This window comes from Balaenoptera musculus, chromosome 5 (genome assembly GCF_009873245.2).
Source record: "Balaenoptera musculus isolate JJ_BM4_2016_0621 chromosome 5, mBalMus1.pri.v3, whole genome shotgun sequence".
In the NCBI taxonomy this organism is placed as follows: Eukaryota; Metazoa; Chordata; class Mammalia; order Artiodactyla; family Balaenopteridae; genus Balaenoptera; species Balaenoptera musculus.
In genome coordinates this window covers 102,839,278-103,127,635 of record NC_045789.1, presented here as the reverse complement: position 1 = coordinate 103,127,635, position 288,358 = coordinate 102,839,278, and the positions used below count along the sequence as shown (strand labels likewise).

Here is a 288,358-nt window from a genome sequence, read left to right as displayed (position 1 = left end):
CCCCGGGGCCTTGAACAGTGAGTGGCTGCATCAGCAGGGTTCAGTGCAGGAAACAGAAATGTGTCTAGGTATTTTTGGCAGAAAGGTAGTCAGTATGAAGGAATAGGTGCTTACAAAATTGTTGGACAAGCTGGATGAGTAGAAGTTATGCTGCTGCTACTGGGTTTTTAGCTTCAGTTTTCACCACTGCTTCAATTTTGAACTCAAGAAACAGCTAGAAATCCCTGCAGATGTCCCAGCAACCCAACACCCATGAACTGATAAATAGAGAGTGGGACATGGAGTGTGGCCACTGCAAAAGCTCACGTCTGGTAGAGCCTGTCCATCAGCTGCCACAGCAAAAATCCTGCTTTCCAAATCTTTCACAAGCTCATCTCATTAGCAGAATCTAAATTACATCCAGAACACTAGCAGGAAGGGAGTCTGGTAATGCAGTTTTTATCCTTCCAGCCCCTGGGAAATAGCAGGGTGGGGAGATCATGGGAGGGGACACAAATGAATGCAAAGTGCCGGTAGAAAGTATCAAAGACAATGGGCCAGAGTGGGTGCTGTATTCATTATCTACTGCTACACAGAAAATCACCCCAAAACTTAGTAGTCTGAAACAACATTTATTATCTCATGGTTTCTGTGGGTCAGGAATCCAGGCAGAGCTTAGGTGGGTGCTCTGCTTCACAGTCTCTGCCAGGATGCCATCAATGTACCAGCCCAGGGGTTGTGGTCTCATCTGAAGGCTCCACTGGGGAAGGAGCCACTCACTCAGTGGTTGTTGGCAGCATTCAGTTCCTCGTGGCTATTGGCTGAGCCTCAGTTTCTCACTCATTGTTGGCTGGAAGCCACCTTCAGTTTCTTGCCATGTGCCAGCCGACTTCTTCAAGGGCACACACTGAGAAGTCAATAGAAAGCATCTGGTAGCAAGATGAAATCAGACTTTTGGAACCTGATGACGGAAGTGACTTCACATCATTTTTGCCATATTCTCAGGTTAGCAGTGAGTCACTGGGTCTAGCCCACACTCAAGGGGAGGGGCTTATCCAGGGCATGAATACCAAGAAGCGGGGATCACCAAGGGCCATCTACTACAGGTGCTAACAAACACTTCGTGAACACCTGAGTGAAGAAAGGAAAAAGGAAAGGGGAAAAGAGACTCATATCCCTGAGGGAAGCCATCTGGCTGCCCACACACAGTTTCACATGGTCCTGGGATCCCGATGGAATCACCTGGCTCAGAGTTCCAAAAGGTGATCAGCCTGGGTGAGGCCGGAGGACAAAGTGAGGACCACCTCACTGGTACCCACTCATATGACATGGATGGATGAACTGAACACCAAGTGTCCTTTACAATGAGAAAGGTGACTGCCAGGTGGGCCAGCAGTTTGAATCAGCTGGTGCATGTAGCATTGTCTCAGTTTGACTTAATTTTGCCTTCTCTCCTAAAACTTTTATCTCCCTGTGTCTCTTTTTCCATTTCTCAGCCCCAAAATTCACACGGTAGACTGGATTCATTCATTTGGACATATTCAAGTGCCAACTATGTCACAGGCACATTAAATAAAGGGAATGCAGAAGTAAGAAGAAAATGGCATTTCCTTTCTAGGTCTTTGCAGAGCCAGGGTGGGGACATGAGCACAGATGCTGACAACCAGGTGTGATCAGGGACAAGCATGGGGAGGAGGCTCTGAACTCGAACCTGGAAAGACAAGAAGGCTTCCCATGGAAATGACTCCTAAGATGTATCTCAGGAGTAGTTCCCCAGCCTGTCCTCCTGGAATATTTTTATAAAGAATGCAGTGTTTTGGGGTACATTATTTTTGGTCTTTGTTTAGACTAAAAAGAAAAACAGCTAAGGCACTTAGCCTTAATGAAATTTGGTTAGCCCAGGACATCAGCCAACTGGAAAGAAAAAGCCAGTTCCTTTGACTTTCAGAATGCATGCATCACCTTAGGAGAAGCAAACGCTGTGCCTCAGTGTTTCCATCTGTAAATGGGGCTGATTTTATTTTACACCTACTCACTTGATGGAGTCACCCGGGGATTAATAAAAATGGGGTTCCCAGGCAAAGTCACTTTCCGAGGAGTAATCCCCTCCTTTCAACAGTTTTGAGGCCCTCAGGATGAAATAAAACACATACGTAAAATTCTGTGATTCTCTAAGAACAAAGAGTCCCGACCAATTTGTAGGCTTAAGGAATAGGTGACTCACTGGAAGAGAGAGATGGGGAAGCCATGCGGAGCCAGGGAGGAGGGAACCAGTGAAATTGATGAGAACCCAAGGGTGATTTGCAAAGGCAGGAATAGGGATGGGAAAATCAATAACACCACAGACAATGTAATATGCAGCTGTCAATGAAACTGGTGTTTACAAAGCAGCTTTAAGGATGCTAGAATAGAGGCATGATAATTATTCAAAGAAAATGTATGTGCAGGGACTTCCCTGGTGGTCCAGTGGTTAAGAATCCGCCTTCCAGTGCAGGGAACGTGGGTTTGATCCATGGGTGGGGAACTAAGATCCCACATGCCGCAGGACAACTAAGCCCACATGTCACAACAAGAGAGCCTGTGCACCACAACTAGAGAGCCTGCATGCCACAACTACAGAGCCCATGTGCTCTGGAGCCGCACACCACAACTAGAGAGAAGCCCACGCACTGCAATGAAAGATCCCAAGTGCCACAACTAAGACCCAACACAGCCAAAAATAAATAAATATTTTAAAAAAAGAAAAAGAAAACATATGTGCAGAGGAAAAGGAGTGGAAAGAACTTTGCTTAAATAAGATATACAGGTAGTGGAATCACAGCTTTTTATTTTACATGTGAGTCTTCAAATTTGCCAGATTTTCTAGGGAGGGCATGTTATGCTTTGAACTCAGAAAAGAGAAATGTTTAAAAGTGAAGAAAGAATACCAGGGGGAGGCAGAGGAGAAGGAAAATGGATGAAAGCTGGAAAAGAAGAAATGCAGGCTGCTTTCCTGAACACTTCCCTGACCACATGCTGCATGCTGGGCACAGCATGAGGCCCCATATAAACAGAAAAGAACAAGATGAGGACAACCCTTCCAAGGAGCTTCAGTCTGGGGAGAGGCTGAAAAGTAGCAGGCAGCCTCAGTACCTGTGATGTATGCTAGAGGTAAAGGGAGCACAAGGGCCGTGGGTGAGTACTCAGCCCAGAGAGATCCAGGAAGCCTTCCTGTAGGAGGCAACACTGAAGCTGAGTCTTGAATGAGTGGTAGACGCCCTGATACAGGGAAGATGGATGATGGGGAGGAGTGAGCAAGAGGAGACAGACATCCCAGAGAAGGTTAATTTTTGAATTTTGTCATGAGAGACAGTTAAAGAGTGTCTTGCCGACTAGACCAGCCAACAGATAGTCCTAAACATCCTCATCTCTGTGGGTGATGGAGGTTTACTTTTTAACAACCTCATATTTGAATGGTGTTCGATTGTCTTAAAAGTCTTTACATGTCATCTCATTTTATGTTCTGACAACTTTCTGGTATAGATATCATTACTATTATCGTTCTATATGTGATAAAACTGAGATGTAGAAAAGTGAAGTGGGGTAGAGGGAGGGGAGTGTAAGAACCCAGAATCTGGAGCAGACTGTGTGTGGTCTGTCATGGACTGAATTATGTTTCCCCCCCCAAATTCGTATGTGGAAGCCCTACCCCAATGTGATTGTATTTGGATATACAATCTTTAAGAAGTGATTAAGATTAAATGAGGTCATAAGGGTGGGGCCCTGATCCTATAGGACTGGTGTCCTTAAAGAAGAGGAAGAGGCACCAGCAGCAAGATGCACAGGGAAAAGGCCATGTGAGGATATAGGGAGAAGACCGTTGTCTGTATGCCAAGGAGGCAGGCCTCAGGAGAAACCAACCCTGCTGACACCTTTATCTTGGACTTCTAGCCTCCAGAACTCTAGAAAATAAATTCCTGTTGTTTATGCCATCCAATCTGTGGCATATTGCTACAACAGTCCCAGCTGACTAATACAGGTTCCTATACTGACTCTACTACTATTTGCTTTGTGACCTTGGGCATGTTACTTAACCTCTCTGTGCCTCCATTTCCTCAACTGTAAAATGGGGACAGGAATAGTAGCCTACTTCCGAAAGCTGTCAGGAAGAATACATGAGTTAATATCTGTAAAGCATTAGAACGCACCTGGCACACAGTAGGTGCTCAAGAAGAATTGTTTATTGTCTTAATGATCCGCTTATGGTCACACAAGTGTTAATTTATGGAGTAGAAATGCAGACCCAACCCTGTGAGGACCACTGCTCCCTGCTGCCTCCCCTTAGGCAGGCAAGCGTCATTAAGCCCCTTCGTTTTACAAATACAGAAGCTGAGTCAGTCCGAGGGCATCTGTCTGGATGTTTCCCACTTACATGAGTGAAGAAGCACACCTGAACCCTGAGATGAGTTTTACCTGATGGCAGGTACCACCTACCATATCACCCAGGCGTCCATCTCAATGGGTCCAGACCAACTTACACCAAGGGATAACCTCTCAGGCAGCCGGAGGTTTGGGCCACCACGTTTCATCCATTTTCTCAGCGAGTGCTGTTGAGCGTCTGCTGTGTGCCAGCCTGTGGGGACAAACAGTGAGCAAAGTGGACAGAACCCTGCCCTCAGGGAGCAGAGGGTGTGATGAGTGACACCCACGTTAGTTCAAGAATGATACACGTTAGCATAAAGTCATGTAACCAGGGTGTTGAACATGGAGGAAAATCAGGAAAACAGTTGTGTTTCTGTTTCTCACAGTCCCTTCCTACCTGCCCTTTATCTCCTGCTGGTGAAAACTCAGATCATCCCCAAGACTTTTCTGCTCCCTTGTACGTAATAGAAAGTTCCATCATCACTGGAAGACATAACCATGGTCTTGATTCAACATGAAGATCTAATCCCAAGTAATAACCAAAACTCCGAATTTCAATTTAAACTTGGACTCTCCATTCCCCAGCTTGGGCTGGCTCCAGACAGCTTAATGGTTTATTTCTTTTTGTCAATTACTTCGCTGGTATCTGCCTAGCGTGCTTGCGTTTCTTTGATTTTGGTGAGAAGGACAAAGCTATAGAACCGCATAGCTGAGCCACCCAAGGACAGGGGAATGGATAAGAGAGAAAGGGAAGGGGGAACAGCATGGAAAGGAAGAGGGAACAGCATGCAACTAGTCTCAGAGTTTTAGTGAAAAAAAGGAATGAAAATGAAATAGGGGAAGAGAACAGTGACCCAAAGCGCCACCCTTTACAGTTAGCATGTATTGAACAATTCTTGTGCCAGGCTCTGTTCTTTTCTTCACGGATGAGGAAACTGAGACAGATAGAGTTAAAGTAATTGGCCCAAAATATTAGAAACAACCTACATATCCATCCATAGGGTGTTGATGATAAATTGTAGTATAGCCCACGGTGGCACCCAGTGATGGGACAACAGTAACCGGAATGTAGAAGTTCATGAGCTGGTATCTTGCCATCTCCAGGATGGAGAGTTAAGTGGGAAAAGCAAAGTACAGAGCAGAAGCGGATAGGGAAGGTGAACCCCTGTGCACGCTTGCTTGTGTGCACAGAACTCTTGAAGGGTGCACGAGAAACTCGGAACACTGGAAGCCTGTCAGGAGAGGACAGAGAGGGTTGCAGAGAAAGTTCTCTCACTGTATGTTTGTTTAGATTTTTTGGATTTTGATTCATGTGACTATATTAGCTATTTCCACCAAATTTTTTAGGTTAAAAGAAGGGAATAAAAACCATCAAGTTTCTCACCCTGTCTCTGGTGGTAAGTAGCAGAGCCGGGCATTAGGTGCAGGGGATCAGGTCCTGCAGCCCAAGCCCTTAGCCCTCAGCTCAGTTCCGTTCCTGAAGCAGGCAGGGCTGATGGGGCCTGGCTGGGAAGGAGCGTGTCAGCTGCCTTGACGGATCACAAAGAGACTGCCAGGTCACCACCATCTCTTGTCCCCTAGTCATCTGCCCTGACTCCAGAGGTCCCTTCAGGCCAGAGCGTGCAGAAGAGCCAGTCCCAACAGAACCTGACGGAGAAGGATGCTACCTGAGGGACGCTCCCTGTTGTTCCCAGAGCTACAGCACTCCTAATGCACTTGACCCTCCTCGTACCTCCTCCTCTGAGGGCTCGAAGGATCAATTCCACTTCTCTGATGAGGAAACTAGGTCCCAGCAGCAGAAGGAACTCGCTCAAGGACGCCTAGCTGTTAAAGGGCCAGAACTGGGGCCATGACCTTCCATCACCTGCTAAAAGCCAAATTGTAACCCCCCAAAATTCATATGCTGAAACCCTCATGCCTGGTACCACAGAATGGGACAATATTTGGAGATAGAGCCTTTAAAGAGGAAATTAAAGTAAAATGAGGTCACTAGGGTGGGCCGTGATCCAATCTGACTGGTATCTTTCTAAGAAAAGAAGATTGGGACACAGACATGCACAGAGAGAAGACCATGTGAGGACACAGGGAGAAGGTGGCCATTTGCAAGCCAAGGACAGAGGCCTCAGAAGAAACCAAACCTGGGAATTCCCTGGTGGTCGAGTGGTTAGGACTCTCACTGCCGAGGGACCGGTTTCAATCCTTGGTCGGGGAACTAAGATCCCACAAGCTGCGTGGTGTGGCCAGAAAAAAAGAAGAAAGAAAGAAAGAAATCAAACCTGCCAACACCTTGATCTTGGGCTTCTAGCCTCTAGAATTGTGAGAAAATACATTTCTGTTGTTTAAGCCACCCAATTGGTTATGGAAGCCCTAGGAAACGAATACACTCACCCTGCCCTGGGCACATCATTTCATTTAAATTCACAACAAGCCTGGATGTGTTATTCTCATTCAATGGCTGGGCCAATTGAGATGCAATGACTTGCCAAGTTGTCTTAGCCAATGAAACTGTGGCTTTTAAGAGAGGCAATCGATAGAAATGAAGGAAAAGGAAAAGTGTAAAACTTTAAAGAAATCAGGTGCCCTGTTCTACTGTGAGAGTCAATGCAACATTTCCATGGGGATGAGCATGAGGTGCTCAAGTCGGCAGGACTTTTTGCAGCCATGGAGTCAGGGTCAAGATCAAGTTTCTCAGCACTGTAACAGCAGTACAGTCTCCCAGACTCAGTAACAGGGTAAAGAGCTTTAGACTCCGAAGACCATGCTCCATTCACAGCGCCTCCACACCTGCCCTTGCCCAGAGAATCCCGGATGCTTTCACGTCCAGTCATTTTACAGAAACATAGACATGCACATAGATGTATATACATCACCACCTCCAGTCACCTCTATCCTGGGTGCCTCTCTAAGGGTCTGGCTCCCCTTAAGCAAGGGAGCAAGATGCCACGGAAAGTTCTCCAGCACCGCAGTTCAACAGACACAGGTGTGCACCCAGGTTCCGGCAGATCCTGGCTCTGCCACCTTGAGCAGATCCCTTGCCAAATTCCAGACAAGACCTGAAGCCCTACCTCGTGCTTCTGTTTGCTTTTTAAGCACTCTGCCAGCATCCTGTGAAGAGTGTCCCTGAGGAGTTGCTGTTCCTTCAGAAATAACCAAAAATGAGGACACAGGGGGCAGAGCCACTCCAGCCCAGCTCAGCTGACTGGCAGCTTGAAGCAGAACCACCCAGCTGAGCCCAGCCTGAATGTGCTGCCCCAGATGACACACACACCTTGTGTCCATTACTGAATGCCACAGAATTCTCTGGTTGGTTGTTACACAGCATCATGAGGCCATAGTTGACAGATACAGGATATTAATGGGCCTTAGAAGTGCTTGTACATCATCACACACAGGGCTTTAAATTGGTAATGAGTTGTTCCTGGTATGGCGTGATGCAGAGGAAAAAGGTTCCTTGCCTTTATGCTAAAACCATAGTAATAACAAAAACAGCAACCTTAAGAAGCAGGGTAGCAATTCAAATACAAGTTTTATCCCTCACTAGCTGAGTGACCTTGGGTGAGTTACTTAACCTCTCTGTGTCCCAATTTCTACTCTGGATAATAATATACCTAAATCATAGGACTACGTAAGGATTGAATGAATTTTTACATGCACAGCGCTTATGCAGTATCTGACACATATAAGTGGTAGCTGTTAGTATTCACTGAGCACCTACTGCATACCAGGCTCTAGGTTGGGGGTTCTCGCTCGGCTACGGCTTATCCTCTCAATAAGTCAATCAGTCCCATTTTGCCAATTAGCTCAGAGAGGTTAATCCATCCAATTCTTTCCATCTACATATCTGCCCCCAGCCCAAAATCTAGAATGCTCTTCCTCCAGGACCCCTCCCTATCTTTCTCAGATCTCACCTCAGTTGTCACACCTTCAGAGACATTCTCCTAACCTCCCCTAACCAGCCCATTCCCCTACTATACACTTTCACAATACCAAGTACCTATCTAGTGGGGCTGTATTAGTCAGGATAGGCCAGGCTCTGCTGCAGTAACAAACAAGCCCCAGTCTCAGTGGTTGATCAAAAGTTATTTCTCCCTGGTGCTACAGGTTCACTGTGGGATAATGGGAGGTGGGGGGTGGGGCTAATTCATCATGGTCACTCTGGGACCCAGGCCTAGCAGAGGCTTCATCTTGGCACATGCTCCCACATTCCCTGAAGCAGTGGGAAGGGAATGGGGCAATGGTGCCCTGGCTTTTAAATCTTCCACTCATCACTGAGACACATGACTCTTATGGTCACATTTCATTAGCCAAAGCAGGTCAAGGCCAGGCCTAACTTCAAAGGAATGGGAAAGTGCGGCCCTACCATGTGTCTGATGAGGGATAAGGCGACGACTCTTCAGAGAACATCACTGCTAACTGCCACAGTGGCACTTACCCCAGTTGTGAATTGACATGCATTTCCATGACTGATTTATGTCAGCCTCTTCCCCTAAGACTATAGTTGCTGGAAAGAGGGTCCTTGTCTGGTTTTGCTCATGCTTGCATCTCTGGTGCTCTGCAAATAGTAGGCACTTAATAAGTACTTACTGAGTACATTATTGACGTGACTGTTCCAAAGTCACCCTGTGACAAGATCTGGATTTGAATCCACATCTAGCTAACATAAATACTTTTTTCCGTATCACTGTACCAACATTTGAATTCTATCAACTATAGCCTAAATTGGGTGCCCTCTTGTCAACTAACTTTTGTTTATTTGTTTGTTTTGTTAATTCTGAAAGAGTTCAGGTAGGAATACTATGATTAATTCATGTCACAGTGGGGAATTAATTCAATCAGATTTTTTTTCTCACAAAACTTCGCTTAGCTCTACCTCAGAAACTGAATCTGGAGTATAGGGGATGGGATGGACCATGGTTTTAATGAGATAAAGAATGAAGAACAGAAAAGAGGCAGGGCTCATTTTGGAACTTTTACCACCTGGCAACATTTTGAGATGGGATGACAATCTTTGGCCATTCCCTAGTTTTGCCAACTGTGGACTCTGGCTGTGCAAAATGATACAACTCCAGTTAGACAACCTGATTCCTTCCTTAGAAGGCCTGAACTCTAAGAAACTGTCATGGGACTGCAAAATTCCATTCAATTTGAGTATACAGACAAGGAATCTGCACAAATATAACTTTCCTTTTTCTTAATTGTGGTCAGAAGTCATTTGGCCAAGAGTAATCAGGCCCTGGTTATGAAATACTTTTACTGAAAGCTACCCCACACAACACCCTGTAATCCTCAGGGTCTTGTGCAATGGGATACCAAAGCTCCCTCTTGTGTAAAACCTGGGAACTACAAACCCACCCCAGACATCACTGGCCAAACACACCCCTTACCTCTGTTCTGCAAAGTATGTTTCCTAAGACCTTTTCTTTTGCTATCAACCATAAGCATCTCAGACTCCATGTAGAATGCCTGAAAGACATGCATTAACATGGGATTCTTAGGAGTATGGCAAGAGGGAGTATGGAAAGAACTGAGCTATAGGCTGACAATCACTTGTTCACAGTAATGAACCTACTCTGATATTTTCAGTAATCACAACCTTTCCTAACTGCCGGCTTGAGTTGCACAATGAATGAGGAGGAAAAATCTCCTGTTTTTAAGGAAAAGAGAAGAACTACTTGGATAAATTAGGAGTTTGAGATTAACATATACACACTACTATATATAAAATAGATAACCAACAAAGACCTACTGTATAGCACAGGGAACAATACTCAGTATTTTCTAATAACCTATAAGGGAAAAGAATCTGCAAAAAATATATATGTACGTATAACTGAATCACTTTGCTGTACACCTGAAATTAACACAGCGTTGTAAATCAACTATACTTCAATTTTTAAAAAAATTTCTTTTTTAAATACATACTTGGAACATGACCAGAGTTAGGGGGAGGGGTGGGAGTGGGAGTGTTAACTTGGCATAGACATTTTTGCATCGAGAATCCGCCAGAAGAATAAGCGTGTTTTAAAGTAATCTGTGAGTTCATCTCCTTTTTGGTTTTCAAAAGCCTGACTGAGTAGCATGTTCAGGTAGGGCATTTACATTTTAGCCTGAGGACTTCCTGCCTCTGAAAAGGCAGTTCTGCAGACTTGACTACTGGTGACTCAGAAGCACAAATATCAATACAAGAGTTTTCTAACCTCAAAGGCAAGGCATCCCCAGGCACTTTTACTGGCTTCATTGTTGAGGTCGATTTAAATTTAAATTTTCCCCCAGGAAAACACACACACCCAGCTCCTGCTTGCACCCCAAGCAGAGAGGGAGCCCCTCTCAGCCCAACAAGGAATGAGGATCCCCAGCTCAAATGCCAAGGCAATTCTTATCAAGTCAGAGCTTCTTTCCGTGGGGAGACAGGCAGGATACTTGGAATGACTTGAGACAGATATGATCCAAGTCATAAAGAACCCATAATTACCAGTAACATTTACTAAAGAACTTAAGAATAGGAAAAGAGAGAGAAGAAAGAAGGAATGAAAACAACAACTAAAGAGTAGGACATTCAACAGTGCAATTGAGAAAGTAAGGAGAGAGACCAACGTGAAAATGTTCACCATAATACACGTGTGCTCACAAAGTTGCCTTTCTTCAGCAAGAGCCACTGCCCAGATGTCCCACACGTGAGGACAGCTGTGACACTTGGCACCCATGGAAGACTCCTAACTTTAGCTCTAGGGAAGATGTGACTCCTCCGGAGAAGAAGAGGCTGTTAGAATCTTCTCAATGGGTTTCCAGAACTTTCTGGAAAGTTCTGGAAATGTTCTGCTGATCCTTCTAGGATCAGGGGAAGATGTAGGCTCTCAGAGGACTGTCCCATCTGGGTTCCCCTCCTCTTTTCTCCAAACGTTATTTGAAAAGAGAAAATTCAAATCAACGAAATTATGTTTTCATTTTGGGGGTCAGAGGGCTCGAAAGACTGAAACAGCCCCAGGAAAGCCCAACGACAAGAGAGTTTTTAGGAAAGGGAGCAGTATAGGCGGGAAAGTTGTTTCTAAAATAAGCGTGTGCTCTTGCCAACCGCCCCGATGCTCAGATGCTCAGCTTCTTGGGAAGCGGTGGTGGTGGCATGAACTCCCCGTGGCAGTTAGAAGGCTGGAGGCTTGAGCACAGACACACACGGGTAGCGTTTCCCAGGCTGAATCTTTGCCCACGAAGTGGTATTTTTGGCTTGGTCCTCAGCTAAATCTTATGAAAAGGCTTCTCTCTAAAGTGTCCATTGGACCGATGCCGACAATTTTGCTCTCAAAGGAAGCCGCTGGGGAAGCAGTAGAGCTACTATAATAGTAGCTTTATAGTAGAGCTACTATAAAAGGTCAGGCGAGACACCCCTGAGTGTGCAAAACCCGGGAACCCGGGATCCAGAAGATGGACCACAGCCTCCATCCGTCTCTGACATTGTCTGCTTTTCAATGTGGACATAGCCTCTATGACAGTAAACCTTTCATTTTGTTTTTAGGTGAGAAAGTAGTTTTTCTTAATTTTTAAATTAAATTGTAATTAATTTTTTAAATTAATTTAAAATATTTTTGTTAAGCCAACTTTGGGGTCCACTTGTCATCTCTGATTTCTTCTTTTTAGATACCAATTGGACCTAATTCTAAAGTGCTTTTTTCTTTCCTTGTTATTTATTACATTTATTTGAGAAAACCTCTCTTCCTATGTCTATTTTAGAGTGATTTCTAGGGAATTGATAGACCTATAAATATTATGATTGTTTTCTATTTTTTCATAGAAATGTCCCCATACAATATACCTGTCATTTCCATTTCTATTAAAACACAAACACAACCCTCCCTAAACCTCCCCTTACAAACTGCAGGACAAAGTGGGAACACAGCAGGATGTACAATTAGCTTTAAATCACTGTAAATACCTCCTAATTCTCTTAGCTTCAGGCCCAAGATGCTATCTGCAAGGGGAGATGTCTCAGAGCTAAGGGACATGCAAAATGCCCCCCTAAAAGCCACTCCAGGATCCCAGGCTGCCACCTCATTAACCCACCTGCTTGGTAAAGAGCAAAAGCAGAGGCTGCACATTGGTGAGACTGAAACTCCGTATTGACAATTGAATGTGCTTTCATAACATGGTGGAGACTGGGCGGTGGGTAGGTGCGGGGAGTTTAATCTCCGCTGAAAAGATTCAGTGAAGAAATTTCAGTGAGACTGGGGGCCACGGGTAGGGAGCAGGGCAGTGACTTAGAAGTAACAGTAGCTAACTCAGATAGCTCTGGCAGAATAAAAGGCAGAGAAAGACAGATCCTTTGATATCCTCACCTTTTTATTCTGTGGTATTGTAAACAAATGTGGGAGTAGCTCCCAGGAAGTCAGAACTGCAAATAATAGGATGGATGGATGGATGAATGGATAGGTGAGTGGGTAGACAGGTGAGAGAGTGGGTAGAACAATGAACAGATGGATGGGTGGATGAGTAGGTGAGTGGTTAGGTAGATGGAAGGAGAAGGGTGGTTATGGGGATGAGTGGATAGGTGGGTAAATAGAATAAGCCTTTTCCCACTTTTATATGTAATTTCATTACAGCATCCCCCCTTCCACGTTCACAGGTCTTTTATTTTAAAAATTGCCATCAAGCACTAAATATAATAAAATGGGCACTCTATACCCACTGCTAGTGGACATGTAAATGGGTACAACTTTTCCGAATGGTAAAGCTTATCGAGAATATTTAAAAGATTGGTGCACAGCAATGTTTACAGCAGCATTACTCATAGTGGCCAAGAGGTGGAAACAGCCCAAATGACCAATGGAGAAGCAAAATGTAGTCTATACATACAACTGAATACTCAGCCTTAAAAGGAACGGAAATGCTTTTTTAAAACACTTTTTAATAGTTCAACTAAAAACATAAGAATATTGATCAGACTTGCTATCAATCTAATGCTGGCCGCTGGTCCTCACCGTGTGAACACAGTGTAGCTGGCAGAAAACTGTTTTCCCAGGAATGGCCCTGGATTGAAAGTGCTTCACCCACATGCCCTTTTAATTTCTCGTTGGTGGCCAAGGACATAGTTTTTGGTTTCATTTTGTTTTGTTTTTCTGGCTGTATTGAGGTATACTTGACAGATAAAATTGTACATATTTAAAGTGATGATTTGATACGTATACGTTTCAATTTAACAAATCTACCACTTCACATGGTTACTTTGTGTGTGTGTGTGTGTGTGTTTGTGTGTGTGGTGAGAACTCTTTAAGATCTACTCTATTAGCAATTTCAAGTACACAATACATATCATTAACTATAGGCACCATGCTGTACATTAGATCCTAAGAACTTATCTTAAAACTGAAAGTCTTTGCCTTTGGACCAACATCTCCCCATTTCTCCCACACACACACCCCACCCCAGCCCCTGGCAACCACCATTCAACTCTGTTTCTACAAGTTTGACTTTCTTTTTAGATTTCATATATAAGTGACATCATACGGTATTTGTCTATCTCTGCCTGGCTTAATTCACTCAGCATAATGCCCTCCAGGTTCATCCATGTTGTTGCAAATGGCAGGATTTCCGTCTTCTTTATGGCTGAATAATATTCCATTTTGTGTGTGTGTGTGTGTGTGTGTGTGTGTGTGTGTATACATATATATGTGTGTATATATATGTATATATACATATATATACACACATATATATACCATATTTTCTTTATCCATTCATCCATCGACAGACACTTCAGTTGTTTCCACATCTTGGCTACTGTAAATAATGCTGCAATGAACATGGGAGTACAGATCTCATAATCACTGATTTTGTTTCAAATATACATCTAGAAGTGGGATTGCTGGATCATATGGTAGTTCTATTTTTAATTTTTTTGAGTACCCTCCATACTGTTTTCTATAATGGCTTTACCAATTTACATTCCCACCGACAGTGTACAAAGATTCTCTTTTCTCCACATAAAAGGAAGGAAATTCTGGTACATGCTACCACATGGATGAACCTTGAGGACATTATGCTAAGGGAATTAAGCCAGCACAAAAGGACAAATACTGCATGTTCTAATTATATGAGGTATACCTAGATAGCCAAATCCATAGAGACAGAAAGTAGAATGGTGGTCGCCAGGAGTGGAGATGGGGTAATGGGAGTCAGTATTTAATGGATACAGAGTTTCTGTTTGGGAAGATGAAAAAAGTTCTCAATGCTGGTGATGGTTGCACAGCAATGTGAATGTAGTGCTGCTGAACACTTAAAAAAGTTAAAATGCAAACTTTTATGTTATATGTATTTTACCACAATTAAAAAATAAAAAGATTGGCGCTCTCTGACCCCTTATAAAGCTACTTAGAGCAATCAAGCCTTAGGAAATATATTAAAATGCAGGCAAAGAATTATGCACAGCTATGCTCATCACCCAACTGTTTACTGAAAACAGCCTAAATGTCCAAAAATGAGGACTGATGGAGAAATGATGGTACATCCGCACTACAGATTATCATGCATCCATTAAAAATGAGATTTATAAAATTGTTTTAAAGAAATGGATAACATGTAAGATCATTTTACAGTATAAAAACAGAACACAAAATGGTGTTTGCAAATGATTACTAAGCCCATGAAGAAAAAATGTAGCTAGAGAGACTACTATAAAGAAATTGGCCAAAACATTATTTCCAGCCCTCTGAGTAGTGGGATAATGGATAGTTTTTTGGCTTTATATATTTTTATGTTCTCTCCAAATTTCCTACAGTATGCACGTGTTCTTTTGACGGTGGTGGGTGGAGTTAGGTAATTGGATCCGAGCAAGAAGTATAGGTAATCTGCTCTCTCCTTGAGCAAAATAATTTTCAAATTTACTTGGTGGTAAGGAAACTTGGTCTCAACTGGCATCAGGATGACGTGTGCAGAGAAATACCTTAGCTGCAACCAGAAAGGAGGCTTCCAAAAGTGCCCGCGGGGAACCAGAGTCCTCGAGTGGAAGATGAGGTGGGCGTGGCAATGACGAGGGATGGGCGTGGTCTGGAAGGAGGATGGGTGTGGTCAGGGCAGGACTCCTGGCAGAGAAGCTTTAGTGTGCGCTCTTAGGCAGTCTTCAGAGAGTGAAAAATACAGATTCCTTTCTACGGTGAACAAGCCAGGCCGGATATTCAAAGAAAGCCGAAGGAAAGGGCTCAGAGAGGAGGCAGAGCCAATCAAAAGCTTTTCAGAACTAAATAAATTACTGATATAACCAATGGGGCTTTTTATGCTGTAGAGATGGGGTTAGAATGGAGAACAGTTGTTTCCGAGACTTTTTTAAATGAGAGAAACAGACGCAAACATTCTGGCCATGAAAGTTGTCCATGAGTTATTATTAATATTACTCATTAATTCTGCAAGTATTTATTGAGGACTTACTATGTCGGCACTGGTCCAGGCATCAGTGAACAAAATAGACAAAATTCCTGCTCTCCTGGAGCTTACATTCTAGTGGGAACAAATGACAGTAAACATAATAAACAGGTCCAAAAGAAGCTGTGCACCTACTGTGTGCCAGGCGCCATCCCCATGTTAGAAATGAGGAAACTCGGATACCTGTCTGCTCCTGCTCCACTACATCTCCCTGCCTACCAGTAAGGTCCTCACTGCAGTCAGAGCAGTATTCAAGTGATAAAGAAAGAGCTGGACACTTGGAATATTGCCCATAGCCTAATCCAGCGACAGCACATGGCAGGCACACAGTAAACCTTTGCTGAATAAATCAGCGCATTGAAAGGTAAATGAGTGAATGCATAATCAATCAATTAATGACCACATTCACCTGGCAGGTGGAAGGATGAGGTTTCTAGAAAAAGAATTGTACCAGGAAAGAGGAGCTTGCCAGTATGAGGACCCACTGTGTGCCTGGCACTCTGTCCATGTAAGATCCAGTCACCAACCCTGAGCACTCAGAGTCAAGGCAAAAGGTTACATACCACCATCCTACACGGGTATGTAGGGGGCCAGGGCTCACATCCAGGCCTGTCTGCCTTTCCACTCCCCTTCTCCAGGTGTCCCTGTGAAACTCCTGAGCTGCTAAGTTCTTGAAAACACCAGTGTCTTTGCCCCAAGCCACTGAACCCTGGAGAATTTCCCCAGGAATCCAGATGGGTTTGCGGCAATGGTGGCTAAAGGTGGTGCCTCAGACTGGCCCTTTGTGCATCTTTATCTAACAAGACAGAGGTTCCTGCTAATTGGGTTGGTTTGTGGGTGTTCTACCTGATCTTACAAATTGCCGTCAATAAATTCAGAGCCTGATGCAGTCCTGGAGGCTGAGTAGGTTTAAATCTCATCTTGGTTGGGAGTAGATAAGAACAGCCTCAGGTCCTCTGGAGGGGCTGGAAGGTAACTGGGAGCCCAGCAGGCCCCCAACCCACCCCCACCCATAAGCAGCCCGCCCTCTCCCGGCTCAGCTGACAGCAGGTATTTATGCTCTGGGACCTGGAGACACTGTTCTTATAATGACCTAATGGCTGGTGAGCCGACGCTGTTTGGAGGAGGTCATAAATTAAGCCTGGAATTCTCAGGATAAACATCTTCAGGATTTATTCTTGTAGCTGCTCTCATGAGGCACATTTTTTTCTGGAGCCAGGGTGTTGGGAGAAGCCCACGCACCCCCTCCTCAAAACTCACCAGAGAGAAAGGCTCCCTCTCGAACGGATGGAAGCTTCTGCTCTGGGAGGGCAACCGCATTGCGGAGGCAGGGCTCAGGAAGCCTCCACGCGTGGACTCTCCCCCTTGTCCAGCTCCCCGGCAAAGGCTATTATTCTGCCAGCTTCCGCTTCAGGACTTAGCTCTAGCCATGCCCGGTGCGGTGCAAGGAACATGGTCTTGGGAGCTGGAGGTGGGCTTGGAAGCCAGCTGGGGGATACAGAGCAGCTTCCTCACCTCTCTGAGCCTCAGAGTCTTCATTCATAAGATGAGAAATCAGCCCACTCATATGTGGGCTTTGTATTAGACGGCTTGGGTCACCTAACAAACTACCAGACTGAGCAACATAGACCACAGAAACTTACGTTCTCAGAGTTCTGGAGGCTGGAAGTCCAAGATCAAGGTGTCAGCAGGGTTGGTCTCTTCTGAGACCTCTCTCCTTGGCGTGTAGAAAGTATCTTCTTCCTGTGTCCTCACATGGTCATCCCTCTGTGCATGTCTGTATCCTACTCTTCTTTTCGGATAAGGACACCAGTCCTGGTGGATCAGGGCCACTCTAATGACCTCATTTTACCTCACTTAGCTCTTTAAAGACTCTGTCTTGAAATGCAGTCACATTCTGGGGTCCTGGGGGTTAGAGCTTTAACATATGGATTTGCGGGGGACACGGTTCAGCCCATAGCAGTGCTCACAGAGTTGACTCGTCTCCAGGGTCTTGGGTAGTCCTTTCTGAGAAGCTGCACCCACCAGATGCTCTAAAGACACATTTCCCAGGAAAGGGAAAGAGGACCCAGATTTGTTGAGCACCCACCACATGTCAGACACTGTGCTGCGTGCTTCATGTACATATCTTTGAGTGGAACCCAGTGTGTTAAGGGATCTTGTGTGTGTGTATGTGTGTGTGTGTATTTTATTTCCTTCTGGGAGTGGGGAGCAGAAATTCTACCATGGAGTAGTGGTTTATATGAGCTCTAAGGCCCCTAGAGTTCTGGAAAACTGGGGTTTGTTTACATTTATCCATTCATCCAATAAATTTAAACTGAGTTCCTATATGGCCAGGCATTGTTTTAGGCAAACAACATAAAAAAATCTCTGTCCCCGTGGAGATTGCATTCTAGTGGAGGGAGACAGATCATCAGTAGACACAGTGAGTCGTGTAATATGTTAGGGGAGCAGGTGCCAAGGGGGAAACAGAGGGGCCTCCAAGGGGGCTGGGGGGGGGTGTGCCTATACTTTCAATATAGGGTAGTCCTGACAGAGGCTGAGCAAGGATTTGAAGGAGGGAAGGGAGCTAGTCATGCAGATGTTCAAAGAAACATATTCCTGGCACAGGGAACAGCCAGTACAAAGGTCCTGTGGCTGGTGTGATACAAACAACAGAAAGGAGGCCAGTGGAGCTGGACAAAGTCAGCAAAGGGGAGTCAAGGGAGGAGAGGTCAGGTGGCAATGAGGTCCACATCAGGTCAGGCTCGGAAGGCCTTTGCCTTTTTCCTCAGGGAAATGGAAATTATTGGAGGATGAGAATTAATGAGAGGAAGAATCAGAGTCAGCGAATTCAGAAAAACAAATGGGATGAAAAACCGTGTCAAGAGATTCCCCATGACCCAGACCAGGTGCTGGCAAATCGCTGAGAGGTAACTGCAGTCAATGTCAGGTCTCTGACCCACTCCTGGGGAAGCCAGGGGCCAATTTCACAGCTAGAACACCAGCGTTTCAGATCTCTCCCAATATCAAATAGTATCAACCCTTAAGAGTGGTGGTATTGGTGTGGATTAACACAGAGAATCCTGATAAATAGTTTACTGGGAAAAAAAAAAAAAGCCACAAAACCACAGGTGGGAAGAAGTAAAATAAGTGGTTAAATGTTGGGGTTCTGGAAGCAGGTTGCAGGGTTTGAATCCCAATGCTGCTGCTTGTTGTGTAACCTCAGGCAGACTTCATGCTGTGAAGCTTCATATGTATGATCTCATTCTTGCTTTAGAAAGGTGGACGTATGTACATCCCTGTGCATAGAACAAAAGGTAAGGAAGGATGCTCGCCAAACCACAAGGGCAGGCATCTGGGGTGGAGGATACCAAGGAATATGTTGCCCTCGGGCCTGCTCTCTGCTTATGGATTCCAGAGCCTTGGAAGCCCAGATACACCCCACCCCCAACTCCACAGCTGATCCTCTGCAAACAGATAAGCAGACTCCATTCTCCAGATGCTTCCAGGGATGAGTGGTCAGTAAACTGCTAATTTACAGCAACTTTTCCAGCTACAAGGTCCCTAAGATCCCCAGCAGAACTTTTTCAGGTGACCTGAGGCTGTAGAATAATACTGGTGATTAGATTCCCAGGCCCTGACATGAAGCAGCCCAGTGCAGGAGGCAAGAGGTGGCCTCAATCAAGGCCCCACAAGCATCAGATAAGGACCTGGCGAGAGGGAAGGCAGCCCTCCTGACAGCCCTCCTCACTAACCACACCCAGAGCAGGAACCGGCAAACAGCACCCTCAGCCCACCAGAATTCGACTTTTAGGAGAAAGTGGGAAATTGACAGGAGGATAAGCTCATAAGAACTGATTTTCTGTGTCTGGACCTCAGGACCCAGACAAACACGTTCCCTGGAAGACATCTCAGACAGGAGCCACAGATCCTGGTGTGTGGCTCGGGCAGGGTTTCCAAAAACATGCAAGTTATGGGCTGAATTGTGTCCCCCAAAAATTCATATGTGGATGTCCTCACCCTCAATACCTCGATATGTGACAATATTTGGAGATAGGGTGTTTAAAGAAGCATTCAAGGTTAAATGAGGTCACTAGGGTGGGCCCTGATCCAATATGACTTGTGTCTGTATAATAGACCGTTATGACACAGACACGCACAGAGGGCAGACCACGTGAGGACACAGGGAGAAGAAGCCGTCTATACAAGGAGAGGGGCCTCAGAAGAAATCAACCCTGCCGACGCCTTGATCTTGGACTTCCAGCCCCTGGAACTGTGAGAGAATAAATTTCTGTTGTTTAAGCCACTCATATAGTGGTTAATTTTTAAAAATTGGGAGATTTCAAGCAGAAATCCAAATTTCTATTTTCTCTTTAAAAACTGTGAGTCGTGGCCTCCGTGGGCTCATTCCCTCCTGGCTGAAGCTGGCAGTAGCTGTTCACTTCGGAGAGGCATCAGCCCCACCTGGCCTCACTCCCGGACCCTTGTTTTCTGGCCCCAGTTGGCATTTGTGTCTTCAGTTCCTGAATTCAAATCTGCTAATCCCAGACACAGCCTTGGGACAGAGATGTCATTAAACATAGAGGCCCACAGCTGTTTGGCTAGAAAGACATGGGATGTAAAGCCACCTTTTCCTATAGATCCAAGGGAATTGTTATCCTTGATGATAATAATTTCTCTTATTGTTGCTATTAACTGACCATTTGTTATATCTCCACCTGTGTTGTCTTATTTAATGTTCACAACAACCCAATGAAAGCTGAATATTATCCCCATTTTGCAGATGAGGAAACTGAGGCCCAGACCCAATAAGTGACATGCCCAGTCACACAGCTATGAAGTGGGAGGACAGTCATTCAAGGTCATTTCTGCTTGACTTTTCCACCATGTTCTAATTTGTAAAGAAGAAGTGCCTTCTTTCTAAGGAAGTGGTCTGGGTGGGAGAAAGAGACCAGAGGCAGGAGTCAGGAACCCTCATTTCAGGGAAGCCCCAGCCTGGAGTTAACACAGGTGCTCACAAGGTACTCGCTGCCCTGCACGCCATCTCCCCATCCCCCCCCATAAGTGCACACTACTATAACCTTGGGCTTCCCCTTACGTGTTGATTAGGAGGGTCAGATACAATCAGATATTTCCAAAAGGAAATGCCTTTCCAGAGGGAAAAGCTTACTAGGGAAGGAGATGTAATTCTACAGCCCCCAAACAAGCAAACCAAAATCAAAAGGAAAAACAAGCTTTTAATGTTAGTTTTTAATACAAAAAATCTGGGAATGTTCAGACTCTTTACGTTGGGGTTTCTGTCTCCACATCACAAGCCAGGCTCCCGCCTTCCTCAGTATGTCATCAACTAGCCTCTGCAAATATATGCAAACTCTAGCCGAAGGGGTGGGGGAGGGGCAGAATACCGGAGCCCCAGTGTGACCCAGGTGTGCGCCTCTCTGAGCCTCAGCTTCCTCATCTGTAAAATGGAGCTAGGGGCTTGTGTCTCGCCTGGTGGGAGAAGATTCCTTCTAATTCTGCAAGCTCTGAGGCCCATTCTGAGCCAAGATGCTGTGCTTTTCCTGAGGATTCAAAGGGCCACAAGGTAGGGGGGGCTCATTGGAAGCTCGTGGGTGACCAGGTGCTGGATACAGCATCCACTCCTGGTCAATGAGCAGGGTTCCCACAGGGAATGGAGAGTACCTTCCTCGCCTTTCTAAGAGGGAGGGTCGCTCCATGGTCTGGAGGACACCTGTCTCATGTTCATCCAGACCCAGCATGAGCTCTACCCCGACTGCCTTCCTAAAGTTCCCAGAACCTGCCACTGCTGGCTCACCCCTGATAATAAAGATGGAGACCACTAACATTTATTGAGCACTTACCAGACTGAACCCCCATTTTACAAATCAGGACACGGAAGCACAGCAAGCTTAAGCGATGTGCCCAAGGTCACACAGCTGGTCAGAGACAGGGCCAGGATTTGAACCCAGACACTCTGGCTCCAGCGTCTGCACTGGGACTCTGACTATAGCACTGCCTTCTGCCTCATCTGCCTGGGGACTCCTTAAGCTCAAGTCCAAGCCCCATCTCCTCTCAGAGGCCTCTCCTGGCCACCTGCTAACCATGGCAAAATGGGACTCCACCCTCTTCGTGCCACTTCTGTAGTCCCCATGCATCCATGCCCACACACCAGGCACTTAATCCCTGATGGTTGCTCACCCCCAACAAGCGTGCAAGGTGGCCATTGTTCACTGCCATTTAACGATGGGGTCCTGAGGCTCAAGACATTTAAGTAACTTGACAAGGCTGCATTGCCGATCAGTGCTAAGGCAGGATTTGAACTCAGGTCCTCCTGACTCCAGAACTCCTGGGTGTCCACTGTTATATGCTGCCTGCCTTTCAAACTCAGCAGCCGTCACTTGTCACACTGACCTGCAGCTCTGCCTCTGGGGTGGGGCTCATGCCTGACACATCCCTGATGCCAGGAGCCAACCCCAGGCCTGGACGGAGCCAGCACTGAGGACCTGGGTACCAGATGCCTATGGCAAGGGCGCCGACTGGGAAGATGCCGAGCACCAGTCACACGGCTAGTCCAGCTTCCTTTCTTCCTTCCGTCATTCATTCCATCGACAAATGTTAATGAACGCCCGCAATAGGCCAGGCACTGTTCTAGTCACTGGGAAAACAGTAGAGAACAAAACAGAAATGTTCCTGCCCTCATGAAGCTTGTATTCTACTGGGCAGTCAGACACCAAAAAAAAAAAAAAAAAAGACAGCAGTGTCAGCTGGATGGTCTTGAGTTCTGTGAAGAGAAAGAAAGCAGCTGGGGCGATAGATACAGGGGTGGGGCTCACTGTTTCATATCAGGTGGTCAGGAAAGGCCTCTGGTCAGAGTGTGCCTGAGCAGAGACTTGAAAGAAGTGAGAGGTCAGGGGAAATGGGGAATTCCAGGCAGAGAACAGCAGTCCTAAAGGCTGAGTGAAAGAAGCATTTAAAGATGGAGCAAATGCTGGCTGCTGAAGGATGGAGAAGAGGCCAGAGCCAATTCCCAGTGATGCCCAGTGGTGCAGGGGAAAGAGAAGGCCACAGGAACGAGGTCTAGAAAATGCTGCACTCTGACAAAGTGAGAAGGTTTCTTCACCCAGGGGCCTTTGGGGGCTTTGACGGGCCAGTGCACCTTCTGAAGGCCCAGGTGTGGGAGAGCGCACATGGTGCCCCCAAGTGTATCTGACCCCAAAAAGCATCTCCAGGATAAACATTCCTCAGAAAACATGTTGGAACTATGGAGAGTGATTTTCTGCAGGGGCTGTTTTCTGAGCTGGAAGGGAACATGTGGCCTCAACCCCTCGAGATGTGATCCTGGGAAAACAGACCCCATCCTCAGGTAGGTGCATCCCCCTGCCTTCCCCAGCCGCTGCCCTGAGAGGCAGTGAGGTGGGAAAAAATGCCTGTGGGAATGAGGGCAAGTGCCTCAACCTCCCCAAGCCTCAACTTGATAGCACTTCCTGCACTGGAGTTGTGGGAGAATTAAATGACTCAACTTGTGGGGAAACTGTCAGGTCAACCGTAAAGCGCTGAATAATTATGAGTCATCGTCACTCTGAGTCATCATCATGTCTCTTAACAACAGTTTAAGATATTAACTTTCCCAAAGAACACTTGCGTGTCGACGGGGAACTTCTTGAAAGGCAAAACCTGAGTCAAAAGAGTGGCAGTAAGGATGAAAATATTGCTCCGTCCCCAAAGGCAAAAATAGTAATAAATAATAATAATGGCAAAAAACAACAGAAGTAACCTTTCATTTACCACTCATCTTTGCCTGGTGCTTTACCGCTATTAGCGGTGACCCTGTGGGGTAGACATTAGCATCTTTGTTTTACAGATGGGGAAAATAAGCCTCAGAGAGGTTAAGTAACCTGTCCAAGGACACACAGCAGGAGAGGATGCCACTGAGAAGTAATTTATTCACTCATTCATTTACGAAATACCTGTTCCTGCTTCCTCTGTCCTGTTCTCTGGTGTTTCTCTGGTGTTTCCGACACTGAGCTTTGAAAATGAGGACTTCAGAAGGAGAGGAAGAAGGGCGTTTCAGAGCAAGGGACTGCCTTGCTGCAGCCCAGGTGCTTCGAATCTGTTCTCTGTTCTCAAGCAGGTTCATTGCTAGTGCCTTGGCAGTGAGGGGTCCCCTTGGAAGGATGGGCTCCTTTTTTTCGTGGATAAAAGAACGAGCACTGGACCAGGATACGGGCTCCAGGTCTGCCACCTTGGGCAACATGACCTTGGGAAAATCGTTCTGAGTCTCAGTTTCCCCAGAGAGGGCATTTCTTGGACAGTGATTTTCAAAGTGTGGTCCCTAACCTGGCAGCATCAGCCTCACCTGGGAGCTTATCAGAAACACATTCTCACCCCCCGACCTGTGGAATCAGTAACCCTGAGGGTGAGGTCAGCCAACTGTGTCTTAACAAACCCTCCAGGGATGCTGATGCCTGGGAGAGGTCTGCTACCCCAAGCGTGGCCCTGGGACCGGCCACACTGGCATCACTGGGGAGCGTGGTAGAAATGCAGAGTCTCAGGCCCCAGCTGGGGCCTACAGAATCAGAATCTTCCTTTCCACAAGATCCGCAAGGGGTTGCCTGCATATTGACTCTTGCAAAGCGAAGTCTGATAGCTGGGTGACACCTGGATTCTGAGTGACACCTCCTGGCAGCTGTAAAGCCCTATCAGGCTCTCTTGGGAAAATCACCCAACCTTTTATTTCTCCTTCTGTGAAGACTCCCAGGCAGGAGGGAAGCCCTTTGGGTTCAATCAGGGCTCTGAGTCCCTTTGATCCGTTCCAATCTCTGATAAGAAGTGGGGCGAGGGGCACTGGGAGGAACCTTCTGGCAATAAGGAGAAAGTGCTTTCCTGCAGGAGTCAGGAAACTGAACAGCAGTCTTCTGCCAGTTCGGCCAAGGAATGTCCCCTTACAGACCCTCTGGAATTGGGAAGAAACTCCGTGCAAATTCCACGGCCATCCCAAGCCAGTGCGAAATCGCAAGAGCTACCCAATGTGGTGTGGCCGGCTCGAAATTGAGTTCAAAACAATTACCAGCCGACATGTGTTTCCTATGAACGGTGCAAGTGTTAAAACGGATTTAATTTTCTTTTGTAAATAAAGAGGCCCATCCAGACCAGCCAGTTTATCTCCCTGGGAGAGATGAAAGTGTTTCATCTGCCAGTAGCCTCTGCCCGCTGCAGAGGTGGGGGGCAGCTATCTGGACCCCATGTGTTCTCTATCTTGTAATCCAAAGTCATCTTTCCCATGTAGGACTGTTTGGGCACCATGGGGTCTTGGCTGGAAGTCTTATTTTTAGTTATCTAAAATGGTACTCCCTTTCTTTTCTTTTTTTTCTTTCTTTTTTTTTTTTTTTTTGGTTCTTAAACATATTAGTGATTCATAAACAGTAAAATTAGTCTGCTAGGGGCTAGTGGAGGTATTCATCCTGGTGGCGCCTGCTTTCCTGAGTTAGTAGTTAAAATAAATCATTGCTGTCACAATGGAATTCAGGCCTAAAAATCACCTGTAGGAATCCCCACCCCCTCCCCGTTCCACCTCCCCAGGCCCCCAGAGCATCAAGGATCAAAGTTATCTCCCCCACTCCAGCTGAGGGGGTGAAGGAGGGAGGAGGAGGGAGGAGAGAAGGACGGACGAGGCACAGGAGGAAAACCCCAGAAGTTATACCAAACCAGGAAATTAATGTCTCAGCTCTATTGTCGAAGCTGGAAGCACGAAAGCATGAGGCCAATTTATGATATTAGTGTTTCTAAAGTGGAATATGATTAACCACTTTATTATGTAAAGTTATGTTTCCACTTAACCTCCTTGCGCTGGCATCCAGAACTTGGGGGCGGGGTTTTTTTTTAATTGCAAATTTAATAAATTCCAACATGCCCAAACTTCCTGACTTCCACTGTCCACCGCTGGTATCTCTAGAAACTTCAATAGTGGGAGATAACTCATACAGTCTGCTGCCTACCTTCTCTGCCGATGCCCTAATCCGGGATCAGGCAAATAAGCTTTCATCTTCGGAGCACTTAAGTTAATTACATGGAGGCCGGTGGAGGCCCCCGGAGCCGGTTCTGCACACAGCCCTCCCGAAGCCAAACATCATAGGATCCAGATGCAAACCCTCGGCAGCTTAAGCCCAACAAATTTCCTTTGTCAAGAAATGCAAACAGCCAAACATTGCCGCATAGGCTACTTCAGTGAGTGGGCCTCCTTCTGGGACGCTGGGCCTGCGGGGTGGAGGCCAGAAGTGCAGACCAGAAACCATTAAAAAAGCGCGCGTGGTCAAGGGCCTAGCTGTTTCCCAGGCGTCGGATGGGTTTGTTTTATTTTGGACGGGTTACCGATCAAAATGACTGGCTGCCTCCTTTAATCCAGCCCAAGGCGTTCTGATGATTTAGGAATCCATCCTAGGAGCGGGAATGCAGGGCCGGGGGAGGGGAGGCACGGGGGCTGCTCCCACCCCACTGACCCCCTGCAGACTTCCTTCTAGGTTCACTTCTGCGCTCCACTCTCTGGTTCCCTCCGATCTGTCCCAGTGGGCACAGTGCCTTTGCCTGGACCCTCTCCGGGGATATCCGGTCCCTGCTCTCTGTCGCCCCCGGGACCTGCGTTGTTGGGCAATCTTCCTCCCTGACTTTGTGCTCCACGTGCCATCAGAGCAACATGTGCGGCCCTCTCCAGCCCCTTCTCTGCAGGGTGGCTTGGACTGGGTGGTGAAGCTGCCGGATTCCGGGGGTGGCCAGAGGAAGCCCACTGGAGCAGCATAACTAAGACCACGTTCATCAAGCCACAGAGCTGGAATTCTGACTCTGCCCACATGACTTTGGTGACTCAGAGCTCAGGTGGAGAGCAGAGGAGCGTGCTGGATTAGCTTCCTGTTGTAGGTGAAATTGTGCCCCGCCCCCCCGTCGCCCAAATATAAGTTCAAGTCCTAACCCCCAGTGGCTGTGGATGCAACATTACCTGTTATTATTACTTGGAAATCGGGTCTTTGCAGATGTAATCCAGGTAAAACGAGAGCATACTGGCTCGGGTGGACCAGAATCTGATGGCTGGTATGCCTAGAAGAAGACAAAAATTTGGACACAGAGAGACAGAGAGGAGAGAGACAGTCATGCGAAGACAGAGGCAGAAACTAGAGTGACGCCTGTAAGCAAGGAGCCGAGGATGGCCAGCAGCCGCCAGGAGCTGGGAGACGCAGAACGAGCCTCCTCCTGAGCCTTCAGAGGGGAGATTTCAGACTTCCAGCCTCCAGAGCTGTAGAGAATAAATGTCTGTTGTTTTAAACCAGTTCATGGTACTTTGCTTCGAAGCCCCAGGAAACGGATACACCTCCTAAAACCTCAGCACTAACCACCTGTGTTTTCCCACCTGGACCCAAGCATCTGAACCGGATGGTGGGGCAGCGACTTCCACGGCTGTGCCTGTCCTCTTGGCTGGCACACAGCACTGAAGTCTGCAAATGCTCAGCTGACTTGTGGGCCACGGCCAAGCCCGGGGCCACCCTGCCAGCCTCTAGGATTCCATCCCTGGCTGCCCAGGCCCCCTCCTCCGTGCCTCAGCTACCCTGGGGCTTTGCAGCTCCCTGACTGGAACTAGGACTGCCCAGCCGGCCCCCAGCCCTTCCCCCAGGCTGTCCTCCCTCCCAGAGCCCACCTTTCCTTTATGCCTGGCCAACTCACCCAGCTCTCAGGACCCAACACCAGAGTGCCTCATCCAGGCTCCAAGAGCGCTTCCCTGACTCCCATCCAGCCTGACTCGGGGCCTCCCTCTGTGACCCCAGAGCCCCTCACACAGCACTTGTCACCTTCTACTGTCATTGTCACTTGCCGGATTCACTACCGTGAGGCAGGCGTCACAGATGGCCCACCTCGAGCGCACACGCGGGCCTGCCATGCTCCGACGTGTGTGGAATGAAAAAGCAACTAATAAGTAAGTGGGTGGATCCCAATGCCCTCCCCAGATGTGTCCTCCACACGAAACTCTACGTCCCCTCAAGGGTCATGGCCTCCCCCATAGGAACAGAAATAGGAAGGAACACCCCAGCAGGACCTGCTGTCCCCTAGAAGGGCAAAGAGAAATAAAGAGAAAAACCCTCTGAATTCCCTAAGTTGACCCATTTAAGTCAGACCTGAAACACGCTGTCTGAACCCTTGCTTTTGGTGTGTTTGTGTAAGAGAATTGTATTTTGTCTAGCTGGAGAACATTTCCTCCCTTGATGGGTTTCCAAACCCACCTTATCAGCCTGTGTCTTTGCCCGTTTGCTTTCTCCTGAGGGAATAGTGTTGCTGGCAAGGACGGAGATCCAATGAATTCCCTGAAGGCAATTAGCTTGGAAGGACCCAGAGGGAACCCACCAGAGAACGTCCTCACGTTGATTCTGGGAAGAAAGTTCCAGAGGCAAGTCAGTGTTTCATTTATGGAAAAATGTCTTTGAGCCCTGAATCAAGGAAGACCCTTTCTAAAAGTTCAACAGCCAATAACTTAATATTTCCCCAATGGCCACAACCCACCAGAAGGAGAGTTGGGACAGGCCGTGTTCTCTTGTATAAAAGTCTCATTTTTACACCGCACTTCTTGCTGAGGCTCAAATGTGCTGCTTTCTGTTGTTCCCTCCGCCAGAAACTCCACCCCCGACGTGCCTTAGCCCTAACGCCTACTCTCCCTGCAGGGATCGGCTTAAACGTCCCGTGTCCTCAGGGAAGCCTTCAATCCCATCCAGCTCGGCCCCTCCTGCAGGCCCCATGTGTCTCGGGGTCCCTGGTGAGGTAACTGTCTCTGCCCCGGCCACACTGTGCCCCAGCACCCAGCACCTGGCACAGAGGGGACCCTCAGTGTCCGGAAAGATGAACTGCTCAGTCGCCTCCCTGCAGCCCTGTTTCAGTGAAAGATACAAATCAGCGTAGCCAGCCATTCAGGTTTGGCGGCTCTAACAGAGACCCAGAAAAACAGCAGTTTAACAAGATAGAGACCCATTTCTTTCTTATCAGGGATCCAAACTCCCTCTATCTTCTCCCTTTGCCTTAATAGGAAACTTCTACCTCATGACCAAAATGACACCTCAAGCTCCTGCCCTCTCATCCACACTCCAGCCAGTGAAATGAAAGGGGACCAAGGAAGGTAGGCTCCTGCATTTAAGGATGTGCCCTGCAGGTTGTATGCCTCACTCCTGCTTGCATGCCACTGGCCAGAGCTCGATCACATGGCCACATTTGGCTGCAAGGGAGTCTGGGCAAGTAGGCATTGGCTGGGCAGTCACATGCCCAGCTAAGAACTCAGTTACTGTAGAAAAAGGACAGAATGGATATTAGGGGACAGTAGGCCTACTCTGCCTCCCCCTGGAATCATTCTGAAGCACTCTCACTCTCCTCTCTTCCCAAACATTTCTCTAACCGATCACCATTTCCTTGTCCTTTGATTTTTACCTCAAAAATGTACTTGGGCTCTGCCCCAGCCTCCCCTCACTACTGTGGCCTCAGAGCAGCCACCTTCATCCCTTAGCTGGACCCCGCAGTGGTCTCCTGCCATCTCTGGCCCTGCCACCCTGCTCCCCCATCTCTCCGCCATATCTGAGTCCATCGGGTCCAACCCTACGGTGACACTTTACAAATAGCTATCAAAGGGGCAAATTCATAGAGCCTTTGACCGGCAATTCTATATCTGGGAATTTACCCCACCACTGTCTTAGCCCGTTGGGGATGCTATAATAAATTACCATTGGCTGGGTGACAGATAAGCAACAGATAGTTTTCACAGTCCAAGATCAGGGTGCCAGCAGCTGAAACAGACAGGCAGTCAGTGCAAGAAAGTTCAAGGGGGTTCTGGGTGTTAGGTGTGCTCAGTTAGTGAAAATGCAGCACACTACACACATGTGCACCTTTCAGTGTTTATTGTAATTAAAAATTTTCTAAAAATAAAATAAAACCTGCACATATAACATGCTTACAAGTGCTTGAAACCTAAGTATGGACCAGGAGAAGAGGAGGAAAAGGAAATGGATATTACAGGGTAATGATGTCATGGATGCACTGTTTTCCTTTAACATCCTTTTATATCATTCATTTCCTCTTCCCTTCTTCAGTATTTAAGAAGTAACTAAGCCAGAAGGATGAGGAGCAGGGAGGAACTGGCCACCTCCTCTCCCACAGGGTTATGAGGGCAAAGATTCAGAGAAAGAAAATAATTTACCCAAGTTACATAGCAGGTAAGTGGAGCTGTCAGGATTCAAACCGAGGTCTGGGGGCAGTCCTGGGTTGGTGTGTGCTCCTCTAATCCACATCTAGCCCATTCCATCCAGCTCGGCCCATCACATGCTCCCCTATTCTGTGCAAGGCATATAGAGAAGGGGATGCAACTTCTGGGGGTCACACAAGTCTTCTCATTAAAGGATGCATCACCCATTCAGAGGGTACAGAGCCAGGAGCCTCCATGTGCTCCTCACCCAATGACAAATGTTTTTCATTCAGCAAATATTTTTTTAGCATCTGTTCTAGGTGCTGTTGTAGGTGCTGGGGATACGATATTGCCCTGCCCTCGGGAGGCTGTCATTCTAGTGGAGGGGGATGAACAGTGCACAGGGGAGCAAGGAAAACATGGAGCAAGGGAGACGGGCTCTAATGGGAAATGGAGCAAGGTCAGGAGGGATGAGTGGGGCTATGTCTATGTCTGATGGCCGGGGAAAGCTCCTCTGTAGCCGTGACCTGGAGCAGAGGCCACCATGGCGGGGAGCAACGTGGGTCTCTGGGAATGATCATTCCAGGCAGATAGATGAGCATGTGCAAAGGCCCTGAGGCAAGAATGGGTTTGGTGTGTTTGATGAAGAGCAAAGAAGCCAAAGCAGCCAGAGCAGAGCTGGAAAAGAGAGGGAGCTGGGGTCTAAACCCATCACCCTGAGGTCATGGTCGGGATCCTGGATTTTATCCACATGAGATGTGAGCCGTTGGGTTTTGAGCACAAAAGTGACAAGCACTGAACATTGGCTGAAGGGGAATGTATTAGTCTCCTCGGGCTGCCATAACAAATTACCCCAAACTGGGCGGCTTTAAACAACAGATATTCATCCTCTCCAGTTCTGAAGGCCAGGAGTCCAAAATCAAGATGTCAGCAAGGTTGGTTCCCTCTGGAGGCTCCAGGGAGGATCCATTCCAGGCCTCTCTCCTGGCTTCTGGTGGTTTCCTGCAATCCTTGGCACCCCTTGGCTTATAGACGCATCATTCCAATCTCAGCCACCATCTTCACATGGCCTTTCTGTGTATCTTCTCCCTTCCCTTCTTTTCTACGGATACTTGTCATTGGCTTTGGAGCCCATCTGGGTCATCCAGGATGATTTCATTTCAAGATCCTTCACTTGCTGCCCTTTTTGCAAGTAAGGTCACACTCGCAGGTTCTGGGTAAACATATCTTTTGAGGGCCAGCGTTCAACCCACCATGGGGTCCAGGGTGGACACAGGGAGACCAGTTAAGAGGCTACTGCTATCACTCAGTGAGTGATGACGGTGGCCTGGACCAGACAGGGGAAAGCTGAGACTCGGCAGGTTTAAGAGGTTATCAGGAGATGGAATCCAAAGGATGTCATGCATGACCAGGTACAGAGAATTGAGGAAGAGGGCACAGTTAAGGATGACTGTCAGGTTTTGGCTTAAACAACTAGGTGGATCATGATTCAAACAAAATAAACAAAACAAAACTTTATTTCATCCAATTCTATACCACACAACTTACCCTTCTCACACAACATTGTAAATCAACTATACGCCGATGTAAAATAAAAATTAAATTAAAAATTAAAAAGAAATAAACTTACCCTTCTCCCCAGAACCAATTACCCCAGTTCCCAAAAAGAGCACACCCAATCTCTTAAAGTCTGTCTGCTTCCCTGCAGACATTTTTTAAGGCTGCAGAGCCCCAGGAAACACAAGAAGACCTTCATGTGATTGCTAAGTAATTGCTTTTCAACTATAAAAGTAATTAAGAAATGGCACCAATTTCCCTAAGTGTAATGTAATTAAATCCACTGGCTTGGAAAATCATTTGCGATAAACTGAAACAGCGAAAGATCAGGGGAATTAGGGAAGTGTCTGACACGAGGGACAGAGTGTTCTCAGGGGCTTTTCCCCTGGAGGGGTGGCCTTGGCAGGTGCAGGAGGTGGCTGGCAAAGGAGGGGAGGGTGGAGGATGGGGAGGGCCAGATCCCAGGCTGGAGAGGCCCAGCTGGGGCAGGGTTACCTGCGGGGAGAGGGTGGAGCCCAGGGACCGGGTGGAGAGGAGTAGAGCCCTTATCCCAGGAGGTCAAAGGCAGCTTCGACTTTGGACAAGAAGGTGGCCAAGGAAACAGGGTGAATGATCGGGACTGAGGAATGAAGCTGGACCACGAACGGAAGCAGGTGAAATCAGGGTCCAGTTGGGCCAAGAAATGCAGACAGGTCAAGACTGAGACTCTGGCCAAAAGGCAGGCCATCAAAGGTCTCTTCTTCAATGGTTCCAGCTGCAGGTACAGAGTCTCACGGCTGAAGGGAGCCAGGAAGGCCAAATAGACAGATTTCCAGTATAGACTGCAACTAGCACCTTTGGGGGCAGAGTGTGGTAGAGAAATAAGAAAGAAATTTTGCATCAGGCGGAGAGCTCTGGGTTCAGATCCTGACTCACGCACCTTGTTATCTTGAGCACTTTGCTAAGCTCTCTGAGAACTCTGTTTCCTTTTCCATAAGAGCATAACAATCGTTCCTAACAAGCGCATTGTTAGGGAAAGATGCACACGATGTGCCTTAGAAACTATCAAGGCCCATACAGATGTCCGCTGGGATTACTGAGAAAGGGCCATCCATCCTCTGACCCCTTTGTCCCATCTCTTCTCCCTCCCTGGGAACTCCCTCCAGCTGGGACTTCCTTCCGCTCCCTCTCCACATCAGCACCCCTCTCTCCTCTTGTTCCCTCCCCTGGACCAAGGCCCCTACTCTCTGCTCCTCAGTTTCCTCAAATATAATAAGAAGAAAATTAAAGTCTCTCCCTCACAGGGTATTGTAAGGATTGAAAGAGCTAATGCATGAAAAAATGTGAGGATTAAGCTGGGCCCAGACCTCTGTGGGCCTGCAGGAGAGCTCAGCTATTATTATTATCACTAACAATCTAGAAAACAGAGAGCAAAAAGAAGAAACAAAAGCACCCCCAGCTTCCCCCACCTAGCAGGAACTATCGTTAACATTTGGAGAATAACCTCGTTGGCTTTTTTTAAAATGCATAGAGTTAATTGTTTTTAATTTTCAGGAACTGATCAGATTCTTACACACTGTTTGGGGGACTATTTTTGTCATATAACAACCTATCATAAGCAACTTTATGTTATCTCACTTTCTTGTACATTGTTATTCTAATGGATGCCAAATTATCTGTAGTATTATCACACCATTGTTTAATCAACTAGCTGTTCCATGGACTGTTGCAAAAGCTGTCTCCATACCTCCTTTCCAACCAGTTTCCATGCCCCATTTCTGGTGCAGGCTCACCTCTCTCCACGTCTTCCTACAGATCTCCATGAAGTAAGACACAGTTCCAAACACCTCACTCTTCTACTCAGACACCTTCAGTGGCGCCCCAGTGCTTAACAACTGAAATTGTATCTTCTCCCCCTGGCGCTCTCTCCAAAATGCTGCTCCAACCCTGTTAGCTCCTAAATCCCCCTGTCATACTCCACACACCGCCCCAAGGACACTCCTCACTCTTGCTGTTCCCAGCACCCTTAAGGAACTTCTTCCCCCATCCCCACATCTTGGTCCTACCCATCTTTCAAAACCCAACCCAGTTCATTTTCTTCCTCAAAATATTTTGTGCTGCCCATTGTATCACTCAGGATCAGATTCAGCTGGGAAGAAACAAGACTCAATATAAGAGTGACCTAAACAAGGTAAAAACTCATTCTCTCTTGCATGAGAATGACCTGAGGTAGATGATCCAGGGACTAGTATGGTAGCTCTTCAATCATCTGGCATCCAGACTTCTTCTGGCACTCCTCTGCCATTCCTGGGATGAATACTCACCCTCATGGTCTAAGATGGTTACTAGAGCTCCAGACATTGCATCCACATTCCTGAGAGAAGAGTTTTAAAGAAGATGGAAAGAAGAATGTATGCTCTCTCTTTCAGGAGGCTTTCCAGCAATACCACACAGGACTTCCGTTTGCATCTTATTAGCCAGAACTTGTTCACTTGGTCACCCAGGTGCAAAAGAGACTGGGGAATGTAGTAATGTGCGCATTACTAAGAAGGGAGAATGGGTACTGAGAGAGAGCCCAGCATCCCACAACTAGCAATAACAGCCCCTTCCTCTGAGCTCACAATGCATCTCCCATAACACTGGGCTCCTACTCCAGGAGGCAGCAGGGGCTAAGGAAGGACAGAGGCTTTGGAATCCAACAGACCTGGGTTTATTTAGATCCTGGCCAGCTGCTTTCTAGCTAGACAATTTAGGAAAGTTACTTAAACTTTCTCAATCTCTGTGTCTTAAAAAAAAAAGAAGAAGCAGTTGTGGGGTCATAACATCATCTTATGTATATAAAGTACCCAGGAAAGTGTCACGGAAGAGCCCAGTAAATAATTATTGGCTGCCACACCCTTTTGCATTATGTCATCTGCACCCATGTATTCCATCTTCTACAAGACTGTGAGGGTGGTCGAGCCCAGGCACCTGGCACATGGTAGGGGTTATCAGTAATATTTGCTGCATTCAATTGACCCCGGTTGGCCTATCCCTTCTCCTGGGCTCGTTCTGACCCTGCCTTAGCCATTGAACTTGTGGCCACTCGGATGCTGGGCATGAAGCTGACTCAGCAGGTTTGGGATGGAGCCTGGAAACCTAAATTTTTCATCTCCCCAGGGTTGAGAATCACTGGTCCAGACATAAAGCCCCTTCCACCTCTGACTCTATAAGCTCTTACAGAATACAGAGCAGGCAGCGCGTGCTCAGTAAATGTCAGCTCCTATCACCATGGTGGTTGCCTTTGCTCTACTACTGCTGCTGAGTTATAAACAAACCCTAAACCGTAGCGGCACCAAACAACCATTTTGTTATACTCATGGTTCTGTGGGTCAGGAACTTGGGCAGGCTTTGTCTCTGTTCCCCAAACTCTGGCCCTCAGCCAGGAGACTCAAATGGATGGCGGCTTGAAGGCTGGAATCATCTTTATGCATCTTCACTCCCACGTTTGGCGGTTCATGCCGCCCGTCAGCTGGGCTGTTGGTTGGGACACATGTGGCCTCTCTCTGTGCGCTAGCTTGGGCTTCCTGACAGCATGGCGGCTGGGTTCCAAGAGACAGTGACCCAAGAGAGCAAGGCAGGCACACGTGGCATTCTTATGATCTAATGAACTAGCCTTGGTAGTCACATAGTGTCACTTCCGCCATAATCAGAAGTCTGCCCAGGTTCAAAGGGAGAGAACATAGACCCCACCACTCAGTGGGAGCAGTGTCAATGTCACATTTTCAGAAGGACATGTGGAATGGGAGCTATTGTGGCAGTCATGTTTAGAAAGTACTGTCTGCCACAATATAATAATAATAATAGAGGAGGAGGAGGAGCACGTGGAGGAGGAGGAGGAGCACGTGGAGGAGGAGCACATGGAGGAGGAGGAGGAGCACGTGGAGGAGGAGGAGGAGCACGTGGAGGAGGAGAGGGAGAAGGGGTCACTGTCATCACTGTCATCATCTGTAACTACCCAGGCCGATGCCACTCAGTGTGATGGAACCGGCTTTGGAAATGGACAATCTGAGATCTACCACTTACCAGCCTTGTGACCTTGAATAAGACCCTTCTCTGTGCCTTATGTTCTGAATTTATAACATGGGTATCAGAATTCTTCCCTCCCAGGACTGTGGTAAATCTTAAACACATACAGAACATACAGAAAATTCCTAGGGCCTGGTGCTGGCTCCCTCCACGGTGAGATGCAAGTTTTCTGTTCAGGGCTGAATTAGAGCCAGCCTTCTCCGCAAATACTTCTACAGCCCTGCAGGGCATTCGGTCAGGGTCAGGGACCATGGGGGCCAGGCCAGCGATGTGTCCAGACCATCTTTTCTAATGGACTCATCATAGGCCTTTTAAACTTCAGCTTCCTGGATGACTATCCTTTGAAGTTACCCTCGGTGGTTTGAGCCTCTTTGGGATCCCCTTGACTTTCCCCCAGTGAGATATTTGGTTGGTGATATGGCTGGAAAGGTCCACAGGAGAGACATGCAATATCTTTCTTCCCAAACTTCCCAGTCCTCCAAGGAAAGGACGTGTTTGGTTTGAAAACAGAATGGCTTTATCACCAACCAGAGCCCTGGATGAAATCTCTCCCCCTAAAGCTGAATAAACAGCCCGGGCTCCACTCACACCCTGCTCTTAGCTCTTGAAACCCATTTGGGCTTATCTAGGCCCTGCCTTTCACCCCGGGGCTGCCCAGGCGCCCTCTTTTTGGAGGTGTGCCCTGAGCCCCATAACACCCCATGGGATGGGAGACCCGCATTCCTCTCCATCTCCTCCTTGTAGGAGAAAGAGGCGGCTGGATTCAAGCCTCTTCCTACCCTAAGCCTCAGTGTCCTCATCTACAAAGTGGGGTGATGTTGCCTCACCAGACCGTGCCAGATTATTTTAACGGGAAGCACTGGCATAGCAGGTGCTCAGGGAGCCCTAGCTTGGTCTGAAGAGAATATGGCCGGGTGGGATCCAGGGTCCGGCTTGGCTCAAAACATGCTGTTTATGTGCTGGGTGACTTTGGGCAAATTCATTAACCTCTCTCAGGTTCAGCTTGTAAATAATCTTGTGATAATAACATTGCTACAAAAGTTAATACAGTGCTTGAGCATTGCACCTAATGCATAGGCAGTTCATTAATGGTAGTTTATTATTATTATCATTATTATTAATTCATTACATTCCTTTAGGCAAGAACTGATAATTTATTTAATCCCAACACTTTGCATACACAAAATGGAGCTCCTCAATGTGACTGTGGGTAGAATCTTACAATTTTAGTTCATTTATATTTTTTAATACAATTTTTTATTAAGGTCACTGTAGATTCATGTGCAGTTTTTTTTCTTTTTTTTTTTTTTCGCCGCACCGCACAGCTTGTAGGATCTTAGTTCCCCAACCAGGGATTGAACCTGGGCCCTTGGCAATGAAAGCACAGAGTCTTAACCACTGGACAACCAGGGAATTCCTGATTCATGTGCAGTTGTAAGAAATTACACAGAGAGACCCCTTGTACACTTCCCCATGGTAACATTTTACAAAACAATAGTGTGTAACATTTTACAAAATATTTTTTGTATTCAAGACCAGGATACTGACTGATACAATCCACCAAGCTTATTCAGATTTTCCAGTTTTATCTGTTCTCATTTGCGTGTGTGTGTGAAGTTCTGAACAATTTTATCACCTGTGCAGATTTGTGTATCCACCACAGTCAAGATAACACCACGAAAGCCCTTTGTGTTGGGATCCTATCATTTTAAAACCAGAAAGGCACCCTAGTTTGATTTTACGTGTCAACATAGGATATAGATTAAGAGGGGTTCAGTGACCTGCCCACCTGGGTTCGGATCCCTGCACTGCAATTACAGCTGTGTGACCCTGGGCAAGTGCCTCTTTAGTCTTTTGTTTCCTCATCTGTAAAATGAGAAAATAACAGCTCCCAGCACTCAACAAAGAATCCCATAAATGCAAGCTGTTAGTACAGCTTCCAGAAGTTAGTGATGAAGAAACTGAGGCCCCGGAAGAAAAGATACTTGATCAAAATCACACAGCAAGCTGGAGGCACAGCTGAGGTGGGAGCTCAAGAAGATGGCCTGCAGTAATATTCTACTTGACAGGCCAGCACGCATTGGCCACAGACAAACCAGACCTCTTTCCGTGGTTGACCACACAGGCGCTGGAGGCTGCCAGCCTGGGCAAGTATCCCCGCTACTGGCATCTGACTGAAACAAGTGGCCTAAATTTCCCCATGCCTCAACTGCCGCATCTGCAAAATGGGAACGGCAGTTGGGCTGCAGTAAAGATTTGATGATGTCCATTGTAAAGCAATTAACAAACTAAGGGCAGTATGTGTGTGGTTATTATTAATGTTAAGCCAGTTGCTGTTACTAGTTAGTGGCATGGTCTTCACTGATTTCTTTAAACTAAAATTATCATGAGGAACCTTGTGGGCTTGGAAAGGTAAGGCGAGCAAACATGTCAAATCACAAAATTGTACAGGCGGTCCTCCGTACCTGTGGATTCGGAACCTGTGGATACCAAGGGCCTACTGTACTGCACCATTTTATTCAAGGGACTTGAACATCCGTGGATTTTGATATCTGAGGGGGTTCTGGAACCACTCCCCGATGGATACCGAGGGAAGGTCGAATAAGGGAATCATGGAACGTTATCACAGAATCCAAGTATGTTCTGTTAGAACCTTAAATAACTGAGCCAGCAGATCCTCTCCAGTTTACAGGGAAAGCACAGTTTCTCATTCCTCCCAACAGAATTTCCTTCTTTTCTGTGAGTGGATTAACTCTTGAATACAGAAAACTTCTGATACTGTACTTGGAGCCTGCTGTTAAAATGTCATTTCCAAAAAACACAGGTTACAATCTCCTCTCTCTCTCTCTCTCTCTCTCTCTCTCTCTCTTCTTTTCCCCAAGATCAAAGGAGGCATTTGGGCCTTTAAGATAACATTCATTTGGAGAGAGATGGTAATATATAAGATTAATGAAAATTAACATAATCCCTCTGAATAGAAGAGAGCTTTTGTTCAATCGTTTGTCCTGCTGTTAATTATGCGTTAGGTGGTGATAAATGCTTTAAATCAAGCGATGCCTTGAAAACCATTTAAATGATTTTCACCTAATTAGGTTCCCTGCCTTGTTCTGAGTGTGGGGTATCCCTCCCTGCTGCCCCCCTCCTTCGGAAATGTAACGTGCCGGGGGCGGGGGGTGGAGGGGCGGATCAACAGACCCTGAGCTCCAGAGGGAATATTTCTTGGCTTCCACCGGCTCTGACCCACCCCGGTGGGCACACGGTTGTGATTTATTTTTTCGGAGTGGCTTTGCAGATCAGAGATCAAAAGGAAGTTTATCAGTTTCTGTCTCCCTTCAGCCTATTCCAGCCAGACTTTATGACAAGACCCTATCGGCCTTAAAGTTGAGAAGGCCCGGCACCAAGGGGAACAGAGAGGGGGAAAGGCCCGCGAACTGTCACTGTCAGATCAGGGGCGGAAATTGCTGCGTGGCACCCAGCGGTCCTCAGGAGGGGGTGGAGCAGGGCAGGACGGGGAGGGGTGCTGGTTCGCGCAGCCCCCAGGGGTCACAGTTTCATAAAGGCTCCCCCGCTCTGCCACCCCCTCTGAAGTTGAAACCTCATCTGTGCCTCTTAAAGAAACGGGCTAAAGGTGAATGGAAACTGAAGAGGAAGGGCTTGGTGGGGGTGGGGAGGAATAACCAAACCTCCCAGAGAACCCGGCTCCTTAACCCGAGGCAGGCGTGGGCCAAGGACTCTTGCTGCTCCCCTACAAATTTGGGGATCAAATGAGCTCCTCCTCCTGGGGGGCCTCCAGGGTTGCAATCCAGGCCATTCTAGCTCAAGGGGGACCCCATGTACCTTCAGTCGCCACCCGTCTTTCTTGCCAGGAAATGAGGACATTAAAGACAGTTTATTTGGAGGCAAATCGCCACTATCCTAAGCTGTCAAGTGCTGACCATGGCATCCTGACACGCATGACATGACTCTCTGATCCGAATTTGAATTCCAGTCGAGACGTGCTACCTCCACCTCCATAGATTCCTGGTACCCTTCTGTCTGCAACAGCTGAAACATCACAAGGGCAGCAGCTCCCATTGGGTTTTAACTTCTTGCCACCCCCTCTGAAGCCAGAAGATCCAAAAAGAAAAATGAAACAAAATTTAATTCCTTCAATAGATACCTCTTCTAGCTGAAATAAAGAAAAGAAAAGAAAAAAAGAGCCAGTTCACATTTGAAGTTGGAATCTTCGTCGGAGCTTTTCCCCTCCTTTCATCCTGAACAATTCTCCCATTTACGACGCAGAGGGTTTCAGAACCCCCTGAAGTTGCAATTATTTGGACATTTTTGGAACATGTCTGTTAATGATTTGTGATCCTAAGGACTTATTTTGAATTAATTCCTCTTTTAAAGGGCAGTTTGGTCTCCCAATAAGGGGCAGACCCTGAATGCCACAGCCTCTGCCTTTGTGCTAAATGAACTTTTTAGAGATTCCAGATGACTCCTGGCACCGGACAGAAGGAAGCCAGCCAGAGAGGTCAACGCTCTGGGCCAGCTTCCCGGGAGGATCCCCCCCATCCTCCCATCCCTCTCCCTCCTCCTCCCCAATCACTGGGCAGGAACGGTGCCCCCCAGCCAGGTATTTCAGAAATGCCTTTGAGACAACAGGCCAGGCCAGCAAGGCCTTAGTGAGCTCTCAGCAGGGGCAAAATGGGAGATGGAGTCCCAAAGCTCCTCAGACACCACCCAGAAGGCCCTTAATCACTCCTCCCCCGCTAATGTTTTTTACTGTGGTAAAATATACATAACATAAAATTTATCATTTTAACATAATTAAGTGACGTTAAGTACATTCACATTGTTGTATAGCCGTCACCAACATCCATCTCCAGAACTAAGTCTTTACCTGTTCCCTCCACCTGGAATGCTCTTCTTTCACCTCATAGCTGGGTTAACTCCTAGTAACTGTCAAGTCTCAATTGAAATGCCACCTCCTCCAGGAAGTCTTCTCTGATAGCCCCCTTAAACACTTAACACCCCATTCTCCCCTCCCCAGCCCCTGGCACCCGCCATTCTACTTTCTGTCTCTGTGAATTTGACGACTCTAGGCACCTCGTATAAGAGTGGAATCAAACACTATTTGTCTTTTTTTGGACTGGTTTATTTCACTCTGCATAATGTCCTCAAGGTCCATCCGTATTGTAGCCTGTATCAGAGTTTCGCTCCTTTTAAAGACTGAATCATATTCCATTGTGTGCATAGACCACATTTTGTTTATCTGTTCGTCTATCATTGGATATGTGTGTTGCTTCCACCTTTTGCTAATTGTGAACAATGCTGCTGTGAGCTGGGTGTGCAAATATCTGTTCGAGTCCCTGCTTTCAATTCTTGGGAGGTATATACCCGGAAGTAGAATTGCTGGATCATATAGTAATTCTGTTTTTAGTTTTTTGAGGAACTGCCAGACTGTTTTCCATAGCAGCTGAACCATTTTACATCCCCACCAATAGCGCACGAGAGTTCCAATTCCTCCACATCCTCCCCACCACTTGTTATTTCCAGTTTGTTTGATAATGGGTGTGAAGCGGTATCTCATTTTGGTTTTGATTTGCATTCCTCTGACGAGTAGTGATATTGAACATCTTTTCCTGTGCTTATTGACAATTTGTATCTTTTCTGGAGAAATGTCTACTCACGTCCTTTGCCCATTTTTTATTGGGTTGTTTGGGTTTTTTTGTTGTTGAGTCATAGTTCTTTATATACTCTGGTTATTAACCCATTACCAGATATATGACTTGCAAATACTTTCTTGCATTCATAGGTTGCCTTTTCACTCTGGTGATAGTGTCCTTTGACACACAAAAGGTTTTCATTTTGATGTAGTTCAATGTATCTATTTTTTCCTTGGTTGCCTGTGCTCCTTAATCATTCTTGCCTCTAATTCTTTACCAGTTCTCTCCACCTGGAATGAGCTTCCTTCATCTCTTAGCAGGGCTAACTCCTTGTAACTGTCAAGTCTCAATTGAAATGCCACGTCCTCCAGGAAATCTTCTCTGATAGCCCCAGCATGGAATAGGTGCACTTCCTCTTGTGTTCCCAGGGATGAGGGGCTTCCTTCAATCAGAATACTTATCCAATTATTTTATAATTGGCCTTCCCACCAATATACACACATGCCCCTGAACTTCGAGTTCCTTCAGGATGGGGTTCTATTTTCTAGTTCATTAACCAAGTGCAGTGCTTGGCATAGGGAAGGTTCTCAATCAAATTCGTTGACAGAAATAAGCTATTCTGTGGCTCCAGATATTTTTCATTATAAAACCTCTTACATAAGAAAGTTTCATAAATCCTCCCCTGATAGAAATTATATTTCCATGTTTATGTTCATTGAGAATATCCGTGACAGAAACAGTGAGGTTTTCAAATAAATGTTTCTTCTTAGTCCCAATAGCATCAAAAGTCATTCCATCTGCCACCATGCTAGGTTTGCTTGAAGATTCCAAGACTCAGAGTAACTACTCAGTCTCCCCTTCCTGGGATCCACAGCCCACAGATTGGGAACAACCATCTATGTTATTGATGGGAAAATTAAGTCTCAAAAGGTGAAAGAGAATTGCCCCAGTGATTCCAGCAATGATTTGTCCTAAAATACCAACTGCAAAATCCTGCCCTGTTCTCACCAAAAGATGCCTACGTTTGTTGGACTCTGGTCCAGATATAGGATTTGGGAAAATCTGGTGGCCGTGGCATAGACAAGGCGGTGGGTCCACCACCTCATTTCTTCTTCCCAGACACATCCTGGTCTACATTTCCCAGCCTTCCCTGCAGTTCAGCTAAAGACCATAGGACTGAGTTATGCCCAATGGAATATGGGCAGGGAGGATGGAAGCCGCTCTCAGCTCTGGTCCTAAATGCACCCTTTCCCTTCTCCTTCCAAGGTGGCCTTGGCAGCCACGTGTTTAAGATAATGACGTGCTGAGACGGAAGAAGCCTGGATCCCCCAATCACCACTTGCAGGAGAGCACTGGAGTGTGACCCAACTAAAATATACCTTCACTGTGTCAAGCCCCTGAGATTCCTGGTTATCTTGGCACCTGGCACTGCCCACCCTCTCCCAACTAACGTGTCTGCTCTGCAGATGAGTAAACCCACGAACACTGATTACAAAGGTGCCTCATGTGCTGGTGGGGTTCTCCCAGCCCAGTGCTCTTGTGACAAGTGACCTCTCTCAGTTTTATCTCATTGATTTGATGGGACTCAGAGACCAGTGACGTCTCCCCTGGTCCCCAGGCACATCCTAGTCCAACGGGGGAGGCTGACAAGCAAAGCCAAGGTTCAGGCAGGGGACCCCGGGGAGCCAGAAGTCAGAGTCACAGCTCCATGTGTTACAATGCCAGGGGATTAGCGGGACCCACTGTCTCTACAGGAAAAGTAAGTTACAAGTGACAAACCATGAGAGAAAAAAAATCGTGAAAAATCTTGGGTTCTGGAGTCTGACAAATCTGGGTTCAGTTCTTCCTTTGGCTACCTGAGAAATCATTTCAACTCACTGGGCCTCAGTTTTCTCATTTGTAAAACAATAATTACCAACACAAAATGAATGAATGAATGAATGGATGGATGGATGAATAAACAAACAAATTATTTGCTGGAAGAATTGAATGAACCCAAATCTCCCACACAGTGGGCACAGAGCAAACTGCTACTATTATGACCACTATTATAAAAAAAGCTTTGTAAATTTTCAAGTTCTATATATAATCATCTTAGTCTGTTTGGGTTGCTATAACAGAATACCATAGACTGGTGGCTTATAAACGACAAATATTTATTTCCCATGGTTCCGGAGGCTGGGAATTCCAAGATCAAGGCGCTGACAGATTCAGTGTCTGGTGAGGCCTGCTTCCTGGCTCATAGACGGCCGTCCTCTCCCTGGTCCTCACGTGGGGAAGGGGGCTCTCTACCCCTCACCTGTTTTATTTATCTCTGTAACACTTAATCACTACCTTGTACATTATATGCTGGTTTCGGTTTACTGTCTGTTTCCTTTTCCTCCATTTTGATACAAGCACCTTCGGAATACAGATTTTTGGTCCGTTATATTCCCTGCTATTTCCATCATAATGCCTGACATGTGTGGTAGACATGCAGTAAATATTTTTTGGATGAATAAATGAATAAAATAAAGAATGAATGGGCCACTGGAGAAAAACACTTGTCACTGGGCAGGTTCTGAGTTGCTTTCCCAGGTGAATAATGAGACAGAATCAAAACTAGCCTATGTCTGAAAGAAAACCGGAAATTCCTCCTCTCTGTGTTACAAGCGTGTTGGACCTCCTGACTACCTCTGGCTGGTGAGCTTGGTCCTAGGTTCATCTGATGGCTCATGTCCAACTGAGCTGCTTAATTCACATCTCTTACAGCAGGAAAATAACTCCTCCAAAGTGCCCTGAAATCCCATGTCCAAGAACCTCGGTGGCCATTGTGTTTGGACTTTTGAATATGCTAAGGGCATTATGTTATGTTATCTGCAGCACAGAAGGAGAAAAACTAGATGCAGGGATCCCACATTTTCAGAGAACTTATACCATAGATGCAGCAAGTGACTGGAGGCTGGTGAGTCTACTTACAATGTAAGTGAACAAGTTCTATATCCTACCATAAAGTAGTATTTAATGTGCAAATAAAATATTTAATAACTTAATGTGCAATGATGCACATGCTTCGAGATGGATGGGTGACATATTCTGAAGATGTTTAGCAGGAATTCTGTATTTAACAGTGATAAAAATCCAGAGTGGAGTTGTAGCTATTGTTTTTCCAAGAAGTTTTTGCTTCATCTCAAAAAACATGGACAAAAGGGCTTCTATAAAATTAAATTTAAACTGACTTTTCCCTTCCTGTCTGGGGAAACTTCCTCTATTTTCGGGGTTCCCTTGGTCATGGAATGTAAACAGCCTCACCTTACCAGCAAGACATTCTGAAATTACAAAGTGCTCATCAAAATCAAATTCTTCTTTGCAGCAACATGGATGGACCTAGAAATTGTCATACTGAGTGAAGTAAGTCAGACAGAGAAAGACAAATATCATATGATATCGCTTATATGTGGAATCTAAAATAAATGGTACAAATGATCTTATTTACAAAACAGAAATAGAGTCACAGATGTAGAAAACAAACTTATGGTTACCAGGGAGGAGAGGGAGGGGAGGGATAAATTGGGAGATTGGGATTGATATGTACACACTACTGTATATAAAATAGATAACTAATAAGGACCTACTGTATAGCACAGGGAGCTCTACTTAATACTCTATAATGACCTATATGGGAAAAGAATCTTAAAAAGAGTGGAGATATATATATATATGTATAACTGATTCTTTATTGTACACCTGAAGCTAACACAATATTGTAAATCAACTGTACTCCAATAAAATTTTTTTTAAAAATCAAATTCTTCTGTCCCAGGTTTGTCCAATTAAATTGTGACATCGTTTTTTTGTTTGTTTGTTTTTGTTTTTTTCATTTTAACCAAAGCTGAATCAAAATGTTTGTTCTTAATTTCTATTTCTGCCTTTGGGAAGATCATTTTCATGAGTGTTAGACAGTACAAAAAAGTTGGTGCTTAAATAAACTCAATAAGCCTTTAAATAAAGGTTCTGTTAGCAATGGTGTATTGATATAAACATTCTTTAATGATCTAATTATAAAATCACCTCCATTTTTGAGGGACTTGACCAATGGCACAGAGCTCTCTGCTGCGGAGCTGCATTTAATCCAAACAGGCTGAGAGGTAAACCAGGTAGGAGGGAGCTCTGCCCATGTGCAATTAATTCAATTCCACTCATACTTACTGGGCACCTACTGTATTGTCAGGTCGCTCAAGGAGTTCACCCAGGGTCTCGTCGGGAGGAGACGCATGGACAGTGTTGGCAACATAGTGCCATAGAGAAGAGCCAGTAGCTCAGTTCTTGCTCAAGTAGGCACTGCTCCAATTCTGTACACGTGTCATCTCATTTAACCCTCAGGACAGATTCGCAAGCTGGATCCTGCCAGGACCATCCCCATTTGGCAGCTGAGAACAAGACACAGTGAAGTCACTTGGAGTCACTATTCAAATCCTGGAGGTCAGAGCTGGAGCCCACACTCTTACAGACTGTAGCCACGTCTCTGACGCCGGAAGCTTGGGTGATATGGTCTCTGAGAAAGCAGCTACCCCATCCCAGAAAGGCTTCCTGGAGGTGGGAGGGCTGTGCAGAATGGTGTGGACAGAGTAGGAGTTAGGTAAGTGTAAGAAGATGTTCCGGGCTAAGGGAACAGCCTATATAATAACAGAGAGGAAGACATCTGTATTAGGGTTCTCCAGAGAAATAGAACAAATATGAATTTTCCTATTTTCCTATTTATTTATTTGTTTATTTATTTATTTATTTATAGGGGGGAGAGAGAGAGAGGGAATGAGAAATTGGCTTCGGAGGCCGAGAAGTCCCACTGTCTCCCATCTACAAGCTGGCGCCCCAGGAAAGCCAGTGGTGTAATTCAGTCCGAGTCCGAAGGCTTGAGAACAGGGGACACGATGATGTAAATCCCAGCCCAAGGACGGAAGATGACATGAGATGTCCCAGCTCAGTGAGGCCGAATAAAGGGGCAAATTCCTCCTTCCTCCACCTTTTTTTTTTTTTTTTTTTTTTTATAGCTACTTTTATTTTTTTTTATTTATTTATTTTTGGCTGTGCTGGGTCTTCGGTTCGTGCGAGGGCTTTCTCTAGTTGCGGCAAGTGGGGGCCACTCTTCATCGCGGTGCGGGGACCGCTCTTCATCGCGGTGCGCGGGCCTTTCACTGTCGCGGCCCCTCCCGTTGCGGGGCACAGGCTCCAGACGCGCAGGCTCAGTAACTGTGGCTCACGGGCCCAGTTGCTCCGTGGCATGTGGGATCTTCCCAGACCAGGGCTCGAACCCGTGTCCCCTGCATTAGCAGGCAGATTCTCAACCACTGCGCCACCAGGGAAGCCCCCTTCCTCCACCTTTTGTTCTGTTCAGGCCCTCAGTGGACTGGATGATTCCCCTGCGTCCACACTGGGGGGTGGGGGGTCTGCTTTACTGAATCCACCCATTCAAATGTTAATCTCACCTGGAAACAGCCTCACAGACACAGCCGGAAACAATGTTTAATCTGGGCACCTGGGGGCCCCCTCAAGTCGTCACCCCTTCTGGTGCAACCCCTGATGCTCAGAGGCAGAGGCAGCTGGTGGGATGAGAGTAGGGCCTGTGTCTGTCCGTTCGAGTCCTCGTCTCAGCTCTCCTAGTGATAGAACTTTGGGTTCATTACTTGGTATTCCTGGACCTCAGTTTCCTCATTAGTCAAATGGGGTAGCTGGTGTACCTATCTCACAGGGATATGACGGGATCAAGTGATAAAACATGGGTAAAAGCAATTTTTAACCTCCACCAAAAAGGGTTGGGTTTTTTTAATTTATTTATTTATTTATTTATTTTGCTGCGTTGGGTCCTCTTTGCTTCGCGCAGGCTTCTCATTGCGGTGGCTTCTCGTTGCGGAGCACAGGCTCTAGGTACGCGGGCTTCAGTAGTTGTGGCGTACGGGTTTAGTTGCTCCGTGGCATGTGGGATCTTCCCGGACCAGGGCTTGAACCTGTGTCCCCTGCATTGGCAGGCGGATTCTTAACCACTGCGCCACCAGGGAAGTCCCACCAAAAACGTTTTTACAAATGAAAGGGCTCTTGTTATTATCTCCAATTTTCTACTTTTTCATGTTTTCCCCAAATATTATTTTGTTGTACTCCAGGCAAAGTTGGAATGAATTCATTCACTCAACAGATATTTGCTAGGAGCAAAGGGTAAAGATGAAAATCCAAGACATCTTGGAAGGGTACTTCCCTGGCAGTCCAGTGGTTAAGATGCCAAGCTTCCATTGTGGGGGCATGGGTTTGATCCCTGGTGAGGAACTAAGATCCTGCATGCCGTGTGGCACAGCACCCCCCCAAGAAAAAAAAAAATCCAAAATTAAAAAAAAAAGACATCTTGGAAGTGTCAAGCTAGGGAGGCTTAAAATGGACTCATTCCAAAAAAATTTATGGAGCACCTATTATCTATGATACATTTTCAGAAATAACAGCGACCATATAGGTGGAAATAATATTAGCTCCTGTAACAAATATACTCCCCGACTGCAGTGACTTCACGAAATGTTTCTCACTCCCATAAGAGTCCCACGCAGAGGTACCTGTCTGCTGGGGGCAGGATCCATTCTGCAGGATTATTCAGGGGGAAACTGCCATCTCCCACAGTGGCTACCATAGTCATCCTGGGCTTTGACCTCTGGGCGAGAGATGGGAAAAGATGGTGTGAGGACCATGCCAGGAGGTTTGCAGGCCAGATGTGGAGGGTGGCCACATCACTCCCATTCACATTCCAGTGATGCAGGCTCAGGGCCCCACCCCAGTGCCTGGGGAAAAGGAAACCAGGTTTGGTGCACAGCTGGCTGTCTAGGCCAACTGACTCTGCCCTCCAGTGGCTCATAATATTACCTGAAAATTCAATTAAGGAAACAATTCCATTTTCAATACCACCAAAAAGAATAGAATACTTAGGAACAAACTTAAGCAAAGAAGTGTAACACTTGTATGCTGAAACTACAAAACATAGTTGAAAGAAATGAAAGAAAACCTAAATAAATAAAAAGAGGTCCTGTATTGGTGGATTAGAAGAACTTATATTGTTTAAAATGGCGATACTCCCCAAATTAATCTACAGATTCAATGCCATCGCTATCAAAAGCCCAACGGCCATTTTTGCAGAAATGAACAAGCTATTACAAAAATTCATATGGAAATGCAAGGGACCCAGAAGAGCCAGAACAAACTTTAAAAGCACAAAGTTGGAGGATTCACACTTCTTAATTTTAAAGATGACTATAAAACTAGAGTAATCAAAACACTATTGTACTGGCATAAGGACAGACATGTAGATCAAAGGAATAGAATTGACAGTCCAGAAGTAAACTGTCACATTTATGATCAATTTATTTTTCAACAAAGGTGCCAAAACCATTCAATGAGGGAAAGAAAAGAGTCTTTTAAACAAATGGCACTGGAATAACTGGATATCCACAGGCAAACGAATAAAGTTGGATCCCTACCTCATACCAGATACAAAAACTAACTCAAAATAAATCAAATCAAGGACCTAATGTAAGAGCTAAAGATAAAATTCTTAGAAGGTAACATAGGTATAAATCATGACTTTGGATTAGGCAATAGTTTCCTAATATGTCACCCAAAGCACAAAAAGCCAAAGAAAAGAAGTACATAAATTGACTTCACCATACTTAAAAACTTTTGTGCATCAAAGGACACTAACAAGAAAGCGAAAAGAGCAAATGGGAAAATATTTGCAAATCATATATCTGGCAAGGGTCTAGTGTCCAGAATACATAAAGAACTCTTTCAACTTAACAACAACAAAAAGCCTCAGTTTAAAAATGGGCCAAGGATCTGAATAAACAGTTCTTCAACAGAGAATGGCCAATATACAAATGGCCAATAAGCACAAGAAAAGGTGCTCAACATCACTAATCACTAGGGAAATGCAAATCAAAACCATAATGAGATACCACCTTATACCCACTAGAATGGGTATAAATAACCAAAAAGACAGATAATAACAAGTGTTGGTGAGGATGTGGAGAAATCAGAACCCTGCACACAGCTGCTGGGAATGTCAACGGTGCCATTTTGGAAGACAATTCGGCACTTCTTCAAAAAGTAACCATGTGACCCAGCAATTCCACTCCTAGGCCCATACCCAAGGGAACTGAAAACATACGTCCACACAAAAACTTGTACGTGAATGTTCATTGTACCATTACTCATAGTAGCCAACAAGTGGAAACAACCCAAATGTCCATCAATGGATAAATGGATAAACAAAATGTGATATATCCATACAATGGAATATTTTTCAGCCAAAAAAGGGATGCAATTCTGATTCTACAGCCTGGATGAACCTTGAAAACATATGCTGAGTGAAAGAAACCAGTCACAAAAGGTGACATATTGTATGACTCCATTTATATGAAATGTCCAGAATAAGCAAAACTATAGAGATAGAAAGCAGGTTAGTGGTTGCTAGAGGCTGGGGGAGGGGCAACTTTGGGAGGGTCTACTAACAGGTATGGAAGATCTTTGGCCGGTGATGGAAATGTTCTGAATTAGACAGTGGTGATGGTTATACAACAGGGTGAATCTACTGAAAATACTGATGGTACACTTTCAAATAGTGAAGTTTATGTTATGTGAATTACATCCCAATAAAAGTTACTCTAAACTAATATGAGAGACATTGAGTAAACACATGAATTACAATAGAGTGTGATAAGAGCATGGCAGGTCACACAGGGGAAGGGACAATAAAGTATAGGGGCATCAAGAAGGCAGGGAACACTTCCTGATCGGGGCTGCCTGGGGTGAATTTTGAAAGATGAGTAGGAGTTTATCACACAGTGGGAGCAGCCCAAGCAAAGACATGGCCAGCTGCCCAGCATGGCCGGAGTGGGGACGGGCATTGGGAGAGCCAGGAGTGAAGCTGGAGAGGGCCCCGGGCCAATATTTCTATTAAATTATTTGTGTAACTGCAATCAGGGGTCTCCCTGCTTGACTGTTGGCTCCACGAGGACAGCCTATGTGTATGTCTTGTTCTCAACCACTGGCCCAGCGGCCAGCCCAGTGCATACTGAGAGGAAACTTCTGGAACTTATTCTCGTTGTCCACCTAGCTAGCCATCTTTGGGCTCTGCTAGCTGCCCTGCCTCCCTTGTCACCCTGCTCCACAGGTCCGGATATGTCAGACCGTGCATCTCTGAAGCCATGGGGTCCATCAAGGCAGACTCTCATTCCTAAGGCCTGCCGGCATGGGGACTCTAATGCAGGATCCCAGCCTCAGATGCCCAGCGCTTCCAAAAGTCGAGGCAGGAAGTAAAATTCAACTGAGATGCAATCACAAGGCAGATGCAGAATTCTCTAATTCAGGCCAACCGCTCCTCCAAGGTCAAAATCCCACTGTACCCAGACTCTGTAGCCATCTCCTGTTGAGCCAGTCAGGGAACGAAATACCCATGACTTGTTCATGCAGAACAAATTTGTCTCCTAAACAAATACCAATCAGCAAAACAGCCCAGAGTTAAATACACTGACCTCTCGATAAACTTAAATAAGCTGTTGAGTTTGGACTTGTGGATGGGGGGCTCTCCCTGCGCTGTTTCTTTCCGGAGGGAGGAGGAGAGAAGCCCAGGAAGATCCCGCCTTGCCGATGCTTTGCCAAGGTCGCTGTCCACCCCCTGAACTTCTGACTGAGGGGCCTGGTGGGCTCCCAACTCAGGAAGCCCCCAGGAGCTGGGCTTAGCTCAGCAGATCAGAGCACGTTGACCTGCTCCAGCCCTTCCCCTCCTGCACAGGTATCTTTGGGAAAGTGCCCGTGGAGGAGCTGGGATCACGCTGGGCTTGGGTGGGGCAGGCTCAGGACTGATGAGTTAGGGAGTGGGGACAGTTCCTCCGGCCCCATTGCACTCCAGGCAGACCTCTCCACAGAATACCAATAACGGTGACAGCTACCAGTTTTGTGTGTGTCACCATTACACACATTTTCTTATTTAATCCTCACATCAACCCTCAAAGTTAGCTGTTATTATTCCCACTTTTCAGATGAAGAAACTGAGGCAACTTGCACAATGTACTACACCTAGTAAGTGGCTGAAAGGAGATTCTAATCCAGGTCTGTCTAATTCTATAGCGCACGTATTAACCATTAATATCATGCTGCCTGTCAGTAAGCCTGCAGTGCCAGTTTGCATGGGACTAAGGAAATTTCCAGAGCACCAGACTTTCAGGGCTAAAACTGGTTGCCCCAGGCAAACTGTGATGGTAGTTTACTGGGACAGGCTGAATCACAGCATCTCCCAGCCAAAGATGTTCTCATTCTAAGCCCCGGAAACTATGAATGGCAAAGAGAACTTTGCAGATGTGATTAAATTGAGGATCTTGAGATGGGGAATTATCCTGGATTACCAGGGTGGGTCCACTTATAAAGAGTCCTTATAAGTGGGAGGCAAGAGCATGAATTTAAAAAAAGGCGATGTAACAACAGAAGCAGAGGTTGGAGTGATGCAATTGCTGGCTTTGAAGGCAAGGAGGGGGGCTACGAGGCGAGGAAGTCAGGTGACCTCTAGAAGCTGGAAAAAGCAAGGGACTGATTCTCCCCTGGAGCCTCCAAAAGGAACCAGCCCTGCCCAAATCTTGACTTTAGCCCCAGAAGACCCACATGGGACTTCTGACTTCCAGAACTGTAAAACAATAAATTTATGTTGTTATAGCGGCAGTGGGAAACCAACACAGACACTCCAGCTGCCTCCAGGCAATGGCCTTGCCGCTCTGTCTTACTTTCTTTTTCCAGGAGAAGGAACGTACCCTGGGTGAACAACTATGGTGTCAGGCCCTGGAAGAGTCTCACTCATTCTTTCACGCATCATCTCGTGAACTCCTGTGGACAATGGGTATGAACGTGTTATTATTCCAATTCTCTGTTTACAGATGGAAAGACTAGGCAGGAACTAATGAAGAGGGTTTCGGACTAGTACGTCCCTGAATCTGACAGCCTGCCCAGGCTCCGGAATTTCACCCCTGAGCCCTGTCCTAGAGCTCGGGGCCCTGTTACTCATAGGCCGATCCTGTTCATTCGTTCATTCATTCAGCAAACACTGAGCTAGCAACTTCTTGGTGCCGGAAGAGCTCCAGACACTGGGGATTCAGAGATGTGCAAGACATAAGTTTTGCCCACAAGAAGCTCACATCCTAAGAGGCTGATGTTCTCCAAAAGTGGGGGAAAATGCACACCTGGGGCTGTGCACAATGGCACTGGGATGTAAGAAAATGGGTAAGAATTGCTACTTCTATTTCTTCTTATCTAATAGTTAGCAGGACTTAGGAAATTAAGCTCTGCTGCATTTAATACGTGGATTGATGCTGGTGCCCAGGAGCCCACCTGTGTCTGGTGGGTCCACGTGAGCATCCCGCAGAAAGAGGGAGAACTAGTCATCACGTGGTGGAATATGCCGGGGGTGGAGGGTGCGGATGGGGAGGATTCGTGGTGATCCCGGCTCTTCCACTGGCCTGTCCGGAACAGTGTAGTTACCTGCACCCGGTAAAGTAGGTTTGCAACTTCATATTATCTTGCTAATTACATGAACTTTAACAAGCACACATAGCTGAACAAAATTCCTGCAGAGAATCCACAGATTGCAGACAACACTCAACAGGTAAGCCTGAGTGGGCCAGAAAACAGCAGATCTGACACTGCTCCTCCTCCAAGTATGAGCTCTCTGTCATCTCATAGGTAAAAACCCTGACATCTAATCAGAGGCCAAGGAAATGGGAGAGAGAGAGATTGAGAGAAATTCATCAGGAAGACAAGCTAAACATGGATCTACAACTGCTATCATTAGCAACAAACTTCTCTGAATGATTATATGTTGTGCCTGGAGATATTAACTACAGATTTCACAGAGCAAGGGATGTTTTTTAAAAAGCATCCAAAACATTATTAATAATTTCTGTTTTAGCACTGGGAATGAAGAGAATAAAAATAGACTTTTAAGAAATCTTGTTTAGTATTTTTTAAAAATCCATTGTGAAATTTTACTGTAAGGTTTATAACATTCATTATACATTTACAGTTATTATACATATATAATTTAGAAATATATATGGAGTGCCTGCTCTTTGCATGTGGACTGCATGATTTATGGGGTAAACAAATTTTTTAAGTGGAGACAAGAGTGATAGAGATGACAGGCATGTCAACCATGAAGTTGATAAAACATTACAGATGCCAGTTTAGCAACGCCAACTGCCTACTCTCTGTCTGCTCTCTTCTTTACTAAGAGAACCCTGATTTTTCTCTCTAGGTGTCAACGTGCCTGCACATTTCCCAGACTCTTTTGCAGTTAGAGGTCCCCACGTGACAGCCTTCTGGCCAATGGCACGTGTTCTGATTATCGATTGCAGTGCAGAAAAACCAACCCCAAACCTGGTGACTTAACACAGCAACCGTTGTCTATTTCCTTTATGATCTGAATGTGTATCATCTTTGTTCCAGTGGTATCAGCAGGGGCAGCTCAGCTGGGCTACCAACCCCAAACCTGGTGACTTAACACAGCAACCGTTGTCTATTTCCTTTATGATCTGAATGTGTATCATCTTTGTTCCAGTGGTATCAGCAGGGGCAGCTCAGCTGGGCTACCAACCCCAAACCTGGTGACTTAACACAGCAACCGTTGTCTATTTCCTTTATGATCTGAATGTGTATCATCTTTGTTCCAGTGGTATCAGCAGGGGCAGCTCAGCTGGGCTACCAACCCGAAACCTGGTGACTTAACACAGCAACCGTTATCTATTTCCTTTATGATCTGAATGTGTATCATCTTTGCTCCAGTGGTATCAGCAGGGGCAGCTCAGCTGGGGCTGGAGGATCCATTTCCAAGACGGTTCGTTCACATGGCTGGCAAGTTGGTGCTGGTTGTGGGCTGGGGGCTTCAGTTCCTCTTCACATGGGCTTCCCCATGGGGTGACTTGGGCTTCCTCACAGCATGGTGGCCTGGTACCGAGAGAGAGGATTCCAAGAGCTAGGGAACAGAAGCTGCCACTTCCTTAAAGCCTCGACCTGGAAACTAGCTCAGCACCCCTTCTGCTGTACTCTATTGCTCAAGCAGCCCCTGAGGCTGCTCATATCCAAGGCGAGAACACAGAGACCCTATCCCTCACCGAGGAGAGTAGCAAAGAATTCATGGATATCTTTAATCTACCAGTACCTGTAAGCAGAGCTTGCTAAGGATTCCTAGGAAAGCTTGAACATCCTTCTCTACTGTCGCTTCCTACTTCCTTTTCCTGGAACTCCAGTGGGAGACTTGGGGTGGAATGCCCATCCTCTAACCAGGAAGTAACCACGTTAATGATTGCCACACACTGGAGATGGTGTGGGGGGAGGAGCCGGGGTCCCTGGGAACATCATGAGCTGCTGCCCCCGCCCGGACTGCCCATATCGAGACTCCTTGTGAAATGAAAGGACACGAACTGCTCCTTGGTTCAGCCCCTCTAGTGACAGGCGGACAAACACCGTCCTTAAGCCAGAGCTCAGAGCTGGAGGAGCACAGAGGAGAGAAGGATGAGAAGACTTCATAGGGAAGTGATGTTGGAGTCAAGGCTTGAGAGGTGAGTAGATGGCAAAAGCTTTCCTGTAGCAAACGTGCAGAGGGGCACCATCTACTCTCCCTGCCAGCCACGGATCCTGCACCTGAGTTGCAGCCCCTGGGTAACAAACACCATCTCCTAGTATCCCTCACTTCTTCTCGGCCCCCTGAGACCTCCTTCTCCCCCACTGCCACCAGGCCCAGGCCCCCTGCATCTCCCCACCCCCAAGACTGTTTCAGCAGGATTAAGCACTAGACAAGGAGCCATTTAGAAAAGGGAAAGAACAGGGAACCAGGCACCTTCTGTGAACCAGGTCTTGGGCTCTGTTTCATGCTTGTTATCATCTTGTTTAATTCTTGCAACCACCCTGATAAGGACACATATCCCCACTTCATAGGGGCAGGGGGAACCGAGGCTCAGAGAGGTTAGCGACATAACCAAGGTCACACAGCTACTAAGAGAGGTAGCTCAGTGCAGAGTTCAGGCTGCCTATGTCCCTTCAATGTATGTGTTCATTCTAGTCCAGAATGCACCCGATCTGCATCCAGGAGTCTTGAATTCAACTCTTAGCCCAGACACCCACATTCTATGTGGCTTAAATAACTTATTTCACCTCCTGAGTCTCAATTTCCTCAACCCTAAAATGAGCGAGTTCTGAGGGCTGAATAGGAGCTCTCAAAGGAGGTTTCTATCTTCAATATCCTTTGATCTTATGCAACTTTGGATAACATCAAGGTTTATAAAAACAAAGTATCATCAAACGAGCTTGTAATAAAATTCCAAAGCAGTATGTAGAGGGGAAAAGGGCTATAAATCCACAGGATGTCAATTCCAAGTTGAATACAATTTACAAGAAAATGGTTCAAATATCACAAGGTCAAAACAATTTTGAGCTTTCCAGTATTTACAAACATACCTCACTTCATAAACCTTTCCAATCCATGCTGCGCAATATATACAGGACCATTTTAAAACGACTCTAGTTAATTTGATGTGGCTTGAAGTGAGGTCTGTTAGAAATGTGCTACTAATTTTGGACTTTTGTGTTTAGCGGAAAATGCGATTGAAGCTTAATCCAATTTTCTAACACCCAAAAACAGCTACAAGGAAATAGACAGGCATGAAGGAACAATGGCCTCAGAAAAGGCTCAACTCATCACTAACTTGCCCTGCTGGAATGTTCCGTACCAATAAAATGTTAGCCCTTCCAGCATGAGGGAAAGTCAAGCCATGAAGGTAGCTCATAATGGGGCAGGGAGCTTAGGGAGAAAAGTCAGCTCAGCTTGTACAGCTGCCCTCAAGAAACTCTTTCTGGAGGACATTTCCGCTCTGACTAGCTGCACAGAGGATTCTCAATATATATCCACCTAGTCTTAGAACTAGATGACCGATGATAGTAACATTTATCATTTGTTGAGCTGCCCCCAATGCAATACTTTGGGTTGCCTAGCTAACTGCAGTTTCCTGTTTTTTCCATATTGGCCAATGCCCTGCCCCATCACCACTCTCACAAATCCAGATAGGTCTGAGCCAAACATGGCGGTCTCATCCTCCTTGTTATTGATTAGTTAATAGGTAAGCATGTGTATTTTGGCAAATTGTATTTTCCGAAAATGGCTGCATCCATATATAATCCATCCTATGTGCTCTTCTGAATATATGACTTTGACACTCCTCCCGTTGACAGGCAGGGGTCTAGGTACCCTCCCTCTGAATTTGGGTGGGATTGCGTCTGCGGCAGAAAAATGCTATGTGACGTCTAAGGCTACGTCGTAGGTAATATAGTTTCCACCCGGTTCTCTTGGGAGGCTTGTTCTTGGAACACAGCTACCATACTGTGAGGACACTCAAGCAGCCCATGGAGAGGTCCACAATGGAGAGGAATCAAGGTCCCAGGCCCACAGCCCCAGCTGAGCTCCGAGCCAAGAGCCAGCACCAACTTGCCAGCTGTGTGAAGGAGCCATCTTGAAACTGGATTCTCTAGCTTCCAGTGGAGCCACCCCAGCTTAGGCACGGAGCAAAGTCAAGTTGCCCTTCCCCAAATGCAGATTTGTAAGCCAAATAAATGATCGTTGTAGTTATGTCACTAAATTTTGGGATGCTTTCTTATGCAGCTGTAGGTACCAAGAATAATATATGATCTGTTCTGACAAATAAAATGTAAGTGGAAGACTGATGGGGGTCATCTGGGAAAGATTTCTTTACTCTTCAGAAGACATGCACAAGGGAAGAAAAAATGTCCTACTTCTGCCTCTGGACATGGGTATGTGAGAATCTGATGTCTGGAGCTGTAGCAGCTATCTTGCAACTATGAGAGGAACTAGTGAAAACGCTGAGGATGGAAAGCGAAGAGGCAAGATGGAGAGAACCCAGTCTTTGCTGACATTGTTTAGCCAACCCTGGAACAACCCTATCCTCAGACTCCCTTTTAAGTGAGATAATAAGTTAATTATTGATTAAGCCAGTTGAGGAGGGGTGTTCTTTTACTCGTAGCCAAATGCATCCTAACTAAACATGTAGCCTATCCTTTGCATCATTCTATTTATTTGTGACAACAAAACTGAAAGTTAAGTATTAATACCATCAATTTTGGGCTGAAGAAACAGACTTAGTTAAGTTAAGTAGCTCCCCCAAGGTCATTTACCAGAATTGGGGGAACAGAATTCACACCTAGGTCTGTCTGACTACAAAGTCTGTGCCCTCCATGACACCCCGTATCTCTTTGTCACTGTCTAGTGGAACAAGCATTGACCCGGGAGTCAGGGTCCCCGGGTCAATTTCAGACTCTTCACTAATTCTCCGTATGGCTTTGAGAAATCACCTCACCTCTAAGAGCCCGTTCCCTTATCTTTAAGCCTTACGGGGGGAATTCTCTGGAGGTTCAGTGGTTAGGACTCGGCAATTTTACTGCTGAGTGTCCGGGTTCCATCCCTGGTAGGGGAACTAAGATCCCACAAGCCACGCGGCACGGCACCGCCCCCCCCCCCCCCAAAAAAAAGCCTTACAGGGCTACTGAGAAGCCCAAGTGTTCATTTCATTTACTGTGACATGAATAATATTTGGATATATTATACAGATATATATTTTCATCTCCTCTACCTCATTTTCTGTTAGCCATTCTACTTTAGGGTCCCAGGAAATAGGAGAACAAGAATGCCACCTTGGAATGAAGAGGGATGGACAGAGGGAAGTCCCTACCAGACAGGAAGGAGAATGAAATAAATCCATCTGGCTCTCGAAGAGGAGAGAGAAGGAGGTGGGACAGAGAAGTGATATGCCCATGACCTTGAGGTAGAAATGTCCACATAATGTGGAGGAACCAGAGAGCCTCAGCTTCACGACCTGCTCGCCCAGGCACAGCCAGAGGAGGCTGGAAGCCTCTAGGAGAAGCTGCACATTGCATGTGGTCCAACAGCCAACATGGCGGTCCAGGGCAATAGGGAAGCATTGACAGAGGACATGTCTGGATACATGACCCTAAGGAGGCACTGCTCATTCTCCATGATCAACAGAGCACCCAGAGGTTCCCAAATGCCTTGGCGAGAGGCAAAAAGGATGAGGGGACCAGGAGAGGCTAAAGTCGGAAGGAAGGAGCCACAGAATGCAGAGACTTTGAGAGCAGAAATAAGTACATAGCCAAGACTGTTAGCAATGAGTGCTCAGAGGCTGCCCCAGAGGCCAGTTGGGCCCAGCTGGCCCTCATGAGATCCCACACAGGGGCCCAAGGACCAGATCAGCCCAAACTGGACATGCCACCCCAACCAACCCGCCTCCATAGGGTCATGGAAGCGTCACCCTCAACCCTTGCAGATGCCAAGAAAGGAGGAGACACGGAAAGTCTGAGCGCGCACCTGAAAGAGATCTGTTACTAAGGAGACTTGTAACTGTGGAAGAGACTGAGATCCCAGGACTATCAAACTGTGGGTCCCTCTCCCCTTTCTGCTGCTACCCAACAGCACAGGTTAGGTCATTTCTAGAAAATACAGAAGCCGCATTTCCTTTGCCTGCGTGAGGGGTGCTGTGTAAATCTGCGATCCCACTCTACCTGTTATTGTTATTGGTCCACCATATTGTCTCTGTCATAAGTCCTCTCTCGCAAAGGACGACTCCTATGAAAACTCATTTTAGAAAGTGTTCCAAGTGGAGCTGATGAACCGAATTTTCTCCCGAGGCCAGTCGGGACTCGGTGGTGTTTTAAGCAGGGAAACGGCTGAAGAAGTTACTGGTTTAGGAAAAGCTGGAGGCAGTGAGGAGAAGGGACAAGATTCGAGGCCCAGAGCCTCGGATGTGAACTGGTCCAAAAGAAAGATGGCGAGGATCCTGGACTCAGGCAGGGGCCACAGAGAAAACAGCTAAGGAGGGCAAGATTCAAGATATATTCAAACAGCAAGTCTTGCCGCTGTCATTTGTTTAGCGCCTGCCCTTGGGCAGGAACGACCTCCTCTCTGAACCTCAGTCTTTTCTTCCATTAAAAGGAGATAGTAGGGCTTCCCTGGTGGCGCAGTGGTTGGGAATCTGCCTGCCAATGCAGGGGACACGCGTTCGAGCCCTGGTCTGGGAAGATCACGCATGCCGCGGAGCAACTAAGCCCGTGAGCCACAACTACTGAGCCTGCGCATCTGGAACCTGTGCTCCACAACGGGAGAGGCCGCGACAGTGAGAGGCCCACGCACCGCGATGAAGAGTGGCCCCCGCTTGCCGCAACTAGAGAAAGCCCTCGCACAGAAACGAAGACCCAACACAGCCATAAATAAATTAATAAATTAATAAATTTTTTAAAAAAAGGTCTCCTTTAAAAAAAAAAGAAAAGAAAAGGAGATAGTAATACTGATCCAGCAGAGATGTCAGGAGTGTTCAACGAGATCACAGCGAAAACACACAGCACAGTGTTTCTCCCGCTACAATTGCTATCCTCACCCCAACCCCACTATGGAAGGATTCGTTTTCAAACAGCAATGAAGATGTCTAAGAGAGGTACACCTGTCTCTACTGCTGTTAGGAAAGCACACAAAAAGCCTCTGTCTTCCACTTGGAGAAGGAATTATCTTTACAGCGACAAGCCGGGATCCGCAAAGCACAAGAGAATTTCATTACAAGTCTATAAAGAGGCACTAGGAAAAGAAACCCTCCGCACGAGGGGCCTTTGCCAACCACATCCAGATGTGTCGTGAGAACCGCGTGCCTCTGAGGGATTAGGTGAGACCCAGCATCCTGAACTAGAGTATTCTCTGCTTCTGTTTACTGTGAGAGGTCAGGAAGGCTCCTCACTTCTCAGGCCCTCAGTTTCCCCACCTCGAAGGGGAATAAATACCCCTGCTGTTACAGGGTTGCTGTGAGGCCTATGAGGAAGCATGCATAGGTGAAGAGGAGAAATCCCAGGTGTGGAGTCACGTGGATGACCTTGGGGGATAATCAACCCAAACCTCAGTTTCCTCATCTGTTATGTGGGCATAGCACCCCCTGCCTGTCTCCCAAAGTTCATTTGTTCTCCCAAGTCTGAAGAATGGAACCAGTCTCTTCCAGGTATCAGGCTCAGACTGCATACTAGGAGTGCCACCAAAACACAGCAGATGTAGCCTCTGCCTCTGTGGGGCTTAAAAACACTGGTTAAGGTCATCCCTGAGAATAGCACAGACCCCTCGGTACAGAGGCAGTCAAGCAAAGAGCCTCTGGAACACAGCTGCCTGGGTGGAATTCCCATTCTACAGCTAACTAGCTGAGCCACTTTTAGGAAGTCACTTAACCTTTGCATACCTCAGTTTCCTCATCTGCACAATGGCAATAATACTAGTTCACTCAATTGTAAGAGCTCATTGAGGTAAAATGGGGAAGGCTGTTGGAAGGGTTATCTGCATGTCCTCTCTCTGAGTCCTACTTTTTTATGAAAGGATCTATGCTACCTGGCCCCAATCCCCTTACGGTCTCATTCCCTAGTATTTTCCTGCCATGTACTCACCCAAAACCTAGAGACACCAAGCCACTCCCAGCCTCCAATCTTGCCAACACCTTGATCTTGGACATCCAGCCTCCAGAACTATGAGAAAATAAATGTCTCTTGTTTAAGCCCCCAGTCCGTGGTGCTTTGTTAAGCAAACTCAGGCAGACTCATACAGATACACACATAGGACTTTTAAATTAACTTTTTGTGCCATTGCCCAAGTCACATTACTGGTCAAATTGGAGTTTTTGTTTGTTTTTTACTTAACAATATATCAAGGACGGCACCCCAGATCACTACATAGAAATCTAATTTTTAAAAGGTTGATATTCCAAAAAAATGTATATCATTAACTTCTTCAACCTTTCTAGTCCCAATGGACTTTCCAATTGCTTCCAGGCTTTTCCACCATAAACAAGCGACAATAAACATCCTGTTCCTATGGCCTTACATTCTAGGGCTTTCGTTTCTGCAGGGGAGATTCCCAGTGTGGGATGGCAGGACCAAAGGAAATGTGTGTTTCTAAATGTTAATAGATTCTTACAGATGACAGTCCTAAGAGGCCTTGCCAGTTCCCAAGGACCCAAACAGCAACTCCTGTTCCCGCCAACAAAATACGGTATGAGAAAAGACTCTCTTTCCCCTGGGAGTTCAGCCCCCTGTCTGCAGAGAGTCTGCCTCCTTAGAGGCCAGCTGGCCAGGTTTCCAGGTGGCAGGGAAGCAAGCTGACAGCCGGGCCTGGGTCTTGGCTGAATGTCCAGAGGGAGGTGGCTCAACCTCGGACCAGAAGAGGACCCAAACCTGGCCCAACTCACCTTGCAAGCACTTGGCTGGAGAGAGCAGACACAGAGGGCCACGTGGTACATTGGGGACGATTGTTCCATCCCCTGAGCTGACTTCCTGACCACACTACTCTGGAGGGCAGTGCGGCCCAAGCCCCTTCTGTCCTTCCTCTCTGCTCACTCAGTATACACTGCCCTTCCTCAGGACAGGCCTTTCTAGACCTCCACTTGTTCTTTCTTCCTTCTTTTCCTTCCCATCCACACCTCGCCACATCCTTCTGAGGCCTGGTCTGCCATGCTGGGAGTGGGTCTTCATTGACAAATAACAACTGCTCTCCTCCTGGTCACAAGATTGGCGATTCAACCTCATCAGTTCAGCAAAATAATAATAATAATGGCTAACATTTGCTGAATGCTTGGCACTAAGCACTTGAACTTGAGGCGTATTAGTTCATTTACTCTTCACAGCAACCACTGTTATCCCATCTTACAGGTGAGGAAATACAGGCTTAGCAGCAGGCACATGGGACCTTGACCTCCTGCTGCCTTGTAATCTTCTGTGAATTCCACAGGACCAGGACCCACCTAGTCCGGGCATCTGTGTGCCTTGGGGAGGAACCTGGACTCACCTTGGTCCTCATGGGGAGGCCCAATGTTCCAGGCAACCAAGGGCCCTACTGTGTCTGTCCCAGGGGTTCCTCTCTGGCGCCCAAGTTCCAAGTAAAATGTCTGCGGCAGGTTCAGCCACATCAGATGCCTTCATCAACATGAAGAACACAGCCAAAAATAAATAAATAAATAAATTTTTTTTTAAAAAAACAACAAAAAACGGTCTCCTTTTAAAAAAAAAAAAAAGGAGATAGTAATACTGATCCAGCAGAGATGTCAGGAGTGTTCAACAAGATCGCAGCGAAAACACACAGCACAGTGTTTCTCCCGCTACAATTGCTATCCTCACCCCAACCCTACTATGGAGGGATTCGTTTTCAAACAGCGATGAAGATGTCTAAGAGAGGTACACCTGTCTCCCCCGCCATGCTCACTCATCATTAATTCCGCCCTCACCTGGAGCACCGACTATGTGCCAGGCGCTGGGGAAGCAGAGATGGATTTAAGCCAGTGCCTGCCCCCAAGGGGACCACAATGTGGTGAGAGTTTCATGAGCCCAGAGGGGCCCCCACCCTGCCCGGGAGCAATCAGGGAAGACTTCCAAGGGAAGTAAAGTTCCAGCGAAGAGGTATCAGGACCACCGTTCCTGGAAGAAGGCACAGAAAGAGCAAGGTCTCGGAGGTCATCAAGGAAGACCAGCACTGGATGCACTGCTAAGGCCCAAAGTTCTGAGAAGGGGGCCCAGATTCCTTGGTCCTGGACTTTCCATTCCCAGAGCCCGGAATTAGAATTACAGTCACGGCTGCGTCTGACATCTGCTCGAACCAATTCGTTATCATTAGGAAATGAATCCCTAATGAATTTCTGCCACCATTAAGTCTGATTTACAGTAAGGGTAATCACCCTTGGAAGCACATGCTTTATCCCTTTAATTAATAATCCTCGCTTATCAGCAGACCTAATGATCATGGGACAAAAAATGGAAGAAAGCCTCCCAACTCCAGCACCAGCTTCCCCATCGCACCCTTGGGGACAGGGGAGAAGGGTCAGGTCTCTGGAGAGGGTCCAGGGACCACGTTGTCTGCCTGTGAGGTTATTAACAACCCTGATCCTCTAGCTGAAACTTCTGAGCCAGCCAGGCGGTTCGGCTCAGACCCCGAGGCCCACAGGTCACGGCCAGCCCCTGCCCTGCCAGGCTCCCCATTTCTCTGCAGGCTCACTCACGCTGCGGCATCTCCACGCTGCAGTCAGGGGTCCCATCTAGACTTTAGCAAATCTGAACAAGCCACTCCCTGCTTAAAACCCTGCAGGGGTGCACTTGTGTCCCAGCTCTCTACACCCCAAAACCACCTGCCTGAACCTTCCTTCTACACAACCAGCAACCCTGCCCATTCTTCTCCTCTTCTCCCAGACACCCGGGGCACCCTTGTGTGACCTTCTGCGTCATTCTGACATGACCTTCCTTCTGTCGCCTCACACTCATCCACAGCCCTTCTCCCATCCCTCTGCTGCTACCCTAAGCAGTTTGTACCAAAAGGATCTTCTGTGTATCCGAGAGGCAGGTGGACAAAGTCAGTGAGTAACACGAACGTAACATAAGGAGCCACCATCAGCACGTATGAGGCACAGAGGGGACCGAGAGGGGAGAGCTTTCAAGATGAGGGGATGCCTGAGCTAGGTACCGAAGAGCCAATTCTATATTAACATTCCACCCATTACTAACCACTCAGCAGGTGCCGGGCACTTTACTACGTTATCTCACGTAAATGTCATATCAATGCTGAGAGGTAAGTATTATTACCCCCATTTTACAGGTGAGAAGATCAAGGTCCAGAGACATCAAATGTGCCTGAGGTTTTGCAGAGCCTGTGAGTGGCAGAGCTGGATCCCAGTCTCTGAGTGTCTGTCCCAAGATGCACACTTCCAAGGGTACCAGTTTTCATGGGCTTTTAAGAGCACTCTTCATGCCAAAGCAGGACACAATATAGCACTGCCGTTATCTTGCCATGGCTCACACACACAGATCATATCAGCTGACTTGTTGGGGTCCACCATTGACCCAGAAACAAAACAGCAGGTGTATGTTTCCACCCCATCTGAGGACAATTAGATTCAATATCTTGGCACACTTGGTCTCAGTCAGCTCAGGCTGCCATAACAGATACCACAGACTTGGAGGCTTAAACAACAGACCTTTACTTCTCCCAGTTCTGGAGGCTGGAAATCTGATCAGGTTCTTGGTGAGGGTCTTCTTCCTGGCTTGTAGATGGCTTACTATTCTTTGTGTCCTCACATGGCACAGAGAGAAAGGAACAAGCTCTCTGGTGTTCTACTTAGAAGGGCACTTACCCCATCATGGGGCCCCACCTCATGACCTCATTAACCCTAAGCACCTCCCAAAGGCCCCATCACATTGGGGGATTAGGGCTTAACGCATGAATTTGGGGGGGCACAATTCATCCATAGCACACCTGAAGCCCACTGATGGTGTGGGCTATGCTATGCTAAGGGGAAATCCCATTCATGTCAGAATGATGGAGCCGGATGACAGAGCCATTTGCTGGGTTCAAATCCTGGCTCAACCCCTTACAAGGTCATGATACTGAGGAAACTCCCTGTGCTTCAGATTTCCTCATCTAAGAATGAGAACACCAATAGGACCTATCTCCTAGACTCCTGGTAAGGCTTAAATGAACTGAAACATGTAAAACATTTGCAACAGTGCTTGGTGCATAAGAAGCATTCAGAAGTGTTCGTTGATATTACTGTGTCAGCAGGAATATCTTGTTCTCAGCAAAAAACTGGTAAGATTCAGACCTTTGGAGCTGAAAGATGAAATGGATACAAATATATCTAATGAGACAGAAGGATAACAGGTTAGATGGAATTTTGAGATGATAGCCTGTATTTTCCCCCTCTATATTCCTTTTTTCTTCCCAATTCTGAAATGAACAGCCAGGTGACATGTCCTGGAACACTCCAGTTATAACAAAGAAACATAATAGGTAGAATTGTGTGCCATTCTCCCTAAAACCCTGGCCCAGGCCTTTCTTCCTCCACATGCAGGAGAACCTCCACGTCCTCAGGGCAGCGTCCATGCTATTCCTCAAGCTGATCCCTGCTCCACATCTCTGGATTCATCTCTTGATGCTCTGTCTCCTGTGATGCGGCTCCAGCAACACCTGACACACGTGTGGACACACCAGGCTGTTTCCAAGCTCAGGGACTGTGCCTGCTCGTCCCCTCTCTCCTTCGTCAGCCCTAGCTCCAAGTTTCTGCAAGGACGCCCCTCCAAGAAGCATTCTCTGGCCCTCCCAGACTGTGCCCTCCCTCCCATGGGCTTCCATAACCCCTGGGCACTGAACTTACCCACTGCACGGCACCTGTTGGAGGAGGTTGCCCAGGACAGTGGTTAAAAGCATGAACTCTGGACCCCAACTGCCTGGATGTGAACCCGGACTTTGCACTTGCCGTCTGCATGATGATGGGCAAATCACTTGGGCCTCCCTGTACCTCTAGTGTGCCCTTTGTCAATGGGGTTACAGACATGCGCCTCCCTCACAGGGCCCTGTTAGGATATAAGGGTACATAAGGCCCTTAGAACAGTGTTCAACACGTACCCGGTCAAGAGGCCATTGCTACTTACAAAACCGTACCCCTCACTAATGCTGTCTGTACATCCCCACCGCCCGGCCCAGCGCCGGAGACTCAGTAGTTGCTCCGTAAATATTTGTTGAGCTGAATTACCCGACAAAATGGAAACAGAGCTTGGCTCACAAAGAGGGCGATCACTCATATTACACATTAGGCGATTTTTCCAGAGTATATCATGCCAAACATTGTACATTCTTTATTACAGTGAGGGCAGTGAGATTCATTAAAGGGTAGCGCCGTTTCATTAGAAACCCTTATTTTCGGAATTTTATAACTCGGCCACAAAAATTCACTCCGGGCAAAAACGCTAACTTTCGTCTGGAAGTAAATGGGTTTATTTTATAAATTTTTATGCATTTTCCACACATAAACAAATGGCTAGATAAACCATTCTTGAATGGAAGGATTGCAAGCGGAAAACTTGATATTTTGGCATAGGAGACAGAAAGACTCAAAAAGAGGGGCGGGGGCAAGGGAAGGGGGCTTGCTTGGCTGGAAAGTGTGCTTCACTGGGCATTTATACATAATCTTTCCTCGGAGCCTTTTCAAAGGTTTCTTGCATCATAATGACCACCATTGTGAGGGCTTCATCGGGCCAGCTGCTGTTCTAAGTGATATATATGTATTAACAAATTCCTCAAATTACAAATTACATGTCCTCCTAAAGGATGGGTATAGTGGGTTGAATCGTGTCCCCCCCAAAATTTATGCCCACCTGGAACCTCAGAATGTGACCTTAGTTGGAAATAGAGTCTTGGTAGATGTAATCAAGGTAAGATAAGGCTTCCTAGACAAGGGTGTGCCCTCAGTCCAAAGACTGGTGGCTGATAAGAGAAAAAGGAAGGAGATTTGGACGCAGACACACAGAGGTGAGAAGGCCCTGTGGTGACAGAGGCAGAAATTAGAGTGACACAGCGATGGCCAAGGAAAGGCAGGGACTGCTTATTGCCACCGGAAGCTGGAGAAAGCAGGAAAGGATTCTGCCCTGGAGACTTCAGAGGGAGCACATCCGCTGACACATTGATTTGGACTTCTGTCCTCCAGAACTATGAGAATACATTTCTGTTGTTTTAAGCCACCCAGTTTGTGGTCATATGTCACAGCAGCCCCAGGAAACTAAAGCAAAGCAAGGCCAGGTAACTTACCTGCTTACTCAGTGAGTAGGCAGAGCTGAGGTTGGAAACACAGGCGGTAGGCTCCAGGGTCCAGAGGTGTACCCACTCCGTACCTGCTCACCAGCACATACATAAACAAACCTTTCGAGCCAGCTCAACAGTAAACAACACACCTGTAGAAGACTGCATCTCTTAATCCTTCCCCAAGGTCCCACAGGAAAAAAGGAACAGGCACCCCGAAAATCTTGTTTTCATTTCAGGATTTTAATTCATAATTTAGGGCTCTACCTAATAGCCTAAAAGCTACCTCTCATTGATTTCTACACCGTGGTGAGATCTGATTAGGGCAACAACATAGATCTTTACACACATTCAATGTCTAGAAAAACAAAGTCACAAGGAAAAGCAATTTAATAGTGTCTGGGTTGGGGCAGGAACCCCACCCAAATGTCCATATCAGCTCATAATGATAGGTGTGGAAAGATGTGCGCAGTGTTATGAAGTGAAGAAACAGCTTATAAAATGGTATGTACAGTGCACATCATTCTTAAAAAATGTAAATGCAGGGAGTTCCCTGGTGGCCTAGTGGTTAGGATTCCGGGCTTTCACTGCCATGACCTGTGTTCAATTCCTGGTCAGAGAACTGAGATCCCTCAAGCCGAGTGGCACAGCCAAACAAATAAATAAATAAAATAAAATGTAAATGAAACATATAAACAAAGAAAAAGGGTGTGTATCTGTCCATAAACACATAAGTAAGAATGGAGAAGAGTTGACACAATGTTAATAATGGTTCAGTAGGAAGATATTAAGGGTCATTTTTGCCACGTTATACTTTTACTTATTGTCTGAATTGTTTTCAATGAATATGCATTTATTTTAAAATTAGAAAAAGATAACAAAACTCTTTACACTCAGGGAGGGCCAGGAAGCCTGCAAACTGCAGTGAATTGTGTGCGACCTCTCCTGCAGGACGGGCACCAGAAACCCCCCAGGTCACAGGGTCTCGCCCAGCAGTGCCCCAGTGGAAGAAAGGCTTCGTTGAGTCAGCAGCCCAGAAGGATTGGATTTCAGCTCCCCTGTCAGCTCCCCCTGCAGCCATCCCATGTAAGCCGGCCTTTCTTATCTAAAATGCAAATGAATTCCTCAGAGCTAATCTGAACCTCCTGGCCCAGTAAGCAACAGGGAAATGAAAAACTAAGAGGGCCTACCAAAGCCCAAAGGGGCCTGAGCATTTACAGTTAAGGGGACAGGTCCATCAGAGGGGATTCGAGTGTTCCAGAAAGAGAAGCAGTGCCAGGCAATCAGCCTTGAGAGGCAGAAAGACCCAGTGGCTGCTTATTCAAGACAGAGACTGTTAGTTTCCTGTGGCTGCCAAAACAAATTACCATAAACCAGGTGGACTAAAACAACAGACATTTATTATCTCACAGTTCAGAAGGCCAGAAGTACAAAATCAAGGCGTCTCAGAGCCATGCTCCCTTCAAAGGCTCAAGGCGAGAATCCTTCCCTGCCTCTTCCAACTTCTGGTGGCTCCTGGCATTCCAGTGGCTGCATTGCTCCAGCCTCTGTCTCCGGATTCACATGGCCTTCTTCTTTCTGCATATCTGTGCATCTTCTTCTTACAAGGACTGTTGTTGGATTTAGACCCACCCTAACCCAGTATGATCTTAATTTAATTACCTCTGCCAAGATCCTATTTCCAAATAAGGCCACATCCTTAGGTCTGGGAGGACATGAATTTTTAGGGTACACTATTCAAATCAGTACAGAGACAGACCAGCTCCTGGGACCAGGTCTACTTCCAGCCTACCCCGAGGTTGTCTGTCCCAAATCCCACATCCTAACAGTATCTGGTGACTGACACAACTGCCCCTCGGAGCAACTGGTCATCCATCCAACAGTCAACAACTATTTACTCAGCAACAGAAGAAGGACCCAGACACATTAGGGTTAGACATTTGCATGCATATTTGCTCGCTGTGATGGTTGATTTTGCGTGTCAACTTGACTGGGTCACAGGAGCCCAGTTAAACATTATTTCTGGGTGTATCGGGTCAGGGGGGTGGTGTTTCTGGATGAGCTTAAACTCAAATGTAGACCAAGTAAAGCGCATTCCCTCCCCAATGTGGGTGGGCCTCGTCCGATCAGCTGAAGGCCTAACTAGACTAAAAGGCTGAGTAACAAAAAATTCTTTCTCTCTGTCTGTCTTCATGCTGGGACATCAGTTTTCTCTTGCCTTCAGACTTGAACTGGAACCAATGGCTCTCCTGCTTCTCATACCTTCAGACTTGGACTGGAATGACACCATCGGCTCTTTTGGGTCTGGACTTAGCCTCCATAATCACGTGAGCCAACTCCTTATAACCAATCAATCATATTGGTTTTATTCCTCTGGAAAACCCAGACTAATACACTCCAACATGAGGCAGATAGCCACAGACCATCGTCAAGGAACAACAGTGTAAGGAGGATTTAAAATAGAAGGGGGGCTTCCCTGGTGGCGCAGTGGTTGAGAATCTGCCTGCCAATGCAGGGGACACAGGTTCGAGCTCTGGTCTGGGAAGATCCCACATGCCGCGGAGCAACTGGGCCCGTGAGCCACAACTGCTGAGCCTGCGCGTCTGGAGCCTGTGCTCCGCAACAAGAGAGGCCACGATAGTGAGAGGCCCGCGCACCGCGATGTAGAGTGGCCCCCGCTCGCCGCAACTAGAGAAAGCCCTTGCACAGAAACGAAGACCCAACACAGCCAAAAATAAATAAATAATTAATTAATTAATTTAAAAAAAAAACCAATGACCAATTAGAAATACAAAGGAAGAAACAATTCAATTTACAATAAAAGAATTATTTTAAAAAAAAATAGAAGAGAAGGGGGAAAAAAAAAACCTATGAAACTCTGAGAATGGGCAGTCTTGTTTATACACTTTTAGCATAAACTAATAGGCTGGTTTCTAACCAAGAAGTCAGTGCTGGCAACCTGGGCCTAAGCAGACAGACTAGGGGTACACAGAAAACCGGTTCAGCAGTTTTGTGGATCCTCCAGAAAACCTTGGCAATTGGGCTGTGAAGCACAGGAGACAGACTGTCCTGCGTGAGGCTTCCTGATCCTTCCTTCCACTTCCCATGGGCACGTGTCCCAGCCTCACTCCACGACAGGCCACGAGATCAGATACCGGGACAAGCAACACAGCACAGCCCCGGCCTCAGTGCGCTTTAATTTTCTCATGTCTTAATGACTCTCACCTTTACCACTTAAAGAATTGAGTCGTGTCCCAAGTTAGCATAAGGAGTGAAGGAGACTCAGCCCTCATCCCTGACATTCTCCTTCCGCACTTTCTTTGATGCAGAACAGCCTGGCCTCCGGCACCAGCCTGAGCTGGCTTTGAACCCCAGTCTTAGGAGGGTTCCCTAGATGCAGCCTCAGGTGGGGTCTAGCACACAAAGGTCACCAGCTCATCCCAGCTAGACATCCCCGGCTTTAACACTGAAAGTCCTGTGTCCCCAGGAAAGCTGTCAGACAGAAAAGCTGTCAGTCCAGGCTTATGACAGAGGAAGGGGAGGGACTCAGGGTCAGATTGTGGGAGGAGGGGAATGAGAAGTTAAAGGCAATACAACCCCCAAGGGCTGCTTCTGGAGCTGGGCTGGCCCTTCAGCATGGACACCCTGATCAGTCAGAGGCAGGCTGCCCTCAGAAGGGCTGTCACCGTAGGCGAGGTGGCCCCCTTCTCTGGAGGGGCTGACAGTGGGCTGACAGCAGCTGGGGCCACAGGCCTCTGCTGAGTTGGAGGAGGGTCTGGATGGCACATTCCATCCTGCTTTAAGAGCTGTGGATCACGGGCAGGTTACCCCACCGCTCTGAGCCCAGTCTCCTCAAACAACATTGTTTTCCTACCTGAAAAGGGTGTGGGGAGGAGAAATCTAAAAAATATAAAGAAAGTGACTAGAACATAATAGGACCTCGCCAATGGGGTCATTTCCCTCACCTGCACCTGGCTTTAGGACCTGAAATGAAGGTGATAATGAACAGGGTTGTACTAGTTTATCATAGTAATGATAACAATAGCAATAGCCAGTCTTTATGGGGCCCTTACCTTGCATGCTTGGTATTATTCTAAGCACTTTGCATATATGAGCTCATCTGATCTTCAAAACCACACTGGGAAGCAGGTACTATTATTATCCCCATTTCATAGATAAGGAAACTGAGGCTCAGAGGCACTCAGTAAGTTGTTGACGTTTGCAAGAGTAAGAGGGAAAGGGATGGTATTTACATTGAGTATTCCTTTTTCTTTCAAGTGACAGAACTCAGGCTAAAGCGCCTTTGACTTAGAAGAATAAAAGTTAGGCAGCATCCAGGATATATAAAGAATTCTTACAACTCAATAACAAAAAGACACACAAGCTAATTTAAAAATAAGCAAATGACTTGAGTAGATATTTCTCCAAAGAAGATATAGAAATGGCCAAGAAGCACATGAAAATATGTCATCAGGGAAATGCAAATCAAAACCGCAGTGAGAGTTGGTGGGAATGTAAATTGGTGCAGCCACAATGGAAACAGTATGGAGGGTCCCCAAAAAACTAAAAATAGAGTTGCCATATGATCCAGCAATCTCACTCCTGGGCATATACTCAGCCAAAACTATAATTCTAAAAGATACATGCACCCCTATGTTCATAGCACCACTATTCAGAATAGCCAAGACATGGAAACAACCTAAATGTCCATCGACAGAGGAACAGATAAAGAAGATGTGGTACATATATACAGTGGAATGTTACTCAGCCATAAAAAAGAATGAAATAATGCCATTTGCAGCAACATGGATGGACCTACAGATTATCATACAAAGTGAAGTAAGTCACAGAGAAAGACAAATATCATATGATATCACTTATATGTGGAATCTAAAATATGACACAAATTAACTTATCTACAAAACAAAAACAGACTCACAGACGTAGAGAACAGATTTATGGTTGCCAAGGGGGCAGGTGGCAGAGGGATGGATTGGAAGTTTGGGATTAGCAGATGTAAGCTATCATATATAGAATAGATAACAATGTCCCACTGTATAGCACAGGGAAATATATTCAGTATCCTGTGATAAACCATAATGAAAAAGAGTGTGTATATATATATGTATAACTGAATCACTTTGTTGTAGAAATTAACAGTAGAAATTAACACAACATTGTAAATCAACTATACTTCAGTAAAATTTAAAAAAAAATAAAGTGTACAATCCAATGGTTTTTAGTATTTTCACCACGATCAATTTTAGAACATTCCTATCCTCCCTGCAAAGAAACCCAGTACCTTTTGCCTATTACCCCTAATTCCCCACCTTTCCCAACCCAAGGCAACCACTAATCTACTTTCTGTAACTATAGATTTCCCATAGATAGAATCATAAAATAGGTGGCCCTTTGTGATTGGCTTCTTTCACTCAGCATGTTTTCATGGTTCACCCATGTTGTAGCATAAATCAGTGCTTCACTCCTTTTTATAGCTGAATAATATTCCATTGTATGGATGGACCACATTTTGTTTATCCATTCATCAGCCATGGATGTTTGGGTTGTTTCCACTTTTTGCTATTATGAAAAATGCTGCTATGAGCATTCATGTGTAAGTTTTTGTGTAGACATCTTTTTTCCACCCTTTTGGGTAGATAGGAGTGGAATTGTTGGGTCCTGTGATAATTCTATGTTTCACTTTTTGAGGAGCTTTTGGACTGCTTTCCAAAGTGGCCGCACCATTTTGCATTGCCAGCAGCCGTGTAGGAGGGTTCCAACTTCTCTACATCCTCACCAACCCTTGTCATTATCTGTCTTTTTGATTCTACTCATCCTAGTGGGTGGGAAATTGCACCATTTTTTAAATTACCCTTTACCGAACACTTAGAAAACACCAGTGACTCTGCCAGGAATTTTCCATGCACCGTGACATTTGTCCCTTTCAACAGTTCTGTGAAGCAATTACTTTTATTCTCCCTCTTTTACAACAAATACTAAGACTGAGAGAGTGAACAGGTGTGTCCATGATCACTCATCTTAAGCACGCAGGTCAATTGCTACAGCTGTCTGCCTCCCAGTTACCAGCTGTAAAATGGGTATAATAAAGAATAGCCACTCAGTGTGATGTGAAAATGGGATGAAATAATATGTGTAAGTGCCTGGCGTTCCCTCACTCACTCATGCATTATGCATCCAACAAGCATTTCTTGAGCATCTGCTATGAGGCAGGTGGTGTGTTGGGCACTGTGTAAACTAGAAATGTATTCCTCAAAGTGTGGTCTGCAGACCAGCAGTATCAGCAGCATCAGGACACTTGTTAGAAACACAGCATCCTCCCTCCTGAATCAGAACCTGCATTTTGCCAAGGTCTCAAGGTAATTCATCTGCTCACTTAAGTTTGAAAAGCACTTCATGACAGCAGTGGGTCTCAACCCAGGCTGCCCATCCAAATCACTTGTACAATTTTTATTTTTTATTTTTTTAATTTAATTTTTATTTTATATTGGAGTATAGTGGATTTACAATGTTGTGTTAGTCTCGGGTGTACAGCAAGGTGATTCAGTTATACATATACATATATCCATTATTTTTCAGATTCTTTTCCCTTATAAGTTATTACAGAATATTGAGCAGAGTTCCATGTGCTATACAGTAGGTCCTTGTTGATTATCTATTTTAAATATATTGAAAGTAGTGTGTATATGTTAATCCCAACCTCCTAATTTATCCCTCCCCCCACCTTTCCCCTTTGGTAACCGTAAGTTTGTGCAACTTTTAAAACTAGAAATGCCAGTCTCTCTTCCCCTCACACTCCGCTCTCAGATTCTGATTCAGCTGATCCGACCTTCCTCTCCTGGTGCAGGGATCCAGTTGTGTGTCAGAGTCGGGAACCTGCGCTGGAGACTAGGTCGTGCATGGCTTCTCCTCTCAGAGCTTTCTGTACGTGAGCAACCTGGCTTTGTACCTGGAAAAGTGGGGGTCAGGAGACTGGAGAAATAATCTGAGCGAGAGTGATGTGGTCTGGACAGTAAAGAAACAACAGACCCCAGAAATGTCTAGGAGACGACCCTGGCAGAACCTCACCAAGGGGCAGTGATGATAATGATGGTGACCGGGTGACTGAGGAGGAGCCGCTGATACCATTCCAGGAAGGGGGCAGTGGTCACGAAGATAAAGAATATGGCATATGGACAAGCAGAGTCGGAGCGGCCTTTGGAATAGCCAAGGGGTGATGTGTTGCAGGTAACAGGATAGGCAGGTCTGATGCTCAGCAAAGAGTTGAGGGATAGAGACATGAACTTGGCGTGTGAGGACAAGACCTTTCAGACCATGCAATGATAGCCTTTTTCTTTTTAGGATGTTGGGATGCCACATTAGGCTATGTTCTGCAGATGGACCTGTAAGGGTGTACTCTTACCCTTGTGTGGGCCACAACTCATCTGGTTTCCTGGAGAAGCGGTACATTTCTCAATCAAAACCTTGGACCTGGGCAGGAATGCCTGAAGAAGGGAGATAAGAAGACACCCTTTCTCTCTGGTCTAGAGTCTGGGAGAGTAAAGGGTGCCCTGGAGAGCTCCCTGCTCACATGTAGTCACATTAAATATATATATATATCTATGAACCAGGGACCTTCACCTGGGTAGAGGCCCAGGGAAATTCTCACTCAGGACTGAAGGGAAAAGGGTTTCTTTGAAGCATCATTTGTGGTGGAGGGGTTGGAGGTGATCTGGGTGTCCATCCATCACCAGGAGGATGGATAAATGAAATGGGGCAGAAACCCACCTCTGAGGACATAGGTGCTAAGTGAACCAAATGACATACAGAGTAAATTCTTCAATCTAATAACACCCATGGAGATTAAAAATCCATGAACAGACAAAACAACACTACCTATTTTCCAAGAATGCATAAAAATACAAGGATACCCATTGTTATAGACTAAATGTTTATGTGCTCCCCAAATTCATATGTTGAAATCCTAACTCCCAATGTGATGGTATTTGGAGGTGGGTCCTTTGGGAAGTAACTAGGTTTAGATGAGGTCCTGAGGGTGAGGTCCCATGATGGGATTAGCATCCTTACAAGATGAGGAAGAGAAACCAGCCTCTCTCACTCTCCACCATGTGCGGACACAGTGAAAAGGTAGCCATTTTTAAGCCAGGAAGAAGGCCCTCACCAAGGACTAAAACTTGGTCTTGGACTTCCCAACCTCCAGAACTGTAAGAAAGAAATGTCTGTTGTTTAAGCCACTAGTCCATGGCATTTTGTGATAGCAGCCCAACCAGACTAAGACATTCATCAAACATTTTAAAGTGATTGCCTGTGGTGGTCATGAGGAAGGGGCGTAGAGGAGAGAGTGCAAGTGTGAAGTGGAGATAAAAAGAGAATAAATAAATAAAGCAAAAAAGCAGCCTCCCATAGAACAATGATGAAAGTATATCATGAATTGTGGAGTAGGATTAATTAAATTCTCCACTTTTGATGTCTAAAGATAAAACTGGAAGAGGGGTGGCCCTGCATGCTCTTGTCCAATTGGTGCTTGATCTGTGACAACGGGTGAAGCCAAAAAGTGAAGGCACCTAAAACCCTCTCTTCATAGGAATCCTTATGGCATGGGACAGTCCCACAGATCCTGGAGAACAAGTTGGTTCTTGTGGTATCCAGCTTCCAAGATGGTCCCCAGTGATCCATGCCTCCTGGCATTCATGTCCCTGTGTATTCATCCCCCATACTGAATCAGGGCTGGCCCTCTGTGACCAATAGAATATTAAGGAATTGGACGTGTGTGACTTCTGAGGTTAGATAAGAGGCATTACAGCTCCTGCAATGACCACTTGCTCTAGGGAAAGCCAGCCACCATGCCATGAGGACACTCAGGCAGCTCTATGGAGAGGTTCACCGGCAGAGAAGCCGAGGTCCCCCAACCAATAGCCAGAAAGAGCTTGCCAGCCATGTGAGTGATCCACTTTGGAAGTGGATCCTCCAGCCCCAGCCAAGCCTTCAGATGATGTAGCCCCAGCTGATATGTGAGTGCAACCACAGGAGAGCTCTCAAGTGAGACTGTCCATGAGATGCCTTTCTCTATTCCCACCCAATGGAAACCAGGAATATAATAAATGATGGTGTCACATCACTACATCTTGAGTTGATTTGTTACCTAGCATTAGATAACTCACACAGCTCTGTTGGTTCAGACCTTGTAAGCCAAGCTGTTTAACTTCTTTGGTCTTGTTCTGCTTATTACCCTTGAGTTTTTCCTTTGTATGTAGCCCCATATTAAGAAAGCTTCTCTTGTCAACTGTGCTTTAGGAAAGCCAAGGGGAAGGGATTGTTCACTCTTAGGTCAGAGATTTGCAGGAAAGCAGGCCCTTCCTGACATGCCCCAGAGGAGGGGTGAACAAGAATTCCAAAGAAAAGAAAACTCAGACAGAGACCAGGTGGCTAGATACCCCTTCCCGTCAGAAAATTCTCCTCTCGACAAAAGACTTGTATGCAGAAAACTATAAGACACTGATGAAAGAAATTAAAGATGATACAAACAGATGGAGAGATATACCATGTTCTTGGATTGGAAGAATCAACATTGTGAAAATGACTATACTACCCGAAGGAATCTACAGATTCAATGCAATCCCTGTCAAACTACCAATGGCATTTTTCACAGAACTAGAACAAAAAAATTCACAATTTGTACGGAAACACAAAAGATCCCCAATAGCCAAAGCAATCATGAGAAAGAAAAACGGACCTGGAGGAATCAGGCTCCCTGACTTCAGAGTATACTACAAAACTACAGTAATCAAGATAGTATGGTACTGACACAAAAACAAATATATATCAATGGAACAGGATAGAAAGCCCAGAGATAAACCCACGCACATATGGTCACCTTATCTTTGATAAAGGAGGCAAGAATATACAATGGAGAAAAGACAGCCTCTTCAATAAGTGGTGCTGGGAAAACTGGACAGCTACATGTAAAAGAATGAAATTAGAACACACCCTAACACCATACACAAAAATAAACTCAAAATGGATTAAAGACCTAAATGTAAGGCCAGACACTATAAAACTCTTAGAGGAAAACATAGGCACAACATTCTATGTGACATAAATCACAGCAAGATCCTTTTTGACCCACCTCCTAGAGAAATGGGAATAACAACAAAAATAAACAAATGGGACCTAATGAAACTTACAAGCTTTTGCACAGCAAAGGAAACCATAAACAAGATGAAAAGACAACACTCAGAATGGGAGAAAATATTTGCAAACAAAGCAAATGACAAAGGATTAATCTCCAAAATATACAAACAGCCCACGCAGCTCAATATCAAAAAAATAAACAACCCAATCCAAAAATGGGCAGAAGACCTAAATAGACATTTCTCCAAAGAAGATATACAGATTGCCAACAAACACATGAAAGGATGCTCAACATCACTAATCATTAGAGAAATGCAAATCAAAACTACAATGAGGTATCACCTCACACCAGTCACAATGGCCATCATCAAAAAATCTACAAACAGTAAATGCTGGAGAGGGTGTGGAGAAAAGGGAATCCTCTTGCACTGTTGGTGGGAATGTAAATTAATATAGCCACTATGGAGAACAGAATGGAGGTTCCTTAAAAAACTAAAAATAGAACTACCATATGACCCAGCAATCCTACTACTGGGCATATACTCTGAGAAAAGCATCATTCAAAAAGGGTCAGGTACCACAATGTTTATTGCAGCACTCTTTACAATAGCCAGGACATGGAAGTAACCTAAGTGTCCAACGACAGATGAATGGATAAAGAAGATGTGGCACATAGATACAATGCAATATTACTCAGCCATAAAAAGAAACAAAATTGAGTTACTTGTAGTAAGGTGGATGGACCTAGAGTCTGTCATACAGAGTGAAATAAGTCAGAAAGAGAAAAACAAATACCGTATGCTAACACATATATATGGAATCTAAAAAAAAAAATGATTCTGAAGAACCTAGGGGCAGGACAGGAATAAAGACGAAGACGTAGAGAATGGACTTGAGGACATGGGGAGGGGGAAGGAGAAGCTGGGATGAAGTGAGAGAGTGGCATTGACATATATACACTACCAAATGTAAAATAGATAGCTAGTGGGAAGCAGCTGCATAGCACAAGGAGATCAGCTCTGTGCTTTGTGACCACCTAGGGGGTGGGATAGGGAGGGTGGAAGGGAGATGCAAGAGGGAGGACATATGGGGATATATGTATACATATAGCTGATTCACTTTGTTATACAGCAGAAACTAACACAACATTGTAAAGCAATTATACTCCAATAAAGACGTTTAAAAAGAAAGAGAATTCTCCTCTCAGGGCTAATCTGGGAGACTCTGGGTTTTACTTTATTAAGGCAGGTAGCATTGCCTTTCTGGTATCTCTAGGCTTAAAGTAACCATTTAAAACATGGGGCTGGATGAACTAACTCTGGGAAGAGAGTGTTTCCAGTGAGTAGAAGCAGAGACCTGAGCCCTGGGGAAAAGCAACATTCAAGGAATTACCTTTGGAAGAGGAGGCAGGGAAGGGAATAGGAGAGGATGAGAGGTAGGATCAGAGTTAGGGCTCCAGAGGGTCTTGGAAGCAAAGGGAAAAGATCTTTAAAAAGGGACATTTCTGTAACAAACAGACAAACAAGAGGAATGGATCTTATTTGCTTAAAAAAGAAAGGAAAAAGGCTTGAGATGATGACAGCTCTGCAGTAGTCCGGAAGGAAGGTTAGAGGCTTCAAGGATCCAATAAATGTGATCCTTGCCAGTCATGCTTCTCAGAGTTCCTCCTCTGGACCCAAATGACCCGGACAGTCACCATGACCCATCATCACACAAGCATCTACTACCTTTCAAGAAGGTGACGTCATTTCCCCATGTCTGTTTCTCGTCTTCAGACAAGGCACAACTCTAGAAATTGCTGAATGCACAGTTTTAGCAGAAAGATGGGCTCTGTCTTCAGCCCCTATTTTCCCAGTTGCTGTTCTCTTTTGTTTCTGCTCACCCTGTCTCTGTGTGAACACTGAGATGTCATTGAGCATCCCCAAAAGAGGGACTGCACTCGACGCGCTGAACCGTCCCTGGAGGAATACACAATCATCTTCAGTGAGCGGAGGACAATAAGGAGGTGTCCTGTTACATAATTGAGGAGACAATGTCTTTTAGACTCAGTCTGGTTCACTTTTCACACTAAATTAATCTTAATAAGCATCTGCTTTGAGTAAAGGAAGTTTTGTGATAATTCAACCGTGACCTCTGTAAAAGTCCAAATGATTTCACTTTAGTCTCCCAGCCCCGAGTATCCTATTGAAATGGTCGTCTTTATTTCATGATCATCAGCATGTTAACATGAGCTGATTAATCCCATCAACCTAACTACACAGATCGGACGCAGCCCAGGGCTATGACATCATTAGCTTTGGGATGCGAGCACAGAGAATGGCAGACGGGGCCAGTCAGCTGGTCCCACAGGTCATTTGATCCAGGCTCCTTGTTTCTAAGAATTAAAAGCAGATTCTCCCTCCAGCTTGTTCTCTGGCTCCAAGATCCAGGTAAAATTGTCCCTACAAGGGCATCACTGGGACATATGTAACAGGGGCCCACTGAGCCTTCATTCTCCCATGGGACCATTTGTGACCAAGCAACTGAACACTCAGCCAGGACTTAGGACCCAGCACCCCGTGGGTCTCAGTGGCCAGCATGATCTCTGCCAGCCTCTCTTTATCCTCCTCCATCATTTCTGAGCACGCCTTCCTCATGACTGCATCGCATACTTTCTCCAAAGCGGGAGCCCCTAACAACCTGGACATTCGTGTCCCTGCCACCTGGCGGCCATTGCTCCCAGCTTCTGCATCCTAATGATCTTTCCGGAAGTTTCTCTTCCCACCATATATAGGCTGGGTGAGAACGTCAGTCAAGGAGTTCTGCCTCCTCTCAGCTTGAAGCGTGATTCTGGGACGAGCAGCGTCAGCATCACCTGGGAATTTGTAACAAATGCACATTCTCAGGGCCCTCCCCACGCCTGCTGAGTCAGAAAGTCTGGGACTGGGGCCCAGGAAGCTGTAAGCCCCCGCAGTGGCTCCATCGTATGCCATTGCCAGAGGCAGGCACGTGAGCCAAATTACTCTGTTGGCCATAAGTCCATAGTTTACATTAGGGTCCCTCTCCGTGTTGCACATTCTATGGGTTTTGACAAGTGTATAATGACATGTATCCACCATTACAGTATCATACAGAAGAGTTTCTCTGCCCTAAAATCCTCTGTGCTCCACCTATTCATCCCTCCATGTGCTCTGGTTTAAGCCACTTGTTTGTGATAATTTGTTACAGCAGCTACTTTCTCCCTCTCCCGGACTTTGGTCTGGAACAGAGTGAGGTAACTCGGAAGAGGGCTGGGGCCGGTTGCCCAGCATTGGCTTGGCCTTCTGTTGCTCACATGCCCTGCACCCTCACAGGTGCCCTGATTCCTGTCCTTCCAGAGCCTGCCTTGGCCTTTCTGTGGATTCCAAGAGCTATGATGATCGATCATCCTAGAGGTGGCCTTTCTGCTTAAGTGAACCAGAGTTGGTGCTTGCTGCTTATAACCATAGGGTCTTGTCTCCAAAGCGCAGATTTGAACGACAGTAGAAGTAGTGCCCATAGCTTACACTGAATTCAGCGCTTAGAATGTTAAGAAAAATCTATTTCTGTTTATAGGATAGAGTTTAAAACAACACTGCCACAAAGCTAACAACTTTCCATGGAAGGGAGCAGACCTCTAAATGGTGGTTCAAGTTGCTGAGCAAGTTTCCTGAGACTTCTGGGTCGGGCTGAGAACACACCGAGCACCATCAGAGCTTCATTTACTCACTCCTCATGGCAACCCTCTAGAGTGGACACTATTATGGTTCCCTTTACAGAGAGGAAACAGGTACAGAGAGGTTGGCTGACTCGCCCAAGGTCACACAGCCCTGCTTACTCAAAGAGTGCAAAGATCACCATGCAGTCTAAAGCGCTGGTATTGTTTTCCGGCTTTGTCACTCACAGCTGAGTGCCTTTCTGTACCTGCTTCCTTTCCTATTAAATGGGGGTCACAATACTCACATGACAGATGGGCACAGAGAGGATGTGCTGGAATGAAAAGAGGGGCCTCCCAACAAATGGTAATCTTTCCACATGAACAAACCAGTGCAGGTGAGAAAACCACAGCCCAGAGAGGACAAGTGACATGCCAAATGCCAGCCAGTCAGTGGGTGGCAAGATCAGAAAAGGCATTCTTAGCCAGACCCGGAAGTTTCCGGAAGCTTTCTCAGCAACTTTCACCAGCAGTAAGAAATCTGCTCCTTTCCACGGAAAGTTCTTAGCTCCGTGGCGGTATTGTTTTAAATTCTATCCTGGAAACTGAAATCGTTTTTTCTTAACATTTTAAGGAACATTTCACTTTCATTTACTATTTTAAATTATAACTTGGATATGAAGACATGACCTAGTTTGGCCTGCTTTGCAATTGGGATTTGGGGCTGGAACACTTTAGTGTTAGATATACAGACCCAGTCCAACTCTTTCAAGATTTCTGCACACACACAGACACACACAGAGATGCACACACCAGTATCACAAAATGAAGTCGGGGTTGGAGGTAGGAAAATCAGGAGGCCAAGCAAACCAGTCCTCCCCCGTGTGACCTGTCTCAAGGCCTCAGCCCACTACCTACCCAGCCCTTTCAGAGCCCGTGCACACACATGGCTTAGATTTCTCTTCCTCGGCCTGGCATAGAGATTTAAACACAAATATCCTGTGAGAGGAAAGAGTCGGTGCCAACTCCCTGACTCACAGATTTGCTCCCTTTTCTCTGATTTTAGCAAGGACTGCAGAAGTGGAAGAGGCCTACCGCGGGTAGGCACTGAGTTTGGAGGCAGGACACCGGGGTGCTAGCCCATCCTCTGCTACTAACTCACTGTGCGGTTGTGGGTCAACCATCTACTCTCTCTGGGCTAGTTTTTACATTAGGAAAGGGAAAAATGATATCTTGTACCAAGAAGAGATCCCACTTAGAACCCCTAGGTTCACTCAGTTCCATAAAATACTCGCTGAGCAGCTATCATGTGAGGCACAGAAGCCATAAATATGAGAAGACGCATCCTTCTGATGAGAAGAAGCTCATCACTGGGGATCAGGGAGGTACCAGGGGATGTCCGATCTTCAGCCTCAGTTCTACCACTAACCGTAATTTGGATAGCCCTGATCTTACAGACTGAAGTATCTGCCCCCCGCAAATTTATATGTTGAAGTCCTAACACCCAGAACCTCAGAATGTGACTGTATGTGGAGATAGGGTCTTTAAGGAGATAATTAAGGTTAAATGAGGTTCTAAGGGTGAGGCCCTAATCTGATAGAAATCATGTCCTTATAAGAAGCAGGAGAGATACCGGAGTTTGCTCTCTCTCTCCAAGCCCTTAGAGGGAAGGCCACGTGAGGACACAGTGAGAAGGCAGCCATCTGCAAGCTGGGAAGAGAGGCCTCACCAGAAATCAACCTTAACGGCACCTTGATCTTGGATTTCCAGCTTCCAGAATTTTGAGAAAATATATTTCTGTCCCGTAAGGCACCCAGTCCATAGTATTTTGTTATGGTAGCCGGAGCGGACTAATACACCTCTTCTCAGGCCGCCTCAGTCCTCCAATTAGGTTACTGGATCTTCGCCTTTTTTATCCCCGGGACCCTTTAGGAGCCTGATGAAAGCACAAATGCTGGAAAACACCATTTCAGAGGTCTCTCCTGCCCACTAAAGAACATCCACGAGAGGGCCTTGAACCCCAGCTGGTCTCTGTAGTTCCTGCCAGTCTCAAGCTTCCCCACCTGGTCTTATGCACTGACATAGGACAGAGAGACTGTCCCTTCTTCACTCTCAAATGTGGACCTCCTTTCAGTGCCATTAGAACAACCGCATGTCTTGAATAAGCAAAGAACACTGGGGTTTCTCCCTCACTATCCAGACAAACCATTAACCTTTTTTTCATTAGGGAAGAGAACCCACACTGAGTTAGCAACTTTCTTTATGCAAATCCTATACAAAACTTAATTCAAACTTCCTCTGCTTCTGGCTATACACAAGTAGCTATACAAAAGTATTCGGAGTCAACTTCTCACTGAGAACAACTATAAAGGCTGAATTGTTTTAAAGAAAGAGTTGTTTGAAGGCATCCAAAAATATCCTAGTCAGGTCAGACTAGAGGGATCAAGACCCCACAAAAACACACTGAAATAAGTGTTACATCCTCTGCTGATTAGCTCTTGGGGTATTTTTCACAATGTGGGTCATAGAGGCCGAATAAAAAGCAGCGATCCAGAACATAAGGCAGCATCTTACTGAGATTAGAAGGATAAAGAAAAAATTAGATACCAGGGGTAACAAGCACCTGGTGGAGGGGACAAGATACCAGAGGATGGAGAGCCATGAACAAGTGAGTGCTATAATCTGCCCTCAATTCCTCTACAAGACAGGTACCAAATTCTAAACTATGCAGTCACAGGGAGAGAGACACAGAGAACCCAACTAGAAAGTATCTGCTAGGAGGCTAAGCACAGAATTTGGCAGTCTCGTGGGCTTGGGGAAACAAAATTTGGAGTTCAGGGTAAATCAAGAGTAAGCGTTCCTAATAAACACCTCAGGCTTTCAGTTGAAACCCTAAAGGGCTACACTCTAAGAATATGATAAATGGGACACAGGCCAGACGTGACTGGATGAGGATGACGTAGCCATACTTTATCCATCAATGAGAAGAAAATTAAACCTTTTCTGGAAGAATATGGTATCATCCAAAAGCTCTACAATTTTTCATACACAATTTCCAGCACGCAATAAAAAATTACCAGGTGGGATAGAAACAGGGTTGAATACCAACAGTAAAGAGAAAAACAGAGTGAAAACAGATTACAGAGGAACCAGATATTGGAGTTTTCAGACATAAACTTTAAAATAAGTATGGTTAATACGCCTAAGAAAATAGAAGAAATGATGTAGAAAATCACCAGAAACTGGCATCTATTAAAAAAGACTCAAAGCCTGCTAGTTTGCCCTACAAGTTTTGGACATGCCAACCCTCACAATCACGTGAGTTAATTCCTTTAAAAAATCCCTCTAAATAAATCTGTATCTATAGATATCCATAGATATATATCTATATAGAGAGAATGTATATATATAATGTACATATCTTATTGGTTCTGTTTCTCTGTAGAACCCTAGTGCAGGCAAGATCAATCATTGAAGAGAAAATGGCTCAGCATTTTTCCAAGTTTTATTAGAGATATCAACCCACAGATTCAAGAAACTTTACAAATGCCAAGCAGGATAAACACAAAGAAAAGAGATCAAGAGAGCCCAGAAAAAAAGACTGGCTTTAGTTTTTATGGTGATTAGAGGACAGAGCTGGGATTTGGCTTCCCACACAAGGTTCAGACTTGTGTGGTTCAAATTTCCCACTGGCACAAAGGGAAGATGCACCCAGGCTTTCTGAGCTTGCCCAGATGTGGGACAATGGGGGAAGAGGGAGAGGTGGGCTTGAAGGCTGTCACTGTCAAACATCAAATGAAAGAGTCAGGCTTTCTGACAGCAAATCATAGTCAAACTACTGAAAACTAACAGCAAAGAGAATAATCTTTAAAAGATACTTTATCTTAAAAAGAGCAACAATAAGACTGACAATAGACTTCTCAACAGAAATGATGGAAGACAGCCAATGGAATGGCATCTTCTGAGCAGCCAAGTAGAATTCCATACCCAGTGAAAATATCACTTTTTAAATGGAGGTAAAATAAAGATATTTTAGACAAATAAAAACTTAGAAAGTTCACTGTCAGAAAAGCAGCACTAAAAGAATATATTAAAGGAAAATAATCTGAAATAGAAGCACAAATAAGGTAGAAAGAAATGAGGAACAATGGGAATGGTAAATATATTGGTAAATATAAGTAAATACTGACTACTTAAAACAAAAAATAACAATGTATTTGGGGAACTAATATATATGTAGAACTAAATACATGACAGTATAGCACAAAAGGCAGAAAGGATAAATAAGCTGAAAGTATTGTCAGGCCCTTGCCTTATGTAGGAAATACAAATACAAAAGTATTATCTAGAAAATGGTAACATCCAAAAGTAGATGCAATAGGTCAAGGGTGGGTGTTTTATTCTCTAGGGTAACAGGAATAATAACAGAATGTATAACTAACAAGTTAGCAGAGCAGAGAAAATGGAATAAACTTAAAAATTTTTATATTAATGCAAAAATTTTCAGATATCTAAAAAAGCACAACTCAATTGTATTGTGACTATAAGAAAAAGGTACCTTAAATATAAGGAGTCTGAAAAGTTAAAATTAGAAGGATAGGAAAAGCTGATTATGTTAACAGTATAGTTACTGCTATTAACCATAGTAACATATAGACATAGAGATAGCTACATGTCTTTAACAACATATAGTTAGAAAGATAATATATTCTTTAAAGCAAGATTTATTACTAGAGATATTTCATAATATTAAAGAGCCAATTTAACAAAACAATATAAAAATTTTATATCTGTACGCAGTTAATAACATAGCCTCAAGATAATAAAACATAAACTGAGAAAAAAAAGAGAAATAATCAAATCCATACTCACAGTGGAAAATTTAACATACCTCTTTCAGTTACTGAAAGAAAAAACAGGCAAAAATTCAGTAGATATAAAAGACCTGAACAACATAATTAATGAACTTGAGCCAACAAAAATATATAGAGCACTGTAACCAACAACTTCCCGGTACATATTCTTTTCAAGAGCACAAGGAATGATTACAGAAATAAACCACATGCTGTGCAATAAAGCAAGTCTCAACAAATTTGAAAGGACTATCATGGTACAGATATATTCTTTGACCATGATGAAATAAGCTAGAAATCAATAACAACATAACTAAGAAATCAGCTAAATGTTTAGAAATTAAGATATAGCTTTCTAAAACTATGCTTGGTTACTAATCATTGCTCCTGGGAGATCATTTGGGGCCTCCTTTGGTTCCCTCTTGTGATACCAGAACTGTTAATAGATAAACTGAGACATAGTAAACATTTTAAGAGGTTATTGGAGCAAAAATCGATTTGAATCAGGTAGTACCAAACCAGGAGTGTTTAGGAGTGCTCCTGGTATCAGGTGTTATGTTTAAGTCTTTAATCCACTTCAAGTTAATTTTTGTGAGTGGTGTAAGATAGGACCTAATTTCAAAAAAAAAAAAAAAAAAAGATATAGCTTTCTAAATAATTCATGGGACAAAAAAGGAAATTTTAAAATATTTTTAGCTGAATGATAATTAAAAAATGACATTAAAAACTTGTAGGATGCAATGAACTGCAATGAACACAGAGTTTATAGGAAAATATAAACTTAAATATACATATTAAAAAGAAAAAACAATCACTTATGTAAACCAGGAGTTAGCAAACTACAGTCCATCAGCCAAATCTAACCCACCATCTGGTTTTATAAATAAAGTTTTATTGGCACAGAGCCACTGCAATTTGTTACTATATTAACCATGGCTGCTTTTTACTATAACACAAGAATTGAATAATTGTAACAGAGATTGTAGAGCCTGTAAAGCCTAAAAGATTTACTATCTGGTAAATATTTCATTGACCTCTGATCTAAGTTTTCAGTCTCAAAACCTGGAAAAGGAACAGAAAACTAAACCCAAAGAAAGTAAAAGAAAGAAAACAATAAAGATAGGAGTAGAAACCAGTGAAATAAAAAATAAACTAGCAGAAGAAATCAACAAAGCCCAAAGGCAATTTTTTTAAGATTAATAATACTGATAGGGACTTCCCTGGTGGCACAGTGGTTAAGAATCCGCCTGCCAATGCAGGGGACACGGGTTCGATACCTGGTCCGGGAAGATCGCACATGCTGTGGAACAGCTAAGCCCGTGCACCACAACTACTGAGCCTGTGCTCTACAGCCCACAAGCCACAACTACTGAAGCCCGCGTGCCTAGAGCCTGTGCTCCGCAACAAGAGAAGCCACCGCAATGAGAAGCCCACGCACCACAACCAAGAGTAGCCCCTGTTCGACGCCACTAGAGAAAGTCTGCACGCAGCAGCAAAGACCCAACACGGCCAAAAATAAATTAATTAATTTTTTTTAAAAAAATAATAATATTGATAAACTTCTGACAGGATTGTTGTGGAAACTGACAAGTTCTAAAACTCATATGGAACTGCAATCAACCGATAACAGTGAAGATAATCTTGAAAAGTAAGTACAAAATTGGGTGATTTACACTACCAGATAGCAAGTCTTTTTGTTACTGTAATTAAAACATTTTGGTAATTATGTGACGATAAAGAAATAAACAGAACAGAGTCCAGAAATCGACCCACATATATCGGGGCCAATATAATGCAGCTGGCAAAAATAAAAAAGTCTTTCAATAATGGTACTGATCAACTGAAAAGCCATAGGAAAAAAAATGAACTTTGACCCCTACCTCACATCATATGCAAAATTTCATTCCAGATGGATCATAGACCAAAACAGGAAAACCAAAACAATAAAGCTTTTAGAACATAAAAAGAAAAGGATTTTTATGAACTTGAGATAGGTAATAATTTATCAATAGTACACAGAAAACACTAACCATACAGGAAGAGATTGATAAATTAAACATCATCAAAAACTTCTATTAATCAAAAGACACCATTATAAGAGTACAAGGCTAACCACAGAATGGTAAAACATATTTTTTACATATACCCACAAAATATCCATCTTCAAAATATATAAAGAGCTCTTATAAATCGTTAAGGAAAAGACAGATATCTCCATTTCTTTTAAATTGGGAAAACACTTGAATAGGCATTTAAGAAGTCATCCAAATGGCCAGTATATAAATGCTGCAGAGGGTGAGGAGAAAAAGGAACCCTCCTACGCTGCTGGTGGGAATGTCAATTGGTACAACCACTATGGAGAACAGTATGGAGCTTCCTTTAAAAACTACAAATAGAGCTACCATATGGTCCAGCAATCCCACTCCTGGGCATATATATGGAGAAAACCATAATTTGAAAAGATACATGCACCCCAATGTTCACTGCAGCACTATTTACAATAGCCAGGACAGGGAAGCAACCTGAATGTTCACTTACAACCTGTGTGTCCTTAGACTATTTAGCTTCTCTGCACCTCAGTTTCCTCATCTGTAAAATAGGGATCATACTAGTACCTAAGTCTAAGGTTGTTTTGAGGACTCATAAGTTGATTCATGCAATTTTTTTTACAGTAGTGCCAAATATGTAGTAAAATCTCACTAATTGTTTCGTTTTTTTTTTTTTTTTTTGGTTGGTGTTATTATCTTTGCATTCAACCTGGAGGGCCACAAAAGTTGGGGTAAAAAGTAAAGACCTTACACTCTCAGGCATTCATCCCAGAAAAATGAAAACTTGTGTTCACACCAACATCTGTACACAAACGTTCATTGCAGCTTTATTCACAATAGACAGAAACTGGAAACTCAAACGTCCTTCAGCAGATGAATGGTTCCATACCATGGAACACCACTCAGCAGGGAGGAGGAATGAACCATTAGTCCATGAAACAACTTGGGTGGGTCTCAAGGGAATGATGCTGGGTGAAAAAAGTCAACCCTAAAATCATATAAATGTATGCTTCCATTTATAAAACATTCTTGAAATCACAAAATTATAGATCTGGAGAACAGATTTAGTGGTTGCAGGGTTAGGGATTCAGAGTTAGGGAAGAGAAGTAGGTATGGTTATATATGGGCACCACGAAGGGTCCTTGTGGTGACGGGGTTGTTTGGTGTCTTGACTGTAGTGGTAAATGCGTGGACCTACAAATACGCTAAAATTGCACAGAACTAAATATATATGTGTGTGTATATAGACACACACACATAAGTACATGTAAAAGTGAGGAAATCTAAGTTTGGTGGATTCCATCAATATCAATATATTGATTGATATCTTAGGATAGCTTGGCAAGACATTTTCACTACGGAAGACTGCACAGAGGTTGCACTAGCTCTCTCAGTATGATTTCTTACAACTGAATGTGAATCTACAGTGATCTTTGATGTCAATCAGCCATGGTTTGATGTCCTGACTCCACCACTGACCAGCTGGTGACTTTGGGCCGGTAAACTCCCTAAATCCTCAGTTTCCCCATCCACTAAATGGAGATAGTCATAGTTCCTACTCCCTAGGGTTATGGTAAGGTTGGAGTCACTGAGCATAGTGTCAACAAATGCCACTTTAAGGAAAATTACCATTGTTACAAATAAGAAGAGGGACATTAAGGAGGTGAAGTGATTTGCCCCAGGTTGCCCTGAAATGAGCCAAGATTCCAATCCCTGAGTCTGGGGTCTATTTGCTCAGAGGGGAGAGAGGATCAAAAGTGGGAAATCTGGGGGTGGATGCACTGATTTTCTCCCTCTGACATTGTGTATGAGTATGTTGGGGGAGGGGAGAATTAGGAACCGGGAAGAGGTGCATTAGGAGACAAAGGAAGAAGGGGTCAGAGAGCAGACACCAAAAAAAATGCTAAGAAAATCAAAGGGCCGAGGGGAAACAATAGTTTAGGGGGCTATTGTGCTCTTGCCCAGATCCTCTGGCTAGGTCTGAATAGAGTCCCCGGCCATGTCCTCCTCTCCCACCAGGGTGCATGCAGAGGTCAACTGGGTTCAAGGATGTGACAGCTGCTCTGGACAGCGAAATGCACTGCACAAATGTTTGTTGTTGTTGATGATGATGATGATGATGATAATGACAATGATGATTTTTGTAACTGTTGGTTGAAAGGACCCTTGGCATCATTTCACATTTTTTACTGCCCTCGCTGGCCCAAATCCGGGCAACTGTTTGTCAGTCTCCACGTGCCTGATGCCAGGGCTCAAAGTCAGAGCCAGAAGTGACCCCAGAAGCCCTCTAGGTCCTTGCCACTCAAAGCTGGTCCAAAGACTGGCAGGAGCAACGGCATCATCACCAGGAAGTTTGTTAGAAAAGCCCCACCCCAGACCGCCGGAATCAGACTGCATTTTAACAACATCCTCAGATGATGCACTTGAGCAGCACGGCTCTAGTCCAGCCTACTGGTTTACTGCCAAGGAAACAAAGGTGTAGAGAGGGTGAGGGACTGCTCTGAATCCCAAAGCATGTTTGCACCAGAGCCAGAGTCAGCGCCGGAACCCGGGCTCCGGGGCTCCCAGACAGCTGCCTTTAGCCAGAAGCCTCTGGTTAAGATGGTTAGAGGAGAAATGGGGCTGAGCTTCCTAAGTAAGGAGGAAAGTTCTCTGTCTTCTCTCCTGAAAGCTGTCCCGGTAGGAAAACAATGCCCCTCGGTGAGCTCACTCAGCTTGTGCTTTGGGTACAGGTAACAAAGTCCACCAGTTTGCAAACATATAAAATCCTCCTCTTCCAGGGAAGGTTGTGCAGAAACATCACAGGAGCTGGATTGTTTTCAAGGTAGACCACTTCTTCTCTTTGTACCTTGGTTTCCTCATCTGGAAAAGGTGCTCTTCGCTGACAACTATGATTAGGCACCTGAATGCATCAGGCCTGGTGCCGGGCCCTCGGTAAAGATGCACGCATGCTTACAGCCTGGTGGTCACAGACACAGGAAGAACATTCGGTATCTGCTAAGGATACAAGGAAAAGTGGGAGGCAGCGGGGAGATTGCACCCAGAAAAAATGCAGAGAATCACAAGCCACCACTGCTGGAAACATTTATTTGACCCCACTTGCCAAAGCCAACCTTGGCGTCATCCCTTCCCATAATGCTCATTTGGGTGAAACCAAACTGCCCCTCCACGAACCATGTCAGTTGAAGAATGGTAGCACTGAAAGAGGCATCATATTAGAAATCTCCTGGTCCATCTTCATTTCCCAGAAGGGGAAACTGAGACCCAGCGAGGGGCAGAGGCATCCCTGGGGACACCAAGCATTAGTGGCAGCACCAGGACTCTCCGCCCCTTTTCTGGAACACTTTCTATCTCACATCCTTCCCCCCACTTCCATGATAAAGTCACAATTCATTCAGTATTGACAAGCGTCCTCCCTCTATCGGTGGTAGGAGGGTTGTTGACACTTGGTTACAGTTAGTTCCTGCCCTGGGTAAACTCATTGCTTAGCAGTTGGTTAGCCAGAGGAGATCCTGCCTACTTAGAAGTCGCAACACTGGAAGGATGGCAAGTGTCCCCCAGAGTGCGGGGGCGGGACTGGCATGGGCGGGGCCATTCTAGGGGGTGGGTACCCTAGGGAAGAGCCTGCAACTCACAAGCTGTGAGGAGGGCTTTCCAACAGCAATGTTGGAGACCTGGATAAGTAATTTTTGGCTCCACCACGATAAAAGCAAGCTGCAAAGTCAAAACGAATAAATGTTTAATTAAAGGTCTACAGAAGGTAGCACCGTGTCAACATCATTAAGTTGCTAAATTAATTATTCCTAAAAGTTTCATTACATGTGAAAACGATTTAGATTTTCTCACTTTGCAAGAACTTCCCAGTTCGCCTAGTCAATCCTAAGAAATTGCAGCCATTATAAATTAGGGCCTTGTAACCAAGTAAAGCAAAATTAAAATCATTTAAAAATCCGTTCAAAAATTTTATCATAAAGTTCTATGTAATGTGTGGGATGTTGCTCTTTTTAAGAGTTTGCTATGATGACAGCTGGGACCTCCAAAACAGAGGTACCTAAGGGCCTGCAAGTCACCATAACTTGGCATACTAACTAGCTCAGGGCTGGTGGCATACTAGCCTGCCAGAAATCCTTGGGCAAGTCACTTACCAACTCTGAGCTTCGGTTTTTCCCCTTCTGAAATATCCAGGGGAGTCAGTAACCCCAACTGCGGGAGCTTGCTGTGAGAATCCATGCCAGGCAGTAGAGGGGAGTGGATACCAGCTGGGTAGTACTTCCCTCACTTGTCTGCGAGGCAAAATTTAAATGGGCGCCAAAAAAACTGGGTATCCAAGATAACATTTTAATGCAGTATATTTTTTAAAAGCAAAATTAATGCACACACCAAAAAAGGCAGATGAGCAAAATACCAAATATGAAAATACGATCTGTCGGGGACTCTGAGGCCAGCCAGTCTGGCAGCACCACTTCTAGTTCTGCAGACTGGTGGCGCAGTTCCTTCGTGCCTCGTTTCCTTTAACTGTAGAACGGAGCTAACCATCCTCCCAATTCGAGGAGTTTGGGGGAGGCGGAAATGGGTTAATAAACGCTAAAGGATTTAGAAGAGTGCCTGGAAGGTAGGCGCTTTAAGTCTTTACTATTACGGTGCAAAGAAAGCACTGCAGTCAGTGGGAATTTCACACGCCATAAGAGAAACCGAAGGTCACACTGTCACCAAAATTTGGTTCGGGCCAGGTCTGGGTAGAGGCGAGTCCTGGCTGCGGTTGGAGCGGCCGGCGCTGCAGCTCCCGCCCCCGGGAGGCGCTTGGGGGAACTCGGGGACGGCGAACGGGCGCCGGGGAGCCGGGCGGGGGCGCGCGGGGCAGGCGCGGCCACCCGCTGGCCCCTGCCGCGTGCTCGTCTCCGCCTTTGTCCCGCTCCGCGCCGCGAGGCAGCCGAGCGCCCTTTGTCCGCCCAGCTGCGTCTCGCGGCGGCGCTGACACTTGATCCCGCAGCCCAGCAAGCCTTTCATTAGGCCCGGCCGCACTTCAAAGTGTGCGCAACCGTCCAGCTCCGAAGACGATCCCCGCGGGGCTGCGCCCGTAGAGCTACAGGGCCAGACTGTCCGACGGGGCGCGGTGGCCATCCCTGCCCCGCCGCGCCCGGGACACCGAGGGGGCGCGGGTGTCGGGGCTCGCAGTGAACATCAGCTCCTTCGGTGGGAGGTGGGAGGACGCCTTACCCCAAGGGGGCCAATAATGAAGCGCTTTTTGTCCATTTCAGAGTCAAGTAGAGTGCGTAATTATCTTCAAGATTTTCTTTTTGTAAATAAAACAGCCCCCTCCCCCCCGCGACACACACACCCTTTGGCCATTTCTGAGACCAAAGGAATCCTTGAGGCTGCCCAGAAGAATTACACGCTGGGAGTAAATTAGCGCACTGGGCCTCGCTGGATGGGCAGGGATGCGCACAGTTTCAGGACAGCTGGTGTGTGTGTGTGTTCTTGTGTGTGTTGGGGGCCTGGGGAGGTGGTCACTCTCAAACGGAGACGTGTGGTGGCGGGGAGACCAAGCCAGCACTCACACACTTCACCTACTTCAATCTTTTCCCACCCACTGACCTTCTCTCGGCTCCTTGGTCTTTTCCATCAACCCACGTGCTGTTCCTTGTCCTTGGAAGGCTCTTCTCTCCATTTTCTACTTAATGAACTCCCACCCCCACCCCCGAGGCCCTGCTCAGCTCACCCTCATGAGAAGTCTTTTCCCTTGCCTTCAGAGTTTTCTTGGTTTAGCGCAGGAGCTCTGGAACGAGAGCGTGGCTGCTTGGAATCCTGACTGGACCACATATCTCCCCCTGTGAGAGAGGCAGGAGGGAGGATAAGTATTGGGTAGGTGAATCCTGGACCAGGTTTCCCAGATGCTGACCTTGAGGTGAGAATTAGTGGTCAAGGGATTTATTAAGGAAGTGCTCCTAGGAAAAAGCAGTAGGGGGGTGGGGGAAGCAGAACAGGGCAGGGAAAGAGGGCAAGCAAGGATGCCAGGTTAGGCAAAGTCCCAGTCTTACTTAATCTCACCGGGAGCTCCTGAGGGTTAATTCCACCTCCATAAACTCCTTGACATCGGTTTTGGTGATGATTTTTTGAATCTGACACCAAAAGCGACAAAAGCAAAAGTAAACAATTGGGACTACATCAAACTAAAAAGCGTTTGCACAACAAAAAGCTGAATGAGAGAAATGTTTGCAAATCATATCTGAAAATGGATTAATATTCAAAATATACAAAGAACTCATACAACTCAATAGCAAAAAATCAAACAATCCAATTAAAAAATGGGTAGATGTTCTGAATAGACACTTTTCCGAAGAAGACAGACAGATGGCCAACAGGTACATGAAAAGATGCTCCACATCACTAATCATTAGGGACACGCAAATCAAAACCACAATAAGATGTCACCTCACACCTGTCAGAACGGTTACTATCAAAAAGACAAGCAGTCACAAGTGTTGGTGAGGATGCGGGAAAAGGGAGCACTCATGCATTATTGGTGGAGATGTAAATTGGTGCAGCCACTGTGGAAAACAGTAGGGAGATTTCTCAAAATATGAAAAATAGGATTATTATACAATCCAGCAATTCCATTCCTGGGTATTTATCTGAAGAAAATGAAAACACTAATTCGAAAAGATATATGCACTCCCATGTTCATTGCAGCACAATTCACAGTAGCCAAGACAACCTAAATGTCCATTAATGAATGCATGGATAAAGAAGATACAGTACATACATAACAATGGAACATTATTCAGCCATAAAAAGAATGAAATATGGCATTTATGACAACATGGATGGACCTCCAGAGCATTATGCTAAGTGAAATAAGTCAGACAGAGACAGACAAATACTCTGTGGTCTCACTTATATGTGACATCTAAAATAAATAAATAAACGAAGCTCGTAAAAAATTAGTTAAATAAATAAACAAATTACACCTCCCAATTTATACTACCTGCAAAGCAAGGAACATGGACTCTCCTACCTGTCAGTCTTTGGCTACTGGGGGCTGGGGGGAGGCAGGGCTCGGAGAGACACACTTACAGGAACTGTTTGTTGGCCATCGCTGCCAGTGCAGAAGACACTTCTAGCATCCCAGGGTAGTTCCCTGAAGAAGGCTGCAGGTGTCAGTCTTTAAGAGCAGAGCACACAGAAGCTTGGGGGATGGGCAGGCAGAGCCAGGAAAGGGCATCTGAGTTGTCTGGGGGCTCAAGGTGTAGGGGGTCTCTGGGAAGAGCACTGACAGCATTGGCTACAGTAGCTCGCAGTGGGGTGCCACGTCCTGGCCCAGAAGACACTCTATTGTTCTTCTCACTTATGTGTCTGCCCCACCCAGTAAACAACCAGCTCCTTAGGGCAACAACAAACCCAGATGAGGTATGTTCTATAAAATGTCTGGCCTGTAATCTTCAAAACAGTAAAGGTCATGAAGATCAAGGGAAGACTGAAGAACAATCCAGACTGAAAGAGACGAAAAGGCGCTTGACATCTAAAGGCAAGGTGTGACTCTAAATGGGATCCTTTTGCCATAAAGGACATTATTGGGACAAAGGGTGAAACTTGAGTGTGGTCTGAGGACTAGATGCAGAAATGCATGATATGAACTTCATGAATCTGGTGGTTGGTCTCTGGAAATACACACTGAAGTATTCAGGGGTGACCAGGCATCATACTGACAACTTTCAGATGGCTGAGGAAAAAAAATTCTTTGTACTATACTTTCAACTTTTCTGTAAACTTGAGAATTTTTGTGTGTGCATGTATATATACATGTGTATGTGTGTGTGTGACCATGTGTGTGTGTAGTATATCAGGTCGTATCACTTCACTGCTCAGACCATTTATTGCTTCCATATCACCTTTGGAATAAACAAAGTCCTGACCCTGGTCTGTGAGTCCTACACAACCTTTACCCATGTCCTCATGCCTCACTGTGTTTCAGCCACACTGGCTTCCTGGATGTTTCTACAGTGTGCCGAGGACTCTCCTGCCTCTGGGCCTTTGCACTAGCTGTTCCCTTTGCTCGGAGTGTGGCTCTCCAGATTTCCACACAGCCCTCTCCTCACTGTGTCCAAGGTCTCTGCTCACAGGTGCCCCATCCGAGAGACCTATGAAAATAGCTCCTCATTCAGGTCAGTCACCTGTGTCCCTTAACCTGGTTATCTTTTTTCACAGTACTTTTCACTACTTGACATTTTAACATGGGTTTCCCTGTCTATGGCTCATTTCCTCACTAGCACATAAGCTCCCTGTGGGCGGGGACTCTTTTGTTTTTCCTTCTACCCCCAAGGCCTAGAAAAGTCCTGGTACAATGTGGTTGGTCAGTGTGGAGAGCTCTGTAAGTCCCTAGCACGGTGTGTGGCCACAGTTAGTACTTAGTTAGTACCCGGGAAGATAAACAAAAAATACAACACTGACCAAGTTATGAAGTTGTTCACTCAAGTCTTGGAACTGGAGACTTCAAGAGGTGAAAGATCAGGAAGAAAGAACACAGGCTCTGCCTGAAGCCTGGAGAGGTAAGCCCCTGAGGACAGAGGCTGGATTCCAAATCGTTTCCTCTTTGCTCTGGGTACAGGTCGCTTTAGTGCTTTGTATCTAGGATTTCTGTCCGCCTCTGGGGACTGGGCCACGCCCACAGGGGTGGGACTTCTCTCTCCGGCTTGGGCTCAGCCTTTGCTTCAGACGCCTTCCTGGAGACAGGTTTCTCATTTGGCCAAGGCGGCCAGTGCCACTTGAGTATGATCCAGTCCACAGGCCGTTTGCTCAAGGCTGAGAAACAGTCTTGAAATGCGACATTTCCAGATTTGCTTTTGCTCGTTTATAAATGTATACTGTAAGCAAGTTTCTGTCCCTGACAATCCAATCCCTCCTTTGGCACTGAATTACCTTCAGAGCACTAACATCAACATCAAGAGGATGCCCTTTCCCCAGCCCCAGAGCAACTGGAAACATTGAATATCCTTTTAGCCATTAAGGATGGATAGGATGGGAAGTTTATAAAATAAGTACCTATCACACTTTTGATAATCTTTGCGCCTTGCTAGGAAATAGAATTCTATTTTGCCAGGTCCTGCCAAGTTACCACTCATTCATTCAACAAATATTCATTGAGCTCTTCCTCTATGGCAGGCAGAACTCTAGATACTTGGGACATACATCAGTGGACACATCAGACAATGATCCTGACAAAGACACCTTTGTACAGGTGTGATGCACCTGATACACACATTTCTTCTCGCTTTACCTGGTGAATTTTTACTTACCGTTCAAGATTCTGTTCAAACCAAATCCACCTCCTCTGGAAAGGTTTCTCAGTGTGCCCTGGGAAAGTTAATTACTGCTTTCTCTATACTATCACAATACTTTGTTCAGACCTCTCTTATACCACTTTATTATCTTTTTTTTTTCTAAATAGGTATTATTGGGGGGGTAGTTTTGGGTTTACAGAAAAATTGAGCAGAAAGTACAGAGAGTTCCCGTATACTCCCTCCATCATACCTGCCCCCACTGATTTTCCCCTATTAGTACATCTTGCATTAGTGTGATACTTTTTTTTTTTTTTTTAATCTCTGGGGCTGGGACCCAGACACCAATGTTTTCCTTTTTTTTTTTTTTTTAAACTTTGGGTTTATTTATTTATTTATTTATTTATGGCTGTGTTGGGTCTTCATTTCTGTGCGAGGGCTTTCTCTAGTTGCAGCAAGTGGGGGCCACTCTTCATCGCGGTGTGCGGGCCTCTCATTATCGCGGCCTCTCTTGTTGCAGAGCACAGGCTCCAGACGTGCAGGCTCAGTAATTGCGGCTCACGGGCCTAGTTGCTCCGCGGCATGTGGGATCTTCCCAGACCAGGGCTCAAACCTGTGTCCCCTGCATTGGCAGGCAGATTCTCAACCACTGCGCCACCAGGAAAGCCCTGTGATACATTTTTTATAATTGATTACTATGTGAGGAAAATAGCTCCCCTTCCTATTTAAACTGCTATTAGGAGGATTTGGGGATTGTGTTCTGTATTAGCTTTCCAAAGTAATACAATACCTACAAACACTTACTACAGGCCTGGCACTGTGCTAAGCCTTTTATAGCCATTATGCCATTTAATCTTTGCACTAATCCTATGAGAAAGTGGTACTATTACCACATAAGAATTTTTTCCAAAGCTGGCTCTGCTAAGGCTCTGCTTCTCCAATTCTACCCAGACTCCTGAGAAGCAGACCCCAGTCCATCTGCACTTACCCCAACACAGTAAGTTGGAGTTTTACTTACCCAGGTGTGGTCTTGGCAAGAAATTGCTTTGAGAAACAGAGATTTGAGCCAAGGTCTGCCACCCCCATCCAATAACAACAGAGAAATTTGTGAGTTGAGGCTGGAAAAAGATATGAGAATCTTAGGGCTCTGGGGTCACCACAGCGTTTCTGAACTCAATGCAGTTTACTGGCGGACAGTGGGGATGAACAGAACGCACGCTGAGGATTCTCTGAACATTTCTGGATCCTGGGGGTAGCCAGCCTCCTTTTCTAGAAGCTCCAACAGAGGAGAGGGTTGAGTGGTACACTGAAAGTCCCCCATCACAGTTAGCCGAATGATACAATTTAAAACAAACCTCCACTTGCTCCTGATATTACCGTCTGCTTTTTCACCAATAAGATTTGCATTTGGGTTAACAAGAAAACACCCTGGGTAGTGAAGAAGAGGGCAAACTATCAACCATTTACTCCTTAGTATGTATTACTTTGCTTCCATTTTCTCTGTAATACCTAGGCAAAAAGTTCTCAAAGAACAGAAGTTTCATTAGGGGATGTTGAATAAATGTGGCAGAATGAAAAAATCTGTGTATGAATGAGCTGCATTCATAAAGGAGTGTTCAGAAACTCACAGGTGGGCTCCTCAGAGCTGAACCCTAGTGTGTATATGCACACATACACACACACTCTAACAGGAGATGCAGAGCTTTTGAGGTCTTCTTGGGTAACAGGAACAAGATTCGAAAGTTCTAGAAGCTACAACAAGGGTACTAATGTAACAAGACTAAGTTTAACAAGGGCAGGTGTCCAGAGTTGCCCCACACAGGGGGGAGATGCGGAAGGCAAGGCTTAATAGCCTAGAGGACAAACATGAGGATGGGGGTGGGGATGGGGGATGGGGGATGGGGGAGGGAGAGCGAGTGGGGAGTGCTGGTAGCCACTAGCTCCTGTGAATCAGGAGTAGGAGCTGGCTGCCAAAATATTAATGAGCTTCTGAGCCACTCTAATACAAGCACAGTTTTCAGAACGGGAGACAACAGAGGCATGAGAGTCAGACCACACCTGAAGTCTAGGGCTCAATTCTGGGAAGAAACACGGGCAAATGGTGACCGAAGGAAAAGCCACATGACAGGAGAGGGAACGGGGAAAGCAGGGCAGAAGAAGTGGCCTCCAAAAAGCAGGAAGGGGGCTTCCCTGGTGGCGCAGTGGTTAAGAATCCGCCTGCCAATGCAGGGGACACGGGTTCGAGTCCTGGTCTGGGAAGATCCCACATGCCGCGGAGCAACTAAGCCCGTGCGCCACAGCTACTGAGCTACTGAGCTACTTAGCCTGCGCTCTAGAGCCCGCGAGCCACAACTACTGAGCCCACGTGCCACAACTACTGAAGCCCGTGGGCCTAGAGCCCGTGCCCTGCAACAAGAAAAGCCACCGCAATGAGAAGCCCGCGCACCGCAACGAACAATAGGCCCCCGCTCGCCGCAACTAGAGAAAGCCCGCACACAGCAACGAAGACCCAACACAGCCAAAAATAAAAATTAAATTAAAAAAAAAAAAAAAAGCAGGAAGGATGGGGGCGGCTGGAGAGCAGGGATTGTGTCTGATTCACTTTGATGTTCCCAGTGCCTGTTGCCGAGCCAGGGATACGTTTGCGGCTCTGTAAATATTTGCCGAATGAACAAATTGGAGCAAAACAGAAAGAGCTTTCCCGTTGAGTTCCCCATCCATGAGAGTATTTTGATACAAAATAGATGGCCCCTTGCTGGAGTTTTCCGGGAGACATCCAAGCATCCAATGAAGGCTTGGGAATAGATGCTAAGATCGACGTCCTGAGAATCTTATTCTCTAAGTCTAGGTAGTAAAGCCCTCACCATCTCCACCTCTCAGACTTTATTTCTCTTTCATCAGTGATTCCCCAAGAGAAGGGAAGAGTGGCCAGTGTAAGGGCTGTTTGCTCCCGGAAGCTGTACTCCCCTCTCCCGACGCCCAAGGAGAAACACCACCCCACCCCCCTGCCCCCTCTCCCCGTGCACCACTTCATTAAGAGCATTCATTGTGCGGTGTTTTTCCTGTCTCTGCCTGGTGCATGTGTAACAGCCTCTCTTCCCTGAAGCCTGGCATCATTTGTTTTGTACCATTTTGCCCCTAACACTTACACAGTATTGGTTGAACAGTACCTGTTAATAAACATTTGTCCAAGGAATGAGTGAATGAATCCTGCACTCTTTAGACTTTGTTAGGTATGTGTTTTCTGCGCTGGCCTGTCTTTCATACAATATTCTTAGGTAAAGTTTGTGTATATCATTCCACTGGAGGAAAAAGGAAGGCAGGCGGGGTTGGGGGGTAGGGAGACATTCTGGAGAAGTAAAAACTACCCTCTGTGGGTTTCAGAAATGTCTGGGATATTATGCCTGAAGCTGAAACATCAGGTTGTATTTACTTTTGCTGTTCTATAAACAGCTGTAAGTTTCCTAAAAAACAAACAACAAATAGGAAAACCTCTTGCTACTTTTTTGTAAAGAAATCATGTGAGCATGTGTCTCTCAGATTCTGGGTCTTGGTACTCTTTCTTTTACTTGCTTTGGTCTCCAAGGTTTAGAAAAATTATGTATTGATCTTATGCCTTGTGTAAGGGTTTTTAATGAGCAAAAGGCAAAAAAGTACTTGAAGAAATTTCAATGAGAGCTGGGCTATCCATCCCCTATCATAGTTCCTGCAGCTAAAGCAGTGCCTGACCCATAGTAGGTGCTCAGTAAATACTCAGAGAATGAGTAAAATAGTTGCTGCCTCAATGACAGATATCACATAAGGAGCACATTGTTAACAGTACTAGTTAATCTACCAACATCCCAATGGTTAAGTATGATTCTGATGTTCAAAAACAAAGAAATAAGATGAAGGGACTAGTCAATGGTGGTAACTGAATGAGTTAGGATTCAAAACCAGCCGTGCCTGACTCCAAAGCCACCGATCTCTTGTGTCACAAGCTACTCAGGGGACAGTGGCCTTTGGTCCGAGTAAAGCTCATCTTGGGCTTTACCTGCTACCTGCCCAACCCCTTCTTCCCCTAGTTGTTCTTGGGTCCAGATCTCTGGCTACCTTTTTCAAATGCTTTTGAAAACAAGGTAGGATATAAGTATTAAGTGGGTGGATGGTTAGAGAGTGAGCTAAATGACGGATAGTGAGTGAAACTGATGGGTCGATAGTTAGTTGCACACATAGGCTCCTTCTCTGTCTGTACCTACAGTATCAGCCTGGCAATTTCAGTCTGGCAACACATCCTAACAAAACAAATTGGTCTCTATAACTCTTCCTTGCCAGTTCCATATCAGCTGCCTGCCCCACCCGGGATGGTAAACCCTGAAGTCTTGAAAGTGGAGCATACTTCTGCACTACAGTTTTTGCCAGACCTCGTTAATTCAGGAAGATGATACTTCAGTCAGTGGAAAGACATTGAATGCGTGCAAAAACTCCTTAATTGTGGGTTTCCTTTTGCTGTCTGCTTCCTTAATAAATTTGGAAACTATTTCATGTAAATTATATTCTTTGAATGGGGTCCTCATGCTTTCCAGCTCCATGAGCTGGAGCAGAGATGGAACAGAGCGGGATAGAGGAAAACAACCGCCTGGTGAAAACGCTCCTTCCCAAGGAGATGGCTATTGTCACTACATCTGCCTTTTAACTCTGAATCAAATTCCTCTTAGGGATGCTGTATGTAAATGTGAACTTTGGGGATGCCGATGTGAAAGGGAGCCAGAAGTTTGATGTGCAGGCAACAGAGTAACGGTGCAGCAGAACGCTTGGCAGCCGTAGTAACTCCAAGGGCAGGAAGTATACGCTAAGCCTGGAGATGCCTGGGGTGGGATTGGGTGGCTTAATAAGAAGGATGCATGGGCGAGAGTCAGTGAAATGGAGAAAAGAGAGGATGTTGGTCCAGCCAGCAAGGCAGAGCTGGAAGGGCGGCCCAGTGGGGAGGTCTGGCCAGGCCAGGAGCCCGGGGGTAGAGATGGCCCCTAAATCTGTTTGAGTCCACCTCTGGTCTCAAAGCCAGAGTTCCTGCAGCTACTCTGCACTTCCGCCTGTCTGGCCCACAAGCACTTCTGGCATGACTGATCTCTCCATGGGAGGCATTTCAGACTTTGGAGCTGGGCTGCTTGGGTTCCACTTCTGCTCTTTACTTACTAGCTGTGTGACTTTAGGCAAGTGTCTTAACCACTCTGTACCTTGGTTTTTCATATATATAAAATGGAATGATAAGATGACCTCCCTCATAGGATTGTGTGACTTATTGCCCATAAAACACTTAAAATAGTGCTTGTAAGTAAGTAAGCTAGTAAGTGGTACGTAAGGATTTACTATCACCGCCGCCATCATCATCCTCCTCTATCTCTATTAATGGCAATGAGTCACCCAAGCCAGAAATTTCCATTCATCTGCTTGTGGGGAATGGATGTCCATCTTCACGCCCATCCTGCATTTCCTGGAACCTACACTCCCCAAGGCTAAGACAAATGAAAGGACTACAGCTCAAGGTGGAGGAGGAGGAAGACATGACGTAGAGAAAGAGGTGGCAGAGCTCACACCGGAAGCACGAATGAAACATCTGACCATTGTTTACACCATCCCCCCAGTGGGGCAGAGGAGACCTCCCTTAAGTCCTTGCATGAGCCCCACTAGCAAAGATGAATGACAGCCCAAGAAAAGGGAGGAGCCAAGGGGACCTCCAGGGCTTCAATAGACCAAGCAGTCAGGGAGGGAAGGACAGAAAGAAGGTCTGAGGGGAGGAGGTCTCTCTGCAGACCCAGGAGGGTGGCCATCGGGGTGCCATAGAAACGAGAGCTAAGGTCCGGCTGGCTACGGGGGCTGGGCCGACGATGGGTAAAGCAGCTGCCTCTGCCTTTCCTCCCTTTGTCGGCCATGTGTGGGTAAGAACCTGAAGTAGAGGACGATGAGAATATTTTTCTAGTCTGTTGAGTTACGGAAACCATGACTCCTCCTTCGACAACAGGGGAGGGGGGGCCAGCCTGGGCTCCTTCGTAACCAACAGAGTCCTGTGGGTCTGACAGGAGGCATCCAACACGTGAAAGTCCTTTGGTTACAATTAGGGACTTCGTAAATTAAATTAGTGGATTGTTATAATGAATTTGACATTTCCAACAAAACACTTTGGGGGAGCGTTAACTACTGAATGATTGAATGATACAGGTTCTTTCTTAAAAACCTCTTCCAGATTATAGCCACTCAACTTTAAATCACTTAAAACACAAACCTAACCCATCAAGCCTACTTTTGGGGGGAAATAACTCAAAACTATTCCAACACTGAAGCTCACAGTGAGACTTTTATGTTCAAATTTTAACTTAGAGCTGTAATTTGCCTGCCTTTTTGATGAACTATTATTAAAACCGGTGGCTGGCTTAAAGTCTTCCTAAATTAACAGTGAGAAACTTGGCTTTCATGGGAGGGTTGGGGAGAACTCCAGCAGTGTGGTCAATTCCTGGTTATTGATAACTTTTGGAATCCTGCTGGGCTGGCCTGCCTTAAGCCTACAAGGCAAAGAAAGGTGAAGACAAGTGATAATGGAGACCTAAAAATACATCAACAGGAATAAATGTGTTGTGAGGAAATTCCAAGCTTTATTAAACGTACTTTTGTTGAAAGAAGCCCTACAGAGAATTTCTTAATAAATTTCAGAGAGGGGAGGTGTTTGGTCACTGGAGTAGCCTACATAAGCAATCGTGGTATTTGTGGAATGTCGAACGGCAGATTGCTGGAGGTTAGTAGCACAATTGTTTCTTACAACAGGCCAAGGTCTAGGACAGTGGTTTGGGGTTGGCTGAGACTCGTGTTCTCCCGTTAAAGGATTCTGTGAGTGACATGGGCTCCTCAGTTTGGAAAGAGTTTGAGAGTGTAGCCATCCCTACGTGTAGCCAATGCTCCCACACTTAAAGGTCTGTGGCCCAAAGAGACATTGTCCTGATATTAAACACCTTTTGGTAAATCATTCCCAAGTCCAATAACACCCACATCCAGGAAATACTTCTTGATGTTTAGCCTCAATCCCTCCTGCTTCACTGTAAGCTCATTTCCTCTCATTCTGTCCAAAACAGAAATAGGGAACAGCTGGTCTCCATCCACTTGTTCATACATTCGAGGACCTTTATTTCATCCATCCCCTAAGTCTTCTCTTTTCCAGAATAAATACTCCAACTCCCAGAAACATTCTCTGAGACTGACCCAAACCACGGTGTCCAATTACTTTCTAAGTGCTTCCTTTAACCCCTACACTGATCCAAGGTACCGTCTCAGCCTTTATTCATACTTGCACAGCACACATTAGCTGGGTGATGCAGAGACCAGAAAGTGAACCAAGTCTCCTTCCAATACTTGAAGAAGACTCTCCACGACCTCCAGTTGCCCCGACACCACCAGCCATGAAGTTAATCCTCAACGACCTATTGCCACAATGGCTGTACTTTCATTATTAGCTCTATGCCAGATGCTACCTTATACACTTTATGTAGATCAGCTCAACTCACACTTCCAAAGCCCTGTTGGATAGATATTTTTTATGTTTAATTCACACTGGGATTTGAACGTGAGACTGTCAGACTCAGAGCCCAGGCTGTTGCCACAATAACAGGCTAAGACCTCATTCCAGCTTTGTACAGTCCCATCAAGACTGGGATGACTGAAATGGCGAGAAAGGGCCACCAGAACATATTCTCTACAGTTCTATTCCTGCAGTTGTGTCCCCTTTCTCATTCATGCTGATCTTTTCCTATCCCTGGAGAGTGGGCTAGTGATACATAAAGCTTTTAAAAATTTCACTCTTCAGAGATGTCATTTAAAAAAAACAAACTCTGTTATTGTGCTTAACAGAGCACAACACGGGTTCGAGCCCCGGTCTGGGAAGATGCCACATGTGTCTATATATACACTTAACTGCCCCATTAGTTTTTGACCTTTTCCAAGGTGGGGACTTCACTTTGTTTTCATCTTTTCAGCACCTAGCACAGTGCCGCTTATTGAGTAGACACTGAAAATGTGTTTGGAATCTACCTGCCTGGATGGATGGATGGATGGATGGATATAACACACACGAATCCACACTTACTAGTCAGCCCAATTCTCTAATCAAAAGTTATTATATGATACATATAAGTATAGAAACACATGTGTCCCTTTGTATAAATGCTTCTCCCCCACTCCCGCCTTCACCTCCACTCCCACCTCCACCTCCACTCCCGCCTCCACCTCCACTCCCACCAAAAAGCTGGTCTGGGGGGGCACTGAACAGTTTAGGGATAAAGAATAAAATCTCATTTTTTCCCACTAACTCAGTGTGTGATCTTGGATGAGTTACTTGTTTTCTCACCTGAAGTACGAGGGGAATGACCTGGATGATATTTGAGGACCTTTCCCGTCCTAAATTTCCATAATTCTATGACTATTTACCTACCTTAATCAGACTTATCTAAATAATCACAAAAAACACCACTTCATGCTGGAGAAACAGTCATAAGAAACTAAGCAAAACCAAATACCCTTCAATATCCTGTTGTGAACTATAAAATGTCCCCTAAAATCACACTTTCCCCTTGAAACAGGATGTAAGAAAAATATTTTCCTATTAAATCCTTTTAAAGTGCAAGGGAAAGCATTTATTCTGTGATTTGCTGTCCAACTCAATAAAAAGTGGAGGATTCGGCCACGTGAATTACAGAAGATACTGTCAGAAAAGCAAAGGTGGTGGAAATTCAGGTTGGAAACCAAGATGCCATGCCAACAAAATGAAGCACGAGTTTTCTGGAGGAAGCTTCCAAGTGTGTACCCAGCAGTTTATTTCTACCATTACATTGGGAGCACCAGTAAATGAGTTTTCTGAAGTGATTTACGAAACGCCTGGGGTGGAGGGCGTGAGTGCTGGGAGGAAGTGGCACCAACCTGCAAAGCTGTGGGGGTGAGGGGAGGGAGAGGACTTGAACTTTGGTAACTGTGATTACTTGTTGCAAGTTGAGTCCTCTGAAATGGGTTCAACAAAGTAGGATACTTTCCTTAAGAGAGGTGGAAGGGGCTAGAAGATTTCAGAGGAAATCTTGGTACTTTGGATATCTGAAAGCCTCCTGCTAGATTAAATACTTTAAGGGCAGAGATTCTGTTTTCCTATTTTCTCTAGACCCTAGGAATGTTTCAAGGAGCAGGACTGGAAACATTGTTTGAGAAATGGAAAAAGAATAGGTGGATCTCTCTGTTCATCCAGGAAGACAAGGCAAGAGGTGTCTGCCCAGCTCATAATCAGTCCTCCTTTCTGTTGGAGCTACCCCGCTAGGGTAGGCAGAATAATAGCCCCCCAGAGATGTCCAAGCCTTAATCTCTGGAAAGTGTGAATATGTTACTTGGCAAGGGGGAACTGAGGTTGCAGATGAAATTGAGGTTAATCAGCTGTCCTCCAGAGATTATTCCAGACTACCCAGGTGAGCCCAGTATAATCACAAGGGTCCTTAAATGTGGCAGAGGGAGGAGCAGAGTTGATGTCAGAGTGATAGGTTGTAAGAAGATTGTTATCTGTAGGCAGAATGCTGTACAGCTGGTCTCAAAAAACTATTTATCTTGTGTAACTGAAATTATATACCTTTAATTAGCAACTCCCCACTTCCCCCTCCCCCAGCCCCTGGGAACCACTATTCTTTTCTCTCCTTCTATGAGTTTGACTATTTTAGATACTTCATATAAGTGGAATCATGAAGTATTTATCCTTCTGTGAATGGCCTCTTTCACTTAGCATAATGTCCTCATGTTTAATCTGTGTTGTTGTATATTGCAGGATTTCCTTCAAAAAAAAAAAGAAGGCTGAATAATATTCCACTGTATGTATGTGCTACTTTTCTTTTCTTTTTTTTGATCTGTTCATCCATCAATGGACATTTAGGATGTTTCTATGTCTGAACTCTTATGAATACTGCTATTATGAACATGGAAGTGTAACTGTCTGTTTGAGATCCCAATTTTGATTCTTTTGGATAAATACCCAGAAGCAAAATTGTTGGCTTATGTGGTAGTTCTATCTCTAATTTTGTGAGGAAACTCCATATTGTTTTCCATAGTGACTGCACCATTCTGCATGCTGACCAACAGTGTACAAGTGTTTCAATTTCTCCATCACCTTGATTTCTTTAGCTAGGTTCCTCCTTAGGAACAAGTTTATTCTTTGAGCTTCCCATCCCTAGAGTCATGGTCCTTTTTAGAACCCCTGAGAAAAAAAATTTTTTGATGAATTTCTTTAGGTCCACTTTCTAAAGTGAAAACACATGTTCTCCAAGTCCTCTCCTCTTGCATTGTGAATTCTACCATGGCACGGCCAGCCTTCCAGGGTTTCTGTCACTCTAACGCTCCTAACCAGGTCTTTTCTATTGGTTAGATCTAGGTGTAATCTAGTAGTTCCTTCCTCTCTGTTCTTTACCTACTGAGAGATAACACTGCAATGTTGGTAATTGATGAATGTACCCAATAGTCTGTTTTGGCAGATTTTTGGATATGGGGTGTATCAGTCAGGATAGGATAATTATGCTGCAGTAACAAACAACCCCAAATCTCCATGGACAAGTAGAGCAAAGGTTTACTTCTCACTGCCAGCAGACGTCCTTAGTTGGCTGTGCTCTGTGTCATCTTTACTCAGGGACCCAGGTTGATGACCCAATGGAACATTACAGGTTGCCATGGCAGAGGGAGAAGAGAGCACTGTGAACCACATGTTAGCTCTTAAATTTGCTGCCCAGAACCAACACGTCACTTTTCACGGCTAAAAGGAATCACCTGGTCAAGTAGCTGTCAATAGGTCAAGGAACTATAATCCTCCCCTAGGAGAAGCCACGAATATGAGTAAACAATGAAACAGACCACCAAGGAGGGTCTCCAGTTACTACATTATTGTGGCAAGTCCATGATTTCATGAACACAGAAAACTGGTCTCCCCATGCTGCCCTGCAGGAATTCACACTTCCAGGCATTGGGCACCCTCCTCCATACAGCAAATGCCAGCTTACACCAACTTTCCCCAGGTAGTAGGGCTAGAAGACAAACGTCTCTAAAGGATGCAACGATGACAAAACCTCGGTGGCTGACAACTACATGTCTCCTTCTAACTGACAGCACAGTTCTGTCATGGCTTGGGCGCTCGGTTGGGCAATACACCCTCTTTTTGGTGGAGGCTGCATTTAATGACTTCCATGAGACTCCCCAGATGATTCTAAGCTGCCTACATCTATCCTGATTGTAAGGGGGGTGCTGTTATAGGGAACTCTATCCGGTAATTCCAATATGCCCTACTGTTTTTCAAGAGTAGAGAGCCTAGCCTAATGAATGAAACACTGTTACTAATGAAATATAATTTATGTACCACTTCAAACTTGGAAGTTTGTAATACACTCCCACCCTGCTTCTGTTCTTCCTTTCTATCCACATCCCCTCTCAGTTTTATGGGGTTTCCGTTAGTCCATGGTCAACTGAAGTGACCTTGCTCTTTGAGGTTAGAAGAGTAAAATAAAATAATAAAAATGCAACAGCTCATATCTCATGGTCTGTGGGACATCCAAGGGCCTCCTCAAGGTCTTTGTAACTTTTCTAGTGGTTTTAGGTGCTTGTGGTCACTTGTGGTTTTAGAGCCTGATGTTTTGAGCTCACATGGGTCTCATCTCCATAATCTTCTTTGCTCTTTGCAGAGGCAGACAAAAAATTTAGACCTTCTCCCAAACTTTTTACCCAAAAAACCCAACCGCACCAAACACACACTACTCACTGAAGCTTTGGTGTAGCTCAGCCCCCTCCCACTCAAAAACCCTACCCAGTGAGCTACTATCTCCTTTCCTGGCCCCTTCCCTGGGTTCTGGTTCCTCCCTCTTACCCTTAATTCAGTCCCGTTCATTTTATTATGCAGGGTGATTTAACTCTCCTTCTACTCTGCCCCAGACTTACCTTTGCATAAGCCAAAGACTCATTAATGTCTCGATAAGACAAAGGGCCACGTATGCAAGGCAGAATCATTGGCAGAGATTTTGTAATTTCTGTCTCATTTTCTCTCCCTTACTCTGTTGGTGGAAGAAAGCTGTATGAAATTTTATTTTCCTCATAAGGGAAGGCTGAACTGGCTACAGTGTAGGTTTTAAATACCATTTTCCTTCTTCCTTCCAGGTGCCTATGTACTTTCTTGACATGTATTTCTGATAAAATAGATGTCTGATAACATATTTAACACAGCGGGCGTCAAACTTTTGGTCTCAGAACTCCTTTACACTGTTAAAAATTATTGAGGGCCCTAAAACAGCTTTTGTTTATATGGGTTTTAGCTATGGATATTTACTGTATTAGAAATTAAAACAAAAATTTTAAATATTCAAAGTAAAGATAAATCCATTACATATTAACATAAATGGTATCTTTCTGTGAAAAAAAAAAAGCATTTCCAAAACAACTTAGTGAGAATGGCACTGTTTTACATTTTTGCAAATCTTTTTAAAGTTTGACCTAATAGAAGACAGCTGTTTTGCATTCAGTGTTGCAATATCACAAGTCACCCAGTCTCTGGGAAACCCAATTGTGCACAACTTATAAGAGAATAAGAGTGAAAAGATAAATAACATCTTGATATGAAAATAATTTTTTATTTTGCCTACCACTCTTTGACAACCACATTTTAATACATATTCTAGTTGTACATCCTCTTTAGAAAAAAAGAAAACAAATGATGAAATCAAAGAGATCTTGAATTAGATCTGAACCTCGAACCAAAATGGAGAAAGAATTCACTGGCTAACTTTCAGTCGACTTAAATAACTATGACTTAAGATGGTATATTTAAAAACCATACATGACCAAGAACAGAAACCAGTGAAACTCTTCCGTCCTTGTCTCGATCTGATAAATTCCTAGTCATTCTTCAAATCTGCCTTCTCTACAGTGTGATGCCTTCTCTATAGAGCTTCACCCACCATAATTAATAACAAGAATGTTAACAATAATGTTATTATTAACAACGGTAACTAACTTTCATTGGTCTCTAGGAGCCAAGCAACGCCAAAACACTTCGCACTTGTTATCTCGCTTAACTATCACAGTAACACTGAGGAAGGTGCTGGCTTCATTTTACAGATCAGGTGGGTGACGGTTGGAAAAGAAAGGCCTCTGGCCTCTAGCTCTGTGCCGTGCACACCTGCTCTGCCCTAGCACTTACTGCACCCAGGTGGTCACCGCCCACGTGCTTCGGTCCCGCACAAGATGGGTTCATGAGGTCTGGGTCAGGCTGGGTCGTTTCCTGTCCCCTCGCAACCCGCGCAACAGGGAGCCAAGAGAATGGAGCCAGCCTTCCGGCTTCCCGATCCCCTCGGTCCCGGGGCCTACACGCCCTAAGCGAGCTCGCGAGGGCTCGGGACTCCGGGACCTCCCCGCGCTGCCAAGCCCGCCAAAGTTTGCCGCGAGGAGAAACGGGCGCGGATGTGAGTGTCGCGGGGCCCGGGCCGCCGAGGGGATGGGCACGCGCGCGGGCCGAGGCCGGAACCTTTCTCCTCTCGCCGCGGTAGCCCCGGGCGGGCCGGAACCTTTCTTCTCGTGTCGCCGTTGGCGGGCGGAGGCGTGAGGAGACGGAACGGTCCTCCAGCTGCCCGGCTCGCGCCGCGGTCGCCGGCTGCTGACGTGGGCGGACCTGGTGGGGTCCGTGGGTGCGGGTCGCCATGGCAGTGGACATCACACTGCTGTTCCGGGCCAGCGTCAAGACCGTGAAGACGCGCAACAAAGCGCTGGGAGTGGCGGTGGGCGGCGGGGTTGAGGGCAGCCGCGACGAGCTGTTCCGCCGGAGCCCCCGGCCTAAGGGCGACTTCTCCAGCCGGGCGCGCGAAGTGGTGAGCTGGTTGCTATGGAAACGGCGGGCTGGAGAGGGGGGCGGACCCGCGGCAGGGACCCCAGACCCCAAACCGGACTCTGTCCCGTAAGCAGTGGGTGAGGGAAGCGCCTGGAGAAGGTGATGTCAAGGGGGGGCAGGAGAGTTGGTCCTAGAGAGTCGACGGCTGTCTTTGGAAAGGAACAGCCTTAGGTCGAGGAATGGGGACGCATGTTGGGGAACTCGGAACTCTGTCTGCAACGTACATGGGCTGCTTTGTGAGGTAATGAGCGTGCAGACCTGAACGCCGGCGAAGCTTCCCCCACCGCCCTTTGCTTTCCTGTCGCAGCACTGACTACAGTCACAGTGTATTTATCTCTTCTGTTTACTTGTCTCAGCCCCCTCCGCTCCCCCGCCCCGCACTGAGATCCAAGATCGCATTCGGCCGCCCTGTCCCTTCTCCTTGCTTCTTGCAATAGGTTAGGGTTCATGCCAGGGACCGGTCTGTCTTGAGACTGGTTTAGGATAATCTTTCACAAACACTCTCTATTACAGCCATCTAAACTACTTTCTGTTCCCTGAACACAGCAGGCTTTCGTTCGGGAGAGCAGGGACCTACTCCTTCAAGGCAGTAACAGTGTTGGCTTCACTTCAGAATCCCCGAAGCCTGACTCATAGCATTGCTTAGTAAATGTTTGTTGAATCAGTGAATGAACAAATGGTTGTCTCCTTCCCCACTAAACAGGAAACTCTGTAAGCGGAGAGATAAAGTTTGCCAGGTTCACTTTTGTAGCCTTGGCACCAAGGGTGGATCTAGTTTTTGTGGAGCTTGAAGCTTATACAGTTCTGTCTGTCCTCTTTAAGAAATAAAAATACAGAGTCACAAAAAAAAAGGTTCAGAGCATTGGGGGGGTGCAAGGGAGGGGCCCTGATGCTTAAACTTCATGGTAATTCTACTTCTGTTTGATACACAGTGCAGTGCCTGGTACTTTGTAGACACTCAGATATTTTTTAATGAATATATGTATGCATGAATTAGTGACTGGCAGTTTCTAGAGGATATTCAAGCCTCGGAAGGGAAATTGGTCCAGATGAATATATTCAATCCATCAATAAGCATACATTAAGCGCCTACCTTCTGACCAGCATTGTGTTAGAATAACACGATTTAAAAGGAATGGTGGGAGAGACAGACACATTACCAAAAGAAGTGCCACAACGCCTTGAAGACGTTGTGTAGGACACAAAGGAGAGTGTGTTCAATTATGCGTCAGGGCCAAGAAAGGCTTTACAGAGGCGCTGATGCCTGAAACAAATCTTGAAAGAAGAGTAGTTGGGTCCAGTGCAGATAGGGTGGAGAAGGGCATCTCAGGCTAAGAGAAGAGTATGCACAAAGGTGTGGAGATGGGTAACTTTATGCTCAGTTTATTTATACTCAATGCGTGTCTACCCATTAAATTACAAATTAGTAATGGCATTTCAGATTTGGGGGGGGAGGAACTTTTCATAGCTGAACAACTCCTAACAGTGGTAACTGTGCCACTTTGCAATGGGAGCTTGATTAGTTAACTCGTTTGGGCTGTGGGATTAATGGGGACCTTGGGAGTAGAAACTGGGTCTTGGATTTAGAAGACTTAGATTCCAATCTGGGTTCTGCTACTTAGATGTGGGTGACTTGGGTAAGTCCTGTTACCCGAGTCTCATTTCCCTTTTCTATAAAATGGGCATATAATACCCTACTTGACTGGTAAGCTGATTATTAGGATCTTATGAGACTTTGTATATATTGTAAAGAGCCATAATGATTATTATTGTTCCTCTTCACCCTCCTACCCTAACCCCGTGTAGGCCATTTAGATGTATTTTCATCAGTGGCACAAAACTTTATTCCCTACACCACTTTGCTTTCTTGTACTTTCATTCTTTACTTGCAAAGGGGAACCAAGTAAGTTCATGAGGGAATCTGAAAATCCTGTGTAGGTACTAAACAGCATCGATAGTGGAGGCAGTGACACTCCTCTGTCAAGGTGAAGCTATCCGCGATGGCATATGTGTGACAAGCATGCAGCTATTCCTCTTTCTCCCTCCCTGGGACCATGAAAGCCAGTGTTAATTTCACAGTACATCTGTGTTGCTCAGAATCCTTTGTGCCCCAGGCAACCATTACCTATTGTTGGACCTGACATTCAAGTTGATATTTGCTGACATCCTACATAACATATAGTAAAAATAGAGTCTGTATGCCTGAAGCAGAACCATGGACTTTTTTCTTTTAGTACTTAAAAGGATCTTAAGTTCATGTTGTTCAGTCTTTTCATTTTATAGGTGGGAAAACTAACACTCAGGTAAGTGAAATGTCTTGCCCAGAGTCATAATAGATGAGGTCAAAGGACAGAGCCAGAGGAAGAAGCCACGTCCTTTGACTCCAGTTTAATGTTGCTTATTTCCCACCCTGCCCCATACATACATTTCCACTATAATTTTAAACCAAAAATTCTTCAGCTGAGTTTCTTCTTCCTGAGTTAATACTGAATTCATAACTGCATACTGAATAAGATTTGGAGCAGAAAGACCTGAATTTGAATGCCTTTTACTTACTGCATGAACTTGGGCAAGTTACTTAACCTCAGTTTCCTCACTCCTAGAATAGAGTGAATAATAGCAACCTTATAAGGTGGTTATGCAGATGAAATGAGAAAAGGTGTGCAAGTGCTTGCATCAGTGTGAATTCTTTTGATTGCTAGTAAGGGTAACCTAATTTAAACTAACCTGAGCAAAATAGGAATATGTTGGCTTGTATAACTGGGAAACACAGGAAGGAGCTTCTTTCTCTAGGTCGTATCCATAAAACCCCAGGAAAGGACTCTAGTTGGTTCTGCTTGGGTCCTGAGCCCTCGTTACGTCCTCAGAGGGATAAGGTTCTTCACATGGCCAGGTCAGATGTCCACTCCAAGAGGTGGGTTGGGTGCTGTGATTGCTGCCTCACCAGAACCTTGGAAAAGGGAGTGCTATGTCTGACACTAGGGAGTAAGGGATGCTGGGCAGGCAAAACCGACAAAAATGTTCCTTCTAGTCCCTAGCACAGTGCCTGACCTGTCTTCACTTTACCTGCCTGGTGGTCTTCAACTCTGTGGGGAATAAAAAACTAGAATTGTGGGAGTTTGTATGACAGGCTTTGGTGTGGGAATGTGTCTGGAGGTGCCTCGTAGGGGCAGCTCTTTCATTTTCTTACAATTTATAAAGGTTACAGAGTCCAGGGGAAGCAATACACAGTAAACCAAGACCCCTCTAAGTAGCCAAACTGAGTATGCAGGGGCAACAGGAGCCAGTGAACAGAACATCAGGGAACCTGTGTTCTAGACCAAGTTCAGCCATGAAGTGGACAGACCACCTAATCTTTCTGCACCTCAGTGTCCACATTGGTAAAACCGCCAGCTTAGACTATAACTGTAGCGATTTCTTGTAAAACAAAGATGTCTTGTTTATAAGATAAACAGCGACTCTGTGTTGTTGGGAATTCTATTTTCAGATTAGGCATGCAAATGAATTTTTCTTTGTTTATTACACATTGCTTTTGTGAAAGCTAAGTGTCATTTATTTTTATTTTTTTTATGAGTTAATTACCTTTAGTTCCTGGCTTAAATTCAGACTTCTTACAGCAACCCAAAGCCAAATGGTCTACCTTCCTTGAGCCTCCCCTCCTCTCACCTTCCTCTTAGTCTACTCCAGCTGCCCTAGCCTCCTTGCTTTCCTCACATGCACCAGGCACATTCCTACCTCAGGACCTTTGCGCTTGTTGTTCCCTCGACCTGGAACACTTTTCTCCCAGATTCCATGTGGTTTGATCTTTAGGCCTCTGCTCATTCGTTGTTTCAGTGAGCCCTTCCTCCACTGCCCTGTATAAAGTAGCATCCTTTTTCTGTTCTTTACTCCGCTTTATTCCTGTCATTATCTAACATATCATGTATCTATTGACTTGTTTATCCACTAGACTATATACTTCATTGAAACAAAGACTCTTTAGGTTCTAGAATAGTGCAGGATAGGTTCTCAGTAAATGTTTCTTGAATTAAAGAATGAGTGTTATCTACTGTGTCACTTTGCTTTTAATTTTGGAGCTGGTTGATCTCTGTCCAAGGCTCCTTCCAATTCTAGAAATGTGTGATCCTAACATGATTCCTTAATATTATACAGTATATATGTACACTTAATCCAGTATCTGGAACAAACCTTGAATAAATTGTAGCTTTTATTTTATTAGTAAGATTTAGTTCCTACCTCAAAGAGTTTATAGTCAAGTGGAGAAGCAGACCCATATATAATACAATAACTCAGGTAGAAGTGACAACCGTAATGTTCACATTGATTCCCCAGGTCCTCCTCGATTTTCTTCTGAGATGTAGTGTTGAACTTGTGTGCCAATGTTTGGAGCCGAAGGTTAAGCTGGGACCACCTGGATTATTATCCATAGTAGCTGGAAATAGACTTTATCCATAGATAGATACTCAATAGATTGAGTATAATTCTACTTAAACTGGGTTTCAGTTGAGGGAGCATGGTTCAAAGAAGCAGTATCAGGCAACAAGTGCCAAGGGTCAGTGAGAAGCTGGAGATAGGCCCACACAAGACAGGAATAGATCAGGAAACAGTGTAGGTTTAGGATGTAGGATTCAAACAGAACGTGGGTCTGTTGAATCATATAGATTTTAAAAAAAATTAATGGAGAGTTCTTTTTGCAAATGAAATAAGGAGCAGCTTTTGCTAAGGCTGGGATGAGGGGGCGGGGAAGAGAGAGGTTCATTAGCCAGCTTGCCCCTCTACCGCCATTCCCCCTTCTCCTTGAGGAGCCCCTTTGGAACCAGCCATAGGGCTCAGAGAGACACAGTTTCTCACTGCATTAATGTTCTCCAAGTCTTCTTTTAACTTCATGATGCTGTGTGTTTATGGATCATAATAACTGAGTGTGTACTGTAAGCAGAACTCAGTGCTAGTGACTTTCCATGATATAAATAGTGAGCCCTTTGTATGGACTGCACTCCTGAAATTTTCCAGGATTTATGAAGACTACCTTTTGAAATTATATTTATTCAATACTAATTGATTTATTCCACCTCCTGTAAGCATTGGACTGTTGATAGGTGTCAGTCATTGTGAGGACACAAAAAACTATGAGACATATGTCCTGGCTCTTTGAAAATAGAAATAAAGGATAACTAAAGCCCCTTGAGGGAGAATCGGTAGACAATCAAACTGAACCTTGAAGGATGAGAACCATTCTACCAGACAAAGGAAGGGAGTTAAATCACATTCCTGGCAGAGGGAGGAGTGTTAGCAAAGGCACCGGTGTACAACAGCAGGGTGACTGGGGGGAGCAGAGGCAAGGCTGGAGTGATGGGAACCCTTTTTTGGAGTAGGCCTGGGTGAGGGGCAGAAAGGCAGGGGATGGGGCTGTGCTGGATTAGGTTAGAGCAGGGGTCAGCCAACTCTGGCCCGTAGGCCAAATCCAGCCACTGCCAATTTTTGTAAATGAGGTTTCAGTGGGATGCAACCACGGTCATTTGTTTCCACGTAGGCTATGGATGCTTTTGTGCTATAGTGGTAGAGTTGTAGCTGGCAAAGTCTGAAGTATTTCCTATTTGGCTCTTTAGAGGAAAAGTTGGCCAGACCTTGGGTGAGAGCATTGTCAGCAGTGCTGAGGAGTTTGGACTTTATGCTCTAAGCTATGTGAGAAGAGGCCTGAAAAGTTCATATTTGTCTTTTAAAATAATCAGCAATATTGCAGATGGGTTTGGAGTGTAACACGACTGACATAGAGGAGCTAATTGGGAGGCTATTGCAGTAATCCAGGTGAGAGCTGATGAGCTAGTGACAGAGGAGTGGAGGGATGAAGTAGATATTTAGGAGGTGGATTTAAAAACATGTAGCCATTGGTGGGGTTAGAAAGAGGGAGAGGTAGAATAATTCCCAGCTTTCTAGTTGGCAAGTTTCATGGCGGTAGATATCACAATAACATTTTTTTCAAAGTTAGAGTAGGATGCCATTAATCATGCCTTCCCGTTCTCAGTTCTAAACAGTGGAGAATAGATTCACGGGGCCCAACAGACATTAGAGTTTTATTAAGACAACAAGTGGTGGGTAACTCCCCAATGGCAGTGCTTCTTGGTAAATCTGGATTGGAGAGCATAGCTGGAACCCCCTGGGGTCCTCTAGGTTTGTCATATTTAGATCTTGGAGATGATTGAGTCTTTAAAAAGACACGTAGTTCATATACCCAGCCAACCACATCACAAATCCAGTGAACACTGGGCTGGGCCTTACTATGATGAGAGCTACAAGGCAAGTCAACCACACCAGACTGCAGATGGGGATGCTCAGTAGGGCCATTTAGACACCAGGTTCTTACACAGACTTTTGTGCTCAATTGTGCATTCTTTATTCTTGAAAGAAATTCATCTTGGTGGTAATGACTGTATCACATACTGTAGAAGCATGGTTCTCAGGGATAGTCAATTGACTTTCTCCTTCATTCCAAGAAAAATCTGGAATGGGTCAAAGAGTTCCCTCTTTTCTCAGTTTCTAGTTGGCAGGTAGCCAGTAGTTCAGTGTATCACCTACTAGGATAGGGCTGCCAAAACAGGTCCTCTCAGGATGACATTGTTAATGAACTCTTCCTGTCCACGGTCTGATACTATCTTGCAGGCTTGAGAACCAGGTTTGTCAACATACCAAGGATAGAACCATCTATCAGGGCAGATATCAACTGAGCTCACACCAACTTGTGTACAAGTTAGAATACCAGATTATTTTCTTTGAGTGCCATAACTAATACTCAGGAGGATCCAAATTTTGGAAAGTCAATTATTTTTGAGCTTCTGCTATAGGTCAGGAACTCGGTTGAGGGCTTTACATATGTGATCTCAATTAATTTTTCTCTATTTGAGGGAATAGAAATATAATATTATCAAGTGATTTTACAATATTAATCATATTATGAATAATATGATTCTAGAATTCATACAAACTTGATGTTTGAGGTTTCTTGTTATGTGAAAATCTATATGGGCTCCCTCTGGTGGGCAAAGTATCAGTGACGTTTACAATGGTTAATTATGGCTTGTGTTATGAAAAACTTGTTGTGCTTAAAACATATTGAGTTTAAAATTGACTTAAAAAGAGGCCCCTTCCGAACCCTCTAAGAGAAAGTGAATAAACCAGAGAAGTGAAAAGTATGATGTGTTGAATGAACTCATATATCACATAACTCACATATGAAAAGTTTGCAGCACAGTTGTAGTTTTGCACTCGGTAGTACTTTTTTCTTCCTGACTTTCAGGTTCTCAAAGTCTGTAAATACTAGAATTTGCCTTCTCCTACTTGTCACAGTCTAACCTAATGCCTATTTGTCAAAACTTTCTTATGGAGCTCATAAGCTATATTTAACCAAGAGAAGTGAGTCTTTTCATTTCACAATATTGTATACATTCCTGTTCACTTTTTGGACAGATGATAAGAAAACCCTAGTAAAATCAACATTTGTCTTTTATAGTCTAAGTAGAAATGACAGACTGCAGCATATCTTGACTGGGAGAAGTTAAGAAAGGAATTAAAAAGCATAAGTTTTGAATTATAAATACTTTTGGACTATGCCAATAATTAACTGTGTGATCTTGGAGAACTCACCTAACCTCTATTTTTGTTTTTCGTTTCCTTTTTGTTTTTTTCATTTTTCTTGTTTAATGAGGAGCTTTGACTAGATAATCGTTAAGGACCTTTTCAACAGGGTGGTTCCATGATTCAGTACTCTTTTTTCTGAAAGTTTCAGAATATATTTTAAAATGCTTTTTGCAGTAGTAACTGCCCAGCGCCTTATGATACTTCCCCCCGAGCTCCTGTGTACTCAGAATTTTTCACCTAGATAAAAAAAAATGATTTTGTTTTTCAAAGTTGTTGTTCGGTATGTTTCCACAAGTATATTTGATTTAATAGTGATTATGGACTCTTATAATGGGCTGTTATCAGTGAGGCATGTTTTTGAAGTTGACTGATTTTAAAATCTGATTATAAAAACAGTAAGTGCTCATTAAACAGAATAAAAAAGAAAGTGAAACTCACATATAGTACTACTGGCCAGAAATAGCCACTGTTTTAATTTTCATATATATTTTTTCAGACATTTTTCCTATTAAACAAAAACAATTTTTCTACAATGCCGTTTTCTAGCCCCTCCTTTTGTTTGTCTTGTCTTGGCTTTTTCACTTAATAACATATTGTGAACATTTTTCTATGTCAATACGTGTTGTTCTTGTCATCAGTTTATTTGGCTGCATAACCATTAAAAATAATATTGCAGAATAAAAATCTCTTACCTAAAAAAAAAAAATATTACATAACTTATTCACCTGAACCTCTATTGAAAGATATTTAGGCTGCTTTCAGTTTATCACTATTTTAAACAAACAGTACATTTTTTTACCAAATATGTTTCAAATTTATAATCTCTTAAGATAAAGGCAAAAGTATATAAATTCACTTTACTTGTTTTCTGTGAATCTTTCTCTCAATATAAAAATTGGATGCCCTGATTTGATAAAAAGAAAATTATTCCTAACTTTGGGGAAAGTGTTAAATGTATGAGAACTTATTTCGGTGCTGGAGGAGAATGGAAAGGGGTAGGTGATAATTGGGAGCAGGCTAGTCAGGAAAACTTTTACGTGGGAGCAGAGCCTTGAAGAGCAAGTAAAATTGGGTAGGTGGTGAGCCTGAGCAGGATGTATTTCAGTGACAGTAAGGAAATTGGCTGACTAGGCCAGTGGGTTCTTCTTTGTCAGTGGCGTGAAACAAACTTGGGGAGGTACTTTATAGTCTGCAGATTATAGAAGGCCTCCTGAGCTTTTGTACAAAATAAGTGTACAAAAATCAGTGGCCATCCAAATCTAATTAATGACCATTTAAAATCTAATTAAATCATTTACAGTAGTAACAAAAAGCATTTCTAGAAATAACCTTAATAAGAAAAGTAAATGCCCCATTTGAAGAAAACTTCCCAGTTTTGTAGAGAGATATAGAAAACTTGAATAAGTAGAAACACATATTGTGTATGTGGAAGGGAAGAAGTGCTAGAAAGACATCAGTTATTCCTAAATTAATTTGTAGATTTAGTGCAGCTTTATTCCAAATTCCAGCAGAAAGTAGTTCTGAAATTTATCTAGAAAAGAAGGTGAGTGAAAAGCTAATTAATTTTGAAGGAAAGTGGAAGGGTGTGTGTGTTGGGGTGGGTGTACTAGCCTTACCAAATATTAAAACATTTTAAAGCCAAAAAATAATATATGCATATATGGATCAATCAGTGAAGCCTGCTAGGCCAGGTGTGTAGTGTGTGTGTAACGCTTGTTTTAGGGGATGGTATTGTAAATCAGTAAGAAAAAAGAAGGTTTATTCAGTGATGATGGGGATAATTGTTAGCACTTTGAAAAAAAGGCTTTTTGTTTTTTTTTATGTCCTTGTCTTTTACTGTACACACATTAAAGTAAATTTACATGGACTAAAGATTTAATTGTAAAAGCAAAACTGAAGAAAATGTAAACTGTGTATGAAATATGACCTATCTTCTAGAAGTGGGAGGTCTTTCTGAGTTTAAAAATTAGCAGCAGTAATCTTATAATGGTGTTGATTTTGATGATAGCAGCTATCACAAGTACTTAGTTACATAGAGGACCACTATAGCATTATTTCCAAGTACAAGAATTATTAGAGTGATATGGCATACTGAAGAGTTTGTCATGACATGAGAAGAATTGCTCATATTAAAAATAGTACAAAACAACAGATACAATTAAAACTATTATATACAAAATCTAAAAAACTCTAGGCATGGACATAATGATAGAAGGGAATACACTAATAATGTTAACAATGGCTATTTCTGGCTGATGAGACTATGGGTGATTTATTTTTTTGCTTCTATCTTCCTGACTTTCTCTAATGAACACGTATTACCTCTTGAAATGAGAAGCAAACAGAATAAGTAAAACTCTAGCAGATGAGTTTTTATTTGCATTGGAAGAAATGGAAAAGAATTAATATCTTTTGATTGGAAAAAATGTCATGAATAAGCAGTATCTAATTATATATTAAATGTACAACGGAGGGGGCCCCTCTTTAAAGGAAGTCTGTGGTAAATCTTTTGTAAAGGGAGTAATTTCCTGTAACTCAGCTGGATTTTCAATTCAGACTTTCTTAACCTGTACAAGAAAAATCATCCACAAATGTTTCATTGATGTCTTAGCTTTCTGGTTGTCATTCTAAAAAATAATAAACAATAATAATAGCTACCACTCGTAGAGCACCTACTCTACCTGGACCTATGCTAAAAAGCTTTGTAATTTGGTTGACTATCCTTGCGAGTTAGGTTCCTTTACTCATGAAGAACCGAGGTGCCCTGCCCAAGATGATGTAACATTGATGAGCTTGTGCCGTATTCCTGGGATCGCCTGCCACCCATCTCCAGGCTCTGTGAATGCAGGGGGTATGTGCATGCTGAGCGCTGTCCTGGGACTTTGGAGCTGGACATCACTTTGTATGGCACAGGTCAGATCTCTGGTGATTCTCTCCTTGGCGTGTTGTCATATCATCTGCTGTCTTTAGGAGCATATTTTGCTACATAAATCACAGGTATTTGAAAATGCCTGACTAGCTTTTGGGGAAGTACAGCTGCCTCCAATCAAACTCTTTTTTAGTCAACAATTACTAGTAACTGTGTATTTTTTAGAAGTAGTGTTGAGGTATGTTTTTGGGAAAATGGAAAAAGGGTTGTAGTTTTAGTTAGTAAAATCATTGAGAAAGAAGTAGACCCAACTTATATATTATATCCATATGAAAAAGTATAATTCCCTTTTCTGTCACTGGGACACTAGTTTGTTATTTATTTGTTCATTCAACAGTCAGTCCCATGGAGAACTCGAGCTGAGATGATTTTTCAGAATTGCTCAGGTGAGGCAAGGGGCCAGGCCTTTAAAAACCATCGGTCAGTCATCAGATGAGGGCTTCACCAGGGAAAGTCCTTCGAGCTGGGTGACACAGCTTCCTTCTTCTGAGGACAGTGCCTGAGAGAGACTCAGCTGTGAGCCATCAGCAGGCAATTCTTCTGGATGTTGGGGGAATGAGGGCCTTCATCCTGAAGGCACAGCTCTGCCATACTACCTTTTAGGGTTGTTGTGAGGACTGAATGAGATATTTCATGTGAAGCTGCCAGCATTGTATCTGGTACATTAGAGATACTCATTAAATGGCAACTACTTCATTATCAGCTTATATTTTTTGAGTATCTGCCCATAAGTATAAGGAAGGCACTTAGATTGCTCTTTGGGCTGGAAAGATGAAAGAGACTTTCATTTTGGTCATTAATATGCTAACAATCTAGAAGAAGGCATTCATTCATTCAACAAATATTTATTGAGCATCTGCTATACGCTATGCACTGTTTTTGACCCTGGGGATAGAGCAAAGGTAAGACAGACCAAAATCTCTGCTTTCATGGAGAGTATATTCTAATGGGAAACTTATACTAAACAAGTAAACAGATTAAAAAATACTTGCGTCAGGTAGTGATAAGTAAACTCATAAGACATACTCATAGAAGTTTTCACAAGAGGAACTTTGATAATTTAGATAGCAGAGAATTACTTCAGGGTAAGGTTGTGGGGAGGCTTCATGGAAGAGGTGACATTTAGGTGCGCCTCCCAGATTTTCCACATGTGGAATGGAGAGAGGAGATGCAGGACTGAACACATGACAAAGGCTCTAGGAGTGGGAAAGCACAGGATGGTAAAATCTGAGGAAAGCTCAGTTTAACTGGAAGGAGTGTGAAAAGTAGGTAATGGGGTGTGCCAGGTATTACCCCTCGGCCCCTACAGATCTACTCTCTATCCTTTCCACTCTGCTCCTGCATCAGGAGGCCGATCTTTAAGGAGTGCGTGGCTGGGTGTCCTTGTTCTCTGGCTTCTGATTGGGTGCAGCCAGTTCGAGGCTCTAGCAGGAGACTGGAGGGCTGGAAGAGGCAGGAGTTGGTTTGGGAACTGGGTAAAGGCTTTGCATCCACAATCTATTGCTCAGATTATGTGTCTGCCCACCAGCCCTAGAATTTTTTACCTGTGTATGTCAGGCATCCCATGGGTTAGGATGGATTTAGCCAATAGGCTGGTAGAGCCATCAATAGACAGGATTGTACTGTAGCCCCACTCAGGGGTGACCCTGAAAGATAGTGACAAAGGGAATTCCTCCCCGTGGATAGAACTTTGGACAATTCATCTTTGCCTTTTTATTTAAGGTGGCTTTTAAAGGCGATATGTTTCTCTCTGTCTCTCCCTCAACTTTACAATAGGGAAATGTCAAGAATTTTAGGCTCAAACAGATTTCTCTTAGTGATGTGGCAGTTCATACTTTTCTTCCAAATATGACCTGAAGGGTTAGAGGTGGTAAATGGTCTTGTGGCATTTTGACTATAAATCTGAACTGGACTGGAATCTGTAACCCATTATCAGATTCTGAATCAAGCTGCCTTGTCTTTCTCCTGTTTTTGTTTCAGTGAAAATGTGTGTTTTTATTCTGTCAGTGGATGGTTTACATACCTAATATACCTAATATTAAAAGGGAATTATATAATGAATACTTGATGTGAAAGGGACCAGTTAAATACTTCAACTCCAAAGGATTCCATTAAAGTAATAAGGAAATTACATTTAATTTTAAATGGTAGAAAGATTTTTTTAATGTTATTGCTATTAAGCATGTATTACACACACTCAAGCCATTTTTTGCAAATGAATTCCCAAAGCACAATTCATCTTTATACAGGTGGAGAGGAAATATTCTTGAAAAATATAGTTTGATGTTGTCTTCTTAACTGCGGAGAAAAGCATACTTTTCCAAAGAATAGAATGTGATGGTTGATTGGAAACTTTTGGAGTTACGGGCTTTTAGCTCTACCTCTTGAAATAAGAAAATATATATAAATGGGTCCCCAGATGAAGGCGTGGTGGGGTACTTTATAGCCCTAATTGACTCCAGACATAGAGGCCGTGATTTGCAAGCAAGCAGTGACAAGACGAAGTTAAATCAAAATTAAATTAAGGGAAGGAAGAAAAAAAAAAAAGAGATATCAAGGAAAGGTGATGAATTTTCTGAAGGCGTCTAAATACTTATCTGTAGGTAAGTGGGAAATCTGTGAATATATCTCAGTTATGTCAAAGGATGAAATCTGGGAACATTTCAGTCCTAAAAAAGACCTTCTTTCTTTTATGAAGTCTTTTTTTGTATTCATTGCTTGGTACAATTCAGTCAGTACAGGCATATTTGCTGCTATGCTTTTCCATGACTCAACTGGCAATAAAAATCAGCATCTCCCATGATACACATCAGGTGATATTTTGGGAGGATTGGTTTTTGTGTTTATATTTTGACTATTTGATTTTGTCCAGCTCATGTAAATACAATTCTGGGAATCAGAGCCTACCGGCCACTCAGCCATGCTGACCGCCGTTTCTGCACTTGTCTCAGTTTCCCTTTTGCTGGCCTCCCCTGTCCAGTGAGTTCTCAGGCCCAAGAGGGCAGGGACTGTGTCCCACTCCCCATCACAGCAGAGACGAAGTGCAGAGTTCGGCACGTATTTGTGAAATTAATCTGTGCCTTGTGCTTCCTCTCTTTCTCATCCGGCCCACTGCTACCATGTGGGCTCATCCCTCACCATCTTGAGCCTGAGCTGATGGAACAGCACTGAGCACTCCCCGCCCCCGCCCAGAGCCAAGCCACTGGGCCGAAAATGCTGCTTTCCTTATGTTCCTGTGCTCAGAAGTGTTCAGTACTGCCCATTCCTCACACAGTGAATTGTGTTATTTGGCTGGTCTTCAAAGGTCTTTATAAAGCTAGCCCTACCCACTTTTCCAGCGTTACATCCCACACTTCCCTGGATCATCCTACCAGCTTTAACCAAGCTGCTCTTTTCACAAACTCCTCTGCTTTCTTGTCTCCTTGTTTGGCTCTTGCTATTTCTCTTGCCCGGACGGCTCGCTCCCCTTCACTTACTCATATTCTACCCATCCTTAAAGGGTAGTTTAATCTCTTCTGAATTCAAAGCATTTGCTGCCTGTATTACTCGTTAAGCCAGCAACTATGTGTGGCTTATGACAGCCTTTGCATTATTGTTTGGTGGTGTTATTATTATTACTTTTTGAAGATCTGATTGGCTTTATTCAGTGATTTATGAATCAAGCAGTATCCCATCTAGCAAAGAGATAGGCACTCACATGTTGTTATTTAATGATTGCATTGTTGCTTAGCTTTCCAAGTGCTGTTGTCTAAACTATATTATTTATCTTTGAGCGTGGGAGATGGAAAAGGAAAGGGTGAGAGTGATTTGATGTTTTTTAAATATTTCCCTCACTGGCTTTGGTAGCTAGTGCTGCAGCCGTTAGACAGGACAGTCACCACGTCTTACTCACGTTTTTCTTCCCAATGCCCAGCCCTGCTCCTGGTCCGTAGTGGTGATTCGGTACATGGTATGTGACTAAATAAATAGAAGGCGTTCTCAAATATTTGTTTACTAGTTTGACCCAAAGCTAAAAGAATCAACATGGGTGATTTTCCATCTTCTAAAAGCCATAAAAATCCAGTTTCTCATTTAGCTTTTTTTCACCATTAACAGTTCTCCCTCGAGCACTTCTTCCTTTTGCCTGCCTTCAGCTTCATACTGAAATATAAATCAATTTCCTCTAATTCTTTTCCCTGTGAAATTGGAGAACAGCTGTTTAGTCACCTCCTTATAAATAACCCTTCAACAAGTTAAATTGCCTCTAGGACTTGCTTTCTCCAGATTAAATTATCCCAAAGCCCTTTCTTTTGCTCATAAAGGCCTTTTCAGGAAGAAGCGTTAGTTATTTTTTTTATTTCTTCTTCTAGCTCTTTATAAAACTTTATTCTTTTCATAAAGGTACCATAGAATACCCTATAAAGGCCTGATTAATGCTGTCTGGAAAGGAAGGCATCTTGAATCTCCTTCTCATTTGTGTTTTGGAGTATCCTGTTAACCTTTTTCCCTGTTGCCTGTCAGATTTAACTTGTGGTCTACTCTCACCCTCTCCTTGTTTTGTTTCCTTTTTCTGTGCCTTTCTTCAAATGAGTAGCTTGATTTTCTTCCCACAAAACACTAACTTGCTGTATCAGGAGTCTTACAATTACAAGTTACAGAGACCCAATGTAAATTAGCTTAAATGATTAAGGGAATTTATTGATTTATGTCACTGAAAAGTCTAGTAATAGGACTTAACCTCCAGCTCGGCTGGACCCAGGGGACAAAGCAGTGTCACCAAAAGCCTTTTACCTCACTCCCTATGATCTGCCTTCGTGGTATTAACATCTCCCTTAAGGTACCCCCAAACTCTGCTTCGTGATAGCTGTAGAGCTGCAGCACGTGCAGACCTTACTTGCCATACTACCCCATCCAGAGGAAGAGAGAGGTGCTTTCCTCGGAGTACCCACCAGCATCTTGGAACTGAGGCAGATGCCTCTCCTTAATCCCGTCTCCAGAGGTCTGCTTAGGACCCAGCTCTGCAAATAGAGGAGTGTCACACATGGCTGAGAATAGGGAAAGAATGATTTCCAAAAGAAATTTGGGGAGCTATTCCCAGGAGGAGGGCAATGGATGTGGGTGGCCAACAATAGATGTACGTTACACTCAAAATTGTGCTTCTTCATTCTGCCTTAGACAGATTATTGATATTGCTTTGGACTGAGGGTATCTCTGCGAATGAATTCTTCACCCACTCACTCACTCACTTACTCACTCATTCTTCATTGAACACTCTGGATAGAGTATGCCAGGCATGCAACTAGGTATTGGGTGTACAAACATGAGTGAGGCAATATCCCTGACCAGAAGAAACTCATAGTCTAGTGAAAAGACAGACTAATAGGCAGATAGTTAAAGCATGTTGTAATAAGTGCTGTTATCAAAGTATATATGGACACAGAGGTAGAAGTGAAGAACTCAGTGGGAGGGGCTCGAAGCAGGGAGGGCTTCACAGGAGAGCTAACCCTTGAAGAGTAGAAGGGATTTCCCTAGATTGGGGAAGGAAGGTCATTATCCTCAAAGCCATGGTGAACCATAAAACGTTTTCAGCAGGGGACTGGCAGGATCAGGTATGGATTTTAGAAAGATCGTTCTGCTGGCCGTTGGTAAGCTCAGTGGAGGTGAGAAGGGCTGGCAGTGAGGAGGAGGACCCATTGACTGCTGCAGTAGTGCAGTCTGAGCAACACCCAGTGAAGACCTGAACTGAGCCAGGGACCATAGGGACAGAGGACAGATTTAAGATATATTGACAGGATTTGGGACTTGTTAGATGTAGGAGATGAAAATCAATGGTTCTAGATGAATTCAAGGTTTCAGTTGTGGGTGACTAGATGAGTCTGGTTCAGTTCAAGATGAGTTCATCTTTGTGGTTATTTGAGGTGCCTGTTGAACACCCACCCAAGGGATTCATGTTTATCAGGCCATGGTAGATACAGAAGTGGACCTCAGGAAAGGTGTCTGAGCCAGAGACATAGACAGGGAGACATCGGAGTATAGGTGGAGGTTGAAGCCTTGAGGAAGGAGTGAGGTTACCCAAGGGGAATTTCAAATGCGAAGAAAAGAGGGCCTGGGAATGGGGAATGGCAACATCTGAGAGGCTGGTAGAGGAGAAGGAGAAGGAGGCTGTGGAGGAGTTAGGCATCTGGGTCCCTCCAAGTAATAGACCTCTTCTTATCTAGATAAAGGCAGTGTCACCTGGGAGGTTGGTGGCATGGTGGTTAGTTAAGAGCATGGACTCTGGGCTTTACTACCTACTGGTGTGTGACTTGTGGGCAAATTACTTAACTTCATTTCCTGATCTATAGGATGGGAATTAAGTAGTACCTAATTTTGGAGGATTAAATGAGCAAAGCGCTTTGAAAGTGCTTGGCACACAGGAAATGTTATAAAGTGTTTGATAAATAAACATGGAAACCAATAAATGCATGTGCCCTGCATTTATGCATCTGTCTCTCTGAGCTTACATATCCACTGGCCAGTTAATCTGAAATCCAAAATTAGTCTGTTTGGACTTAAATAATTTATTCTTCTGAAAACTCTGGTGATTCCAGTGTAACAGTTTAAGTATCTGACTTCCTGAAGATTTTCTGGATTATTTATTGGATTATTTTTTCTACTGGCTATTAATTTTACCTCTGACTTTGATGTATTTTTCTTTGTTTCTTCCATACTTCATATATTTTAAAATTGTTCTTAATAACCTCACAGCATACAACTTTCTCTTCTCTCTCTCTCTTTTTTTTTTTTTTAAGATTTTCTTCCCCAGAATCATTCTTAAGGTTCTGGAATGCTCTGTCAGTTGCTCCCCCGCATTTTGGTCAGTTTCTGGCATGTTACTTTTAATCAGGCTACTTTTTTCATCCATCTGTAGGAATTGGCAATATTTTCAATTCCTCTCCATTATGGTCAGGAATATGAACTTGCTGTCTTTTCTTCTTCCTTTTGCATTTTCCCAAGTATATGTCTTGAACCACTGATTAGATCTACGTGCCCACAATAACATAAGCAGGCACAAAGCTTAAATCTGATTTAAAGGAGTATTGTACAGTTTGTTACTCCATTAAAGTCTAGATTAAAATAGAACAGTATTCAGGGTGTGAGTTTGTCATGGAATCTCTAACACTCGTTGAATGAGACATCGTGTGTGTTCGTTTTTAAATAACCGGGTGGGTCACTTTTTTATTTATTATGAACACAAACACTGATGCTAACAACTGACATGTGAAAGGAAAACAGGGAATAGTGATGAAAACCATTTAATGATTAGTGAGGAAACAAATATTGTTTAATGAAAATAAAAACCATGTCTAAAGGGCCTAATGCTGACTTTTGGAAATATAACCATGTTGCGGTCTGTTGTGTACCCTCTGTCCTGTACAGTAGATATTGTTTAAAATTGCTTGGGAACTGGAGCTTGCAATTGTGAGCCTGGAATGTCCTGCAGATAATTAAGTTGTGGTCAGGCTTTGGAAAAATAAAAAGTTCTCGAACTATGATTTTATAAACATGCTACAATAACATTTCTTTATATTTAACAGTTTCTTATAGAAAGCTGATACTCTCATGAGGCATTGATTAAAGGTAAAACATCAAGAAAGAAAAAATATTAAATTAAAACTTCACTTAGGATGTTGACAGTTGGCTTGTAATATTAAACAGATGTGTATGTTTCTGGGGATATTCTTCTTTCTGAACTGAATTGCTAAGTTGTATTTTTTTAAATGACAACTACAAATTTTTGATCAGTTAATAATTTTAAATGCCCTTTCTACAATCTTCTGTATTCTAACTTCATCTGTAGTTTGAGCCCTCTCAATGATATAATGATTGGTGAAACCTTTGCTGCCTCTTCTAAAGTCTTTCATTTTCTTTCTTTCTTCATCTCCCCCCCCCCCCCCCCGTCTTAAAGCTTAACTGGGCTCTTCTGATTTCATGATGCATTCTTGGAGATTGATTCCTTGAAATAATTTTAGGATCACTGAGTGGAATTCTACCCTTTTAGATTTATGTCTGTAGTTTGCTTCTATATAAGTTTCACGTTGCCATCTCAGTGCACAAGTTGACCTACATTGTGGTATTGTGTTTGTGTGGTCAATTGTAAAGGCTTCACGATACGTGTGTAGAGCCAGCCATGCAGATCGGCCCATGCCCCCATGCCGCGGGCCCAAGGAAACGTCAGTGAGGGACCTAAAGGAAAGAGATTCAGTAAACTCTTCTTTTTGCTTACAGGGTTTGCCGTATTAGGCAAATAATGTAGAGTCCAGTAAGGGCAGTGGAAGGGGTGGGTGGGTAGCCTTTGGTAAATGGAGGAGGAGTCAGGTCAGATTTTGTAGGATGAGGTGAAGATATTTTGCATCTTCAAAGATTCTTCGTATCTGTTCGCAAGACTAGATAAATTGTTCATTGCGTTTGGGCTGATGAAATTTTTTAGTTCTGAAGATCATTTTAATTGTAAGTCTGACATGTGGACATCTTAAGTTTTCTGAAAGATATATTTTATGAGGCAGGAGTCTCTGATTAACCTGGAAGAACAGTTTAGTTGGTTTGGGTAGATTTATTTATCTTGGAACTATATTGTTTGCACAGTCTTCTTTTTGGAATCAGTGTTTTTTCTCTGCAGAGTCCATTTGGGAAGCTCTGATTTGGGGCCTAGTATTTGGAAGGCATTTCCAATAAACACAAACAAAGACCCGCTAGACTGTCTGAACAAATACAATGACATACTTTAGCATACAAAGCTTTATTTAACCTCAAGAGTAACGAATTTAGTTTTAATAGCAAACTATTTAAACATTACTATTTGTTCTTTATATCTAATATTGTAAATCATTTTTAAATGTCCTCTTTCTTAAAGTTTGATTTAGAAGCCAAAAATTTTCTTCTTATAAAAAAGTGCATTTTTATATGAAAGGATTTGACAAGTATGCATTTCAGGTGTTCAACTTTTGTTCTCCAGCTCGCTGTTTTAGAATTATTATATTAAATTTTGTGTGCGGGAGGAAGGAGAGCAAATTTCTGTGTTCGATGTCTTAGCAGATTTAATTGAATCATTGCCATATTCTCCTAGAAGTTTTCAATGCTAATTAACAGTACTCTTTCAGAAGGAGTTGGGAACTTTGAGCTACGTGCAAAAATACTATATAAATTTAGCATAATTTTTTACTCTAGAAAGAGCCATCCATTTTAGCATAAGAATCTGAAAAGCAGTAGAACATGTCTGTTAAGGTTTCTATCAGTTAGCTTGTTTCAGAGCTTTGTATTATTTCATTCCAATTCTCTTCCAATATTTTGCTGTGAAGGAGTGTTGTAAATATTTTAAATAGTTCTCTCTGACCAGAATTAATAATACCAGATATAAGTAGAAAATGCTGTTTCATTTTACCATTCTTACTGCATCATAAGCTAACTCTCTGTAAATGATATTCTTGTATAGATATTTTGGCCTGGCTCACTGATCCTAATTTCAGTATTATGCCTGACTTAGCAATAAGCTGCTGTGATCAGCAACAGTAAATTGTATTAGGCAGGCTTTATTTTCTGTGGCAGTGTGGTATTGTAGTTTCTCCCACCCCTGAGGTAGAAAACCATGGTCTTAGTATTGTTTTTCAGTTTTAATGTTTAATAACTCTGTCTTGGGGAAAGGGAAAGTGGGAAGTTTTTCAAAGTAGATGATGATTAAAGAGTTATACCATTTGAATTACTTTCATCTTTTAAAAATTTCATTTGATCATCCTTTTTTCTCTGTACAGTGTTTGGATCTTCTCAGCTGTTTCACAGATAATGAATTTGGTTCTGTTCGGGAGAAGGGAGTACATTGCTAGTGTTTGCAACGTTCATTCTCTTAACCACGAAGTTACTGATTTGGGAATGGAAGACACTCGTTGGTCCCTAGTGGTCTGAAATGGGAAATGCATCTCCGGAAAATTTCATTTGAACTTTCCATAAAGTTTAACATTTGATTAGAAACAAAAATGTTAATAATTTTAGGTAGGTTGATTGGCTTATTTATAGTGTTCTTTGAGCTACAGTTGTAGTTACTTATTTTCTTAATCTCTTATTGAAAGTAGATGAACTACATATAAAAACTTGGGAACTAGATTAGCCCCTGTATTTCAAGCCACTTAGGAAATGAAGGAAAATTCTGTAAATGCTGTGTAAGTGCTAAGTAGACTGAGGAAAATCTGTCAGAAGTTTTCTCTTTGTCATTTCTTTGTTAGCTTTATCATGCTTAATTTTCATGAAAATAATGTGTTTGTTACTGTGGTCACACCATGATTTAGCTTTGGCTTGTGTATGATATTTTATTGTCCCTGTCCTGGAAAATTATAGCAGTTTTTATGAGGAGTGGTTTGTGGGTTCACACAACCCACTTGGAGTGCCATTTACCATAATTCTCTTCTAAAAGGACCATAAAACATCATGTAAATTGTTTAAAAAGGGAAAGGCCTTCTTTGAGAAAGGCTAAGAAGAAATCTTTCCAGGCTTTCTTTTGTTTCTTATAGTTAGTTTCATGATTTTAAGCTCAATTTATTTAAAGTACTAATGTTAAAGAAATAAAGTGCACGTGTATGTGAGTAAAGATTGTTGTGAGCCAGAGCTGGGGTAAAACCGGGTATTGATGCAGAATAATATGTATCAAATTCATTATAATATTTTTAAATGTGTTTCCTGTGACTTTGGAAATGAAATTAAGGAAGAAAGGAAGAGAGAGAGGGAGGAAGGAAGGACGGAAGGAGGGAAGGAAGGATGGAATTAATTCATAGCATGTATATCTTTTTAAGAAAACCCTTGTGTTCTCTTAAGTAGTTGTTGTGTGTCTGTAGTCGACATTAAGGCACAATTTTTGGTAACCAGTCTTGTGAAACGCATATTTAATTTCACGAACAGATTTACCTAGAGAAACTTCCCTCCTTGGCCGTTTTACCATTTCGGTTGGCTTGTGGCACTCAGTTTATATACACCCTTACGAAGAAAGCATAGAATAGCACAGTAATAAGGCCAAAGTTCTGTCATGGTTTTCTGTACAAATACTTTATTCCGATATTATCTTGGTTTTGTGCATGAGCTCGATGGAGAGCAAGGACGGAAATTGTTAATAATTTTCTACAGCATTTACGTGGTACTCTGAGCTTCTAGTCACTTAATACAGATATATCTTATGCTTAGGAAATTTTAATAAGAAAATCCATACATATGCAAAATATAAAATAGAGGCCTATGTTCGTTTTGCATAAAGATACAACAAATATATAATAGATTTAATTTAAAAAACCACTTCCTTAGTACACGTGAGGCTATTATAGTTGGAACAACATTTATGGGAACACTTACATATGAAATGATGATAGCTCTGTTCATGTAAATAGTGATATAAACATTTGTCTCTGCAAAAATTTTCTCTTCTATTCAAATTAGTGTGTTTTAAAAAACCCAAGATTATCTGTGTGGTTTAGAAACTCCTTGGTTTTGTGACAAGAGGAGGTTATAAGTAGATTATATTTATGCATCTTGAAGAGAGTGTCAGTAAAATTGCTAAATTTTCTTGAACATGGCTATAAATCTTTGTCTATAAATACTTCCTATTTGCATGTATAATTTCATGAAGAATATCAACTTAGGTTTTATTAGGTGACTGTAAATTCTCCTTTTCCATGTGTGTTAAAACACACACAAGCACACAAAACCAACTTCCTAAAACATATCAAAACTTTTTAGAATTATTTCTTACTCTACACTCTATTATATTTTTTTCTCCTGTTGAGGTGTTTCTATACTATCAGGATCACAGAGTAGCCAACTGAAGTGAACTTGGGGAATAGAAAATGAAGGAGATTTTAAAAAGAAACAGGCGAGTCTAATGTGACATTGTGAAAGGTGGGAACGAGGTGAAGGCTGTCCTGCTGGGCCTGGAGCCTCTGTGCCGCTGGTACAGAACCGCCCTTGGCCTGAACCAGCTTTTCTCGGGGCTCGTTTGGTGGAGTCGGGAACCCCTTTGACCAAGTCTTTAGCCTGAGAATCTACTTTCTGTGGTTAAGTGTACTAAGCAGAGAAGACTTTTTGTGGTATTTTAGCTGAAGCTATTGGTTATGCCACAAATTCTATAATTAAAAATTTTGTGTCTAGCTCTATTGACTAAATTGTTTTAACATGAGATGTTTGGAAATAGGATAGGCAGGATACTGAAGGGACCAAATACCAAATTCTCCAAGTTAGATATTATTTTCCACCATGAATTTATAATACACTGCTATATAATGACATCATTATTATTGTAAGTGATATAGAATGCTGTGTTTAGGGGTTTTCTTTTTTTAGATTAGGAAATAATTTTTCATTTTTTGTGTTTACACAGACAACATACTTCCTAGTCATTTACAGTTATTAAATAAAAATGCATAAGGTGAGTCAAGTGTGTGTTACCTTGTTTTATAAATTAGTTGGAAGGAATCTAAACTTACTTTGCTTACAGCTTTTGTCCCAAATGTTGATGTTCCCTTGTTTCTGTTTTTCACTTGAGTCAGAAAATATTTTTCATGGACTTTAGATGACAGTAAATCATTTGTTATTAAATAGCTAAATTTTTTCTCTTATGTGAAAATCCTCATCAACATGACCAATTCCTGTCGGAGAAGGGGCACAATTTTTCAATTTTTCCCCCCAAAACTGCAACTTCGGAAAATATGTAAGAGATGTAGCAATTAACCTACATGCACATTTATAATACTAGAAAATGGGCAGCTAGTTACATTCAAAGACAGGATCTGATAGACCCAAATTGCTTAAAACATCACAGTTATTGAAGATCTACCCCAGGGAATTTGAGAAACCATTTAACAGATGAAAGTACATTTTGAAAAGTCTGACCTTACAGGCAATCATAAAATGAATCAAAACAGTGCTTTTTTCCCCCTGAAATGTACAGAGCCCATCTGTGTCTAATCCAGTAATTATAGACTGTGTTCAATTACCTTTTCAAACTTGGAGCAGACTGGAGACTAGGCAGTGAACAAACATAGGGTTTTGTCTAGACCTCAATTGACCACAGTCTAAAACTTGAATTTATATCTAATTTTATTTTTTGTTTGGTTTGATAGTTCTTAAAGGATTCATTTTTGCTACTTGGTGTTTTACCTTCTTAGATTTGAGATATTGCCTTTTCTCATCACAAAAGCTTTTGTGTCATTGATAGCTTATGCTATAATCAGATGTGTGTTTTCTGAATAATTTTGTCTGCAAATCAATAATTTGCACTGGAGAAAAGACTGCATGGGGTGGGGGAGGGGATTATACCTGTGAGTAGTATTTTTTTAAAGTAGCCTTTAAAATGTTGCTGCTGACTATAACTCTTTTTTATGTGCTAGGAAAACATAATTTATTTGCCCTTAAACTTAGAAAACTATAGTTAAGGTAATTTTCAGTTGCTTTGTACACTTAATAAGATGTTTTTAAAAATACATGTAAACTGCCAAAACAAATCTGTCTCTTTTATCAAATATATTTTACAGTTGTTTTTCTCTTTACACATTTTTTATTGCATTTGCTCATCAGGCTGGTATCCATTATAAGATACAGTGTATAGTGTTCAAAATCCACTTCAAACCATTTCTCTTCAAGTCAGTTTATGATTTGATGAATCTTCGTGTGAGAATTAACCACCGCTCTGGCGGTTCAAAATATTTAAATTTTATCCAGGAATCTTGGAACTTCAAGTTTTTCTTAAAACACAAGACAAACGAAAGATGACTACAGTTTTTAGAATGCTTATGCAATAGTTAAAGCTCTTTTTTCCCCATTATTTAGTATTCAAGTCATTCACATTCTAATTAGTGTTGGAAACCAATGTTTTGAGGTATTTATTGGATGTCATCATTGCATATTGGACCATGAATTTTTCTAGAAACTTTATGACCATTCCCAGAATGGTGTTTTGGTTTTTTGTTTTGTTTTAAGTTCATTTAGGTCTCACCGTTCTAGGGAAGTTTTGAAGTTTCTGTCATAGGGGAGGGAAGTAGTTGTATTTGGTTGCATGAATGAACTTTCTGAGAGTTATATGGGGAAAATGAAACCTAAAGAGTGTTACAAATACCTTATGCTTAATATTTCCATGAGACATTTGCTCAGTTAGACTAGAATAGTACGATATCTTTACCTCTTTCCTGTCCCCATGCTTCTTAGGATCTTCACAGAGAAGGTGAAAGATGAGTCCTTCTAAGTAGGAACTTGAGAGACCCTTCGGATCCTGTCTCATTCCCTCCCTTATCTAATCCATTTAAAATGTTCTTGTTTCTATCTCCACCCAGTTTTTCCTAGACCAGCACTCCCCCCTAGTTCCTACTTCATTATGTGGTGTTTGGGCCACTGAAGCTACCTCCTTCATGGCACTTAGCCTGGTTTGGATTTTTATATTTGTTTATTAACCTGTTTAATGCCACTCCCACTGGACTGTAAGTTCTTTCAGATCAAAGGCTGGATGTGTGCTATGTTCTATTGTATTCCACCATCAAACACAATGTTGCTTGTGGCAGGCATTCGCTCCTTGTTGGCTGAATGATGGATGAATGCACTGTCTGCCTTACTTTCATCCCATTCTCCCTGGCTCAGTCACCATATCCATATTCTTTCTCAGATCATCCAAGCCCCTCTTAACCCAACGCTAGTCTTTCTCTCCTTTTCTTTTTGTGCCATTTCCTCATATAGATCTTATTTCTCTCACCAAATGACTCTGGCCATGCTGGTACCCTGCCCTGAATACCCCCCACTATTTTCCTTTCAGCCAGCCAATTACTCTTCTCTTTACAAAGTGATCCACTCCTCAGAAACACTGTTGCTCTAAGCTACATCTCCTCTTGTATACTTGTACTTAACCGATGTTTGCACTTAATTGAACATAACCTTGGAGAAGTTGTTTTTATGGTTGAGGACGTTGCTTTATGATCTGTTGATATAGAGCAGTTAGTCTTTTGGGCTGTGTTGTTATAGGGCTCACATGAGGTCTAAGTGTGTGAATAATAGCTAGTATTTCTTTAAAGCGTTCCAGTCTGCCAGTCGTTTTCGCTCAATTCTCACAATCCTTTTAGGAAGGCCTCCCTGTTTTAGAGATAAGAGTAAGTAAGAGATAGTGAACTTCAGAGAACCCAAGCTGACTTGACTGAGTCATGAACCCCAAAGCAGCAGGACAAGAATTCAGATCAGGGTTTTGTCACTCTCAACTCTTATGTTCTTTCTGGCACATCAAGATTGTTTGAAAATATAAGTTTTATCTTTATAGACATTCTGGACACATAGAAAACTATTGGTTTGTTCATTGATTAAAACGATGCAGCCCATAGTTTTGTTATGTCACTTATTGAACTCACTGCAGCTGTTGACTGTTTGTCTTCCCCATTTTTGCTTCTTAAAGGCACTGGCCACATCCTGTTTGATTTTCAGTCCACAGTGTGTGGTCATAGTAGAAATGCAAAAAACGTTTGTTGAGTGAATATAGTGAATCAAATGAAAGATATAAAAGAAATGCAATCAAAGATAAATCCTTAACTGACATAGATAATATCTAAAACATTGGGCTGGGCTTCCCTGGTGGCGCAGTGGTTGAGAATCTGCCTGCCAATGCAGGGGACACGGGTTCGAGCCCTGGTCTGGGAAGATCCCACATGCTGCGGGGCAACTGGGCCCGTGAGCCACAACTACTGAGCCTGCGCATCTGGAGCCTGTGCTCCGCAACAAGAGAGGCCGCGATAGTGAGAGGCCCGCGCACCGCGATGAAGAGTGGCCCCCGCTCGCCGCAACTAGAGAAAGCCCTCGCACAGAAACAAAGACCCAACACAGCCAAAATAATAAATAAATAAAAAAAAAAAAAAAAAAGAGTTCTAAAATATTGGGCTGATATAAAGGCAGTACGGTGTGGTGGTTTAGACCAGAGAGGCTGGAATCCAGTCTGCCCAGGTTTTAAGCCCCAGCTGTGGCACTTTCTAGCTGTGTGGCCAGGCAAGTTACTTTACCTCTGTGTGAATCAGTTTTCTCATCTGAAATGGGGAATTATAATCGTACCTGCCTCATAGGGTTGTCTATGTGTGTGTGTGTATGTGTGTGTGTGTGTGTGTGTATATAAAAACTTAGAATAGCGTCTGGCTCATAATAATGCTCACTAAATATTAGCTTTTATTAGATAGACCACATAGGGCCACTGGGCCATAAAGATAGGCATTCGTAATCAAATATAAATATACTTGATTGTGTGTATCAGTTAAAATAATGGAAAGTATTAAGGAGTTGCTGGAGTGATTTGGGTGGCTCACGTTGTGTGAGGGCAGCATGAGAACGCCAAATGGAGGAGGGAACACTGAGCATTGAGTGTGGGAGAAGAACATTCACTCTGCAAAACACATGCAACATTTCCTGCGTACTCTGCCGTATATGATGTATGTATATTCCACAGGTCAAGTTCAGAGGAGAAAGGTGCTACGAGGTGCTCCTTTAGTCGGGAGCTAAGGATAATTCCTGAGACGTGCCCTCAGAGAGTAGAGGATACAGATCGGAATATCCTGGATCCCAAGGAAGAGAGAATTTTGATTAAATAAATAATTGGTTAAGTATCATGCAACAGAGGAAAACCAGGAGGTTTGACCATGTTAAATTGGTTATCATGTAGAGAAGAATTTCATTGAAGAGTTAGTTAAGAGAAGCCAGGTTGGAAGGGCTTAAGATTAAATATATGAATGTCTTGAAAAATCGGGACAAAGTGGACCATCCATTCAGGGTTCTTAGTATTGAACGACAAGAGTGAAAGATCTTTAAAAGGTAGTAGAAATCACATCTAAATAACACTGAAACTCTCTCTTTCTGCCATAACCAAATAGCTGAAAGAACTTTATTTCTCACTCTAAATTTTTTTAAATGAGAACAATGATAGAATGAATTTCATTCATGAGGTCTCTGTTTTCCATTCACGCTGCACTGTCTGTTGCTGTGCTTGACAAATTGATTGCTTTACTTACGATAATATTTATGCAACTGCTTTCCCCATCTGCAGTGAAAAGATTGAGAAACATTTCTTTGATTTGTGTATCTACAAGTCTTCCTGATTTATAGAGAAGCCTTGCAGCAATGACCACTCAGTAAACAGTTTTTGAGCACTTTCAAGGTGCTGCTTGATGCGGAGACATCATAACATACAAGTCCTGGCCTCGTGGAATTTGAAGGCTGAGGGTTGATCATCATGTCTCCTTTAGGCTGGATTCTCTCCCTCAGTGGAAGCTGGAATCGTGCAGTTCTTCCTCCAGTAGTGACTCATGCATGGGTTTCTCCCAGATCCTCAGTGTCTTTATCACAGCCCTGCCCTCAGGTTGAAATGAAAATAAATTATGGCATTTATAAAAGCAGTGATTGAACATCAGTCTTTTATAAGAAAAGATAGAAGTTTATGGTTGTCTAATCGCAGCCAACTAGCACGTTATTACTGCATTAGCACAGAGACACCGCAGACCTCTGGCTTTGCAGTGAGGATGTGAGTGCTGGGTTACTTTTTCCTCATCAGAGGATTAAGAATCTCATTGGTTATTCCTTTTTGTTGGGTGTCTGTTTAAAATGTAGAAATGTGATTTTTACTAAGCTTGGAATTTTGGAGATTTCCAAGGTGTCATATTTAAGTAATCTACTGATGAACTTTGAAAATACTAGTATTCCTGTGTGTTGCTGGTGAATGTAGCCCCTATAACTGACTCTAACACGGTAAGATTCAAGAACAGAGGGGAGAGGCCCCAACTCCCGTGACGCTGACGGAGATGACTCTGCAGGTTGAAACCCCCTACACTTTCCTCTACTGCTTCAAGCCTTTCTCTCTGTCCTTCCTTTGATTATGACTGGCTCCTGGCTCTGTAAAGGGGTGCTTCTTCTGGGATAAGTTGCAGTCAGGTGTTTGAGCCTACTTCTGTGAGATAACAGATGAATGGAAATCCTGAGAGCTCTGGCGTGCCTAAAGCTGAGATTTGGGAGCTAGGCTCTTTCTGATCTTACTCTCAAGGTGCAGGTGCTTCTAAATTAACATGGAATATAATTTCTGGGATTTGCTAATGGGAGAACCAGGGAAAGATTTCCTGTCTCCTGTCTCCTCTTAGTCTTAGGGAAAATTTTTAAAAATTTTAAACTTAGACTGCTTCCTTCCTTAAATTTTGAATTGAATGCATTCATGCCCATTTGATGTGTATATTATCATATTCCTGGATTTTATTCTTGAACCCAGTTGGAAAGTTTCAAGGCAAACATTTGGTTTTCTGTTAGCCCACAAATTGGGCAATGGTTGTTCAATTATGGTCTTCCGCTGACTTAGGCAGAGTCACATGTTAAAAGTATATTTTGCTAGTAGCCCACAAAGCATACCAACTGTCAGTCCTTTGTCATGTCTGCCTGTGGACAGTAATATTACAGTAATAGTAATATTCCAAAATTTCATCTGTGGATTACTTAAATGTATCATCCAGAAATTCACTTTAAAATACATCAGTGACAAAACAGCCAAGCATAGATGTTATGTACTCTGCCTGCCCACTTACCTAAAAATTATAATGGTCTCTCAGTGGACTCTGATGCTGCCCAGAATACCTAACTCACAGACGTGCCTCAAATGTAGAAAAGCAAGTTCAATATTATGAAGAAATATTATTTTCCTGACTATTTGCTCTGTGTTATGCTTATTATTCCGTATTAAATGGTTGTGGTGGATGCCTATTATATTTTTTTGTCCCAAACCACCCTTCTATCAACAATAAGCACCTTCCTCCTTTTGGGAACTGATACCGTCTCTGACTTCAAACTGGTATTTTCAGCAGAAGCTGCTGTGTTTCCATGTAACATCCTCCAGGTCACACACAAAGGGTAGGTATCAGACTCAAATCAGGACAATAAGAATCCTTCCCTAAGATTTCTTAAAAATTGCAATTTGAGAAAAGAGTCATTCTTTGTCCAGAGGCCTGGATTTTATCAAATAAAAGGAGCTGTTGGTGGCCGTGTTCCCATTGCTGAGATGCAGTGAGAGAATTAAAGCTGAAAATCAGAGAAGAAAAGGGATTAGAAATCAAGGGAGCTCTATAATTTAAAAATTAATTAATTTATTTTTAATCCAAGTATAGTTTACTTATAATATTAGTTTCAGGTATACAACACAGTGATTTGATATCATTAGAGATTTCACACCATACAAAGTTATTATAATATTATTGACTGTATTCCCTGTGTTGTACATTATATCCCCGTGACTTCTTTATTTTATAACCAGTGGTTTGTACCTCTTAATTCCCTTCACCTATTTCACCCCTCCCCCCACCTTCCTCCCCTCTGGCAGCCACCAGTTTGTTCTCTGTATCTGTGAGTTTGTTTCTGTTTTGTTATATTTGTTCATTTGTTTTGTTTTTTAGATTCCACGTGTAAGTGAAAACATACAGTATTTGTTTTTCTCTGTTTGACTTATTTCACTTAGCATGAGATACCCTTTAGGTCCATCTATGTTGTCGCAGATGGCAAGATTTCTTTCTCTTTTACAGCTGAGTAACATTCCGTTGTGTGTGAGTGTGTGTGTGTGTGTGTGTGTGTGTGTGTGTGTGTATCACATCTTTATCCATTCATCTGTCAATGGGTACTTAGGTTGCTTCCATGTCTTAGCTATTATAAATAATGCTGCAGTGAACATTGGGGTGCATGTATCTTTTTTTTTTGCATATATCTTTTTGAATTAGTGTTTTTGGTTTTTTGGATAAATACCCAGAAGTGAAATTGCTGGATCATATGGTAGTTCTATTTTTAATTTTTTGAGGAACCTCCATACTGTTTTCCACAATGGCTGCACCAGTTTACATCCCCACCAATAGTGCACGAGGGCTCCCTTTTCTCCACATCCTTATAGACACTTGTTATTTCTTGTCTTTTTGATGATAGTCATTCTGACAGGTATGAGGTGACGTCTGATTGGGGTTTTGATTTGCATTTCCCTGATGGTGAGCATCATTCCATCCCCAAACAGAAGAATACCCATTCTTTTCAAGTGCATGTGAAACATTCCCCAGGATAGATCACATGTTAGGCCACAAAAAACAAGTCTTAACAAATTTAAGAAGATTGAAATCATATCAAGCATGTTTCTGACCACAACGATATAAAACTAGAAATCAATTACAGGAAGAAAATTGGAATAAACACAAATACATGGAGACTAAACAACGTGCTACTAAAAAACCAATGAGGCAATGAAGAAATCAAAGAGGAAATCAAAGAACAGCTTGAGACAAATGAAAGTAGAAACACAGCTTTCCAAAATCTATGGGATGCAGCAAAAGCAGTTCTAAGAGGGAAGTTTATAACGATACAGGCCTACTTCAAGAAACAAGAAAAATTTCAAATGAACAACCTAACTTTACACCTAAAGGAACTAGAAAAAGAACAGAACAAGCCCCGAGTCAGTAGTAGGAAGGAAACAATAAAGATCAGAGAGGAAATAAATGAAATAGAGACGAAAACAAACAATAGAAAAGATGGATGAAACTATGAGCTGGTTTTCTGAAAAGATAAACAAAATTGATAAACCTTTAGGCAGACTCAAAGAGGAGTTTTAAATACCCACTTCCAATTGTTTCAGAGGTCCAGCTGGATCTTTGCTCTTCACATGTTTTGGCATTAAACCAATGACTCTCAACTGGTGGCAATTTTGCCTCCAGGGGATTTTGGCAATGTCTGGAGACCTTTTTGTTTGTCACTGCTAGGGGCCTGCTCTGGCATCTAGTAGGTAGGGGCCAGGGATGCTGCTAAACCATCCTGCAATGTACAGGACAGCCCCCGTTCCCAGAATAGTTCCCCTACAACAAAGAGTTATCTGGCTCAAAATTTCAGTAGGGCTTAGGGTGATAAACCCTGAATTTTAACCCCTCTTTCAAACTTGTTGGATAACCTTAGTATCCCCTTTTTTGGAATGCTAGCTAGAAGCAGTTGCTGTTCAAGAGAACCTTAACTAATCTAGAGGTGTACATGAACTAATTGTGAGTGTTGCTTCGTTATTGGTACACATTTTAGTTCCATATTTAAGATTTTTCAGCACAAAGCTGACCTAATGAACAGATATCCCATCACTCAGGTTTAGAGAGACTATTGATTCACCTACCACACCTACACACATTGTTCAAATGGACCTTTGGAGCCTTTCTTAGGTACCTAAGCAACATATATTCTGAACTTGAAAACTTTTGAAGCAAAATCTATTCATAAATTGCTACTAGGATTGCATCAAAATTATGCTGTCCTCCCTAAGATTTCTTTTGAGATTTACATTCAGCTCATATATAAGGGGTGAAATATCCATTTTTAGGAATAACTATGTGGAATAACACACTGTCTTACAATGGCCTTGATCAAGCATGGCTACCACAAGGAACTGCCATCATCTGTGTTAACATGGGCTGGGCAAGCAGAATTCCTCTTTGAAACTATCAGAAAGCAAGGTACCTCTGATTCATCTTCAGACTGATATACATGAATTTCTCAATGAAAAATTGATGAAAAGAATGTTAGTGATGACTTAACAACGAGAATTTGAGGTGCTGAGCACAGTCCTGCAGTTAATCTCCTAGATTAAGAATCAGATTTAATGTTTCTTACACTTTTCACTAAATCTTTTTTTTTTTTTTTTGTAACTTTCTTTGACTAATGTTTTTTAAAAACCGTGACGGGGAATTCTCTCACAGTTTCTTTCCCCCTGGCCTCCCCCATTGCTCTGGTTAAAACTACAGATGAACTGCAGAGCATTTTGTGAGGCTAAGTTTCTCTCTCTCCTCTGTTTTGTCTCTTTCTCTCTCTCTCTTGTCTCTTTTCCACTCTCCCTGGCCTAGTTGACACATAGGCACTCATTAAGTGTTTGTTCAAAGAACAATGAATGGTTGTCTCATCCAACCGTACAGCTCTATTTGAGCTCCAGTAACTCCTAAATTTTTATTTCCAGCTCCAACTTCTCTTTCAAACTCTACGTTGGATTACCTACCTGACATCTGTGCTCAGAGGTCCAGTAGACCTTTGGTGTCCTTGCTTTTCATCACATATGCTAGGTCTACTCCTGTCTTAGGGCCTTTGTACTTGTTCCCTGTACTTGTAATGCTTTCCCCCAGATATCTGTCTGGATGACTCTTACCTCCACTCCTTTAAGCATGTCCTTACGTGTCATCTTCTCAATAAGGCCATCCTGACCACTCTATTTAAAATTATAATTCATCTCTTCCCCCACATTCTACCTAGATTTCCCTTCCCTTACTCTTTTTCTTTTTGTTCCCCCATAACATCACTGTCTAATATACTTTATTAACAGACTTACTACTGTTTATTATTATATGTTTTTTAACATATTTATTATATTTATTGTTTACCTGTCTAGAATCTGGCTAGATTGTAAGCAGAGCCAGGATCATTCAAATTGGGGTCTTTTGACTCCCAAGTTTAATTCAGTTTTTGTTACAAACCAGCTTCTTCTTGTTGACTTCAGAATGGCCCTGGTATTTTGGGATCTACTACTTCTGGTCTCCTGAAGTGTTGGGCTCAGTCTTTGCTTCAAAATAACAAATTTCATATATATAACCTACATAATTAAAGTGATGTTTCTTTCTGTTTCTGACTGCAACACCAAAACTTCTTGGATTTTCACCAAATTCAGAGCTTATGTTTGGGATGATCTAAAGTAAAATATAGGCTACATAGCATAAATGAGAGATGAGAAAGGGCAGTCAAAAGAGGCAGTTTTCTTCTGGAGCAGCTTCAACAGGGAATGGAGAGGCCCAAATGACAGGCTCCTAAGACACCATAAGCAGACAAAAAACAAAAACAAAACAACAGTGGTTTGGGATGTGAGCCCCAAGTTAAAAGTCCTAAAAGCAGGTGTTTTTCACCTGGGCATTTCTATAATGCATCTTACGCTCTAGAAGGAGTGTCAGCCATGATACATTTATTTGATGATAATTCATAATTCTCCTAAGCAGTCGTGGGAGGCCAGCTAGTATTTAAATTAAAAGACACCCTATATTTGGACTTTTACATCTGTGTTAGGATGGCCAAAGTCATTTGTTCTGTGGTCAGCTCTCTGGCACAGTCGCTGATAGACGATAAGCACGCAGTAAATACGGAATGCTTACTTTCCAGGCTGGAGCATAAGGTGCTAGGAGAGTCAGTGTGTATCTTTCTAGTTGGCTTCTTTTTTTTCTTAATTTTAATTTAAAATTAACATACAATAAAACTGACCTTTCTGCTGTACAGTTCTATGAATTGTAATACATATATGTATATATATACACCAACATGTATGTATATATACATATATATATTCTCTTTTGGTATAACCATTTTACAGTCAGGATACAGAACAGTTACAACACCTCCAAAATCTCCCTCATGTTACCCCTTTGTAGACACCCCCACCCCCCTCCCCCCACACAACTGGTTCTTCCTTGCTATAGTTTTGGTTTTTTGAGAATTTTATGTAAATGGAATCATGTAGTATGTAACCCTTTGAAACTGACTTCTTTTAGTGAGTATAATGCCCTTGAGATTCATTTAAGATGTGTGTTTATTAATAGTTCCTTCCTTCTTTGTTGCTGAGGAGTATTTTATTATATGGAGGTACCCTGGTTATCTGTCACTTGTTGAAGGACATTTGGGTTATTTCCAGTTTTTGACAATTATGAAAAGAGCTGCTACAAATATTTGTGTACAGGTTTTTGTGTGAGCATAAATTTTCATTTCTCTAGGGCAGATAGCCAGGAGTGGGATTGCTAGGTCATATGGTAACTATATGTTTCATGTTATTAAAAAAAAAACTGCCTGTGCACAAATGTTCTTAGCAGCATTATTCATAATGATCAAAAAGTGAAAATAATCCAAATGTCCATCAACTTGAGGAATGGGTAAATAAAATATGATATATCTATACAGTGGATATTATTTGGTAATAAAAAGTAATGAAGTACTGATGCTTATTACAACATGGATAAGCCTTGAGAACATGCTAAGTGAAAGAAGCCAGTCACAAAGGGCCACATATTGTATGATTCCGTTTGTATGAAATGTCCAGAAGAGAGAAATCCGTAGAGACAGAAAGTAGGTTGGTTGCCTAGGGCTGGGAGGGTTGGGGAGATACAGGAAATGACTGCCAATGAATATGGGATCTTTGGGGTGATGAAAATATTCTAAAATTGATTGAAGTGATGGTTGCACAACTTGTGAATATACTAGAAACCACTGAATAGCACACTCTAAATGAGTGACTTGTATGCTATATGAATTATATCTCAATAAGGCTGTTTAAAAAAAACCGGCTAACTTGTTTTTCACAGTGGCTGTACATTTTGTATTCTCACCAGCAATATGTGAGAGGTCTAGGTGCTCCACATCCTCACCAGCACTTGGTATTGTCAGTATTTTTTATTTTAGCTATTTTAGCTAATGGGTGTGTGTGTAGTGATATTTCATTATTAATTTGTATTTCCCTAATGGCTAATGATGTAGAACAGCTTTCATGTGTCTGTTTGCCTTCTTTAGTGAGGAGTCTGTACAAGTCTTTAGCCCATTTTAAAATAGAGTTGTTTGTTTTCTTAGCGTGAAGTTTGAGAGAGTTCTTGACATATTCTGAATACAAGTCCTTTGTCAGATGTGTGACTTGCAAGTATTTTCTCTTAGTCTCCCAGTTAGTTTGTCTTTTCACTCTCTTAAATACTTCTTGATGGGTTACAAGTTCTCAGGGTTTCATTGTTTGATTACTCCTGTACCCTCACTGCCTAATATAGTACCTGGCATAAAACAGATATTCAGTTAATATTTGATGGATGAATGAATGAGTTCCCTCTTCTTACTGATTAGCAACAGGTTTTTGTTTTTGTTTTTTTTCTGAGAGATAATATATTAAAAGTAAACCTAATTAGGTCACTTCCCTGATTAAAATATTTCCTTCCAGTTACCTCTTTAGGAAAAAAAAATCTCTAATATAGATTGTAAAGCCTGGAATGATACAGCTTGGTTCCTTGAACATTTCATGTTCTCCTCTGCCTCATAGTCTTTTTTTTTTTTTTTTTTAATTAATTAATTAATTTATTATTTATTTTTGGCTGTGTTGGGTCTTCGTTTCTGTGCGAGGGCTTTCTCCAGTTGCGGCGAGTGGGGGCCACTCTTCATCGCGGTGCGCGGGCCTCTTACTGTCGCGGCCTCTCTTGTTGCGGAGCACAGGCTCCAGACGCGCAGGCTCAGTAGTTGTGGCTCACGGGCCCAGTTGCTCCGCGGCATGTGGGATCCTCCCAGACCAGGGCTCGAACCCGTGTCCCCTGCATTAGCAGGCAGATTCTCAACCACTGCGCCACCAGGGAAGCCCCTCATAGTCTTTATACATGCTGTTCCCTCTGTCTGAAACACTTTTCCTCCCACTCTCTTTGCCAGGCTAATTTATTTATTTCTTAGTTCAAGCATCACCTTCGCTCATTCATTCTAGACTCTGGGAATATAAGAATGAATAAGACAGACACAATCCTTATCCTCTTGAGGCTTACCTTTCATGGCAGAAACCCTCTCTGCCCCTCACCCCAGAGTAGGTTGGGTGCCTCTATTTTATGCATTTATAGTATCCCTATGTTTTTACTTCACAGAACTTTGTTTAATTATTTACAGTTATGTATGTTCAGTGTTTTTCACCCTACCAGCCCATAAACCAGTGACCTTTAAATATTTTTGTTTATTTGTCCTTTAAAAGAATTTTGAAAAAAACTAAGTAACGTCATATATATTTCAAGCTGACATCTATAATTTTTCATTATAAGTTTAAATAGTTGCACAGGATATAATTTCCAGCATACTATAAAACTTGACATTTTAAAGTTAAACTTTTGATCATTCTTTTAAATGTATCCCATGGAATCTAAATACTATATTTGATACCATCATTTGTTGGAAAAAGAAAAAACCTTAAAAAATCTTTTTTATAGTCATAAATTTTACAGTCCTTCTTTTTCTCCGTAAACTCCATTTCACTTCCCCCACATAATATTATCCTAGCCCTCATTATTGTTGAAAATCTTTTATTGCTCATTCTCTTATACTTCTTTGCAACAAAAATAGGTACGCAAGTAGAAATTTAATTTTTAAGGTATTTCCGGTGATGACCAAAAGGCTGTAATTGTTCTCTGTTGAACTATTGTGTTGAATTATTCTGTGTTGAGCTACCTTTGCAATTATTACCAATATACATGGATTAAAACAAAAAATACGTTATTTGACGTGAAAAGTCTCTTAAGGCAACAGATTTTTTTAACTAGATCATGTGCAAGTGGATGAATGCTACTTTTTTTCTAGACTATGACAGTGTTCAGTATCAACTGCATTCTTAATTTTCATTTCCTATTACGTAAGAGCCAAGAAACATTGGAAACCTTGTTTGCATACATAAGCGGACAAGAGTGGAAGGAGTTTTGTTATAGCGCTGGCGCTCCACTCTGTTCTTTGAACTTCCTCTGAGTTACATGCCCAAACTGTCATCAAAACTTTTTAAAATGATCTGTCAGCTGACAACTCAGATCCTCCATTAATTGTGTTGAGTGGAAAAAATTGGAACCTGCCCCCCACCAGACTTGTGAAAGGGTTTCTTGTCCAGTCATTAGAGTCATTCCCAGAATTTATAATTGTCCCTTTGTTAGAGGTTTTTATGTCCAGGACAGTGCACCATAGGAAGTTCAGGTATGGTGGAGCTCTGACTTTCTTTAAGAAGTGGGAGAGGGGTGCTTGTGAAGGTTTTGTAAGAAAGTAGAACCAGCAGGATGTGGGTCACAGCAGATTCACAGGCAGATCTGCTTCAGAAAAGAGTATACATAGATGTTGAGGCTCTAGAAATAGACTTCCTTAAAACTATGTGTGCCAGATACACCACAGCAGTCCCTCCTGTGCTTCCAGGGATACCCATCCCTCCGTTGTGTGGACTACTGCTTCAGGACACACAAGGGCAAAGAGCTGTGATTTTTTTTTTTTTTTTTTCCAACCACAATTTCCTCAACTCAGGACATCTAGTAAGAACTCAATAAATATTTTTTCACTGATGCAGGAAAAAAATTTTTCATGTAAAATTTGACTCCAAATCTATTAACCCTTTCAGTTTTCTTTGAAAAGATATAAAAGGGAAAATGTTTTTATTCCGGAGTAGTGTTGTATGCTATGAAGTTCATTTTTAATTTTCAAGAATAAAATGTTCTTTTACAAGTAAAGTTTTTAAGTCAGTAGCTGTCTTGCTATCTTAATAATAATGCCACTTTCCCTAAATCCTTTTTCTTTGTTTTTCCAATTACAGTGTTTAAGGTAACTTTTACTGTTTTTCAAGTAATAAGGTTCCGCTTGAATTCTCCACTGAAATAATGTTTTCTTGGTACTTTTTATCCTAATGTAATTTTCAAAGATTTAAAAAAATAGTTGTCATTTGTTTTCCTTTTACCTGCAAGTGGTTTTGAGGTATCTGGCAGGTACTTTTAGGCATATTACACCTATAGGGTAATAAAGGTCTGTGTGCGTGCATCACGTAAATAGGTTATATTGCTGCTAAGAAATATGAACTGCAGATTGGCAGCTTCATCTTTCTGTTAATGTGCAGATTCTTAATGCTTAATATCCTGGAGGTTTCTGTTTTTCTGCAGAAAATCTAATACAGATTTTCTGTTGCCTCTTAAAATGCTGCACTTCTCCAGGAAACCTTATCTTCAATATAGCATCTGGTTTTCTGTGAAGTCAAAATTCTGAATCAGAATTTCCAGCTGTTGCATCTAGTTTTATGGAGCCTGAATTGAAAATCAAAAACTAGTTTATGTACTTAAATACCAGAAGTGAATATTATCTTTCTTTTTATAAAACAGTATGGCAATTGTATTTAAGTATTTCTAATTTGCAGTTATTGTTCATGATTTGCTCCAAGAGAAACAAGATTGAATAACAGCTGAACAGCTTTAAGTGAATAGGTTACGTTTTATTCTCCTGTCGGTGTCCTGTGAACCTACACATACGGTGTCTGCACAAGGACAGATAAGAATTGTAAAATGTTATTACTCACAAGTGCCTTACAGACCATTTAGTCTAACTCTCCTCATTTCCTAGATGAGGAAACTGAAGTCTTATTTTGCCCTGTATATAGAAAATGATCACTAACTTGAGGCAGAAGAAATCGGGTTTAATGGTATTAAGATAATTGTGTTGTTTACTGTTCTAAAAAGCAGTCATTCTGAACAGGCAAACAAAGGGAGGGGAGTCTTGGCAGTACTGCTCATGGACTGCCGCTGTGTGCCTGGGACTGGGATGCCGTATGAGGCAAATAGTTCCTTTCCTGTCTGGGAAACCGTTTGGCAATATATGTCAAGATTTAAACATGTTTGTAACTTTTTAGCTTGTAATTCCTCTTTTAAGACTTTGTCTTAAGGAATCACAAAATCAGATAAAGGTTTAGTATACAAAAATACTCTGGTATGGTTTAGCACAAAGATGTTCATTACAGCATAATTTATCCTGTGGAAAATCAGAAGAAACAACTTAGTTATCCAGCGGTAGAAAAATAGTCAAATTATGGTAAATTTAAACAATAAAATGTGATATAGCCATCAAAGTAGTTTTTAAGAAGATTTTTTAATTATGTGAGAAAGTGCTCATTATGGTGTCAATTAAAATAAGTAGAATATAAAATTGTACATATAATATGGTTCCAATTATATAAAGGATATATATATATAAAATGGAAAATACATCAAAGTGGTAAAAGAGTTTATTTCTAGGTGATCTTATGGGTTGATTTTATTTTCTTTATATTTTGCTTATTTCACAAATTCTCCGTGATTAGCAGAAAATAAGGTTATTAAAAAAGAAACTTAAAATGTAGTTGAAGAGGCAAAATTTTTTCTAATACCAAGTGATGGAAAACCCACTTTAAAATCCCACTGAGGACAGGCTCATTGATACACAGTCTCTGATGCTTGTGCTCTGTTAAGTCTCACACAGCTGCCCTACCTTCACCTCCATGGCTGGGATCCTAACGGTGGGAGTAGTGACCCATCTGGACTGTGGGCAGTGGGGAGAAATCCACAAGTAACTGCTGTATTAATCAGCAGTCATTTTATTTGGAAAAAAATATATTTGAAAAGCCATTTCCCCCTGTTGAATGAACATTCCTTTATTCTTTCATTTAGCAAACGTTTTTAGTGCCTACTAGTTAATTCTCCTGACTTGAAGGTAACATTCTGCTACTAGTGATTCTTTGCCCAGTGATTGTTGAAATTTTCCTAAATGTGCTTGCCAGAGTATTCTGGTATACAGGTAAGTCGACACAGTTCCTGTTCTCACCTGGTTCAGGTTTAATAATTAAATTGGGTTAGCGATTAAATAATGAATGTTTGTGTAGAAGCCAGTCAGTGTAATATCTGTGAACCTGAAAATACAACTTTATAATCAGTGCAGGGCTTGGTGGGATCCATGTGGCTGTGGCTTTGCAGTGCAACATGGTCGAGCAGCTGGGCAAATTAAATGCTGTTTTTCTAAAAGGTAAGCTTTCCAGAGCATGATATGGTTTTCTTTGCTTTCAAAATTCTTTGAAAAATCTGTGAATATTTTGAAGTCCTCAATTCCACTTTATAATTTAAAATTAATAACTTCTTACTACTGTAATTTCATACGTTTTATACTAACCCCCTAGGAAAAAAAAAAGTATTTACTTACTTCAAATTTCTTATATTGATTTCAGTTGGTCTCATTCCACATTACAATTACGGCTTTTCAGTCCACAAGGTATGGCTTAGAGTTGTGTTTCAAATTTGAAATGGGTTGTGCATTAATAAAGCTACTGTTTTTCATTTAAAAGAAAAGATCTTCGAAGAAAGTTTGTTAGGCACTGGGATAAATTTTTTAAATGTCTGTTATATGTAAGTTCATGATAGCCTCAAATTCAAATTGTTATCCCCCTGCTAAGAAGTGGCACCTTTTTTCTTCATTTGCCTGTTCAGCCTAGTTGTCCATTTTGTCTCATAGGCTATAGCCAAGGAATTCTAGAGCTGGAAAATGCTGCCTAGGTGAGCTTTCTGTCTTCTTGCAAAAATAACCTGAAGCCCTACGATGAGTATCTTATTCTTAAAAACCTTCAGAGAAGGCCACAGTCTTTCTAGTGCTTATTAGCATTTCTCTCTCTTTTTTTTTAAATCTGATATGAAACCTAGATCTTTTTCTTAAAATTTAAGCTGTTTTGCTATTTGCCTAATATTTGGGAGTACTAAGTTATACCCTTAAGGATATAAACTAATTGTTCTTATTATCCTTCCTAAATGTCCTGACTGCTTATATATTACCTGATTGTTTTGTCCTAACAATAGTGTTGTGTACCAGTGAACTGGTATCACAAAACTGTTTTTCTTAGAAAGATTAGGAAGTCTTTGATATTGGATTGGGCCAGTGTTAGGTTTATTTAGCAATTCAATAGATGTTTATGGGATACCGGGACTATGTACCAGTCATTGTATTGAGGATTGAAGATAGCAAAAAAAAAAAGGATGAGGTTAAGTGTTTCAAAGTACAGCAAGTCTAGTAGGGAGACCTTTCTGATATATTGGCAGTAATATTATAGTTATTTGGGGTTTATTATTGTTAATGGGTTTATTATCCAGTATTATTTTGCAAAGAAGTAGAAAAGTGACTTCAAATCTGTTTTCTTTTTGCTTCCCCCCCCCACCGCCCCACTCTGCCGCCCCTGGGAGTGTTTCCCTTCAGAGAAAAATTGTTCTAAAAAGAAAAAAAAAACTTCCAAATTTAGGGAAGACATATATAAATCAGTTGTAAATTTATGTGGTAAAAACAATATGCATTGAGGTTCTGTGGAACAAGAATTCCCCTTTTATAGAAAAGAGTGATTAGTTTGATTTTCCCAGTTAGTATTGTTACAAAAGTTTTATGTGACTAATTTTAATGAGTAGAAGAATACAACATCTGTTCATTTATAGTAACTAGTAATCATACCTCTCTTTGACACATACCATATACCCTCAGATGTAGACACCCAGGAGTACATTATCTCTGACCATAGCATATTGTCTCCTTATATTCTTGTGTCTTAGAAGATAAAGTTAATCTTCGTTTAACTCAGCAGGTGCAATACACATTTTGTTCTAGGCCTAGTAGATGTATCTCAGGAAGATACGACAGGGTGATTCTGAGGACCAGTGAACACATTTTTAACTTACAGACCTTATAAATTCTAGCGCAATAGGCAGTATAGACATTAGTTAAGAGCAGAGATTCTGGAGCCACATTAACTGGGTTTTAATCTAGTTATGCTCTGCATTAGCTGAGTGACAGTGGGCACAGTATTTAACCTTTCTGTGCCTCAATTTCCTCAAATGTAAAATAGGGATAATAGTACTATTCACATAGATTAAGGAGAATTAAGTGAGTTAATATCTGTAAGACAGAATAGAACTGTGCCTGGTGCAGGGTGTTATATGGGTGCTAGTGAGTGTGTGAATAGATGTTTTGTTATCTGTTGATGTTTTTGGTATTAATCACAGAATAATAAGGTGCCATTTGTAGTTCTGGGGCCTGCTCGGGGGTCGATGCTGAACAAGTTGAATGGTGATACAGCTTTTTCTAGTTTTCCTTAGTTTCCCCCTGCCGCCACCCCCAGTTTTTCTGCAACTCATGGTTCATTATAAACATCTTAGAAATTGGAAGTCTGTGATCTTTATTGGCATATTGTGCAATAATCCTGGGAATTCAGCCTGAGCCCCTGAGAGCTAAATCAGAGGTCATGCTCTCCTAAAGCCATACCAAACAGGCCTTCTGGTACAGATACTGGGGGGCAGGGGTTGGAGGAGTCTTATGGTCTTCACGGCTCCCTTTGTGCTGTGGAGCCTGAGGGGGCGTCTGGGCGATGGTGCACTTGCATGTCTGTGATCATCCACTCCCATTGCCAACCAAGGTCCTGGATCTGGGATGGCAGACCCAACCACAGTCCTCAGAAACCAACACAGTCCTTCATTGGTTCAAATGCTGTTTTTATGGAATTCATTTCTGTGTAAAACATTAAGAAGCCAATTCTTCCATTGGCTATTAAGTCCTCTCAGATACAGGCTAATTTGTCTTGGCAGTATGAAGGAATCTTCTCCCTGCCTCCCACAAAAGGCATGTAAGTCACTGCTTCCCACACCCTTCATCTACCTCTTTCAAACAGCTGTTCTTTGCACACCCTAAGTGCTAAGACTTACAGAATTTGAGTCTCCTGCATGACACCATGGTTTAATGTGGCTGGTGGTAGGTTTTTTTCCTTTTCTTTTTTTTAACTCGAAACCTGTGGTACTATGGTTATTTAACATGGAAAGGGTTATAGGTAAAATGTCAGTCTTCCTACCCACAGTTGTGTAGGCAGCATCAGTATGGTGAGGCTTTTAATGACACTCCAAAGCGGCTGCTTTTAAACAGCACAGGTAACCCAGGCCTCAGCTCCTCCCCCCATTACTGTGGCTTGGGCCAGCTGGGTGGGTGGGGTGGGAGTGTGGGTGGTGGATCAGAGAGCGGAGAGCCTGCAGAGCAGGGACAGCAGTGAGGCATCTCCACGGTTAAGGCTGACGGGTGAGCAGAAGGGGGTGGATTCAGGAGCCGTTTCAGACATGGAGTCTGGAGGGCTCGCTGATGGATTGGCCGGAGTAGTTCAGTGGGAGGCAGTGATCAGCTGTGGGGGCTCTGCGAAAGAGGACACTGACGTTCTCGTAATCTCGTAACTAACCCAGAGCATAGTAGCTGACACAGGACCTGCGGCCACGGTCCTGCGATGCGGGGTTATCAGGACGTGAGAGGCCTCACAGCTCTTGGATGCTGTTTCATTTTGCTGCCCAGGCCTCTCCTTTCTTCCTTACCTCACCACTGGGGTTGCTATTTAAGAAATCAGAGTTTGGGACTTCCCTGGTGGCGTAGTGGTTAAGAATCCGCCTGCCAATGCAGGGGACATGGGTTCAAGCCCTGGTCTGGGAAGATCCCACACGCCGTGGAGCAGCTAAGCCCGTGCGCCACGAATACTGAACCCGCAAGCCACAACTACTGAAGCCCGCACACCTAGAGACCATGCTCTGCAACGAGAGAAGCCACCGCAGTGAGAAGCCCGCGCACCGCAATGAAAAGTAGCCCCCGCTCGCCGCGACTAGAGAAAGCCCGCGCAGCAACAAAGACCCAACGCAGCCAAAAATAAATAAATTAATTAATTTTAAAAAACCGCAAAACTCATCATTAAGATGTTTAAAAAGGAAATCAGAGTTTATCTCACTTAATGGTGGTGTTGGGCAGTCCTCTGCCTCTCGGTTTCTTCATCTTGATATTGAAGATCTTGTATTACTTGCTTTACCTTTCTCTTGGGAATGTAAAGAATAAAGGAATAAAAAGAGAAATCTTGTTTTTGAAAGTATATATGACAAAGAGATCTTGATGAAGGTACACTTATTTAATGAAATATAATTCAACTATAGGATAAAAATATCACATGATCTGATAATCATAGATGTTCTCATTTACCATCCCAATATTTCAGACATGGACAGTTTTTAGAGCCCGTAGTGTGTAGTTGACAGGCCCACTGTACTATGTCATTTTATTTTAACTCTCATATCCATTTTAACTTGTTCCATTTCCTTATACTAGGATACTGTGAGATCCTCCTTTTTAAAAAAATCTTGTTACGGTTAACTCAACAGATTATTTTACCTGAAAATGAATGTTATTATGTGTTTTTTTTTTTTCCTGTTTAATAATTCAGACATGGGGTTGGGGAGCTGGACCTGGACCTGGACTAACACAAGGCTACCATTTATTTTTTGTATTTAAACGTACAATTTTAATATGAAAGAAAAGAGAGAGAAAGAAAGAAAGCTGTCTTCTTCTGTCAGCACCATCTGTAAAAGAACACTTAACAGCGTTGGCTTACAGAAATTCCTTCACGGGGCATTCAAGGCCTTCCAGTCTTTGCATAGTACTTGTTGTATGCCAGGTATTTTTCTGAGCAGAAAATAACCCATTTCACCCTCATATATGTGTGGTATGTACCCATTTTTACAAAAGAAGAAACTGAGACAAAGATAGGTTAAGTAATCTGGGCACATCCACACAGCTAGTGACTGTCAGAGCCTGTGTTGGATCCAGGCAGTCTGAGTGCAGAGTCCGCTTTACTGTCCCCGACCCTGCCCACATCAGTGGTTCTCAGCCTGCTTGTCCATTAGACCCATCTGGAGAGCGTGCCAAGAGGGCCAAGGGATAAAGAGAGACGTTTTACCTGACCCTACGTGAGACCAATCAAATCTTCCTCCTTCTCCCTTTTCAAGGTCACTGTCTCCCTGTTTTTCTAGTCCACCAGACCCTTTTCTTCCCCTGATTTCATGACATATGTAGGGTTTTTAATGGCCTTTTGCAATTAATGGCATACAGCTTTATGGTTTGGCTCTCTAAGGCAGGGCCCTTGGGGACGGGGACATCCTTCCTCCCTGTGTGTAGCCTTCCCGGTGCCCAGCACAGCATTGTACGCATACACAGCACTTGATTGTTAATCCCTCCGTGGACGCTTCAATGTACTGTTGTCACTTTGAATCAGGGGAGATCCCATGATGTATGGAAAGAGCATGGATAGTTAATTGGGCAGATCTAATTTGACCAACTCTAGCATATCTGAGCCTCAATTTTCTTACCTGTAAAATTGTAAAGGTGATAATATTAGAGGATTAATGTGAAGATTAAATGAGATATGTGAAAATATGGACTATGTTCTGTAGTAGGTAGTCAAAAATAAACGCTGAATTCTTTCTTTGTAAAGTAAGCACAGTTTTGAATATGAAAAATCGCTTGAAAATGTGCTGTTCAGCTTTCAGTCAAATGCAAGAAGTCATGGAATTTTTGGAGCTCAAGTAGACCTTCAGGATCAGGGAATGCAGTCCCTTCATTTTACAAGCGAGGAAATTGAAGCATAAAGAAGCGACTTGACCAAGGGCACGCTGTGAGCCCAGATGCAATCTCTGTGTGGACTACCCATTCTGTACTGGTGTACAGATAGGTGATTAATAAATGCTCTCTTACTACTGTGTTTATTATTACCTTCTGCTTCATAGTGTTTGCACTGTCACCTCAGTGTACTCTTATATGCGTTATGGAACTCTCAAAGCAACTTTGCAGGCCTCCAGTGTCTGACCCCAGTGTAAAGCTTTGCCTGTTGGATACAGTCCTAAAGGAGCCACCATCAGATATGGAGTTAGGGAGGTACAAGGAAAGAGTATATATTTACTTGATTTTTTTGCACAAGAGCGAGAAGAGTTAAAAATACACAATGAGGTTGAAAGCCCATGAAGCTCTTTCCAGTTCCTGTGTTTTCTGTGAAAACGGGGCTCTTTTATCTTTCATAAGTTCTTGCATGTATAAGGTTAAAAGCAGACGGGAAATGAAGTTATTCCAACTATGCTTCTAATAGAACGTTGATATTTTGTTCTTACTAAACATCATATTGTAAAAGCTTCAGAATAGCATCATGCTTTGAGGTTGTTTAAACCATTATAAATGTCATTTTCTGTTGATGCTTTAGAATAGATTTTTTAGATTTCTATTAATGTTATTATAGTTTGAAATAAAAGAGAAAAACAATTCATAGACACATAATATGTATTATTTATTTGGGGGCCTAATTGCTAGGGAAGTGTGCAGCCAGTAGTGAAGATAGGAAGATAGTAAGATGCATCATTTTCTGATCTCTGAACCCAAATTCTTGACTCCTGTCATCTCCCCTCCACCCCCTGCAGAAACCCTTTTTTTTTCATAGTGGGATAGTTTTTGGAACAACCAAGGTGAACACACTCTGGTGTTAAATCATTTACAGTTCCTCATCATTTTCTGTCCCATTTTGCAGCTTACTACATATGCTAAGATGTCTTGATTCTCTTAAATGCTTGGGAAGGTTTTCCTTTGTAGGACTGTGAAATTAGCCGTGGACAGTGGGGGGAGGAAATGCCTGTGTCTTTTCCAAAAAGTGGGTTTGCTTAGAGAAGATGATGATAGATGTTTAGCATTCTTAGCAGCGCCTAAAGTCATTCGGAGAAATACCTATTTCAGGCCTCTCCAAGGACTTTGTCTAAAAGCAGAAACATTTGTAGTTTGGACTTTACTTGGGGTTTACAATATACTGTATGAGCACGTTACAAACATTTAACATTTGTTTTTTGACATGATCATTGGTATCTTTGTTTCCTGATTCTACACTAAGCTCTTAACCTTTTTTTGTTTTTATCTTCTTTTTCAGAAAAGTCTAAATGGGTGGGCTTTTAAAAATATAATGGAAACAGAATGTGGCTTAACTTCTAAAATTATTCATTATGCAGAGAAAAACCCAAAGCTATAAAATTTAAATCTCATGAAAGTTAATCAAATTTGGTAGTGCACAGATTTCATCAAAACCTGAATTTCATAAGCCTCGGAAACTTTGATGTTTTAAAAATGTTTGAGGAGTTTGTCTTTACCATTCCTCAAATACACACATTCTTTCAGACCACTCGGGAAGAAAGTGTACGGAAGAGTGTTGCCGACTCCCTGAGGCGTCCCCGACTGGTTTCTAAAGCTGAAAGAAACTTCTTAGTCATATGGTGATAAGCAGAATTCAGAACATGTCTCTATTTTATTTTAGCACGTGTGAAATAGAAAGTGATAGTGATCACAAGAATGAAATTTGAGTTACGACATGTTGATGGATCTTCATATTAAGGCACTGTAAATGATATTTTCGGTTTCCTTATGAAAACAAAGTGAGTTCTGCTCTGAGTGATTCTCCTAATTGTTATTGTTAAGTTCTTTGCTCTGCTCTCTCTTTTTCTGCTCACGCTTAGATAACCTACAAATACGGTTTGGATCCTGTGTGTTTCACTTTTTTTTCTTAACTAAAAGTTTTCAGTGGGTGTAGTCTCTGAGCAAATCTTTTTCTTTCCAACAAAGTATTTAGCTTTCTATGCACACAAATTCACGAGTCAGTTAAACGTGTTTGATTAATTTATCACAAAGAGTGCCACCTTGAGTAAAAACAATTCTACTCTGTGGAAAGTTCTTTCTTTTTAAAAGAGGGTCCTTATTTCTAAGAGCAGAGCTCTGATTTAATTAAAGAGCATTTTATGCAATTTTTTTCTAAAGCTTAAGATTAATTTCTATGGTTACTAGGGGTATAAATCTCTAGATTGCTTTAAAACAGAGATTTTTGTTCAGGAGAGAGTTGACAGCTCCCTTTAAGAGAAGCAATTACTTAATTTTACTTTCCTAAGTTTAAACACATAAAAATATTTGTAATGATACCCCAAAGGCATCATAAAAATGTAAAATAATTGTACTCTAAAATATCTAAAATTACAGGAAATAGACCTCATTTTAAAAAAAGAACTGGGATTCATGGCTGGGGAACTGGGGTGTGACATACTTCAAAATCAGAATCTCTTGTCTGGAGCCTTTTTTTTAATGGTTAAAAAAAAATCTTTTCTATTGCCAATCATACAGACTTTAAAATATGTTCATTTTATTAGGAAATATTTCTTTATAGTTTCATTACCTTTAACATGTATTACTTTATGAATGTCTTAGATCCCCCTTGAGAGACAAACTGCTGTCTCTAGAATTAAATGGCATCAGTTGGCTGGTGGATTAACTGTATTGCAGTTACCCTTTAGGCTCTTTTTAATGATTATTTTTAAACCTACATAGCCCAGTTTTCTAAGCAGCTTTGAACAAGGGCAGCATAAATAGTTTCCAGTGTTTTACTTACCCAAAGTTTACTTCCTTTTTCAGTAGATAATGTTAACTGGTAAATTGTTCCCAGGTTAAAGGTTTGTCATATTTTAATAAATATAGTGCAAGATCTATAGTAGGGACGCTTAAAGAAAACCCCCCACCTTTCCAAGTAAATGAATTAATACTTATCTTCTTTCCCACTTTGGTATTGTAGTATCAGTTCTTTTGCTATTTTCAGTTACTAAAATTTTAAGTGGGTCTTATATAGTAAAATGTCATTTTATTAGGAAAAGTGAAATTAGATAGTTTTGAAAGAACTGGTGTTTCTTATGTAATATGAATGCTGTTGGGACTAGATATGCTTTTAGTTTAAAACGTGCCTGATTCAGGAATGCTTTGCATTAAATGAGTTTATATTTTGAGAGCAAAATGGGGGGAAAGAAAACTACTTTCCCTCCCTTTTTTTTTAAGAGACAAAAAAATTAAGTTGAATGCAGATATTGAAAGTGCTGTGAGCTGAATGTTTGAGCAACAAAAGTAAACACTGATTATTGCAAATGTACATTTGGACCAATTTACTTTTATCTTTCAAGCGAAACATTTCCCACGGTTTTTGTGGGCTTTTATTTAAGTTGGGAAAACTTTGGAAGTTTGTGTGAAAGTATAAATAAGTTTGGGAAAGTCATGATTAGAGTTTGATAATAAACATGCAAAAGCAAATTGGGGAACTCTATTAAAGTCAGATGTAATATTTAATAATGTTTTCTCTAAAAACTCATTTTCAGGGAGAAGAATGGTGATTTATGTGGCTCTGGAATAAAGACTTTGGCTGTAATTGAAAATAAGGGTTAAATATGAATTCTTCAACATGTACGAAATTTTGCTTGTTTTTTTTGTAAAGAACCTTAATGATTGTTTGGGAGTTCCCAAAATGTCCCCCTCCAATTATGGGCACAAAAACTACATATGGATTTCCATGTAAAAAACAAAATACATACTTAGTTGCCAGGAAAATTTAAACTACTTTTTACGAAAGAAGCATTAAATTTTAATGTATAGGGAGATTCCTAATTTTGCAGGGCGGAAAAAAATTTTAGCTCATTTAATTATTGAAATATATCATAATATAGAGTATAAATAAAAATACAATTTAAAAACCTTAGTAGTCTAAAATTTGTTTTAAACCTCATTGTCATTACATCAACCTCACAATTGCAAATTGGCATTTTATTTTTAGTTGTTTATACAAATTCTTGGGGAAATTTGTCCGTTTTTTACTGTAAGGATACTGTAACTGTAAAATGATATTACTTTAGCAGTTATTACATTTAGGTACTTTTGAAATAGTAGTCATGCCAACATTTGATCAGATACAGAATTTTTGAAGGATTTCTTGAACATTATAAAGTTTTACTTTCCTTTCTTTGACACACTACTGTATATGTCCCTGAAAAGTGTATGTGTTTGGGATGGGGGGGGGGCGGTTAGTGTTACATTTTGATGACAGTTTTATTGCTTACAAATTGATATGTGATTTTAACTGAAACTTGTTGCTAGGATAAGAATGGAAAATTTTATATGCATGATGTTTCAAATGCTTTACCTAATCTGAAAAACTGTTAAAAGGAATTTAAATTATATACACTGGTTTTACTTTTAAAGCTTTCAACTGAGTTCTCAATATAAAATTCACATATAGGACTTAAATATTTAGGTGTCTAAGTATAAAACAGTAAATCTTAAAAGTAGGCTGAAAAGATATAATTTGATTCTCAAAATCAAGATCTATATATACAGCTCAGGATCTAACCATTATTTTTCTAGTTATTATTATACACAGATTGAAAAATGTATTAGGAACTAATTATTTTCTGCTATTTTGAACACTTAAGTAAGAATCAGTTTTTATTTTTTTCAAGCAAAGAGATTGTTAGAATGTTTTGTAACTTATTCCTTGAAATAGTATTTTTGCCTTATTTTCACTTTCAGTTTTATGCCTTATTTACTCCAAAGAAGACCACAATGAGGGAAAGGAATCTATATTTTTTAGAGGACAGGGAATGATGAAACAAGGCCCGGATTTTGCTTGGAATTTGAACATTTGTATTATTGTTTGAGGCTGGCATGCTCTGCATTTTATTCCCACTCACTCAGTTGAAAGATGACTTCGGAGGCAAGGCTGTGTATCTTGTTACCAAGCTCTCTTTCTCAGAGCTTCATGATAAAACGCACATTGGTTCCTTTGCTTTTGTTTTCACTAATAAAGAAAAAATATATGTTTTAATAGAGCAAAGCACTTAAACACTTTGGGGGTTCGAATGTTATCTAAGCGTTTTCTGTTGGATGTAAATTATTGGCATCTATCAAGCAGTATGGAAGTTGAATGTATGTTTTCCCTTTGTACCACCCTCAGTTGATTTCGCTCTTCTCTTTGCTGATGTGAAGCAGAAACTGGACAAGGTAACAGTTTTGATGATGAGATTAGAGGTAGCCAGGCTGACTGTCTCCTGGCTTTTAGAGAACCTTATAAGCTCAGGGCCACCCCTTCCCCTTGTTTAGATATTACTTGCTCTTTTGAGTTTCAGATTACAGGAGCAATTGATCTGCATGACCTATCTTAAGAACTTTAACTCTGCAGTGGAAACTTAAACCAAATGTATATCCTCAAGAGACAAATCATCTTAAAACCAGGCTGTTGTCATTTTGATATACTGTACTGTTCTCTGAGGGACAATGTGGTAGAGGGCACCACCTAGTGGACGGGACGTGCACTTGCTGCTCTTGGGTACAAGGTTTAGAGAGTGAGTCTATATTGATGTGACTCTTGCCCTTCCTTGGCTTGCAAATAAGTGAGGTTTTATGTTGTTCCCAGCTCATAATTTCTACCCAGGGCTAGGGTCCCAGGAGAATGAGATTGGGAGAAGTTGTGACATGTCAGTTTTATTTGTTGTTTTCCCACTTGCATAGGTGTGTGTGTTGGTCCTTGCCATCTTCACAAACATATTCTCCTCATAGTTGATATTATAATTAAAACAAAAAGATCGTTTTTTAAATAATTTTAACACTCCTTTTTTATTTTTCTTTCTTTCTTTCTTTATTTTTTTAACACTCCTTTTTAAAAATTTTATTTATTTATGTATTTATTTTTTTGGCCGCGTTGGGTCTTTGTTGCTGCGCGCGGGCTTTCTCTAGTTGCGGCGAGTGGGGGCTACTCTGCATTGTGGTGTGCAGGCTTCTCATTGCGGTGGCTTCTCTTGTTGCAGAGCATGAGCCCTAGAGCGCGTGGGCTTCAGTAGTTGCGGCTCACGGGCCCTAGGGTGTGTGGGCTCAGTAGTTGTGGCTCACGGGCTCGAGCACAGGCTCAGTAGTTGTGCTGCACGGGCTTAGTTGCTCCGCGGCATGTGGAATCTTCCCGGACCAAGGATCAAACCTGTGTCCCCTGCATTGGCAGGCAGATTCTTAACCACTGCGCCACCAGAGAAGTCCCCAAAAAGGTCATTTTTTAAAATGTCAATAGGGCAACATTCAGTCTTTGGGGGTTTTATGTTTTTGAGTGTTTGTGTTTAACCTTAGTAATAAGAGACTACCTTTGGATAGAACTGCTTGTTGCCATAGCCTTTATACTCTGTTGCTAATCTGTTCTCTTTATGAGAAGAGGAGTTGCTGCTGATTATCAACTGGATCATAAATTGTTGGCTGCCTGTTAACAGAGAGTTGCGTGCCTTTGGAGTAAACTAACAAATTTGCAAAAACAGTGTGAGAAAATTCCATATTAAAAAAAACTTTTAATGCATCACAACTACCAGTTTTAGGTATAGCTATTCCTTAATGTTTATTTTAGAATGAGACATTCTTAATAAAATGTATCACTCTTTCAACAGACACTTATTGAGTTAGGAACCTTGCCAGATTAGGGAATCTGAAACGAATGTGACATAGTTCTTTTTTGGACATGCCATTTTTTTTTAAGTCTTTTAATTCTTTACTACAAAAGGAGTGAACATATTCCTGAGAAGTGGAATGTACTACAATTGGGTATAAATGTGTTTATTTTCATGGTGTTTTCTGCCACGACTGGAAGAATTTAGAAGACATTTAGCAGGTACTTTTGGAGGAACCGATAAATAAAATTGATGGCTTTCTTTTAATGAGTTTGGTGTGTGGGAATTTGTAGAAGCCTGCATGATAACTCTTCCTCAGTTGGGTTCTTCAGCTCGAGTTTTATGCTGAAAGAGCCCAAGCTTGGAGATGCAGCGTGAAGAATTTAAGAGCACAGGCTCTGGAATCTGTTTTGAGTATGGACCTTGGCTTTTCAACTTGCTAGCTGTGTGACCTTGGGCAAGTTACTTAACAGCTCTGCGCTTCAGTTTCCATTTTCTCATTTGTTACGAGAATTAAATGAGATCGTCTATGCAGTGGCATAGTCAACACTAAACACTGATGATGATGATGATGATGGTGACGACGCTCGGTTAGGGCTTCTCTTCCATCTTCCCTTTTCTCCATGCTGTAAGGCAGGAGTGTGAGTAGTTGTGACAGTGTGCTCAGTCTTCCCCCCACACTTGCAGGCCTCGCGCCCCTGCCGCCTCCACCTCTCCCTGGTTACTGTTACCACTGTGCAGGTAGACTCTGCCGATGGACGGCCAGCAGCTGCTTCCAGGTGCTGAGCTGGAAGTGCTTCCTTAGGCACATGAGGTTTACAAAAAAATTGTGCCCTCCTGTGTTTGTCTGTGTTTGCCTGTTTGTGGAATTGTGTTTTGTGACCAGAGGGTCTTAACCTGAACTCCAGTGAGCCAAGAGCCTCTGAAGCTCAGAATGGTAGACAGGAAGTTTTTTGTATCTTTGGGAATATTCATCTTCTTAAAGGAATAGATCAGACACATAGCTTTGGTTAGTGTCTCAAAGGATCTGTGCCCCCTAAAAGGGTCAAGAACTATACCTTTGAAGTTCACAGTTCTTTCTGGAAAGCCACTCATGAAATTAAAGATACTATAACCCACCCCCTAGAAAATGAAACTCAAATTTGACTTTTACACTATTTGTTTCGTAAGATATACAGGCATAATTTTAAGGGTAGAGTTGAGAAGTTAATTTAATTTGAGAAACTCAAATACAAATGGAACATTTTTCCTTTTACCCCTCTTGTCAAAGTTCTGAAGAATCATAAGAGCAAGGAAAAGTTAGGAGTACAGGCTCTGGAGTAGACCCCCTGGTCTCAGATCCAGCTCTGTCACTTGCTAGTGAGACCCTGAGCCAGCCAGTCAGCCTCTCCCACTGTAAAGGGGGAATAATGACGGTACCTCCCTCATAGGATTGCACCGAGGGTGAAATGGAGTCATCTGGACGAAGCCCTTGTGGCTCTTCTTGGTGTGTAGTAAGTACTGCGTGTTTGCCATTATCATTTTGTTGCACATTTTTGTTTACCCAACAACATTTGTAATACGTACAAATTTGTTGCCTATTACAAATGGTCTTTAATTGTCTGTTTTACCTATACTTTATTGATGTGTGAACAATTACAAATATTTCTAATTTCTTTCTTCTGACCAGACTTTCCAAGGTTCTATAGCTGAGTTGCCTGAGTCAGAAAAACCTTAATAAAGGAGGATCCCAAGTACGTGGATCCTTAAAATCACGCTTGAAACTTTGGAGAGCATAAAAGGAGTGAAAAGAAACCAGTAGGGTTTGGTCAGAAGGAACGTTCAAATGGATTGAACGCCAAAAATTATCTTGGAGTTTCTTAGTCGAAAGGACCTCTGCGGCCTGCAGGTGAGGAGTCAAGGCCCAGAGCAGCGAGTCGGAGGCCCTAGGGCCGGCTCCGGGCCCCGGTGCGCCCGTGGGGTGGGGGGGTGCCTCTCCCTGCCTGGAGCTGGCCGCCCACCATACCTTCTGCTCGAAGCGCGGTGTGAGAGCAGGGTGGATGCGGCGGGCTAGCTGCGGAGTGCCAGTGTGAGCGGTGGTCCTCAGAAAGGGGGCGGTAAATGCAGAGACTGCCTGGGAGGAGAGCACCTGCGCTGAGAGAAAGGAAGTCCTTGTGAGCCGAGAGAAGATGCGGGGTGGGGGAGGGGGGGCGGGGGAGCCAGCCGCACCCTCGAGACGCACCTCACAGACGCTGAGCCGGCAGGAGTCGGCTCCGTGTGCTTGGCGGAGAAGAAACACCCATCTCGCCTGGGCCCCTTGCTGTCCAGTCCGCACGTGCGGGCCCCGGGTGAGGGTGGGTTGGAGCTTGGGCACTGCTGTGCGTTCCTCGGTTGTTTGCGCAAGGCCTCTTCCGGTAAGAGTACCTTGCCTCACTGCCTGTGAGTCTCGCATCTAAGAATAAGCATTTTTGCTGTCACTGTGGCTCTTAAAACTCAAACCAGCCAGTCCTGTGATGCACAACTGAAGAAATGGCAACCGTTCCGGCTCTGGGAGAGCGAGCTGTCTTGGACGTACCGTAGTAAGTCAGAATCCGGAGCAGCCTGTGTAAGCGCCGGCTGCGTCCCGTGGGCGCGTTTTACCTCGTGCCTGGAAGTTAGCCTGGCGGTGAGGGGCGGCTCCGCTGTGGAAGCAGCCCGAGGACAGCAGGCAGCGGAGCTCTCGTCCAGCCAGCTCTTTTCAGGAGCTGGTCGTGCCCACGTGAGTTGTTCCCAAGCTGCTTTCAAGAAGGGCTTTGCCGGGTGCCCCGCCGCCGTGGTGTTGAGCCTGCATCAGGGCATCTCTGCCCCTCCTGCCTCTGCTCTTTGCGCCTGACCTTGGTACCCGCGGGGGCCACCCGTTGCCGCTGAGGCAGTTAAAGTTGGACTCCGCAGCCAGACCCTCTGGGGCCAAGTTGTGATAAGTCACAGACTCGCTGTGGGGCCTTGGGCAGCGTGTTAACCTCTCTGGGCTTCAGCTTCCTTCTCTTCCATGGGGGTAGTAACAGTGCCTGTCTCATAGGGTTGTCATGAGAGTTAAATAAGTTAAATATACATAAAACTCCTAGAATAGTGCCTGGCCTGGAGTAAGCAGTCAATAAACGTTAGCTACTAGAGTTAACCACCACCTGTCCTCCACTTGTGCTGGATTTGTGCCAAATCCAGTTTCTTTCCTTCCCCTGACTCCATAGCTCTCTGTTCCCCTCAGTGCTACGATTTTGTGAATGACCTTCACAGGTCACAGCTCTTTCAGGTGACCTGGGTCCCTCCACCCCCCTTTCCATCCGCTGCCCCAGGCAGCCCCCACCCCCATCCAGGCAGACCTGGCCTCATGGGTAAGGCCCAGACAGCGACGACGAGGCGGTGGAGGGAACCTTAATATGCTTGAGCACCTGCTTTGTACCAGACACAGTACCGACATTTTCACTGACAGCTTGTAGTCACCTTCAGTTACTGTCTCCAGTTTATACGTCAGGGGTTAAAGCTCAAAGAAGTTAAATATCAATAAGTTGCAGAAGACACTATCACTAGTCAGTGACGGAGCTGGGATCTGAACCCAGGTCTGTGTGACTCTGGAGTTCATGCTTTGCATTACCCAGAGTGGACAGAGCAAGATACGTGCGCACTCTGCACACACAGCCTCCGGACCAGACGGGATTTGGATTGGGTCTGAAAAGCGATGTGGAGCCATGTCAGCCCTGGGTTGGAACTCCCTGTCTGTCCTCCCTCCTCCCTTCCCCTCTTCTGCCTTATTATCTCCCTCCTTAATGTGCTTGCCCCATACTGGGTCTTAATCTGTTTGTCCAGAGAACAAACAAAAGGAAGGTTTCCAAGCACACAGAAAAGAAAGTAATGATGATTAACCAGCATACGTTTGCAAAGCCCGAGCCCTGTCCCCCCCAGCCTCATTGTGCACTTTTGGATCAGATTGTAGGTGAGGAGAAGATCTGATTTCAGAGTGCGGTTAGCAGATCTCACCGTGATATTTTTGTGGAGGAAACAGTTTTCTCTTAATGGACTGAATATTTGGATTGCAAGGGTGTCTGTGGTTCGTTGATCTGGCTGTCCACCGGGAGGGGTCTATGACTCCATGCTTCTTTTTCAGCCCTGTTTTCATTCCAGTTTTTAAAATGATAATTTTTACTTAGAGATGTCTTTAGTGGCAGAATGATCAGAATGGCAAATGACAAGGAGCCAGGGGAAAATATGGATATAGTGAAGACATAGTTCTTCATGGAAAAAGCGATTTTACTTGATGGAAAAAATAATTTTAGTTGATGTTAAGTCAGCTTGACTCTGACTTGACAGTGAACATCCTCTTCGGCGGCATTAGTAGAAGCACAGAGGCTGGAACGGAGGTAATGGTCCTGCCTGCTCTCCACCTCCTGTTGACACAGAGTATTGAGTCCATTCTCGGAACCACATTTGACTTTGGAGGCCAATAAATTCCTGCATTCAGAGACTAATAAGTAAGACCAGCAGCCACAAGTGTATTTCACGTAAAGAATTCCCTAAGGGATTGAGAACATTTAGCTTACAGAAGAGAGAAGACTTGCGTGGGGGGCACACAATAGCTGAACTCGATTCAGAGTGAGCAAGAACTGTGAGCTGTGGTGGAGCGGATGGCCCGGAAGAAGCAGGGGCTCCCTCCAGGCAAGCAGAGCAGGGTGTTACTTCCTGGACTTGTACTCTGTATGTCAGCTAGCAAATAGCGGGTTCAGATAGGCCAGGAGTGGACCGAGCTTTGGAAGTGGAGGGTATGTGCCAGCATGCCAAACCCATGCAGTTTGGGGAGCCAGTAGAATGGGAATTAAAATGTTTAATGAGATTAAAGTGTGAACCTGAAGACGATGACATGTAAAGAGAAAGCTGGGGCAGAAGGATTGAGGAGGAAAAGGTTGAGAACCTGATACGCTTTTACTTTTTCTTGAGGTTAAGAGTCCTAGACCTGTTTTAAAATGGAATTGCATTGAGCTTCATGGGTCATTAAGCCCTGTGGTGCTGCTCAGCTTTTGAAAGTTGTCATGAGTTTGTTCATTATGTCATTAGCACTAAGAATCTAAGATTTTACTTTTTTCATTTCTTAAAAGGAGATAGGGGCTTAGTATTAGAAAATAATACCTTTCAGGTTGCTGGAAGGTTAGTTGCTAATATCAGCAATTAGGCCACTAAATTCATCTCGACCCCTGTTAGTTGTCCTTGTCCCCTCCGTGTGGCCATCCCTATCATCTGCTCCTCAGGATCTGTGCAGCTGGCGTAGAAGGCTGGAACTAGAAGAACCACTCTCTCTCCTCTTTCACGTACACATTTCTCTCTCCCTCTCTCTCTCTCTCCCTCCCTCCCTCCCTCTCTCTCTCCCCCTCCCCCTCCCCCCTTAGAAAACATACGCTGAATTCTGGAAACTACAAACCAGCAAGGTTGGCACTGGTTCTCAGCAAAATTCCACAACAAGTTATTTAACCACTGATGACAGTTTCCTTAGATCAAGAATGTCTATGTCTTTTTTTCTAATGAGATTTCCAGACTGATGGGGTAGAGCACTTTATATATTCAACTAACATTTATGTTATATATGTGCACACATATATATGCATGTATATATGTAATGTGTATAACATATATACATGCGGCAAACATTTATAACATTCAGCTAACAGACACTTACAGCATGCCTCCCGAAGGCATCATACAGAGAAAGTGGGAAGTGAACCCAGAATGCCATATTTTAAAACCTCCTAAGGCCCAGCACATTTGAGTGCTTGGTGGATGAGAAAGAAGATGTTCCAGGCAAAGCAGCAGTGCCAAAGGGCAGAGGCGGAAAGAGGAGGCTGGATCAGGGAAGGGCTCTGAGGGTCTGGGCTCTGGGGTGGGTGTGGGAAAGCAGGCAGGGAAGCTGGCTGGTGGGTGCCCATTCCTTTGGCAGATTTTCAGCCAGTGGTTTGGACAGGCCTGGCTGACCAGTTTACTTTGTGGGGTGAAAAAGAGGGAAGAGTCAAAATGTTCTGAGATTTTCTAACTTCGGGAATCGAGAGAGAGAGGCTCTGTCTCCTTGTGGGGACAGGGAGGGGCTGAGGGTAAGTCAGGAGGATTGAGCGTGAGTGGTTGGGTGACTAAGGCTTTGGGACATGTAGCTGTTGAGGCACCAGTGGGACATGCAGTAGATGGTTGAATACGCTCCTGGAACACAGGAGCGAGGCAGGGGCTGGGTGGGCATTTTCTGTAGATGGTAAATTAAGCTATGGATGGAAGGGGTGGGTTTAGCAAGAATGTATCAGGGCCGAGCTTCATTAAGTTTCCGAGGTGTGCAAAGGCAGAAGAGGCAAGGAAAGAAGGTGAAGCAAAGTTGTCGGAGGTTTAGGAAGAGAACCTGGGGACAGTGGGGTCCTGGAAGCCGAGGGAGTATGGTGCTTCAGGAGGGGCTTGTGCGAGGACTGCAAGAGTGGCTGCCACCCCTCCAGGGCCCTGTACGCGCCGAAGGGTGGCCTCGTGCAGTAGAAATTAGGGCGGAAGTGATAGGAGGAGGCTCAGACTCCTTGCTTATTACTAAACAATTGCTGAAAGGAAAGAAGTGAGAAAGAACAGTTCATACATGTAATCCCTTAACACACTCACTGCTGTGACCCCAGCACCGAAGGAATGTCTGTGGCCATGCCAGGCTCTTTTGTGGGTGACTAGTCACTGGGAGCTTCTCTAGCACGGGGATGGGGACAGGACTCACAACCCTCACTGTGACTTCAGCAGAGTCGTCGCGCTCCAGAGCTGTGACGGTTCTGAACTTTTAGCTATAATTGGTATTGATGCATTTTTCAATTATGACTGAAGGGAGGTGGATTTGGAATTCAGTTAGCGGGCCTCCAAATCAGACTTGGGAACATGATCCTTGTGAAAAGTCGTTTTAGCTTATCAGTAGTTGGCAAACATTTATACAACAGTGGTTGTTCTGACTGTGCCTTTGGCTGCCTACTAAACTGGACAGCAAGCTGTGTCCACTGATTGAATGAAAAAAATAACGATTTTGTGTTACAGGGAACTTTTTACAATATGCCAGAGGGCCGTACTGGAGTCTCTTTAATCTTTAACAATGGCTGTCCCTTGCAGAGGCAAATTATGCAAATCAGTACTTAGTGTTTCATAATCAATCAGGTCTTTGTTGGAAGTGTTATGAGCGCCAGAGGAGAATTCCTGTGGCGGGGGAGAGTAGTAGGGGACGTTGCAAGTCAGGCCACTGCTGTGATCTGCAGAGGACACTGGTGGCTGCTTTGAACCCCCCTGCAGTGTAAATGCAGTCGTCCTTTGAGAAGAATCCCTCCGTTTTGTAGCAGGGTTTTTGTTTTACAGTTTATCTTGCTTTGGGTAATTTACAAAACACCCACGAAGGAGCAGCTAGCAGGTCTGTGCTGTGGATGACACACATAAACAAAGCTGGGCCCGCTGCCTGGGACGGCAGATGGCAGCCATGCTCCGGAGCTGCCTTTGTGTTGAACCTGCCAGGAGTGCAGTGTTTTAAAACCTTGGGCTCATCCAAGTGCGCGTGTCTATTTCAAAACAATGTCATTTCAGCTTCAGCCTGCACAGCACAATTAACCTTTAATAATCCTTTGATTCTAGATCAAAAATACAGAACCAGAGAAAATTTTAAAGGCCTTGGGAAAAAATTGTGATATTTTTGAGAGTTCCTGTTACTACTCCTGCTATAATACATGTGTTGCCATCTAGTGGATAATGTAAAGTATATAGCAGACTTACTATGTTTGGAGTTTATTTTACCCTGCTAGTAATTCTTGAAGCGGATAGAAAATCAGTTCAGTTCAGAGCATTAAATCATTTTTGGAGAGCCGCTTTGGGCTAGGCATATGCCTGAGCAGCTTATGTCCGATAGACATGAAAACATTTCGAAACGAGACGGTGGCATCTCCGAAAAAGAGGTGCTTGCGAGGGGTCCTTAAGCTGGCCTGGAAATGGCAGAGAAGACTTCCAGGAAGTGTATCCCCTGAGCAGAGTAAGAGTAAGTCAGAAGACCGGGATTGGGCGATGGGGGAGGGCTCTGGACCCGGAGAAGTCAGCAGGGCCAGGAACACTAGGGGGTCCCAGGCTCAAGGAATTGGATTTGACCCTGCGGGGCCTGGGGAGTCAGTATACACTCTTAGTTAGGGAAGATTTACCTTTTTGTTTAAAAACATTTTTTGTCTGGTTGCAAAGATTACACATACGAAGTGCAGAAAAATTTTAAGGTACAAAAAGGTATTAGGAAAAAGCAAAGTCTCCAAATCTTACCACCCAGACAACCATCAGTGTTTTGATGAGCAGTCTTTTAGATTCCTCTCTCTCTCTGTGAATTCAGCTTCAGGTCTGTATTTCATATAATTTACCTAAGTACATGCTGTGCGCAACCTTGGCTTCCCCCCGTTCAGCAGCATGCTTGTGGGCAACCATTCATGGGGTTGAGTCCCTGGGGCTGAGTCCATGTCAGCAGTGCATATTTACCTGCGGGAGCAGATCTCATGGCTGCACATATTGGGATGTTTTTGTTTGGTCTCTCCTAGTAAAAGCTTTATGTGTAACAACAGGTAATGTGAGAATCTGTTCTTCCCTGTCAAATGCATCTAATATAGGGACCACTGCTACTGTTTTTTATAGTCAGTCTGCTTATACGGTAGATGTGTTTTGTGGAGAAGTCCAGTGTCTTGATGATTTTTGAAATTAGCCTTATTAAAATACAGTCACTTAAAAGTGAACTTGATTCATCTTCAGAGAAAAAAAAGGATGAGTCAACGTGAATGCCTGTCATTTTAGAATGGAGTTTAAACAGTTGTTTAGTTGAGTATCACCTTCGTGGAGAAGCCAGATCCTGGCTGACCCTGGAATGTGGCTCTTGGCTTTGCGCTGACCCATAGCTGTTGACATTGCATTTGACCTGAACAAGGCATCTCAGCATTGGGTACTTTTGATCTTAAAACGTTCTGTGTGCACTGTGGTGAAAGCAGCCCTCAGACCCACTGCGCTCGGATGGGACAGGAGGCTTGTCTTTGTGGGCGGACTTGCAGAGGCTGAAAGCACGCAGGCGCTTGGTTTGGGAGTCACAGTCCCCTGTTTATTTGGAACCATTTATATGAAATGTGTCACTTCAGTGTCTTCTTATCTGTAAAGTGGGATTATAGTGGAACCTATCCCACAGGGTTATTAGGAGAAGTAAATGAGCTAATGGATGCACAGTGTTTAGACCGGTGCCTGCCACACAGCACGTGCTCGATGAAAGTTGGCTATTAACTCGTGCTATTTCTATTTTTAAAGAATCATTTTTACTGCCCTCCCTTTGTAGTGAAGCTCAGGGAGATTAAGCAACTTGCTCAAAATTTCAGTTGGCAAAGGTTAAGAGTTTAGGGAGTTTATTAAAAACACCTCTTTTTTCCCAGCGCAGTTTTGGAACTACCTGAAAGAAATACAGGAGTCGGAACGTGAAAAAGCCAAATGGAGAACCTGGCTTTAGATTTGTGGCCAAGTATGGGTGGCGCGCTGGCCAGAACAGACCCTCTCTGCTGCCTGGCTGCCGAGCGTGCTCACTGCTGTCTCCACACCCTACACCAGTAAGTCCTCTTCCCTGAGACGCGCGAGTGAAGCGCTGGGAGACAGAACAGGAAGTTTGTCCGGCTGGGGTCCCTCCACACGAAGCCTGAAGTGGGGGAATCAAGGTCCCCTTCAGAGTAAGTGGTGGAGATTGAGCAGAGATTAGAACCGAGAAGCTCAGCCAACTCCCTGGATTCCGTGCCCTTTCTCTCTCGTCTGCCCTGCTCCACCCAAACCCCACAGTCTTCTGCGTGGAGTCCGCTCCCCTGCTCATACCCCGCCCCACACTACGCGTGGAGGCAGAGGAACTCAGACGCGGGGAAGAGACCCAGTCGTGGAAGTTGCCTTCGTTACTTGTTTAAACTGTGTTTTGAGGCAGTCTGATGATCGATACTCAGGGTGAACGGGTCACCGTTGCACCGCCAGTCTTTCTGACCATCCTGGTTCCTTGGTCACAGCTGTGGGCCTTCCTCCCAGCATCCCTATGGTACTTGCGAATTCCAAGCCTCCCGTGTCGCAGACACAAGGAATAACAGCCGAGCTTGGAGCAGGAGACTTCAGTGGTAAAAACAGGCACTTTGGATATGGGCATGTTCCTACTTTGAGTGACTTTTAAAACGAGCGATCTATGTGGAAACATTCGAAAAACCTTTCTTGCAGATCTTTCTGTATCCACTGTAGTTGAAAACATTTTAAAAATCAATATATACAAATACTGTCACATGAAACCCAGTTTATATTTCTGTGAAGAAAAGCCTCAAACTTAAATAAGCTAAATAGTAATAGTTTATTAGTCTTTTGACGACGATATAATGTAGAATAAATAACTTAGCCTTTGAGTCTTACAGACCCGTGATCCATGCCGGTTCTTCCCCTTATTATCCTGTGACCGACCTCATGTGGGCCTCAGTTTCCATGTTTATCAAACGGGAATGGGGGTAGCGTCTAACTCATCTGATTGTTATAGGGGAGCCGATGACAGCACATAGTGAGCAGTTCACACACTTCCTGGCACACACATGCCTGGTGTGTCGCTCTCGGGTAACATCAGGCGTGTAGCGCACTGTTGAATACAGATACAAGAAAACACAGCTTGCTGTTGCTCACTGGATGCTTTTCTCGGTTCCCAGTCATCCCTCTTTGTGATTACTATACTGGGAAACTGCACTTGCCACCTGCCAAGAATCTGTGCTTAAATTTGGGCGTTAGGAACTCAAGCCTGATACTTCGAATGCTGGGTTCCATTCAGGCTTCACCCCATGTGTTCCTGAGCAAATTACTTACCCTGTCTCTGACTTAGTTTCCTCATCTGTAAAACACGTGTGATGATGTTACCCATCTCGTGAGTGTTGCTGGGAGAATTTGATGAGCTAATGTGTGGGGAGATCTTGGAACAGAGCCTGGCACGTATTAAACTCTCAATGAAGGTTTTGTTGGTGGTGGTTTTTTTTAAGTGGCATTGATCCTCTTAAATGGAACTTTAAGCAAGGCTTGCAAGCACTTAGAAATAAAATAGCTAGAGATTTTGGGTGGGGTTGAGTTGTTGGTTCAAATGTGTGTTATTACTAGTTTGGCAGCAGAAAATCTGTACTTCAGAATCACCAAACATGTTAAAAGAGAGTGCAAAATGGGAGATTTTTTTGAAAATAATGTTTTGTTAAAAAAAAAATGTCAAGTATATACTAAAGTAGACAGAGTGTAAGGAGCCCGCGTGTACGCATGTGCCCATCTTCAGCTGTCAACTCAGGACTGAGCCTCTTTCATGTGTTCCTCCCCACCTCCATATTATTTTGAAGCAAATCTCAGGTATCATGTCATAAGAAATTGGGTTCACATTTGTTGTACTTCAAGTGAAACTTCTTGTAAGCATGTTTTCTGAGATGCCTGCGGGGCCTTCTTGTTCCTGGCACTTATCCCCTTGCACCATTCCACCCTGGTGGACTGAAATTAGCTAAAGCTGGGGGGTGGGGCCGCAGTAAGGGGGGGCTGCTGGGTCTAGCCTACGTAGTAGATTCCTTTGGGCCTGTTCAAACTTTTTATTGAAAACTTTGACTCCTTTTTTAAAAAAAACTGTTTTGGATAAGGCTTTAAACAGATATGCTATGACTGAATGTTTGTTGAATTCATATGTTGAAGCCCTAATACCCAATGGGATGGTATTTAGAGGTGAGGCCTTTGGGACCTAATTAGGTCATGAGGGTGGAGCCCTCGTGAATGGGATTGGTACCCTTAGAGGAAGAGACACGAGACCACCATGTGAGGATTCAGCAAGAAGGCAAGTATCTACAAATCAGGAAGAGGGCCCTCACCAGGCACCAGATATGCTGGCACCTTGACCAGGACTTTGCAGCCTCCAGTGCTGTGAGAAGTAAGTGTTGTTAAAGTCACCCAGCCTGTGGTATTTTGTTATAGCACCCCAAACTGAGACAAAGTGTATTCGTTTCTTATTGCTGCTGTAACAAATTACCACAAGTTTAGTGGCTTAAAACAACAAAAACTTACTATCTTCTAGTTCTGTAGGTCAGAAGTCTAAAATGGGACTCCGTAGACTGAAATCAAGGTGTTGCAGAACTCTGTTCTTTTCTGGAGATGCTAGGGGAGAATCCATTACTTTGCCTTTTGAATCTTCCAGACGTTGCCTTCATCCTCTGGCTCCCTTCCTCCATCTTGAAAGCCAGCAATGTTGGGTTGAGTCCTTCTCCCGTTGCATCACTTTGACTCTCTCTTCTGCCTCCCTCTTCTCCATTTAAGGACGCTGTGATTACATAGGGGCCTACCTACCTGGATACTCCAGTATAAATGCAGGGTATTCTCCCTATTTTAAGGTCAACTGATGAGCACCGTAATTCCATCTGTCACGATAATTCCCCTTTGTCATGTAACATAATATAGTCACAGGTTCCAGGGGTTAGGACTTGGACATCTTTGGGCAGAGGTAATGGCATTACCCTGTCTACCACAGTAGGTATAATCCTTTGGGGATTATTCAGTACCCACTATCTATTCAACATTTAGTAAAAGTTTCTGAGACTCTGCTTTGCACCAGGAATTGTGCCTGACAGGTTCTGGGGAAAGAGAGAGGACCCTTTAACCTCTAGGAGCTTGCACCCTGGTGAAGGGAAACCAGTTGGTAACGAGTCATTGTGGTCTTTGTGGTCTGTGGGGAGCGCGGCAGGACTGAGGCCACTCAGGACTTTTGGAGCTGAATTGTGAAGGGCCTTGAGTGCTGCATTTGGGGTTTGGACTCAATCCCATTGGTTAGGCCCAGAGATGACAATTAGCTGCCCTTTGGCAAGTTGGCCAGCAGAGGTGCTTCCTTTGGCTGCAGTGTGTTTTAAAACCAGAATTCATCCCTGCCCAATGCACTGAACCCTCCACTCCTCTTGCTTTACTCCCTCACACTGCTTACCTGGCCCCTTGCAGGCAGGGGTTGGGGAAGGGAGTGGAAACCATTGAAATGTATTAAACAGGAGACTTCACTTGATTAAATCTTGAATGTGGTACAGTAAATACCTTGCTTGCACATCTCTTAAATTTTTTTCCCAACAATCTTAAAAGTCAGATTTTAAAATGCAGCGTCAGTGGAAAATAGGAGTAAGAGTGTGAGGAAGGCAGCTGTGGCTTAGTGGAAGACACGTCAAATTTGAACTCAGAGAGTCCCAGGCTTGCCTCTGAGCCCCACCAGGCACTAACCATGTGACTGGGGACGAGTCACTTAGCTTCCGCAAGATTCACTTTCCCAACCTGGTTAATGAGAGCGGTGACGTCAGTGTCCACAATGGGCGGCTGGGAAAGAACGAGGTCGTGTGTGGGGGAGTTCCTCACGGAGCCAGGGATGCTGGACAGACTCTGGCTGTCTCAGTTGTTGTCTGTAATCTGGTAAATAAATGAATATTATGGCCATAGTTCAGTTTTTCTTCGATTCATGCTCTTACGATGCCTAAGGGTGCTTTTCTGAACCATATTTGTTTTTAGTCTAGACTCTGTGAGAAATTTAACTGAACCCTTACTGACCTGTCTCCAGACAAATGCTGAATGTTTCCTTAGTGGTAAATACTATTTTTGCATTTAAACATTTACTCATTCCACAAATGCTGACTGACACCTTCTGGGCTTCATGTTGTGCTTAGAGCCATGCAGGAAGCTGTGCAGCCCCTCCTTGCGTGGTTCCTAACCCCCAAGAAAGAGGTGTGCATGCAAAAGTGAAGCCAGAGGACGTGGCTGTGTGTAGCTGAGTGCCCAGTGGGTGGGATGCAGAAGTGCTTTTAAGTTCAGAGCAAAGCGAAAATTAGCCTGAGTTGGCCTTGACAGAAAAACTTTCATGAAAAAGATGAAAGTTCAGCACATCCTTCAAGGCTGTGGCTACGTATGTTTGGAATAAGTACAAAGGACATTAGGAGGAAACTAGTGTGAGCTGTGGTCAAAGGACAGGGCAGGCCACCAACTTAGTTAATCATTCTCTCCTTCTGGAAACACTTTTGTCCATGTTGACCATGATCCTAGGTTTCTTCCTACCTCTTTTTATTTTGTTTGTTTCTTAATCCCTCATTCCACACACATTACCTGACACATGGCTTTAGTACTAGAAATGAGCCATCACAAATTCCGTCCTCTGTACTTTTGTGTCTATTTTGTTCATCCGTGGAAGTAGGGAAAATGGAGATTTGCTGTGTAGGGATAAATTGTCGCTCCTGCATCTTTTCTTTAATTCTGCTGCTCTGCATGGGCCCTATTTATACACTTGATAGCTCCAGCCTTAGAATCCATCCCCTAGAACACTTGGAAGAAGGAATATTTGTCTATAAAATTTTGGATATAAGACACATAAGGAAGGGAATTGGCCTTTATTGAGCACATGCTGTGTAGTTACTAGACATGCACTATCTCATTGAATCTCAAAGTTCCTTAGAAATCATCTCTTCGTTATGTCACAGATCACAGCAGTTACAGGAAGAAGGAACCATCGGTAAGAGACCAAGACCCAGGAATGTGGGTGACTTTCCCAAAGCCACCCAACAAGTCAGTGATTATACAGGAGTCTAAAACCAGAGATATCCAGTTTGTAGCTTCAAAATCTTTTTACTACCTGCATTCCATTCTCTACTAATTTAAAATTTGTTGCATATGAGTGTAACATATTTATCCATATAAATCGTTTGCTTTCTTTTCATTATAGATTTCGCACATTGGCAAACTGAGAGATTTTCTTCTGGAACACAGGAAAGATTATATTAATGCTTATAGGTAAGTGTCTATTTTTTACCATGATTTTAGTGACTGTTCTTTTCCATACCTATATTCCTTTTGAGCTTTTTGTCCTCACTTTTTACTAACTTAGGGTTGTAATGGGGAAGGTCAGTTTGGCAGTGGAAGAATATCTGCAGAGCAAAAAGGGGCTCCCCCCAGCCAAGGTAAGCTCAGCCATACCCCATGTCCTCAAAGTCACCATATCCTCATAGCAATGTCCCCTATTCTGATGTTCCCATGTGTCTGTAGCTCTGTGTGTGCCATATATGTTGTGAAACATGCAGAGAGAAATGGGGCAGTTTCTCACTGATTGCATATTGCTGAGCAAATGAAGAGATAATGCAAGTCATGTAAAAATGCCATTTGGAAAGACAAGAGCTCTTGCCTCTAGTGAAGAAACTTTTGGTTAGGTTGATTTTGAAAAAGAAAAAGCATTTTGATCGAGCCTTCCAAAATGGCTTCTGGAATAGACTCCAGCTCTCAGTAGACACAGGAACACCGCAGTGCAGATATCATGCCTCCTGCTCTTCCCTGACCTACATTTGCACCTGGCTTTAGTGTGGCGTTTCTACCATAGGAGTCAGCTTCAAGTGTATTACCTAAATTAATGGAAAAGTTGGATTAGACATACGAAGTGACATCATTAGAAGCATCTTTTTAGGATTTCATCATTATAAAACAAGGGATTTTGCCCTTCAGAAGCCTTCCTATCACAGTTAGAAAATACAGAACAAATCTGATTTTTTTAAAAACTTTGTCAATATATGCAAAAATGAAAATGTTTCATATAAATTCTTTAACAGAGAAAATAATTATGCCCCAGGTGAATTTTAAATAATCTCTACCACTTTGTCTACTTTATACTTTTAAGTGTATTTCATTTGCATAATTTTGGAATATACTAAATTATTCTAATGCTTAGTACCAAGAAAACCTTACTTTAAAGTTCTCAGTTAAAATAGTTGGTCACCACTAGATGGCAGTGTAAATTTTATTTCTAAAGGTGTATGTACATCAGATGCTAATTTTATAGTGCATAAAAATGGAAGCGACAGTCATTTTGGAAAGCTTAATAAAACCGGTATAAGCCTATCAGTTCCAGCTCCTTTCTTTAGTACTTTACAACTTAGGTTAAATAAGTGGTTGTAGAGATCTCTCATGGAAATCCATTATTAACTCCCATTATTTGCCTTGAAAAGGCATCCAGCCAGGTGAATGCTTTAGAGGTTGGTTTAGTTCAGGCCACCCTGTCCCCTTATTAGCCGTGCAAACCTGAGAAAGTCACTTAATCTGTAAAATGCAGTGTCTTCCTCTAAACCAGGGGTCAGCAGACCACAACCTGTAGGCCAAGTCCAGTCTACTGCCTATTTTTGTACAGCCTGTGAGCTGAGAATAGTTCTTATATTTTTAAATGGCTGGGGGGAAAATAATAACAATAGGGACTTCCCTGGTGGCTCTGGTTAAGACTCCTCGCTCCCAATGCAGGGAGCCCGGGGTCGATCCCTGGTCAGGGAACTAGATCCCACGTGCATGCCGCAACTAAGGAGCCCGCCCGCCGCAACTAAGACTTGGTGCAACCAAAATAAAGAAGAAAGAAATATTAAAAAAAAAAAAGAAGATGAAATTAAGGGAAGATGCTGGGCCAGTGCCCCACCTCCTCTTCCCTAGTTAATTAAATACACTGTCCCTCCTAACAGTATACGTGTAATACATAAGAAATAAAACCAGTTTTTAAAAATAATAATAATTATAATAATATTTTACCACATAAGAAAATTATATGAAATTAAATTTTTGTGTCTATAAATAAAGCTTATTGGAACAGCGCCACGCCCATTCATTTGCATGTTATGGATGGCAGCTTTTACACCACGACAACAGAGCTGAGTGGCTGTGACAGGCTATATGGCCCTCAAAGTCTAATATGTATACTCTGTGGCCCTTTTCAGAAAAGGTTTAAGGAGCCCTGCTCTAAATAATGAGAGTGATGATCACTTGCCACTAGTTAGGAGATTCAAACAAGACAGTACAATTGAAATGCAGTGCACAAAGAAAAAAGCAATGAGGGGACTTCCCTGGTGGCGCAGTGGTTAAGAATCCGCCTGCCAATGCAGAGGACACGGGTTCGAGCCCTGGTCTGGGAAGATCCCACATGCCGTGGAGCAACTAAGCCCGTGCGCCACAACTACTGAGCCTGCGCTCTAGAGCCTGTGAGCCACAGCTACTGAGCCCACGTGCCACAACTACTGAAGCCCGCGCACCTAGAGCCCGTGCTCCGCAGCAAGAGAAGCCACCGCAGTGAGCAGCACGCGTACCGCGACGAAGAGTAGCCCCCGCTCGCCACAACCAGAGAAAGTCCGCGCGCAGCAACGAAGACCCAACGCGGCCAAAAATAAATAAATAAAATAAATAAATTTTTTTTAAAAAAACAATGGATTTATAAAAAGATTATAAGGCTGCTATTCTGTAACTTTGCAATAGTTTTAAACTTTTGATTATAATGGTGGGATTAAGGCATTTCTCCTTGAACAGCACAGCTCAGCTCCACGCACTGTGTCAGTGTTTCCAGAGCAGGTGTGGACTTACTCCGAGTCGTCATGCTGCTCAGGACAGTGGGCAGCTGGCCTCGGCCTCCCCCTTTCCCGGCTACCATGGCAGCACACTCTGGGGCGGAGGACCAGGGTCCCTGGAGCCCGTCTCACCCTGCCACTTACTGGTTGTGTGGCTGCAGCGTCAGCAGAACTAGAGCTCCTGAGGCTTTCTTAGTCTTGACCAGTCATTACCCCATTATAGAAACTCAGTCTTGAATTCCTTTTCCCAGTTGCAGTTCATGGCCAGCCAGTGCAGTCTGAGTTTCACTCCTGCCCCTGTTTTGGTCCCTTTGAAAGGTCAGGGACTTTGAGGGTCAATCACACCTAGGTTCTAGTCCCAGTTCTGCCACATATTAATCATGTAAGTGTATACAGCTCACTTCACATCTTTGTGCTTGCTTTTTTTGTTTGGTTTTAAATAAAGTGTGGATAATGTTCTTGTGAGGATTAAATGAGATGTGTGAGAGTTCCTGGCACGTAGAAGTCCCTTGGTGAATGGTACCTGAATTGGAATCCCATTTGACCTGTGATGAAGGTGGGGCAGTGGTCAGTTGATAAAGAAAGCACCTCTAATTTCCTGCCAGAGGTGGGAGGGACGGAGAGAAAGAGAGAGAGAGGATGCCAGAGTCAAGTCGACATGACAGAGATGGACGTGTTCTCAGCTTGATCACTAGTGAAACCTAGGGTGGCGGCAGAGGTTAGGTCTGCAGGCGGGTGACCTTGCTGAAGGCTCCTGAATTAGACGCACTCAGCCATTGGTGCCACTGAACGGTCACAGCCCCGGAGCACAGAGAGCACAGAGGCCCCTGATAGCATATGAGAGAGAGGGCAGGCGGATCCCAGAGGAGAGGAGAGAGAGGAGCCGTGGCTCCATGCGTGTTCACGCCCATGCCCAGGTCCTTCTGCCAGGCTGCCAATCAGAGAAGTCCCTGCCCCCAAGGGAGGGGCAGGAGGGAGGAGGCTGAGGTTAGGTGTCACGCTAGAGGAGTGGATTCATGTAGAAACACGAGGACCAGGGAATAAGCATTCCCCTCCATGCCCTACATTCTCTCCAGATGGAGAAAGGCCATCCTTATCTTCTCCCATCAAGCTCTCCCTCCCAAAGGTGGTAGACTGTTTAAAGCCTTTCTTTTTTTACTGCTCTGCCTCCCGATGCAATGTGCTGCCCTTGGCCTGTTCCTGAGAAGATTTTGGATGGAGTGTGATCATGGAATTGAGAGAAACATTGCCTTCAGACCCATAAGGCTATGTTAGCTTGGCATAGTTAGGAAGCTGTAATCTTTTCCACAATGTAGAGCTCAGACTTTATTGACCCATTTAATTTTTTTAAAATAATGACATTTTACTAGAGCAGAACAGCATGCAACCTAGATAGCCTCTGGCTGGACCTCTTGAATGATTTTAATTAAAACTAATTCCTCCACTTCTGGTAGATGTACCTTTTCCTTAATATCCTGGCAACAAAACGATACCACCTGGGGGAGAAACTTTCTTGGTTTTTGTTGTTGTTACTAATAGAATAACCATACTGTCAATTTCCAGTTTAAAAGGTTAATATATAATGTCTCCTAAAGGAACATCACCTTTTAATTGAGTAATCAGTTTTATCAAATTAACCTTTAGACCTTTTCAATTTCACTGAGCTGAGTTTCCATTAAGTCAAAATAGAGTAGGAGGATGTTAATCTGATGTTCTTGGAATTAGTCATTTATCGGTCTGCTCCGAGCACGGGGTGCATAGCCACTTGGAAGTGGGTACCTGTCTTATTTATTTGTTCCTGACCCCGTTAGCCTCCGTTTCCGCGGAGATGGTTTCTAGGAGATGGTTTCTGTTAGGGGCGGCACAGGACTCGCCGCCCCTCTGCTCACTGCTCTCACTCCGCCGCCTTGACCTGACTGGGGAGTTGGGAGGAGGGTGGAGCATGCTTGCCCAGCCCCTCCCCCTCTCTCTTGGGTCTTCTGCCTCAGGTAGAGTACATTCTGTCAGGGTTACCATGTTAAGCCAAACCAGTTAAGAAAACAAAGTATTGGGGAGGGTTGGGAGAGGGAAATAGGTCTCTGTTGCTTTTCAGGTTCTGCTGAGGGGAGGACCATCCATTCCCCAGGAACCCATGGGCTTACTTCTCTCCTTCCAACGACCCCCCCACCCCCGAAAATGTGGACCCTGGGGTTGGGTCGTGGGAAGGTGCCGCACTGAGGGAGGAGAGGAGACTGGCCTCCTGGTTGGCCCTGGGAAGAGCCTCAGGCTTACTCTTCCCTCTTCTCTTGGGTGCCTGTCATCAGGATGGACACATTCCCTGCCCCTCTGTGCCTCCACTTTTCCAGGGAAGGCTCTGGAAGGGGGGTGCCTGCAGGTCTTGGGGTGGGAGTGAAATAAATCCGGGAGGGACCTATTAAGGAGCACAGTTGTGTAGCTGTGTGTCAGGCCTCTTCAGGTCGGCCTCATGCATTAAGTGAGGTCATTCAGAAAGTATTTGACTATTGAGATATTGATTTATCAGCCTACTAAATCCTAGGTATTGCTTGTGATGATGGGATGCAGTAATGAACAGACAGACAAATGTCCCTGCCTTTATGGAACTTATATTTTGGAGAGGAAGATAGACAAGAAAGAAAATAAATGAGTAAAACATAATAGTGTTAGAGCAGGATAAATGCTTTTAGGGGGAGGGGAGAAGGGAAAATAGAAATTGTCAGGGAGGGTACAAGTTTATAAAGGTAGCTTAGGGAAGGACTTATTAAGATGGGGGGGGACATTGAGTAAACACCTAAAAGAAGTAAGCAGTCAGTTTATATAGATCTCATCCAGGGAAAGGACATTCCAGAAGGAGAAGACGGCAGCAAGTGTAAGGTCCTACCTAATGCAGGAGTATGTCTGGAGGGTTCAAGGAGCAGCAGGGAGGCCAGGGTGGCTGGAGCAGGAGGGACTGGGGAGTGTGGGGGGCGTTGAAGATGAGCTCAGAGAGGGCAGCAGCCAGATCTCGTGAGCTGTCTTACGGCTCGTGTAGCCCCTGTAAGGACCTTGGCTTTTACTCTTAGGGGGGAAGCACTAGAAGGTCTGTACAGAGCGCCGATGGGCTCTGACTAACTTTCTAACAGGATCGGTAAGGCTAGTGTGTTAGAATAATCTGTGGAGGGACACGACAGAAGCAGCAGACCAGCTGGGGGAGGCTACGGTCACGGTCCAGGTGAGGGATGCCGATGGCATGGCCCAGAGGATGTGGATGTGGCGACGAGGTCACATTCTGGAACTATTTTGAACGTAGAGCCAACGAGACTTGTTAATGGATTAGCTGTGAGCTGGGAGAGAGAAAGAGGTGCAAGGATGACTCCAGGTTTGGGGCCTGAGCAGCTAGAAGGAATGGAATTGCCAGCAACCCAGGTGGGGGAGCATGTTTGAAGAGAGCGGGCAGGAGCTCAGTTTGGGGCATATTTGCCACACAGATTAAACATCTGAATAGAGATGTTGAGCCAGCAGTTAGATATACGTGTCTCAAGTTCAAGGAGAGGTTCAAGCTGAAGACATAAATTTGGACTTGTCACTGTAGAACTGGTATCTACGCTGACAAAAAAAAAAAGCCATGAGCCTAGCTGAACTCACCAAGGGAGCAGCGTAGACAGTGGAGAGATTGAGGGACTGAGGGTAAAAGGTATCAACCAAAAGCCTGAAAACGAGCAGGCGGGGAGATAGGAGGGAAACGGGAGAGAGTGTTATCAGGGAAGACAGAGGAGAAAACAAATCAGGGGGAGGGGAGCCATTAGCTCCATCCAATCTGTGGCAAGTAACTCAGGGGAGGGATGACCCAGCGGTGACCTTGGGGAGTGAGGACCACAGTCGGGGGGGGTGAGGGCAAAAGGCCCTTTGGATGGGGTCGAGAGAGAATAGTCAGGAAGATGGAGACGGGGTTGTAAGCGTCTCAGAGTTTTACTGAAAAAAGCGGGGAAATTGGACCATAACTGGTAGGAGACGTGGATTTGAGAGATTTTCTTTTGTTTTTTAAGTTGGGAGAAATAACAGCATGTTTGTATGTGGCTAGGAAAGATCCAGTAGACGGGGAACATTGATTTTATTGGGAACTAACACGTGTAGTGTTCGCTGTGTGCCAGACACTGCCTAAGCACCGTGTCTACGCAGTAATTCTTTTACGGTTGATGGTGCACGAGAGAGAAAGGAGAATCACTGGGGCCAACCTGGTGCCCAGGTGGAGGGGCAGAGCTAGGAGATGGACACCTCATCCTTAGTAGCTGGGGAGAAGGCAGTGTGCCGGCCCATGGGAAGCAAGGTGGGGAGAGCTTGGAGGAGCGCCCAGAAACCAGGAAGCACAGTTATTACTGATGCTGCAGATGGGGACGGAGGTGTTGGAGGTTTGAGCTGTGAGGAGAAGATAGGAAACAGGCACCTGGGAGAGTGGGAAAGCAGACACAGTGAGGACATACCGCATAATTGCCAGGCACCATTAGGGGGCCATGTGTGGTTAGTAATCATATAAAGCCAATATTTTGATCTCTGTCTGATTCCCACTTGATCCTAAACTCAGCCGCTGGTGAGCTAGTAACTCTCCGTTCTCTGTACAGCGCCGGTCTCCGGACTCTTAACTCCAAATGGCCCTTCTCTCAGTGCTTCCCACTCCTGGCATTCTTCCAGGAGCCAGACTCTTCCTATAGCCCTCGGAAGTTTAGGATGGAAAGAGTCAGATCAATTAAACAAAATCCAGGCAATCAAATATTTTTTGAGTGTCCATCGTGTGAAAGCAGTCTGTTATTAGTTTGTGGACTGCACCAGTGTTCTGTTCTCTTTATCAGGTGAACGTCAGTAACCTCAGCCCTGTGTCAGCTTTGTGGCCACTGTGCTGTATGTCACAGTGACTTTTCCCTTTCTCCTTCGTAAATTATAGAACTTCAGAACTTTAGTTTCTCTAGATTTTATCACAAAGTGTTTAGAAGACCATTTGCCCTGGTTTCATTTTTGAAAACAAAGTATCAATCATGGAACATCTAGTCTCAAGAGCATTACTTCTGTCCTTTTGAGTTGCATTATAAGGACAGGTGTTAGTAGCAGCTTCTTTCTTTCATATTTCCAGTTCTTTCTCCTCTTCCTTCTGTGCTCTTTGTTTCTACTACTGTCTCTTGCTTACCCAGGCCCCAGATCTCAGGGTCTGCTGATGCTTTGCCTCCAACGTCTACTCTGTTCCTGACGATTTTTACATCTCAGATCCATCACCTCTTTTCGGTCTTGCCACCCACACTCTACCATTGCTCCTGTCTTCAGTTCGACAGAAATTTACTAGCACCTACCTGTGCTAGGGATATAAAGATGAATAAGGCAGGATTCTTTCTGACTTCCATAACCCATCACCTGAGCTTCCTCCTCTCTTCCAGCTAATGTGGAATTGCCAACATTTATCTTCTTCAAGCTCTGCCTTTCCATTGGCTACAGAATAAAACTCCTCAAGTCATACTGGAGGCCCACCAAGAACTCATCGCTTCTACCTAGCCTGTGCTCCAGCCAAACTGAACCACTGACTGTTCTCCAGACAGGCTCCCTCTCTCCCAATTCCGTTCTATTGCTCAGAGCGTCTGCTCTTGTCTCCCACGGCTACATCCTGCCTTTCAAGATTTAGTTCATAGATCACCTTCCTTCTGATTAGCTAATAGGGAATAAGCATCCCCTATTCTGAACTCTTCTACCTTTTATGACTCAAGAAGTGCCTTGAGCAGTGGTTAAGAGTATGGAGCCAGGATGCCTTGGTTCAAATCCAAACTCTGCTAATTCCTAGCTGTGTGACCTTGGCAAGTTACTTAACCTCTCTGTGCCTCAGTTGCATCATGCGTAAAATGGGAATTATAATAGTACCCACCTCATAGAATTTTGATAATTAAGTGGGTAAATATACGTGAAGTGCTTAGAACAGTGAATTAGTGTTAGTGTTAATGCATGGAAAGTGGTATATGGCTATTAACCTTTGTTTATGATGTATAGTTGTGTACATAAGCCTGTGGATATTACCTATTGTGATATAGTTTATTGAGAGCAGGGTCTATATTTTGTTCATGTCTGTAGCTCAGACATTAACAGTTTCATTTCATAATGTATATTGGGCATATACTATGGGCAAGGTACTACACTCGCTCATATTTAATATTTATAGCAAAAATGAGATTGTGGTCTTTAACTTTTGTCCAGACCTTTTCAGTAACCTTTGGAACAGAGTCTAAAATAATTTACGTTATTCTCTCTTCTTCTCTGTCTTCAGGAAGTATCTAATTGCATATTAAATTAATAGGCAGAATGTCAATGGTATTTTGTAATTTTGAACTTGCCCTTTCTTAACATACTAATCAACCAGATAATTTTTAAAAGCCTATTCCTTTAAATTTCTGAACCAGCGAATGAACTTACTCCTCTGGTTTTTTCCTTGTTTCTCCCTGAAATAAATTGACTAATCCAAACCTGTACCTAACATAATCTCCTTAAACTGAATCTAATATTTAGATAAATTGAAGTCTGTAATAAAATTATTCCTCTGCACATCATAAAGGAAATAAAATCAAAGTTTGAAAAAGTTATGTGTGCATGTCCTGTGAGAATATATCTTTTGGAATTATTTTCCAGATGGTTAACCTTTTCCAAATAGTAGTAATTTTGTTATGGTGATACTTAATTTGGGGCTATGTCACTGGCAAGCGTTCGTTACTTTTGATGAGTGTTTCAAATGCCGATTATATAGCTAGTGCTGTTCTTAAAACATCACAGAAGAATCAGAGTTTGAACCCTTTCTCAAGTTGCTCCATCTCCTCGTCTGTCACGTCCTAAACTTTCTGTGCCATCTTTGGCCCCGCACCTTACCATCGTTCCTTCCACACCTGTGCTTTCTTGAAATAAATCAGGGGGTCCCAGAGGTCCATAGCTAGGATGCTTGGTTTACAGGGACCACTTGGTATACTTCTGTTTTCCCTTTCATTCTCAGATGTGTCCTGTTGTAGATCATACATTATGTGGTCATTCCAACCATGACCCACAAGCTGGGGATTTGGAGCAGTTCTTCTCCCGCTGTCCCCTGTGTGGAGACTGTTCCTCTCCACCTGCCCAGCACCTCCCCTGCATGAACTGACCACTCCCCGCATGGGTCCCACAGTCCACTTTCAGACCAGTGCCATCCACTGCCGTTCCTTGTGCCCCCCGTGTCTGTGCCAGTCTCCCCTGTGGTGTGGTACCCTCTGTGGGAATCAGAAATGAGCCTTACTTAATTAACTTTGAACCCCCAGCCCCGCCACAGTGCCTGACATATGGGGGATTAGTATACAAGTGAGTGAATGAATGAATTGCGAGGATTAATAAGTAAATAAAATACATGTAAGTCACCGAGAATAGTGTCTGGTGCATACTAAGTGCTCAGCTAATGTTAGCACACCTACTGTGTGTGGGACAGCATTTTTAGGTACTGGGGAAACAGAAGTGAACGAGACAAAGTCCCTGCTTTCATGAAGCTTGCATTCTCCTGGGAGGAGATGGAAGTCACTATTTCAGAGTGCTGTAAAGGAAAACAAGCCAGGTAAGGAACGTACGGTCGGAGAGGAGTAGTGTGATTTGGTGAGCCGCAGCCCTCACATCACAAAGCAGAGTGTGGGAGGGCGGCTTTGAAGCTGAGAGACAGTGACTTAATAACCAGCACAGACTATTTACAACAGCTGAGACATGGAAGCAACCTAAATGCCCGTCAACAGATGAATGGATAAAGAAGATGTGGTATATATATATATACAATGGAATGTTACTCAACCATAAATTAGAATGAAATAATGCCATTTGCAGCCACATGGATGGACCTAGAGGTTATCATACTAAGTGTAGTAAGTCAGACAGAGAAAGACAAACATCATATGATATCACTTACATGTGGAATCTAAAAAATTGGTACAAATAAACTTATTTACTAAACAGAAACAGACTTAGAAAACAAAGGGGCTACCAAAGGGGAAAGGGGTAAGGAGGGATAAATTAGGAGTTTGGGGATTAGCAGATACATACTGCTATATATAAAATAAACAACAAGGAACTACTGTACAACACAGGGAACTATATTCAACATCTTGCAGTAATCTATAATGGAAAAGAATCTGTATAACTGAAGAATCTGTATAACTGAATCACTGCTGTACACCTCAAACTAACACAACATTATAAATCAACTATACTTCAATTTAAAACAAAAGAATTAGGGAGACTAAAAAAAATAAAAACTAAAAATAACCAGCATAGGCACTGACCACCACTGAGGGCGAGTGCTGGGTGCGGCACAGGGGGTGGTCGGGGGACTGGCTCTGATCAGGCCGTGTGAGCAGAGATACGAAGGCCGAGAGAGGGCAGGCATCTGCTGGGCGAGAGTCCAGGCTGCCGAAGGCTGTGTGTCTGATTGGGGGACAGCAAGGAGGCCAGTGTGACTGGAGCGAAGTGAATGGGGGCGAGAGGCAGCAAGTATGGTCACAGGTGGAGGTTGGGAATATCAGGACTTTATATTTTATTCTCAGTGAGAATGGGAACGGGAGCTAGTGCGGCTGGTGGGTGGAAATGGAATGATTATCTAAGGTCCCTTTTAACTTGACATTTTGTGATTCTGAATTTCAGCTGTAGTGTCCGGGGTACCTCATCACTGTTCATAATAATGCTGCAGCACCCACCCATGTCTTACAGAAATGAGCACAGCGATATAACTACAGCAGCTTCAGGGTGCAGCATTACTGAAAGTGGGCACCCTTACTTGTTCAGTAACTTTAGAGTTTTAACTGATTATCAGGGGAAGTGAAATGGTTCTAAAAGCTCTTTCATTGTGAGTTTTGAAGACCGCTTGTCAACATGGGAGAAATGCCAGCCTGAAGCAGCTCTTCACAAATGGTGTCCCCGCAGCACTCTCCATGCAGCCCCCAGGGGTTCCTCTGGGGGACTCCGACTCTGTCAGTGTGCTGTGTGACAGCCGTCAGTCGCTGCCCCGCTGTTCTCAAAGTCAAAGCCCACACTCTTTAACAAGGCCTGTGTGCTCCGGCCCCTGATTCCACTCCAGGCCCGCCACACTCCCTCGTTGGCCTGGCCTGCTCCAGTTTGGTCTGCAGGAAGCTTTTCCTACCTAACGGCCTTCGTAAGTGTCGGTTCTACTGTCTAGAGCGTTCTCCCACCTCTTAGCCTGGCCAGTTCCTCCTCATCCTTCAAGTCTCAGCTTAAACGTCACTGCAACAGGGAACTTTGTTCTTCCTTTCACACCCCATGACTCCATGTGTGGTCATTTGCTGCTGCCCTTTAATTTTGTCCCTCTCTCTCTCTTTGTTAGCCATGTCATGTCTGAATATGGGAGAATGACGGACACAGAACGAGACCAGATAGACCAGGATGCTCAGACATTCATGAGGACCTGCTCAGAAGCGATCCAGCAACTGAGAACACAAGGTGCCGTGCCCCGAAAGATGCAGCCAGCCAGCTGTGACTCAATTAAGTACTTACATGATGCATATGGCACAGCCGCGTAAAGCTCTCTTTTGTGTTCTTATTTCGATTTAGGTTTCAGAACTTTAAAATTCTTTTTTCCTGATTAGTGTTTTAACCTAAGCTGTTAAAAATAATGAAAAGGCCATGAATTCAAGTTAAACAGATGGGAAGAGGGAGGCGGAAAGGACCTCTCCAGACAGAACCAAAAATTTACCAAGGGGCCAGGGTCAGAGAAGATGAATCGTGTGTGGAGGTGTGTGCATGTGTGCCTGTGTTCTGGGTGGCACTGAGAGGGGCAGCAGTTGATGGCATGTGGACAAGGATGCAAGGCCTCTAAACTCTCTACTTAGAGTATTGAAGTAAACTGTAGTATCAGACTCTCGTGGTTAAGAGGAAGGCTCTGGAGCCTTGGCTGCTTATGTACCCACCCCAGCTCCACCATGTTCTGGCCATATGGCCTTTGGCAAGTCACTTAATCGCCCTGGGTCTCAGTTTCTTCATCTATAAAATGGAGATATTTCTTAGCGTATATTTCTTAGGTATATTTCTTAGGGTTGTTATGAGAATTCTCATAGCATCCTTAGAACAATAGCTAGCATTAGGGTTACTATTATCATCTCACTTTCACTGATGTTTAATTCTTACTGAGGGACTGAGATGGCTTCCTTGATTCTTTTTTAATTTGCTTAGGCAGATACAGATTACATTAACATAGCATAGAGTTCAAGTGGCCAGATGCTATTGTGCTTGACACAGACTTTCGTTTGGGAAGCTTCCATGGACAACCTGGAGAATCTGTTGAAAGCTATAGATATTCCTGCCAGGAAAAAAATATACATATGCACAAAATTTTGTGTATGATTTCATGGATCCGCTAAATTCCTCATGTGAATCTCAGATTACGCGGCCCTATGGTAGAAACAGATCATGCCCCCTACCCTTAAGGACGTTCATTGAGATAACCTAGAAAATACATGAACATTAATAAAATGAGGAATTAAGTACCAAACCACGTGACCTTGTCCTCCTTATTGACTCTGAGCCTTAGTTTCTTCATGTGTAAAACAGGCATAATTATAATTGCCTTTTGGATTGTTTGGATCATTAGCAGTGAGTTGTGTAAAGTACTAACAGGGTGCCTGCACGTGGTAGGTACTCAGTCTCTCATAAACCGGAGCTGTCCTAGCAAAATAACTGGCACAGACTCTAAGAAGAAGTGATGGTTCACAGAAGAAAGGCATCCTTGTGGCTCAGTGACTCAAGGTTTCCTGGAGAAGGAAGGTTTGACTCGGTGTCTAAAGGAAATGTGAATGGCTGAAGGGAGAGGACGGAGCATTCCAAGCTGAAAAACAGGCAGGCAGAGGGGGCGTGTGTGCTCTGAGTTTAATTTAAACATGTTACTTGAAGGTCAGCTTGAGCGTTGGACGCTGTTAATACGAACGGGGTCAGCACTCAAGAAGAGGGCCGTGTCAAATGCGATCCCTACGTGCTGTAATAAACCATAAATTATTTGACTAGTTTTTCTGCAGGTTTAATCTTTTGCTCTCACAAAGCCTAATAAATCTTACTCTTTTAAAAATGTAATGTCACTTGACACAAGACTTGTTTTATAGCTGTATTTTTAAGAATACTTCTAATAAAGAAACTGTTGTGAGGAAGATGATGAATTGTTCTTCTGTATAATTGAATACAGAGCCCTGAATATTGTCCTTTTCTGTTACAGCCCACAAGGAGATACATTCCCAGCAAGTGAAGGAGCACAGGAGTGCTGTTTTGGATTTCATTGAAGATTACTTAAAAAGTATTTCATTTTATCTTAAAGGTCAAATGTGGCATTTCACAATAGATGGGATGCAACATTTAGCTTTGCTAGCTGAAGACTGTCCTGTCTCATTGTATTTAATGATACCTTTGCCTGAGACGCAGTTCTAAGTGGTCTGTGGTATTTTCCCCTGAACAGGAGTATGTAAACTTTACTCAGAACAAAGAGCCATCCGAGTTAAGCGAGTGGTGGACAAGAAAAGATTGTAAGTATTGTCTCCATTGGTGTTCTTTAATTAATAATAGTAATGATAATAACAGCAACTAAAGTTTGTAGAGCACTGTGCTTTAGAGTCAGACTGGGTTGCTATATAAACATGAAAAATAAGCTAACTTAATCAGGATATGTCATAATTAGTGAGATCAGTAGCAAGTTCAGAGTGGGGACTGGTACCATTGAGTAGCAAAGCCTAGGACCTAAGAGCTCCAGCTTGCAGGCAGGCAGCCTGTGTTCAAATCCTGGCTTTGCTGTGTGACTATGGGAAGATTGCTTAACTTCTCTGTGCCTTAGTTTCCTCATTTGTAAAATGGAAAGATTTATAATACCTACCTTGTTGGGTTGTTGTGAGAACAAAATGAGTTGATATAGGTAAAACACTTGCCGTGAGTGGTTAATATATGTTAACTTATACTATTATCTGCTCTTAAGCATTTACCATGTGTCAGGCACTATGTTTATTTCATTTAGTCCTCACAGCCACTCTATTAAAAAGTATTAGTATCCCATATTATAGAGGAAATTGAGGCTCAGGGAATTTGGGTTACTTGCCCGGTATCACATAGCTGAACTCAGATTTGAATGTCAGGTTAACCAGGGCAGATTTCTCAAACAATGGGCTTTGTGTTGGATGTTGAAAGAAAATAATCTGGGTAAGGGATTAGAGAGGAAGGAAGCAGTCCAGGCTCAGGCAGGAGGGCAGGCAGAGTATTTGCCCAAAGCAAGTCCTGGAGGAGAAGTTAGGGCCTTGATGGTGTGTGATTTATCATCGAGATGGTGCGTGGTCACTGGGTCTCACACCCACCAGAGCGAGAGATGCCAATTCTGCTTCCTTATCTCAGGCGGACCTTGACACTTGAGACTTAACAGGTACCTTGAGTAAAGTAAGAAGGGGCTTTTGCAGCTGCCTCCTCAGTTCCTGGTTCTCAGCAGAGGTTTGGACAAATTAAGATCAGATGGGAATTGTTCTCATTTAGGCAGTGAAGTTCATCCTCGTCTCCTGTCAGATAGCTGCCCTGTGCCAATTACTTTGAGCAGAGGACCTTGAGGGAAATAACTGTGTGACCCTTCACAATGTAGTCCAGCCCTCCCTTCTAGTTCTTTCCTCACCTTACCCCAGAAGACATCTGCCTAAAACACATATACTTTTATCACTCCCTTGCTCTAGTGTCTTAACAAAGCTAAACTTCACAGCATGACATTCCAGGCCCGTAATGATTTGTTTCTTAGTTGGTCTCCGTGGATTTATGCTCTGACTATACCTGACTACTTTGTGTTCTAAAGAGGCCTTGTTCTTTTACATTTTTATGCCTTAATCCTTGCTGATGTCTCTGCCCAGAATGCCCTTCACATATAAACTTATATTCTCTGCCCCTGTCCCCCCATTCATGTGGCAAGCAAATTCCTATTTATCCTTCCAGCCCCGGTTAAGATGTTGCTTGCTCTTTAAGGACTTTCGCAGTTCCCACGGGCCATATTAGTGGCTCCTTCCTATGTAGGTTCCCTGCGCGTTGTCATGGTCAGGTGTGACACTTCCACTCTTGGAAGAGCTGCTAGTACGCCCCCTTAGCCCAGTGTGCAGCATGATGCCTGTCCCAGTCTAGGGAAGCCACTCAGTAAGGACTGTGGAATGAATGAATGAACGGCAAGTTCCCTGAAGATAATTTGGCTGTAAGTAGAGTTGTTTCCATTGTCAAGTTGGATTGGTGGGGTCTTTGTTTTTGTATTATTTTGTTTTCATTGGTGATGGTTATTGTTAAAAATCATTCTTATAAAATAGATTTGAGAAACCCAAGTTCTCATGTTTTATGGCATTGTTGCTACTCTCGTGTTTGTTTTTTTCTTGGTGAAAGAAAAGCATATTTGTTAGTAAAGGGGCAGTCTGATAGTTTCGTATTTTAAATCTTTCACAGTATAAGGGAAAAGTTATTCTCTGATGGTGTTTGTTTTCATAGAATGGTAATATCAGACTAATCTCTCACACCAAAGGGCTCTTATTCCAAACAGGGTAAAAACGTTTTGCCCATGAAGGCAGACATAGTCTCAGCTGAGCTTTCTGGGTTTTTCTCTCCATGCCTGCTCCATTTCTTAGAAGGATGCACCATTGTCAAATGTAACTCTCTTCACCCATCCCTAGGCACTGTGCTACCTGAGTTGACAGTTGCACCTGCTGTTAGTTGCCTTAAGCTGAACATGCGGATGGTGATAACTCTTGATGGGGTCTCACCTCTGTTCTTCCTCCTGCTATGAGACTGAGAGTTCTTTGAAGACAGGGACCATTGTGTCTTTTCTCTCTGTGGTCCCAGTGCCTTAGTCAGAGCCTAGCACAACGTAGGTGCTCAGTTAAGGGTTCTTGAGTGAAGGAAGGAATGGGGCACAGACACTCATTACAGGATCCTCAGGTCTGCGTATTGAGAGCTTATAAAATGGACAGGTTGTGGGCAGTATAGACACAGCATTGGCACAGGTGACCTTGTCATCCCCAAAGGGTTTGACATACACCCATATCCTCCTGATCACCTGAAAGCACTAATATTTTGGTTGAGATTTAAGTTGAAATAGCCAACAGATGCCCTCCTGGGTATATGCTCTAATTTAAAACATCAGAAACATTTCCCCTTTCCAGAAAGTAATCAGGTTGTGTATCAATCGCCTTTCTTTTTCCTGGGAAGAGGTGTAAGATGGCGATCTGGAAATTAAAACTAACCTCTGATATTGTTTTTCACTAGTTCAGAGCATTTTCTTTGTTTAGGCGTAATAAACTACACAGAAATCCAGGAACACATCCAAACTTAAAATAGTAGGGCTTCTCTTCAAATTGCTATTTCTTTCTTATTCAGTGGTGGGTGAGTCGTCTGATCCTGAATCTACCCATGGCTAACCTTACTTTAAAGTTTGATGGGTTTTGGCCCATCATTTGAACACATCACTTTTCACTAGTACAGTGATATTCTTAGAGTGGGAACTTTTGGCTATTTGTTCTGCTTTAAGGGAGACTTGAGATTGATAAAACATATTGCCTGAAAGATTATGTTTCTTCTAACATTGCACAGGTTATGAAACAACAGATAGGAAGTCTAGACAAGTTTACAGCACCTTCTGAATTTATCATTGTAGCTTGAAGTTAATTATCAGAATATTGTCTAATCCTACTATTAATTCTAAAGGATAATGTAAGTGAGAATTTCCTGTGATATTCTGAGGAAATCCTGGCAACCTAAATAAAATAAGTGTTACTCTGTAAACAGGTTCCATGGTCAAACAAGTTTGAGAAACTCTTAGTGTATAGAGTTCCTTGAGTCTTTACACTGACCCTGTGCCTTGATTACATCTTTCTAAGAGAGAGCCCTGCTCACTGTGGAGCCTTTTACTCTTGAAACACCTGGCAAACACACTTTAGAAATAGTGCCCAATCCCATGGCCAGGTGTATGACCTTGAGTTATTTATTATTTACTCCCTTAGGTTGGTTACAAAAGATAAAAATTTTGCTGCATTCCATTTTTCCTTCTCCTTTAAAGAAAAATTGGTATACTTAACAACACATGCTTGCCATACTTATTTGGTACTTAAAGAATGTATTCATAGTATTATTTATGATTTGGTCCTCTCATTCCAACTAGATTGGAAGCTTGGTGAAGGCAGAATTTTGTCTTTTACCTCTTTATATCCACAGCCCCTAACCCGGTATCCTACACATCATAACAGCTCAATAAATTTTGCCATTGTTGGGGATGATAATGATGATAGAGATGAAGAAAACAAGAAGTGATATGATGTGATACTAAGTCCATAGCAATGATTTTGTGTGTTTTTTTTTAATTTCAGCTTTTTTGTATTTGACATACAAAATTTTAAAATATTTAAAGAGTACACTGTAGTAATTTGATTTATGTATGCATTATGAAAGGATTCCTGCCCATCTAGTTAATTAACACATTCATAACCTCATATATTTATCTTTTTTTTACCTATTTATTTATTTATTTTTTGAATTTTTGTATTTTATTTTATTTATTTTTTATATAGCAGGGGTTTTTTGGGTTTTTTTTTGCTGAGAACATTTAAGTTCTTTTCTCTTAGCAAATTTCAGTTATACGATACAGTGTTATGAGCTATAGTCATCATGTTGTACATTAGATCCTTAGACCTTGTTCATCTTATAATTGAAAGTTTGTACCCTTTTACCAACCTCTCCATATTTCCCCCACCTGTGATTTTGTCTTATTCACCACCTAGAACAGGGGATCAGCAAACTATGGCCTGTAGGCCAAATCTAGCCTGTTTTTGTACAGCCCTCAAGGTGAACATGGTTTTTATACTTTTAGATGTTTGTAAAACAAGAAGCAAAAGAAAAAAAGAAGAATATGGGGATAGAGACCATGTATGTTCTTTCACAAAGCCTCCAGTATTTCTCATCTGGCCCTTTACAGGAAAAGCATGCTGACCCTGGCTTAGACCAAACTCTCTGAGGTGAAGGACCGCATTCTTGTTGTTTGTTCTTTGCAGTCCATCATGGATTGATGTGTCAAGTTCCACTGCGCAGGTCAAGTTCATAGCTTGTGCTGCTGGTGAGCCACCACAGTAGTTTGACAACACCTGAAGTGGTCTATACCCTGTTCAGAGACAGGAGTCCCCTGATTAAATGGCAGTATCAGATTGCTATAAATGTTTCTAAATGCTTACTCTTCATTTTTGTACTTATTCATAGCAGACCAGTAACAAACAGTTCATAGTCTCATACTGGTCTGCGGACCATACTTTGAGTAGCACTGGCCTGAAAATCACCCAGTATGGAGTAGATGCCCAGTAAATATCTGTAAGTGTGAAGATGGCTTAAGGTAGTGTGAGATATTCCCACTCTGTGGGAGCAGAGGGTACCTGTGCCAGAGTGGATACCTTAGACTGAAAGCCATCTTTGAAATGAGAGTGCGATAATATTAGGTATCAAAAATATCTCCTTCCTACCCAGAGTCTTTGTTGGGGGCATAAAAGAAGTATAAGAGCTATGCCTGACTCTGGAATATTAATCATTTTTCTCTAATATTTGTATAGGGCTTTATTTAAGGTTTGCAAAGAACTTCTTCCACATATTTTCTTGTTTTAAAACTGGAAAATCTGTTTCTCTCCCTCTCTTCTATCTCTTCCTGTTCTTAAGTTTTAAATAAAATCCCAAAGTCTTTCAAATAAGGGACCTGGAAACAGATGTTGGCCAGGTGGAAACTGTTTTGATTGCTGTTATGAAATGCTCAGCTTTCAGTTAGAGAAGTCAATTTAAGTAAATCATGGAGCATAAACTGATCTTTCTGATGACTTTTTAAAAATTGCTTTTTTCAAATTACCTTCAACTAGTTAATCTGTAATTTCCCTGAGGATCTCAGTAGACATTCTGTATATAATTAGATCTGTTTTTATCACTTAAAAAAAAAAAAGCACTCAACTTCATCTACGTCTGCTGCATTGCAGTCTTTTATTCATTTTAAATTAAAAACTGGCACATTAGCATACCCTGGACACAAAGGGCAACAGACATTAATGGAACTCTTTATTTAAAAGTCAGTTAAGCCTGTCTCCTTCCTGAACAATTCAGTCCTGCAGCCATGGAGTGGGGCACAGTAAGGCGCGAGTCTGCAGCTTCGGGGAGCTGTCATTTCCCAGGGCAGGTCAGAGTCTGAGCAAGCTGAGGAGGGGTGGCTCAACATGGGCAGTGAGCAAGGACAGGGGCGTGTCCACATGGGGGAGGAGTGGCAGCGGAGGTGGCAAGTTGGTGGTGTACAAGGGGGACTGATCAAATAATAAGTATATACGGATAATGGGAGCCAGGTTTCACACTCTCAGGGGAGTGAAAGGGAAATTGGATTGGAATGAAAAGTACTGGTGTGAACTCATGGTTTTCATTTTACATAGGTAGATATAGAAATGAAATATGGTTGTAAATGTGTATGCATGTCTAGGTCTGCAAACACATACACATATTTTCTGGTTCTGTCCACTGAGAGGGCCTGGACGCACCGACATCCCAGTAGCAATGAGAATACTTAGCACTCAGATCTTGGCCTTTTAATAGCAATTTCAGCTTCCAGGAACCAGCGCTCCTTGGAGAAATGGCTGATTCTGGGGCTGGGTCAGGGAAAGTATAAAATGAGCCTGGACCATTTTGTTGGGCCAGAAAGCAAGGAACGGCTCAGAGAGTGATAGGGACATGCAAAAAGGACATAAGCCAGTTTGAAGGGGCTTCCGCTGACCAAATTAGAGACAACTGGAGCGTCAAAATGCATGGTAGCAGATTATAACCCATTGAATAAAGTAGGGCATCATGAGCCCATCTAGAGAGGAATAAATAAATGAGTAAATTGAAAGTTTGAAATTGATAATTGCATAGTATCTAAGCAGTCCCTCCCCCAGGACTTATTAATTACAAAGAGGGAAAGAGTAACTTTACGGTTACGGCCACTACCTTAATCAAGTGATCAAAGTGAAATCATGTACAGCCTGATAGGATGAAATGAGAAGTATAGAAGTAGAATATCACTTCTATCATGTCATATTGTTTTTACACCAGAGATGCATAACCTGAATCCAACCGCAAGGAAAGGTCAGACAAACTCAAACTGAGGGATGTCTTACAGAATAACTGGCACATTATTGTGTATCAAGGATTTGAAACTCAAGGAAAGGCTAAGATCTGTTCAATCCAAAGGAGACTAAAGAGAAACGACAACTAGATGCAGTCAGTGTGTGACTCTGAACTGAATTTTTTTTCTTACAAAGGATATTATTGAGATCTGGTCAAATTAGAATGGGGTCTAGGGAGAGGATGGGAGAAATGTATCAATGTGAATTTCCTCATATGGATGGTTGTATTCTGACTGTATCAAAGAATACTCTTGTTTTTAGGAAATACTAAAATATTCAGAGGTGAAGGGGCATCAGGTTGGCAACTTACTCTCCAATGGTTCAGGAAAAAGCGTTCTTCGTACTACAGACTTCTCTGCGTGTGATTATTTCACAATAAAATAAAACCCCACAAGATCCCATTTCACACATGTTAGAATGGCTGAAATAAAAGTGATAAATGTTAGGGAGGATATGCAGCAACTGGAACGCTCATTTATGGCTGGTTAATAATTGGAACTCTGATATATGACTAGTTACTTCTAATAAAGTAACTCTTTATTAGAACCAGCCAGGGACTTTCCTGGTGGTGCAGTGGTAAGACTTCACGCTCCCAATGCAGGGGGCCCGGGTTCGATCCCTAGTCAGGGAACTAGATCCCACATGCATGCCACAACTAAGATTTCACATGCCACAACTAAGGAGCTGGCGAGCCGCAACTAAGGAGCCCGCCTGCCGCAACTAAGACCCAGCGCAACCAAATAAATAAATAAAAAGAAATTTAAGAAAAAGAAAAGAAAAGTATATTAACAACCAATTTATAAAAAAAAAAAAAAAAAAGAACCAGCCAAATAGTTCTCCAAAGTTAAATGACCACCCAGTGGCCCAGCAATGCCACACCTAGGTTCTTTATGCCTAGAATATCCTTTCTGCTTTTCTGTGCCTGGCAAAACTTTACTCCTCTTTCAAGAGTTTGCCTAAGTGACACTTCTCCTGAGAAGCCCCCAGTTACTTCTACTCTCTGAATTAGTAGCAGTAAGAATTTATAAGGTACTTACCTTTTCCATAGTACTTTTTTTTTGGTCTGCTGTGTTATTTAGTCTTTGCAATGACTTTGAGTGTTAATATTGGAAGGATACCAGAAGCCAGGTTTCTTATTATCAAAGAAGTGAAACGGAAAAAGGCAGAATGAACCTTGTTTTATTGGTTGGAACAGAAGATACTGGAAGCTGCTCTACAGATATGGAAACTGAGGCCCAGTGCTTACAAGGTGAGCCAGGGCAGCACCTACTGCACGCCAACCTCTATGCTAGGTCCGTTGTCACGGGTGATCTCATTCAATGTTGACAAGAACCTTTTTAGAAAAGCGCTATTTAATTCATTTTGCAGATGAAGAAAACTCAGGCAAAGAGGATTTAAAACAACAAAACAAAACAAAAAACCTGTCACATTGCAGATAAGTGGCAGACTAGAGGCTACTCTGCAGATAAGCTGCAGACTAGGATCCAAGCCCACTTTTGTCTCCAAACATATTTCTGAACATATTTATCTTTCTCAGGCAGTCAATCAGCCAATGGTTTAAGGACCCAGTCTCCAACCACCATGGATGTGTGGAATTACTGGAGTAACCTGTCAGCCAAGACAGTCTAGGAGGACATCAGGCCAGTCCTACTGAGGAACATGGCTGAGGACAAGGCTGTGCACACTCAAGCAGCTTGTGGCTGCCCCCCCGAGACCTGTCCCCTGCTGATCTACCAAGGCTCCTCAAATCCTTCCCCCTCCACAGCACCAACCCAGAAGATGAGCACTAGTTGGCCCCTAATTGAAAGACGCTGCTGAGTCCCTTGCACTGATAACAGCAGTGTTTTCCCTTCTCTGAATTTTTTGATTTTTTCTTTTTTTTTTTTTTTTTTTTTAGATTTTTGGCCACACCACGCAGCATGTGGGATCTTAGTTCCCAAACCAGGGATCGAACCCGTGCCCCCTGCAGTGGAAGCGTGGGGTCTTAACCACTGGACCACCAGGGAAGTCCCTGAATTTTTTGAATTATTAATGGATTTTGTCAGCTGTTTTCTTCTGTTCCTCCATTGGTCTGCATCTTGTCAGAATAAAAAATGTATATTTCTTTAGGATTTCATAAGACTGTCTAACCCCTCTGCCTTTTCTTATTACCCAGTGATAGTAGCAGCAGTAGTAATAGCTAATTTTTTCAGCTCTTGCTCTAGACTGTTGTCTAGAGCACCTTTTCCTCTGCTTATTGACCATTCGTATATTTTCTTCTTTGAGATGTCTGTTCAAGTCTTGAGCCCATTTCTTTACCGGATTGTTTGTCTTTTTATTGTTGACTTGTAATGGAGTTATTTTTGTATAGCCTGCATACAAGTTCCTTGCTGGATATGTGCTACAGATATGTTTCCCTGTTCTGTGGCTTGTCTGTTCATTTTCTTAAAGGTGTCCTTTGATGAGCAGAAACTCTTAATTTTGAGGAAGTCCAATTTATCTGTTTTTATATTGTCTACCAAGCTATTCTTTCATGTTTTCTTCTAGGATCTTTGCGATTCTAGGTTTTATGTTTAGGCCCATCATCTATCTCAGATTAATTTTTTGATATAGTGAGATGAGGTTGAGGTTCATTTTATTCCATATAAATATCCACTTATTCCAGCAATATTTCAACTTTCTTTTCCTCATTGAATTGACCTGGCACCTTTGTCAAAAATCAATTGACCATACATATATATCTGTTTCTGGACTCTTTATTCAGTGTTATTAATCAGATTTTTCTTATTCTGGTACCTCACTATCTTGATTACTGTGGCTTTGTAGTAAATCTTCAAGTCAGCTGATGTTAGTCCTCCAAATTTCTGCTTTTTCAATTTGTTTTTGCTATTCTAGATCCTTTGTATATTTCCATAGAAAGTTTAGAATCAGCTTGTCAGCTTCTTCAGAAAACCTGCTGGGATTTTTATAGGGATCATATCGAACCAATATATAAATTTAGGGAGAATGGATATCTTAATATCTATCCACAAGTATGGTATATCTTTTCATTGATTTCTATCTTTATATTTAAATTTCTTTTCCTCAGCAATATTTTGTCATTTTCAGCGTAGAGGTGTTGCTCATCTTTTGTTAAATTTATTCCTAGATTTTCTTTTCTTTTTTTTAATTTTTTTATTCCTATATTTTTTGAAGCTCTTGTAAGTGGTAGTGTTTTATTAACTTTCCTTTTCAATTTCTCATTGCTAGTATATAGAAAATACAATTAATTTTTGTATCTGCAAAATACTTTCTGTCCTGCAACCTTAATTACTTCACATATTAGTTCTAGCAGCTTTTTTGTAAATTCTGTGTAATTTTCTGCATAAACAATAATGCCATATATAAATAACATAATCTTTATGCCTTTTATTTCTTTTTCTTGCTTTATTGCACTGCCTAGGATGTGGGCCTCCAGTACCATGTTGAATAGAAGTGGTTAGAATGGACATCCTTGCCTTGTTCCTAATTACGGGGCAAGGATTTATTGCTTCACATTAAGTGTGATGTTAGCTATAGGTATTCTGTAGCTCTTCATCAGGTTAGGAAATTCCCTTCTTTGTCAGGGGTTCCCAAGACTGCCCTCAGGTTTAATGATTTGCTAGAAGGACTCACAGAACCCAGAAAATCTGTTATACTCATGGTATAGTATTACAGTGAAAAGAAACAGATTAAGATCAGCAAAGGTGAAAGGCACGTAAGGCAAAGTCCAGGAGCCACCAGATGCAAGCTTCTTGTTGTCCTCCCAATGGAATAGTACGGACAGTGCTTAATTCTCCCAGCAATGAGAATGTGTGATGTGGGACAACATGTACACAGTATTTGTCAACCAGGGAAGCCCACAGGACTTCATTGGGGATCAGTCATGTATGCATGGAGCACCCAAGCCGCTGACTTTAGTTAATCAGTCTCTAGTTCCTCCAGAGGTCAAACTCAAACAGCTTGGTCCAAGACCCCAACATTAATCACATTGTTAGTGTAAACTGTCTGGTGTGGTCCAAGGCCCCAGGGGTACAAAAACAGTCTTTATCAGGCAGGATGTTCTAAGAGCTTGGTGGTTATCTCCCAGGAACTGGTCCAGGGCCAGTTTCTTTGTAATGTGTAGAGTTGCAACACCCAAACCTGCTGCATCAACCCTTTCCTGCACACTCTCTAGTACTAGTTTGCTGAAACATTTTATTGTGAAGGTATCTTGAATTTTTCAAATGCTTTTTCTGCATCTGATGAGGTGATCATGTGCTTTTCTTCTTTTCTGTTAATGTGTATTAATTACACTGATTGATTTTAAGATGTTAAACCAACTCTGCATTCCTGGGATAAACCCCACTTGGTCATGATGCATTGCTGTTTTTATACATTGTTAAATTCAGTTTGCTTATATTTTGTTAAGAATGTTTGCATTTATGTTCATGAAGGTATTTGTCTAATTTTCCTTTCTTGTCATATCTTTGTTAGATTTCCATATCAGGGTAATGCTGGCCTCATAAAATGATTTGTAATTGTTCTCTCTCCTCTCTTGTTGCCCAGGTATACTACATCCCTACCTTTTTTCTCATCTTAGGGAAAAACATTTAGCCTTTCACCATAAGGTATGATGTTAGCTGTAGATTTTTTGTAGATGTCTTTTATCAGATTATGGAAGTTCCCTTCTATATGCACTTCTCTTCACCTTGCTTGATTTGCTCCATAGCAGTTTATAAAGGTATTCTTCATTCCTTACAGCTCCATAGTACTCCAGAGTTTATTAAGCCAGTTCAGGTTGATGGACATATGGTTAGTTTCCAGGATTTTGCTGTATTAAAATTGAATTACAAAATTGCTACAATGAATAGCCTCGCACCTACCTTTTCATATTATTGCTGTATCTTTGGGATAGAGTCATAGAAGTCATATTGCTGGGTTAGAAAGTAAATATAATTTTGCTAGATATTACCAGATTTCCCTCCATAGGCGTTAACACCATTTGGCATTTTTTATGCATTTCAAAATAAATTGCAAACATCAGTACACTTATCCTTAAATACTTCAGCATGTATATCATTAACTAGAGTTCAATATTTATTTACAGTTTTTCTGACTATTCTTGCATGTTTCCAAATGAATTTTATAATTGACTTGTCTGACTTCATGATGGCGGGGTGGGGGAACCTGGTGATATTTTTATTGGGATCACATTATATTTTTAAATTAGGGAGAACAAACAGCTTTGTGATATTTCTTTTTTCAATCCAAGAACATGATATATCTTTTCATTTGTTACAGTATATTTTTTTTATCTTTCAAGAACATCTGTGAATTTTGGGCTTTTCTTGCTAAGTTTACGCTGCAATTTTTGTTGTTATTGTTAGTTTTTTAATCTTTTTTGTTTTGGCTATTGAAAATGGAGTCTTCTCTTTCGTTGTATCTTCCAACTCTAAACCAGGTACTTTTTGATGAACATCTAAGTCATTTTTTTGTTATTATAAGCAGTGCTGAATATCCTTGAAACGATATCTTTGTGCATATCTGTGATACTTAGAATAGCAGATGTATTTTTCAAAGATGGCTGCACCCAAACATATCCCATTCCACATGGTCTTATTAAAATGTGATTTTGTTACTGCTTCATTGAGCGGGAGATATGAGGTCTGTATTCCCTCTCCTTGAACCTGAGTGGACCATTGCAACTGCCTGGGCAGTGGAATATGACAGAAATGACAGTTTGTTATAAACTGAGGCTGAGGCTGTTATAAAAGGCATTCAAGCTTTTACCATAGTCTCTGAGACTGCTTTCTTTGGGGGAAGCCAGCTGCCATGCCAGGTAACACATTAGCATGGCCCCATGAGGAAGAGATGGGGCTCCTCCCAGCACCAACACACAGCTGTGTGAATGAGCTTCCTTGGAAGTGAACCCTCCAGCCCCAGTCAAGCCTTCAGATGGTGGGGCCCCATTGCCCTATAACGGTACCCTCATGAGTCAGAACCGCCCAGCCAAGCTGCTCCCAAATTCCTGACCCCAGAAACATCGATAGGTGGTAAATGATTAATATTGTTTCAAGGCACTAAATTTTAGAGTGGTCTGTTACTCAGCCATAGTAACTGGAACACTTAACATGATTGATATTATAATTACTTTTGAAATTTCTTTTGTTAATGTTGTAGAGGAGCATTTCCGAAACAGCCTTTCTTAGAACACTAGTCTGTTGTGTTTTGGGTTCCCTAAGGTCACATCCCACCCCAGCCATTTACTAACTATGTGACCTGGGCAAGTTTCCTAACTGCCCTATACCTCAGTTTCCTCCTCTGTAAAAAGGCCATTAATACTAGTAACTACTTTATAGGGATGTATGACATTAAATAAATTTATGCATATATAGTGCTTAGAAAAGTGCCCAATACCTGATAAGCCCTCAGTAAATGTTAGCTGGCATTGATTATATCATCCTTATATGCATTTACATTGTTCTTTTTATTTTTAATCTTTCTGCCTAGTAACGTGGAAATTATCTTAGATCGTTTTAGCAATCTGCCTAGAATTTTCATAGTGCTGTATGAATTCCAATACAAGGCCTGTTGTTTCATAACCGGGTTGTTTTTCCTCGTATTAGCCATTTATTGACAATTATAAAGTATCCGTTCATTCAACCTATATTTATTAAACACTAAATGGCACACCCTCATCTAGAACCTAGGGCCACACAGCAACCACGACTTACAAAGTCAGGTACCCTGCTCTCAGAGCGTGCACTCCAGTGGAGTGAGACAGACAATAAAGAAATGAACAAGCAGGGTGATTCCAGACTGCAGTGACTGCTGGGGAGAAGACAGACAGGCACTGGGGCACAGGTTAGTAACAGGAGGAGGCCTCTTTTAGGTAGGAGAGTCAGAGGAGGCCTCTGTGAGCGCGTGAGGTTGCACCTGGCCCTGAGGGTGGAAGAGAATACACTGTGGGAGGAGCCCAGGGCCAGTGCCGAGCGCTGAGGCTTAGGGACCTGAGTCAAGGCCTTGCCCCCCAGTGGATATTTAAAGACTTGGGCTTTTACGGTTCAGTTCTTTTCAGATATTACTTATATATCATATTTGTTATATAACGTGCGTGTGTGTAGTCAGCAACACTTTTGCATTGGTGTAAGACAACCAGCTTCTTGGGTTTGTTGAACTTAGAGCAGTCGGCCTTTGCTGCCCACGTGTAGAGTGTGGGTTCAGGAGGTCGGGCTGTTCCGGTGTCCTTTCTTTCGGCGCGTCCTGACGGCACTCGTCCTGCTGCATGCTACGGCTGGGGGTGTGCGGTCTGCCATGTAGTAAGTGCCCCACTAGAGCTGTGTGGGGATGGCCGCTGGGCCCAGGGCAGCGGCTCTGCTCTCCCCCAGAGGGCACAGAGCAAGTGTGAGGGCCACGTGTGACTCCTCTCTGCTTTCAGGCAGAATCCTGTTGTGTAAGTAAATGATATGACTGCTAATTTTTTATCTTTAGATCTAAGCTGGAACCAGAACCAAATACAAAGACAAGAGAATCCATGTCTTCTGAGAAAGTTTCACAGAATCCTTCAAAAGACTCTGAAGAAAGACCTGTCACTGAAGAATTTCCAGGTATGAATTAAAATCAAAATCTTGCCTTACGCCTCTTCCTTGTGACACGTTGGCCAAAATACAAAGCAGAAAAAGAAGGAACACAGCCCCAGACATCTTGTGGTGTTAGTATTTGCATAAAGCAAAGGAAACATGGAAGTGTCAGTCTTTTTTGGTCACAGTTGGATCTTAATGCCGCCGCAGGGACGGAGTGGGAGGATCCCCCAGTCACCTGGCAGCCACCAAGGTCCAGAGAAAGGGCCTGAGTTGCTGTGCACCAGTGGGGTGGGGACTGGAGACTTAGAACCTGGAAGAATCATGGGGATCTTTGCCTGTCAGTCTCGGGAATGGTGGGGCGCTGCCTCCCCTGCACCCACGCAGCGCACTGTCAGCACTGACCTTGCCTGGACCTGACCATCCTGCCTTGGGCGGAGCCTGTGGTGTCAGCCGCCCTTGTCAGCCAATTGAGCCACTAGGACAAAATGCAAGTCTGGGTTTATACACTTCCTGTCTTCATATTTGCTAGCCGGGCTCCTTACACATGGTGGATGCTGGATAAATACAGTGTCTCTATAAAGTCTGGAAACATAGGGGAATATATATATAATGCTGTCAGGGACATCTTCAATCCATGTGTCTGGCCAGGGTGGCCACCCTGTGTAGGGGATGCATTCTTAGTTTGCTCTACCTCAGAGGCACATGAGCTTTTGCTTTGTGTGAATCCCAGGATGCTGAGGCCCGAGAGTCTTCCTCGCCTCCTCTTCTGTACTCTCACAATGGCTGTCATTTACTGCATGCCTCCCAGGTGCTAGGCACTGTCCTGAATCTTCACAGACATCACCACCATCCTTGTAGCAGCCCTCTGGGATGGATTTTATGACCTTTTTTTTTTTAAGATAAGCCTTCTTAAAGGCTCTGAGTGGCTGGGAAACTTGTCCAAGTTAAAAGTTCATAAATGGTGGACCTGGCATTTACATGTGGATCTGTGCTGCCCTTGCATCTAATTTATTCTCTACATATTACAAGTGAGGGAATTCAGAATGCATTTGGGGCTTTGTGAGCCTGAAAGATGCCAGAGGCCTTTCTGTGGCTGAAAACAGCTTCTATGGGAAGGGCAAGGAGACTGGCGTTCAGTGACCCCCCCCTTCATTGTGCTGGGCACCCACTGGGGGTGTCAACAAATCAAGTCTCATTGAGTCTTTTGAGGTGTTATTGTCATCATTTTATGTGTGAGGAAACAGAGCTTTGAAGAAATTATATAACCTATTAAAAGTCAAATAACAAATAAGGGCGGCACTGGGATTCCAGGTGTGGGTCACTCTTTGTCGAGCCTGAGCCCATCCTCTCTGGAGGCTGCCTTGTCCCATAGGCCAGAGGCCTCGCACACACCCTCCCATCCCCATCTCCACTTGTCCCTAATGAGGGAAAACCCCAGCATCAGTCACAAAGTGATGGGGCCCTGCTTTTCGTAAACAATACATAGGGGTATCATATCTAAATTTACTCCTGCCAGATATAGCCGCTCGACCCTTTATCCATCCATTCATTCACTCAGGAACTATTGTCAGGGCTGCTGAGAGTGGGGAGAAGCCAGTCCAGAGTCTTGGGGCCCAGGTGAGGGTAAATCTCATGTGAAGAGAGTCTGCCCTTGCTGGGTCCCTCGCTCACACTGAGAATTGTTATGCCAGGCACTGCGCTAGGTGTTGGGGATACAGGAGCGAGTAGAAAATAGGCACATGTGCTTGCAGTCCAGAGGGGAACAGATGGTAATGGAATATTACACAACTGGGTACACAGTCAGTCTGCGCTGTAAGAGAGAGGGTCCTGGTAATAGAGATTTGGCCCACTGGAGAGGTCGGAGTCCTTGAGGTTTCAGTAGAGACCCAAGGGCAGTGAGGAGTGAGCCGTGTGGCTCTCTGTGGGAAGAGGGTCACAGGCAAAGGAAGCAGAAGTGCCTGGTGTGCTGATGAGCAGCCGGGAGGCTGCAGAGTAAGGGAAGAGCAGAGGGACAGGAAGCGAGCAAGTACCAGGGCACCAAGGTCATGGGGCCTTCCGGGCCACGGGAGAGCTGTTTACCCTGAGTGAGGGGGGAGGCCACCAGGATGCTTGCACAGAGGACTGTCACACAGAGGACTACATTTGAGCAGGGTCCCTCTGGTTGCTCTGTTGAAATAGATTGTTTAGGGGATCAAGAAGCAAAATAGGGACAGTTAGGAGGCTGCTAAAGTCTCCTGGAAACAAGGTGATGGTGCACCACACCAAGCATGGGAGCAGGGACGTGGGGGAGAAGGGGTAGGATTCTGGATATATTTTGAAAGTTGAGCCACAGAATGCGCTCCCTGGATGTGGGGCATGAGGAGGAGATGGGACAAGGAAGGCTGCAGTGGTTGTTGGCAGTGGGAAGAAGGTGGCTGCCCTTCACTGAGATGTGGGAGGCTGAGGAGGGGCAGGCCGGGGACTGCAGGTCAGCTCAGCGTGGAGTATGTTAATTTAGGGATGCCTGGCACAGAGGCTGAGCAGGAAGTTGGGTTTATGAGTCTAGAGGTCAGGGGACAGGTCTTTAGATCACGTCAATGCCATGAGACAGGCTGGGATCCCTGAGGAATGAGGGTCAGTAGAAAGAGGATGAGGCACTAAGCCTCCCGATCTGGTCTTCCCTGTTTTGTCTTTCTCCCCGGCACTCGTCGCTGCCCTTCTATATGTTTGACTCACTTATATCCTTTATGCTCTGTCTCCACTACTAAAACAGAAGTTCCACAAGGACAGGAATTTCTGTATGTGCTTTGTTCAGTGCTGTAACACTGGCACCCAGAACAATACCTGGCACATAGGAGGTGCTCATTAAATCTTTGTTGAAAAAAATGAATGAATGAAGACTCTGTTTGGAGCACTGATTGCTTTTAGTTGCTGTGGAAATATTTCCTGAAGCAAAAGGAACCTAATGCCTCTCGGTGGTAGAAAACAAATGGTCAGTGAAAGAATGCTGTTCCTCACGGTTTATATTTTTATCTTAAAGTCAGTATTTGGATGCTTTATAATCACGAAGTTATCTCCTGACTAAGCCAGCCCACCAAAATGTTGAGAGAACCCTCCAGTTTAGCTTCTGATCAGCATGTAGGAGCAGAATGGTGTGAAGGGTGTCCCTCTGGAGGCCGTCAAGGTCCCAGCTGCAGCATTTAGTGGCAGTTCCGAGAACCATTTCCCCCATTTTGTAAATGCATCTCAGGACTCCTCCCGCCCCATCTTAGTCCTCTCTTGCTTTTTCCCCTGCATCCTTGCCCCTGCTGCCACTCCTGGCTCCACTTCACTGTCCCCACAGCTCCACCAGGCAGCTCTTTCCTCCATGGTCATTTGATGATGCTCATTTCTGAGTCATCTCTTCCTTGGTTATGTGGAGTCCCAAAGGGTAATAAAATCTGAATTAGTGCTTGTTAAAAATGTGCACACTTTATGTACAAATTCCTGCCTATATAACAGGCTTTTTCTACTTCATTTTGTTTGTTTTTCCCAAAAGAAAGCTATTACCATTGCGGTACCCCACCTTTATCTATTTGCTGTTCATGGAGATGGGCCATCCCTTCCTCCGAGTGTGAGGGAAGGGAAAGCACAGTGGTTGCAGTGTGATGTCATGGAAGGGTCGTGAACCTTGGTTTCACAGTCTGGCCTCTGTCCTGCACCGTGACCTTGGACAAGTTATTTGAACTCTGAGCCTCCACTTTCCTATAGTATCATGTGGCTGTGGTTTGTTGTGAGCACTTCAGGAGCTAGTATAAAGGGCCAGGCAGTGTCTGGCATGTGCAGTAGGGCTCCACAAAGAGCACATTTTACGTTAGTTCGTAGAGCAGCTATGAAGAGATCCATTGCTTGACACTAAGGATTGGGCAGGATTCTTTTTCAAATGAGTACTGGAAGTCAATTAGTAGGCTGGCCAAGATAGCAAAGGCAATTAGGAAGGCAAAGGAAATGAAAGTCTAGATTAGGAAGGAAGTTTTTTCTATTCACAAACCGCCTGGTATTGTGTACAGAAAATTTTAAGGAATCCACCAATAAAAGAAAAGTAGTAAATGAGTTCAGCAAGGTTGCAAACCGTTATACAGAGATTTCATTTCTGTATACTTTCAATGAACAATCCAAAAATGGAATTTAAAAAGCAACAATTCCTTTATGATAGCATCAAAAAGAATAAATTCAACAAAAATGTAAAACATACTTTGAAGGCTACAAATCATTGTTGAAAGAAATTAAAAATGATCCAAATAAATTGAAAAATATCCCAAGGTCATGAATCAGAAGAATTAGTGTTGTTAAGATGGCAGTACACCCCAAAATGATCTACAGTTTCAATGCATTCCTCTTCAGAATCCCAGCTGATTTCTTTGTGAAAATTGACAAGTTGATTCTAAAATCCATGAGGAAGTGCAGGGAACTCAGGATAACCAAAACAGTCTTGGAAAAGAACAAAGTAGGAGGACTCACACTTCCCAATTTTGAAACTTACTACAAAGCAACAGTAATCAAGACAGTGTGGTACCGGCACAAGGATGGACATATGGATCAATGGGACAGAATTGAGAATCCGGAATTAAAACTGTGTGGCTCTGGTCACCTGAGTTCCAACAAGGGAACCAAGATCATTCAAGGGGGCAAGAACGGTCTCTTCCACAAATGGTGCTGGGAAAATTGGATATACACATGCAAAAGAACAAAGTTTGACACTTAAGTCACACCATTTATAAAAGAGTAACTCAAATAGACCAAAGGCCTACACAGAGCTAAAACCCTAAAACTCTTATAAGAAAGCATAGGGCTAAATCTTCCTGACCTCAGATTTGACAAAAGATTAACAAGGATATGACACCAAAACACAAGCAACAAAAGGAAAAATTAGATAAACTGGCCTTCACCAAAATTAAAAGCTTTTGTGCTTTAAAGGTTAAAAAAAAAGAAAGTGAAAAAAGCCCACAGAATGGGAGAAAATATTTGAAAATCATATATCTGATAAGGGGTCTATATCTAGAACATGGAAAGAACTTTTACAAGTCAATAAGAAAATGATAACCCAATTTTAAAATGGGCAAAGGGTCTGAATAGAAATCTCTCTGAGGAAGAAATACAAGTGGCCAAAAAGCACACGAAAAGATGCACAACATCATTAGTAATCAGGGAAATGCAAATCAAAAGCACAATGAGATTCCACTTCACACCTACCAGGATGGGTAGAATGAAAAGGGCAGATGATAACAAGCGCGTTTGCAGGATGTGGAGAAATCAGAACCTTCCTGCAGGTAAAAGTTCTCCAGGCGGAGGGACCAGCCAGTGAAAAGATCAAGGAGGGAGCAATGAGCTGGCATATTTCCACATGCGTGCACACACTCACACTCACAGAGGGAGGCACCAGTGAGAATGGTGCAAGAAGGGGTGAGAGACGAAGGCAGAGGCCTGATCACACAGGGCCCTACAGGCCGTGGCAAAGGTTCAGCTCTGAGTCTGTGTAGTGAGGAGCCCTGGAGGTTGTGAAGCTGAGCGTGACAAGGCCTGGCTCACATTTAAAACCTCCCTGACTACCGTGTGGAGCTGGAGTGGAGTGAGAAAAAGAGGAACCAAGTGGACTTGGGAATCTATTGCAGGAGGCCACACGCCGGCGGGACGAGGTGTCACCTGAGGGAGGTGGTGGTGGAGACGGAGATGGCCGTGGAGACAAGGGCTCAAACTCCGCTCACACTTGGGAACTGAAGGTTAGCCAGTAGGTAGGATGCGAGAGGTGAGGGACAGAGAGCCACCAAGGGCAACTTCTAGGTTTGGGCTGGACCGACCAAGAGGAGGAAGGTGCGAGGAAGATTGAGGTTCGGCAGCAAGGCCGGGAGGAGTGGGAGGGAGCAGAATCATATTCTGGCTACACGCGTGAGGTCTGAGATGCCTATTGGATTTCCAGGTGGAAATAGTGAGTCCGTTGTTGGAGCGAGCCTAGAGCTCAGGGAAAAACTCAGGGCTGGAGGTCGTTGGGAGTCATAGGACATAGGCAGTTCAGAGCCGCGGGCCCGGATGCGTCACCTAAGGGGAATGTGTGGGGAGGGGGAAGCCTCCGCAGACCTCCGTGGTGCTGCCAGTTTTCCAGGGCCTTTGACATTTCATCTCCGTCCCCACCTCGATGCTGGCAGGTAAATCTCGTCCCCCACACCCAGCTGGTTCCTCTTAGGGGTCGTGTATCTGCCCTTTTCTCTGTGCCGTTGGAAGACAGCTTCTTCCTGTCCGTGGACATTTTGCTAAGGTTATCTACAGTTAGTAGAAGGATTTTTAAAATCTGGTCTATGTGGTGTCTTTTTGCTTATCTTTTCAGGTTTTTCATTTTGCTTTTGAAACATGAGACGTAACTTAGAAAAAATACTTTAATGTGTAGGACTAGGCGGTACAGTTCTAGGCAGAGGGTGGTTTCTTGCTTGTCATACTCCTGTTTCTTAAAAAAGGCACTAGTCTTGTTACTTTTTCATTTAGGCAGCACAATAAAGCACCTCTGTGGTCACAGCTGACCTTCTGTGCATATCTGAGGTTTAGGTTTTTTCCTTCCATATTCTTACTCAGCCAGGATGAGATCTTTGTGGACCCATTTATAATTTGTTTCCTGACATTGGTTTCCGCTAAGATGGGTACGGTTATTTGTGAATACTTCTTGCCCTTCTTCTCCAGTCAGTCACGGGTCCTGCCCTCAGTTGACAGGATCAGATTCCACCCCTGAGAAAGTGAGTAGTGCCAAAAGAGAGGGCACAGGTGGGAAGGACGTAGTCCACTCAGAGGGCCAGGGAACTTCAGGAGGAGGTGGTCCAGAGAAATTAGTCTGAACCTGAAAAAGGGGAAGCTTAGAATGTTCTAGGCAGAGGAAACAGCATGAGTAAATACTCAGAGGCCAGAAAGCGTGGGAGAGGTATGGAATGTAGTCAGTAAAGAAACCACTTCTGGGTCAGCAAAACTCACAGAAAGGGGAGGAGGAGTAGGCCTTAAGGTGGGAAAAGTGGCTGGGGCCAGACCATACGGAGGGCCTCGAGTACTGGACCAAGGAGTCTGGACTTGAGTGCCTTGGCATCGGGGTGCATGGAGGTCTGGGCAGAGCACTCGCGTGGGGTGTGCCGTGCTTCAGGCTGATTCTTACAGCTGCAGGTCAGGGTGGCTCCAGGTGGCTGCAAAGGCTCCTAACAAACTTTCCATTCTAGCTCAGAGCTGATTCATGCTGCGTTCTGATGTGAATGATGTTTCTGTGTTTCTAAATTTGATGTTCTTATCCTTAAAACACATAAAGGTAAAAGCTTGAGATGGACGCAATAATGAGGTCAAGTAGGAGATAGAGGGCTCTAGGGGTGGGGGTGGGACGAGTGAAAAGTACAGATGTTCCACCTGAAGAATGTCGTCTCAGAAAAATACCTCCTCAGCTTCTAAAGATGTTTTCAACCTTTTATAAATATCTTTTATATAAAAATTATATATTATATTTATAGGTACTATATTATATCTAAGTTATACATGTGTCTTTTATAAATATGATGACAGTTCTGGCAAAAACAGCCAATTTTTAAAAACTTGCACAAGGTCGCAGATGACATGGAGTTTTTTTGTGATGACATATCCAGAATAATAACCATACCTTGTACATAGGTCTGCCTAATCTTTCTCTAAATTGGTGCTATCATTATGTTCTTTTCCCTTATCAGTCTCAAAACAAAAACTCTGGACTTTTGCCCATTTCATGGGGCTGAGAGCAGCTATGGGAAATTTACTGAGATTGGGGAAGAAAAGAAAAAAAAGCAGTATTTGCCTTTAAGTACTTGGCAACCCACTGACAAGCCCAGAGGCACTGCTGAGACACCCGACACAAAGTCACCTATAGAAAAAAAAGACCCCATTACAGCCTCCACCCAGGGGTGACGCTCCGCCTCCCCCCTCCCCCCCCACCTTGCTCCCAGCCCACCCCTGGATGAGCCGCATAGGCCTCTCTATCAGGGTCCCGGGTGGGGCAGCCCCTTCTGGGAGCTGCGCTGTTGGTCTGCTCTGTCAAAGATCTGGCCCATGTTTATGTGATCCCGGTCAAAATGTTCTCTAGATTAAAAGTAAAATTACCGCCAGTCAGCAATCCATGCCCAGGTTCCCGTCCTGGAGTACATCAAAATGCACCAAAGCATGGACTGGCACACGTACCGTTGTACTAGCAGAAAACCCAAAGTAACCAAAGGTTTATCAGTGGAGTTACAGTTACACAGAAAATTCCTTACGGTGGAATGTTATGCGGCAATTAAAAGAACAAGGTAGATGTATGTGGAGTGACATTGGATAATCACCCAGATGCATTGTTAAGTTATAAAAAGCAAGTTTTAGAACATTGTGTTACCACTGATATCTTTGTGAAAAGCACACTACCACACACACAGAACTATAAATTATCTCTAGGCTGCGGTGGGGGCAGAGGAGGCAGGGAATTGCATATCTGTGTGTGTGTGAGTGTGCTGGATAGAGCCTGCGAGACTCCATCAAAGCACTGACAGTGGTCACTTCTGGGAGGGGAATGGGATTGGCGTGGTATGTCATTTCCTCTCTTTTATATATATATATGTATATATATATATATATTTTTTAATGAAATTACCCATACATTTTGCAGTCTTTAAAAAGTAGAGGGAGGGGTATAAGTGTACGAGTACGTGTTTTGAAGTCAAGTCCGCTTGAAAACTGGTCCTGAAGAATGTCCATTTGGTTTGCAACCATTACTGAGATCAGGGCAATACTGAAAATGTGCGTGGGTCCCCTTTATCCATACACACACACACACACACACACACACACACACACACCTTTACATTGTAAAGAGTCATGCTGCAGTGCTTGAATATTAACCAACAGATAATTGAATGTGGACAAAGCTCTATGATTTCCTTCCATCTCATGTTTTTAAATATGCCTGCATCCTAAGACAACCTATTCTAAAGTGAATATTTTGCCTTCTGCCTACTTTCAATTTTTTTTTTTTTTTTTAACAGAAAAGATTCCGGCCGAAGCACAACCTGAGTTGGGAACCTGGGGAGATGGGAAAGGTGAAGATGAATTATCCCCAGAAGAAATACAAATGGTAATGCTATTCTCTGTCTAATCATGTATTTTTAACTAGTTTTAGTAAGAATATTTCATTGAGTAGGAGGTCATCCTAAATACCCTTGCCCTAATTTTTATACTGAGTTTTAAAAATTATAAATAAATATTTTAGATCAATTTTCCACTTGATTTCCAAACTCTTAGTATGCTTTCCATATGTTTTAAATTTGCAGTAGCATTAAAGAAGAAATTGCCTTGGAATAATTTTATTAATATTAGATGTCTTTTCAGCAGCAGTAAAATAGTCTTCTATTCTAAATGGGTCTTTTATAATCGCTGCTATGGTGCTTTTTTTTTTTAATTTTATTTATTTATTTGTTTATTTTTAATTTTTGGCCGTGTTGGGTCTTCGTTTCTGTGCAAGGGCTTCCTCTAGTTGCGGCAAGCGGGGGCCACTCTTCATCGCGGTGCGCGGGCCTCTCACTATCACGGCCTCTCTTGTTGCGGAGCACAGGCTCCAGACGCGCAGGCTCAGCAGTTGTGTCTCACGGGCCCAGTTGCTCCGCGGCATGTGGGATCTTCCCAGACCAGGGCTCGAACCCATGTCCCCTGCATTGCAGGCGGATTCTCAACCACTGAGCCACCAGGGAAGCCCATGGTGCTTTTTAATTGTTTGAATTACTGGTGCATGGTAATGTGAAGAAAGCATAAGTAATGGCTGAAGAATGAAAAGAGTAACACCTTAACTGCGAATATCACCTCCTTTTATTTACCTGTCCCCTAGTTGCCAATTGTAGTTTATTATCTCTGGGTGAGTTTCAAAAGAAAAGGGACAGATTTGGCCAGAGCCCCTGCCTGTTCGTTTACAGCCGGGTCTGTGCACAGCTATCTGGACATCGGTGTGACAGAGCCACATGGAGTACGTGTACCTGGGGTTGGGAACAGATGTGTCCTAGAGCTGCCCCGGTGGGATGCTGGCCTTGCCCAAAGAGCTGAGAAGCCGGTTCCCACATAGTCCCCCTCCAGTGGCTGTGCCTGGCAAATGACACCTTAATTTGCAGCTGTTTACGGTGGACAGAACTTTTTAGTACTTGTCTTATCCGTGATACTCTCAGTAATCACACTAAGAGGCGTTGGGGCATTACTGTCTCCTTGTAACTTTGGCAAAAAGCAGTCGGCTCTCTTGTCCACGGGCCCCTCGTTAGTAAGTGGTTGAGCCTATCTGCGGTCAGCGGTCTCCTGATGTCTCCTGAAGAAGATGAGAGGTAGAGCTTCGAGCCATGGCTGTCGAGTGAGGGAGGCCCCCATCTCCTCCCAGACCTCACACAGAGGCATTCGTGTCACCAAGCTCTTCACTCTTGTCTTCCTGTCTTACAGGCTCAGATGTTATGTCCTCAGAGAGTCCTTCCCCGACCACCCGGCCTGAAGCGGCCCCAGCCACTATGTCTGTGTGCCCACATCCTGCCCTCATCCCTCCACTAGAATACAGGTGCCCCGAGGGTGGAAATCTGTCTGCTTTCACTGCTGTGTTCCCAGAGCCTAGAGCAGGGTGGGAACTGTTTGTTGAATGGATGAGTGACTTTGATGAATATAATATAAAAACTCTAGGTTGTTTTAAATGGTAAAGCAGGATCATCAGTAAGAACTACTAGAATATTCTAAGTTATTATTGTTATTATTTATATTTATGAACACCTTCTATGTGGCAGGCCTTGTTTTGTTTAATCTCCTAACAGTCTAGTGAAGTAGGAATTATCTCTCTTGTATAGTTGACGAAAATGGGGCACAAAACTTCCAAAGCCCGTGCAAGGTCACAGAGCCGAGCAGCCGAGCCGTGCTCCATGCCCCGAGCCCTGGCTCCAAACCCTGAGCTTTTTTCCTGCATCACAGCTCATGTGAGTGCCCGCTGGGATCTGGTGGTCTAGATGAGTGTAGCCCGCACAGGAGCGCTGGCAGACTGACCTGGGCGGCCTGACAGAGGCCTCACCGGCCCCAGCCAGGGGGCCAGGTCTGCTCTCCTGAGCGCTGGCTGCCGAGAGCAGAAAGCTGGCTCGGAGTCCTCTTGCTCTCGAGGCTTCCTGTTTCTTCCCCACGCCTGATCGCGGGATTGAAACACCGGTGGCCCCTCATGGTGGGCTAATGACTGAGTGAGCCGACCCAAGAGGCTGCCAGGCGTACAGAAGGCACTCATAACTGAGTTCCCTCGGCCTTTCCCCTTCAGAGCGGCAGGTGTGCACAGAGGCAGGACAGCCCTGGCCTGCACAGGGTCGGGGGGGCCTGGGCAGTGCTCACGTGTGTGGGGAGGGGCTGTGGTGTGTGTGCTGCCCACACGGCAGGATCAAAGGGCCACGCAGGGTGGCACCTGCCGCTCCATGGAGTCTTCATACAGATTTTATCCTCAGGACTGTTGCACACACATTCATTCACCCAGACGAGCAGTTTCCCCTTTAAGATCATCACCTTAGAAGCGTGACACTGATTCCAGTGATGACACCATTAGCCATGACTTTCCTGGGACTTGCTATGGGGGTGCTCCCTCAGAGCCTGTGGGACTTTCTTTGGAACAAGAAGCAGAGCTATCTGTGCCCTTGATAGATAAAAATAATTCTGAGCTAAGGAAGTAACTCAAACACCTTAAAGTGGCCTGCCAGGCCCCTGCCTTCCTTCCACACCTCTGACTTGGAGTACGTGCTCAGTGCCCCCCAGACCAGCAGGCACGTGACCCGGAGGCCTCGCAGTGTAGACTGCAGCACGACTCCAGGCAGCAGCCGTGGCTGCCCAGTCAAGTAGAGAGAGGCTGAAGACGATGGCCAGGGAGTGGAAGTGAGAGCAGAGATGAGATACATGCTGCGGGAAGCGGACTGGACCTGGTGATCCACTGGGGGGCAGCAGGGCGTGTGAGAGAGCGAGGCAGGAGAAAGAGCCTGGAGCTTTGTGACCTGGGGAAGCAGGATGCCGGCAGTCAGGAAATGACCTGGTCACCGACAGGTGTGAGTCCGCGGAGGTGTCTGGTGGCGCTGGGATCCTGGGCTTGGGTTTTGGGCTGGAGACGTGACTGTGGGATACACCCGAGGGCTGGTGTTTGAAACAGTGCATACAGGGGAGAGAAAGGCACAGCACATCACCCGGGGATGCAATGCCGGAGGGCAGGCCCAGGCGGAGAAGCCAACAGGCTAAAGGACAAGTTGATTATGCTCGCTGGTAGCCAAATGATGGCCAGAGTTTCTTAAAAGCTCATAGTTTTTCTTCAGTTTATACAAAATAACTCTATATTGAAAATGATGTCACGTTCCCTGTATCATGTAACATGACCACCTATGTTTGCTAGAGATAAAAATATGTATAGTACTGTCCCTTCATTAAGAAAGAATACATTTGTATTTAGGCAGAACTTAGCTTCCATTTAGGGCTTTTTAAAAAATACACTGCACCGCTTCATAAAGGAAGTAGCTAGAAGAATGGCAGTCAGCCGTCTGCCAGAGGACTTGCCTTTCCCCACAGGCAGTGGTGAGCAGCAGCGGCTTGTTAACCTACACAGACGCGTGCTTAGAAGCTGCAAATGCACAGGGGTTGGACCAGTGGAAGGCTGGCAGCAAGGATATCTGTGATTAGCTGATGCTTGGGCCCGGTGAGAGATGGCCCCAGTCAAGGGCTTTGGGACTTGACAGAGTTGGTTTTTAATCCTCTTTATGTCACTTACTGCCTGTGTAACTTGGGGGCAAGAAAATAGGCCTCACTGAACTTCAGCTTGGTAAATTGACAGGATTGTCAGGAATACAGTCATGTATGTATGAGTGCCCAGGAAAGTGCAGGGCACATAGCAGCTGCTCAGAGAATGTTCCCTCACAAACAGTGAGAGATCGTTGCTGGACCCGTGTGGTCCTGGGTTCCCTGCACACATTCCGAGTGTGATGTATGTAGCTGATGCGTATGAGAAACACATGTTCATGTCATAAGGCCCGTCTTTCCATAATGATGGTTGGTGCACCATGCTTTGTCCAAGCATTGTCCAAATGAATGAAGCATTGTCCAGAAACAGGCCAGGGATCATTCCCAATAATGCTAGTTATTTCGGCGTCATGATATCTGTGACCTAAGCGATCAGAACCAGCAGGACCTCCCTAATTTTTATTGCGTAATTGCAAGAGGATGGGGCAAAAGGCTGTACTGTTCAGTACTTTTATGACAAGCTGTTTAATGTTCAGTTCACTTCTTTCTTAATTGGGGCTCATAGCTAAGTACCATATCTTACAGTCTGACTGACCCGAACCTTATTTAAAAGGCTCAACCCTGAAAATGAAGAGAAAGAAATGCCATACTATTGGTTTTAAATTGGAAAGTGTTACAGCAAATTGTGGTCATAAGTCATAATCACTGTTCCTCAGGGTAAAATAATGAATTAAGCCCTATAATAGCAGTTTAATTCATTATTTCACCCATAGGAGCTGTTGTTACTCGTTCCAGAATGGCTGCGGAGCATTGTATGATTCGCACAATACGTTTCCATTCATCACTCGTGATGCAGGGATATTAATGCCTTTGAGTTAATATAAGCAGATGTTTTGTGGTCAGGCTGAGTGGAACCAAATTGTTTTCTGATGTTACCCAGAGAAAATACCTCCTTTCTAAGCCCACATTCATTTTACTTGCCTCCAGTGAAACCACTGCACTTAGTGATGTATTTCTTGGACTAATTTTTAAAGACATGAATGTGACTTCTGTTATTCAGATCACATGAAAAGTGTCCCTAGCCCCTGTCCCCGGAGGTGGGCCCTTGGAAGCACCAGGTGGCTGGGTGGCAGGGCTTGTGGTCTGTGGCCAAGCTTGGCTTACACATTGAGAACAGGAGAATTGTTGATAGAATTTGAGTGCCACACAGGTGAAAGCTGGGGTACAGACCCTGGGGAGGTTCACAGGGGCACAGGTGGGGGTCACGGTGAGGGTCACAGAGCCCCACGTGTGAAGGTGTTTGGCACAGATAAAGCACAACTAGAAGGGCCCAGAGTGGGCCTGGGCGGTGGGCTCCCGAGCCAAGGGGGCAGGCTGCCTTCTAGGCCAAGCCCCCTGTGGGTTCACAGTGTCGCCTCAGTGAGCTGCTCTTAGGTCTTTGCAATGCGGACACTTCTCCTGGTCTCGTCTGACACTCAAAGGCCTTGGTAGGAATGATTTTCTTTTCAAAACCATAGTAAAGAGGATTAGATTAAAAAAGGATTTCTGTAACAATGTATTCACAATGTGGATCTGTATCCTTTAAACCAGATTATAAACCCTTTTGGGGGGCCCTGTTTGGAAGTCGGACTGACTTCTGAATGGAATAAAGCAGTTAAATGATACTGCCTGACGTGCGTGTAACACACACACACCGTCTCAGCCCAGTACCGTGTGAGCGCTTGAGCATTTATTAATTCATGCTGCCCCATGTGGTAGGGACTGTTGCTGGGCCCCCAAGTCCTAGACTCTTAACCATGATGCCTACCACTGCTGTTGGGGGTCTGCACTGAGGGAAAGCACTGTGTTTTGCTGTGAGACCTAAACAGCGTAGAGTGCAATGGCCCAGAAGGACAGGCTGGCCGCTGTCACGCTTGCCGGGCCCTGCCTGCCCACCTCCCCCATCATCCAGGCCTCTCATCTCCCTTTTCCGGGACTCTTGGAGACGGAGGGCGTGGCAGGTGTGTCTTCCCGGGGCCTGTAGGTCCCCCTGCCCTTGGTGCTGATCGTGGAGCTGAGGCTGCATTCAGCACTGCACCTTGTGAAGCCCCTGCCTGTGCGGGCTGCCAGGGAGCCCCAGGGCGCGCTGTGTGCCTGTGCGTCTCAGGCCTGAGAGGGTAGGAGACCAGTAGTGGCTTTGAAACCAGGGAGGGGGAAGGGGCCGTCAAAGCATTTAATGACTCATTTTGCATATCCAGGATCCGACTCCTGAAGAGATTAAATAACAGTAATTAACATTTATCGAGGAGGTGAAGTTGGTGAGCAGCGTCCACGTATTAGCGCGTATCTTCCTCCTAACAACCCTACTAAGTACTACAGTTATCCCCAGTTTAGTGATGAAGGCAGAGACACAGAGAGGTTAAGTTACCTGCCCAAGGGCATACAGCTTAGAAGATGAAGGAGCTGTCCCTCCCCACCCTCAGGGTCAGGCAGGAAAGGATAAGAATAACCAACCGCATCTGTTCACAAAGAGAAACTGACAGGCCACACAGAAGGCCAGAGACTGGGCCAGCGTCACCCAGGAAGTTCCCATGAGGCCACGGGAAGTGGGCCATCAAAGCCCCTGGCATAGCCCCTACCTCCCCCTGCAGCCTGGCATTTGGTGGCTCCCTGCCTCACTCCGCGGATGAGAGGTGAGGTGTACAGGTTTGCTGCCCACAGTCTCGGAAACCACCCTGCAGCCTGTGCGAGTGAATGCGGTCAGCATCCTGGCCGCTGCCGAACCTACCAGAGCGCAGCCGGATCTCGTTAAATGGCTCCCTGTGGGAAACGGGTTTTGTTGGTTTTTTTAAATGCAGTTTCACTGTTACTCCCGACCCCTGAATGTAGGCTGCTCTCCATAAATGTGGTGCGGCAAACCGGCAAACCTCTCTGCTCAGCCCTTACCGCTGCTTGATCCCTTGAGGCATTTGTTTCTCTCACTTCCTCCAGGAATAGGGAATTTCTCAGGTAGCATCAAGAACCCATGGGTTGGAAGGAAATCAGAGGCAGAATCTGATCCCACTCCTGACCGCTGCTAACAGGAGCCCTTCAGGAGTAACAATTACCAACCAAAAAATAAATAAATCAGTAACAATTACCAAGAGGCTTAAAAGAAAGCCAGGTGCCCTTAAATTGGGGAGGAAACAAAAAGAAAGCTTTGTTCCCAAGGACCATTTCCAGTAATAAACCACCTCAAACCCTTAGTTAATTTTGTTTAGGAACAGTTTAAAAGCATGAAAGGACTGCAGATTTAAAAGGGTAGGGCCATATTATTGTTAGAAAAATTCAAAGAATATGCCCCCTGCCAACCCCCCCACCAAAACCTGAGTAAAGTACCTGAGAGAATTAGTCAAATTAGCACCCACATGCTAAAGTAATTGTATTTTTTCATATATATCAGACTCTTAAGTAACTGTTGACAGTTAACAAAGCTGATTCTTTCAGACTCAAAAGTGACGCTTTTATTCCCTTAAATAGCTTTTTTTTTTTTTTTTTTTTTGGGCTGCATTGGGTCTTCATTGCTGTGCACGGGCTTTCTCTAGTTGCGGGACTGCTCTTCACTGTGCGGGCTTCTCACTGCCGTGGCTTCTCTTGCAGAGCAGGGCCGTGGCAGCAAGGCAGCCTGCCGGTTGCCCTGGCACTGCAGGAGGCTCCCCACCGCTCCCGCCCTCCCGGAGCCTCGCCAACCCCGTCCTCTGAGGTGGCCTGGGGTGGAGTGGAGGCCTCTGTGCCTTGGTGAGCAGCTGGTGCTGGGAACCCGTGCCCCGTCGTGTTTCGGGCCCTGTGCTGGGCTCAGGGTCCAGAGGAGAAAGACCACCCCACCCAGGAGGGGAGCCAGACCCCGAACAAGTGTGGAAGTGCAGTGATGGAGGCGAGAGCAGAGAAACTTTAAAGAGAGGGGGATGGTAGAACATGATCAAACCTGCCCTGCTGCGTCCGATGACTAAGAAGGTGCCTATGCTGGGTTTCTAGGGACCAGTTGGAGTTCCCTGGCCAGAGGATAAATCCACCTTAGGCTGAGAGCTAGCCTGTGCAGAGATGAGGCGGGGGATGGCAGGAGATGCCCTCGGAGAGGCCTGTGGTGTGGCCGGCTCGTGGACCTGGCATCAGACCTGATCTGCAGGGTGCAGGGGCAGGGCCGGCATGTGACTGATGGGATGGAGGGCAGACCAAAGGAGAATATGAGAGATGAGGGCGGAACTTAGATAGCAGGGAAGGAACGAATACAGCAAGTGTGCCAAGTAAAACCGGCAGAGTAGGAAGGGAGGGTGCCAGCGGAGAGCCTCGCGGAGGGGCTGGAGGGAGAGGAAAAGGACTGGACGTTGAGGAGGCCCCGCTAGAGGAAGCCGCCCTGAGTGATGGGGCGCGGGAGTGAGCAAGGCGGAGGTGAGGGGTGCGGAGGGGCCGGCAGGCGTGACAGGGTTGCGGCGCGGGCAGGTGCGGAGGTGAGAGCACAGCCCCTCTCCCTGGTGGACCGAGCCCCTGCGTGTGGACAGCGGCTTTTTCCGATGCGTGTGGGTCCAATACGGTTCCCACCTGCGCGGCTCACAGTCACGCAGACAGTTTGAGACACGCACAACTCAGTACAAGGCAGAAAATGGCTAATATTCTAAGGGATTTTGAGAAGATACCAGGCTACGGTTAGAAACATGAGAAATAACCTTGAGCGCCAAGGTCCAGGACAGTATCATGGAGAAGGTGGCATGTGAGCTGGGAACACGTGGGAGCCGTCGGGGAAGAGACGGAGGAGTGGACGCGTGAGGACTGAGCCATCATCGTGGACAACAGGACGGGGGAGCTCCTCCTGGTCCCACACCACGGCGGCGCTTCAGGTGCGCGCCATCCTCACGTTTGACCAGTATCGAGTTGGCAGGATGGCTGGGAGAGCAGCTGTCCACCCTGCAGAGTTAGCTCAGCTCTGATGAACTCCCCAGGTGCTGGGGTGGTGTTCTTACCCAGACTGAGCCCCAAAGCCTGGTGCCATCCCGAGCACCGGGAATGCAGCTTCTCCAGCTCCCGGGCCTCTGTCCCTGTTGTGGCGACTGGCCAAGGCCAGGCTCTGCAATCAGACTGAGTCCCAGTGCGGTCCTGCCACTACCCTGATTCAGCACAGCCGCACAGCCTCACTGCTTCATTTAAAGAGGACAATATCAGGAGGTCTTGAGGGCCCAGAGGGAGAGCAGGGCGGCCAGCCTAACGGGGCTGACCCACAGGCCTCCGCGCTCCCAATCAGAGTCGGCTTGCATGCTTGCGGTTCAAATGAGTGAGAGGCAAGTCCAGCCACAGGCAGCCCCGCTGCACTGCGGGGTTTCATTTTCTTCCTACGGCCTGGCTATCCTCACACGAACACTCAGGGTCTTCCAGCAATGCCGCCACGATCCACGCTGGAAAGAGGGGCTCCGGAGTGATTCTTGGAGGGCGGATCCAAGGTTTCTGCACAGACACGCCTTGCTCGACACTTGCCTTTGGCTGTGTTGCTTTGAGACTCTAGTCAGTTTGTCGTCATCCTTAACGTGTTTGTTTCCTTACAGTTCGAACAAGAAAATCAGCGCCTGATTGGTGAAATGAACAGCCTGTTTGACGAAGTGAGGTATGTGTGTGGTTCCTTTGTGAGCCGATGGCCTAGTTTACAACTTTCCCCAAAACTAGGAACTTTATTAATTTACTCTGGTGCCCAGGCATCCACATGTGGCCCTTGGGCCACGTGTAGCCCCCCTCCCGCCATTTAGGGGGTCACGGAAACTGCCTGAATTCACTGACTCCCCTTGACTTGTGGGCCTGTGAGATAACCCCACGGGCTGCTACGAGGCTCCCAGGTGCTGCTGCCCCATCCAAGAGGATCGGCTCATGAAGGCAGATGACACCAAACGTAATGACCACTGCCACGTGGGGGCTAGTTACACTTAATTACGCTAAGATGAAAGGGAGACCTCGTGAGGGACGGCTGACGGAGGGAAGCCCTGCAGATGGCTCCACTGGGGTCCGGCTGCTCCCTCACCGGAGGGATCAGCCGCGCAGAAGGCCCGTGGCCGTGGCCGTGGCCGTGGCCCACACAGGTACGGTTGCCAGCCCTCCGGTGAAAGCACTCAGGCCTCTTGCCCTGGGAATGCCGGGAGCATGCTGAAAGGATGCGCCGAAACTCTTGTTGCACTGTGGTCACTTCCCAAAAGAAGATGCATCCTGACGTTGCACTTGCGCAGCCCTGGAGACTGAGTGCAGGTGTTTCCACTCTGACCGCTGCCCCCGGCTCTTCCGCTGTCTCTGCCTTCGCAGGCGGGTCTCCCAGTCCTTCCTCAGAGATGGTGCTCTCCCCGCCCTCACCCCTCCTTACTCTTCTCCCAAGTCTCCTCTCCTTCCCTCACCTGGTCTAGGGGGACTCGAGGCCCAAGCGACACAGCTAGGAATCATCTCCCCATCGAACATTTCCGCTTCCTCCTGGGCTGGGAGCTCAGCCGCTGCCTGTGCTAAAGCAGCTGTCAGCTCAGCCTCTAGACATGCACCCCCCGGCCTGCGCCAGGGTCACCCTTGCTGCCCATGAAATGGGGAGAAGCCCACACACTTAGTTGCTGATAGCCCAGCGTGGGAAGTTTTCAGCCAGAATCAGGTTTCCTTTCAACAGGGAGTTGGGTTGAGTGGTGAATGCACTCTTCCCCCTAACCTGCTTAGAGGTAACAAAGTTGGGTGACAGCACATCCTGACGTTTTCTTTTGAATCCCCACCATGTGTCACTGTGTTGCTAGGACAGGGCTCGGCGTTAAAGGAGACTTTACTTTGTGTGACTGGGCGCAGCTGCGTGCCCCTGGCCCAGGCACTGACTCAGGAGGCTGGGCCCCGGAGCCAGCTTATGCAGGGGGGCGGGGTGGTTTCCAAACAGTCCAGTATGCCCCAGTAAGCTGAGGGATGTTAAAGGGGAACCAGTAAGGAGAGTGAATCTTCCTCTGCCCGTGTTCTCCTTCCCTGAACCTGACGCGGCGTCCCCTCCCTCTCTCATGCCTTCACTTAGAAGAGACGACTTGTTTAGAAATGTGTGACACTGCTGTTAAGATCACCAAGTACTAAGAGTTAATGTGTAATCTATTTTTTTTATGAAGGCAAATCGAAGGGAAGGTGGTTGAAATTTCCAGACTCCAAGAGATATTCACAGAGAAGGTTTTACAACAAGTAAGAAAAATATAGTTGTTTTAAGATTTAGCTTAAAACGGGGAGATACTAAGAACTCGGGACGTTTCTTCTGAGGTCGTTGGGCCTCTGCAGCTGTGTGCCCAGAGCCTCCCCTTCCCCGGGAGCAGCCTCTGCGGTCCGGGGCAGCTCTCCACACACCCCAGCCCTGTGTGGCGGAGCACGTGGGGGAGGGAGGCAGCTAGATTTTGGTTCTGGATGCCCTCTGGGAAGCTGGGGAGCCTCTCTGAACTACAGTTTTTTCGTCTGTAAAATAGAGTGGCCCCTGCATGGTTGTCGTAAGGCTCCGAGATAACCCATGGAAAGCACCCGGCACGATGCATGAGTAGTAGCTTTTTAGTCAACGGTGTTACAAGCTCAGACTTGGCCCTCTCAGATGCCGGGTCCCCGCCACCTCAGGTGTCCCGTCCTCACAGGAAATGTGACTGTCTTCGTACGTGGATTTTCATGTCATTTCTACCTGCCTACAGTTCTGAAATTCTTCCAGCAGCCACTAACTGGCAAAGTTTTCAGACACCTGATAAATTCTCCCTGTTGTTTTTAGTATCCACAGACTGGAAGGGTTTGAAAGACAAAATTATTTTTCTCCACTGTGTTAGACTGGGCTACTTGGCTTAAGATACTCCACTCACAAAATGCCCCCTAAACCACACAGCCAGAGTCAAATCATTGCACATTGGGTACACAAGGTGGTTCATAGGAGTTGCCCTTTTCACTAGCGTGTTGCAGGAACTATTCTAACATGCATCTGCTAAGCCTTCACTTGGAAGCCTGATGGCCATCAGTTCAGCCTCCGGACACACAAAACCACTCAGTCAGATGTCTCCCTCTCAGAGCACCCACTTGTCCTTAGAGGCAGCTCGGCGTGGCGGGAGGAGCTCAGAGCCCAGGTGGAGTCAGACAGACGGCCCCCACCCGGTTCCCCGTCACGTGTCATGTGACCTGCGGCTCTCCTGAGCCCTTTCCCCCTCAGCAAAGCGGGGCTGAGGTCACCTGTGTCACTCTCAGGGGTGGCGAATGGGATCCGGGCCCCCTCTGGCTCTCAGTCCTGGAACCAGGAGCCGTTGTTTGTGGGCATGGCTGTGGCAGACCTGGGTAATGCACTGTTCACTAGCACGGCCAGAGCCACGGGCCAGGGGCCTTCACTACAGCAGGGCTACTTACATGCAGCAAGGTACTCTGAGGCCCTGGGGCCCAAGGGCACTAAAAGCCCTTACTTTTCACGGCCACTGCTTCTGCTCCTACACTCAGCCCAGCCACTGAGGAGCACTGATTGCCATTCACATTTGAGTCTCAGTTGGGGGCTGGTTCTCGGTTAGGAAGCAGCAGTCCCGGGGTTCTGGACGTGTGCCCCAGGGGGTGGCAGAGAGCCACTCAGGGCCCCACCCTGTGTCACCCCCAGGGCTCCGGGCCTCGACCTGGGAGGGGTTTGCAGAGCACAGGCTGAGCCCTGCCTGGCTCCCTCGGGGTTTCTAAGACCTGAGAAGAGCTGAGTCTGTCTGGGCCTCCTCATCTGTGTTGCAAGGTGGTTCTTACCCGTCCTCTCATGGGAACAGTGGCTGCGGTCAGCCAGCCCCCACTTGGAGATTCTCTAAAAAAGCAAGGTTTTGGAGCAAAGCAGTCCTTGGCCCTCAGGTCCTTAGACTATGTGGCATTCACTGCTGGGAATCGGATGGCTGAAGGTGGATTTCCTCTCTGCAGTACTGTATCAGTCAGGTTTCCCTAAAACCCACAACTCGTCTATGTTCCCTCCACACCGCCCAGAGGGAGAGACAGTCCTGCTCCTTAGACCGCAGTGTGGGTCACAGCCGGTGCAGCGGGGCAAGCCACTCGTGTGGAAGCCCAGGATCCCATGTTTAAGCTTTCCAAGTATTTGCAGTAAAATTTTTGCAAACATCCTGCATACCATTTTGATTTTTAAGTTTTAGCTTTTTTTTTTTTTTTCTTAAGAGAGAGAAAATGGTGATATACAAAGTGCCATTTTGAAGCTAGCATGTATGTTTTAAAGCCACATGTGCTTCGAAGCCCCTGGCATGTGGTGGCCACTCTGCGATTGAACTGTTCCCGTCCAGTGAGTGGAGGAAGGCGGCCAGCTGGCGTGGAGGGAGCACGGGCACCGGGTCCAGTCCCAGTCCTGCAGCTTGGGTGCTGCGTGACTCTGGGCTTCTCTATGCTTTAAGTTCCCCTCTTGTAAATGAGAGTGCTGCCTACCTGTCGGGTGCTATGAGGACCCATGGGTTCATGGTGCGTAAAGCCCCAGCACTTAGTAAGTGGCAGCTACTGTTTCTATCGTGACATACACTCGGCGAAGGAGGCAGCGGTTGTATTTATCTGCTGTTCTCTTCCCCGACAGGAAGCTGAGATTGACAGTATTCACCAATTAGTAGTAGGAGCAACTGAGAATATCAAGGAGGGCAATGAAGACATCAGAGAGGTGGGTACTCTCGGGGCACCGTGTCTGATTTGGAGGGGCGCTGAGTCCAGGCAGTAGTGTCCACCCGGTCAGGGCCCCGTGCACAGGGCTGGTCTCAGGACTGTGCGCTGGATGGGCCCGTTCCACCCTGCCAGGCCCAGGACCCCACCCACTGCCCTGCAGAGGAGCCAGCTGGAGTGCAGGGGTCCCTCTCTAAGTCCAGGCTGGGCCCCACAGGAGAGGCTTGTTGGACCCCCTCCAAGGACCCAGAGCCCTGGTCGCTGTTTACAGGGCCACCGCAGTAGACTCTGTTGAGTGGACTTTATTTTCTGAGTGCAGTCCTCAGGTTTGGGTTGACGTGGGACCGTTCTTGGACCACTGCCGTCGCATTACTAGGAAACACACGTCAGGGTAGTGGACACACGCTCCGATCCTGTCTGTGTGGGTTTAACCCTGGGGTGGATGTGAGCCATTTTTCCTGGGAGAATTGTGCGTGATCTCCACATGATGACTAACCAGAGAGGGAGATGCAGCCCATTTGTCTAACAGACTTTAAACCCACTTTTTGGTTTTGCTTAATAATTAAGCTGTCTGTGCAAGGTAAGCATAGGCTTGAGCCGTCCACACAGTTACAGCCCCGCAGGGAGAGCATGTGCAGACACACGCGGCCGTTGAGAGCCTTTCAAACCAAAGCCCCTGTGCCCCGCCCCCCAGGCCATCAAGAACAACGCTGGCTTCCGCGTGTGGGTGCTCTTCTTCCTGGTGATGTGCTCCTTCTCCCTGCTCTTCCTCGACTGGTACGACAGCTAGGCGGCCACACCCGGCAGACGGCACGCTGGGCGTGCCGTCGTGGCCCCTGGCATTGGAGCCATCGGGGGGGAGGGGCACTGAGATATGTACTCACAAAAGGGACACCCGACTTGTGGTTTTAAGCCCATTCAGTAGCTGAAAAAGAAAACAACACAACTAAAAGTGGTCTGCGTCTCAATCCCGAGGCCAGAAGAAAGGAACCGGGAGGGTGATTATTCCTGCACCTGACGGGGCTGCCCCGGGGAGCAGGGCACACGGGCCTCCTGCTCCACAGACGTCTCAGGCTTAGAGGAGGCACCGGCCTTTCCCTCCCGGTGGCAGCAGGAAGAGCGCTGGCCAGTAGCTCCTCACAGCAGATGATGGATAGTTTCCTGTGGCTTCCTGTCTGCCTCAGCCAACTGATACACAGACTTGTCGTGCGGTAGAAAAGATATCACCTTCGCCTCGCCCTGTGAGTCTAGTAAATACAGCTACAGCCATTTAATGTATTGTTGGTGGGTCCAAGGTTAGAAAGTCAGGGCGTGCCCACCTGCCTCCTGTCCGGGAAGAAGTGTGGGGACGGGGCCTGGCTCCCCCCAGAACTGCTGCCCCCAACACTCTCCTGATGGGTGGGCAGGGGGTGGGGAAGGCCCGACTTCCGGCCACTGGGGCCCACGGAGCTTCGTCCAGAGAAGGACCTGGGCCGCTCCACCCACCCGAGCCCCAGGAATCAGTAACGCCTGCTTGTACTCAGGCACAAGGCACCTGCGGCCACATCTGTGCAGAAAGCGCCTGGTGCGCATGGGCCCCAGGGTGTGGATTCGAGGGCTCTGCACAGACAGTCCGGGGAGCACCACAGGGGTCCTGTGTTCTTTATTTGCACAGAGCGAAAATGTCAAAAGTTACATGTGAATGAGCTTACAGTCAATAAAATACATGTCTCCTAGAAAATACAAATAGGGTTGCCTTGGCACTGCATTGACATGGGCTGGAATTTGCTGATAGATGATATCTCTACACAGAAGAAGTTCTGGCACGTAGTTATTGCTCTTATGCGTCGGCACAGCTTCACAACATGCATGACTCTGCGCCCACCCACTGCTCCAAGGTCATGGTCATTGTTTCCAAACAAACACCCTTGATAATAAAATATACTGTATGTTTTGGAAGCACGTTTCAGGAAACAGTAATGGAGTTGGCCATGACCACCATGCTTGTTCTCAACAGATCTTGCACTATTTGTCATTTATTTTTGATGTAAAAAAACAGTGAAACTTTTGACATGTCCACCAGAAACAACACATGTAAATAACATGGAAGAAAATGTCCATGAACGTCTTTTTTTCTATTTAATCATCTTACACACTTAGTTTATCTAACTGGCAATTTTGTAAACATATACTTTAATGTCAAGATTCAGGTTGAAACATAATTGTCTTACAAAGATTGTGAATGAAAATGTCATAATTGGACTTGCAAGGTGTGACGCCAGCCCCCCGCCCCCAGCCTTTCCTGCCTGTTTCTTACATCAAAGGAGTTACATCTGTCCCACAAAATAAAAATTAAAGTAGCCTTGGCTTACCAGCAATTACACTTTCACTTTTCTCACCCAGCTAATTGTTTTAAAACTAAGTAGCTAATACGGCTGTCGGTGCAAACTTATTCATAATAGATGTGAACAAAAGGGCCGGTAGGTTTCATTCCTACTCAGCCCATCACAGAGCAGACGGACTAGCTACAGGGAGACGCGTTCTGCAGCCTGTGGCCCAGGGTCCCCTCTTCCCAGAGTCCCCACCTCACATGCTCTGACCCAGTCCACATGCACTGAGGGAAACACGGCTCCCCTGCCCAGCGGGCGCCCTCTGTACCGAGAGGCAGCGTTCTGCCTGCAGCAGTGACCCCTGCCCGAGCCGACCTGCTGCAGCGCCTGCGCACTCAGGAGTGAGCATGGGGCAGGCGAGGGCACAACTGCGACCTGATGGCATCTTTCCTTCCTTCCCTCTGACGCTCACTATGGTGCATCTTGACCATTGGCACTATTGCCATTGGCGGGAGGTGGGAAGAAACGTGCAGTACAGCTTGCTCTTAGGAAAGCAAGGGATCACTGTAGATATGGCTATGGCGTAAGGTTTGCAAACGGTAAGGTGGTTTTAAAAAAAAAAAATCAATCCCACAAAATGCATCATTTATCTGAAGTCCGAACCCCTTGCATACCCAGTGTAAATTTATTTTTTGACAGCATCCAATAAATCCCAGTAAAGTCGCCAAATTAAGATTCTTTACCATGGAAAGTGGTGTCAGAGCTCTTTAAGCAATGCTGATATGCACTTGATTTTATGCCCGTGGGTGGTCTACAGCAAGCTGTATTTGCAGAGCAGCATTAGCAAACAGAAGCAGTTGCACCATACATGAGTAACCTCTAAATTATCGGTAATTATATCTAATGAAATGTCCCTCAAAGTCCCTTTGTTACCTTCAAGTGACACTGTAAGGAACCTGCCCATCTCGCTAAGCGGATTTCTCAGCAGCCTCAGTCTCCTGCTCTGAGAGCTTCTCTTCCGACAGAACTGACATCCACGGTGACACCGAGCGGGTGATGCTCTGCTTGGCCAGGTTGTAGTGGTTGATGACGGTGTAAAATTTCTCCCGGGCGTTGGAGTCCTGCTCCGCATAGTAGCTCTCCAAGCCTTCTGGGATGCACTGGGTGTTCTGAAAGACAAGCGGCCCCTGAGACGCACGCACCGATGCAGGAGGCAGGCCCGTAAGTCTCCAGGCAGCACCCAACCCGTGGTCACCGAGCACCTCCCTGGGCTTGGAGGAGACTCAGAGATGAGCTGACTGCCTGACACTGATTGCATGGCAACAGGATGGACGTCTGTACAAGGCCGTGGCGACGGGACTTACACAGCGGGCCTTCCTGCTTCTTTAAAGATCTTACACTCGTTGCCATTTATTTTAAATCTCCTAGAAAACAATGGAACTTCTGACATGTCCACCAGAAGCAACATATTCAAACAGTGAAGGAAGGGGAGTCAGAAAGGCTCCTGGGAGCAGGGGTTGGGGGCACTTGACCCAAAGGAGCCGGTCCTCGGGGCAGGAGGACGGGGACGCAGGCTGAAGAGAGGCCCGCGGCCAGAGCAGAGGGTGAGGAGCCGCAGGGCACAAACGCTGGGGAGAAGGCAAGGGTCGGGGGGTCAGGACACACAACCTGCAAGGGCCTGGTAGGGAGCTGTGAGTGTGACCTTGAGATCCAGAGAGCCCAGGAAGCCACGAGGACCCCATGAGGGCACTTGAGGGTGGGGGGGCTCTCGGGGGGCAGCTGTCCGCTAAGGGAGAGGCACTTCCCTACAGCCCGTGGAACCCTGGGGAGGCCGGGGGTGGGGAGGTCAGTCCCTAGCTCTCCTGTGCTCACCGGGGGTCTAGGGCCCCCAAAAAGTCAGGCTGCCTTCCCGTGTCCATCCAGCAGCCAGGCTAAGCCGCCGCCCACCCCGTCTCCACACGTCGCTCGCCAGGCCCTGAGGAAGGGGTCGCGGGCTGCACTCTGCCTCCCCCCGCCCTTCTCCCAGCGGCAGGGGGGCGCGTGGCGCCCAGGTCGAGACACGCTTCTCAGCCCTCCCGGCAGCCAGTAGAAGCCATGGGGCTAACTTCCGGCCAACAGGGTGTGCGGGGCTGTGACAGGAGCAGGTTCTGGGGCGCCCCACAGGGAAGCTGCCTGCCCTCCACTGCGCCCTTCTCTCAGCGGCTTTGATCGCTGGACTAACCTGCCTGGAGAGGGACAACACCCCGGGGGCCGGCAGCACAACACGACAGAATCGGGGCTCCAGGAAGACCTCAGGGAGCCCCACTGCCTGCCAGCTGCGGCTTTAATGAGAGAGAGAGAGAGAGAGAAACCTTCCATCTGGCGGAAGGCACACTGCCTGTGTCTCTAAGCAACCAAAGCATTACAGGAACGCCAAGGTCTCCCTGTCACACAGTGAAGGGAGACTGCAGTTACAAGGGTCCTGGGCCTTGGCTACCTTCACAGTCACCAGGGAGACTTTTAAACCCCCCGATTCCCAGCACCGCCCGCAGGGTCCGGCTCGCACCCCCCGAGCAGCATCTCAGCCAAGGCCACCTCGCTGGCAAGAGCGCAGCCAGGATTCTACCAACTCCTGGGGCCCAGCAAGACACCCCGCTGCTCGACGCGCTCCTCTGCCTCTCTGGGTGAGCCCAGCATGGAGACCGTGACAGAGTCTCTGATGGTCACCAGGATGGCCGGTGGCGGCTACTGCCCTGGGGACGTGGGCGCCAGCCTGGGATGCACGGGGGGACCTCCTCTGGGAGCCCTGTCCCTGCCCGACCCGGGTTTCTTCAGCCTCCGGAAGCTAAAGGCAGGTTAGCTCTGTCTCCCTGTTAAGGGGCTGCTTCTTGGGGTCCTTCTGCAGACCCAAGGCCCGTCTCCACATCCTAGCCCTGCCACCACACTGGTTCCTTCTGACAGGTGGCCGAGTGCCTTCCGGGCACGATGTCTCCCTGTGAGCTGAGATCTGTTAGTCCCATTTCAGTCACAGCAAGTGAGACCCAGAGAGGGGAAGGGACCACATGGCAGTGTGGGAACCGAGCTCCAACCCGGGCCTCTGCTCAGTGCACTCCAGACGTCGCCCCGCCACCCGCAAAGCTGCCAATGGTGACTGCTCAGCCCAAAGGCAGAACAGTGAGAAACAAAGCAGTGAGGTCCCCCCGGGGTGCCGGAGCAGGACTGTACCCCCCTGGCAGCTTCAAGTTCAGCCAGCGTTCCTCAGGCCCCAGCCCGGCACACCCAGTCCCGGCTCGGCTCTCAGCATCCTCAGAGGTGGGTGCGGCGGAGCTCCGTCCGCAGGGCTCAGGGGGCTGGGCTGGAGGGGGGAGGTGCTGCCCGGGAGGTGCTGCTGAGGCCAGGACCAGGGGAACCCAGTGAATGCCACAGCCTTCGTCAGGCCCTCTTCGGGCACCAGGCGGGCACGTCACCCACTGGACCCGGAGGCCTCCCCGCTCTGCAGGTCCATTTGCCTGGTATCAGGAGCAGCCACACAGGGCCGAACAGATGATTTGTGGAGGAGAGAAGCGACCACATCTCGGTCTTAGAAAAGCTCCCATTTGAGCCAACGTAGAGGCCTGACCGAGTGCGACCCAGGGCCTCCTGTTCCACCTGTAAGTGAGCGAGCTCCCTCTCCGTCCGGATGGTTCTTACAGGGGTCACCAGCCCTGTGTCTGCGAAAAGGAGTGTCAGCCTGAGGTTAACAGGCTCTCCCACAGGTGGGCTGCCCATCGGGGGCAGAGCCGCTCACGCCAGTTCTGGGCCAGGCCCTGGGGATACCCCAGGCCCTGCAGAACCCGGCCCTGCAGCCCCGTGGCCTCCAATCAGGATCCAGCTCTGCTGCTCACACTAGGAAGGGGCAGGTGTGGCCACTCGGCAGAGGGAGGGCAGCGCTACCTGGCATGGTTATTAGCGGATGTGATGGCGTCATGCCTGGTCCAGCCCTGGCCCACCTGGCTGCTATTTCATCACTCATGGGTCTGGGAGGATGGCAGGTGGTGAAGGATGGGACGTGGTTTGGGGGCAGGGGGTTTAGAGAGCTCTGGGATCTGGCAGAGGTTTATAAATAAGTTGAATTTGACAGCAAATCCATCCATCCGCCTCTGTTCCCTGAGCCAGGGCCTCTCCTCAGAGATGCATGGCTCACTGCTGCTGGTTTAGTGAAGATGGAAGGGGAAAATAATAAACGCGTGCTTTCCCCGCAGCCCTGATACTGCCCTGCCCCATGGAGAACTGGTCTCCTCACCAGGTCACTGACCCTGAAATACAGACTAGAAACACCTGCCAGCTAGCTACTTCCAGGAGAGAAATGACAAAGGGACGCAGTGTGTTTACGGCCCGGCACAGCTCCATGCACCGTATCTGCGGGCTGAGGCCGGCAGGAGCGGGAGCTCACGTTACAGGCCGAGGTCACGGTCTGCCTGAGCCTCAGTTCCCTCGTTTATAGAAAGGGGCTGATGAGTCACTGCCCGGGCTGCTGTGAGGACTGCAGCCAGCGCAGCACAGCAGACAGAAAAGATTAAAAGCCCACAGGGGCACCGCTGAGGTCATGCCCTTCCGTCATCGGCGTCCTGACCCCAGCCACGCCTGGGCACTGGGGAGCCGGGCCACTCTGCAGGGGCAAACCGTCTGTTCAGCCCAGGGCCGGCCCTCCAGGTGAACTGGCCCCTGTCCAGCAGGCCAGCGGCCACCCTCCTCCCCCATCTGCACTGCCACCTCTCCTTCACTCTGTCCTTGCCACCAGCACAGGGTCTGGCAAGACATTCTGAGGCCACCAACACCTGCTGAGGCCACCAACACCTGCTGGGCAGTGAGTGACTCTGCTCCAGGCTAGGACAGGCCTCCAGATGGGATGGGGCAGCCCTGCCTGCCAGGCAACCAGGACAGACGGTCCCGCTGCCACCCACATAGCGAGGCTGTAAGACGGGGGTGCTGGGGAGGCACTGCGGGGGGCGTGCTGGCGGCAGGCAAGACCCCGGGGGAAGATGGCTTCCAGGGGTGTCCAGGAGCCACACGGGAGTAGGGTAGGGTGGGAGCTCCGGGGAAGCTGCGACCTGCCCCCTTTGGCTGGAGAGACCCCAGCAGAAACACATGTCAGCCGTGGGTGAGCTCAGGGAGGTCACAGAGCCTCTAACATGAAACGATAACTGGACAGGTGAGGGAACCCAGGAAAGTGTCCCAACAGCCCTGGCCCACGGTCCAGGAGGCCTGGCTATTAAACCTCACATGCAAGCTCCCCGAGAGAAAGTCAGTCTACGAGGAGCACCCAACTGTAAACACCTCGTAGGGTCTGGGGCAGTTTCCTCCCATTATGTTAAGACGTTTCTATAACACTCATCCAGTGACTTCATGGTTTAAAAAAAAAGCAGAAACCTAGGATCCTCCCCAGCCCACATCTGCCTTTTTAAATCCCCTCGTGACACTCCTCAGCTTGGGGCCCCCTGCAAGAGGCTGCCCCGCTCCCCTCTGCGCATCCCAGAAGCTCGGGCGCCTGTGCCCGTCAGCCCCTCCCTTGGGGCCCAGGGTCAGCAGGCCCGGCCCAGTCTGTCCTCAGCACAAGCCCAGCCCACAGCAGGTCCGCGCCAGCGCCCCCCCCTCATTTGGATCCCAGCCCGGACGAGCGCCGTGCTCCCGCAGGAAGGGGTGGCCACAGGCACGCGGTCACCACGTACTCCTCCTTGCCTAACTCCTGGCAGCATCCACATCATCTGCACATCGGTCTGCTGGCTTGCTGCTGCACCATGAGCGCCGAGGGCAGGCCCCCGACACATCCTGTGCCCCGCGGCACGCCCAGCACCCCACCACGCACACAGGAGGCGGCAGTTAATAAATACATGCCGAATAAAGAAGGAAGTGCAGGGTGAGACTTTGGGTACGACGTCTCTGTACTCAACTTCCTGTTGGTAAAAGGGGGTCTGATGGCATCTACCCCACAGGGATTCTGGGAGCATCAGAGATCTTAGTTAAAAGCCCCTTGTAAACTGTCGGGTGGTGGCATGTGATGCACATGTACGAACACGCAGAAACGAGGGAGGAAGGGGACACACACACACTCACACCTTCCTTTCTCCAGCCTTAGCCCGAGGGCCGTGAGATACAGAGCGGCAGCTCCCCGGCCCTCCCAGTGACGTTCTCCAGGAAGGACACCACCCGTTAGATGTCAGTGGAAAATGCCAAGTCCCCAGAGGTGGAACAGTCTCTCAGGGGCTCTAAATTCCCAAGGCTGGCTGTGCACCGGAACCACCTGCAGAGCCTTGTAAACACGCACACACCTGCCATCCAACGCTGCTGTGAGTCCGAGGCCTGGGCCTCATCTCCCTGGCTCCACCTGGACCAGGTTATCCAGCAGAACCTGGCCTTGCAGTACGGGGAAGGCAGTTTGGGCCCACTCCTCCCTCTGCCTCGGGCACAGAGAGAACGCGCCCGGAAGGAAGCCCTGCATCCTCCTGGTGGGGCTGTGGCCGCAGGTATGGGACCCATCTGCCTGGACGAGGACTCCAGTCCCCAGGGAAGTGGTCCTCCGTGCACCCGGGTTCCATCAGGGCATGGCTCCTGCGTCACCTTGGCTCCTCCTCCTTGACCTCAGGTCCTCCCCCCCTGCCCCACCCCTGCCTCCCAGATTCACTCCTGTTCCATCCGCAGCACCCAGACTGGTCTAGACCCCCATCTCTTGCCTGGTCACCTGCAGCAGCCTCCTGGGCCGTCTCACTGCCTCCTGTCACCCCCTTCCAATCTGCAGCCTCCCCAGCCACCCGAGTGACCATCCCATCACCTCCCTCTCCTCCAGGGGCCTCTGGCCGGCACTCCAGTCTGGCCACAGCCGGCTCTTCCCCAACAAGGACCACGTACGGACCGGCCCAGCCAGCACCTGTGCGCCGCTCCTCCCCTCGCCCACCTGGCTCAGCCCTGCTGTCCTCCAGCATCAGCTCATGCGCTGCCCTCCTCGAAGTCCCAGCCCTCTGGATCAGCCTCCTTTAAACCATGGTGTCTCCAGAGCCTCCAAACAGATCATAAGTCCTCCAGCCCCAGCCCGGGGTGTGCACGGGCTGGTGGAAGGGGCCGGGGGCTTCCCCCTGCCCAGACGCCCTTCCCCAGGTCCCTGCACGGCGCCCTCATGGGCCTCTTACGTGGTGGGCACAAAACGCACACTCGCCGAGCGCAGAAGGGCTCAAGTGTCAGAAGCCTTGAAGCTGTGGAAGGAGGAACCCATACAAGGGCCTGTGTCCCTCACATCAGCAGCACCCAAACCGCAGCCGCCCAGTGGCGGCGACCGGGCTTGTTCTGCTCGTGCCCAGTAGCACACACGACGGGGTTCTGCTTTCATTCCAGCAGCGCCAAATCCTGGGACTGATCATGTTTTCCTCTTCGCACTGGCTCTGGGAAGTTCAGAACCAAAAGGGGGCCCAGGTGCTGAGTGTACGGGACACGGGATCAAGTCCACGGCCCGTGCGTTTCACTCCTCCTGCTTCTCCCTTCACCCCACCCTCTCCCTTATTTTTCTCCCCTTAATCCTGCGGCCCCATGTGTCTGCTTCTCTGCCACTTGTAGCCTTTGGGGAAGGAGGCATCACATCAGCAAAGCGAGCATCGAGCGTGGAGAGCCCAGCGGCATGGCGGGCAGACCACGGTCTGCGGTCGGGGGGCTGGGGTCGCCCAACGCCACTCCCAAACCCCTGAGTGGTGGTGCAGGTCTTCCTCTCCCGGGACCTCTGCTTCCTGGCATGTCCCCTCATCACTCACTGCCCCCCCCCAGGGGATGTGCCGGGCCTGCAGACAGGAGCCTCCCTTTCACAGGCCCCGCCGTGATCCCGCCGTGACCCCGCTTCCCTGCCGCAGGGTCCCCATGGGGAGCTCCCGCCAGGCCCCCTCACTGCCCCTGCCGCTCCAGCCCTGTCACGAGTCACGCGGGGGGACGAGGCGCAAAGGCATCGGGGGCCCAGGGGAGGGGGGGCTTACCTTGAGGACGAAGCCGTCGGGGCAGGCACGGTCATACTTGTACACCTTGTAGACGACCAGGAAGACGACACAGGTGAGGAAGGCCAGGGCAAAGAGCACCAGCACGGACACCTGTGGGCGGGGGTGGGGCCGTCAGCAGGGCTGAGGGGCGGCCACGCAGACACGCCCACACACAGATGCACACAGACACACACACAGGCCGGCGGGCCACTGTACACGGGCACCGTCTCCGGAAGGAGGCACGGAACACAGAACCGGGAGGCCTCTGGTGATGAGCGGTCAGCGGAGTCACTTTACACTGGACAACTTTTTGCACCATCTTCATTTTTTCACCACAAGCATGCATCACCTTCATTTTAAACTAGCCATTTCTAGTATTCCAGGCCTTGCACAGAGAGCTCGGGGTACAGATAGCGATCAGGCCTCATCGACGTCGGACACACCATCAAGCCGTGGGCGTGGGCTGCCCTTCTGATGCTGCGACACCACAGTGACGCATCAGCCAACGGCTAATCAGCTGTTCCAGAGACACCCCTGAGCCCTGGACACCAGCCCTGCCCTTGACCTGGGGCCAGCTGAGCAGGACAGACAGACCCTCCCGGGCCCCCGTCACCCCCACTCTGGACGGTTTCCTGCGTGTTCAGTTAGAGCCTGTCCTCCCCACCCTGGAGGGCGGTCCCCATGAGCATGGGGACTCAGCGGTCTGCACCGTGGCTGGACCACGGGACGCACTCAGTAATGTCGGCAGGTGATGCATGGCAGCCCATGAGCAGAGTGGGCCAGTGATGGGAGACCTCCCCACTGCAGGGCCCGGGGCACGGGGGACGAAATGATGCTGCATCTGGCCTTGAAGGTGCTCCCTGGCTGCTGGGAGCTGCTGGGCAGGGGCGAGAGCGTGTCCTGGGCTGAAAGGGCATGCAGAGGCCCCGCGGGTCAGGTCGGGAGGTGTGACCAGGGACAGCGGCCCCCAGGCCCCCAGCCCAGCCCCACTACTCCCTCTCTTCTCCCCACACGGCCACCCTGGCCACCGGCCACTGCTGCCCGGGCTACGAGTCCCCACCTCCAACCACCCAGCTCACGCTCACTGCAGCCTGGGTGACACCCGTCCCCTCTGTGTCCCCCACCCAGGGAACAGCCCCTCAGACCCCCAAGCAAGCAAGGAGTCTCTGTGTCACCCCCAAGGAGGCCCTTCCTGCCCATCTCTGCAGTCCGTCCCCGTCAACATCTCTGTCCTCTACCCCCTGTTCTTCCCGTGACCCCTCACCTGGGCTGTCAGGGCTGTCACCCTCTCTAGCCACTCCAGCCTGTCTGGACAACCCGCCTGCACGTGGAGCCTGCGTCTGACAAGGGGACACGGGTGGCGCCACGGCTGCCTCAAGGCCCAAAGCACCCCCAGGGAAGGTGCCATCTGGGTTCTGGTGGCCGCTATAGCACGTGGGCAAGGACAAGACCACCCGGCCCGGGTGGGCAGCCCGGGGAGACCACAGAGGCAGCTGAGTATGGAGCTGGGTGACAAAGGAGGCTGAATCTGAGGAAGGAGGGGGCAGTGGCCCTGGGGACACGCGGCGGCCGAGGGAGCAGCAGAGTATGTGAGGGGCTTTCTGACAGGGGTGGCAGCCCTGCTGGTGCCCGGCACCCAGGAGGGGCAGCCAGATTCTGGGTAAGTCACCCAACTCCTCCAGGCCCAGGCTCCTGCCAGCCAATGGCAGTGAGAGGACCCAGCTCCCGGGGCTGGTGGGAGGGTGGAGGGCTCAATGCTGTGCTGATGAGGACAGCACCTAGGCACAGTGGAAGCTCTGGAAGGAAGTGTTTGCTATTGTTGCTGCAACTGTCACCACAGCCATTCCCTTGCTCACTCGGGTCACACAGTTGGCAGATGCAGAGCTGGACTCTCAGCCCAGGCCACACAGCCTCCCCCAGGCCCGCCACCCTATCCTACCTGAGCCCCTCCCCACACTCACCTGACTACTGCTCACCCAAATCTGCCCTGCCTGGGACCCAGCTACCCACTGGCGGCCCCTGGGGGCAGCAAGGGCCACTTCAGCAGCTCTTTCCACAGTCTAGAATAGCAGGGTTGTCCATAGGGAGAGCTGTATTTAAAATAACTGAACTCCTTCATAACCCTCTATATTTTGGGCATTTGAAAACATTATTCCAAGAAGAGGTCCATGGCACACAACAGGTTAAGAAGCCCTGTTAGAATATGTCCTCCTCAATAAAATATTAGCGGACTGAATTCAACTATATGTTAAATACATGCACCATGATCAAGTGGGATTCATTCCATGGTTGCAAGGATGGTTCCAACATCCACAAAATCAATGTGACATATCACATTAACAAAATGAAGGATAAAAATCATATGACCATCTCAACAGATGCAGAAAAAGCATTTGACAAAATTCAACATGCATTTATGATAAAAATTCTCAACAAGTGGGTACAGAGGGAATGTACATAATAAAGACCATATATGACAAGCCCACAGCTAACAGCATACTCAATGGTGAAAAGCTGAAAGCTTCTCCTCTAAGATCAGAACAAGAAAGGGATGGCCACTCTTGCCAATTTTATTTAACATAGTATTACAAATCCTAGCCAGGACAATTAGGCAAGAAAAAGAAATAAAAGGCATCCAAATTAGAAAGGAAGAAGTAAAACTGTTACAATTTGCAAATGACAAAGTATCTATAGAAAACCCTAAAGACCACCAAATAACTGTTAGAACTAATCAACAAATTAAAGTTGCAGGATACAAAATCAACATACAAAAATCTGTTGCATTTCTATACACTAATAAGTGAACTATCAGAAGAGTAATTAAGAAAACAATCCCACTTACAACTGCATCCCAAAGAATAAAACATCTAGGAATAAATTTAACCAAGGAGGTAAAAGACCTGTACACTGAAAACTATTTATAAGACAGTGATGAAAAAAATTGAAGAAGACACAAAAAAATGGAAAGATATTCTGTGCTCATGCATTGGAAGAATTAATATTGTTAAAATGTCCACACTACCACTACCCAAAGCAATCTACAGATTCAATGCAATCCCTATCAAAATTACATATTCATTTTTCACAGAAATAGAACAAACTATCTTCCAATTTGTGTCAACCATAAAATAGCCAAAGCAATCTTAAGAAGAAGAAAATTGGAGGCATCATGCGCCCTGATTTCAAACTATATAACAAAGGTATTCAAAACAGTATGGTAGTGGTGTAAAAACAGACACATAGACTATGGAACAGAGATGAGAGCCCATAAATAAACCCACATGTGTACGGTCAATTAGTTTATGACAAAGGAGCCAAGAATATAAAACGAGGAAAGAACAGTCTCTTCAATAAATGGTGCTGGGAAAACTGGAGAGCCTCATGTAAAAGAATAAAACTCAACCACTAACACCATATACAAACATTAACCCAAGACGGATTAAAGACTTGAATGTAGGACCTGAAACCATAAAACTCCTAGAAGAAAACACAGGTGATAAGCTCCTTGACATTGGTCTTGGCAATGATTTGTTGTATTTGACCCCAAAAGCAAAAGCAACAAAAGCAAAAATAAACAAGCAGGACTACATCAAGCTAAAAAGCTTCTGCACAGCAAAGGAAATCATCAACAAAATTAAAAAGCAACCTACTGAATGGGAAGGAATATCTGTAAATCATATATCTGATAAGGGGTTAATATAAAAATATATAAAGAACTCATAGAACTCTAGAGCAAAACCCAAAGAATCCAACTAAAGAATGGGCAGAGGAACTGCATAGGCACTTTTTTCCAGAGAAGACATACAGATGGCCAACAGGTACATGAAAAGGTGCTCAACAACACTAACCATCAGAGAATTGCAAATCAAAACCATAATGAGATATCACCTCACATCTATTAGAATGGCTATTTTCAAAAAGAAAAGAAACAGTAACGGTCAGAAAGGATGCAGAGAAAAGGAAACTCTCGTGCAATACTGGTGGGAATGTCAATTGGTGCAGCCACTACGGAAAACAATTCAGAGGTTCCTCAAAAAACTAAAAATAGAACTACTGGGACTTCCCTGGTGGCGCCGTGGTTAAGAATCCGCCTGCCAATGCAGGGGACACAGGTTCAAGCCCTGGTCCGGGATGATCCCACATGCCACGGAAGAACTAAGCCCGTGAGCCACAAGTACTGAGCCCACGTGCCACAACTACTGAAGCCCACGCACCTAGAGCCTGTGCTCTGCAACAAGAAGCCACCACAATGAGAAGCCCGTGCACCGCAATGAAGACCCAACACAGCCAAAAATAAATGAATAAATAAATTTATAAAAAAAAAAAAAAGAACTACCATGTGATCCAACAATCCCACCTCTGGGTATTTATCTGAAGGAAATGAAAAAACTAACTTGAAAAGATGTCTGCACCCCCATGTTTACTGCAGCATTATTTACAATGGCCAAGATACAGAAGCAACCTAAGTGTCCATCAGTGGATGAATGGATAAATATGTGGAATATATATTCAACGGACTATTATTCAGCCATAAAAAGAAGGAAATCTTGCCATTTGTAACAACATGGGTGGACCTTGAAGGCATTATACTAAGTGAGATAAGTCAGACCAAGTAAAACAAATACTGTTCAAGCTCACTTATATGTGGAATCTTAAAAAAAATAAAAATAAAAACTGAGCTCATAAATACAGAGATCAAATTGGTGGTACCAGAGGCAGGGGGGTAGGGGAAACGGGTGAAGGGGGTCAAAAGGTACACACTTCCAATTAAAGATAAATAAGTCCTGGGGATGTAGTATACAGCATGGTGACTACAGTTAATAAAACTGTGCTGCGTATCTGAAAGTTGCTAAGAAAGTAGCTCTTAAAAGGTCTCATCGCAAGAAAAAATATTGTAACTGTGTGGTGACAGATGTTAACGAGACTTACAGCGTGATCATTTCTCAATACACATAAATATTGAATCATTCTGTTGCACAGCTGAAACTGAAATATTGCTATATGTCAACTACATTTCAATTTTTTTAAAAAGAGTATAGGGACTTCCCTGGTGGCGCAGTGGTTAAGAATCCACCTGCCAATGCAGGGGACACGGGTTTGAGCCCTGGTCCGGGAAGATCCCACATGCCGCGGAGCAACGAAGCCCATGCGTCACAACTACTGAGCCTGCGCTCTAGAGCCCGCGAGCCACAACTACTGAGCCCGCGAGCCACAACTACTGAAGCCCGCGCGCTTAGAGCCCATGCTCCGCAACAAGAGAAGCCACCGTGATGAGAAGCCCACGCACCGCAACGAAGAGTAGCCCCCACTCGCCACAACTAGAGAAAGCCCGCGCACAGCAACAAAGACCCAACGCAGCCAAAAATAAATAAATAAAATAAATAAATTTATTTTTTTTTAATTTAATTTAATTAAAAAATATAAAAAAGAGTATAATCTCAAGTCTTGGAGAGACGTGCATCCTTAAACCTATCCCTTGAATCAGAAGCCACGTGGAGTTTGGTTCACAGCACCCCATCTGTTTAGGTATAAAAAGAACCCCCCTCTCTCCGCAGGACCATGGGGAACCACCTCCTCAGGGCCCTCCTCCTGGAACCTGGCCTGGGCCTTCCATCCAGGATCCCTGGGCCCGATGGCCGAGGAGCTCACAGAACTGAGAAATGGGAACACGACAGTCCCCCGAGCAGCCAAGGGAGAAGGCAAAGGAATAGATCCCCGGAGAGTCAGCAGGAGGCATGGGGCATGGCAAACCCCAGCCCCCAATGGCGGGCTGTCCCACTCCCCCTCCACGCCTCGGTGAACCCCAGGCCTCTCCCAGGCCCCAGAGTCGGCTTGGAGCTGGAGAGCACCCTGTGGGGAGTGGGGGGAGAAATGTGGGTTCACATTTCCCTACATGGCATGGTGTCCCCTGCAGTCACCACGGCCCGAGAAGCGAGCCGCAGGCCTTTCCAGGAAGATCCCCAACCGGCTCCGGACTGGATCCCGGCTCTGCCACCCGCCACCTGTGTGACGAGCAGGTCGCCTGCGCATCTTGTCTCTGAAGAAGAGACAAGGCCTCACACTCTTACACGTTTATCAAGAGAATGAAAAGCTATCAAGGGCTCGAGAGCATGTTGTCAGCCCCACGTGCTGCACCTGGTCAAGGTTGAATTGTGCCCCGCCCCCCCCCCCAAAAAGTGGAAGTCCTAAGCCTGGCACCTGTGAATGTGACCTCATTTAGAAATAGGGTCCTTGCAGGTGTGATTCATTTAACTGAGGTCATCGGGTGAGCCCTAATCCAGTATGACTGTGTCATGAAAATGGGACATCTGGACACAGAGGTGCACGCAAATGGCCACGTGAAGACGGAGGATGGAGTGATGCACCTTCAAGCCACGGAAAGCCAGGGACTGCCGGCAACGCCCCGCCCCGCCCCAGGAGCCAGGAGGAGGCAAGGAAGGGTCTTCTCCCCTGGAGGCTTCAGAGGGAGCACGGCCCTGCCGGCACCTCAGTCTTGGACCTCTGGCCTCCAGAACCGGGAGACGATACATCTCTGCTGTTGGAGTCCCCCAGTCGATGTACTTTGTCCCGGCAGCCCTAGCAAGCTAACACAGCCCCTAACACCAAGGCTGTTTTAGGCCCTGAGTGGTCAGCACTGGCTCACCTCCCCTGAAGGTCACCCTTGTCCCTTCCCCAGCATGGCCAGACTGGCGGCCTTCCCTCCTCCTCACCAAAGCCCTGGCCAGGCCCACTGCCTCCCGGAGGGCTCTGGAACGTGCCAGCCTCTCTGGACACCGAGAGCACATGTGTCCCCCATAACCCAGTATCTACCATTTCCTGAGTCAAGTGAAATGAAACTCTGTCCCAGTTTGGAGAGTTTCATGAACCTCCCTCACCTCCCACCCCCATGAGACAACTAAGAATATTCCAGAACAGAATGTGAAATCACTTAGCCAGACATACCTGTTTCCTCCAGGCCCTGGGACACGCCATGGCTGTAAGCACCCTGGAGAGCCCCGATCGCCCAAGGCTCCATCTTTCAGCCAATTCTGAAATACTCTGGCCGAGAGACAAGCCACCATCCACTGCCCAAGGTGTGTCAAGGGCCCTGGGTTCTAGGCCTGGTCGGCCAACACACGCAGTGACCCTGGAAAGGGCATCTGTCCCCTGACCCTCGGTCCCCTCTCAGCTGTGAAGGGCGAGCACCCACATTTACAGTGAGGAGTCCAGGAGACCTGGGCAGAGCAGCCCCTCACTGAACAACATAAGCCCCACTCCCTCGGGGCTGCGGCCTCAGAGCAAGGAAGATGCCTGGAGACCATCAAGTCCATCACCTTCCTGTACACATGACGGAGGCCCAGCCACTGAAAAGGCAGCCCCTTCAACGGGAACAACGGGACGCCCAGGTGGCCGAAGAGCCCGGGGCACACACAAGAGGAGGGGCGGCCGCCACCTCAGTGACCCGACCTGAGCACAGAAAAGGCCCCAACAGCGCTGTGTATTAGAATCACAGGAGCCTCCAAGGATCCCGATACCCAGACCCCAGACCGGGAGACCCCGACACCCGGCCCCCAGGCCGGGACACCCCGATACCCGGACGCCAGACCGGGAGATCCCCATACCCGGACCCCAGGCCGGGAGACCCCGACACCCAGACCCCACGCCGGAGACCGCGACACCCGGACCCCAGGCCGGGACACCCCGACACCCGGCTCCCAGACCGGGACACCCCGACACCCGGACCCCAGACCGGGAGACCCCGACACCCGGACCCCAGGCCGGGAGACCCCGACACCCGGACCCCAGGCCGGGAGACCCTGATACCTGGCCCCCAGAACGGGAGCAACACCCAGGCATCAGTATGTGAGCCCACCCCCCACTCCCGAACACCTCCTGTGCGCAGCCTTGCTGAGAACCGTGGGGATGAACAGAGGATCCCACTTCTGCATCGAATTCCTGCAGCCAGGGGGCTCCTGAGCTCCCACCCAAGCTTTGCCCTGTTGCACCAAAACACCATATTGATGGTAGCTCCAGAAACTCCGTTGCCTCTGCACTACGTACGGTAGGCAGTTTAAATAAAGCTTGTACACTCCTACGACAGCACCTGCAAGGCCCCGTTACTGACTGCATCTTACCAGCGGGGCACCGGAGGCTCAGACATGTAGATAACTAGGCCAAGGGAAGCCGGCTGATACCCTACAGGTATCCAGGTCCTAATCCCTGGAACCTGCACATGCTACTTTATATGGTAAAAGGGACTCTGCAGATATGATCAAGTCAAGGATCTTGAGATGGAAGATTATCCTGGATTATCCAGAGGGGCCCTCAGTGGAATCACAGGCGCCCTTATAAGAGGGAGGCAGAGGGCGAATCTGCCACAGAGGAGACGGCGATGGGAAGACAGAGCCGAGAGAGATTGGAGATGCTGTGCTGCAGGCTTTGCAGGTGGAGGGAGGAGCTGCAAGCCAAGGAATGCGAGGAGCACACCTCCAGAGGCTGCAAGAGGAAGCACAGCAGTGAGACTGATTTAGGACCTCTGGCCTCCAGGACTGTCAGAGAATGAATGCGTGTGGTTTTAAGCCACTCAGCTGCCCCAGGAAACTAATTCACCTCCCTGCAAGCCCATCTCCCCATAGACCGAGCCCCTGAGGGCAGGGCTGAAACCACACAACAGGCAGAGGGAGAGGAGTGAATGAGTCAGTGGGTGGATGCAGCTGGCAGGTAGCCCATCCCCCAGTGAGTACTTACAGGGCAGCCCTTGGGTGCCAGGAGCCAACCCGGAGCATCTATACATCAAGTGGAACATAAATTCAGTTTGCTGGGTTTTATTAAGGAAATGATCATGCACAGGAAGGGGGCAGGACCCCAGGCAGCTCTGCCCTCCAGGGGCCCCTGGAGGCCGGGACCCGGGTGGACGGGCAGTACCCAAACCTGCCGCTGTCCTCTCCGGGCGGGGCTGTGGGCCTGGAGGCCAGGGATGAAGGCCATGGAGGCCCTTGGTTGGCGGAAGGGTGTTTCCTTAGAGGCAGGGCCTTTGTTTCAGGGCCGACATCTCTATCAGGCACACAAAACCCAGTGCTGGGGCCCGCGATGCTTTTAGTGACCCCAGAAAATGGTTTAACTTTTGCTTAAAAACCAGAAAAAAAAATAACGAATCCAGCCTGGATTATATTCATCTTTAGTCCAAGACTGTCATAAGACGTTCTTTTTTTCTTAAGGCGGAAAGGGCCCACAAAGGCAAAAGCGCCTTGGTCCCCAAGGCCCTGCCTTCCTCCATCGACGGAATCCCCAGTGGCTGGTGGATGCTCCCGGCCACCATGGAGTGACCTTGGCCGGCAGGGTCAGCCCTGGTCTCTGCCGAGTGGTGTTAACTCATCACAGCACAGAGTGAGAACCAGGAGGGGAAGGCGGGAGCAGAGGCCAAACCCCCCATGCGGTGAAGCGGTCCAGGAGGGGGTGTCTCATCTAGAAGGATGGGGAGCGCTCCAGGGAAGCTCGGGAAAGTGTGCTGTAGTCAGAGGGAGAGAGAGGTTGTACCAAAGCCCCAGGCATCCAGGACACAGTGTGTTCAGCCAGTGCGGCTGGAGCATCACACGTCCTGCAGGAGAGCGGCACGGGCAGGTGACAAAGGACCCCATGTGCCACACCAAGAGGTGGGAGCCCAGACGGTTCCTGGGCGCTGCGGGATTCCAGAAGGCGGCTGCCCCTCTATTATGTCCCAAATGAGCATTTCTCACAGCGCTGGGAGGCGTCGCCAGCTGCCTGAAGGACAGATGTTTGCCACCAATTTACGTGTGTGTGTTAGAGCAGATACTACATGGTCCCTAAATTGACATCACTTTTGTGCAGTTGTCAATAAAAACTCTAAAGCAGGACACAGTGGGGTGAAATTACAGCTACTGTACAGGGATTTGTACTCATCACCCCGTGTCCTCTGGCGGGTGCCCCACGGCGACCCTCACCCCACTGCTGTGGGCAGTGGGCTTTAAGGAACAGTGTGTGGGAGCAGCGGGGGTCAGGGGAGAGCCTGGTTCAGGGCTTCCACCACGTTTGTGCCACTGACCTCTGGCAGCCACGTGAAGCCTATAAATCCTTCTCAGAATCATGCTTAAAATGCATAAGACACAACACACAGGAAAAAGAAACCAATTATATTGAAATACTATTATCAAAATATTGCAAAAATGTACATTTGTGATATACTATGCATGTGCTTCCTTATTAACACACCAAAAAAACAAGATCTTACAATACTGTGATTTCAAAGGAATGATGAGACTAAACACTTCCCAAAATCTTGGCAACACCTGCAGTGTGATACAAAGAACACTTGTGATTTGCATTGGTGACAGTCACAGGATTTACTTATACTACTGTTGATCGCCTACAGTAGAAAGTGAAAGAATGTGTACACTGCAGACTATAACACGTTGCTGAAAGAAAGTAAAGAAGACCCAAATAAATGGAAAAACACCATGGATTGGAAGACTTAATAATGTTAAGATGGGAATACTTCCCAGACTGATCTACAGATTCAATGCAATCCCTATCAAAATCCCAACAGCTTTTTCTGTAGAAATGGAAATTGCAAGGTATAGTGAATAGCCAAAGCAATCTTGAAAACGAAGAATAAGCTAGAGGACTCACGATTCCCAATTTCAAAGCTTACAGTTTCAAAACTTACAGCTACAGTAATCAAAACAGTGTGGGACTGGCATAAGAACACCCATATAAATCAATGAAATAGAAGGGAGAGTTCAGAAATAAAACCATGTGTTCATGGTCAGCTGATTTTTTCGCTAAGTGTGCCAAGACCATTCAATGGGGCAAGAACGGTCTCTTCCATAAATGGTGTTGGAACAACTAGATATCTGCACACAAAAGAATCAAGTTGGACCCTGACCTCACACCATATACAAAAATTAACTCAAAATGGAATAAAGACCTAAATATAAAAGCTAAAGCCATAAAACTCTTAGAAGAAAACATAGAGGTAAATCTTCATGACCTTGGATTTGGCAACGGTGTCTTAGATGTGACACCAAAAGCACAAGCAACAAAAATAAACTGTACTTCACCAAAATTTTAAAATTTTGTGCATTAATGAACACTAGCAAGAAAGTGAAAAGACACCCCACAAAATGGTAGAAAATATCTGCAAAATGATACATCTGATAAGGATCTAGTATCCAGAGCATATAAGGAACTACTACAACTCAACAACAGAAAGACAAACAACCCAATTAAAAATGTGAAAGGACTTGAATAGACATCGCTCCAAAGAAGATAAACAAATGGCCAACAGGCACAGGAAAAGACGCTCAACATCGTTAGCCATTACGAAATGCAAATCAAAGCCACAATGAGATACCACTTCACCCCCACTAGAATGACTATAATAAAAAAATAAACAAGTAGCAAGTGTTGGTGAGGATATGGAAAAAGTGAAAACCTTGTACATTGCTGGTGGGAATATAAAATGGTGCAGCTGCTGTGGAAAACAGCAGTTCCTCAGTATGTTAAACATAAAATCACCACACGAACCAGCAATTCCATTCCTAGTTACATACCCAAGAGAACTCAATACAGGTGGTCACAGAGAAACTTGTACATGAATGTTCACTCCAGCACTATTCACACTTAACCAAAAGGTAGAAACAATGCAAATGTCCATCAATGGATGAATGGATAAACAAAATGTAAGTCTTACCCATTCAATGGAACATTACTCAGCCATAAATGGGAATAATGTACTGATACATGCTGCAACATGGATGAACCTTGAAAACATTATCCTAAGTGCAAGAAGCAGTCATACAGGACCATATATTGTATGATTCCACTTATATGCAGTGTCCAGAATAGGGAAATCCATAGAGACAGAAAAGAGATTAGTGGTTGCTTAGAGCTAAGGGCAGGGGGAAATGGGGAGTGACTGCCAATGGGTATGGGGTCTCCTCTGGGGGTGATTTAAAGTGTTCTGAAAATAGATAATGGTGATGGTTGGGCAACACCGCGAATGTAGTAAATGGCACTGAACACTTTAAAATGGTAAATTTTATATTATGTATATTTTACTACCAAAAAAAAAAAAGGGCCAGAGGCAGGAGGCCGGCCTGTGGCAGGGGTCTGGAAGAGATGGTGAGCCCAAGCCAGAGCAGCCCTGCCCCAGAGGCAAGAGGGGTCCAAGGGGTGTTTTCTGGAAAGAACAGCCAGGAATGGACAGCAAATAGGATATGGGCCTCGGGGTGAACTTTATAAGGAGGTTATAAGGAGGGGACCACGTGTCCGAGATGCTCGGGACAGCCCTGGCTGACAGTTACTGCCCCGGCATCCCAAATGCACAGGGTCCACCATCACTCTCCAGAGTGTCCTGGTCTGGGCCATAAATTACACGGCCACTCAACTTACAAGGCCCTGGCCCTTATACCTGTTCTCCAAATGTTCACCACGAGTCGGGAATTAGCAGTCACCCTGTTTCATAGACGAGGAGCTCGATGGGCACTTGAATTTGCTGTGTTCCCATCTGCTCTTTCTGGCCTGGGGTCTCCTCTCCTGCCGGGGGGCCTCCCGGGGGTCACTGCCCAGCTGGGATGGGAACTAGGGCATCTGCAGCAGGGGAGAGTCACCCCACGGGCCCCATGCAGCTGTGGGCATGGAAAGTAGAGCTTGGCGCGCTCGGTGTCAGATGGACGTGGGTCCGAATCCTACTGCTATCCCCAGTTAGCCGGCTGCCCTTGGGCCGGTTCCTCTCTGACATTAACTCCGCACCTCCAAAATTAGGACAGTAAGATCAACCTTGAAGACTGTTACTAAGAGCCCAGGCAGGCAGCACTGGGTCGATGGCGGCTGGGTCATCCTTACTCCGCTCCCTCTGCCCTCCCACCCTCAGGAGGGAGGGGAAAAGAAATGTGCTTTTCTGCTGAGTAATGCAGTTAAAAAAAAAAAATCTTGGAAAAATAAGATGCATCCTGACATCTCCAAGCATTTACAGCACTAAATATTTTCAGTAACCCACACAAAATGAACATACAGACACACCCCCCAGATGACTCAACCCACTTAATTATTCCATTCTAGATGAAGCTCCCACTCTCTAGCTGGGCCAGGAAACCGCAAAACGGGGCAGCTGAACCCTGCATGACGCTCTGCCGAAGGTGACAGAGTGTTGAGATGCATTTCTAGGATCCCCAGTGCCACCTTGCAAAGACCACGCCCACTGCTGAGTGCCAAGGCAACGGTGCCGCCGTTCATAAATATTTAACAAATGCATCTTGAAACACACCAGGGGATTATTGGAAAGGGTGGAAAACAGACGGACACCTAGGAAGCTCAAGGTCATTAAGGATGTGAGAAAAGATACAAACCACCCACAGATTCATTTGTTGACAGAAGGCAAAGGGACCCCCAATGCAGCACATGGACACTATTCAAACAAACCTGGTCTCTCCTTCCAGGACATTCTCCCAGCCCTGCACCAACTGTGTGAGGCCGACCTTGGAATCTCTGAAAGCCCCGAAGGCAACATGGCACCAGGGGAGAGCGCGCGGCTTGTTCGCCCGAACCGTGAACTCACAGGGAGACGGTGTGTGGATGTCGGAGGCGTCAGCAGCCCTCCATCACGGCAGCCACAAGCATAAACCTTCCTTTAATCTGCCTAAGTATGGCCCCTCCATCCTCCAAGCGTTAAGAAGCAGCCTCAGCAGCACTGCAACACGCCGCTCTGCATGGGTGAGCGGGACTGTGCAATTAAAACACTGTTTAGGTTTAGTTAATTTGAGAAACATCTCAGGCCCGTGTTTATTCTCGGCATAGATACACCTCCAATTAATTAAACAACTGCTTTCCTCGTTGACACTAACCTCTTCGGAAGCCTAGACTTCGGGCCACCTCTGGGTGACTCATCCAGCAATCCCAGTGTGGCAGAGCCTCAGAAAACCCTCTCCCCAGCCAGCAGTTACCTAGCAACCAGCCTAGCAACCTCGCAGCCAAGAGATTAATCCCCGGGTGATAATCATAAAGCAACATCCAAAAAGACATCTCATCTCGAGGATGCCATCTAAAGGTACATAAAGATGAGGAGCAGAGCAGCGGCACCTCGCTCCTGAACTACACAAATTACAGACAAAAGGGGGACATGTTATCTACTTGTTGCTTCAACAGCTGAAAGGCACAATTTCATTTCTGCGATTCACACACAGAGCCGAAAAGAACGAGGAGACAGCTGGGCTGGGGAGCCACATGGAAGCTGCCCCATCACCAGCAGGGTGAGGAAGAGGTTCTGTTCCAGCCACAGCTGTGATGACCCTCAAGTGGGATGGGGGGCAGGGGTGTAGGTCCTCCTCTCCGTTGCCCACACGCATCCCAGTTTTCCAAAAGACAGCCCCCAGCCCTCAGCCCGCTGACGTCTCCCACCGGGGAAGCACGCCTCACTATGTGCGTGCATTCAGAGATGGCAGAAACACAACTGGGCAGTAAAAGGCCGAGAGAACATTCCAGAAAGGCCAGCACCCTTAGCATTTCCAAAAGGCACCAGCCCTCCTGAGCCTGCCCCGTCCTGGTGCTGGAACGCAGCCCACCCATAAAGGGTCACGAACTCCGTAGGATCATCTGGAGAGCTTGTTACAATCCACGTCCCCGGGGGCCAGGGTCTCTCTGTTAAAATCGAACCTCAGGTGATTCCGACACAGGTGGCCCCAGACCACACCTGGAGGCCACCTCCCATGCACAGACCCCACAGCTGGCACGCAGGGAACCCGGTAAACCAGCTTCCTGTTCAGGAGGGCCCTGGAGCAAAGGCAGGAGGTGTGCACGACGCAGGTCATTCATCTGAGCGACTCAGGCCCACAGGCCTCTGGGTCAAGCTGGCCAGGTCCCCTCGCACTGACTGTGGGACCCTGGGCGGGTCACCTGCTGAATGTGTGATCACCTGTAAAGGGCTCACACCCACTCATGGCCCAGAGAGGGCTCCCTCAGGAGCTACCATCAAACTTACCCAACAAGCGAGGGTCCCTGGAAATCTCACCAAGTCCCCATCACTGGGGGCCAACAGCCCAGTCAGTCATCCCCTGACTTATGGAGTTGTCACTGCACATGTGTCCAGCACCAGAGGGGAGGCATCAGGGAGCTCCTCTCTTGCCCGACACAGAGGGGCTGGTAAGTTCTGTCTGCACCCAGAGCCCCGCACCATCTGCCTGACGGTGGCTCAGGGGGCGCTATGCTCTGGCTCTCCCCCAGGTCACCAACTCAGGTCAGGGGGCCTTTGCTTACCAGGGCCACCCCACTGGACACTCATCCCACTCACAGGGACACCAGGTCACAGGCCTCACACCCAGAGAGAAGCATGAGCCAGGGAAAGGGGTCTGGTCACTGTGACATAAAAGGAAAGGAAGGCAGAAAAATGATGCTTACACGGGGGAGGACTCGGGGTACGTGGGCCCCCCCATATCCGAAGGCTGCTGTGAAGGAGGGCGACTTGTGTTCAGATCGAGGCCACAGGGCAGCAGTCACTGGGAAGTGTTTTGAATCAACAAAGGAAAAGGCTTCTCAGAAGCAGAACAATCCAGCAGGGCAATAGGTTGCCTGGGGCTGAAAGCATCCCATGCAAATGTGTCCTCCAGAAGCCACGCGGACCTCAGGTGTTACAGCCAAGAGCAGGCTGCTTGGGTTCAAGATCTCCGACTCGGTTTTCCCTCAGTTGTAAAATGGATATAATAATGGTGCCTGCCTCATGAGGTTTCTGAGTATAAAATGAGATCATAAGCATAACGAGCTTGACCCAGAGTCTGGCTCATGGGAGCACTCCACTACTGTTAGATGCTGTTATTGCCTCGTTACAAAGGGCGGTGGAAACACCAGGAGAATGAGGTTAATCCCAGGAGGCTTCATGGCAGAGGTGATATCTGAGCTGGCACTGGAAGGTGATGGAAGGGGAACGGGGTCTGGGAATTGGAAGTTGGGGCCCATAGGGAGGTGTGTATGGCAGGAGATGTGAGGAAGGGTGCTGCCTCAGAGGTAGAGTCATGGGGAGTACCCCATCTGCAAAAGAGGCAATGAGGCCCCCTTCAGGGTGGCTGTGAATCACAGGGAGGCCACAGATCTAAGTGCACAGACATGCCTGGCTTATGTATAGAACTGGGGACATGGCCGCTGCACTGCAATGATCCACTGAACACCAACTGCATATACCACCTTCTTAGACATTCTTAGACATCCCAGGAGGTGGGAGCAGAGAAGGCAGGACTTGTGCCACCACAGCCCGATCCACTGGGGCAGGCACGGATCTTCTGGGTCCTCAGGTTCCGGGCAACCAGAGCCAGGGAACCACACAAAGGCCCAGCTGTGGCTGCTGAGAGCCCTGATGGCCCATGTGCATCACCCATGCCTTAAACAAGGGACCTGGGGACCTGCGTCAGGTGAGCGTACATGAAAAGCACCAACAAAGGACCCCAGAGGTGGGGACACAGCCTGGCATGCAACCAACAGATGAAGGGATAGCTGTTCAAGTGCCACACTGCACCCTGCTTTGTGGACACCCAAAATGCTGGGGCCAGGAGAGGCAGAGTTCAAGTCAGGGATGACAAACCCAGACACGCTCAGACATCCAGATGGTGTCTGCCATCGTGATGATGGCTATCATGACCTTAAAACTGAGGTCACCTCTGCCTCAGCCAGGGGTCGATCCCCGGGTGTGGACAGGGCAGGTCATGCCAGTGGCAGCAGATGAGGCACATGCCAAGCAGCTGGCCAGAGCGGGAGAGAGATACTGACCTTAGGTCAGTCCAACCTGGCCCCCGTGAACCTCACAACACGGATGAATTACCAAGCCAGGAGCCGCCAGAAGAGCATCTCAACCTATACACCCTACTTAGGCCACCAACAGAAACCACAGATGCAGGCCTCTCTCTCTGTGCCTCAACTTCCCCATCTATAGAGTGGGTTATACCAATAGTACCTGCTTCTCGGGGAGGGTTGCTGGGAGGATTAGATGAGCTAACACAAGTAAACACCCCACAGACACAAACGGCAACGACTCTGATGGCACCTGCTGGCTTGGTCGGCCCCTGTATGGTTTTCCTCCAGCCCAGGGAGGCAGCACGGAGTGATGGGAAGGATGTAAAGCCACATTACGCCCTGGCATCCCCAATCACCCCACAAGGCCACCTCACTCCTTGGGCTTCACTTTCATCTCTTAACCAGTTCACAGGTTTGTCATGGAGATCAAACAGGATGCAGTATGCAAAGGGGCTTTGGAAACTGCAGGGCATGGGGGTGGGCAGGTGCCCATGCACCCAGCATAAAGACACGGCTCACACATCCACGTGGGTGGCAACCAGGGAGCCAGCCAAGGCCACCCTTCAAGGCCTGGGTGACCCACTTATGTCTCCCACATCACCCTTCTGAATCTAGGTGAGGGCCTCCATTTTACCATCTCTCATGTTTCCCAAAGAACAAGTTTCCAGAAGATCAATATCCTAACTTGTTCCTCAACCAACACAGCTGCTTCCATCCTCAGAGGCCACCCAGACTCAGGGGAGAAGGCTCTGTGTCCAGGCCTGGCTGCAATCCCGCCCCTTTCAGCAGTTGTTCTTCCCTGAAGAACGGTCCAGAGCAAGGTTTCCCTCCCCGAAGTGAGCACTTCCAGCAACCCATGTACAGGGCCAGCCAGGCCCCACCCCTCCACATCCTGTCAGATGGAGTGTGAACACAGGGGCTCCGCAGTGGACCACCTCTGACTCCTGGTCCTGCCACGTAGAGCTGAGACCACCCTGTGCCTCAACTTCCCCATCTGCAAAATAGGTTACACGGATAGTACTGACCTCCTGGGGAGGGATGCTTAGCTGAGCCTGCACATGCCAAGGCTCCAATTGGGTCTTGCACTAAGTAAGTGCGATGGGTTGCCCTTTTGTTATTGTCTGCCCTCCTCCCGGAGCTGAAGGGATTTTAATGTTTGGTAAGTGATCTGTTGTATGTTTATAACCTTTGCCTAAAAGAAAGTTTAGGGATGGGTCTTCCCCGTTATTAAAACTAAGTAATACTGATCATTTTGGAAGTTAAGGGAAAGAAAGAAGAAATTTTAAAAACCACAAGGTCAATTTTGCACATCTGGGGTCAGCCCGTATCGGTGTCTCGTCCTGTTCCCATCACTCCACAGGTCATCTCTGCAGCTCAGTGGACCCCTCCTGGGGGCAAAAGCAGCATCTCATCCGCTTCCAGGGCCACTCACCTTGAACCTCTCGGTAACACCCTCGGTGATGCTGACGGTGAACTCAGCTATCTTGGGAGGACGTGCTTTGCCTTTCTTGCGGTCAGGTTCATATTCAGTCTTAGTTTTCACGACCACCTTGTCCAGGAAACAGAAGCAAACCGTCAGTAGTACAGCCAGATACATTCAGACACACCTGTCCAGAGAGGACAGGTGGGGAAACCCTCGTTCAAAGTCACCATTTCACCAGGAAGCATTTCACAGAAAGAGTGAGAACAGCCACCACTTATTAGAAATCTCCTCTGTGCCAAGACTTTCAGAGAAATTACCCATTAGTAATCCTGATAGCAGCCCCAGGAGGGAAAAATGATAACGGAGGGGCAGAGAAGTTAAGTACGTTGGTCAAGGCCACGTAGCTAGTAGGTGGCAGGGCTAAGAGTAGTCAGCAGGGCTCCTGACTCCTAATTTGATGCTCCCTTCGCTGCCCAGAGCTTCATCGGCCCAGGTGGTGGGAAGGATGCGTTGATTTTTTCACTGGTCTTCATGTGCCGCCACGGGTAAAACAAGAAGATTCAAGGGCACTATTTCCCTCCAGCACTAGGAAGGCGCAGGCAGCCAGCCTTCAAGCAAATCGACCTTGGGGAGTCTGTCGCTACCCCACCATCCTCCTCTCTCCCTTGTCTTGGCAACAGCCCTTAAAGGGTCTCCCTGCTCTGTCCCCCCTCCACTCTCCACTGTGAAGTGGGAGATGTTTTTCCAACCACGAAATCTGCTCTGCCTCTGCCCCGGGCAAGCCCTTTCCCTACACCCCCGCCAGCTTCAGCTGCGCCCCAACCCACCCCTCAAGCCTCCACCCTCGGATGCTCACAGCCTCTCCGCACCATCACTGACCCCATCACACCCCGTTGCCAGGGCTGTTTCCTTCTCTGTCCCCATTGGACGGGGAGGCGAGGCGTCTGGGAGCAGTGTCCAGGGGCTATGTGTGTCTAGTCCCCAAATGCCCACCCCCCAGAGCAGGAGCCAGGAAGTTGGACTGGAGAGAGACAGCCCCCCACCCTCTTGCTCACCCAAGTGACAACGCCCTTCACTGGGTGAACCACAGCGTGGGGACACACTGCCCTCCGTGATGGTGGGACCCAGGGCAGAACAAGCACTCAGGACATTGTGGGCACTCCCAGACTGAGCTGTGACACCAGACCCAGCCTCAGGAAGAAAGTGGCCCACGCCATGCGACACTGAAAAGTGATCCAAGGGCCACACCCCTTTAAAGCACACTCTTGCCTCCCTCCTCCCTTCCGTTACATGCAGCTCTCCCTGCGCTCAGTGCGACAGCCTGCGTGCCCACCCTGGGGGCACCCATCTCTGGGGGCAGCACCTGGGCCTCACCCTGCCATCCTTGAACCCCAACTGTACCTGAGTAGCTGTGGGACCCTGAGCACACCCTTGGCTACTTGGAACCTCAGTTTCCCAGCCTGTGATATGGGTGCAAGGCCTATCTGGTAGGGCTACTGTGAGGAGGAGGGAATCCACGGGACCCTGAGCCCAGTGGGGACCCGGTCAGGATCCCATCAGCCCGGATTCCACCTGCCTCTGCCACTAACAGGCTAGGTGACTTCGGGCAAGTTCCTTAAACTCTTTGTGCCTCCATTTCCACATCTGTAGAATGGGGTAACAGTGGTAGTTACCTCCTAACGTCAGTGCGTTAAAGTAATTGAAAGCCATAAAGCATGCAGACAAGTGCCTGGTGAGTAATAAGCATTCAAACACGTCAGCTGAGACTGGCCCTGAGGCTACTACCAGCTCTGTGACTACTGGCACTGTTGCACCTCAGAACCTCAGCGCTCGGCACACATTCTATTTACAACCTTAACTGTGTTATCTGCCCTCGGACACGTGTCCCCTGGGACAGGTGACATCACCTCCCTGAAGCCTAGCTGGGAGCAACACGTTGCCACTGTTCGGGTTAAGAGATGTCTCGTGAGAGTGCAGTCTGGCTGCAAGCAGGGCAGAGCAAGGGGCCCCACCAGAGCTTCCACATTCTGGAGGATGGTAGCCTTCAGCCGAGTGACCTTGCACACATCCTATAAACTCCTGGAGACTCGGTTTCCTCATCTGTGACCTCAGAAATCTGGCCCAACCATCACTCCCTGCTAGAATGCCCATCTCTGGAGCATCTCTGGAGCATGTCAGGGATGGGAGACTCGTCACCTTCAGAGCTGCTTAGGCTATCCCGGATGGCCTGATTGGTTGGCCAGAATTTCATACCTGCCTGAAACCTCCTCCCTGGCATAAGCCAACTATGTGCCAGACGGTTCTGGAATGGAACAGACTGAGGACGAAAGCGGAGGCTGAGTGGAGGGAATCACCTGACGGAGGTGCTGCCTGGGGATGCAGTGTCCCTGGCACAGGCTGAGGCAGGAGGGGAAGGTGGGCACGGTGGCGCCAGGCTGTGCTAACTGGGCAAGTCTGACACCTAGACAGGGAAGGGGGAGGCGGAAGCCGAGTCCTCAGGCAGCCCTGCCCCTCCCACAAAGCTTCTTTTGGACCATCAATGCCCCAGAGTGGCCCCACATGACCCGGGTGCACAGGTGTGACCAGCTGATCCTCTTTTCTTGAAATAAAACACCTGTTCCAGCATCGCTCTGGCCCCTGCCCCCTGCTCTCCTACCCAAACACAGACAACAGAGTTGGGGGAATCAAAACCACTTTGGGGAGCTGAGTAAGGCTATCAAAAGGCCCACCATGGGAATAACGGAATCCTGCAGAAAGGAAGGACCCATGGCAGGGACAGTCTCTCATCCCCACCCCTGCCCCACGGCCAGCAATCACCAACATGCCCCAATAAACGACAAGCCCTGAGTCAGAACCTCCCTGCCAGGCATTAAATTAAACAATAAATGCCAGCACACTTGGGGGAACAGAGTGTGCTTCCTCGTGGCTGGGATGATTTTAAAAAGCAGCAAGGTGGTCAGAATGGATGTGTGTGGATAATTTTAGGTTTGAGTTTTACAATATAATTGTCTAGACGTTTAAATGTTTTTAATGTTAATTCTTGAAAATATTGCTCTTAATGGACACAGAAACTACTTGATTGCAGGCGGTATTCAAGAAAGAGGGGATTCCTTAAATTCAACAAAAAGAAAAAAGAAAAAAATCCCACTTTAAGGGGAGGATGATGAATGGCTGTCCCCAGTTACCCTAATACTGAGGAGCACGAGTGCTTATTTGGAGATTTCACAAAAGGAACAAAGAGAGGAAGGAGGCGGTGTAGGAGCGCGCACCCTGCCGCATCTACCGCCGATGTGGGAGGGGTGGGCGCAGAGGGTAAGGAGGGGGATTCAGCCCCTAGGGAGGGCCCATCTGGCCAAGGAGAGGGGCCTCTCCACCCCAAAGGGGCAAATCGGGCTGAAACTGCATTATCCGGGAAGGCACGAGGGGCAGCCGCACCACTCCTGGGCTCACCCCAGAACCAGAGCCCCTGGTACCCCGGGGCAGGGACGAGCGGGGCTGGGTTGTAGGTGGAGGGGCCAGGGGCCTCTCTCGGACAAGAGTCCCACGAAAATCAAGAAAGGACCTTTCCGCGACCGCGTTCCATTGTCAGGAAGAAGCTGTCATCTAAGGCGGGGCGGGGGTGGGGGGAGGGCCAGATCACCCGATCCAGAATCCCGCGCGGGTACGTGGTCCTCCGAGGGGCGTCCTCCACATCGCCCGAGCCCGCCCCCAGTTCGCGTCCCCAGCGCACGCGGCGCGTTTCTTTTGTTGCGGCCGCCACCCGAGATTTGGGGGTGCGCACCCGGCGGTCCTGGGTGCCGGGGGCCTCTCACCTTATCCGGGGGCGGGAACTGCAGTTGATTGACATCAAGGGGCGTCATCAGGGGGATGGTGTCGAAGCCATCCTCCAGCAGCGGCTGCTTGGTGCCCTTCTCCGCGAAATTGTTCCCCAACTTCACCATGGTTCCGGGAGACCCGAGGCTGACGCCTGCGGAGCGAGGGCCGGGCGGGAGTCACCGCGAGCAGGACCCAACCGCTGTCCCGGGCGTCGGCGAGCTCTCCGGCCCCTGCCTCGTCTCCGAGGAGGGGTCGTGAGGACGCAGAGGTCGCGGCCCGAGGGCTGGGGGGTGGGTGCTGTGTATTTACGGACTCACCCGCTGGGCGAAAGCGCCGAGCTCAGGGACGCCTAGCAGCCGGGGAGGGGGCGCCGCCCCTGCCCGCGGGTCTAGACGCGTCCCCGGTCCTGGCGACGCCGCGCCGGTGACATGCCCAGGGACCCCTGTCCCTCCCACCTGGGGAGATGCGCGGCCCTGTACCCGGCTCCCCGGCGGAAGGGTCCAACCCGGGCGCCCCGCGGCCCCGCCTGCCGGCCAGCACTCACCCCACGCCCGGCTCCGGCAGGTCTGGACTCCGACCGCACTCCGAGCCTCCGCGTCGCCCGCTCCCGCTCACAGCAATGGCAGAGGCGGCGCCGCGCGGGCCGGGGCGGGGGCGCCGCGCGATTGGGCTCCCTCCCCCCGCTCGCCACCTCCCTTCCTGCCGCTCCCGGGGGTTAACTGCGCGCGGTGAGTGCGTGCGTGTGGCGGCGGCGGCAGCCTTGACGCAGCGCGCGCGCGCCGAGCCGCACAAAGAAGCGCGGGGCGGGCGCAGTGGGGCGCTCCCTGTGGACCCCGCAGTCGCCGGGACCTCGGCGTGGGGGGCGATAAGGGGGATGGGATCGCGCCCCGGATGGGAGGCTCGGAGCGGCGGGAGGGCGCCACAGGGCTGGAGGCCGGGGATGGGGGAAAGAGAGGTGCAGGCTGCGCAACCCCGGGGCGGCGGCCGGGGCGCAAGGCGATTCGAAGCGAGAGAGGAGCGAGGGGATCCTAGGGATGGAGCGATCCCCCAAAGTGGGGGAAAAGGTGCCCCCCTTGCAGCCGAGCCAATCTGGGAGTCCTGAAGGATAGGGAAGGGTCCTGCGGGGGAGGGTTCCAGGAGGCGGTGGGCGGTGGCAGAGATCAGAGCGTGGTCTGGTTAGTGCGTGGCTGGCTTGGGGAGAGGGCGACAAAAAGAGGGCGTGTCCCTGGTGAAAGGAGGCTCGGATGGGAATGGAGGGGGGAGTTTTTCGGTGGTACAGGATGTGGAGGGAGCGCTCTCCAGAGCTGGGGACGGTGTCCGGATGTGGGGGGACGCCCAGGGTAGCGGGAGGGAAGGTATCCAGGGTAAAGAGAGCGCTTCGCGTGACGCGTTGGAGCGTTTCTCTGGTCTGGTCGGAAGATAAAGCTGGGGTCCGCTCCCGGCAGCCGCAGCCTCGACCATCCAGGGCGCAGAGAAGGGGCGTCCTGGAACGAAGAAGCGGGGTTTCTAACCCGATCCGTTGGCCCTCTCTCCCCCCAGCGGGGCCACTGTCGCAGCTGCCCAGATTAGGGCCCCATTTTATAGACTTCCAACCAGCCCTAGCCTAGGGCTCCCCGGATGAGAAACTGCGGGGTTTCGGGGAACAAGGCCAGGTGCGGAAGGAAGGCTGCTGCTGGAAAAAGGGCACCTCCCAGGCCCCTGTGTCCTGCTGGGGCCCTGCTAGGACACACAGTAGGTGTCCCCCAAAGTCTCACTTTGACACCCTTTGCCTGATTCTGTTTTGCGTGGCTGATGGCCTGAGACCCAGCGTTTTCCATCTGCCGCCTGAGAGCCATGAGAGGACCACCCCGGCAGAACCTCCTCTCCATGGAGCTAGAGAACAGGAACACTATTCCCCCGCTGCCTGCTGAGCCTTGAGCCACCAGGTCAGTCTAGGAACCTGGCCATGGGCACCTTGATTTCAAAATCCCCGGGAGGGCACAAGCAGATGAGGTGCCTGGATTTCTCTTAACTGGGCCCAAGTCCTCAGCAGGGTCCACGTGAGCCTTTGACCACAGGGCAGCCTGGCAGGACCCAGGCTCTTGGCGCACACTACCCCTGGCCAGCCCAGGAAGGGCCGGTGTCCCAGACGCAGGCACCTGGGGGCCTGGCATCAGCATCCTTCTGGCAAAGGCCCTTTGAACGCAGGACTGGTACAGCGATAAGGCATCTGTGTGTGGTCCGGGTTCTTACAGGGGACCAGGGGAGCCTCCCCCCTGACGCTTTGTTACTTCCTGCAGTAGTTGAGGAAGAGTAGCTAGAATCTGCTCAGGTGCTGGTTTAGGTGCGTCCCTGGCCAGACTAAGCTTACAGATCACAAGAAACCTTGTGGGCTTCATTCACCGAGGGAATAGCTTTGTCCCCATCTTAGGCCGCAACACGCACACACACAAACAATGCAGTCAGAATCCCACACAGGGAGCTGCAGGGTGGGCCTCCTGGGCCCTGTGTGGACCCCTCTCCCCCTCAAAGGCTCTGTCAGCTGAGGAGGACAGAGACAAGTATGGCCCATGGTTGGTGTCCCAGAAACAGCAGGGGACAGTCGCCAGTTGCTTTTTCACGCTGTCCTGGGTTTTGACTGGTGCTGGTCACTGGGACTCTGCAGCTTCGTTCTGTGTGGGATTTTTGTGGGTGCCCAGGCCGCACCAGACTCGGTGAAGGGCACACACGTGGACAATGCAATGCACAAGACACACAGCGCCCCCCATCAGCAGCTGATGGACAAGGGAAATGAAATGGCAAGGCTTCCGAAGGAGCAGAGGGCCCGCCAGTGGGAGCGACCTCGTCCACTGCGGGGGCGGGAGAAGGCAGGAGACTGTGGGCAAAGTATGAAATTCTCCAGGGGGACCCGAGGGAGAGCAGAGTGGGCGGAAGGTCTCCCAGGTGGGGATGCATGTGTAGGCAGATGTCAGTTTCCCAGGCCTGCTGTAACAAATTACCCCAAACTGGAGGGCTTAAAACAACAAATGTATCATCTCACAGCTCTGGAGGCCAGAGTCCGAGATCAAGGGGTCAGCCAGGCCACACTCCCTGTAGAGACTGCAGGGGAGAATCTGTTCCTGCCTCTGCCAGCTTCCGGTGGCCCCAGGCATTGCTAGACTTGTGGCCGCATCCCTCCAGTCTCTGCCTCCGTGATCGCCCTGCCCCCTCCTCTCCTCTGTGTCTCCTGTAAGGGCACTTGTCATTGGATTTTGGGGCCACTGGGATGATCCAGGATAATGTTCTCTCAAAATCTGTAATCACGGGGCTTCCCTGGTGGCGCTTGTCAATGCAGGGGACACGGGTTCGAGCCCTGGTCTGGGAAGATCCCCCATGCCGCAGAGCAGCTAAGCCCATGCGCCACAACTACTGAGCCCTTGTGCCACAACTACTGAAGCCCGCGTGTGTAGAGCCCGTGCTCTGCAACAAGAGAATCCACCGCAATGAGAAGCCCGCGCACCGCAACGAAAAGTAGCCCCCCACTCGCTGCAACTAGAGAAAGCCCACACGCAGCAACAAAGACCCAACGCAGCCAAAAATAAATAAATAAATAGATACATTAAAGAAATAAAAAATGTTTAAGAAAAAAATCTGTAATCACATCATTTGCCCTATAAGGCAATATTCACAGATTCCGAGGGTTAGATTTGGACGTCTTTGGGCGGCCACCACTGAGCTTACCACAAGCGTCAAACCTGCAAGGGTGCAGTGATTTGGGGAACTCAGGGTTGTAGATGGTTCTGGGACAGGCAGGGTAGGGTCTTGGCTAGAGATGAGGTTGAAGAGGCCACAGTCACAGAACTGGGGACCAGTGAAGCTGTGTTGTGGGACAAACTGATTTAAGGTGTTTTTACAGTGTCCACAGAGTGAAATCTTTGTGAAATACACTATGCTCTTCCCTCGGACCCCAGTTTCATCCTAGCACCAGCAATCTGTAACTCCTAGTGATTCACAGGATTTTTGACACGGATTTGGTTTTTCTAGATGACTCTTTTAGGGACATTTCTAGGGTTATGATCCCTTTCTAGGGACAGATCCATCACTGCGCAGATGAGTGCAGTAACCGCCACCCCATCCACCTTCCACCAGGCAGGGCAGCCAACTGCTGCTCCCCAACACTCAAGACCCTGTCATTTCCACTTCCTAGCCTCTCGGCGACCTTCTTTGTCCCACGGGTTGGAGCCCAGGCTGCCACGGCAGCAGGCAGTGTGACACAGTCTGATTTCCAATCCTCTCTCCCGCTTCTAGCTGTGTGACTTTGGACAAGTTGCTTAACTTCTCTGTGCCTCAGTTTCCCCATCTATAAAATGGAAATAATAATAATAATACCTCCACCACAGTGTTGTGAGACTCAAATGAGCTATTATGATATTTTAAAAAAACCAACACAGTGCCAGCTTTGGCTCTTATTATGGCTTTGACCTCTAATTAGGTACCCTGCAGTGTCTTCTTGGTAGTGACGCTGAGGCCAGGAGGAGGTGGTAGAGGCATGTCACGAGTGTAGGGTTAGTGCTCAGAGTGACTAAGGAGATCCTCCCCAGGTCCTAAGGAGCCTCTTTGTAGCTCAGGGAAGTAAATTCCTAGTCCCAGGCCACACAGTGCCGGACAGAGGCAGGCCAGGCTCTGGGCTCACCCGGCAGGTTTCCCCATAACCAGCCTGATCCCCAGCACAGGAGCAAATTCTGGCAAAATAAATATTTTTCATTTCTCCATCCCCCGTACCTAGAACAGGGCCTGGTGCACAGCTAGTACACAGGAACCATATGTTAAATGGAGTAGGCATCCACTCATCTTATATTCACAGTAGATTCAGACATTGAAATGTTAGGTTTGTAAAGCCAAGTTCAAGTGTGTAGTGAGAAAATTCACGGTCTAATTCAAGCTGAAGGCAAGGTGGCCCATAGCATCATTGAGACATTCTCCTTCCTAGGTTTAACCCTGTTGCAAATGCTCATTTCTGGAAAATGCCAAACCTTATTGTAAAATGTATAATGTGTAGACAAAATCATAAATACAGTGATTTTTATGATTTTAGTGTTTCATTTACCTTTGTAGTCCCTAACCCTCTGCGCGCATTAGGGACTCAGTAAATGGTTAAGAAATGAATGAGCGATATTTTTATTCCTTTCTTTGTACTTGTAGAAACTAAATAAACAGGATTATGTGGCTCCAAGTCATTTGGTGACCTCTTACATTTTTAAACAGAACTGTATGTGTATTTGGGGTTTTAGGAGTCTTGCGGGGGGATTTGGGGGGTGGGTTGTTTGTTGCTGCCTGTAGAGTCTTAATGAACCACTCAGCAGTTCCTAATTTTCCCCAAATGTTTCTAAGATCAACCTCGCTTTGGCTGTGAGGCCCTTGACCTTGGCGGGGTTGTGGGGGTCAGGGGTTGTGAGCAAGAAAGACATGGGGCTCTGGGGAGTGGCACTCTCTGGACCTCAGTTTTCTCGTCTACAAAATGACGGGAGTGATCACAAAGGTTTCCTTTTCTCAGCTCCAAGATTTGGGATATAAGAAAAGATGATTTTTAAAATCCTTCCCATTGGAATCCCATTTTTGGATTTGTGGTCAGAGCATTGCCATTCTGGATGATCGATGCACGTAAAGTCAGCAGAAGTTGAATTTTTTGGTTGGGTAATTGTCTCCAAGATGCTGGTAGCTCCAAATTCCTGTGGTTTGCACAACGCAGGCTGCTTTCAAACGTTCAAACCTGTCCAACCCTAAAATCAAGGACGGTAGAGAAGAAAAATATTCAGGACAAGGAACGTCACTGTGCAGCGGAAGGAACCTAAAAGAATATCTATTGACCCCAAGGTTTTCCATGTCAGTGGGGAGGGAGGGGGAGGGAGGAGCGACACCACCTCTCTCTACCCCCGACAGAAGAGGCTGAGGGCAGGGGAGCAACACGTGCGGTTCCAAGGAGAACATCCAATAGTTTCCCTTTATTTGGCGGGTGGGGGGGTGGGGAGTGTTCAAGTTCAGAAGCTACATCTCCACGGTCCTGCCTGGGGAGGAAATACAGATCAAATGACGACGCATCTTGGGATCAAGGGTTTTCCAGAAGTTGAATAATCCTCTAGTTCCACACCCTCGTTTCACATTTTACATCCAGGGAAGCTGAGGCCAGCCAGGAGTAGGGTGCGCTGCCGCCAGCCACTCACGGAGAAGTAGAACCTGTCCCGGGGGCTTTCGGCGGGTCAGCCCCCAAGGGAGCCATGGCGGTGAACTCACAGACCGGGTGAACTCCCACCCCACGCACTTCGCCTCCCAGGCACCCTGTCTGCGCTGGGGGAACCAACGGTGCCGTGCTGGGCCCCCTGCAGACCCACTTCTGCCGCCCCACTCTCTGTCTGGGCCTGCACAGACCATGGCTTACTTCAGTGCCCTCTGGCCAATAGGGTCCTGCGTCCCAGCCCCCTCAGGCTGGCCCTGAAGAAGGTGGGCCATGTCCCTGAAGTGTCCCTTGAGGAAGGTCACTCAGGAGGAGCCCAGGCCCCTCTCCCTGCCTCCCTGCTGACCCAGGAATAGTCACAGCTCCCCGGTGCTCACTCCGGCTACCAGACCACAGCTTCTGGGCCCCTGGTCACATCCCTCCTCAAACGATCCCATTTTAGCAGGGCACCTGCTACCTCTTGGCATCTTGACCGATACAAATGCCGAGGGAGAACATTTTTTGCTCCTGCCTGGACCCTCTCTGGAGCCTCCAGGAAGACCCCTACCCCCTGGCCTGCCCCTCCTCCTGGGTGAAGAACTAGATGAGGAGGAGGAGGATGAAATAGTTTCTCTGCCATCATCTTTTTTCTTTTTCTTTTTAGCTTCACAAAAATTCCGAAGTGGTAGGGGGCAGGCATTGTTATACCCATTTTACAGATAAAGGAACCATAATAATAGGTAGAAAGACTGTACCAACTATAGCTAATGGGCAGTGAATGCTGGTAAGTGCTCTCTAAGCACTGACTATCAACCCCCTCTAACCACTGTGTGAAGTTCTATTATTCCATCTCTTAGGGGACACCACTGAGGCCGAGATGAGATATGCTTGTTAAGACAATGCTCAGAAGGTATGTGGGTAGAAGAACATCAGGACATATCAAGAACCTAGTCAAAGTGTAGATTCCGATCAAAACTGCAGCTCCCTCCCTCTGCTCCAAGCCCCGGCCAGATGCTCTTGCCCGCTGATGGGAGAACCCAGCTGCCTCTGCTTTCCCCTCCCTCCCTTCCTCCAAGTTCCACTTAGGACCAGAAACGGGGGAGGGGGAATACCCTAAATCTGAATACCCTAAACTCTGGTCCTGAGTTTATGCCACCCGTTGGAGTCATACTAGCAACGTGGCCTTAGGCAAAGCACCAACCCACCTGGGCCTCAGTTCCCCCTTACATAAAATAAGGGGGTTGGGCTAGAACCATAACTTAATTCCCCTCCAGCTTCAAAGCCACACCCCCCCGATTTGGTTCACTCTCCCATGACTAGAATGGCCCAGGATGGGGCTTCCCTGGTGGCACAGTGGTTAAGAATCCCCCTGCCAATGCAGGGGACACAGGTTCGAGCCCTGGTCCGGGAAGATCCCACATGCCGTGGAGCAACTAAGCCCGTGCGCCACAACTACTGAGCCTGCGCTCTAGAGCCCACGAGCCACAACTACTGAGCCTGCGTGTCACAACTACTGAAGCCCGTGAGCCTAGCGCCCGTGCTCCGCAACAAGAGAAGCCACCGCAGTGAGAAGCCCACACACTGCAACGACCCCCACTTGCTGCCACCAGAGAAAGCCTGCGCGCAGCAACGAAGATCCAACGCAGCCAAAAATAAATAAATAAATAAATAAAAAGAATGGCCCAGGATGAATCAGAACCCAAATTACGGAGAGCATGTTGAGGTCCAGCAAGGTACTGCACACAACCTGGGGAATAAATTACCAGGGCCATCTAATTCCATCCAGCTTTTACCCTGCTCAGTTCAGAAGCATTTTCATATCACCCAGCGCCAGCTAAGAACCAGGTTTCCAGCCTGTAACAATAACTCGTGTTAAATTATTTAGCTGGTAAATGATTATAAAAGCCCTTTGCCAAAGTAAAGAACCAGAGAAAGGCCAAATCCTAATAACAGTAATAGCACTGTATGGTGGAATTAATTATTGAATTTTTAAAAAGCCCACAGATGGATGAGTGCAATACATTCCACGCTGTGTGGAGCCAGGGTCCCTGGGAGAGTGTCTAAGATTCACAGCATCCCGGGAGTGTGCTGGAGACTACACAGCACAAGTCCCAGCTGCATTGCAGGCAGCTCAGCTCTGACCTAATGGGGCTGTTCCCTCCGGAATGTATCCTTTCCTGAGGCTGGGGCTGGGATTTGGTTAGTTGCAGCCCAGCGAAATTAGCACATGGCTGATCCACAGGCTCTGAGCTGAGCTAGGACTCCTGGACGTGGCATGATTTTTTTTCTTACATCCATAATTTATAACCTTTTCTCTGTCGGGCGGGCTCCCCTGTGTCTCTGGTCCAGCAGGGGAATGGGGGTGGGTCTTCCCAAAGATTGCAATTTTCCTCATTTTGCACCACAGTTATTCTAACGTGCAAGGTATGTTGCCCTGTCTTCCAAAACAAAGGATGTTGAAAAGAATCTTACCCTTTCTTGAAGAATGGGGTCAGCTTTCTGCATGAGCTGGACAGGGAGCCCAGGGCCGGGAGCCCCCCCACACCGAGTGTCCCCAGGCTCCGGGGGCTTGGTTAGTGCTTATTTATTGACATCTCTGTGGCCTCCATCCCCTCGGGGGGCTGCCGGTAACCATCCTCACCAGTCACCCCATTACCTCTTTCCAACTTGCTGTGAGCAAAATATCCAAATTGCCAAATTTATTAGACTAAATCAAAAAAAGGAGAAAGGGGGCTGCAGTGGGTTGAATGGTGTTCCCTAAAAATTCATGTCCACCTGGAACCTCAGAATGTGACCTTTCTTGGAAATATATCTTGTTTGCAGATATAATTGGTTGAGGCTTGGGACGAAATCACCCTGGGTATAGGATGGGCCCTAAATCCAATGACCAGTGTCCTTATAAGAAGAGGAGGGGACACAGAGTGACATACAGAAGAAAAGGCCAGATAATGACAGAGGCCACGGTGCAGAGAGATGCAGCTACAAGCCAAGGAATGCTGAGGATTGCCACTAGCCCCTGGAAACTAGGAGAGAGGCATGCAGTATATCCTCCCCTGGAGCCTTCCAGAGGGAGCACGCCCTGCTGACACCTTGATTTTGAACATCCGGCCTCCAGAACTGGGAGAGAGTGCATTTCTATTGTTTTAAGCCCACCCCCCCACACCCAGTTTTTGGTCATTTGTTACTACAGCCCTGGGAAACTAACACAGAAACTCTTCAGCCCAAATAACTTCCTTAATGTTTTTACATTTTTTTTTTATCTTAAACCAGTGCATATTTTGACGTCATATGCGTTTCTTTAAATAGCCCTTTAGAGTTTTCAGAGCATTTCACAAGCATGAATTTCCACGATTAAAACTTGGTAGAGTGGAGGGTACCTGCTCCGTGCTGCCATCTTAGCTGGGTGGTCATCACAGGAACTTGCTAACTCCTGTCCAGAGCCCTATCCACGACGTGGTGCTTCCTCCCCTCGAGAGGAGAGCCCGCACTCTGGGGTCTAGAATCATGAACCTGCATTTCAGAGCTGGGATGGAACTTGGTGTTAGTCCAGGGCTGTGATTCTGAAGGTGGGGCTCCCAGACCAGCGGCAGCAGTCTTGCCTGGAAACTGGTTAGACGTGCACATTCTCAGGCTCCACCCCAGACCCGGCTGGATCAGAGACTCTGGTTTAACAAGCCCTCCAGGTGATTCCCATGCACACACAGGTTTCAGAATCATTGCTTCCAGGTTTGCAAACTGGAATTCTGAAGGCTGGGCTAGGCTAGATACACAGATATGTTTTGGTTGTTTGCACTTTAAAATAAATTGCTTCCATTGGAAATATTGAAAAACCAGGAGATTGCACAAAACATCCAGATTTCCTGCCTTCTTTTGAAAAATTGGGGGATCTAAGAATAGAGGTATTCCTATGTGGCAAAAATCAGCTGCATAGGGATAATGGCTGCCCACCCCCCCCCATGCCCCCATCCACCTAACACCTGTGCTACCTTGCCTGCTTGGCCCCTGTAGGCACTTGAGTTTGAGACCCTAATCTAATCCAGTGACTCATTTTACAGTTGGGGAAACTGAGGGACAGACAAGGGAATGAGCACTTTCCAACATGTTTGCTGGGTGACTCGGGCAGCTCAGAAGCCTTTGCAGGTACTTAGGCAAACACAGAGGTTCATCATGGGGCACCTGGGAAAACTGCGATCCTGAGGCAGTCAGCCGTGAAATTAGAAACCCTCAGTGGTACCAAGGGCCACGCAGAAGGTGAAGGAGGAATGGGCACGAGGTCATGGAGAAGGAGAGGAGGGAGAGACACAGAGATGGTTGGGGGATGGCTATAACAACAACAAGAGACAATAATTAGTATCTACAAGGATGTGAAGAAATTGGAACCCTCCTACACTGTTAATGGGATGCAGCTACCGTGGAAAACACATGGCGGTTCCTCCAAAAGTCAACTGTAGAATGAACGTAGGGTCCAGCAATTCCACTCCTAGGAATGCACCCAACACATGTTCACACAAAAATGAGTACACAAATGTTCATTCCAACATGAATCATAAAAGCCGAAAAGTGCGCTCAACTGATGAAAGGATAAACAAAATGAGGTCTCTCCATACAATGGACTATTACTCATTAAAAGGAATGACGCACTGGGAATTCCTTGGCGGTCCAGTGTTTAGGACTTCAAGCTTTCACTGCTGAGGGCTAGGGTTCAATCCCTGGTCAGGGAACTAAGATCCCACAAGCCGGCTGGCATGGCCAAAAAAAAAAAAAAAAAAAAAAAAGGAATGACATACTGATGCGTGCTACAGCATGGATGAACCTTGAATACATTATGTGGAGTGAAAGAAATCGGTCACAAAAGACCGCATATTGTATGATCCCATTGGTATGGAATGTCCAGAATAGGCAAATTCACACAGATAGAAAGTAGATTAGTGGTTGCTGGGGGATGGGGGAGTGGGGGAGAGGAAACGGAAGGTGACTGCTAACAGAATAGGGTTTCTTTTTTGCCATGATAAGAATATTCTAGAATTAGATAGTGGTAATAGTTGCACCACTCTGTGGATATTCTGAAAACCAGTGAATTGTATGCTTTAAAATGGTGAACTTTATGGTATGTGAATTATATCTCAAAAAACGGGGGTGGTGATGATCGGGTCACAAAATGGTTGGTGCATCGGCAGTTCGGGTGGGGACAGAATGATTCTGAGGCATAAGGATCTTAATTGCTAACTCTTTTATAGCATTTACACGACAGGCACTGTACCAAGACTTCACATACATCGACTTATTTAAATAGCATACTTGCAGTGAACGTATGTGTAGGTACTGTGGTTAGAGCCCTTTTGCAGATGGGGAACCAAGACCTGTTCAAGGCGTGGCAGGGCTGAGACTCAAACCCAAGGAGTCACCCACTCTACCATTGTCAGCCGGCTCGTGACACTGTGGCTGTGTGTGCAGGTGTGTGCGTGGGTTTTGTGCGTGCAGGAGCCCATCTGTGTATATATGTGTGCGCGTGTGCATCTGTGTGTGAATTGCACATGTGTGCGTGCACGGGTGTTCATGTGTGCATATGCGTGTGTGTGTGCGTGTGTGTTTTTTGTGTGTGTTTTGCACACCCATGAGAAGGGACTGAGGGCCTGTTAGGGAGCCTCTCTGTCTCCCGGTTGGGTAGTTCCCAAGGGTGGGATGGAGCTGGGTTGAGAGAAGAAAAGCTCCCGAGGAAGTCAGGCTGTGCCTCAGGGCAAGACTGAGAAAGACACTGGGATTGGGACCAGAAGCAGCCTTGCCTGTGCAGGTCCCCCCTAATGAACTTCAAGACCTGCCTGCCCGACGTGCAGATCCTCTAAGACCTCACCCCCTCCCTAGGTTGAAACTCACTTCCTCGTTCCCCTCAGCAACACAACAAAGCACCACAGATATGGGGACATATGTATATGTATAGCTGATTCACTTTGTTATAAAGCACACCACTGTAAAGCGATTATACTCCAATAAAGATGTTAAAAAAACAAAACAAAAACAAAGCACCACGGCCTGGGGGCTTAAACAACAGGTACTACGTTCTCATCCTGGAAGCTGAAGTCTGGGATCAAGTTGTGGGTGCAGATGATTTCTCCCGAGGCCTCTCTCCTTGGCTTGTGGATGCCCGCCTTCTCCCTGTGTCTTCACAGGGTCGTCCCTCTGTGTGTCTGTGTCCTAATCTCCTCTTCTTATAAGGACCCCAGTCTGATTGGATCAGGGCCCACCCTAGTTACCCATTTTACCTTAATCACCTCCTTAAAGGCTTTTTCTCCAAATGCAGGCAATTCTGAGGTGCTGGGGGTTAGGACTCCAACATACGAAAGGCAGGGGGCAGACGTCAGCTCACAGTGAAGCTCAACTTCATTACTCATCAGAGAGTAATGTTTCAGAAAATAGCTTGGGCTTCAAAGCCAGATGGGCTGGGGCTCAAACCTAGATTTGGTCACTTTCCAGCTCTAAGTCATTTCCCCTCTCGGAGCCCCAGTTTCCTCCCCTGAACCATGAGGGGCATCATGAGAGTCTAATACGATGCCCTCAGGTTTCTGCAGCTAACAGTGCCTGGCACACAGCGTGCGCTCAATAAATAACACTCCCTACCATGGCAGCCACCCCGGCTTCTGGTCGCTGAGGCTGCTGTGGGCCAGGCCTGGGTGGGGGCTCTGCAGATGTCCATCTGATCCTCCCCGGGCCATGAGAGGAGGGAGGCACCTGTAAGGAAACTGAGGCTTGTCGAGCTGAAGTACCTGCTCAGGGTCGCATGGCTGGGGCAGGGAGCTCAGGGTGGGTTTGCGTCTCCTGTGAGCCCTGAGAGGGCAGAATCGGGGGCTCATCCATTTGGCACCCCCATGCCTGGCATGGGCCCCTTGCGGAATACATTCTCCATAAATGGAGCTTCGATCACATCGAAATGACTTGAAACAGGCAAGAGACAGGGTGTGGGAGATGGAGGGCCATGACGTCGATTTTGTTCTCTGGGTCCTCTTGGCTTCTGAAGATTGCTTTGAAACCTCTAACAAGGCCCCTGGAATGTGAAATGAAAACATTTTTCCCAGCAGAAAATGCATCCATCCATGTGAAAGCGGAGGCTAGGCTGTGAACAGCTCAGGCTATGCTGCTTGCTCCCCGCTTCACCCTGTGAGGAAGGAGATGATATTTATAAATGATACAGCTAATTGTGTTTTTCTACAAGATTAATTTTATTGTCCCATTATCTGCTCCTTCTGAATCCATTCAGGGGTGGATTATGTCTTAGCTTTCAACTCTGGAGCTTTCATTAATAATTAGGTCACCTTTTAGCCAGGAGCCCTGGATGGCCCAGGCCAGGGAGACTTCGACTGGAACGGAACCCCTTAACATGTTACAGTATTCTCACTGCTAATGTCAGGATGCCCCGGGGCCTGGGAACAGCGTGCTTCCTCCAACATCTGATGTCAGGAGCAGGGGACCGGCACTGGTTGGGGTTTACTAGATCGCAGACACTGTACCTGGGGCACTTTTCTTGTGAAACCTCACAACAGCCTGGGAGGTCAGCGCTATTCCCCATGATACAGAGGAGGGGCTGAAGGTCACCCCCGCAGGACGGTAGAGCCTGGTCATCTAACACAGATTCCAACCAAGTACAGCTTGCGTCAAAGCTGGTGCCACCCCTACCCTGCCAAATGGGTACCTCTCCCTCCAGAGTTTAGAGAGAGGATATATGTAGTTTCACTCTCCTGAGATCTAAAAGCTAAACCAACTGGAAACGTTTCGAACAAGATGCCTCGAACACATTGACACTGGTTATTTCTCCTTTTTTTTTTGGTTGGTAAAAGATGGGGCAAGTAGTGGGAGGGCTGGAGGTTAAGATACATTACCATTGACTAAGCACCAGCTATGTGCCAGACAAGCTCTATTCTTATCCTTGGTCTTCACCATAATCCTAAAAGGTAAATCATATTTTCTTCTATTTTTTAGATAAAGTAACACAGGTGCTGGGGCCAGACACTGAATGATCAGCTTATTAATTGGGACCCAAACAATACATGTTGAACATGCAGGATGTTTATGATTTTTCGCAGTGATAAGTAACACTGTAGTGAACATCTTTGGGCACATACAAGTCTCTGTGAACTACTGTGATAATAACTATTGGTATAGGAACTCCTGTATCCATGCTTTTGATGTGCTGTGTAATGGAGAGGCTGGAAAGCAAAATGCTTGGTTTTCCACACTCCCTTGAAGCTAGAGAGACCATGAGGCTCAGTCCTGACCAATGAGCGCTATACGCAGTCTTCCGGGAGTGTCTATGGGAAAGCTTTTGTTTTTCTGCTGAAGAGGGACACACATGTTGGCAGTACTCTCCATCCTCCTTCCTGCCTTAAATGTAAAAATGATGTTTGGAGGCACAGCAGCCTTTTTCTGTCCGTAAGACTCCAAGTCTGAGGATGGAAAGCAACCCTCAAAGTGTGGTCATCTTTGTAATGGCTACACTGCAGCAGCAACCAAGCACTCCTTGTCCAAGGAAAGCAAAGCCTAATTTGCTGAAGCTCTGTTAGGGCAGGATTTCTGTTCCTTGAAGCGAGTACATTCCTGACTCACAGGGTCAGGCAGGTTCAGCATAACAGATGTGGACCATTCCCAACACCCTTTCTCCCCTTCTTCTGTTGTAAAAAAAGGTCCCTCCAGGCACATGTCTGTTCAGAGTAGAAACACCATTGTCTTACCTCCCTTGCAGCGAGGTATGGCCCTGTAGGTAAGTTCTGGCAAGAGAAAAAAGGTAGAAGTGTTGCGTGGCAGCTCCTAGTAACCTTCCGTAAGGGAGAGTCGGTGCCTGCCCCTTGCCTCTATTGCCTTCGTCCCTTCCTCCCTCCTGCTGCCTGCTACGTGGAAATCACCCTCCTGGACCGTAGGATAAGGGCCCCGGCCAGGATGACGTAGCTGGGAACTGGGATCCCGAGGACCTCACGCTGAGCCTGCCCCCAGCCCTGGTCCACTTGCCTCCAGACTCTGTACCCAGCTCTTTTCTTTGAGCCACTGTTAAGTGGGATTTTCTGTCACAGTCAAACCTAATCCCAGCTGTATTAGTTTCCTGTAGTTGCTGTAACAAGTTACCATAAACTCATTGGCTTAAAACAACACAAACTTCCTCTCTTATGGTTTTGGAAATCAGAAGTCTGAAATCAGCTTCACCGGGTTGGTGGAGCTGGTTCTTTCTGGAGGCTCTAGAGGAGAATTTGTTTACTCGGCTTTACTCGTCTTTTTCACCTTCTTGGGTCCTCCTGTATTCCTTAGTTCATGGCCCCTTCCTCCATCTTCAAAGAGCATCTCTCCAGTGTCTGCTTCTGTCATCACGTTGTCCCCTCCTCTGCCTGTCTCCTCTGCCTGCCTCTCACAAGGACCATTGTGATTTCATGAGGTCTTCTGATGATCCAGGATGATTACACATCTCAAGACTCTTAACTCTATCACATCTGCAAAGTCCCATTTCCCGTATAAGGTGACATTCACAGGTACTGGGGATTAGGAAGTGGATGTATTTGTAAGGTTGTTACTCAGTCTACCACACTATTATGGATTGAATGCTGTGTCCCCGCCTGCCCCCAAATTCATGTGTTGAAGCTCTAACCCCCAATGTGACTGTATTTGGAGACAGAGCCTTTGAGGAGGTCATAAAGTTTAAATGAGGTCATAAGGGGAGGGGGTTAATCCAATAGGGCTGGTGCCCTTGTCAGAAGAGGAAGGCACCCCAGAGAGCTGTCGCTCTCTCTCCATCATGTGAGGACACAGTGAGAAGGTGGCCACTTACAAGTCAGGAAGAGAGCCCTCACCAGAAATTGATCTTGCCAGACCTTGATCTGGGGCATCTGCCCTCCAGAACTGTGAGAAATAAATTTTTATTGTTTAAGCTGATCTCGGGTGGGCTCGGCTTGCAGTGGCTTGAAGTAGGATTTTGGTTCCCTAGCCAGAGATTGAAGTCAGGCTGCGGCAGTGAGAGTGCTAAATCCTAGCCACTAGACCACTAGGGACCAGTGGCCAGTGACAAGGCCCTGGCCCATCAGCTGTGTAGGAATGAATTTCCACATAGAGATGGAAAGTAGTAAAATGAGTAAAGTGTTTATTAGGAGGAAAAAGAGTACGTGTGGATAGACACACGGGCAGGCTCAGAGAGAGAGTCGCACCCTCGTGGTAGTTTGGATCACTTTTATGGGGCATTTCCTCCGGGTTTCCTTTGGCCAATCATCTTTTTTTAAAAAACTTATTCTATTTATTTATTCTTGGCTGCATTGGGACTTCGTTGCTGTGCGCGGGCTTTCTCTAGTTGCGGCGAGTGAGGGCTACTCTTCCTTGCGGTGCGTGGGCTTCTTATTGCAGTGGCTTCTCTTGTTGCGGAGCACGAGCTCTAGGTGTGCAGGCTTCAGTAGTTGAGGCGCACAGGCTCAGTTGCTCCGCGGCATGTGGGATCTTCCCAGACCAAGGCTCGAACCAGTGTCCCCTGAATCGGCAGGCAGATTCTTAACCACTGCGCCACCAGGGAAGCCCCTGGCCAATCATTTTGCTTTGCCTGGTTCTGAGTTTATCTCAGGGTCCTCCCATGTGTGCGCCCGCATCTCTTAGCCAAGATGGATTCTAGTGAAAAGGCCTATGGGTAGGTTGACATCACCTACTATGTGGTGTCACCTCCTCCCTTTTTGACCTTCAAGGGGCCTTTCTGAGCATGTGTAGTCAGGAAGGTCTCCTTGACTTCGAGAATGAAGAATATGTGGTCTTTTATCTCTTATCCGGGCAGGGCTCTGGAATATCTGTCCACAGAGGACAAACTCCAGCTGCTCGGCCTGGGGCCCATCTACCTCCTGCTGCAAAGCCACCCAGTTTATAGTATTTTATTATGGCAGCCCAAGCAGACTAATACTCTAACCAACTAATCCATTCGGTAACTGGCTGGTGGTCACGAGGTTGGTAGGAAGGACAAAGGTGGGATTCCAGCCTGGTTCTCATTCCAAAGCCCACACCACCAGTGGCCAGCCTCTGACTGCAGTCAGGCTGTGGAGCAGGTAGCACCGTGATGAATGCTGAGGCCTGGGCTCTGCTCTGGTGTTTCAGAGATTCAGTTGCAAAGTTGTATTGTCAAAGACAGGTAGATGAACACTGCAGCAGGTAGAATTTAATAACAGGGGGTCTGAGGAATGAGGGTTTCCCTCCATCATTATGAAGAACTACACTGGACACCTTAAAATCCATAAAGTGATGCCCGCTGTGTATCAAGTCAGCTGAGGTCAAGCCGCGCTGCAGTAACAAGCAACCCTAAGATCCCAGCTGCATCAGCAGGGATGCTCCTACTCAGGTCCACTGTAGGTCTCTGTGGTCCTGCCGTGCATCCCCCTTATTCCAGAACACGAAAGCAGCAGCAACCCCGCTCAGGGACCTGCTGATCTAGGAGCAGAGAGAAAAGAGAGCTGCCCAGACCACGTGATGGGCCTTAAAGTTCCTCCTCAGGAGGGGCACATGTCACTCTAGTCACATGTCATCGGCAAAGCAAGTCCTATGATGGGGAAGTGGAGTCCCCTCTAGAACTGTGAGAAAATACACTTCTGTCGTTTAAGGCCCCGACTCTGTGGTACTTTGTCAGGGCAGCCAATATTGGGAAACCAATATCCTAGGCTTTGAAAGAGTATTGGTAGTTATAATTTGGTAGAAATAACGTAAGCTTTTATGTTTCTAAGAGTTGGATAACTGCAGTTATACAGAATATAGGATCTTGATTTGAAAGTCTATGATCTCCCATCACATACCCTGGGGGGTATTTAGGAAGTGTAATGGGGATCAGTCAGGCCTGAACTCAATTCCAGCTGGACCACTCACTTGACTTCTGATGGGCAGAAGGTTGCTTAACCTCTCTGAGTGTTAGTTTTTCCATCTGTAAAATGGAACTAATGTTCCCAGTGATGGATTGTTGTGAAGGCTGGCTCAGCATTCAGCAGGCTTAGAGAAAGTGTTATTAATCAGACCTCTCAGTATTCATGATCCACACCTCTGACTCAATCACTGTACATAGCCCTCATTCATTTGTTCATTCATTTAACAAATCTACCATATGATCCAGCAATCTCACGCCTGGGCATATATCCAGAGAAAACTCTAATTCGAAAAGATACATGCACCCCAATGTTCATGGTATCACTATTCACAATAGCCAACATATGGAAGTAACCTAAATGTCCATCGACAGATGAATGGATAAAGATGTGGAATGCACACACACACACACACACACACACACACACACACACACAGAGACAATGGAATATTACTCAGCCATAAAAAAGAATGAAATAATGCCATTTGCAGCAACATGGCTAGACCTAGAGATTATCATACTAAGTGAAGTAAGTCCGACAGAGAAAGACAAATATCGTATGATACCACTTATATGTGGAAGCTAAAAAAATGATACAAATGAACTTATTTACAAAACAGAAATAGATTCACAGACATAAAGAACAAACTTATGGTTACCAAAGGGGAAAGGGGTGGAGAAGAATAAGTTAGGAGTTTGGGATTAGCAGATACACACTACTATATAAAAAATAGAAAAACAACAAGGACCTACTACTGTATAGCACAGGGAACTATAGTCAATATCCTATAATAACCTTTAATGGAAAAGAATCCGAAAAAGAGTATGTATATATCTATGTATATTTCAATAAAAATTAAAAACAAACAAAACTTCGACAACAACCAAAACCTAACTGAGGGTGTCCTCCTACGAGCCAGTCACACGTGTGGTGTCAGCAGCACAGAGATGAGTAGATGCAGCCTTTGCTCCCCAAGTGCTGTCACAGAAATCCAGCTTCCCTCTCCAGGGGCTGGCTAGTCTTTCCCACGGAGAAATGTGGAAAGAGCTCAGGCTTCCAAGCTGGAGCCCTGCTCAGCTGCCTCCCGCCCGACCGTGGGGCTGAGAGCTCTGCTCCCTCACCCACGAATCAGGGGCCTCACTGTCCTTGATCTGCCTTCAAGGGCTTGCCGCCCAGCGGCAATGAAATGATATCTAACTCAGCACTTTGCAAACTCGAAAGCACTGTGTCCGCTGGAGGGAGCGTTATTTTTTTCTGGACATTAATCGTATGTCTTAGCCTTTATTGAGCACTGATCGTGGGTCAGGCCCTGTCCTTGGCGCTTCATTTGGATTCTCCTGATTTTTACCACATCTTATGAGGCGATGACTATGAGTGTCTCCAAATGTACAGATGAGGATACTGAGGTCCACAGAGGTTCCCTGCAGTCCCGTGCCGGCCCTCAAGGACTTCAAGGAACAGATTTTTCAAGCCAAGGGGTTAATGGTTGATAATGGCTCAATCCAGTGTCAGGGGGCCTGGCAGGACCAGAGAGGGGACACGCCCTGAACTACAGCCACAACCTTGGGGGTGGGAAGGAGGGTTTGGATTCTACACTAAGGAAGCAGTTTTTCAGGCTATAAGATTAAAAAAAAGAGGACTCACCCAGATGCAGTCTGAGCCAGTGAGCAAGCATGGATGACCAATCTATGAGTTCCCAAACTGTCAAGAAGACAGACATTTACAGTCATTCATCAGGAGGGTAGGGAAAGCGAGGGATGCCATGTGGCTTATCCAGATCAATTCGGAGGAAGACACCTGCCAGTCTCTTGGAAATGCTTAACAAGCCCAGAGATATTTATTGCTCATGAAGCACTGTTTCAATGCTCATGGCTGACTCTGAGCATAGGCCATAGCTTCTAGCTGGGATCCAGTGTTCGCTAATAAAACAGCATCTACCAGAACCAACCTAACCTAATGACACCAGGGCTGCCACTAGAGCCTGGCTGCTTCCCAGGGTGGCCCTAGTGACCTGGAGGATCCCACTAAGCTCTCTGGGACTCCTGCATCAGTAGCAAACACCACCTAATTGACTTCTACTCACAAAGATGAAAAGCCATGGTCCGATCGACTAACAAGTACCACAGTGGTGCAAGGACGATGAATGGGCCAGAGGAAATACAACACAGAATCTACGGGGCAACTTATGCCAATTGCTGTGTTGAGCTGTTCAATGTACATTATTATCTCATGATGACATCATGAAGGAGATGTCATCATCCTCATTTTATACCAAAGAAAATTTTGGTTCAGAAAGCTTAGGTGACTTGCCGAAGGTCACGCTGTCAACAAGAGGTAAAGTTGGGATCTGAGCTGAGGTGTTCTTTTCCCCAGCCCTGCCCTGGATGCCATAGAAGATCTTGGAGGGGCCTTGTGGCTCTAACATTCTACTGAACAATTGGGCCAATGAGGCAAAGGTACATTTTGCGAGAATTTCAGAAGCCTTGTGTATTAGTGTCCTGTAGCTGCTGTAACAGATTACCTCAGACAGTGTGGCTTAAAACAACAGAAATTTATTCTCTCACAGCTCTGGAGGCTGGAAGTCTGGAATCAAGGTGGCAGCTCCCTAAAAAGGTTCTAGGGGAGAATCCCTCCTTACCTCCTATTATATCGCAGATTGTGATTGCATTTGGAAATAGAGGTCATTTAAATTGAAAGAAGTAATTAGGGTTAAATGAGGTCACCGGAGTGTGCCCTCATTCAGTATGACTGGTGTCTTTATAAAAGAGATTCAAACACAGACACACGCAGGACAACCATGTGAGGGCACAGGGAGAAGATGGTCACCTACAAGCCAAATGGAGAGGCCTCAGAAGAAACCTAGCCTGCTGACACGTTGATCTTGGACTTCCAACCTCCAGAGCTGTGAGAAGATAAATGTCTGTTGTGGAAGCCACCCAGTGTGTGGCACTTTGTTACGGTGGCCCTAGGAGACTAATACCATCAGTTAGATGCACTTGCATGAGTCTTGGGCTTGGAATGGAATTAGGTGGAGAGGCAGGTGGCAGCACAAAAGCCTTCATTCTGCAGGGCAGTGTGTGCCTGGAGCCGAGGGCAGGACAAGGCTCTTCCGTCACCATCTTCCTGACTGTGGCTTTCCGTGGTTTTCTTGATGACCCAGTTCAGTGCGATTGCCCTGGAAGTCACTCCTGCTCCTTCAGCTGTTCCAACGACTGTGTTTGCGTCTGATTCCCTGATGAAATCGCTCTCTGCCTAAAGCAGCAGGAGGATTTTTGTCCCTCACCTGAGTACTGACTGGTACACGGCTCCTCCCCCAATCTTCTCCACCAAGGCAGGTGCACAGCGATACCTAGGAACCATCACTGATTCCGCTCCTTTCCTCACCAGTCCCCATCCAGTCCGTCAGCAAATCTTGTCACTCCTACCTCCAAACACAGCCCTAGCCTGACCGCATCCCCCCGCCTCCCTGACTACCCCCGAGCCTCACCATCACCGCCTCTGCCTGGTGACCAACCTGCTCCAACTCTTAGCCCCTGTAGTCCATTCTCCAAACAGTAGCCAGAGGGTTCTTTTTCTTTTCTGTGATATAAAGCACACTTTTTGTTTCTTTTAAAATTTATACACTGGGACTTCCCTGGCGGTCCAGTGGTTAAGACTCTGTGCTTCCACTGCAGGGGGCACCGGTTCAATCCCTGGTCAGGGAACTAAGATCCCGCATGCCATAAAAAAAAAAAAAAATTAAAATTTATACAGAGAAAACTTTGCTTTTTAATGGCGTACAGTTCTATGAGCTGTGTAATCACCATCACTCTCAGAGCACAGAGAATAGTTCCATCATCCCCCCACATTCCCTCTATTTGTCCCTTTGTAGTGAAATCCTCCCATCTCTAACCCCTTGGCAACTACTGCTCTGTTCTCCATCCCCACAGCTTTGCTTTTTCCAGAAGGTCATATAAATGGAATCATACAGTGTCTTCATCAGCTTAGGCTGCCATAGCAAGAATACCATAGACTGAGGGTATTAAACAACAAAATTGTATTTTCTCACAGTTCTGGAAGCTAGAGTTCAAGATCAAGGTTCCAGCTGTGTGACCTTGTGGAAGTTACTGAAACTCTCTGTGCCCCAGGTTCCTCATCTACAAAATGGACCTGATGAGAGTTTCTCCCTTGTGGAGATGTTTCGAGGGTTAAGTTAGAATCATCGCATGGCAGGGATGTAGTGAGAGCCCAGTTGATGTCAGCTCTAAGTGTTCATTGTACTGACCTATGAGAAGGTGCACTTCCTCTGCCCCTGACGTGTCTCTGTTCCGGGCATTCTCAGCACCCCCAACTGCTCTCACCTGACCTGTCCCTTTCTGTAAGGTCAAGTGCAGGTCCCACCTGGACACATGCTTGTTTGTGATGTGACCCTCCCATGGTGAGGCCAGAACTGGCCTGGGATTCCAATGCTGCAAGAGAAGGGTACAGATGCGCTGCTCTGGGGGCACCGGGAGAGGGCAGCTAAGGAAGTGCCCCGGGGTGTCACTCTGAGGTCTCCGGACAGAGGAACCCCATGCAGGGGCAGGGAGAGCATTCCAGAAGAAGCAGGTCCTTGGCACGACTGAGCAGGGATTGGCAGAGCAGGTGAGAAGGGGAGGAGCCAATGCTGCTGAGGGAGGGGGGCAGAGGCCCAACCGGAGGGGCCTTTAATGCCAGCTGGGCCAGCTGAACAATGGCCCCCAGGGGCATCCGGCTCCTAATCCCTGGAACCTCTGCATGTCGCTTTATATGGCAAAGGGACTTTGCAAATTTGATTACATTGATGATCTTGAGATGGGGAGATTATCCTCAATTATACAGCAGACCCTAAATGTAATCACAGGTGTCCTTTGAAGAGGGAGGCTGAGGGAGATTTGACACATAAGAAGGCCATGTAACAAGGAAGTAAGATGCTACGTTGCTGGCTTTGAAGATGGAGGAAGGGGCCACCAGCCAAAAAAAATGCAAGGAATACCAGCTCTGGAAGCTGGAAAAGGCAAGGAAACCTCTAGATGGGATGTGGCCCTGCTGACACCTTGATTTTGGCCCAGTGAGACTGATTTTGGACTTCTGACCTCCAGAATTGTAGGGAAATTAATTTCTGTTATTTTAAGCTACGCAGTTTTGGGTATTTTGTTTCAGCGGCCACAGGAATCTCCTACACGGGCTAAAGAGATCTTAGCTTTCTTCCCCAGGGTCGCATACGCCAGTGAAGAGTGACACATTCAAGTGTCTTGGGAAAATCACACCATTACAGGATGGAGGAGATTCCCCTTTGGTGGCTGGGCAGGCAATGGAGGGTTCTGTATTCAGTAGGTGCTTACATCACCCCTGCACCCCCTCCCCAGGGAAGCTCTCTCAGTCCCCTACCAGCACCTACCAAAGCCACCTTTTCCCTCCCTGACCCATTCCTTGAGGTGTTCCCCCAGCCCCCAGCATCCCCATTTTCTGCCACACAAGCTCCTACGCATCCCTCAGAGCCCAGTATGAATGCCACTCCACCCCAAGCTATCAGTCCCATTTGAGGAGTCATCTCTCCTGGCCCTAGGAGTGCGTCTCCACATTTGTTGCACACTTACTGCGGGCCAGATGCTACTCTAAGTGCCTTGCATAGATCACTGGGTTGACTCAAATGAAACTGCCAATATCCAATTATTTCTGACTTGCAAAAACGTCAATTTAACACGATTCAACCTAAATACTTTGGGTAATCCTTTACAAACTGTATAAATTAGGTGCTATTTGCAAGTGAGGAAGCTGAAGCTTAGAAGATGAATTCCTGCAAAGTCACGAAGCTCACGTATTCGTTTCCTAAGGCTGCCGGAACACCTACAGCAAACTGGGTGGCTTCACACAGCAGAATTTATTCTCTCTGGAGAATAAATTCTGGAGGCCAGAAGTCCGAAATCAGGGTGTTGGCAGGCTGGGCTCCCTCCGAAGGCCTTAGGAGAGAGCGCTTCCTGCCTCTTCCAGCTTGTGGGGCGTCAGCAGCGCTCGGCTTCCTCGGCTTGTGACTTCATCACTCCAATCTCACATGGCTTTTACTTCTGTCTCAAATCTCCCTCCTATAAGGACACTTGTGGGATTTAGGCTCCACCTGGGTAATCTGGGACTACCTCATCTGGAGAGCCTTAACCTAATCACACCTACAAAGGCCCTTTGACCAAATAAGGTAGCATTCAGAGGTTCCAGGGATTAGGACATGTTTTCGGGGCCACCATTCAGCCCACGACGTGCTCACAAGTGGTGTCATCGGGCGTGGGACGCCTGTACCTGCGCTCCCAGCCAGACACTGGTGCTGGGTTAGAACCCGCTCTGGCACCACTTCTCCACCGGCTCCAGCTGTGCTCACGGAGCAGCCGCTCAGCCCCTATATGTGGCTTGGCTGCGGTCCCAGGCCCAGACCCGCATCATCTGACAGCCACCCGTCACTCTGCTGAGTGTCTCTCCCCCGGCTCCCTCCACGGGGCCCCAGGCACTTGGGAGGTTTTTCTGACTCCTGTCATTTTTCAAAAACAAACCAAAAGATAAACAGTCACTGCTTCTTGTCAAAGAATTCTAAAAACCACGCGTGGGAGGATCCACGTTGACAGGTGTGTGAGTCTCTCGGCGGCACATACTTGAGGCAAGCAGTTCCCGGGCACAGCTGGGTGTGTGGGACACGAAGGGGAGGCCACTGAATCCTGACGTGGGGACCTCCCTTGTGAGGCGGGGTGCACGGCTCCCACGAAATCAACCTCGACCTGAGGCAAAGGTGGCCAGCTCAGCGAGAGAGACAGAGGTTCGAGGCGGCAAACCAGAGAAAGGACCAGCGCTGTTTCCTTCCTGACCTCACTGAATTCCCTCGGTGCTCCTCTGCAGAAGGTATTATGTATTATCCCCACTTTGAGGAAGAAGAAAGTCGTCCAGAGAAGGTAAGCAACTTGGTCAAGGTCACACAGCAGCAAGCAGTGAAAGTGGTTTTTGAACCCATATGCCTTTGATTCTTTTCTCTATGTTGGGGGGAACGGAAGAGGAGTGGACAGAGGTCTGGAAAAACTGGCATGGAGAAGGTGACAACTGTACAGAGCTAGAAGATTCAGACTGCTTGGGGCATGTGGGCTGGGGTGCAGCCCGTATTAGGAGTTTACCTCGAAGCTGCTCAACATACACACTCCTGGAGGAGGATCCTGTGAATTCTGCATAGTGGGCTGGCCTGGCTGAGGCTGGGGTCTCTCATCAGCTTCAAGTCCTGCGGTCCCCATCCTCCACCCTGTGTGCTACCCACGGTGTTCAGGCCTTGCGGACAGTAAAGGATGCCTTAACCGTAAAATCGGCATCTGGACTCCAGCTGCGAAACAAAGGTCCTCCGTTATGGGTAATCGAGGTCTTTCCCCTGTCGCAGAGGGAAAGGCAGAGCCGGGTAGACAATTCCAAACCCTGGACAAGAAAGGACCAGGAAGGAAGGGTGTGGGCGAGGTAGGTTCAGCAGGCAGCACAGAGGATGGCCTCCTGCTAGTTTATTTGACACCACTCTGATGGCTCTTCCTTCAGCAAGGCTCTATCCTGTGTGCTTTACAAAACTTAGCTCATTTGATCCTGTGAGGAGGGGCCATTATCAACCCATTTTACTGAGAAGAAACTGAGGCAGGCACACAGAAGTTATTGCCTAAGATTATAAGTGGCCACACAGGGACCCAGGCAGCCTGGCCTCAGGGTCCCTGCTCTAAACTTTTGCTAAACTGCCTCCTCACTTTGTGACTTTTTTTCCCAGAGGCAGACAAAGGTGGCATTACAAAATGGTCTATCTGTGCAATGGAATAGTGTTTGGCCTTAAAAAAGAAGGAAAATTGGGACTTCCCTGGTGGCACAGTGGTTAAAAATCTGCCTGCCAGTGCAGGGGACACGGGTTAGAGCCCTGGTCTGGGAAGATCCCACATGTCGTGGAGCAACAAGCCCGTGTGCCACAGCTACTGAGTCTGCGCTCTAGGGCCCGCGAGCCACTACTGAAGCCCACAAGCCACAACTACTGAAGCCTGTGTGCCTAGAGCCTGTGCTCCACAACAAGAGAAGCCACCGCAATGAGAAGCCCGCGCACCGCAATGAAGAGTAGCCCCTGTTCGACGCCACTAGAGAAAGTCTGCGCGCAGCAGCAAAGACCCAACACAGCCAAAAATAAAAAAATAAATTTATTTAAAAAAAAAAAAAAGAAGGAAAATTGGACACAAGCTACAACATGGATGAACCTTAAAGATGTTTTGTGAAATAAAATAAGCCAGTCACAAAGGACAAATCCTGTATGATTCCATTTATATGAGGTTCCTAGAGGAGACAAGTTCACAGAGACAGAAAAGCAGAATGGTGGTCCCAGGGGTTGGGGGAGGGAGTGTGGAGAGTGAGTGTTTAATGGGGATTGAGTTTCAGTTTGGGAAGATGAAAAAATTCTGGAGATGGATGGCAGTGATGATTGTACAACAATGTGAATGTACTTCACGCCACTTAAAATGGCAAATTCGACGTTGTATATATTTTATCTCAATTTTAAAAACAAGTGGAGTAAAAGTGACTACTATCCCCATTTTACAGATGAGCAAGTGGAGGCACAGAAGGGACGGGGCAGAGTCAGAGCACAGCACCCTGCAGAGAACACCCAGGTCTGAGGAGGAGGAGGAGCCTGGAGAAGGAGGGGGAGTGGGGAGAGGGACAGAGTCAAAAGGCACAGAGAGCGGGAGACAGAGGTCCTGCTTCCCAACAACTCACAGTGCAGTCTCGACAACCGAGACCCCAGGAGCTCAGGGTAGATCAAAATGGGTGGGAGGGAGGGGCCGAAGGAACTTGGCTCTTGTGGAAAGGACCCAACATACACACAGGGAACATGTTTAGGATTCACCCAAAGGCAGGGAGGGATATTTATGTGTTTGCCCTTCATGTCATCGGATTGTCTTTTCTGATTCACAAAGCTCGGGGAGGGAGGGCTGGTGGGGGAAGAATGGAGAAGACCTTCACAATAGCTCAAGTACTGAAGAAGGCCATTGGGGGCAGGCATTTATCGCCCCCCCATTTCACCCCTCCCGCCCCACCTCCCGTCCTTTAATAAGATGGTAGGGGCTAGGTGGCCAGTTTTCTTTATTGTAAAGAAGGAGCCCAGGGGCACCCGGCATCATATTCCTGGGGAGGCCCCAAGGATGTCACCAAACAGCCACAGCCGAGGGCATCTGTTAGGTCAAGAGAAAGGAAAGCCGAGCCCCGCCGAGCACTGGGGCCCAGGGAGCGCTCAGAGGGTGAGGATGGGAGGGGTTGGCCAGGACCTCTGAGGCCCTGGGGAGGATACATCCAGTTCACGGAGTCCAGCTCCCCCAGCCCTGGGGCCCCTCCATGACCAGGGCTGACCCACGTCTCCAGCCTGTTGCCTGGCAGCTCTCCCAGCATCCTCCACTGCAGGCTGGCTGGACAAGCCCCCCCCCCCGCCCCCGCCCCACTCCAGG

The 288,358-nt window shown here is 45.8% G+C and overlaps 2 protein-coding genes and 1 long non-coding RNA gene across 6 annotated transcripts; 1 reads left to right on the top strand and 2 right to left on the bottom strand.

Annotated features, from left to right (window-relative positions):
• Positions 1–88,433: 88,433 nt before the first annotated feature.
• Positions 88,434–92,100, bottom strand: LOC118895772. Its single transcript, XR_005020025.1, has 2 exons — positions 91,776–92,100; positions 88,434–90,627 (listed from the first exon to the last, which is right to left on the bottom strand). It is a non-coding gene; the product is annotated as an uncharacterized LOC118895772 (long non-coding RNA).
• Positions 92,101–110,519: 18,419 nt separating this feature from the next.
• Positions 110,520–231,528, top strand: STX18 (syntaxin 18). Of its 4 annotated transcripts, XM_036852528.1 has the most exons (12): positions 150,838–150,952; positions 177,815–177,882; positions 177,977–178,049; positions 189,799–189,914; positions 191,677–191,754; positions 191,914–191,980; positions 206,096–206,211; positions 215,211–215,299; positions 224,484–224,542; positions 226,044–226,113; positions 228,485–228,565; positions 229,259–231,528. In XM_036852528.1, exons 4-12 carry the CDS (start codon positions 189,806–189,808, stop codon positions 229,352–229,354), a joined length of 765 nt encoding a protein of 254 aa, XP_036708423.1. In that variant the 5' UTR covers positions 150,838–150,952; positions 177,815–177,882; positions 177,977–178,049; positions 189,799–189,805; the 3' UTR covers positions 229,355–231,528. The 4 variants fall into 4 exon arrangements, with proteins under 4 accessions (XP_036708420.1, XP_036708423.1, XP_036708422.1 ...); XM_036852525.1 differs by lacking the exons at positions 150,838–150,952; positions 177,977–178,049 and adding an exon at positions 110,520–110,791; XM_036852527.1 differs by lacking the exon at positions 177,977–178,049 and having other exon boundaries at positions 150,841–150,952.
• On the bottom strand, positions 230,181–261,564 carry NSG1 (neuronal vesicle trafficking associated 1). The gene is made up of 5 exons (XM_036852529.1): positions 261,400–261,564; positions 260,852–261,006; positions 257,049–257,165; positions 238,844–238,954; positions 230,181–232,042 (listed from the first exon to the last, which is right to left on the bottom strand). Exons 2-5 carry the CDS (start codon positions 260,978–260,980, stop codon positions 231,842–231,844), a joined length of 558 nt encoding a protein of 185 aa, XP_036708424.1. The 5' UTR covers positions 260,981–261,006; positions 261,400–261,564; the 3' UTR covers positions 230,181–231,841.
• Between the last annotated feature and the right edge of the window lie 26,794 nt (positions 261,565–288,358).

Coding starts and splice junctions, on each gene's coding strand:
- NSG1 (XM_036852529.1), bottom strand. CDS start 260,980: ATGGTGAAGTTGGGGAACAATTTCGCGGAGAAGGGCACCAAGCAGCCG. Junction 257,166..260,851: donor AGTTCCCGCCCCCGGATAAG/GTGAGAGGCCCC, acceptor TTCCTGGACAAG/GTGGTCGTGAAAACTAAGAC. Junction 238,955..257,048: donor GTGTTACCGAGAGGTTCAAG/GTGAGTGGCCCT, acceptor CCCCGCCCACAG/GTGTCCGTGCTGGTGCTCTT.
- STX18 (XM_036852525.1), top strand. CDS start 110,624: ATGGCAGTGGACATCACACTGCTGTTCCGGGCCAGCGTCAAGACCGTG. Junction 110,792..177,814: donor CCAGCCGGGCGCGCGAAGTG/GTGAGCTGGTTG, acceptor TTTTCATTATAG/ATTTCGCACATTGGCAAACT. Junction 177,883..189,798: donor GATTATATTAATGCTTATAG/GTAAGTGTCTAT, acceptor TCTCTTTGTTAG/CCATGTCATGTCTGAATATG.